Source organism: Ovis canadensis, chromosome 2 (genome assembly GCF_042477335.2).
Source record: "Ovis canadensis isolate MfBH-ARS-UI-01 breed Bighorn chromosome 2, ARS-UI_OviCan_v2, whole genome shotgun sequence".
NCBI classification, from domain to species: domain Eukaryota; kingdom Metazoa; phylum Chordata; class Mammalia; order Artiodactyla; family Bovidae; genus Ovis; species Ovis canadensis.
In genome coordinates this window covers 65,087,456-65,340,721 of record NC_091246.1, presented here as the reverse complement: position 1 = coordinate 65,340,721, position 253,266 = coordinate 65,087,456, and the positions used below count along the sequence as shown (strand labels likewise).

General features: G+C 39.5%; 2 protein-coding genes, 1 non-coding gene and 1 pseudogene across 6 annotated transcripts; 2 read left to right on the top strand and 2 right to left on the bottom strand.

The window, feature by feature from the left end:
• Positions 1 to 31,251: 31,251 nt before the first annotated feature.
• Positions 31,252 to 31,545, bottom strand: LOC138931483 (ATP synthase subunit e, mitochondrial pseudogene; annotated as a pseudogene).
• Positions 31,546 to 40,401: 8,856 nt separating this feature from the next.
• TRNAR-CCU (transfer RNA arginine (anticodon CCU)) lies at positions 40,402 to 40,474 on the top strand. Its single transcript has one exon. It is a non-coding gene; the product is annotated as a tRNA-Arg (tRNA).
• Positions 40,475 to 98,953: 58,479 nt separating this feature from the next.
• On the bottom strand, positions 98,954 to 142,988 carry ABHD17B (abhydrolase domain containing 17B, depalmitoylase). Of its 4 annotated transcripts, XM_069574092.1 has the most exons (6): positions 142,325 to 142,930; positions 141,477 to 141,589; positions 106,706 to 106,820; positions 106,151 to 106,620; positions 102,349 to 102,528; positions 98,954 to 100,471 (listed from the first exon to the last, which is right to left on the bottom strand). In XM_069574092.1, exons 4-6 carry the CDS (start codon positions 106,615 to 106,617, stop codon positions 100,252 to 100,254), a joined length of 867 nt encoding a protein of 288 aa, XP_069430193.1. In that variant the 5' UTR covers positions 106,618 to 106,620; positions 106,706 to 106,820; positions 141,477 to 141,589; positions 142,325 to 142,930; the 3' UTR covers positions 98,954 to 100,251. The 4 variants fall into 4 exon arrangements, with proteins under 4 accessions (XP_069430193.1, XP_069430189.1, XP_069430191.1 ...); XM_069574088.1 differs by lacking the exon at positions 106,706 to 106,820 and having other exon boundaries at positions 142,325 to 142,988; XM_069574090.1 differs by lacking the exon at positions 141,477 to 141,589 and having other exon boundaries at positions 142,325 to 142,988.
• Positions 142,989 to 143,160: 172 nt separating this feature from the next.
• C2H9orf85 (chromosome 2 C9orf85 homolog) lies at positions 143,161 to 207,570 on the top strand. The gene is made up of 4 exons (XM_069576362.1): positions 143,161 to 143,519; positions 175,994 to 176,100; positions 205,158 to 205,271; positions 205,763 to 207,570. The coding sequence occupies exons 1-4, from the start codon at positions 143,418 to 143,420 to the stop codon at positions 205,902 to 205,904; spliced, it is 465 nt and encodes a 154-aa protein (XP_069432463.1). The 5' UTR covers positions 143,161 to 143,417; the 3' UTR covers positions 205,905 to 207,570.
• The last annotated feature ends 45,696 nt before the right edge of the window (positions 207,571 to 253,266 follow it).

Sequence of the window (253,266 nt, the reverse complement as noted above, 5' to 3'; positions counted from 1 at the left end):
TTATGGACACCCATACCAAGGCTGGGATACCCTGAGGCCACCACAGCTGGGCTACTCGCATCAAGGAAAGTCTTGGCTCCCGCTGAGGGCGCGGCCAGCGCTTGATCAGTCAGACCCACGAGGTTCAGGACTAATGACAGCAAGAGGGCTGCCAAGTCCAGGCTGTCGTCATCCGGCACTTAATTCGGAACTGGAAGTTTTCCCTCTAGGGAACTCTTTCAGTGGATACTGTACAGATAGGGCTGTTCGGTTTTCAGGCTTGCCTTTTTTTCCTTCCGCCCTTTTAATAAAAGCTCAGTCATGTAACTATGACACATCCAGCAGGCGGGAAAGGGAATTCCCAATTTCGAGGGTTTTGGTTCAGAAATTTGTTGGAATTAATCTTTCTAAATTTTGGCTGATAAGATTCCCAAGAGGCACTGAAAATTTTGGATTCCGGGACCTAGCACCACCTACTGAGTTAGAGGTGCCGGGAATGTGCAAGTTTGAGAAAAAACGTTAGGGGGCATCCTGGAATTAAAACCTTGGAAAAATGCCTCTAAAATAGCAACACTGTCTAATGCTGAGACCTTAAAGAAACCACCCAACTTTGATGGCCACGGTCCTTTCTGTCAAAGGGTAAGTGAAAGTCGCTCAGTCAGTCGTGTCCAACTCCCTGGAGTGGGTAGCCATTTCCTTCTCCAGAGGATCTTCCCAACCCAGGAACTGAATCCAGGTCTTCCACATTGCAGGAAGATTCTTTACCAGCTGAGACACCAGGGAAACCAGAGGGAGGAAGGTTCTTAAAATAAGGCAGATGGTTTCCAAGGACAAACTGGGGGGAACAAACGACAATTTTAGTTGTCTATGGTTTTTCCAGTAGTCATGTATGGATGTGAGAATTGGACTATGAAGAAAGCTGAGAGCCAAAGAATTGGTGCTTTTGAACTGTGGTGTTAGAGAAGACTCTTGAGAGTCCCTTGGACTGCAAGGAGATCCAACCAGTCCATCCTAAAGGAAATCAGTCCTGAATATTCATTAGAAGGACTGATGTTGAAGCTGAAACTCCACTACTTTGGCCACCTGGTGTGAAGAGCTGACTCGTTTGGAAAGACCCTGATGCTGGAAAAGATTGAGGGCAGGAGGAGTGAGGGAAAACAGAGGATGAGATGGTTGGATAGCATCACCGACTCGACAGACGAGTTTGAGTAAACTCTGGGAGTTGGTGATGGACAGGGAAGCCTGGCATGCTGCAGTCCATGGGGGTTGCAAAGAGTCGGACATGACTAAGCAGCTGAACTGAACTGAAAGGTAAAATGTCCAGAACCATGCCTTGAAAAGACAGGACAGGAACTGTGTCACCCTGTGTGGTAGGCTAAAAAATGGTCCCCCAAAATATCAGATTCCTGGCAATGTCCCCTTATATAGAAACAGTTTATACACATTAAGGATCCTGAGTTTAAAAGATTATCCTGGGTTTTCAGGGTAAACCCTAGCTGCAATCACATGTATCCTTACAAAAGGAAGGCAGAGAGGAAAAGGCAATGTGACCAGGAAGGCAGGGATTGGAGTGATGCAGTCAAGGAATGCCAGCAGTAACCAGAAGCTAGAGGAGACAAGGAAGGATTCTCCCCTGGAACCTTCATAGGGATAGCAGTCCTGCTCTCACCTTGATTTCAGACTTCTGGCCTCCAGGAGCCTTAGAGAATAAACTTCTGTTGTCTTAAGCCCCCACATTTGTAGTAATGTATTATAGCAGCTACAGGGAACAAATATAACCCAGTGCCAACTTTATATTAAAATGCTCATTTTCTGAATCTTTGTTATGTGTCGAGCACTTTGTTTAAAGTTGGGACACCTCATATAATCCTCCCAATTTTAGAGATGAAGATAGTGAGACTCAAAGTTTAAGGAGCCTGCCAAGTTCACACAGCAAGAGCCTATTGGAATAAAGTCAGCCAACAGCTCAAAAATCAAAAACAGTAATTAAAAGTTTACATAAACTATTGTAATGACAGCTTTGGTTTTAAAGAGATCTTATTTCTATAACCTATATATGCATGCGCGCTCATTTGCTCAGTCGTGTCCAATTCTTTGTGGCACTATGGACCGTAGCCTACCAGCCTCCATTGTCCATGATATTCTCCACGAAAGAATACTGGAGTGGGTTACCATGCCCTCCTCCAGGGGATCTTCCAGATCCAGGGAGTGAACCTGCATCTCTTACATCTCTCCTGCAATTGCAGGCAGGTTCTTTACCACTAGTATCACCTGGGAAGCCCCTCTATAACCTATACATATTGCCAAAACCAAAGAAAATGGATCTTGACAATAAGGGTGGCTGTGCATGTGAAAGGAAGGCAAGGGATATAGGGGGACTCATGGCATTTTCTGCTTTGTGTTGTGAGCCTCAGTTCAGTTCAGTCGCTCAGTTGTGTTCGAGTCTTTGCGACCCCATGAATCGCAGCACGCCAGGCCTCCCTGTCCATCACCATCTCCCGGAGTTCACTCAGACTCACATCCATAGAATCAGTGATGCCATCCAGCCATCTCATCCTCTGTTGTCCCCTTCTCCTCCTGCCCCCAATCCCTCCCAGCATCAGAGTCTTTTCCAATGAGTCAACTCTTTGCATGAGGTGGCCAAAGTACTGGAGCTTCAGCTTTGGAATCAGTCCTTCCAAAGAAATCCCAGGGCTGATCTCCTTCAGAATGGATTGGTTGGATCTCCTTGCAGTCCAAGGGACTCTCAAGAGTCTTCTCCAACACCACAGTTCAAAAGCATCAAGTCTTCGGCACTCAGCCTTCTTCACAGTCCAACTCTCACATCCATACGTGACCACAGGAAAAACCATAGCCTTGACTAGACGGACCTTAGTCGGCAAAGTAATGTCTCTGCTTTTGAATATACTATCTAGGTTGGTCATAACTTTTCTTCCAAAGAGTAAGTGTCTTTTAATTTCATGGCTGCAATCACCATCTGCAGTGATTTTGGAGCCCAAAAAGATAAACTCTGACACTGTTTCCACTGTTTCCCCATCCATTTCCCATGAAGTGATGGGACTGGATGCCATGATCTTCGTTTTCTGAATGTTGAGCTTTAAGCCAACTTTTTCACTCTCCACATTCACTTTCATCAAGAGGCTTTTTAGTTCCTCTTCACTTTCTGCCATAAGGGTGGTGTCATCTGCATATCTGAGGTTATTGATATTTCTCCCGGCAATCTTGATTTCAGCTTGTGTTTCTTCCAATCCAGCATTTCTCATGATGTACTCTGCATAGAAGTTAAATAAGTTGTGAGCTTAATGGTGCTCTAAATAAATTCAATTAACAAAAACAAAAAAGTGGTGGTGGGGGGGGAGCAGGTTAAATCTTTGTGTAAACTACCTTTGAGAATTTTTATTAACTTTTGTTCTTGGAAATTTATCTGAAATATGAAAAATCAAAGGTCCTTAAAAAAACAAACAAACAAAAAAAGGATGGTTTTGAAACTAATGTGAAAGGACATTACAAAGGAGACAAAACAAAGTGAGGGGTCACAGAACGGAATTGATGTTGTCACCAATTGGGTCCCCAGGGAAGCCGGCTCTGAGACAGAGTGGCAGGACGGTCATTAAAGAATGCCCACGGGGTTGACATCTGTGGAGGGTGGAACAGGAAGCAGGATGGAACAGAGGGAGAAGTGGAGCGTCAACGTAAACCCAACAACAGGCTCAGCAGACCTCCCTTTGAGGCCTGCAGCTAGCCTGACTCATAGGAGGTATTGGACCTACATGTCTGGACCTTTATACAGCCTTCTGAATTAGTCATTGGATCTGGTACATCCTGGGGAGTAGCATGTCCTCGAGAAGGTGACTCAGCAGCTGAGGCAGTCCCTGAAAGGCCCAGCTGTTGACAGCACTCAGAGCTGGACAGCATGTTCTCCCTTGAAGGCAGATCCATAAACTCCATGTCACCCTCTCACACAATGGTGACACCCTCATTCTCACCATTGTGCTCTCCTTCCCATGTGAGGAGGGAAAGCCCCAGGATGAGTGGGATGATACTCATCCTATATTTTTTGATTCCTGGTGGTGGCAGTGCTCACAGTCATGAGGAAGGGTAGCACACTGGCTTAGCCTTGAGGCCCTGCAGTCAGATTGTCTGGGTTAGAAGCAGAGTGCATAGCTCAACTGAACATGATGCCTCTGTGCCTCAGTTTCTTTATTTAAAAACGGGAATAAACAGAGGATGAGATCATTGGATGGCATCACCAACTCAATGGACATGAACATAAGCAAACTCTGGGAGATAGTGAAGGACACGGAAGCCTGGCATGCTGCAGTCCACAGGGCCGAAGTGAGTGGGACACCACCTAGCAACTGAACAAACAGTACCTAGCCCATAGAATCATTATGAGAATTAAATCTGGTAATGCTCGAAAGAGTTTAGCTGCACACCTCACAAGTGTTGAGCAAATTGCTTTATGGGTGTCTTTGGTCATTTCTTCTTTAGCCTTCCATGATTTGCTAAATTGGAATCTTATATCACAACCTGCGGTTAGGAAACTGAATGCTCTTGGATCGAGGCTGGAGGTGAAGGCCATGAGATACATGCAATGAACATTACCTAAAGCAGTGGTCCCCAACCTCAGCAGCAGTCTTGGATTAGAAATAAAGCACACAATAAATGTAATGCACTTGAATCAACCCCAAAACATCCCTCCCACCCCATGGTTCCAAAAAGATTGGGACTGCTGATCTAAAGGACACTACAACCTTCTTTTAAATGATGAGAAACAGCAGTCAGACTCCAAATACGTCTTTTTCTTGCAAATCTCTCTGGCTTCCCTCTTCACATATCTCTGGAATGCCAGTTCTCCTATTCTGTATTTTGACTTCCATAGGATTTTCTAGGCATTTCTTCTCCAGGGGATCTTCCTGACCCAGGGATTGAACCCAGGTTTCTTGCAGGAGGTCTTCTGCCTTGCAGGCAGATTCTTTACCAACTGAGCCACCTGGGAAGCTAGTATCTTGACTGGCCCAACCATATACTATACTTGCCACTATCCTTTTCCCTCTCCTGAGTTGTAGCAAATGTCACCCTCTCTGAGAACATTCTAGGGTCACCAGTGAGGGCCTCCTCTCAGCTCCAATGGCTCTGCACACTCATCTGCTACAACCATTTACCACAATGCACTGTGATTATTACATAGGACTCCCTCCCAGCTATTCCCATCCCACCTATTCCCTCACAGCTGCTAAATTGGGGACCTGAAGATTCAGAGATTTGAGATTGATCTTTATTCATTTTTAAATCCTCAGGACATCAGTTGTTGAGTGACGCTGCTCACTGAGTGGATGACAAAGTTCACAGAGCCCTTCAAGAGAGGGCCGGAGAGCAGAGGACCAAATACCATGATTTGGAAACAGTCTGTACAGCTTCATGCTCAGCATTTCAGTGCCTCTTCTTGCTCTGCATTTTCCAGCTCCAAACCCTTTTAAGACAGAACCTCTCTTGACTATCACCCACTCTTTCCCTTTCTGTTTTCCCCAAGGCTATAGAAACTAATTCCTACAAACAGCCTTTCATTCTATGAGGGTCTGAACAGATCATTTTTAAACCATGTTTTTCTGTCCATACTTGTTCCCAGTTACATTTTGGTGGAAGATATGGATGGAAATGATTCTCCAGATGACTCATGCTTCACTAGGAAGGCATTGATATGCTGTTTGCCATCCTCACAGTAATTAAAAGTCTTAGAGGAACTTTCCCCCCAGTGAACCATTACAATAACATTACAGAATATTAGTGTAAACTTTCTCTGCTCTATTACAGCTGAGTGTCTACAAAACCATCTTTTCTTTCTTTATGTCATTCCATCGAGCCAACCTCATTCTCACAGTTCATCAGCTTGTTATAAGGACTATATATATATTTTCAGTTCAACTCTCTGGATACCTGCTTTATTTCTTCCTCTTTTTTTTTTTTTTTTTTTTGGCCCCACCATGCAGTATGTAGGATCTTAATTCCCCAACCAGGGATTGCATCCAAGTCCCCTGCAGAGTCCTAACCACTGGACTAGACTGCCAGGGAATTCCCCTAGGTTCTTACTTTAAAGTATCAGCATGATGTAAGCAATTCAGATGTAGCTAAAATTCTGACAGTCATATCAGAGAAAGGAAAAAAAAATATTTATTTTCTTTTAAGCCTCTAAATTCTGTTAGCTAAGTAGGAATTAATTATCTTTTCTTTTTTCTATTAAATAACATGACTTTTTACTCTGGAAAAAAATGATATCCCATCCTGATTCCTTCAGATTTTGCACAAAACCCTCTTACGTTATATGCCCTTAGTATTTTTCTATTTTAAGGCCTTTACAGGCATCTTTATATAACTGATATTGCTTTGTTGCTGGCACCCAAACCCAAGAACTAGAATGGACGTTTCCCCAGTTGTCTTATTTCACAACTAAGGACACTGCCCCTAAGAAAGGAAATGAGTAGCCTGAAGTCACTCAGCTGGAATGAAGTTGCTAAAACTGCAAGAGTTGCTACTGTTGGGACTTCCCTGGTGGTCAGGTGGCTAAGACTCCACACTCCCAATGCAGGGGACCTGGGTTTGATTCCTGGTCAGGGAACTAGAGCCCATATGCCATACTAAGATCCCAAAACTAAAGGCCACAACTAAAGATCCAGTATACCACAACAAAAATCAAAAGATCTTATGTGCCCTAACTAAGACCTGGCCCACCCAAATAAAGAAAGAAAAAAAAAATTTTTAAGGGTTGCTATTGCTGTTTTGGATTAAAATTTTCTTATATAATGTCTAAAATATATACAGTATTGCTACCACTATTTTATGTCTGCCGTATGAGGATTGTATAATGTAAGTAAACTGAAAAATGCACATGAGAAATATAACACCTTTTAATTAAGTTCATGTATAGCTGTGTGGATCACAATAAACTGTGGAAAATTCTGAAAGAGATGGGAATACCAGACCACCTGACCTGCCTCTTGAGAAACCTATATGCAGGTCAGGAAGCAACAGTTAGAACTGGACATGGAACAACAGACTAGTTCCAAATAGGAAAAGGAGAACATCAAGGCTGTATATTGTCACCCTGCTTATTTAACTTGTATGCAGAGTGAAAGTGAAAGTGAAAGTGAAGTCACTCAGTCTTGTCTGACTCTTTGCGATCCTGTAGCCTACCAGGCTCCTCTGTCCATGGGATTTTCCAGGCAATAAGACTGGAGTAGATTGCCATTTCCTTCTCCAGGGGATCTTCCCAATCCAGGGATTGAACCGGGTCTCCCGAATTATAGACAGACGCTTTACCATCTGAGCCACCAGGGAGAAATGCTGGGCTGGATGAAGCACTAGCTGGAATCAAGATTTCCGGGAGAAATAGCAATAGCCTCAGATATGAAGATGACATCACCTTTATGGCAGAAAGAAAAGAAAAACTAAAGAGCCTCTTGATGAAAGTGAAAGAGGAGAGTGAAAAAGTTGGCTTAAAGCTCAACATTCAGAAAACGAAGATCATGGCATCCGATCCCATCACTTCATGGGAAATAGATGGGGAAACAGTGTCAGACCGTATTTTAAGGGGGCTCCAAAATCACTGCAGATGGTGATTGCAGCCATGAAATTAAAGGACGCTTACTCCTTGGAAGAAAAATCATGACCAACCTAGATAGCATATTCAAAAGCAGAGACATTACTTTGCCAACAAAGATCCATCTAGTCAAGGCTATGGTTTTTCCAGTAGTCATGTATGGATGTGAGAGTTGGACTGTGAAGAAAGCTGAGTGCTGAAGAATTGATGCTTTTGAACTGTGGTGTTGGAGAAGACTCTTGAGAGTCCCTTGGACTACAAGGAGATCCAACCAGTCCATTCTGAAGGAGATCAACCCTGGGATTTCTTTGGAAGGAATGATGCTAAAGCTGAAACTCCAGTACTTTGGCCACCTCATGCAAAGAGTTGACCCATTGGAAAAGACTCTGATGCTGGGAGGGACTGGGGGCAGGAGGAGAAGGGGACAACAGAGAATGAGATGGCTGGATGGCATCACCAACTTGATGGACATGAGTCTGAATGAACTCTGGGAGATGGTAATGGACAAGGAGGCCTGGCGTGTGGCGATTCATGGGGTCGCAAAGAGTTGGACACGACTGAGCGACTAAACTGAACTGAACTGAACTGAACTGAACTGAACCATGGATTTGGGAAGATCCCCTGGAGAAGGGAAAGGCTACCCACTCCAGTCTTCTGGCCTAGAGAATTCCCTGGGTCCATGGGGTCTCAAAGAGTCGGACATGGCTGAGTGACTTTCACTTCGCTTCACTTCAACCATGGATTAGTGTCTTTTCACATATGTGAGAGCCATTTGTAGTTCCTTGTCTGTGGCTTTTATGTTCATATCCTTTGCTTATTTTTCTCTTTAGCTGTTTCTCTTATTGTCATTAATTTGTAAAAGCTCTATAAATATTAAGGAAATTATCCTTTTGTTTGCTATTTGAGTTGAAACTATGATTTCCCAGTTTAGTAGACTGATTTAGAAATGGTAAATATGGGGTGGGAGGTGGGAGGGGGATTCAGGATTGGAAGCTTGTATACACCTGTGGTGGATTCATGTCAATGTATGGCAAAACCAATACAGTATTGTAAAGTAAAATGAAGTAAAAATAAAAGAAAAGAAAAGAAATGGTAAATAGCTAAAAACCAAACAATACCAAAAAACCACACTTAAGTGAAAAAATATGTTTGTAAGCTGCAGTTTAACCAGTGTCAGAAACTAACAAATGATGTGTTGAGGAAAGAAAAGTACCATTTGCTGCCAAGAACCACACAATGGGGCACAGAAGAACCAGCACACATGAGCAGGGGGCTGAATGGACAGGGATCTGCATTCAGGGAAGGAGGGAGCCTCCTCTGAGGCTAGACTGTGAACCCAAGACTAAATTTCAAATTCTAACCAATCATTTAAAACAGTAGATGATACCACAAGCCACAGATCAGTTCAGTCTCAGCTCCACTTCACCTTCTGGACCATTTGACTCTTGTCCCTCCCCCAACCCCTCCCAGTTTAAAAATAGCTGCCAACCGAGGACCCTTAAACAAGGGTCTGGAGTCATACTGTTTCAGATCCTTAGCAATACCACTTACTAGCTGTTTGGACAAGGTATTGAAGCTCTCTGTGCCTGTTTCCTTGTCTGTAAAATGGGAACAATCACATCCACCCCACAGAGCTGTTACGATAGTAAAAGAGATAATAAATGTGAAGCATTTAGAAGAGTACCTGCATATAGGCATACAGTTAAAGTTATTTAATGCTATTAATATGTACTAATATACACACACTCTATTTCAGATAAGTAACACAATATCTCAAAATTTCAGTCACCTTTTGTGGATAATTATCTTCATTTCACAAATAAGGAAACTGAAGCTTGGACAAAGTAAATAAGACCTACTTTTCTTCATCACCTTTGGATCACCTGCCAATATTAAAGAAAGTAGTATCTTTACAAGAAAATATGGAAGAAAAAAGTCTTAGTTACACAAGCAACTGGAAAACTATCTTCAAGTATATGAAGGGTTACTGTAAGGACCAGAAATTAATGTTGTTTTGCTGCTCTAGAGGGGAAAGTGATACATCAACAGGTAGAAAGTCAAGGGATGCAGAATCTGGTCCAGTCTTATGAAGATACTGCTGTCCTGACTTTCCATTGTATCCCTAGTCCCTAGCTGGTTGGCAACAGCTCTCAATAAATATTTATGAATAAATAAATGAACAAAATAGTAAGTGTATCCAGAATGAAACAGGCTACCTCAGAAGCACTCCATTCTGGTCACATGTAAGAAGAAGCTACAGCTAAGCATCTGATGGAGAGTTAGAATAACCTATTGGTATCTAATTATCCTGGGTTTCCCTGATAGTTCAGCTGGTAAAGAATTTGCCTGCAATGCAGGAGACTCCAGTTCGATTCCTAGGTCGGGAAGTTCCCCTGGAGAAGGGATAGGCTACCCACTCCAGGATTCTTGGGCTTCTCTGGTAGGTAGCTCAGACGGTAAAGAATCTGCCTGCAATGCGGGAGACCTGGGTTTGATTCCTAGGGCTGGGAATATCCCTTGGAGGAGAGCTTGGCAAACTACTCCAGTATTCTTGCCTGGAGAATCCTCATGGACAGAAGAGCCTGGCAGGTCCCAGTCCATGGGATCGAAAAGAGTTGGACACAACTGAGCAACTAAGCATAGCACAGCACATCTAATTATTCTAGCTGAATCTTCAGGAAGAAAAATGACCCTAGTGCAAACAAAGAAAAAGAAGTTATTCTCAGAACCACTAAGGGACTGACTTTTGACTTTAAAAGTTTCTGTACAACAGAAGAAACCAACTTGAAAAGGGATTCTTGTCAAATACTTCTCTATCTGGTGAGTCATTGTCTCTGTGGACACTGGTGACCGGGGCAGGACTATGCTACTGATATTTATATTGGTAAAACTTAGTGAGGAAGGCGTGCATGCTCAGTCACTTCAGTTCAGTTCAGTTCAGTTCAGTCACTCAGTCATGTCCAACTCTTTGCAAGCCCATGAACTGCAGCACGCCAGGCCTCCCTGAGCATCACCGACTCCCAGAGTCCGCTCAAAGCCATGTCCATTGAGTCAGTGATGCCATCACTTCAGTCATGTCCAACTCTTTGCAACCCTATGGACTGTAGCTCTCCAGGCTCCTCAGTCCATGGGATTCTCCACAAGAGTACTGGAGTGGGTTGCCATTCCCTTCTCCAGGGTATCTTCCCCACCCAAAGATAGCACCCTGGGTCTCCTGCATTACAGGCAGATTCTTTACCACTGAGCCACCAGGGAAGCCCAGTAAAGAGGGCACAACATGGTAAATCAACTCTATTTCAGTTGAAACAAAAGGGGTGGCAAACAAACAGATCTAGTAAAGTAGATGTAAGCAGCCTACCTCAGCAAGAAAAAAAAAAGAGGGAAAGAATGGTTCAAACATATTAAGTATTAATGTAACTTAACAATGATAATTCCTATCGTTTGAGAACTTACTATGTGCCAACCTCTGTGAAAAACCAGAGTCTCAATGGGAAAAAGGCAGTTACCTTCCAATAATTAAAGATATTGGAGCCTCTAAGAGGCTCAAGTTCAAATTCTGACAGGATCATTGTTTGAGTAAATTTCTTAAATCCTCTGTACTTTGGTTTAGTCATATATAAAGCAGTAAAATGAGGATAAATAATTCCACAGGACCTAGTTCGTTTTGGGCACTACCTTTCTCTTCCTCCCCCCACAATATAAGTAGCTTGTACAAGATAGCTGGAATAGACCAACAATTAAATGACTTGCTTCATGAAGTAGGGAGTTCTCCATCCCTGGAGGTGTTTGTGCAGAGGCTGGACAGCTTCATATAAATTGTTAACACATATAATGCTTCCTATGAGCCAGGAACTTCTGTGTATGTTTTATAGGTATAGATAGATAGAGACAGATACATATAGATAGAGATAAATTCTGGTGATCTTCATATAAGAACCCTAGGTAAATGCTATTATTATCCACACTTTAAAGATGAAATGACTAACAGCAACTCAGTAATTTGTATGAGTATACAGCTAGTAGGTGCCAGGAGTTTGAACTCAGGAAGTCTTGCTCTTCCAACCTACGTATACACAAGCAATTGTATGATGGACCTTTGACTATTAATTGAGTGGGTGCTGGCATCAATGACCTTGACGTTCCTTCCATCACAGAGATCCCAGGAGCTCCTAATCTTAGTATGGGGTGAGCAGCTAAAGGGAGTCAACCTGGACAGACAGGAGAAAGGAGTTTAAAATGAGAAGCAGTGGATTGCCCACCCAGTGGTGGGGGCCAAAGGCAGCATACATCTTCCAAGCTTGGGAGAGCACGCCACTCACTCTGGCTCAGGCTTTAGGAGACAGGGCAGTGAACCAAGAATGTTTCCTAAAGCGAAACCCTAGGTGTTATCGTGTGACAGGGTGATCAGCCATCCTTCCACTCTTTTGCACTTTTCAGTTCACACAGGAAAATAACATTGTCAGCAGCGCTGTGGCTCCTGCTTGTGCTGCAGGGTGCTGACGCACGCAGGGCGGAAAGGGAGTAGGTGAGAGAGAGGCGGTTTGTGCCGACATGTTTCAGTTGCATCTCTCTTCCAGCCCCAGGCCTCTTCTGCCGGCTGCTCCTACAAGGCTCAGGCTGTTTGGAGGGGGAGCTGGGGTGCCCACATAACATATTTGAAACTATGGTTTGAAGAGTTATTTTCATGGATTTAGATTTGGGGTTTGGATTCTGAAGGGATAAGGAAACAGGAGATTAATTGGTCATAACAGGACTTTTCTTCTTTTGTTCTCCTCTGCCTGTGGCAGCATTTAGAATTAATGTCTCCTGCTAACTCTCAAGTTAAAAAGTCATTATGCTGGGATTTCCCTGGTGGTCCAGTGGCTAAGACTCTGAGCTCCCAGTGCAGGGGCCCGGGTTCAATTCCTGGTCAGGGAACTAGATCCCACATGCCACAGTGAAGATTGAAGATCCTGTGTGCCATAACCGAGAAGAAGCTAAATAAATAAATAAATAAATAAAAATTTTTTAAAAAGTCATTATGCTGGATAAAATAATAATAATAATAATGCTGACTTACATGCACATGCTTGTGAAAAAAATGCTTTCACAAACTCTGTCTTGTTTGATCCTCACCACACCACATAGACATGATAAGGATTATCATCCCCATTATATAGATGAGAAAAGTGAGGTTCAAATATTAGACTACTCAAATCAGTAATCAGTTTGTCTCTAAGAAACAAAAACATCACCTGTTTGTTCGCTTGTTTTTTAATTAAATACGTCTCTATGATTAGCCCATATTGTATACAAAGACAGCCTTATTAAAACTTCTTAATTAACACTCCCCCCAAGATTATCTCTGCTGGACACAAGAGGAAAAAGATTACAATGCAGAGCAAGAAAAGAAACAGTTATAGATTAAAAGAGACTTAAATAATAAGCAAGTGTAATGACTGGATTCTGATTTGAACAAATCAGTGAAAGACACATTTGGGAGTAAACGGGAAAATCCGAATATGGACTAGAGATTAGGCGGTATTTCTTGCTAACTTTGTGAGGTGTGTTAGTGGTGCTGTAGTTATAAAGAAAATTTTTCTTATTTTCAGAGTCTCTCACTGAAGATTAGACATTAAATGTTGAGACATCTCTTAAAAACTCAGCAAAAAATAATGAAGCACACATGACACTATAGTTGCAATTGTTCACTCTAGCTTATGGATTTATAGGCGTTTATTTCACTTATTCTATTTTTCTATGGACTCACATTTTCCTAGTAAAAGAAAAGCTGTTGAGAAAAGTGACACATTCTCCTTTTACATGTAAATATCTTCTTAAAGAGTTATTTCTGTGCTTTTACCTTTTCCTTGGCTCCCTTTCAGTGTATAAAAACTGTGTGACACCTGAATGGAGGAAAAAGCCTGACTTCATATTTGACTGAAATTTTACAATTATAACTGTCTTTGGACACATCCCACCCCGAAGAATTCCAGATTACAAGTGGGAGCTTAATACATGGAATGTGAAAAAGATTTTTCAGAAAAGAAAAAAAAAAGATCCTCTAAAGGGTTGTTTTTTTCTTGCTTTTCATTTTTAAGTTCAAACTTACAGGAGTTGCAAGAATGCTAGGAACCACCCCTGTGTATTCTTCATTTATGTTCTTCAATTATTAACACTTTGCCACATTTGTTCATCTCTCTGTCTACAGATTCCCTGTATTTTTTCTGAACCATTTGAAATAAATGACATGTGTCATGCCCTTTTACCCCTAACTACTTCATTGTATATCTCACGGAAACAGAGACTTTTTTTTACAGAACAACAGTGTAATGATCAAATTCAGAAATTTTGGCATCAGTTCAGTTCAGTTCAGTTGCTCAGTCGTGTCCAACTCTTTGCAACCCCATGGACTCTGGCATGCCAGGCTTCCCTGTCCATCACCAACTCCCGGAGTGTGTTCAAGCTCATGTCCATTGAGTCAGTGATGCCATCCAGCCATCTCTTCCTCTGTTGTCCCCTTCTCCTCCTTCCTTCAATATTTCCCAACATCAGGGTCTTTTCCAATGAGTCAGTTCTTTGCATCAGGTGGCCAAAGTATTAGAGTTTCAGCTTCAGCATCAGTCCTTCCAGTGAATATTCAGGACTGATTTCCTTGAGGATGGACTGGTTGGATCTTCTTGCAGTCCGAGGGACTCTCAAGAGTCTTCTCCAACACCACAGTTTGAAATTTTGTCATAGGGTCTGTATGCTAATTTCTCTAGCTAGCCAAACAATGTCATTTACAGAACTCCACCCACCACTCCCCCCAATCTGAATCCAGGATCCAGTCTAGGATCATCCATAGCCTCTGCTTGCCATTGGTTTCTTTAGTTTCTCCTACTCCGGAACAGTCCTTTAGTCTTTCATTCCTCTTTCTGGCTATGAACAATGAAGAGTACAGGCGAGTTGTTTTGTATAATCTCCCTTAATATAGGCAAAATAATAATAATAATGATAACTCTCATTGACTGTGATACCAAGTATTTTATCAATTCAATCTCTATCTTCTCCAGGAAAAGCTAGAATTACATTTATAAGAGAAGAGAAAGTTTTAACTGTTAAACCTTGGAAGTATGTATAATGAGCATTATTCTTTGACAGACGGTTCCGAAAGGCTCCACTGGTGCATAAGTTTATTAAATAGATTTGCATGGCAATAGGGGCTTGCCTGGTGGTCCAGTGGCTAAGACTCCACTCCCAATGCTCCAGTCCTGGTTTGATCCCTGATCAGGGCTTCCTTATGTGGTGCAGTGGTGAAGAATCTGTTTGCCAATGCAGGAGACCTGGGTTCAATCCCTGGCTCAAAAAGAGCCTCTGGAGGAGGAAGTGGCAACCTACTCCAGGGTGCTTGCCCGGGAAAATTGTATGGACAGAGGAGCCTGGCAGGTTACAGTCCGTGGGGTAGCAAAGAGTTCAACACAACTGAGCAGCTCAGCACAATAAAATAGCAAACGAGATGGGGAACCAGACCCCACATGCCACAGCTAAGAGTTCGCAGGCCTCATCAATTTCGAAGATCCTGCATGGCACGACTAAGGCCTGGTGCAGCCAGATAAATAATTTTTTTTTTTAATTTACATGGTAATATCAGGTTTAAACTAGGCAAAAAGATAACCAATGACTATAATAATTCAGCACTAAAACATATTACTAAGGGAATCTCTAGTGATCTCTAAATGTTGAGGTTTCTTTTAATTGAATCAATTTTAATTATCTTACTTTTAAAAATAGTGTAAATATTTCCTTACCTGATATGTGCAAGAAATGTTTATGGAAAAGCAAGAAATCACATTATAACTTAAGATATCTCTCAGAATATGGATTCTTACAAAGAACCTTAGAGATCATCCAATTCAGCTTCTTGTTTTACAGAAAAGGAGACTAAAACCCAAAACTGTATCCAACAGAAATAATCAGACAAGTGCCATGGGTGTCTTACAACGATATGCATCCAGTACTGTTTAGAATAAGGAGAATGCTGTGAAGGAAATGATCTCAATGTCTATCAATGAGGAGCTGTTTTTTAAAAATTATTTTGTCAATACATTAGATTCTTTGTAGCTATTAAACAATAAGGCAAATATATATTTAATGAAAGATGGCCATCATATACGAAATGGAAAAGCAAACTCTAAAATAGTATGTGTAGTATATTTCCATTTTTGTAAAAGTAAATGTGTATGTGTGTTTTCAACTCTCTGTCTGGAAATAAATATACCAGAATATCACTAGTGATGGCCTCTAAGGAACACTAGAATTGACTTCAACTGACTTTTTCATATTTAGTAAAGTGTGACTATTTGTAAAATAAAGTTATTTTCATTGCAGGAAGAAGAAAATATCTTTTTTCATTTTCACTTTTACTAGTGAACATTCACCACCAGCAAAAGTGTGTTGAACAATGTACAAAATTCTTACGGATTAATTCTTATGCATTATTCTTAATGTCCAAGATCAGAAAAGATAGCAGGGAAGAAAGTCATACCAACAGTGTATTTGAAAATGGAATTATGTCATTAGGGTTAGAATCTGAAGAAAAAACAGACTGTGTCTGTATCAATTGAGAAATGACACGCCATTTGGAAATTTTGGACGGATGGATGGACTTCAACATGCATAAATGTGCATGGACTATCATTCCATAAAAAACTAGAGGCTAGTGGGAGGACAGATGGACTGCTAGATTTGATCCTAGGCTTTCAGACTTTAGTATTTATAGCCAAATTTACACTCACTCACCCTGCTTATTTAACTTGTATGCAGAGTACATCAGGAGAAATGCTGGACTGGATGAAATACAAGCTGGAATCAAGATTACAGGGAGAAATGTCAATAACCTGAGATATGCAGATGACACCACCCTTATGACAGAAAGCAAAGACGAACTAAAGCGCCTCTTGATAAAAATGAAAGAGGAGAGTGAAAAAGTTGTCTTAAAACTCAACATTGAAAAAACTAATTTCATGGCATCTGGTTCCATCATTTCATGGCAAATAGATGGGGAAACAATGGAAACTGTGACAGACTTTATTTTGGGGGGCTCCAAAATCACTGCAGATCGTGACTGCAGCCATGAAATTAAAAGACACTTGCTCCTTGGAAGAAAAGTTATGACAAACCTAGACAGCATATTAAAAAGCAGAGACATTACGTTGCCAACAAAGGTCCATCTAGTCAAAGCTATGGTTTTTCCAGTAGTCATGCATGGATGTGAGAGTTGGACCATAAAGAGAGCTGAGCGCCAAAGAATTGATGCTTTTGAACTGTGGTGTTGGAGAAGACTCTTGAGAGTCCCATGGGCTGCAAGATCCAACCAGTCCATCCTCAAGGAAATCAGTCCTGAATATTCATTGGAAGGAATGATGCTGAAGCTGAAACTCCAATACTTTGGCCACCTGATATGAAGAACTGACTCATTTGAAAGATTGAAGGCAGGAGGAGAAGGGGATGACAGAGGATCAGATGGTTGGATGGCATCACTGACTCAACGGACATAAGTTTGAGTAAACTTCGGGAGTTGGTGATGGACAGGGAAGCATGGTGTGCTGCAGTCCATGGGGTCATAAAGAGTTGGACACGACTGAGCGACTGAACTGAACTGATACTCTCTTTGGGCTTCCCAGGTGGCACTAGTGGTAAAGAACCTGTCTGACGATGCAGGAGACAAAAGAAACATGAGTTTGATCCCTGGGTCAGGAAGATTCCCTGGCGAAGGAAATGGCAACCCACTCCAATATTCCTGCTTGGAAAATCCCATGGACAGAGGAACCTGGTGGACTACAGTACATGACGAGCTACATGTCCACAAAGAGTCAAACTCGACTAAAGCAACTTAGCATGCATGCACACACACTCTCTTTAGGAAGAAAAGGGAGAAATTCAGGCCTCTGCTATTCCTCAAGCCTCTGCCCAAGCAAGAGTCCTATATTGGCAACAAAGAGTGGATAAAGGCATGGTGTATGGTGATAACTGTCATGATATGAGGAGTTCTTAATCTCTGTATGAGGCATTAGACCTCTCTTAAAATCCAGAAAGATGCACACACAATTCTGACTTAACTTCAGGAGATTCTTGAGTCCCTAGAATCCCATCCATTAATTTAATCGAGGTTCAGCAACTCCATGTGAAGAGTCCCTTAATCAAGTTGTAGCTGGAGATGACCAGACCTGGTAAGAATAGGCAGAATTGACAGCAAAACTTGGGAGGTCAAGCCCTTGTTTCTGTTTGGAATAGGTTGTTTTAAATGTAGCCAGAGCAACTGGACCTTAAAATTAAAAAGGAAAAAAATGGAAGTTTATACATTTTTCTGGTTAATATTTTGAGTTAAAATGATGCCTTTCAGAATAAATAATTCACCATAGTCCCAAGTGGTGAATTAAGGACAAGAGTTCCTGATTCCTTACAAAGAAAAAGAAAGAAAACTGCAGATGCATTCATTTATTCAACAAATCTATATTGAGTTCCCACTATATGCTAGGCCTTGTTCCAAGAGCTGGAGACATAACAAAATAGAAAAAGTGTCTGCCACGTGGAACTAGCTTTCTTGTGGAGGTGGGGGAGGGAGACGATAAACATGTAAACAAACAATTCATGCTACAATGTCACACTGCGATAAGTACCAGAAAGAAAAATGCAGCAAAAGAAAGAAAGCAGTGGGGAGGTTGTTTAGCAGACGGCAGTGAGGGAAGGCTGAGAAAGAAACACTTGAACAAGTGCCAGAGTGGAGTGAAGGAGCAAGCCACACAAGCATCTGGGGAGTTTTCCAGGAAAACAGAATAGGAAATGCAAAGGCTCCGAACGGGAATGCACTCCATGTGTCTGAGAAACAGCTTGGAGGCCACTGTGAGGTGAGTAAGGGAGGGAGGGAGGTCTGGGAGGCATCCTGTAGTCAAACTTCATAAAGGCTTGGAGGCCACAGGAGGGACTTTGAGTTGTGTCCCCAAAGTTGTGGGAAGCCACCATTGAAAGGTTTTCAGGAAGGCAGTATCATGATTTGACTTAGTTTATGATGGGTCACTCCAGCTGCTATGTGGGAAAGGAAAAGTAGGAGGATGAGTGTGAAGGCAGAGAAGAGGAAAGGAAATGCTTATTTGCCAATTCCACATGGTACTCTGGGTTTTATTTTGTGCCTAGGAATAGAACATAGGTACAAAGATTATTGGGATCAAACTGTATCCTTTATGTGCTAAGTCGATTTGATTGTGCCTGACTCTTTGCAACCCTATGGACTGTAGGCTGCCAGGCTCCTCTGTCCATAGGATTCTCCAGGCAGGAATACTGGAGTGGGTTACCATGCTCTCCTCCAGAGGATCATCCTGACCCATGTCTCTTGTGTCTCTTGCATTGGCAGATGGATTTTTCACCACTAGCATCACCTGGGAAGCGCCCAGTTCATTCTACCCAGTATGTGGGTAGAATGAACATCTAGCTGGTGGGTCCTAGGAGAGAGATAGCAATCACCCACCTAACATTAGCTGTGATATTATGCTTTATAATAAAAAATAAATATTTGGTCTTTATCCTCTTGCCTGGCATAAAGTTCCAAAAACCCTTAAAAGTTCCTAAGTGATCTTTTGTTAAGTATCTTTTATGTGTTAATGAGGTGCCTTTGGGACCAAACCTAAGGAGAGCCAACCACAGGATTAGAGGGTTGGAACTTCCCTGTCTTGGGGAAGGGAAGAGGGGCTGGAGGTTGAATCATTAGTCATCAATGACTAATGCTTTAATCAACCATGTCTGTGTGATGAAGCGTCCATAAAAACAGACAGGGATCAGGTTTGTGAACACATGGGGATTCAGGGAGCATGGTTAGCTCGAGGAGAGCATGGGAGTTCTGCACCCCTTCCTCACACCTTCCTTATGCATTTTTTGCATCTGGCTGTTCCTGAATAACATGCTTTTTTATAATAAGCTAGTAACCTAGTAAGTAGAATATTTTCTCTGAGTCCTGTGAACCCCTCTAACAAATTAACTCAACCTAAGGGAGTTGTTTTGGGAACCTCCCATCTATAGCTGGCCTGTCAGAAGCTCTGAAGACAAACTGGACCTGCCATTGGCATGTGAAGTGGAGGGTGTGGGGCAGTCTTTTTAATGCTTTTAAAAAGAAATATATTTTTATTTGTTTATTTGGCAGTGCCAGGTCTTAGTTGCAACATGTAGGATATTTAGTTGCAACATGTGGCATCAAGTTCCCTGACCAGGGATTAAACCTGGGCCCCCTGCTTTGGGAGTGCAGAGTCTTAACCTTAGACCACCAGGGAGGTCCCAGGGGATGGGCAGTCTTGTAGGATTGCACTTTTAACCTGTGGAATATGACATTATCTTTAGGTAGATAGTGTCAGAGTTGAGTTGACTTGCAGAACACCCACGTCAGCATGTCTGAAAAGTACTTGGTACTATGTGAGAAACCACTCCCGACATTGGTCTCCAGCATTGGTACCAGAATACTGTTAGCTCTTATCTTCTTTATGCAAATAATGCCTTGTCATTTCTTCGGTCTTCCCTTGTACAGGGCTTCCCTTGTGGCTCAGCTGGTAAAGAATCCACCCGCAATGCAGGAGACCTGGGTTCAATCCCTGAGTTGAGAAGAGTCCCTGGAGGAGAGAAAGGCTACCCACTCCAGTATTCTGGCCTGGAGAAATCCACGGATATATAGAGTCCATGGGGTCGCAAAGAGTTGGACACAACTCAGCGACTTGCACTTCCCACTGCAAGGGAGATACGGTAGCTAAGACACAGCATCCAAAGTCCTGGACTTGGGATCAGAAGACCTGGGTCCAATACTTCATAGGACCTGCATAGTTTGTAAGTCACATAATCTCTCTAGACCTCAAATTCTTCCTCTGTAAAATGAGAATAATGCTAGCTTCTTCACAGAGCAGTTATGAGAAGTAAAATTCAAAAATGTATTTGAAAGGGCTTTGTGAATCCTAAGCAAATACAAGGAATCATTTTTAAAACCTTACTCCTCTCCAATTCAGTCTTAACCCAGCTTAGATTTAGAAGCCACTAAAAGAAGGACGTGACAAAACAAAGAAATCGTTCTCCCATTATCTCCTGGATTCCACTCTTGGAGATGGAGGAGGGACTTGGGGGCATGGAGAGGAGTGTTGGAGGACAGGTTAGGATTTTACAGAGTAAGAAGGAAAGAGAAAAAGTGAATAGAAGAGAGAGAAGTTTGGGGGCAGTGCATGAAGAAAGGTGAGTCTGTGTAGTAGAGAGTCACTGCTCAGATTTTCCTTCATGTCTGGCATTCAGCAGACAGCCTCTGAATATCAGTCCCTCTGGGTCTGCCTTGGCTGCAGAGAGCCTTATCTGAGTGGCTCCTTATCTGAGGGGCAGCTTGCATCTGGTGACTGACAGACAAGTGTTACAAAGGCCTACCCATTTTTGCTCACTGATGGACAACTGTAACAGTAATTCACTCCAACATTGCCAGCTGAGTTGCTGGAAACTTTGTCAGGCTTACATCAAAGATAAATTTCTCCCTCTGCTTCCCTTTCCTTATAAAAGTGTTAACGGCAACAAATATCTTGCAAGTCAAACTGTCTCAGCATCTGCTTCCGGAGAACCTGGGCTGTACCAGGAAAGTTCTGAAAGAACAGATGATAAAATGGGATTTAGAGCCAGATCACTCACTGGCCAGCCTGGCCAGACAGGAGATAAGGACTCCATCAGGGGAGCACAGATAATCTCTGTCATAAACTTTTACTGGTAGTGAATCGAGAAAGGAACACACTAGCAGACGTGATGAACCAGGCGTATGGGACATATGGAGGAAGTAGAAGCTGTAAGGGTAGCCATATTGAAGAGCTATTGCTAAGAACTATTGTTCTATAGAAAGACAGAATAACTGAAGGTAAGAAACAAGGCACTGGAAGTCAGATGTGAAAGAAGGAGGGCCTCTTGCAGAGAAGTTCTTATCTCCTGAAGCTGGAAAGTATAGAAAGTCAGGGTCCAAGTGTGTCTTAATAGAATACTTGCACATCAGAGATGATTAAACGCCTAACCAAAGAAACTCTGTTACACTAAGGTCAGAGCTCTGTTTGGGGAACTAGGGACTCTGACACATGAGCTGGAACATCTGGGCAGACATCCCCAAAGATTTTGATTCCTTAGATTTCTTTGAACTTTCTCAGGCTGCAGATGTTGTCTATATCCTGTTATTAAGAAACAAACAATATTGCATCTTGGGCTTCCCTGGTGGCTCAGACAGTGAAGAAGCTGCCTGCAGTGCAGGAGACATGCGTTTGATCTCTGGGTCAAGAATATCCCCTGGAGAAGGGAATGACAACCCACTCCAGTATTCTTGCCTGAAGAATTCTGTGGACAGAGGAGCCTGGTGGGCTACACTCCATGGGGTCGCAAAAAGTTGGACACCACTGTGCAACTAACACACAGCTATATTGCATCTTAGGACCTACAGTATTTAAGGATTGTAATCTTTATCACATTTCGTTAATTCACTCGTCTGTCACTTGCAGAATGGATCCAATAGGATAATTGTAGAACACTAAAAACTTAACTAAGTAATAGTCTAATCACAGATGCCAGGCCAGATGTGATAGTTTTGATTGAGGAGATAATATGGACTCAGGAATATAGACTGAAGAGGACCTATCAATAGATTTTGGTAGACACTTCTGTTGGACACATGTACTCAGCAATATCAGTTGTGAGCACAGATGATGATCTAGCTTGATGCTGAGACAAGCCCTTTGAGGTCTAAACCAATAAAACCTTACTTTGGAATGATAGCTGAGTCAGCAGCTAAAGTCTTTTTTTTCCTCCAGCCTGGAAGAATATAAAAATATCTTTGTGTGGATCAAGCTTAAATGCTTGATTGTTTTTATATTACTTTCATAAATATTCCTGTCCACATTTTACTTCAGCTTTGGCTGTGGTTACCAAGTATCTGTAACCCTTGAATTTCTAGACAGTTATCATACTTTCCCAAGACAGCTATATACCCAAAAACTTGTGCTAGAATGTACACATGTTATATTGGCTATCTGCAAATATCCCAGAGAAAAACACTACTTGTGAGATTTCTCTGGTGGTTCAATGTCTAAGACTCCTTGCTCCCAATGAAAGAGGGTTGGGTTCAATCCCTAGTCAGGGAACAATATCCCACATGCCACAATTAAGAGTTTATATTCCACAAAAAATGATCAAAGATCCTGAGGGCCACAACTAACACCTGGCATAGCCAAATAAATGAACAGGGGACTTCCCTGGTGATCCAGTGGGTAAGAACATTCCTTGCAATTCAGGGGACACAGGTTCGGTCTCTGGTCAGAGAACTAAGATCCCACGTACTGCAGGGCACCTAAGCCCTTGTGCCTCAACTAAGACCCAACATAGCCAAATAAATAAGTGTTTAAACAATATTTCTATGTACATTATTGTAAGCTTCTTCAGTAGTTGGGACAATGGCAATTCAGAAATTGACTTTGACTTTGCAAATGTGTTCTTTTCTCTCAATTGGAAAAGAAGAAACAGAAAGTTTCAATTCTCATGTAACAGGCAAAAATACATTGTTTCCGTTTCTTCCTGGGGATATATTAACTCTCCTGTTACATTATAGTCCAAAGAAGTCTGGACAACCTGAGCATCTCACAGAACAACACATTGATCCATTATTACTGGTGATGATGTGTCGATTGAACTGGGTGAGCGAGAAATGGCTAGCACTTCAGAGGGCTTTGTAAGATACATGTGTTCCAGAGGGAAAAAAAAAACCCTGTGAAGATTCAGGGCTTGCCATATCTACAAAATTTCAAGGAGCCCAATTGTAAGGGATATGCCAGAATCTCCCTCCAAATTGAAAAGATTAATCATTGCATCTTATCTCCTACCACTGGCTTGTTAAGTGTCTCTTCTGTAGATTCTCTCTGGTAGATGCTAACATTTGATACACTTCATGCCCACTCCTGTGTCTATCCAAATGCCTCTACTCCAGACCTCTTTGTCTGCAAACTTCCTAACTTATTTATCATTCCATCCAGATCACTGGCCGACTGGCTACACTATTTGCCACTGCCCTTGAGTTAATATATATTCTAACCTCAGGTTATTTTTCTTTCTGTATAACATGAATGTTCAAGTGTACCACTCTGCACTCCACTTCTATTTACATTGTCTTTCAAGGCCACTTCTGAGGGAACTGTAGAGAAGCCACCCTCCATTTCCAGCTTGCATTCACATATGCAAAGCAAACCCAGACTCTTTTCTCCTCCTTCAGTTGGTCATGCGAAATCCCCCATACAGCTTTATGTGTGAGCTAGGAGGGCAGTATGGAAGCAACAGTGGGAGGTACCGTGGGGATGTTTGGGCTACTGTTCATGCAGCTTACTTGTACCCTCTGGTCTTGCTTATGCTCAATCCTGGATGTAGTGCCTTTTTTGTGAGGTATTGCTTCTCTTATGACTTGGTTGATCAGCTGCAGCGCATGATAAGACGTTTCACTACGGGCTCACTTAGTGACGACTGACACACTTTCTGTCTTTACTAGGGCCTGAAAGCATGGCAGGATATTTTTTTAAAGGCATGTGATTCTCTACTGCAAATAACATGGCCTTGCTCCCAATTCCCAAGGCTCTGAATTGTGATTCTTTGCCACAAAATCTTTTCCTGCTGCTGAAAACTCCAAAACCATGGAGACTGTAGGGTCATAGGGCCCAAGTGACAAGGCTGCTCACACCTCAACCTGGACCTGCTGCAAAGTGATTTATTGCACAAGGCCCCCAAAGCCCAACACGCACCTGGCAGTCTTTCACATCACTGAGCATATGAGCTGGAGAGATAACTAAGCATTCATCTGTTTTTGATAAACATGACAGGGAAGGTAGTTGAACACCAGGGGACCCAGCAGAACAATTTCAATTTGTATATAGGAGGCCAGCCAGAGTAAGTAAAACCTACAGAATACAACCCCAAAGTCATCTAGGACCTTTTTTTTTTTCCTTCCCAAGACATGCAAAAATCAAACTTTCTAGTTGATTAGCCAGGTGTGAAAGTTATACCTTGACAAGAAAAAAGTACATCCTGTTGTCTTCACTTTTTTTTATCGCAAATGGGGTCTTGTCAGATACTAATACATTACAATTCTTTAAACACAGGAAGTGGCAAGAACACATTTTCTCAAAGGCCCAGAATGGTGTTATTCCTCCCCTGCCCCCAACACACAAAAGATATCTGAGAATATACCTGGCTGTTATGTGTAAATTTGCATTGACTCAAGTCAGCTAGAAGGGTCTAAGCAGTATACAGCATTGTTCTATTATAAATAAAAGTTCAGGACTTATTTGCAATTATTTTAGGGGCATTCACTTTGGAAAGTATTCATAAAGTTCAAGAGTAGTTAGTGCCATTTTTCTGTTCCATGTCCTTTAAGCATAAGACTTAAATCTACCAGATTGTCACCAGATAAGTAATACTCCTAGCTATCACTTATTTGTGTTATTATTATTTATTGTCGTAATTTGTGCTGAGTGTAATTACACACAATACTTGGAAAAACTTAGTAAAGGAGGCTGTGTGAGGGGTCCACAAGGCCACTTCCAAGTACAGCGATTTGCTCAGGGGACTCACTAAACTCAGCATATGGTCATATTCACGGCTGTGATTTATCATAGTAAGTAAATATAAGGAAAAATCAGCAAAGGCAAAAGGTGCAAGGGGTGAAGTTTGGAGGAAACCACAAGAATTTTTATCAAGGCTGTTCATGTAGGCTCTCTCTGCCTAGGATGTACTAAAATTCCAGACCCTCAGAAGGAAAACAGGTATACAGTATAAACCATATTGTGTGCAGTTTAAGGAAAGTGAGCCACTCTTATAAAAGAATGGTGGAACTCCCCTCCAAATCCAATTTCCCAGGAGTCAACCATGGGCCAGCCTTGCAAGCAGGCCTTTCAAAAGATGACTATCTTGGGAGTTCTATGTCATTCTACACCAGGGGTCTCCAGCCTTTAAGACACAGACCAATGCTGTTCAGTGGCCTGTTTGTTAGGAATTGAGCCACACAGTAGGAGGTGAGGGACTGTCTTCTACAAAACCAGTCCTTGGTATCAAAAGAGTTGGAGATCACTGTTCTATACTGTATCTTTTAACTCTTCTGTATTCAGGCACTATTATCCTTTTAAAAATATATTCTGCATTTTCAAACTTTTATTTTTAAATACTATTTTACTTATATATTTAAAATATTTATATTTTATTTTTATACTTAAGCTATCAAGTTATTAAAAGTGGGGAAATCTTAAACACATGTTGTTAAGTGGAAGAAGCCAAGCTGAAAGGCTATATACTATATGACTCCAATTATGCGACTTTATATGACATTCATGGAAATAGTAAAAAAGATCAGTGGTTGCCAGAGGTTAAGGGAGATGGAGGGATGAAAGGGAAAAGCAAAGAGAATTTTTATGGCAGGAAAACTAATTTGTATGACACTACAAAGGTGAATAGGTGTCTTTATACATTTGTCCAAACTCATGGAATGTAGAGCAACAACAGCTAACACTACTGGCCTTTGAGTGATAATGATGTATCAGTGTAGGTTCATTAATTATAACAAATGTATCACTCCGGTTGGGGATGTTGATAATGTTGGAGGCTATGAACATGCAGGGACAGAGTGTATATCAGAAACCTCTGTACATGCTACTCAATTTGACTGTGAACCTAAAACTGCTCTAAAAGATCAGGTCTACTATATATACTCTAAAGAAAAATCAGTGAGTGAATGTATGCTTAATGAATGTGTTATATCAATAAACTAATTATAAATTTTTAAATGATATATGAAAGAAAAGTAAGGAAATTCAGTTATACAGTTTTGTTTGCTAGTTTCTTTGCTTCTGTGTTTTTATTTTCTTCTATGAAAACAAGTACCAAGTAGAGGCACCCAAAAGAAAGTTCCCAGATTGGGTATCTTTTACTGCTTTCCATTAAAATGCCTTTGCTACTTTTTAGTAGAGGAAAAAGAAAGAGAGGTAATGTATCTAAACCTGTGTATGAAAGGCAACTCTTTTTCAGTTTCATCACAGGATTGAAGGAGTCTCCCTCGGAGTCACAGCATACTAAGTGTTTATAGGACCAACAACTATTTTGACTTTAGTAGCTTCACATGGGAAAAATCCTTGACACGGCTCTCAGGTTGAAATGAAAGAAGAAATAACACAAAAGACACAAAAATAAGGTCACCTATAAGAACTGTTTCATGGCTATTAAAACACAAATACAAAAGGATAAACATATTTTAAAGAAAAGTTCAATCTACTCTTACTTCCTTTTAAAGTGCAAAGAAACTACTTTGTAGCATGGTCTACATAGTACATCCTGAAAGATTCTTGCATTTGATTTGCATGGCAGAAAAAGATGTTCTCATAGAGCATTATTTACACAACAGTACAACAAAATATTTGATCAATTAACCAATCCAAATAAAATTAGAGCCCATTCATGATTCATCTCAGTCTCACTTGTTTCCCATCAAATTATAGAAGCTTTGTATAAATGAAATCAAGTTTACACTTAAGGAAGGAAGTCAGTGGTTATTGCAACCACCTCTTAGCCCCTATGTCCTTCCTTTTGTCTCCCCAAACAATGCTTTTATAACCAACATCCTGCTGTAAGTCTCGCTGAAAATTTCAGCTTCTTAATTTACAAATGAAGTGAGCTTTAGCAAGTCACTTTAACTTTCTGGGACTTAGTTTCTTCATCTGTAAAATGGGGATAAGAGTAATATTTGTCTCATGACATGGCTGTAAGGATTAAATAATACAGTGCATGTTAAGCTCTCAGCATACTTCTTAGCATGTAAAAAATGCTCAGTAAGTTTTGTATTTCATTGTTGTCATAAGGGCCATTCAGTGATAGATGACAATCCTTTTTGAACTGTGTGTAATCTATTAGGACAGATTTTTTTTTTCTTTTTAACCAGAAGCATTTATGCAATGCTAGCATCATTCTTATCTATGGAGCCTGGATATTGGGAAAGTCATGGGAAAAACCATGTGACACCTTTGGTGCCAAATGTCTGGAGTATTGGGATCCACCTGGGACGTTTCCAGTGCTCATGGGTGACAGCTGAATGTCACAGGATGCCAGGAAGCGAGAGGAGACTAAACACCAGTTGAGATCTGGAAATAATTTTGGAATTAGGAATGGAGGTTCCATTTGCTGGCACTTTCTTACAAGCTTTCCTGATAAAACTTTTGTTTATTTGTCAAGTGGGTTGCTATGGTGATGGGATGCTAGGAAGGAGTTGTGCAATGGACAGTCTTAATCTATTTAAACTTTACCAACGTTTACTCCTTAGAGGTGAAACTGTGACAGCACATACCTAGCTGCCGAAATTTTGGTGAGCATCCTGAGATTACACTTGCCTCTATCTCTCCTGCCTTTCCTTGTGATCCAGGAAGGCCATGACTCAGGCCCACTAGAAGGGTTCAGTGAGGGGGTGATGGGTGTTGGCAGCAGTAAGAGTTTGCTTATGAAAGTCTCTAGCTTTTTATTGTGAGAATCATTTCACAATGTATATAAATATCAAATCATTGTGTTGTACAACTAAAACTCAGTTCAGTTCAGTTCAGTCGCTCAGTCGTGTCCGACTCTTTGCGACCCCATGAATCACAGCACTCCAGGCCTCCCTGACCATCACCATCTCCCAGAGTTCACTCAGACTCATGTCCATCGAGTCCGTGATGCCATCCAGCCATCTCATCCTCGGTCGTCCCCTTCTCCTCCTGCCCCCAATCCCTCCCAGCATCAGAGTCTTTTCCAATGAGTCAACTCTTCACATGAGATGGCCAAAGTACTGGAGCTTCAGCTTTAGCATCATTCCTTCCAAAGAAGTCCCAGGGCTGATTTCCTTCAGAATGGACTAGTTGGATCTCCTTGCAGTCCAAGGGACTCTCAAGAGTCTTCTCCAACACCACAGTTCAAAAGCATCAATTCTTTGGTACTCAGCCTTCTTCATAGTCCAACTCTCACATCCATACATGACCACAGGAAAAACCATAGCCTTGACTACATGGACCTTAGTCGGCAATGTCTCTGCTTTTGAATATACTATCTAGGTTGGTCATAACTTTTCTTCCAAGGAGTAAGTGTCTTTTAATTTCATGGCTGCAATCACCATCTGCAGTGATTTTGGAGCCCAAAAAACTAGTCTGACACTGTTTCCACTGTTTCCCCATCTATTTCCCATGGAGTGATGGGACCAGATGCCATGATCTTCGTTTTCTGAATGTTGAGCTTTAAGCCAACTTTTTCACTCTCCTCTTTCACTTTCATCAAGAGGCTTTTTAGTTCCTCTTCAACTTTCTGCCATAAGGGTGGTGTCACCTGCATATCTGAGGTTATTGATATTTCTCCCGGCAATCTTGATTCCAGCTTGTTTCTTCTAGTCCAGCGTTTCTCATGATGTACTCTGCATATAAGTTAAATAAGCAGAGTGACAATACACAGCCTTGATGTACTCCTTTTTCCTATTTGGAACCAGTCTGTTGTTCCATGCCCAGTTCTAACTGTTGCTTCCTGACCTGAATACAGATTTCTCAAGAGGCAGGTTAGGTGGTCTGGTATTCCCATCTCTTTCAGAAGTTTCCACAGTTTATTGTGATCCACACAGTCAAAGGCTTTGGCATAGTCAATAAAGCAGAAATAGATGTTTTTCTGGAACTCTCTTGCTTTTTCTATGATCCAGCGGATGTTGGCAATTTGATCTCTGGTTCCTCTGCCTTTTCTAAAACCAGCTTGAACATCTGAAAGTTCACGGTTCATGTATTGCTGAAGCCTGGCTTGGAGAATTTTGAGCATTACTTTACTACCATGTGAGATGAGTGCAATTGTGTGGGTGTTTGAGCATTCTTTTGCATTGCCTTTCTTTGGAATTGGAATGAAAACTGACCTTTTCCAGTCCTGTGGCCACTGCTGAGTTTTCTAAATTTGCTAATATATGTCAATTATATCTCAAGTTTAAAAAAGCAATCCAGGGAGATACCTGGTAGTCCAGTGGTTAGGACTCTGTGATTTTACTACCATAGCCCAATTTCAGTCCCTGGTTGGGAACTAAAATCTCTCGTGATGTGACACACACACACAAAAAGGAATGTAGAACCTTTTACTCTAAGGTTGTAGAAAGAGCTTGAGGTTTGAAGTCACAAAAATTAGGAGTTGAAAGCTTACCTCTACCTCTTAATAGCTCTGTATCCTTGCATATGTTAGCTTACCTCTGGAACCTTGTAAAACAGGTCAATAGTGTGTTTTCACTACCTTAGAGTTGTTAAGAGAATTAAATGAATCAACAAATGTGGACACATAAACTGTCACACGTTATAACAATATTACAGCACTATCTAAATGATAGCCATGGAGTGAAGTTTATTGCAGTCTTTTCAGAGAAGGGAATTTTCTGCCTCCCAGAATGAGCTGAGTGAACTGAGTTAGAAGATAACACTCCCTAAACAATCCCCCAATTTATGAGCACCCTAAATGAGAATGCTGGAAAAGTACTACATTCAATATAATTTCTTTTAAACCTGTTATTTACCTCTTGTCAAAAATCTCTCAGTAGGAAACATTACATTTGAAATTAAACTACAGAAATTAAAGTTCACCTGAGAGAATTCTCTGGAAGTCCAATGATTAAGACTCCACTGCAGGGGGACAAGGTTCATCTCTGGTTGGGGAACTACGATCCCACATGCTGCGTGGTATGGCAAAAAAAATCAAAAAAAATAATAAATAAATAAAAATTAGAAGTTCATAATGTTTAAAATTAGTCACGGTGTGGTCATTTCTTTGTTAAAAAAATAAAACAGAGATTGAAATGAATACAAGTCCCTTCATATCTTACCTCAACAGAAAGAATCAAGCTGTGAAATTGAGTGACAGTTTGAAATAGGATTTGTAGAAATAATAGTATCTGTAAGCCCTTAGACTTCCCTCTATGAAAGGGAAATATAGGTAAGGTTACTAAATATTTTTTTCAAGCTGATTTTTTTAAAGGTTTGACAGGCTATGCCTCAGTTTTTTTGCAGTACATGTTCCAAGTTGTTAACAGGCAAAGCTCAAGAATTTTGTACTTGGGCTTTCAATTTTTAATGACATTAATAATTTTTTAAATAACATTAATAATTTCTGATAACATGCCAATAGCTTTGAGATTTTTTTTTCAAATAAGGATATTAGGGGCTTCCCTAGTGGTTCAGGTGGTAAACCTGCTATGCAGGAGACCAGGTTTGATCCCTGGGTTGGGAAAATCTCCTGGAGAAGGGAATGGCAACCCACGCCAACAGTCTTGCCCAGAAAATCCCATGGCCAGAGGAACCTGGCTGGCTACGGTCCATGGGGTTACAAAGAATCAGACACGACTGAGAGACTAACACTTTGCTAGAACAGAGAGACTTATTTTTATTAATATTATTAGTGGCTTGTCTTTGAATATTTATGCAACCATGGGAGATATATAAATGTTGCGAGGGTTTAAATTTGCCCGAGCACTTTAACAAAAGTAGAGCAAGCCAAATTTCAGCATATGTGATACTTGTAGTTGCCTCAGATCGTTTTTTTAAACATACGCTTCCATTTTCTATCTGTTCTTTTTTTTTTTTTTTTCCACAGAGCACAGAAAACTATTCATCCACACTGCTCTGGAGAAGGGCAGGCTCACTTCAATATGGTATCCTCTTGGGCTTCCGCTAGCTCCCGCTCGATGCGCTTCTGCTCATCCCACTTCTTCTTCTCCTCGGCTGCAAGCCGCCTCTCTTCTGCCCGAGGTTTCAGGTAATTGCAGCGCTTGGCGCTGTAGGCCATGCCGAGGGACAGGGCGGAGTAACGGCCGAGCTTGATGAGCGGAGAGACCTGTACCGGCGGAACCATCTTGTCCGTGACCCTCGCGCCGGAAGCACAATTCGGACCGAAGACGACGCCGCAAGGCCCTGAACACCACGGAGACCTATCTGTTCTGTTTTTGAAGATACCACGTTCTTTGTACAGAGCATGAAGAAAATATAATGTGTGGCATATTTCCATCACAGTAAAATATTTTTTACTTCATTGACACCTAATATATAGACTTGTAAGATTATTAGTGACTGTATTAAGCTTTAATCTTTTTTAAAAATGTTTTTCTCATGAAAAGAAAACAGTATTTTCCATCATATGCTATATTTTACAAGGCTTGCAACATTTTGCTTATTTATTAAAAATGTTCTGGGGAAATCAAACTATTTTACTGAGGTGATTTGGGGGAGAGTTGAAGGACTTGGAGGGGAATGAGATCTGAAAGTGAGGACAATGAAATCCAGAAAAAGAAACAACAGTTTTAAAAGAATTTTCTTCTCAGAGTGAATAGCCTTTTTTTTTCTTAATTATGCAATACATAGAACTATACAAAAGAAGCCATTAGTGTAAAAATACAAGGCAATATAAAAGCCTTTTGTTTTCTCTTGCTTTAAGGAAATTCAATGTAGTGTTTCAGCAGGGTTGACAGGGGTGCCAATAGAGAGGTTGCCTTGCCCCAGTTCCAAGTGTTTGAAACTGCACTTGCTTTCTAGGCCATCTACTATTGTGGCAGGTAGGCCCTTGAATTAGAATATTTTACTAGATAAAGAGAGTCCTTTCGTATGGAAATGTTTTATGACATGTATGGGAAGTTAAAAACTGAGATGGAAGCAGTTCTTCTCACACAGTGATATCAGGCTAATTGCTGCAAATTCTTCATGTCTCAAAATGCAGTAGTCGTCAGTGGTGGGCTGTGGGATCATGGCAGCCTCTGTTGGCAATGATAGCATGAAAGGAAAATACAAAGTGGGTATGGTTATTTTGCTGCAGTCTAGTCATGAATGGCATACAGATTGCCTCTTCAAATCTGGTTCTTGGTCATATGATTTATCAACTTTGGCTATTATGCTAATACATGTCTATACCAGCACAAAAGAGCTAGGTATTCATCAAGATTAAGAACAGAATAATTTAAAAAAATAGAAAATGGCATCTATTTTTTTGTGCAGAATACAGTTTGAGTTGCATCTTAATTTGTAGCATCATTCAAGTTACTCTGTAAATAACTTCAGGTTCAGAAGCTAGCGTTGTATAGATGGTCAACTAATAACTCAGATTAAAGCAGGAGACTTTTCTCTCTGAAAGAGCTGTCTGGGGTGCCTGTTGCCCTAGCATCAAAAGAGTCTGTTGGTTCACTGGGTGTACTAATATACATCATTAATATTGTTTGGGAGGAAGAACACTTTCTTCCCTCCTTTTAGATTCTTCTAACTAGTCTAAGAATTAATTAAATTGACATGAGACAGATTAACAAAAGAAAATAAAATTTAATTTTGTACATACGGAAATCCAACATACATAAGAGAGTCAAAGATTTCCACACGTGAGAGTGTTTAGACAGAAAGGTAAAATGATGTATATTTGCCATCCTGAGCCAAGGAATGGAATAGAGGCCTGGGGCTTCCAAAGCCAGGAAGATCATTCATGGAATGATAAGACAAGATGGGAACTTCCCTGGTGGCCCAGTGGTTAAGACTCTGCCCTTCCAATGCAGGGAGGCATGGCTTTGATCCCTAATTGAGGAACTAAGATCCCACATGCCACTTGGCCAAAAAAAAGAGCATGTATTTGTTAGATGTTTAATTTGCCATATAGCTGGGGCCACTTAGATAAAATGCATTTCTGATAATAACATTTTTTTCTGGGAAAAATCCCCAGTTAAATCAAGGGCAGTAGTTTCTCTCGAGTTCACAGAGTCTTCTTTGCCTTTAGATCAAAATAATCCACATGCTAAGGTGGCACATCTTGGATAGGCCTGTTCCAAATGCCTACAATATCTTATAAAAGAACTAATAAGACACTACAAGAATAGATACCTTCCTTTTAAATATGTGAAGATATTGAACATGCATGAATATGCAAGATTTCCCAGCAATCATACTGAAAGTTATCACTTTTTTCTTTCTATCTTTCTTTCTTTCTCTTTTCTTTCTTTCTTTCTTTCTTTTTTTTTTTTTAGCTGCTTGGCTTGTGAGATCTTAGTTTTCCTGACCAGGGATAGAATCCTGGACCCCTGCAGTAGAAGCCTGAGGTCCTAACTGCTGCACCACCAGGGAAGTCCCCCCAAACTACTATTCTCCCATGTAGAATAACTTTTAAAAACACACTGACATAGATCTTAAGAATGACTCATATTTTTGGTGGGAGTGCTGAATAATTACAGTGTGATGCATTTGAAAAGAAAATATAAAGAAGCTGGAGGAATAGACCTGTATTTTGGAGGACATGACCCTCCTAACAGATACACACCAACATTTGTCCTGCACAAAGGAATAGAAGAGGACTCTAGCACATGTGGATGGTTTCACCTTTCCAGCAGCATCTCTCAACTAGTTTTGTATATGATGAAGATGCTATTTTAGAACTGAGTTAAAACTGCAAACTGCTGAAAAGTTTAATGCATGTACACAATAAACTTGTGGATCCACTATACGTATGAAAGAAAGAATTTGAAGGGGATTGGAGCAAAATTTTGCTTGAATAAGCAGAATACTTTTTATAAGAAGTAGATGAAGTTCAGAGAGGCAGTGTGATGAAACATGGGGGATTTCTAAAACTGTCATTTTAAAAAATCCAATATCCATATGTTAAACAAATGCTTATTTAGAATGTATCTATTTTACACTAGCATTTATGAGTTAGCTTTCATGACTGATCAGACATTTATTATACATTGTTGTTACTGTTGTTTAGTCACTAAGTTATGTCTGACTGTTGGTGACTCCCTGGACTGTAGCCTGTCAGGCTCTTCTGTCCATGGGATTTCCCAGGTAAGAATACTGGAGTGGGTTGCCATTTCCTTCTCTTGAGGATCTTCCTGATCCAGGGATCAAGCCTGAGTCTCCTGTGTTGGCAGGTGGATTCTTTACCATTGAGACACCAGGGAAGCTCTTATTATAAATAAATATCTTAATTACAAATAAATGCTATTACACATAGTCAGAGACTATGAAAAAGCACAGAAGTGAAATTTCTGAAGTATAATAAATTTTAAAAGTCACTTTAAAGGTACAGCAAGCCACGGTAGTGTAGCAGTTCAGCAGGCAGGGAGGCAGGCTAGGGTCCATGGGTCAGGAGTTCGAATCCCAGGCCAGGCAGGCAGGCTAGGTAGGCGGGTTAGGCAGGCAGGCAGGCTAGGATCTTAGGGTTAGGGCGTTTGCTGACTAAGGTCTGTCTAGTCAAGGCTATGGTTTTTCCTGTGGTCATGTATGGGTGTGAGAGTTGGACTGTGAAGAAGGCTGAGCGCCGAAGAATTTATGCGTTTGAACTGTGGCGTTGGAGAAGACTCTTGAGAGTCCCTTGGACTGCAAGGAGATCCAACCAGTCCATTCTGAAGGAGATCAGCCCTGGGATTTCTTTGGAAGGAATGATGCTAAAGCTGAAACTCCAGTAATTTGGCCACCTCATGTGTAGAGTTGACTCATTGGAAAAGACTCTGATGCTGGGAGGGATTGGGGGCAGGAGGAGAAGGGGAAGACCGAGGATGAGATGGCTGGATGGCATCACTGACTCGATGGATATGAGTCTGAGTGAACTCTGGGAGTTGGTAATGGACAGGGAGGCCTGGCGTGCTGCGATTCATGGGGTCACAAAGAGTCGGACACGACTGAGCGACTGAACTGAACTGAACTTAAAGGTACAAATTCTGTACATCAAATACTATTTAAGATATAACTCCAGTGACATAATATAATAGGTGTATAATTTTAAATTATATGTAGACACTCCAAGCCTTTCAGGTATTAACTATCACTGCAGACTTTTGGAATGAATCTTCACATTTTCTCTACATTATACACAAACCTTTTCTACACAGTTGCTTTAGTCATTTTTCTACAATGGCATTTGGACATTGAATATATTGTTGGTAAGGGAAATCTGAAGATAATACTTAAAAGTATAGTTTATGTCCTTTTGAAAAGTATAGTGCATATGTGGCTTCATCTTCTTATTTAGCTTTTTTTTTTTTTTTTTTTTTAGTTCTACCAGTTTATTGCCACCAACCCATCCCCTTCCACCCTCATGCACGCAAGCTCAGTCATGTACTGGACTGCAGCCCACAGGCTCCTCTGTTCATGGACTTTTCCAGGCAAGAATTACTAGAGTGACTTGCTATTTCCTTCTCCAATACCATTTTTAAAAGAAATGTGTCCTTAATATAAATAGCTTGGTTTTTATGAGCTTTATATTAACATCACACTAAGCAAATTCTGAAGAAATTTATGATTATTGTTAAACTTCATAATGATTAACTTTATTCCTTTTTTATGTTGAAAAATGTCTAAAAGGATAATATGATGAAGTATACATAAAAGGAATATTGTAAACTATTTTAGACTGCCATAGAAATTTGCATTTTAAATTACAAATATAAGTATATTGCTTTCTACCTAACTCAAATAAAGTTCATAATAAATACAGAGGTAGGTGGAAGATCTTAGGTGCTATAGAATGATTTCTTTGAGTACCCAAAGCCATCAGCAGTCAGATTCTCTGTCCCCTTTCTGGAAATGCTCTGCTCTCCAGGAGAGGGCACCATTGCCTATCAGGCAAAGAGAGCCAAAGGCTTATTATTAAGTACTTCTGCTTCTAGCTCTTGGTTTCTTTCTCTGAAGTAATAACCCAGCCAGTGTGGGTATGATTGAGGGTAGGTTGCCACAGCACCTGTGTGGAACTTCAAGCTCTTCTAAAAATGCCCCTGATCTTTTCAACACCTAGAAGATCCTGAGTTCAGCCTTATCCCTGATGAGAAAACAGAATATAATTATAATTGAATGACTGTTTTTACGGGCGGTGACAAAATGGATAAACAGTGAGAGTTGAGGACATATCTTTGAAGTAGGTCACGCAACAGAAGTCGGACAAGGCCTGGGGGTCAAGAGACCGGGTTCTCTTTTCAAGCTAGACCAGTTCCTGAATAACTTTGTACAAATGAAGGAACCAAGTTCTATATACTAGAAGTTTTGCCTTGGCTTTTAATATTCATGCTCAATGTGAGGACTCATATTTTTTTTTACTTTGCTGTTATAATTATGAAAATTTGTATTTCTATCATTTAAATATTCATTAAATATTTGATATGGAAGAATGCATTCATACTTTTTATATTCATTTTATTCATAGATTTAACTACAGCTACCATTCACAATGTAATATTAATATAATTCAGAATTACCTAACTGATTTTTAATCTGGCAGAAGACAGACAACAATGGCTGAATATTGCAGAAATTTGCAAACTTGTGCATATTCAATTCAATATTTCTTTGAGACTCTCCTAAAAATAGGCATGCAATGCTTCAAGATAAAAATGCTCATATTTCCAGAGGCAGAATTTTATATGAAGGGGAAAAAACCCACATTGTTGAAGTGTTCAAAATATTAGACAAAATGTAAGGGCTGGTACATAATAATAATAATATTTTCTTCCTATTTATTCATAACATTATTTTATGAGTGATGGCTGCAATTGAAGTAACTCTCTCTAGCGCATAAGTCTAACCTGAAAACAATAGGACCATCTCATGTCCTTGTTCATTACACTGTCATGTCTAAAAGAAAGACCAATCTTGCTCCAGCGAGCAACCAAGAGTTATATAGATCTTAACTCTGGGTCTCATTGCACAACACAGAGCAAACCTTTACAAACATTTTCCTTAGTAAACACCCACCTATTCTTTCCTTTTCCCCAGTGTCAGTTGCTTAAACTTCTTGAATCATTCTCCTTAAAACACTCACCATTCCAGCCTTCCTTCTCAATTCTCCTCTTCCCTATTTTTTCTTTCTTTGAGTAGTTCCCTGTGCTTGCTTCTATAGCAATAATTCAGTTTTTTCTCCAGCATTGCATCTTTTCCATTCCCTCTCTCAGCAAAAGACGTCCCTTGGGAAGCGAAGAAAAGGGGAATAGTGTATTTCTATCTATACCACCTAAGAAGTGATGGGGGGAATTCCTTGGTAGTCCAGTGGTTGGGACTCTGTGCTTCCACTACAGGGAATATGAAGACTCATATTTCTTTTACTTTGCTGTTATAATTAGGGGGCATGGGTTCGATCCATGGTTGGGGACCTAAGATCCAACAAGCTGCTTGGTGCAGCAAAAAAAAAAAAAAAAAAGATGGAAATATCATACTGCCAAAAAGAGAAGGGAAAAAACAGAAGAAAAAGAAACTACTTCTATAAAGAGATACTTTGCAAAATGATGTTTGCTTTAGTTAGATTTGACATCAGCTAAATTTGATACCACCTGGCTAAACTGCTTTATCAAATCACAAATAGAGTCAGGAACTCCTTGACCTGAAGAGATCAATAATTCCAAATCCACCATTTTACAGATCAGAAACTGAGACTCAGAATTGGGTTGTCCAAAATTCCCTCACTGGTCATAAAGGTGGGATCAGAATTCAGATCCATTGATCCCTCCCTCTTTTGTCCATTTCAACATATTTTCTTCAGCTAAGGGTTTAGGTGAAGAATTGCCAACATTCGCTGGATTATAGAGAAGACAAAGGAATTTCAGGAAAACATCTATCTACATTCCATCAACTATGCTAAAGCCTTTGGCTGTGTGGATCATGACAAACTGTGGAAAGCTCTTAGAGAGATGGGAATACCAGACCATCTTACCTGTCTCCTGAGAAATCTGTATGCGTGTCAAGAAGCAACAGTTAGAACCCTATATGGAACAACTGACTGGTTTAAGAGAAAGGAGTACAACAGGGCTGTTTGCTGTCACTCTGTTTGTTTAACCTACATGCTGAGCACATCATGGGAAATGCTGGGCTGGATGAGTTACAAGCTGGAATCAATATAGGCAGGAGAAACATCAACAACCTCAGATAAGTGAACAAATGAATGATACTACTCTAATGGCAGAAGGCGAAGAGGAACTAAAGAGCCTCTTGATAAGGGTGAAGGAGGAGAGCGAAAGAGCCAGATTAAGACTAAATATTAAAAAATCTAAGATCACGGCATCCAACCTCATTACTGCATGACAAATAGAAGGGGGAAAGGTGGAAGTAGTGACAGATTTCCTCTTCTTGGACTCCAAGATCACTGTGGACAGTGACTGCAGCCATGAAATCAGAAGACGATTGGAAAGTGACTACAAACCTAGACAGTATGTTGAAAAGAAGAGACATCACTTTGTCGACAAAGGTCTGTATAGTCAAGACGATGGTCTTCCCACTGGTCACATATGGTTGTGAGAGCTGGACTGTAAAAAAGGCAGAATGCCAAAATATTGATGCCTTTGAACTGTGGTGCTGGAGAAGGCTCCTGAAAGTCCCTTGGACAGCAAGGAGATCAAACCAGTCAATCTTAAGGGAAATCAACCTTGAATATTCCCTGGACTGACTGATGCTGAAGCTGAAGCTCCAGTATTTTGGGTATCTGATGTGAACAGATGACTAACTGGAAAAGTCCCTGATGCTGGGAAAGATTGAGGGCAGAAGGAGAAGAGGGCATCAGAGGATGAAGTGGCCAGATGGCATCACTGATGCAATGAATATGAACTTGGGCAAACTCTGGGAGGTGGTGAGGGACAGGGAGGCCTGGTGAGCTATAGTCCATGGGGTCGCGAAGAGTCGGGCACGACTGAGTGACTGAAGAACAACAACAAAGTGTTTAGCTCCAGCATTTGTATTATAGTGAGATCTTCCATAATGCAAGAAAAGCCAAAATCTTAAAACAAACGAAATCATCTTTCTTAGCATTTTCTCCCCTTGTTGCAATTATGGAAAAACCTTTCTATCTATACAGAGAGTAAACATTCAATATTAAATAAAGTATTTATTAATTGCAAACATTTTTCATCCAAGTGAAAAACTATAAATGCTTTGGAAATATAGTGCATATATTTTTATAAAAGATGATTTTGCAAATATTGGGGAAACCAAAGGTAGATAACATTACACGTGTTTACTTAAAATAAAACTTTAATTTAATCATCTCCTTTTCTTTGATATACAATAAACTTTTTTTCTCCTTTACCATTGATGGTTTTGTTTTCAGATCAAGTACCAGCTTTCATGAGAAGTAGTGAATTCTGAGAACATGTTTTCCAGCACAGCCATAGGCACTAGGAATATGAAGATGAGTATGTCATTCTCATGAGTACAACAACCTAGCCATACTTACTCCTGACTATTGAAACCGTCCAACCAACCAGAATGACTTGTTCCTCTCTAACAACTTATAAATAATTCCACAAAAATGTTTCAAGTTTTTCTTCCCAGAAAGTGAAAAAAAGTCTGCTCCAACAATACCTCTACTGTATGAAACATTTCATTCTTATCAAAATATTGCTACACAGAAGACTTTACCCTGACTTTACTGGCAGCCTACTTTTCATACTCATGAAATAAATATTTGTTGGAATATCCTTATCATAACTGCAAAAGGCAGAATAACCACTTTTCTTCTCTGGAAAAAAAAAAAAAGATAATAGAACTTTACATGCTCCAAGATGAGTACTATTAGCTGCAAGCTGAAAATCTGTGTCTGGGATGGCATCATGGCTTTTGTACAAGAAACAAGAGAAAAAATTATGTATACAGAAGTGGCTCAGCTATGATTGTCTTTGGGAACAAACCTGACTGTGTATGAGTCTTTGTAACTTTTGTTGTTGTTTAGTGATTGAATTGTGTCTGACTCTTTTGAGACACCATAGACTGTAGCGCCTAAACTCCTCTGTCCATGGGATTTCCCAGGTGAGAATACTGGAGTGGGGGACTTCCCTGGTGGTCCAGTGGCTAAGACTCTGTACTCCTAATGCAGGGGGTCTGGGTTCGATTCCTGGTCGGGGAACTAGATCTCACATGGCACAACTAAAGACTCCACATGCTGCATCAAAGATTGAAGCTCATGTTTGTAACAACTAATGCCTGGCACAGCCAAAAAAAAAAAAAAATACTGGAGTGGGTTGCCATTTCCTTCTTCAAGGGATCTTCCCAACCCAGGGATCAAATTTACGTCTCCTTCACCGCAGATTCTTTACCGCTGAGCCCCCAGGGAAGCCCTCTTTGTAACTTTAGCTTGGTTTAAATTAAGGAACTGTATTGTGGTCAACCACCTATATTTAAGTGTAAAGGTGAAAGGCTAACATTTTGCACTTATCCTATCGGCAAAGATTGTACAAGCTAACTCCCTGTGTTAGTTGCGACACTGAAAAACTGGCTCTCTAATACACCATTGGTGGGAATGTAAATTGGCATAACCTTGCTGGAAGGCTATTCAGCAGTAGATGCCAAAGCTTTAAAACTAGAAACTAGTCATGCTATGATTCAACAATTGTTGAATTAAAGACTCTGCGTTTGAATACAATCACAGTTAAGGTTTATCACCACATTACATTTAAAAAAAAAGCTAAAGAGCACTTAAATACCCAGCAATAGGGTTATCAGCATAAAATGACTATGCAAAACTGCTGAAAATAGTGTTAAATAAGACTTAATGCTATACAAAAATGTTTATGATGTATTTTAAGAAAAAAGAACATAATATTACATGTAGAATCCATATATATATGTTTTAAAATCTGTAAAGAATATATATAATATGGAATTCCCTGGCAATCCAGTAGTTAGGGCCCTGTACTCTCACTGCCAAGGGCCTGGGTTCAATCCTGATTGAGGAACTAAGATCTCACAAACTGTGGTGTGACCAAAAATAAATATATAAATTACATTTTAAAAAAGCACTTCCTGATTATTCCCCTGGAATAATAATCTAATAGTTGGCATTTATTTTATTCTTTGTATTTGTCTACACTTTCTAAATTTTCTATAATAAAGATATAGTACTTTTGTAATTAAGAAAAAAATTGTCTCTTTTCTTTAAAGTCTGGTGTTTCTCAGTTGATTGCCCCAATGTGGTGACATGTATTTAGGAGAAAGTTTGCAACAGTGTGCAATTTTGTTCAGATCGTACTTCCTGTTGCACATGCATGCGAGCCATTTGTCACCCCTGGCTCTGGAGCTCAACACAGAATTTCCTTTCCTTTAGCAACATGTGATCAATCCAAGGAGGAGCAGGAATGCCTCTAAGGACTGGCCCTGAGCCACCTAGCCTTCTGAAACCCTGTTGGAGGAGCAGAAAGGGCAATTCCACCACTAACAGGCAGAGGGTGAAACATCCTCTTGGCTCTTGTAAATCCAGCCATCTTGGTTCAGACACAGCTGGAAAAAAGGCAAGCAAATTCTCCAAGGCCAGGCAAAATTAGTTCTCTCTCAAGAGTTTTGTTTCATGCCAGCTGGCATTTCCTGCTATGCCCTCAGCTTTTTTTCAAGGATGAACAATGGGCAAAAAAGTAGAGGCCATAAACTTGAGACCTGAGCATCTCAGCTGCTGAGGAGATAGGCACTGAATACACTGTCAGGAAGCAAATGATTCATATTGCAACAAAGCAGAAAGAGCTCTGGATTGTCTAGGAGCCCTGGGTGCTAGTCACTGCTTCCTTATTCCACTCTTCAAATTTCAGTTCCTTTTATAAAGTAGCAGGGTGGGAGGTAGGTAGATTAAATGAGCTAGAAAGTTGCTACTAACCTAAAAACCTTTATAATGATTTATAATGTGGTTATACTATATATTTCATTCAGTAAAAATTTACTCAATGCCTATTATACCAGGCAAGCAGGAGCAAAAGTTAAAAAAAAAAAAAAAGACAAATTGCCTACCCTTGGGGTTCACAGTCCAGAGCGCTGAAAAGTTTCCCGGTTCTGATATGTACAGTTATTCACTAAACCATTTATTTTACAGAATATTTTTCAGAAAGATGGAATTTTCTCTGTTGCTAATATAGTTCCAACCTGTCAATCCTAAGGGAAATCAGTCCTGAATATTCACTGGAAGGACTGATGCTGAAGCTGAAACTCCAATATTTTGGCCACCTGATGCAGAGAGCTGACTCATTTGAAAAGACCCTGATGCTGGGAAAGATTGAGAGCAGGAGGAGAAGGGGATGACAGAGAATGAGATGGTTGGATGGCATCACTAACTCAATGAGTCGGACACGAGTTTGAGTAGGCTCCGGTAGTTGGTAATGGACAGGAAAACCTGGCGTGCTGCAGTCCATGGGGTCGCAAAGAGTGGGACATGACTGAGCGACTGAACTATATCGAATATAGTTTCATTGTCGGTAAGCAATGTGTTTACTATATACTAGCAGTCAATATAGATGTGGGTTAAAAGCATGAGCTAGAATCAGAATTCCAGTTAAATCTAAGCTTTACCTTTTGCTAACTGGATGACCTTGGAAAAATAAATACTCTCTTCAGCTTCCTCAAGAAGGAAACTACTACTTTCCTCAAATTTTTAGAATTTCAGATTAAAGGCGACCTTAGAAGTAATCAACTTCATTTCAATTCTCTCATTTTACAGTAACTCAAAGAAGTTGAGTAGGGCTCTCGGACCTGTTACTCTCTTTATTCATCTCACAAATTATTCAGGAAACATAAGTGTTAGGTAGGTAGAATAGGGAAAAGGAGTCCAAAATGGTGGTGGCTAAAAGACAAGGAAGGGAAAAGGCCGCGAAAATAGAACAAAAGAAGGTCCGAGGACCGGGGAGTGAGGACCTCAGGTAAAACAAACAACACTCCTGGCTGGCCCAATTTACATAGGACAGGCCCAGGGAGAGATAAACGTAAACCGAGGAGCCAAAGCTAGCTCTCTCTCTCTCTCTCCCCCGCGCTGGGGCGCTCTTCTCCTCGTGTCTTTGGATCGACGTGCCCTCACGCCTCGAAGATGGATTTTCCTGCTATCTTCTAAATAAAATAGAGCTGTAACACTGAGCTGTAACACTGATTTGTCTAAGAGCTATAACATGGTCCATTCAAGACCTGAGAGCTATAACACGGTCTATCCGAGACCTGAGAGCTGTGACATGCCGAGGGGCTGTAATGTCCGTCACTGCAAATCTTTGTTGTGACGAGACTAAGAACCGAGGAACATACACCTGTGTGACAGTAAGTTTCCTAAATTATGCAGAAATTATTTCTATAATTTCTATTATTTTGAATCTTCCATTTGCCGCTTATTGAAATTCAACTGCTGTTTCAGAAAGTCTTTCCAAAAAGACTTTGGCATTTTGGCTAAATAGAGCACTTGATCCTTGCCCCAGCTTCTCCAGGTAAACTTAGAATCTCCCTCTGTATGTGTTTTGATGCAGCCTGTTTTCTCTCTTGGTTTTTCTAGCCACTCTTTACTAGTTAGAGAAAAACATTTTCAGGTTTAGATAAGCCGTGTTTGTTTAATTGACTCCAATCAGACAAAAAGACCTTCTCTGGAAACCAGGTCTCAGGATATTCAACAGTGTCTGCAGGACAATAAGATAAAAGAAAAGGGAGCTGACAGAAAATAGAGAAAACAAGCTAACACTTATCCCATGCTTTCCATGCACCCAGGGATTCACTTAATCCTCACAACAACCTTATGAATTACTATCCCCACTGCAGGTGAAAAAGCTGAAGGCGAAAAAGCTGAAGGCCAGAAAGCAACTTGCATGAAGTCACTCAGACAGGAAATGATGGAGTCTAAATCTGAACCGAGGCCAGTCTGTTTCCAAACCCTTTCCAGGAAATCAGCCACATTCTCTTCTATCCCTGATCTTTATGACATACAATTGATAGAATATTTCTTAATGCAAACAATAAAAATAGATAAATAAATAAAGGATCTCTGCAAGATGGTATAGTCACATATTTGGAAGAAAGAGATCCACTAAAAGTATGTTTAAGGTCTAGAAGTTGTTACTATAATACATTGTACTTCAATCTCTAAGACTTATCCGAAGTCTGAATGACCGTTTGGTCCTTCCTAATAAGATGTACTATTATGATTCTAATAGTAAAAGAAGAGACTTAATGGGTAAAGACATAGAATTGTATCTATTTTATTTCTATAAAGTTTTTTCTCTAAATTCAATCTCCAATTGATTGAATCATTTTCCATGGCCTTTTGAAGGCAAAGGTTTTGTGTTTTCCTTCACCTCCCTCTCTGGCTTTTTTTCAAAGCGTTTTCCCAGTCCACTTACAGTTCAGAACAGATGTAGATGCTGGCCTGCTCCCAGAACCTTGCTGCTGTATCATGACTCCACCATTCCCCGTGGACATAGTCGTGCCAAATTAGAAGATGACTTCAACCCACAGCAGTATCTGTGTTGCAGTCAATCCAGTGTAAGCCCAAAGGAATTGATTCTGTTTGCAATTTTTTTATTTTTCATTTCAGCTTATGCTAAGAATATGTAGTACATTGCATTTTGATGATTTATAGAGTACTTTTCCTGTCCCCCATTGTCATTTGTCAATTCTTCAGACTGAAGAGAAGCAAAAAGACAAAAAAGTGTTCAAAAAATCTGAGACAAGCAGATAAACAGGAACTTGACAAGAAAATAAGAAAATAACTGCGAATTATTTAAAATGTGAATAGAGTATATGCATCAGAAGACTAATACGACATAACTTTGAGTTACTCAATGTATACTAATGTTAACAGTATCATTTTCCCAACACTGACAAGTACAGGGAACTGTATAATATTGACAAAGACAAGATGACTGTCAGTAATTCAGCCTTTTATTACAGCAAAACTACTCTAGAAAACCCTGACTCAAAAATTATAGTGTGCAACAAACAGCAGGAACACAAAGGGACCAAAAAATATTGTTACCACCTTCAATTCCAGAAACATTTGGAGAATATCCAAATGAAAAGCCCTGTGCTAGTTACAGCTGATCATCTTTATTATAGATCAAGCAGAATCATCAAGTGGTTTCCAAATGGGAACATTTTGAACTTCAAATAACCTGTCTCTTCAGAGGTGCCTTCATTTGCTTTAATACATTTAGGTTCTTTAAATTCTGACATTTCCGCAAATGAGCTTATTCACCTCATTTACTTATCCATTCACCAAATATTTATTGAGCTCCTACTAGGTTTGTTAAAACAGGCGGGTAGATAGGTATGAGCAGAGAAAGGGGGGCAGGGGCCAGGTGGCAGGAAATTATACATCTTGTGGACAGCAGGGGTCCCTGGACAGAAAGAGGAAAGCAGGAACCAAGCGGCAGACAGAGAAAGGTGGGAAAGGTGGGAATATCCTGTGTCCAAATGTAACCCATTGTTCATTATGCTCTCATTGCAATAAAATTAGCCTTACAGATAACAAGTACCCATCAGGCACCAATGCCATGAGACTTCTGATCTAAGCTGAATAAGGACAAGGATCCCTCTTCTCCTCAAGAAATGGGAGCTGAGATGAAAAATCAGAGAATATGATCCCCAAAGTCCTCCTTCCCCAGTAATTATTCCACCCCTTCCTTCATCTCTATGTTCCTTATAGCCAGCTTGTCAAGGAGGCCTGGGGCTGCAGCTCTGCACCTGCTGGCCCACTCTTCCCCTGAAATATATCCTTATTAAATAAACCTTCACTTTACTTTCTTAATCTCCCTGCTTCATCTCCAGTTTCTTTCCTGACAAAGAAAGAATGTTAAATTCATGGACAGCACAGTCAGGCACTGTCTGAGGCACCAGAATCAAGCGTTGAATAAGAAAGACATGGTATTCATTCCAGAATCATACCTCTTACGTTTCCAACAGACACAGTTTAAGCATGTGATCTATTTTGTCAATGTAGAAACTACTCAATCTTCACAAGGATATTTCAAAACGAATGTGTTTTTACTGCCAGTGTCCATGTTTTTCTTCTTCAAGGGATCCCTGCATTTTTTTAGCCACAAAACATATTGTCTTAAACGGTCGTAAAAACAAGCAATGAAAATATGGAACTTTTAGAATAAGAGTCATTTATCACTGTAAACTGTGCTAAGCTTACCCTACTCTAAAATCTTCATAGAACGAAAACACAAAGAATCCAAAGGAGCACACTGGTCTTTGACTCATATAATGCTCAAAAATTAACTTAGTTTTCTACTGATAACTGATGAACTTTGACAAATCAGCATAAAGGACTAAATGAAATGACCTCTTTTAATAGGAAGCCTAAGCAAAGGGAGTAGAAAATAACATATAACTGAAAGGGAATAGAATTTGCCCCATCAAAATATACCTCTTTGGCATAAAGATTATCTTATCTTGAGAAGCTGTACACAGCGGAGCATCTCTGAAAGCAGAGCAAAGTTGCCCTTTTGTGAAGGATATTTACATGTACAGTGAAATCTCCATTTGTAAGGATTTTTCCCTTTATTACTGGGAAGAGAAGGATAAGACTTCTAATCTCTAGAAACTCTTTACCAATAGACAGGACTCCATTTAAATCTGCATAACAACCTTATTCTTGTTTACAGTGTTTTTCTTTTGTTCTTGCTCAGGCACTAAGCAAGAACTATGTCCAACTTTTTGCAACCCCATGGGCTGCAGCACTCCAGGCTTCCCTGTCCTTCACTATCTCACAGTTTGCTCAAACTCATGTCCATTGAGTGAGTGATGCTATCAATGTATCTCATCTTCAGTTGCCCCCTTCTCCTTTTGCCTTCAATCTTTCCCAGCATCAGGGCCTTTTCCAATGAATCAGTATTAGAGCTTCAGCTTCAGCATCAGTCCTTTCAAAGAATATTCAGGGTTGACTTCTTTTAGGACTGACTGGTTTGATCTCTTTGCATTCCAAAGCACTCTCAAGGGTCTTCTCCAGCAAAGCATCAATTCTTCGGCACTTAGTGGTCTTTATTTACCTCCAGTATTCTTGCCTGGAAAACCCCACAGACAGAGGAGCCTGCTGGGCTACAATCAATGGGGTCACAGAGAGTTGGACATGACTGAGAACTCATGCTTTATGCTATTTTTCACATCCGTAGATGACTACTAGAAAAACCATCGCTCTGACTGTATGGACCTTTGTTGGCAAAGTGATCTCTCTGTTTTTCAATATACTGTCTAGAGTTGTCATGGCTTTCCTTCCAAGGAGCAAGCATCTTTTAATTTCAACTTTTTGAAAGATGTTGAAAGATGGCTGCAGTTACCATCTACAGTGATTTTGGAGCCCAAGAAAATAAAATCTCCCACTGTTTCCATTTTTCCCCTTCTATTTGCCATGAAGTGACGGGACCAGATGCCATGATCTTAGTTTTTAAATGTTGAGTTTTAAGCCAACTTTTCCACTCTCCTCTTTCTCCTTCTTTGTGAGATAACATGGGGTTCCCTGATGGCTCAGAATGGTAAAGCGTCTTCCCACAATGCAGGAAACCCGGGTTCGATCCTTGAGTTGGTAAGATCCCCTGGAGAAGGAAATGGCAACCCACTCCAGTACTCTTGCCTAGAAAATTCCATGGATGGAGGAGCCTAGTGGGCTACAGACCATGGGGTCGCAAAGAGTCAGACACAACTGAGTGACTTCACCTTCACCTTCTTTCTCTTTCATCAAGAGGCTCGTTAGTTCCTCTTTGCTTTCTGCCATAAGGGTGATGTCATCTGCGTATGTGAGGTTCTTGCTATTTCTCCCTGCAATCTTGATTCCAGCCTGTGCTTCATCCAGCCTGACATTTCATATGATGTACTCTGCGTATAAGTTAAACAAGCAGGGTGACAATAACAGCCTTGACGTACCCCTTTCCCAATTTTTAACCAGTCCATTGTGCCATATCCAGTTCTAACTATTGTTTCTTGACCTGTATGCAGGTTTCTCAGGAGACAGGTAAGGTAATCTGCTCTTCCAATTTCCTTAAGAATTGTCCACAGTTTGCTGTGGTCCACACAGTTGAAGGCTTTTGCATAGTCAATGAAGCAGAAGTAGATATTTTTCTGAAATTCCCTCGCTTTTTCTATGATCCAACAAACGTTGACAATTTGATCTCTGGTTCTTCTGACTTTTCTAAACCCAGCTTGTACATGTAGAAGTTCTCAGTTCATGTACTGCTGAAGCCTAGCTTGAAGGATTCTGAGCATAACCTTACCAGTACGTGAAATGAGAGCATTTGTAGGATAGTTTGACCATCCTTTGACATTGGAATGAAAACTGACCTTTTCCAGTCTTGTGGCCACTTCTGAGCTTTCCAAATTTGTTGACATATTGAGTGCAGCACGTTAACAGCATCATCTTTTACTATTTTATCAAAAGAATTCTTCAGGCAAGACTACTGAAGTGGGTAGCCATTCCCTTCTCCAGGAGATCTTCCCCACCCAGGGATAGAACATGGATCTCTTGCATTGTAGCAGATTCTTTATCATCTGAACCACCAGGGAAGCCCAGAAGGTCTTGCAGAGCTTCATAGAACCAGACAACTTTAGCTTCTTTGCCCTTAGTGGTTGGGGTATAGACTTGGATTACTGTGTTGTTGAATGGTTTGCCTTGAAGATGAACAGAGATCATTCTGTCATTTTTGAGACTGCACCCAAGTACTGCATTTCAGACTCTTTTGTTGACTATGAGGGCTATTCCATTCCTTCTAAGAGACTCTTGCCGACAGTAGTAGATATAATGGTTATCTGAATTAAATTCACCCATTCCCATCCAATTTAGTTCACTGATTCCTAAGATGTTGATGTTTACTCTTGCCATCTCCTGTTTGACCATGTCCAGTTTACCTTGATCATGGATCTAACATTCCAGCTTCTGATGTAATAATGTTCTTTAAAGCATTAGACTTTACTTTCACCACCAGACACAACCACAAGTGAGCATCTTTCCACTTCTGCCAGCCTCTTCATTCTTTCCCAAATGAATAATGGAATTCTTTCCTTTTTTCACTCTTACTCTTGTTTACAGTGGTTTTCCTGGTAACCTTTCATTTCAGGCTCCCCCAGGGCTTCCCAGGTGGTTCAGCAGTAAAAGAATCGCCCTACAAAGCAGGAGATGCATGTTTGATCCTTCCATTGGGAAGATCCCCTGAAGAAGGAAATGGCAACCTACTTCAGTATTTTTGCCTGGGAAATCCCATGGACAGAGGAGCCTGGTGGGCTACAGTCCATAGGGTTGCAAAAGTGTCTGACATGACTTAGCAACTAAACAACAAAAACAATACTCAGCCCCAAATGTCTTTCTTATGTCGCTAGCTGAAGATGGCATTTAAGATGGGCTTCCCTGATAGCTCAGCAGGTAAAGAATCCACCTGCAATACAGCAGACACTGAAGACGCCAGCTTGATCCCTGGGTCAGGAAGATCCCCTGGGGAAGGAAATGGCAACCCACTCCAGTATTCTTGCCTGGGAAATCTCATGGACAGAGGAACCTCAAGGGCTACAGTCCATGGGGTCACGAAGAGTTGGACATGACTGAGTGACTTAGCACTGGGCCATTTTGAAGAGTTAATCAGATTTCCTGGGTTTCTCCTATGTATACAGGAGGTATACATGTTACTCATGTTCTTTGTTTTTGTCTTTGTAATCTTTTATTACAGAAAGCTATAGGGAAGAAAAAATAATTTTCCTTCTACCTTTCTAGATTCTTGGCCAAGAGCCCCCATTAAAAAACCATCTTCCGCTAAAGACAAAACAAAGATGTTAGGAGCTGGAGGAGGCTGATTATGGGAGTTTACCAAGAAAACCATGGTAAACAAGGGTATGCTTATTGTGTAGATTTAAGCAGAAACTTCTGCATTCATAGTTTCTGGAGATTAGAATCTCATCTTTCTCTTCCTGAGAGGGAGACATTTTCACAAATGAATATTTCCCTTATAAACGTAATTGTGTCTTACAAAAATGTAACTTCTAATACTTAGTTTTCTGAGTTTATCCTATGTCTGCTCTTTCTTAGAAATCACCTACTCAAGATAACCCTTATGCCAAAGAGGCATATTTTGGGGTAGCATAGTCTACTCCCCTTCAGGAATCTCAGCCAAGAACGCAGAAGGGTAGAGGAAAAGTTATTTTTCTCCCTTATTTAATTCTTTTATAAGAGATGTTAGACTAAAGTGTACCCTTTTTATAGATGGGGAAATTGAGACTTCCAAGAGATAAAGTTTCTGTCTCCTAGTAAAGGATAGTCGTCACTAGGGTGGGGAGATCTTTACAGTAAAATGATGACCACTGGCTTTCAGCTCCTCATCAGTAAAGCTTCACTTCCTTCTCGTGGAGGAAGAAACAAACAAAAGATGGACAGCAGCCAGGAGCCAAGTTTTAGCTAGGAACAACAGAAGCAGCAGCGCATGAAGAGTCACTGTGACTGCTTCAAAAGGCAAAAGGTGAGGAACTGGCATGGCCTAGCAACTAAATATGTGTCTCTGAGCACAGGAAGACAGAAATCAGGATTTCAGAATCTGGAGTGCAATAATGAATAAGACATGCGGGGAGTCTGTTCTCTAAGAACTCTGAGTTTAGTAGCAGAAACAGATACCCTGTGAGAAAAGGGCATGGAAACTTAAAAAAAAATTATGACCTAAAAATTGAGAGTTATTTTTATGTATGTATATAAACAGGATCTTTTAAACGTTTTTTATTTATTTTATATTGGGCTGTGCTCGGTCTTCATTGCTGTACAGGCTTTCTCTCATTGTGGCAGGCAGGGGCTACTCTCTAGTTGTGGTGTGCAGGCTTCTCATTGTAGCGGCTTCTAAAGTTGCAGAGCATGGGCTCTAGGGCACTCAGGCTTCAGTAGTTTTGGCTCCCAGGCCCTAGAGTGCTGGCTCAATAGCTGTGGCACACGGCTTTAGCTGCCCTGTGGCATGTGGGATCTTCCCAGATCAGGGATGGAACCCATGTCTCCTGCACTGGCAGGTGGATTCTTTACCACTGAGCCACCAGGGAAGCCAGACAGTTATGTTTTATTTGGTAGGAAATTTTTTTAAGACTTCAAGACCAAGAGACAGCTTCTCAAGCAACTCTGAGAGAACTGCTCCGAGGAGGCAAGGGGAGGAGCCAAGAGGAAGAGCCAGATTACATGTAGAAATTTTGCAACAAAGGGCAGGTAGTCAATGTCAAAAGATTATTGTAGATTAAAGAAAGTCAGATAACCCAAGTTAAGGAATTTAGAACTTTTCTATATATGGAAAGATGCAAGAGTCTGCACTCATTGAAGTCATTCATTTGATCTGCCTCTCAGCTATTTGGGGCCAGTTTCCTTAGGGCTCACTGTGAGAAGTGGCTGTAATCTGATATTTGCTGCTGCTGCTGCTGCTGCGTCACTTCAATCATGTCCGAATCTGTGTGACCCCACAGACGGCAGCCCACCAGGCTCCTCCATCCCTGGAATTCTCCAGGCAAAAACACTGGAGTGGGTTGCCATTTCCTTCTCCAATGCATGAAAGTGAAAAGTGAAAGTGAAGTCGCTCGGTCGTGTCCGACTCTTAGCGACCCCATGGACTGCAGCCTACCAGGCTCCTCCATCCATGGGATTTTCCAGGCAAGAGTACTGAAGTAGGGTGCCATTGTCTTCTCCATGATATTTGCTAGATGACAAGTGTTCTTTCCTTCCTGAGATCCCTCAGGGCTACCAGCTCACCATCTGTTGTGGCTGCAGTTGTCGATGACTGTGACATCTGTTGTTGACTGATATGGTGGGAAATATTCCATTTCTCAGACACAAGAGTCAAAATGAGAAACACAGTCCAGGAAAGTCAGGTAATTAAGTATGTCAAATAACATAGGCATCATTCAAGAGGGATTATATACTGGGTATGAAAGGATAAATAAGAGTTTTCTAGGTAGAAAGTAGATGAAGACCATAGCATTCTAACTTAGAGAACAGCAAGTGTAAAGATAATGAATTGAAATCATGTGTTAAGGGCTTCCCAGGTGACACAGTCGTAAATAATTCACCTGCCACTACAGGAGAGGCGAGAGATGCTGGTTCAATCCCTGGATCAGGAAGATCCCCTGGAGTAGGAAATGGCAACCCATTTCAGTATTCTTGCTTGGAAAATCCCCTGGACAGAAAAGCCTGGTGGTTTACAGTCCATAGGGTCATGAAAAGTCTGACACAACTGAGCGATTGAGTGCACACATATATTATGACTGAAGCTTAAACACCAGAGAGAAAAATAGCAGGAGGTGAGCCTGAAGACGTAGGTAAGGACTTTGGACTTCATTCTGAGGAAGCCAATGATGTTTTTGCTTTGATTGTTTAATTTCATTTTTAAAATTATTTCAAACTTATAGAAAAGTAGCAACAACAATAAGAAAACTACATAGAACATCTGCATATCATTTACTAGATTCATGCTTAACATTTTGTCCAATTTTCTATCATTCTCTCTCTCTCTCTGAAGAACAGGAAAGAATAGAATCCAGGTCTCTCTCTAAAGGACAGGGAAGAATAGAATCCAGGTAACTAAATAGTGGAGGTGCTGCCAAGACAGACAGCAATCACAGTGAAATATTACTCAGTCATAAAAAATGAAATATTCCCATTTGTAGCCATGAGGATGAACCTAGATAATATTATACTAAGTGAAGTAAGTCAGACAAAGACAAATATATGATACCACTTATATGTGGAGTCTAAATCATAATACAAATGAATCTACATTCAAAACAGAAACAGACTCACAGACATGTGAAACCAACTTATGGTTTCCAAAGGGGAAAAGGAGGGGAGAAGGGATAATATTCTAATTTATAGGATTAATTGATACAAACTACTATGTATAAAATAGATAATAGGACTTACTGTATAACGCAGGGAACAGTATTCAATATCTTATAGTAATCTTATTGTATTTATATTCAGTATCTTTGTTATAATGGAAAAATAATCTATCTATCTATATATATGTAAAACTGAATCACTCTACTGTACATCAGAAACTAACACAATATTGTAAATCAATTATACTGCAATTAAAAAAAGAACAGAACAAGAAAAATGTGGAGGCCATGGGTCAAGAGACTATCTTAGAAAATTGGAATATTCGTCCTTTAATAATATCAGGAGATAGCTTGTCATTCTCTAAACCTCCAACCTTAGCTTGAATGCTAACGTGAAAAGTGAAAGTGAAAGTGAGAGTCGCTCAGTCATGTCCAGCTCCTCTTTGGGACCCCCATGGACTATACAGTCCATGGAATTCTCCAGGCCAGAATACTAGAGTGGGTAGCCTTTCCCTTCTACAGGGTATCTTTCCAACCCAGGGATTGAACCCAGGTCTCCTGCATTGTGGGCAGATTCTTTACCAGCTGAGCCACAAGGGAAGCCCAAGAATAGTGGAGTGGGTAGCCTATCCCTTCTCCAGCGGATTTTCCAGACCAAGGAATCGAACCAGGGTCTCCTGCATTGCAGGCAGATTCTTTACTAACTGAGCTATCAGGGGAGCCCTTGAATGCTAAAGATTACATTAATTCTATATGTTTGTAATACTTGAAATTATGTATATATATATATACATATATGGGTAATAGAGTTTCAGCTCACATAGAAGAAAATTAAACCCAAAATACCAAAAAGTAAGAAATGCTTTCGACCACAAATTTATTTCAAATTATGAAATAAAATTAGATATGGAAATGGAAAATCAGTTTTATTTGTATTTTAATATTCAGAGTGGTTTAAAATCATTGAGATGTAAATCATCATCTCCCAGGCACCGCTTTTTAGTTTTGGTTTAGTCATTTCTTCTTTTTTTTTTTTTTGGTTTAGTCATTTCTAAATTGACCCTGATGGACAGACTTTACCAGGAGAACTTTATGAAATAGTTTCCAAGGTTGCATCTATGATCAGAACAGGGTAGGAGAAGACCCATATTTTTATAAAGCTCTCCAAAGTGATTTTGATGACCAGCCAGTGTAAAAACCGACAGCTTAAAAATTATCTTTTTTGTTGCTGTTGTTTACCTGAAACAATTTCAGATACAGTTTTTAGAACAAGAAGGAAACTTAGAAATCATTCTGTCCTGTTGCTTCATTTCACTTGTGAAGAGACTGAAACCAAAGCTGTAAAATGCCTTATCTAAGGTCACAGAGAAAGTAAATGGCCAAACCCAGAGCAGAACCTAACATTTCCTGGCTCTAAACTCAGCATGACTACTCAGAACAATTCAGTCTAATTCAATCCATCTCCACTTGTTTACCCCTTAACTGCCTGAGAGTTCAGTAGTGTCATTACCCTCCATAGCACTTCTGATGAAGGAGAGCATGGAGAAAGTTGTTAACAGATATTCTTTGAGAGAAATTCTTTCCTTTTTAATATTTGGCATATTTTAAGGATTGATTTCTAGGAGGCAGGGGAAATTAAGCAGGATAAAATATTCCCTATAAGACAAGCCACTTCTCCAGGATTTATGTCAGCTTTGAAAGATTGAACAGGAACCCCTTTCCCCAAATATCTAAGTATTGCCTCTTATTCCAGGTTAAAGTTAATTGTGCCTTGGGTCTTGAAATTTGAAACAGCAGTTGAAAACACAACTTATAGGGAAAGTGAAGTCGTTCAGTTGTGTCTGACTCTTTGTGATCCCATGGACTGTAGCCCACCAGGCTTCTCCATCCATGGAATTTTCCAGGCATGAGTACTGGAGTGGGTTGCCATTTCCTTCTCCAGAGGATCTTCCTGACCCAGAGACTGAATCCGGGTCTCCGGCATTGCAGGCAGACGCTTTACCATCTGAGCTTACAGGGAAGGGTAACAGGAAAAACCACCTTCTAGTCTGCCCCTAGGCAAGGATTAGTGAGTTAAACTGAAGAAAGATGGACTGAGGCATGGGCAGGTGCTGAATGAGAAAAGGACTTTGGAAAGTAGGGAAATAGACCTGGCAAAGTTTGTCTACTTCATCATTTCCCAAGGGTTAGATCTGTCTATTCCCAACATAATTACATTTCTGGGATTCCTTTTGGTCCTTTCCTTCTGGTCTCTTTCAGAATCCACATCAACTTTGAGAAGTTCTGGGCTCATCTAAAACCTTGCCTTTTCAAAATTCAGACGAGCAGCCTGGGTATTTCCTAGGAGCTTGCTGAAAATGCAGAATCTTGAGCCCCACCCAAAACCTACTGAAGCAGAATTGGCGTTTTAACAAGATCCCCAAGTGATTCACACGCATATTAAGGTTTAAGAAATACTACTCTAAAAGATAAATTGCCGAATACGAATACTATGTCTGGAAGAGAAACAAAAGGTTTCCTAGGCCAGTTCAGCGTTTTCTCAACTGTATTAAAATCTAGGGTTTCATGAAATGTTTCCGTGTTCCAAGAAGCATAATATGTTTTGCTGAAATTGTTGAATGTATAAATATTTTAAGCTTCAGGACTGTATCAGAATCCAGTTTCTCTCTTCCTTTAAATTATACTCAGCTTCACTTGCAGTGGGGAATTTGATGCTAAATGCAATCAAAAAGGACTATTTCAAGCATTGTCATTCGAAGTAGAAACTTCAAGAAGGTGACAACGGCTCTCAGCATGTAATGAGTTATGTGGACTTCAGCAAATTACATGGTTTTCTTGAATATTAGTCACCATATCAGTAAGATTGAGACACTATTGTTTACCCTGTATACCTCCCAAAGGAGTAAAAGATCAAAAGAATTCCTAGTTTCTGGAAATAGTGCTGCTGATTACTTAGTGGTTCAAATCAGAAATGTGGAAGCCATTTTTTACTTTGAGATCCATCATTAGTTGTTCTCAAACTTATGACTCCCCCCACAACCTTCCATTTCCTTATTCTTACTGCAACTAATCAAGACTAAGCCATCACCTATTTTTTCCTAAATCATGGCATCCTCTGTGTGACCCCTGACCCTACTGCACTTCACATTATCATTTACTCTGAGACTGGAAGCATTTTTCAAGAAGTACAATTTTGATTACAAATTTTCCCTACCTAGAACGCTTTACCAGGTTTCTAGGGCCTAGAAAGGCCTTTCCTTTATGGGAAAGTCCCAAATCCTCGTATGACTCATTCTGCCTTCAGATATGGCCTTTGCCACCTTCTTTACAACCTCTTCTCTTGCTGCTCTCTAGTTCTATCATTTTTGAAAATCAGAACATCATCTGGAAACAGTATCTGTCTCCCACTGTCCCTTTAACCTGTTTCTTCTCTCATGCTTGGATGAAAATGCCTGCAGTATCCATAACTTTTCAGTTCCCTATTGGATAATAGAAAATCTTATGGTCACTTCCAGTGTCAACACATTTTCAGTTCAATATTTCAAAACATCCAGTTGCATATGACACTGAAAACACTCAACTTGATTTAATATTGAATTGTGCCCCTCCCTCTTGCTGGCGTCCAGTGTGGGCTGGCTCCTAATGAAGGAAGCAGGTGGGTCATAGTTGCTTCTTTTTTTCTCCCACATGTTGCTCCCAACTCTCACACCCCGCTGCTAAGTTTGGTTTGACGCAGGGAAGAGAGGAGAGGTAAGAAGAGGATTAACCTTCTTTCCCAGCTCATATTGTCTAAAGAAGCCATACCAAATGTAGACTTCAAGCTGATGCCTGTTGACCTCTTTCCTGTCTCCGTAACTGCATTTGACTCATTTTTAAAGCATGAGTTGATGCCAGTTCACCATCTCTCCTAAACTCCTCAGTGCACATATTAATTCTACTTGTCCCACTGAAGTCCTCCTCTCTAATCATGCAGTGAAAGGAAGCATCCCATCTGCCTCTCCCTGGAAGGGAGTGGTGGAAATAACTCTCTACCCAGTCATCTCCACAAGTCATTTTCTCACTTGGAATTCAAGAGTTAAATCACTAGTTTCTGGATATATACTTTGAAATTACTATAGCCTAATCTGTTTAGAACTTGCTTCAAATTAAGATCTCTCTTACCTTAAAGTCAAAGCTTCCATTTTAGCATCATATAACATGGACGTTCTATTGTCTTCTCAAACACACCACATTTTCAGTGATTTCTGGCCTTTCAGTCACAATGTCTTCTCTTCTTGGAACGTTCATCATGCCCATTCCTTTTCATTTGCCTCAGCACTACTCATATATCTCCAACTCGTCACCTACATGTGGATATAAAAGGGTTGAGAAAGTAAAGAGAGATATGAACTGTATTTACTTCATAGATAAGGAAATTAGAAAAACCAATAAACACATGAAAGGATGCTCAACCATATTAATTATGTAGGAACTACAAATTAAAATGAATAGTTAGCACTTTCCACCCAGCAGACTGGCATACATAAGAAAGGACGACAACATCAAATGTTGGGAGGATATGTAAATACTTAGCTCTTGCTGATACCAGTGTAAACTGGTCCAAACTCTAGAAAAGAATTTGTCATTGCCATATCAAGATGGACATGTACATACTCTGTGACTCAGAAATTCATATACTTCTAGGCAGGAACTAAAAAGCCTCTTGATGAAAGTGAAAGTGGAGAGTGAAAAAGTTGGCTTAAAGCTCAACATTCAGAAAATGAACATCTGGTCCTATCACTTCATGGGAAATAGATGGGGAAATAGTGTCAGACTTTATTTTGGGGGGCTCCAAAATCACTGCAGATGGTGATTGCAGCCATGAAATTAAAAGATGCTTAACTCCTTGGAAGGAAAGTTATGACCATTCTAGACAGCATATTCAAAAGCAGAGACATTACTTTGCCAACAAAGGTCCGTCTAGTCAAGGCTATGGTTTTTCCAGTGGTCATGTATGGATGCGAAAGTTGGACTGTGAAGAAAGCTGAGCACCAAAGAATTGATGTTTTTAAACTGTGGTGTTGGAGAAGCCTCTTGAAAGTCCCTTGGACTGCAAGGAGATCCAACCAGTCCATTCTAAAGGAGACCAGTCCTGGGTGTTCTTTGGAAGGAATTATGCTAAAGCTGAAAGTCCAATATTTTGGCCACCTCATGCAAAGAGTTGACTCATTGGAAAAGACTCAGATGTTGGGAGGGATTGGGGTCAGGAGCAGAAGGGGACGACAGAGGATGAGATGGCTGGATGGCATCACCTACTCAATGGACATGAGTTGGGTGAACTCCAGGAGTTGGTGGTGGACAGGGAGGCCTGGCGTGCTGCAATTCATGGGGTCGCAGAGAGTCGGACACGACTGATCGACAGAATTGAACTGAGGCAGTTAGAGAGTGATCAAGAGATATGTATAAGGATGTTCACGATAGCAATATTTATAATGGTTGAAAATGGGGAACAATCCAAATGATCACTGACTCAAAGAATAGATTAAGGTATGTTCATATAATAGAATACTATGCAGCAGTAAAAATAAATGAACCACAGCTGTATATGACAAAATGGATTTGTTCTCAGGAACATAATATTAAATTGCAAAAAAAAAAGCAAGTTGCAGAAGAATACTAGAAGTATATATAATACCTTACATATAAAGTTTAAAAACAAAGTTAATAATGTATTTTGTGCATGCATATATTTATAGACTTGTAATAAAGTCATAAAGAAAAGCAAGAGGAAAATAAAAATTAAGATAGTAGCAATTTCTGGATAAAGAGATACTTTACATATAGTATATACATATATGCTGCTGCTACTGCTGCTGGTGCTAAGTCGCTACAGTCATGTCCGATTCTTTGCAACCCCATGAATCGCAGCACGCCAGGCCTCCCTGTCTATCACCCACTCCCGGAGTTTACCCAAACTCATGTCCATTGAGTCGGTGATGCCATCCAGCCATCTCATCCTCTGTCGTCCCCTTCTGCTCCTGCCCTCAATCCCTCCCAGCATCAGAGTCTTTTCCAATGAGTCAATTCTTCACATGAAGTGGCCAAAGTATTGGAGTTTCAGCTTTTATATGAGTAGTGGGCACATAAGGTTTATTTTATTATATTCTTTATAAATTGTTTATATTTTATTAATATTTTATATGTAAATGACACCCATAAAATATTTTTTATCTATAGAATATTTGATTTTAAAAGTATGGTTTTACTTATTTCTCCACTTATCTGACATAATCAGTTGTCCCTGTCTGTTATTTCAAGGTAGGACAGATGATTCTTGAACATCAACCTATTTCAGGGCTAAAGTCTGAGCCCCAGTTCTGAGGAGACATTTTGCTTCATACTAAGAACCTGTCATTCTTCATCATGAAAGCAATAGGTAAGAGTCTGTGTTCAAAATGGTGAGCAACCATCACTGTTATTTACAAGCTAAAGTGAAGTCTGGGCACTGCTTTAGTTAACTCACTATTTCATTTGACAACATTCATTGAATGATTACCTGCACCAGATATTTTAATGATGGTTGGTAGCTTCAATCTCACAAGTGAAAAATAGCATTTGTTCTAACCTTAGGGCTAGGCCTAATGAGGAGTTTTCTGACCCAAGTCATGTACAACACAAGAATGGAGTTATAGGGACTTAGGCTGTGAGCAAGTGAAATGTTAAAATAAATATGAAAATACAACCTTTGGTGCCAGCATGGTACTCAAGGCCATTCATACTCAACTGCCATCTGCTGAGTCATTGCTAAGCTGGGGAAACATGAGTTTCTGGAGCTACCTGGAAGGCTGGCTATGTCATCTCTTGTTGAAATGAATCCCAAAATACATGTTACCTCCTCAGGTGGTGAGGGTAGGAGGAGAGGTTTTAACTCCTGGGAAGTGAGATATTACTTTGTTCCAGTTTGCAAAAATGACCTATTAGACTCCATTCCCAGAAACTGTCTCCTGAATGACTTAAAGCAAGACTGAAGAAACAGAATGCATATTTTTAATTGATTCTTTCTTTGAGCTGAACTCCAAGTTGCCTAATAAATATTTTAATTCCCAAAGAGCTAGATGCATTCAGAATGACTCCAAAAAAGATGTCCTATTTTGGAATGTCACAGGCATTACTTCCTTAAATCATCACAAATAAAACTACTGCTTTGACTAATTGGGGGCTATATGAAGAGGGCTGACTTCTTTGTCCTCATCTGCCTTCTCCTTCCCTTTATTGGATATCAGTTCTTAGAATTAGGGATATGAATCTGATTTATCCCCCTATTAATAATTCAGGTGTGTCAGGTCATAGAAGGACCATAGACTTCCAGAGTTGGCAACTGGAGCTCAGAGTTCTTACTTCCCGAGGTTACACATCTTAATGCAGTGGTTCTCAAGCTGTAGTGTATAATAGAATCACCTAGAGGGCTTGTTAAAAACACAGATTGCTGGGTCCCATTCACAGTGTTTCTGATTCCATATGCATGGGGTGGCACCTGAGAATCTGCATTTCTGACAACTTTGAAGATGTTATTATTGATCTTTCTGGTCCAGGTCAGAGTTTGTGAACTACTGTCAGCTAACTGAAGGACAAGGTATAGGGGCCAGCCCTCAAGCAGCCAGTACTTTCTCCCAAGTGACTTTCCTGTGTGTGTGCGTATGTATATACTGTCTTTTATAAAGTTACAGAATTTATAAAGTTATGGAAACCAGAGTTTCTTCTTCTGAAAGGGGAGAATTGCACTAGAAGGAGAGCTAAAAGCATGAACTTTGGAACCAGACAGGCCTGGGTAAGAGAGCAGCTATTCCACAGTTTAGTTTTGTGATTTGGGGCAAGTTGCTTAGCTTATTTGAGTTCCAGTTTTTTCATCTGCATATTAAACATTATTAGTTCTACTAATGATTTGAGACTTCTGACTGAACAGTTGAAAGACTATTTGACATAGAGTTATAGGATTAAAAATCATTAAGAAAGCATCTAATTTAGCTTGTTCACTTTCTAGACATGGAAGCAAAGATCCAGGGAAAATAAGTGTCTTAACTAAGATCTCATAGCATATGGCAAAGGAGGACTATGCATCTTGGCCTTTTAATGAGTTTTGTTTTTCTTTAATCCATTACAGGATTAAATATGTCTCCAGAGTATGGGCTTCCCGGGTTGCTCAGTGGTCCAGAATCCACCTGCAAATGCAGGGGACATGGGTTCAATCCCTGGTCTAGGAATATTCCACATGCCCTGGAGCAACTCAGTCTGTGCGCCACAACTATCTAGCCTGTGCTCTAGACACCGAGAGTTGCAATTACTGAGCCCAAGGGCCGAAGGTACTAAAGCCCCCTTGCCCTAGAGCCTGTATTCTGCAATAAGAGAAGCCGCTGCAATGAGAAGCCTGCCTATCACAGCTAGAGAGGAGCCCCTGCTTGCTGCAATTAGAGAAAATCCCACGCAGCAACAAAAACTCAGCACAGCAAAAAATAAAAATAAATAAATAAAATTACAAAAAATAAGTCTCCAGATTTTATTTCATTTTCACTTAACAGTGGAATTTCAGTAAAGAGCCTTCTTGTGACATGATGGTGTTTTGCAAAAGGGGTGTGGCTGTTCATAGAATTCTTGTCTTTTGTTAAAATTGAGTACAGTTGAAAAAGGAGAATTAGCAGTTGGGAAATCAATTTCCACATCAAGGAGAAAGAAAGTTTTAAATGTATTAGGAAAATTATAGTAAATGTTTAAAAAGGGAAAAAAAAGCAATTCAAGAACATCACACGCTCATGCTATACTTGTTGTATAAAAATTCGAGTGAGGGCTAGCTTAGACTCTTCACCTAGTGGACATGAACCCTGGGTTGCAGTAGTGCTGGGAGACTTGCTAAACTGAACAAACAGTTCAGTTTGGCAAAGAGGAGGATGGAGCCCAGTTCAGTGCTTCCGGCACAGTGACCAGTTCATCATCACCTTCATTTTTAAAAATAGTAATATTTTCTAAAATATTAATATTTTGGTGAAGCCAGAAATAAAGGGTCAATGTTGTGGATTAAGAAACCAGGGTGTGCTTTGGTGCTCTTGTTATTTGTCTTGATGTGAGCCAACTGTTTACATTTAAATCAGACTTGGCTTATAGTAAGACTAAGACCAACATATTTTATAAAGCTTATTTGACCCAAGGACTTTAAAGCTATTATTCTAAGAAGAGATTCATCCACTTAGTGGCCACTAACTGGTTAAGTAGGCAAATGCTGGGCCTCTTCTCGCAACTCTTTAGTTTCCTATTTCAACCTTCAGTATCCAGATTTAATCAGTGCTGCAGCCACTCAAGATGGCATAGATATCCAATTACCCTGGAAGTATGTACTAATGTGTCCCACGACCAGAGCAGGTAAGGCAGAGGCTTTGCTCACAGCTAAAGGATGGGGGATTGTGTCCATCAGAAAGTCTAGCTTATCTGCCCAGCACCTGATAATGAACAGTCCTCACTAGCAGGAAGGTGCAATCCCAGGAAGATAATGGAAATCCGTTTAAAGAGCCAGTTTGACTCTTACCAAAATTTGCAATGCACCCTACCTCAGATGATTTAGAGCTCATTTTAAAAGGCCTGAAAATCTGAAAACAAATTATTTTGAAGTGATGAGATAAATTATGTATGAGCATCAATTGAATATTCAAGTATAATGAGTTTATGGAATACAAGAGAGCGTTTCTTTTGAGATGCTGCAATACTGCTATTGTTAGGTTCAGAACACAGCTGATTGCTTATAGGGAGCCTTTGTGCAAGTTTGATAAAGGCACCCCCTCTGAATGATGCAGCCCTGTGGGTACATGATTTGGCAAGAGGAGCCTAGGCTGGATCCTAGCTCCCTTTTGTCCCATTGGCTGGGTGCCTTTGTGCAATGTACAAACTGCAGTTCCTTAAGTGGCAATCCCAACTGCTATTTGAAATATGTGCCAGCAGCAAGGATTTCAAGGCTTGAAGTGCTTGCATTGGTTGTTAGAGAGTACATGTGAAATTTTAAAAAGTGATGGTTCCCTCTCTTGTCCCAGTGCAGAATTTATTGCAGAGATGAAATGTTAGTTAAGTTCTAAAATGCCATGAAAGCAGGTAAAGTTTTCCTGATAGAGAATAGAGATCTTGTCTTGGCAGCTATGTTCCCTGAAGAAGCATAGCTAGTGAGCCACACTTTCCAAGCCAGAGGCAAAAAACAGCACCTGGGAAATTTAGGTTTCTGGCACCAGAATTGTCTCATTCCCCACCTGCTGCAATAACACTGGAAGCAGAAAGCTGTTGTGTTGGGTGCAGAGGTAAAACCTTTTGCATCCACCCAGATGTACTGGGACTTAGGGGCTGTGAGCATTAGCAATAAAAGTATATAGGCTCAAATGTTCATTTTCCTTCTTGGAAAAGCTGCCTTACAATGCCATGGCAATGAGAGTAGAACTGTAGGGATTTGATATTGAGTTTCCAATTCCAGAGCAAAAGAGTAAACATACATCTCTTTGCTCCTCTGAGCTGGCTAAGGACAGCTAAAGGCCCTGGACATTGTACATAAAATGAATACAGCCCAGACTGGATTCTGGAGAAGCAGGCAGCCTGGAAACAGGTATAGGCAAAAAAAAAAAATCTCCAAGAAAAAAATCATTTATCTGTAGCTGTTGGAAAAGGCTGTATATTGTAACCCTGTTTATTTAATTTATATGCAGAGTACAATGGCACTCCACTTCAGTACTCTTGCCTGGAAAATCCCATGGACAGAGGAGGCTGGTGGGCTGCAGTCCATGGGGTCACTGAGAGTCACACACGACTGAGCGACTTCACTTTCACTTTCATGCATTGGAGAGGGCAATGGCAACCCATCCCAGTGTTCTTGCCTGGAGAATCCCAGGGACGGGGGAGCCTGGTGGGCTGCTATCTTTGGGGTCGCACAGAGTCAGACATGACTGAAGTGACTTAGCAGCAGCAGCAGAGTACATCATGAGAACTGCTGGGCTGGAAGAAGCACAAGCTGGAATCAAGATTGCTGGGAGAAATATCAGTAACCTCAGACATGCAGATGACACCACCCTTATGGCAGAAAGTGAAGAGGAACTAAAAAGCCTCTTGATGAAAGTGAAAGAGGAGAGTGAAAAAGTTGGCTTAAAACTCAACATTCAGAAAACGAAGATCATGGCATCTGGTCCCATCACTTCATAGGAAATAGGTGGGGAAACAGAGGAAACAGTGTCAGACTTTATTTTGGGGGGGCTCCAAAATCACTGCAGATGGTGATTGCAGCCATGAAATTAAAAGACACTTACTCCTTGGAAGAAAAGTTATGACCAACCTAGACAGCATATTCAAAAGCAGAGACATTACTTTGCCAACAAAGGTCCGTCTAGTCAAGGCTATGGTTTTTCCAGTGGTCATGTATGGATGGGAGGGTTGGACTATAAAGAAAGCTGAGTACCAAAGAACTGATGCTTTTGAACAGTGGTGTTGGAGAGGACTCTTGAGAGTCCCTTGGACAGCAAGGAGATCCAACCAGTCCATGCTAAAGGAGATCAGTCCTGGATGTTCATTGGAAGGAATGATGCTGAAGCTGAAACTCCAGTACTTTGGTCACCTCATGCGAAGAGTTGACTCATTGGAAAAGACACTGATGCTGGGAGGGATTGGGGGCAAGAGAAGAAGGGGATCACAGAGAATGAGATGGCTGGATGGCATCACTGACTTGATGGACATGAGTTTGAGTGAACTCCGGGAGTTGGTGATGGATAGGGGGCCTGGCGTGCTGCGATTCATGGGGTCGCAAAGAGTCAAACATGACTGAGTGACTGAACTGAACTGAACTGACTGGAAAAGGAAAGGGGCAGCCTAGCAAAATAAAACTTTTAGACAATAATTGCTCTTCTTCAGCCAAACTCGGCAGAAAATTATGAGTGGAAAGCCTAGACATATGTCCTTGCCCAGCTATATCAAGGCACTTCTCTTCCCTTCCAGTAGGGAGTTGAGACTTTTATCACTACCATATGGGAATGAGACTACCCCCAGCCTCTGCCCCAGGTTGTCAGTAAAGACCAGCTTGGGAGCCAGGACTTGCCACTCCCAGCCAGAGGACTGGGTGGAAGCTGGGCCTTTTACCACATGCCAGCCATAAGCAGGCTTCCCAGTCCCCCGTAATGTCAGCATAGGCCTAGTGGAGAGTGAACTCCCACTGCTGCTGCTGCTGCTGCTAAGTCGCTTCAGTCGTGTCTGACTCTCTGCAACTCCCGCTACTATCCAGCAATAATGAGATGCCCCGCTGCTTTCCAGGATTCAGTACAGGCCAAGAAGGGACTATAAGCATCCATGTGACCTGATAGAGATACAGTAAGACATCACCATCCTTCTTAGTGCTGTGCTTAGTCACTCAGTCATGTCCAACTCTTTACAACCATACAGACTGTAGCCCACCAGGCTCCTCTGTCCATGGGGATTCTCCAGAATACTGGAGTGGGTTGCCATGCCCTTCTCCAGGGGATCTTCCCAATGCAGGGATAGAACCCAGGTCTCCTGTATTGTAGGCAGATTTTTTATCATCTGAATTACCAGGGAAGCTTCATCCTCCCTAGAAGAACTGCTAAAATGGAAGATATATGATCTAGAATCTCACAATATAGTAGCAAAAATGTCCAAGATACAATTGAAACTCACTCATAAGGAACCAGGAAAATCTCAAATGAGAAGAGATAATCAACAGATATCAGTTCCAAGATTATGTTTATGCTGGAATTACCTGACAAGGATTTTAAAGTAGCCATCATAAAAAGTGCTTCAACAAGCAATTACAAACATACTTAAAACCAATTAAAGAAATTAAAAACCTTGGATAAAGAGACAGAAGATATAAAGAAGAACCAAATGGAAACTTCACAACAGAACAAATGCAAGGATCAAAACCCTCATCAGTGGGTTCAACAGTAGAATACAGAGACCAGAGGGAAGGATCAGTGAGCTTGAAGAGAGAATAACAGAAATTACCCAATATGATCAACCCTAAAGAAAACAGACAGAAAGAAAAATGAACAGAACCTTAGGAACCTGTAGGACTATGGCAAAGGATACCATCTTCATGTCATCAGAATCCCAGATGGAGAGGAGAAAAAGGGCAGGGCTGAAAAAAAATACCCAAGGAAATAACTGCAAAAATTTCCCAAGTTTGGCAAAAGATGTAAACTTACAGATTTAAGAAACCTAGTGCAACACAAAGAGGAGAATCTTGTACTAAGTTTTGTCATTAGGAAAAGCTCTAAAAGAGAAATCAATTACACAGTCAGGTGAGTCACATTAAAAAAAAAAGTTTAAGACCATTGTTTTTATAGCATCCCTGTCATAGCGTTAGGTTTAGTAGATGTTAAAATATTTGAGGATTAACAGTTTAGTTTCAGAGAAGTTTACATCTGCTAAGCAAATAGACAGTAATGTAACTCATTCAATCAGCAAGACACTAAAGTGGTTTCAGGGGATGACTTTTGAGGGGAGACTGTTTCGCAAGCCACCAGTATGACTCGTTTTTCACAACTATCACAACGAAAAACATTTTCCAGTCTCTAAATAGGTTGAGAGCAAGCAGTATGTGAGCATTTAAAACTAAATTGTTGCTATTTATTTAATGTACTATTTTAGTACAGGCATATCTTGCTTTATTGTGCTTCATAGATACTGCGTTTTACACAAACTGAAGGTTTGTGGCAACCCTCAGGGTACATGCAAAAGATTTTCAGCAAGGGTTCAGTTGGTTTCTCATCTTGTTCACAAGAAGCTAATCTAGGAGATTTTAGTCCCTTCCAAGACAGTGTGACCTGAATCTGCTAAGGGTTGTGGCAGACAGTTTGATTTGAATTTGATTTTAGTTTTTCATATCTTCTTCAGAATCTTTTCATTCTCTAAAGTTGTTTTGTTTTTTTTTTCAAAAATGCTAAAGCATTGACATGACTAATTGTGTTTGAATCAAAAACATGTTGTAACCCCATGTCATATTGGACGTGATAGTGACAGGGAATGTCCTGTCATGCCCTCTTACTTTATTCACCAATCAAGCTGAAAGCATGACAGTAGGAGAAAACGTATTCTCTCTGTACTGTTTCTACCACATGCTTCTTAGAACATGCTTTTTGAGGGGTACAAATTCTAATCAGCTAATTTAAACAAACAAAGCTGGCCAGCCCTGTCCCACCAACACAGCTGTGTTAGAACAGGTTGGACTCTGTTTAACCTCACAACGAATAAACAAATCAATCAGTCATTTCCTGATACAAGAGATTTCACTTTTTGCCACGAGATGATAAACACGGATTATTTGGTGGTTACTGTTTATTTTTATTTTCCAAGTAGGAATGATACAACAACTTGGTAAAATGCTCTATTGTTAACTTAGGAGAGATGATTTTAAGTGGGATCAAATGAAAGAGGAAAGTGAAGGAAGAAAGGCGAGACAAGTGATAAAATTAAAAATAAAACACACGTCTTTTTGTGTTTCAGGGGGAATGTGGAAAGAAAACAGCTATAGAGAATAATATAAAAATTAAGTCAAAGGTTCTTTGATATAAATTTAGTGCCTTTAGCAGCAAAAATGTGTTTCTTTTTTATTCTGATTAAAAAGCATCAATGAGGGAACTCCCTGGTGGTCCAGGGGTTAGGAATCTGCCTGCCAATGCAGGGGACACAGGTTCAATCACTGTTATGGGAAAAGCCCACGTGCTGCAGGGCAACAAACCTATATCCCACAACTACTGAAGCCTGTGTGCCTAGAGCCCACGCTCAGCAACAAGCGAAGCCACTGCAATGAGAAGCCCATGCATCGCAACTAGAGAGTAGCCCCTGCTTGCTGCAACTAGAGAAAGCCCACACGCAACAATGAAGACCCAGGACAGTCAAAAATAAATAATCTTAAAAAATGCCTCTAGGTAGTGTTGCTGGATTTAGCAAATCCAATCCAATATTCAGTTCAGTTCAGTCGCTCAGTTGTGTCGACTCAGTAACCCCATGAATCGCAGCACGCCAGGCCTCCCTGTCCATCACCAACTCCCAGAGTTTACCCAACTCATGTCCATCGAGTTGGTGATGCCATCCAGCCATCTCATCCTCTGTCGTCCCCTTCTCCTCCTGCCCCCAATCCCTCCCAGCATCAGAGTCTTTTCCAATGAATCAACATTTCACATGAGGTGGCCAAAGTACTGGAGTTTCAGCTTTAGCATCATTCCCTCCAAAGAAATCCCAGGGCTGATCTCCTTCAGAATGGACTGGTTGGATCTCCTTGCAGTCCAAGGGACTCTCAAGAGTCTTCTCCATCACCACAGTTCAAAAGCATCAATTCTTCGGCGCTCAGCTTTCTTCACAGTCCAACTCTCACATCCATACATGACCACTAGATGTTTATATATATATTTATACTAAGAAATGATTCACTATGTGTATGAAATTCAAATTTAACTAGGTATTCCATATTTTATCTGGCAACCTTACTTCCAAGCAGAAAACTAAGGACTCACTTCAATTTTTTCTCTTCTCCTGGAACCACAGTCTTGACTACACTGTGATCCCAGTGTCTGAAAACAGTCGTTTCATATGTGTTGTCCAGTTTTCTAGCTGTGTACTGTGGCAGGGCAACTCTGTACCAGTTACTCCTTGTTGGATAGAAATGGCTGTGTATGGTCCACCTTTAAAGAAAGCAGGCAAGCAAACAAATAAGACAGCTGCCCTAACGGGAACTGTTCAATGGAATCATTAAGAAACAGTTAAGCAAATGTGTCACTTCTACCCACCCTGGAGTATGTTACAATCAAGTTGTATGTGTGAGAAAGAACTCAGTTGTAATTCAGAGTATCTGCCTTTTGTCCAAGGATCTTATCTGAAATCCCCATTTCTTTTCTGCTTTATGGGTTGTGGCAGGCTTTAAATTTACCTCAGTCTTAGCTGCTGCAGACCACGTCAATGCATCTCTTTGGGATGTCACAAAGGTCCCGTAAGCTGAATTCTGGGGACTTCACACATCCTAAAATACCCTCTAAAGTAGTGAGATGCTATGCAGCCATCTTCACATGAGAGAGTTCATTTTATTTACATCGATTACAACAATGACTTATCCTTTCTTGGGAAGTTCAAAGAGATAGTGTTCATTAAACAACAGTTACACAGATAGTAGAAAGAACCTGTGCCTTGTGAGGATGAGAGGGCAACTAAAACTTATTGAGTATCTATTATATGCCAAGTGTTTCATATTCAGTGGTGTGCTGGAGCCAGCCTGTGCCAGCTCATATGGGCTTGTGAGAGGCAATTGTTAAATATTCAGGAATCTTGCCAGCCATTTTTTAAACTGTTGAAATCTTGAAACTGACACCAGGAGGAATATTTATACCATGGAAATCATCAGATGGTACAAATTCTAGCTCCTTCATCAACTCCAAGAGATAATTGTTATGCACTTACCAGCACATTACTGTAATTCCATTTTTCATTTTATCTTATCCTCTGAACAACTCTGTAAGATATTTATTAGAATGCGAAGTTTAAAGATGGAAAGAAGACACAGGTTCAGTTCAGTCACTCAGTCGTATCTGATTCTTTGCGACCCCATGGACGGCAGCACACCAGGCTTCCCTGTCCATCACCAACTTCCAGAGCTTGCTCAAACTCATGTCCACTGAGTCGGTGATGTATCACTCTGTCATCCCCTTCTCCTCCTGCCTTCAATCTTTCCTAGCATTGGGGTCTTTTCCAAGGAGTCAGTTCTTCACATCAGGGGGACAAAGTATTGGAGCTTCAGCTTCAGCATCAGTCCTTCCAATGAATATTCAGGACTGATTTCCTTTAGGATTGACAGGTTTGATCTCCTTGCAGTCCAAGGCTACTTAAGTAATATGCCCCAATTTTTCCAGAAAACACGTACAAAGTCAATTCTGTGTAACTTTATGTTCTTTCTGCTTTCAGCTCCACACCTTTGAGCCAGGAGACTTAGACAGAGTTGTTGCCTTAACACTAATTGACTTTATGAGGGCAGGACTAGTACCTGCCCTCTCTGGATTATCATCTGTGAATTTGGGAGTAATGACCTAATTAATACCCATGGTCTCTTTTGGAAGTAATTGTGTTTGTTGTCTGCTAATTCTACCCCTGCCCAATAGTGGCAGAAACACTAAGAACAAGCTCCTACCAACTGGCTGCTAGAAAAAACAGTTTTTAGCAATAGGGGCATCCTGAGACTTAAAGCTATGATACTACTAGATTTTCTTTGTACAAATGTCTACCATTAAGGAGATGTAATAGAAGCTTTGGGAGGTTTGAGTAAGAATGATTGACTCTGATCTTTCAGTACATTCTGATGCTATAGACCCACAGCAGCTTTGGGCCAAATTCAAAGCAATTCTGTCCAGCAACCAGAAGATCCTGTGTAGTATGCACACACAGCATAGCCCCCAGAGTAATCTGTACTACACTCCCTTGAAGGAATCATACTGTGGCATTTTGGAGGATGGCAGGCTGAAATTCATGCCTATCTACCCACTGCCTCTGACTGGCCTTCTTGCAGTACTGGGTACCCAAGGATGGTGGAGAATTGTGGAGAAGGAAGAGGCAGTGTTGTCCTCTCGACCCCTGTACAAGCAGTAGCAGCTGCACCAGGGCTTTCTGCCTTCTCCCCAACCTCCAGGGGTCAAAAGTAGCATTCTCCATAGTTATTTTCAGTTTGGTAAAGGAAAGTAGCCAGCCCTTGGGCCAAGAGGCAACTCTAGGAAAAGCCCCTGGTAATAAGGACCTCCCTAACAAAACGGAATGGGGACATTTGGCCCAAGTCCAGGAAAAGGCACTGGGGAAACCCAAGTGCGAAAGGATTCCAAGGTAGATACGCACTTGGTGACTTGACCTCTTCCAGTGAGTGCTAGTTTCTCTGAAGTGGGCTGGGGAGCCAAGTGAGCCACTCATAAGACTAGGAACCCCCTTAGCAGGAAGACCTGTGAGCTGCTGGCAAGAACAGGGAACATACTCTGCCTGATCTTCTCTCCTTTCTCTGCTTGTGAGGCGAAGCTTGGGTGATTCTTCATCGACTGAGCTCCCATGGGCTCTCCCTAGCAAACTGGAAAGCATCCCATGGGAATCCCTCATGCTCTTAGCTCTCACCCAGCAGGAAGTCCAAAGGCCCATCCTTTTTGGAGGAAAGGAGGAAAGAGAAGATTCCCACCTTACATAGCTGTGGCACTCCCTAATGGACAAGTTGGCCAGGAACTAAAGTGACTAAGTTGCTCTGGCCTGGAGGCAGCCCTGTCTAACCTCCTGTGGGAAGTTCTGACTGAGGCGGGACTAACTATCTCAAGCACAGGCCACTGCAAATTCAAGGGGGACCCTTGGTTATATCAGAGTCCATTCCATTTGGATATTTCCTATTTTGGTCTTCTGAGGAATCCATTAACAGTTTAGTGGTGGTTCCAAACTTCCTAAATGGGAAATCTTATTTGGGTCAAACCTTGTGGCATTTGTGTGCCAACAAATCAATCACCAACAAATCCAATCACCCCCTCAGTAGTTTGAACAAATCCAAAACAGAACATCTAAGGTTCACCATACCAAAGGAGCCCGTTAGGCTGCGTTATGCAGACCTGGTAGTTTTTTCCATAGGTATCACCCCCTACCCATGCTAACTGCTAACAGAAACTCTTCGGTGAGTGAAGAGGCAAAACATTTAATCTTCCTATGTAATACAGTCTAGCCTCGGTGCCATTTGGGAGACTGGGAAAATCAGCCAGTCAATGGAAACCCATACATCTCTAAATTAAAATATCATTTTACAATTGCACCTGCTATGCCAGAGACAAAAGAAATGGGATGAAATTCCCTGTGTCCAGTTTTTTATGGCCTTATTTCAGAACATGATCTTCAAAACAGATGTGGTCATCCAACAGCCCTCCAGGAAAAGTATTCCCTTTAAGGCAGATCCTTGATGGAGAAGGAGGACTCATCTAGGTTCGCACGTCTCATTTGCACTTCTTCTCCCACCACCCCCTACTCCGCCCCATTCCACCCCCACTGACTAGGGATTGAACCTGTGCCCCCTGCAGTGGGAACTTGGAGTCTTGACCACTGGACTGCCAGAGAAGTCCCCCATTTTCACTTCTGATCTATATAACTGGAAAAATCATAAGAGGTAGAAGGAAGATCCAGAGGGGTTCCTGAATAAGGGTAATCTATCAGACCCATGACCCAACCTGGGCTGACATCCAGAGCCTTCTCAATGTACTCTTAATGGGGGAAGAAAAGTTAAAAGCCTGAGAGAAAGCAGACAAAGAGAACAGAAACACTGCAGGTCATGCTATTTTCAGAACAAAGAACCAAGTGGTCCCAGATTACAAACCCACTTGGGATCACTAGGACCATGGGGAAGGGGTTGGAAGACAGAGGCTGACTCATTATAAAAATATCATCCTAAAGAGAATAAACTCAGAAACTGGAACTAGACCCAGATACCTATCTCCTGCCTGGTTAAGGGTGCCTACCAGTGTTTAATAACCAACATATAGAGGAGGAAAAATCAGAATAAAAGGCCCAATGGCCAACCTATCTACTAGCTGTTGCCCTCCAATGTCAACCAGTTGGCAAGGGAATCTGTACGAACTGCCCACAGAGACTCATGGGTGAGTGATTCCTGGCATCCACCGTGGGATAGCAAACCAAGATACTAGGACCCAATCATTGCACCATATGTAAGCAAGAAGGACACCGGAAGAGAGGATACCCTCACTGCCCCGAAGGGGGATGGAAATAGCAGATCCCAGCTACCACCCTTGAAGACAGGTGATCCAAATAGATGAATAACAGGGCCAGAAGGTTCCTAAAATGTCACTCCAATTGATCCCCAAGGAGCCCTGACTGATAATGGACATAAGGGAAAGCCTGTCAAATTCTTAGTTGACACTAGAGTTGCTACTTACCCAATTCTGAACACTAAATGAGGCAAACGTGGTAACAAGAATTATAAACTCATGGGTGTGTCAGGGAAGGCAGGAAAGTGACTTTCATAGAGACATTACAATGCAAATTGAATGGACACACTGTCAACCATTCCTTCCTGAATGTGACCAAATGCCCTACACCCAGGGTAGGATGACATATCCTACATAGATGAGGGGTACTATCCACCTAATGGGAAATAAATCAGAGATCAGTGTCCCCTTAGACAAAGGGCACAAGATGATCATGTTAATGGGTGAGGACAAACCTCCTTGGACAGAGTACGTTGATCTCTGCAAAATAAATCCCAATATCTGGGCCAAGGGACAGGTGGGACAAGCTGTAAGAGCCATCTAAAATCTGGACACAGGCTTCCCTGTTGGCTCAGTGGTAAAGAATACGCCTGCCAATGCAGGAAGCATGGGTTTGACCCCTGATCTGGAAAGATCCCACTTGCTGTGGAGCAACTAAAGCCACGTGCCACAACTATTGAGCCTGTGCTCTAGAGCCTGGGAGCTGCAACTACTGAGCCCGTGTGCCCTAACTACTGAAGCCCAAACACCCTAAAGCCCATGCTCCACACAACCAAACCCACCGCAATGAGAAGCCCTCCCACCGTAACTAGAGAGTAGCCCCTGCTCACTGCAACTAGAGAAAAGTCTGTACAGCAACAAAGACCCAGCATAGTCATAGTGAGAGTGAAAGTGAAGTCGCTCAGTTGTGTCTGACTCTTTGTGACCCCATGGACTGTAGCCTACCATGCTCCTCTGTCCATGGGATTTTTCAGGGAAGAGTACTGGAATGGATTGCCATTTCCTTCTCCAGAGGATCTTCCCGACCCAGGGATTGAATCTGGGTCTCTTCGTTGTAGGAGCCACCAGGGAAATAAATAAAATAAAAAGTGAAACCTGGACACACATGGCTTAGTAGGAAACAGTACCCTTTCTGTCAGGAGATCTTGTTGAGCACTGCCCCTGTTAAACAGGGCCTGATTGACCAGGGCCTTACTAGACCATGCCACTCAGTCTTTAATACCCCCATTCTCCCTGTGAGGAAATCCAATGGGGATACCAGATGGTATAGGACCTCAGGGCAGTCAAAGAAGTCCCGAGGATATGAAGCTAGGAGTCCCTAACTTCTAAACTCCGCTGACCACTCTATTGTCCACCAGAACCTAGCATTCTGTATTAGATTTAAAAGATGTCACTTTCTTCTGCATTCTATTAGCTCCAGAGTCACAAGAAATTGTTGCTTTTGTGTGGCAGGACCCAAACTCACAATAAAAACAATACTGCTAGACAGTTCTACCCCAACAGTTCAAAAATTCCCCTGCCATTTTGGGGGAATTTAGTTAATGATCTAGAAAATCTACATTTGGAAGAGAGACTCCTTTTCCAGTTGTAGATGACATTGTGATCACCAGTCCTACTAAGGAGGCCTCTAGCAAAAATATAGTCACTACACTGAAATACCTAGCTGATAAACAATATAAAATGTCCACAGAAAGGCCCAGATATCTCATACTAGGGTGACCAACCTAGGCTTCACTCTCACAGAAGGTTGAGAGGGAAGAAGCCATTTGCAGCCTCACTTCTCCTAAGATGGGAAGATAGCTTAGGGGTTTCCTGGGGATGACCAGGCATCTGAATCCCTAAATACATATGGCCTAGTAGCTAGGCCTCTATGGGAAAAGTTGAAAGGAAAGGATGATGATCCTTTTGAATGGAAATCAGAATGGAATGAGGCCTTTCAAGAACTGAAAAAGCAATTACTTTAGACCCCTGCCCTGACCTTTCCAGAGCTAGCTAAACACTTTGATCTTTACATTCAGGAAGGAAAGGAAGGAAAGAGCCTCTTACATTCAGAAGAGAAGGGTTATCACCCCTGGGGTATTAGTTCAAAAACTGAGATCCCTTACCTGGGATGGTTGCCTATTTCTCTAAATAATTAGCTTAGACTGCTAAGGGCTTCCCTGATGGCTCACGTAGGAATGGCAACCCACTTCAGTATTCCTGCATAGAGAGTTCCATGGACAAAGGATCCTGACAGGCTACAGTTCATGGAATCTGAAAAAGTCTGACACAATTGAGTAGCTAACATAATACTAAGGGGTTGGCTTCTTGACTATGGGCAGTAGCAGCTATTGCAGCCCTGCTAAAAAAGGCTGAACAGTCAACATTTGGTCAGCCAATCACTATATTGACACCACACCAGACTTTAATAAGTTCTAATAGCTATCAGAATAGCTGTCCCCTGGACAGTTGACTCACATTCAGGCTATGCTTTGCGAGAACCCAATGTCTACCATAAAAACCTACCATGTACTGAATTCTACCACCCTGCTACCTACTGAAATGGGACCCCTGGAGTATGATTGTATAGAAACCATAGACATGGTCTATTGCAGTCACCTTGGGGAAGGCTCAAACGAAACCTTGTATGGACCATGACCCAGGAGAAAGGAGCAGTGACCCTACAAGAGATTGACCCAGACTTGCCCGTGACTGTCCAGGAGTATCCGGGGGAGGCATGGGTCAGTGGTGGGCTGCTGCAGGGCTGGGGGCACTGAGTGTAGCAGTGCCTGCATGGGAACTTTTGAAGAAGGTCGCCATTATCTTCATTACCTCCATCATAGTTTGGCCTCAGGTCAAATAACAGGGAGGGAAAACAGCCCCTCCCTTCAACAGAAATTTGGATTAAAGATTTACTGAGCATGTCCAAAATCACTGCAGATGGTGATTGCAGCCATGAAATTAAAAGAGGCTTACTCCTTGGAAGGAAAGTTATGACCAATCTAGATAGCATATTAAAAAGCAGAGATGTTATTTGCCAAAAAAGGTCTGTCTAGTCAAGGCTATGGTTTTTCCAGTGGTCATGTATGGATGTGAGAGTTGGACTGTGAAGAAAGATGAGTGCTGAAGAATTGATGCTTTTGAACTGTGGTGTTGGAGAAGACTCTTGAGAGTCCCTTGGACTGCAAGGAGATCCAACCAGTTCATTCTGAAGGAGATCAGCCCTGGGATTTCTTTGCAAGGAATGATGTTAAAGCTGAAACTCCAGTACTTTGGTCACCTCATGCGAAGAGCTGATTCATTGGAAAAGACTCTGATGCTGGGAGGGATTGAGGGCAGGAGGAGAAGGGGACGACAGAGGATGAGATGGCTGGATGGCATCACTGACTTGATGGACGTGAGTCTGAGTGAACTCCAGGAGTTGGTGATGGATAGGGAGGCCTGGCGTGCTGTGATTCATGGGGTTGCAAAGAGTTGGGCACGACTGAGGGACTGAACTGAACTGAACTGAATACGAGTCACTGCCACATTTTTTGGAAGCTGTACTGCTAAGAGCTACAGTATGTTTTGTTTTGGTAGTCTTATTTTTGTTTGTATTTTATTTGGCTGTGGTGGGTCTTAGTTTCAGCATGTGGGATCTTTAATTGTGGCATGCAGGATTTTTTTAGCTACAGCATGTGAACTCTTAGTTGCAGTATGTGAACTCAGTTGCAGCATGTTCAGGATCTTCTTCCCTGACCAGAGATCTAACCTGGGCCCCCTGCATTGGGAGCATGGAGTCTCAGCCACTGGATCACAGGGAAGTTCCCTAAGAGCTTCAAAATGTTCAAGCCATGTTTCACCTGTTTATTGTTCACAGTCAACATACCTCTTCCCTCCCAAGTAGACCTGTGTATGTGTAGGATGGCATATACATACCAGGAATCTGTGCAAACATTTAAGATTTTCCCTGACCTCCAAGATTTAATTGAGGGTATCAGTTTCATCTTTTGGGAAGAAGTCCCCGAGGGTAGATTTCTTGCTTCAGAGACTTGAGTCTGAGTCACTATGTGTCCCACTAGGCTTTCCCCTCTCCCATCTGTGAATCATTTCTCTTCAGTGTTTGCGAGAGGCTCACTTCCTAGGTGAGTTCAGTTCAGTTCAGTCGCTCAGTTGTGTCTATTTGCAACCCCATGGACTGCAGCACGCCGGCCTCCAGGTCTATCACCAAATCAAAGAGTTTACTCAAACTCATGTCCATTGAGTCGGTGATGCCATCCAACCATAACCATATCATCCTCTGTCGTCCCTTTCTCCTCCCACCTTCAATCTTTCCCGGCATCAAGGTCTTTTCAAACGAGTCAGTTCTTCGCATCAGGTGGCCAAAGTATTGGAGTTTCAGCTTCAGCATCAGTCCTTTCAACGAATATTCAGGACTGATCTACTTTAGGATGGACTGGTTGGATCTCCTTGCAGCCCAAGGGACTCTCAAGAGTATTCTCCAACACCATAGTTGAAAACCATCAATTCTTTGGCTCTCAGCTTTCTTTATAGTCCAACTCTCACATTCAGACATGACTACTGGAAAAACCATAGCTTTAACTAGATAGACCTTTGTTGGCAAAGTAATGTCTCCACTTTTTAATATGCTCTCTAGGTTGGTCATAAATTTTCCTCCAAGGAGCAAGCACCTTTTAAATTCATGGCTGCAGTCACCATCTGCACAGTTTGTTGTGGTCCACACAGTCAAAGGCTTTGGCATAGTCAATGAAGCAGAAGTAGATGTTTTTCTGGAACTCTCTTGCTCTTTTGATGATCCAACGGATGTTGGCAATTTGATCTCTGGTTCCTCTGCCTTTTCTAAATCCAGCTTGAGCATCTGGAAGTTCATGGTTCACATACTGTTGAAGCCTGGCTTGGAGAATTTTGAGCTTTACTTTACTAGCGTGTAAGATGAGGGCAATTATATAGTAGTCTGAGCATTCTTTGGCATTGCTTTCTTTGGGATTGGAACGAAAACTGACCTTTCCAGTGCTGGGGCCACTGCTGAGTTTTCCAAATTTGCTGGCATACTGAGTGCAGCACTTTCACAGCATCATCTTTTAGGATTTGAAATAGGTCAACTGGAATTCCATCACCTCCACCAGCTTTGTTTATAGTGATGCTTCCTAAGGCCCACTTGACTTCGCATTCCAGGATGTCTGGCTCTAGATAATCATCATGATTATCTGGGTCGTGAAGATCTTTTTTGTATAGTTCTTCTGTGTATTCTTGCCATCTCTTCTTAATATCTTCTGCTTTTTCTGTCCTTTATTGTGCCCATCTTTTCATGAAATGTTCCCTTGGTATCTCTAATTTTCTTGAAGAGATCTGTAGTCTTTCTCATTCTCCTGTTTTCCTCTATTTCTTTGCATTGATCACTGAGGAAAGCTTTCTTATCTCTCCTTGCTATTTTTTGGAATTCTGCATTCAAATGGGTATATCTTTCCTTTTCTCCTTTGCCTTTCGCTTCTCTTCTTTTCTCAGCTATTTGTAAGGCCTCCTCAGACAACCATTGTGCCTTTTAAAATTTCTTTTTCTTGGAGATGGTCCCTGCCTCCTGTACAGTGTAATGAACCTCCGTCCATAGTTCTTCAGGCACTCTGTCTATCAGATCTAATCCCTTGAATCTATTTGTCACTTCTACTGTATAATTGTAAGGGATTTGATTTAGGTCATACCTGAATGGTCTAGTGGTTTTCCCTATTTTCTTCATTTCAAGTCTGAATTCAGCAATAAGGAGCTCATGATCTGAGCCAGTCAGCTCCTGGTCTTGTTTTGGCTAACTGTATAGAACTTCAACTTTGATTGCAAAGAATATAATTAGTCTGATTTTGGTATTGACCATCTGGTGATGTCCATGTGTAGAGTCTTCTCTTGTGTTGTTGGAAGAGGGTGTTTGCTATGACCAGTGCGTTCTCTTGGCAAAACTCTAGTAACCTTTGCCCTGCTTCATTCTGTACTTGAAGGCCAAATTTGCCTGTTACTCTAGGTAGTTCTTGATAAATATTTCTTGAGGAGATAAGCCCTATATAACTGATTAGCTGATGCTATGATAACTCCTGAGATGAAAAGTATCATCAGTAGGATAGTTGAGACATGCCCCATTTGCACAATGAACACCAGACCTCTCAAAGGCCCAAGAAGGCCCATTCAGACCAGGGGAACATATCCTGGGAAACACTAGTAGATTGACTTTATTGTCCTGCTGAGAGAACTAGGCAATTTTGGGTGGTGCTAGCAGTCATATTTTCTGGGTGGGTAGAAGCCTTCCCTGCTAAAACTGAAATAGCAGCTGAAGTGGCTAAGGCTAAAAGAAATAATTCCCAGGTTTGAACTCCTAGGATCCTGACAAAGTGATGAGGGGATAACAAGTACCCTGGGCATAAAATGGACCTTGCTCTCAGCCTGGAAACCCCAATCATCCACTGGGGAAATTGGAGAGATCCAATCTGATTTTGAAATGGGCCTTAGCCAAGCTATATCAGAAAACTCAAGAAAATTGGATTACATTGCTTTTGATTGTCCTTTTCTGCATGGGGTTAGCCACAAAGGATAAGTTAAAGTTAAATGCATTTGAACTGATATATGGTAGACCCATTCCATAAGCCCAACAAAAGGAATATGTTAACCTCCTTGGGCCATAAAGAAAGCTGAGCACCGAAGAATTGATGGTTTTGAACTGTCGTGTTGGAGAAGACTCTTGAGAGTCCCTTAGACTGCAAGGAGATCCAACCAGTCCATCCTAAAGGGGGTCAGCCCCTAATACTCATTGGAAGGACTGATGCTAAAAGCTGAAGCTCCTCCAATACTTTGGCCACCTGATGCAAAGAACTGACTCATTAGAAAAGACCCTGATGCTGGGAAAGATTGAAGAAGGCAGGAGGAGATGGGGACGACAGAGGATGAGATGGTTGGATGGTATCACTGACTGATTGGACACGAGTTTGAAAAAAGCTCTGGGAGTTGGTGATGGACAGGGAAACCTGGTGTGCTGCAGTCCATGGGGTCTCAAAGAGTTGGACATGACTGAGTGACTGAACTGAACTGAACTAAACCCCCTTGAAATGAAACAATTCAAGTATGCCCTCCAGGTAGAAGAAACCATGAAAGCCCTCACTGAATAAGGCGACCAGCTGTTGTACCTGGTGCTGTACCCATGACCTGGGCCTCCACTCCTTTCATTCAGGAGACTGAGTGAACCTAAAACCTTGGAAAACTATCAGCTTGAAAAGCCAGCTCACCCCTAAGTGGGAATAGACCCTTGGCGATCCTTAGCAGCCTTTCTACCCTGAAGTTGCAGGGATCACTCCTTGGGTACATCACACACGAGTGAAGAGGGTCTCCAAGCCCCAACCTCCAGAGAGACAACCTGGGGAAATGGACTTGCTTGACCACTCATGTGAATCTTCCTTTAACCTGAAGTTTCTCTTCTGAAAAACAACAAAAGTGTGACAAGAGAGATTCAGTCCTGGCAGTAAGCCTCAACATCAGGGCACACTTGCCTTTAGGAAAAAGACATAGAGACTTCTATTTTAGGAAATATTTGATGTGTGAGCATTATTGTGAAGAAGGCTGAGCACCGAAGAATTGATGCTTTTGAACTGTGGTGTTGGAGAAGACTCTTGAGAGTCCTTTGGACTGCAAGGAGATCCAACTAATCCGTTCTGAAAGAGATCAGCCCTGGGATTTCTTTGGAAGGAATGACGCTAACGCTGAAACTCCAGTACTTTGGCCACCTCACGCAAAGAGTTGACTCATTGGAAAAGACTCTGATGCTGGGAGGGATTGAGGGCAGGAGAAGAAGGGGACGACAGAGGATGAGATGGCTGGATGACATCACTGACTTGATGGACGTGAGTCTGAGTGAACTCCAGGAGTTGGTGATGGGCAGGGAGGCCTGGCGTGCTGCGATTCATGGGGTCGCAAAGAGTGGGGCACGACTGAGCGACTGAACTAAACTGAATATTCAGGCCATGTCTCTTAAATTGTCCCTTGTCTCCGAAAGGTTAAACAAATGGTGGTCACTCAGGGATACAAACAGCTAGGGCTGAAGCCTGGGGACAATCAAACAGGTCTAAAGGCAGCTGGGGGAGAAGCTCTGCCCTTCTGCCTGGGGTTACTAACAACATCTACTCAGGCAGAAGTATTACTAGTAACAGAAGCCAGACCTGAGCCCCTCAGTGCTCTTCAAGAATGAGGGGTAACACAGAGGGGGGATTTGTCTCCAACAAAGCCCATTAACAATTCCCAGGGAATAAAAATAGAATCTGGGTAACAAAATCTAATCTGTTTTTTTTCTTTCATCCTTTGTCTAGTTTCGTTTGCTCATAGGGTGCTGCGTGCAGAAGTCTCACCAGTACTTAGAATTTGAATTTACTTGAATTCTCAGCCGAGCATTTCAAATACAAAATGGCTACAGCCAGCACCTCAGCTTGGCAGATGGTGTGCAAAAGCAGAGCTGCGCATGGTCCTGTAATTCAAGATGGACACCACTGGCCAGGTGAGGAGACACTTTGATCTGGTGTTGGAACAGCACAGCTGTGCCTGTGCTGTGAGAACTCAGCCCCCACCCGTTTTTCCTCCCCATGGTCGAGATGCAATAAGGCAGCTATGCCCACAGCTTATGGGGAGAGCCTGTGCTCCAGAGAGAGAATTCCCACCTCTCCACTCTTTGATCAGAGAATAATGCTTTTCCTTTGCTTCTGATATGAGCTTAGTCTCAAGCAATACTGGGCAGGAGGACCCTTGTTGGGGACTGACTCAGGAGGGTCAGTAGTACCAGGATCCTCTGGTCCCAGCTGGAAAACCAAGCCTTTGTATCATTGATGGGTTTAATCCTTGAGGAAAACTACATGGATCTTTGTTTTTAAAGGTTGAAGACTTCCCTGGTGGCTCAGATGGTAAAGAATCCAGAATCCACCTGCAATGCAGGAGACCTGGGTTTGATCCCTGGGTTGGGAAGATCCCTTGGAGAAGGAAACAGCCGCTCACTCCAGTACTGTGGCCTGGAGAATTTCATGGGCAGAAGAGCCTGGCAGGCTACTGTCCATGGGGTCACAAAGAGTCAGACATGACTGAGCAACTCTCACTTAAGGAGATTGAAAATGGAAGAAAATGAAGGATGAATACTTCCTTCAAAGGTAGAAGAGGAAAATATTTTTTTAGAAGATGGATATATTCCTAAAAACTGGGAGAAGAATTGAAGGTTTGTAAGGTTCAGAAGACTAAATTTATGGGTTGTTTATGGGAAGGACTTCTGGTTTGTCCACATGGAGTAGGCATTGAGAGTCTTGGCCTAAGGATTCTAGCAAAGTTTTAATAGCAGGGCACCAACAGAGTAGAGCCTCTAGAAGCACTGAGAAATGACTTCTGAAGTGAGCATAGACAGAGCTGCTAATTTGGCTTCCGAGAGAGGAGAAAGCTCTGAAGATGGGCTGTTACTCGCCTTTAGTGTTTGGACCTTAGAACAGGTTTAATCTGGGTGTCATGGACAAATGAAATTTGTTATGTACAAACATATATACCATAATAGCCAAATATCACCAGCTGTTGGAGGAGGTTATCGAGATGTGACTGCCAGTTTGACCTGGCTGGCGGACTTGGACGATTAGATGTTCCTTACCCACTTCCCTGTCCTTGGATTATGTGTTCTGATTGCCTTCCCTATCCTAGCAGCTGCCCAAGGACACAGCCTTGCAAAATGTTGTGGTGTTGAGATAGTCAGGTCTGTGTACATGACTGAACTAGTTAACATGACTATAGATAATTTTAAGATTTGGAGGGTGGGTGCAGAGATCTGCTCATCTCTCAGTGACTCAAGATAGGACTGGTAAATAAGTTCCCTTGCTTATTGGGGGTTTCCTCAGGTGGCACTAGTAGTAGAGAATCTGCTTGCCAATGCGAGAGACGTAGGTGATGCGGGTTTGATCCCTGGGTCAGGAATATCCCCTGGAGAAGGCAATGGCAACCCACTCCAGTATTCTTGCCTGGAAAATCCCATGGACAGAGGTGCCTAGCAGGCTACAGTTCTCCACCTACCAATCAAGAGTGGTCTACCTTCTTCTTCAATCTCTCCCTGCCCTCAGCACATGGCAGGTAGTTTCAGATTTCACCCAGGAAATTCTGGAAGGGGTTCATGAGCCAACATCAGCGAAGAGATTCTAGGGTTATACCTAGAAACTAGGTATAGCAGAATGAAGAAAAATGTTCTTAAATGTTGGTATCATGATTCTTAATTCTTTCTAGATAGTATCTTAGTTCACATTCCAAGAAGCAGATAAAATTATATATGTAATAGATTTACTGGGAAGAAGGATGTGAAGGATAAGGGGGAGAGGGGCAAAGTAGCCAAGGAGAGCCTTCAGATAGTGATGATGATACAAAATCTGTGAGAGCACACGAGAAGAGACAATTTGTAGCATAAGCCTTCAACTGCAGCACAGTTATGAAAAGTCTTGACCGGGTCAGCAGGGGAATCCTTGGGCAAAGTGCCATGGGGCTCTGTGGAGAGGTCCTGTGTCAAGCAAGAATGCCTCACTCTAATAGTCTCACTGTGCACTCACTGGCTGGAGATATCTTAGGGGAGCATAACCTCAGTGTGTGTAGGTACGTGTAGGTATGTGTGTAAATCAAGGAAAAAAATCTAAGCTCCATCTCTAGATCAACAAGATACAAAACAAGGGTATTATGCATGGAAAAGAAAGACAATTTATAACTGAGTCAATTCTATAGAAAGAGGAGTTTAGAGCCAGGTTGGTCATTAGAGAGCATAATCTCCCAGAATTCCCAGAAAGCTTGGGGAGAGCATTGGAAATCCTACAGATTGTGCAGTGAGATCTTTGGATGAATCATATCTATTTCTGCCACGGTCCGGGAAGATTGACTGCAAGGGTAAGGTCCTCATGCTTAGAAACTACCAGGAGATGTATGAGATGTGAAAGAGTGGTAAGATTAAAGAAGAGAAGCCAGGAAATTATGCTGCTCTGCAGGGATCCCTTGCCTCTCTGCTCCCTGTCTTCTAGGCAATTTCTAGTGTAATCTTGCTAATATCGCTCTTCTCCTTCTGTGTACCTCTTCTCAAGCATAGAATGACATCCATGATCTATCACATAGAATCCTACTCTTCAGACTGGGCAGGGAAGAAATTGCACAGTCTGTAAGGTACTATACATTATTTTTCTGATTCTGCAAGCAAATTCTTTGTTTTAATTCTAGCTGGTCTAATTAGCACTATCCCATAACCAGTTGCCTGCTACAGACCTGAATTGCCTTCTTTCTCACTTATTCCAATTTCAACTGGTGTTTTGAATTAATTCCCGAATTAATTACAATAATAATAATAATCTTTGTATGAATATCTATCTTTTTATGTGTATGATCTGATTAGATCTTTGAGAAGACCCAGTAAAGAAAGCTGGACAAATGTTATGTTGCAACCGCTCGCTGATGAGGATATTGGGGTTTAGAGAGGACTGCATGAAGTTGCAGAGCTACTAAAATCATTTTAATTTGGACATTTCTTGCTCCAAACTCCTGCTTTCCATTGTACACTTTTCGAAGTTTCCTTCTATGTAGGTGATTTCCATGATTCCATGGAGGTACAAATATATTTTAAGCAATGACAATATCTTTTTAGGAATATCCCAGACGTAGACTCTGAGACAAAAAGTTGAGTGCAAGTCGTTTATTTTGGGAGATGAAGGAGAACCACAAGAGGAATGGGGAAGTGAGGTGGAGGGCGGGGAGGAATATGTAGCCAATAAAGTCTCTGAAATCAAGTCAGCTAGGACTGTGGTGACTGGAATTTAATCCCTTAACCTCTCAATAGAAGCATCAATGGAGTGTTTCATATACAGTCATCATACTCAATATTATAATCATCATTCCAATTTCTCTAACTGATATAATCTCTAATCAATATTATAATCATCATCAGAATGCAAAATAGCACAACAAATTTAAAAGCCTTTTCACATATTCTAAAATACTTCTTTGATGAAAGCAACATCGTGCAGATGAAAAATCTAGGTAGGAAAAGTAACTTTGGCAATTGTATTGAACACCTTAGGATGATTCCATTTTATCTCCTTCATGAGTATTTCTCACGAATTTAAACATGCTTTTCTTATACCTAGTTGATTATTCCAAGTTTCAGTTTTCCCTATTTGGTGAATTTGCAAACTTTTTTTTGATGGGGCAGCATGGAAGTAGGGAAATTGAGGAAGTATGGGGAATGAAGAACATTCTTGGACCCCCAATCTAAAATTCTCTTCTCAGAACTAGATAACTTAGAACAGTATATTAGAACCTCATTTAAAAAAGAAAGAAAAAGAAAAATAGGTATCCATTGTAATTGGAGAAGACAAGCCATGTGCAGATAAAATTTACATCAAATACAATTTGTTCATTTATGTTATATCACATGTAGTAGAAGAAATACTCACTTCATCAAATAGTTTAAATCAGAGTGTTCCTCCTTCCTCCTCCTCTGAGTTCTGGGGAGATGAGCTTATTTAAATAAAGTCACCACCGAGAAGTATTGGGAGAACTCTAGGACAGCTGAAAGGAGAAGACTTCTTATTGATTAGTATTTCAGGGTAGTTAAGTGAACAGTAACTTTGCCTGGACAACTCTTTTAATGGGATTGTCCCTTCTGGGTAGAACTGCTGTTTCAAAAAATGCTGTCATTCAGATCTGTTGGTTCCCAGATAATGCAGAGGAGTGACCCTGCTGCCAACGCATTATAAGGAGAAAACAAAGGACACAGATTAGGAAAGGAACTTGCAAAGTTTCTTGTAGGTCATACTTTTGTTTCCTTATAAAGGGAAATATAATATTATTTTTAGAAATTAAAGGTTTATATCTCAATCATCCATAAAAGAGATGAAATCTTATTATCAACATGCTAGCAACTTACTAAATCTTTAAACATCAAATCACTAACAAATTAAATTTGAATACTTAATTTTTATATCAGTTGAGAATCACTAGGATTTAAAAGATGTATTCAAGATTTTTTTTTTTTAAAGTGAGCGCTAAGAATTTACCATTAGGGAGTAAATCTTTTTCCAAAACCATGAGATTTTTATTTCAGCTGACCCAGTGTTATTTGTCTTGCTTCCAGCCTTTCTAGTTTAACACTCAAAACTAAGAACACAAAGGCAGCATGTTTGGGGACAATAGGACACTTTGGAGCCAAAGTGTCACAAGTGCATGGAAGGATTGGACAGGACAAAAGGTGCATTTGCTCCCATTTCTATGGTTCATCCAGCTGTTGCTGCCTTGCTGGCAGGATCATCATTTTAAAGCACAACAGACAGTAACTTTTGGTTGCCTTAGATTCTTTCAGTCATGTAAATACGATCGAATAAGAAATAAGCTAGCTTTTGTCACATTGCTGCATGGACTCGGAGTGTTTTCTGCAAATTCATTAGGAAACTGGCATATTATCAAGAATAAAAACTCCTAAAAATTATCTATAAGTTGTTCATGGCCTGACCTTCTTCATCGCTAGACAGAGATCCACAGTTAGAACATAACCCCTTATATTTTTATATTTCTGTAGAGCACTAAATATATTCCCACTTAGGATTATTATTTAACCTTCATAGTAAACCTCCAAGGACAAGAGAGTGAATATTATTAACATCCCCTTTGACCAATGATGAAACTGGGGCTCCAGGAGATTCATTAGTAGGTCTGAGTTTTCCAAATCGACCTACACTCTCTTCTCCCCTTGTACTGTTAATTTGGCTACTTTCTTCCCTAATATAATAAAGACAAAAGGAAAATATGAAGTCACAGCTCTGAATTATGAGGCTATTCTATAAAACTTTCAAATGAGGAAAAGGAAAAGTTTTACTCTTCAGAACCTTTCCTTCCCTCATATTAATTTAGATGTCAGGAAGCTTTTAGTGACCAAGGAAAACGTAAAGATACATATACAGGGAAAGACGCAGTGTCAGCCCTTCAGAGACTTTCAGTCCAACAGATAAGAAGGTAGAAGATAGCTTCTTTTAAGGCAGATCAGTGTCTCTGGGAAGCTTCTTCTTTTTTTTTTTTTTGGCAATCCTCTGCATAACACTCTGTTTAGAGAACTACCTAGAACTGTTAGGAATAAAAGGGACTCTGTTCAATATGTATTCTATCTCACTTCAAGTGTTCTTAGGAACTTGGGTGACTTCTGAAACACACTGGAAAGGATGTGAAACAAGGGTGCAGCCACAACAGCTATTGTTATGCCTTCCTTACAAGCCCTTTTACAATTTTTAAATCATTATTTTTACTTATTTCTCTTAGGTTCTGAAACACAAAAATACAGAGACAAAATGTGACCAAAATAAGGGCTTAATGAACACTAAAGAGGCAATGTGTTATGCTGTGCTAAGTCACTGCAGCCTGCCAGGTTCCTCTGTCCATGGAATTCTCCAGGCAAGAGTACTGGAGTGGGTTGCCTTGCCTGCCTCCAGGGGATCATCCTGACCCAAGGGCTGAACCTTTCACTAGCCCCACCTGGGAAGCCCTCTACACTATTCAGTTCAGTTCAGTTCAGTCACTCAGTCGTGTCCAACTCTTTGCAACCCCATGAATCACAGCACACCAGGCCTCCCTGTCCATCACCAACTCCCAGAATTCACTCAGACTCACGTCCATCAAGTCAGTGATGTCATCCAGCCATCTCATACTCGGTCGTCCCCTGCTACTCCTGCCCCCAATCCCTCCCAGCATCAGAGTCTTTTCCAATGAGTCAACTCTTCGCATGAGGTGGCCAAAGTACTGGAGTTTCAGCTTTAGCATCATTCCTTCCAAAGAAATCCCAGGGTTGATCTCCTTCAGAATGGACTGGTTGGATCTCCTTGCTGTCCAAGGGACTCTCAAGAGTCTTCTCCAACACCACAGTTCAAAAGCATCAATTCTGCGGCGCTTAGCCTTCTTCACAGTCCAACTCTCACATCCATACGTGACCACTGGAAAAACCATAGCCTTGACTAGATGGACCTTAGTTGGCAAAGTAATGTCTATTACTCATATTCAAACTATTAACTCAATCCTTTTCTTTTTGTCAACTACAAATTGGTGCTCGCCAAGGGCATTTGCCATCCGTGGAGGTAGAATTCCACGTGGAGATGGAATCCTGTGCTGCTGCTGCTGCTAAGTCACTTCAGTCGTGTCTGACTTTGTGCGACTCCATAGACGGCAGCCCACCAAGCTCTTCTGTTCCTGGGATTCTCCAGGCAAGAACACTGGAGTGGGGTGCCATTTCCTTCTCCAATGCATGAAAGTGAAAAGTGAAAGTGAAGTTGCTCAGTCGTGTCTGACTCTAGTGACCCCATGGACAGCAGCCCACCAGGCTCCTCCATCCATGGGATTTTCCAGGCAAGAGTACTGGAGTGAGGTGACATTGCCTTCTCTGGCTGTTGACCTTAGACATGCCCTACAGGGCTTCCCTGGTGGCTCAGAGGGTAAAGCATCTGCCTGCAATGCAGGAAACCAGGGTTTGATCCCTGGGTCATGAAGAGCCCCTGGAGAAGGAAATGGCAACCTACTCCAATACTCTTGCCTTTAAAATCCCATGGACAGAGAAACCTGGTAGGCTTCATGGGATCACAAAGAGTCGGACACGACTGAGCAACTTCACAAAGGGAGTTTAGGGTAGAGAATGAGACATTCTGTGCTCCAGGAAAATTTGTGTAACAGGTCTTTGGATATTTAGATGTTTTCAGGAACTGATTTCATGATTCTAATCCTTGCATCTCCTCATATCTAGAAAAGCACTAAATCCTTTCATGGTGACATCAGCTCCTTGTGACTAGCAGAAAATCTTTTGTAAGGTAAGCACTTGATTGCGTGAACTCCCACTTCACCAAAATCATACACATTGATCTTTCCTGCTACCTCTAACTTTGGAGTAGTTTTTCAGAGCTATCTTAAGTGCTGTCTCCTGGGCTGCAATCCTCATTTTGCCCCAAATAAAGCTCAACTTGCAACTCTCATGTTGTGCATCTTTTTGTAGTTGACCTTTTTTTTCAGTGTTGTTCTTCAGCTATCTCATGAATTGCAAAATATTTACTTATTGGGCTTTCTCTGGTTGTGGCAAGCGGGCTTCTCATTACACCAGCTTCTCTTGTTGCAGAGCACAAGTTCTAGGGCACACAGGTTCAGTAGTGATGCTCTGCTCCACGACATGTTGAATCTTCCCAGACCAGAGATCGAACCTGTGTTCTCTGAATTGGTAGGCAGATTCTTTAACCACTGAACCACCAGGGAAGTCCATAAAATATTTCTTAATTGACAGGATGTTTGGACTCTACTTATACTTACCCTGCCTTGCTCCTGATTATGTAGCTTTGCATGGAAGGAAAGTTCTATTCCATATTCCCTGATGTTTGCCATAGCTTAACTTTTTGTCTTCATGATTCTAAAGAGAATACTTTCAAATCCATCATCCTAGTCAGTGATGGCTATTAAAAAGTGCTAAGCTCAAGGCTGGCTGATGCACGCTACTGCTTCTTATGGTCTCTTCAGATTCTCAGATGGGTAATAAGTTAATTTGAAACTACTGTTTCAACATTGGAAATATTGGAAGTGGTATTGCTGCAAGAAGGGGGACCCCTTCCAGGGCCCGAAACTGGGCTCTTATCTAACTAGGAAATGAATTGTCTGAGGACACGTGCTGACAAAGCAAGAGATTTTATTGGGAAAGGGCACCTGGGTGGAGAGCAGTAGGGTAAGGGAACCCGGGAGGACAGCTCTGCCACGTGGCTTGCAGTCTCGGGTTTTATGGTGATGGGATTAGTTTTCGGGTTGTCTTTAGCCAATCATTCTGATTCAGAGTCCTTCCTGGTGGTGCACGCCTTGTTCAGCCAAGATGGATGCCAGAGAGAAGGATTCTGGGAGGTGGTCAGAGATGTAGTGTCTCCTTTTGACCTTTCCCGAACTCTTCCGGCTGGTGGTGGCTTATTAGTTCTGTGTTCCTTACCAGGACCTCCTGTCATAAAACAACTCATGCAAATGGTTAGTATGGTGCCTGGCCAGGGTGGGCGGTTTCAGTCAGTGTGCTTCCCTTAACGGTATGTCGCTCTGTTTCTTGAAAATTCATGACTGAGAAATATAGAAGACAACAGCAGTAACATTCACCAGAGAGCAAGTTTCACCATAAGGCCCAGAAATCTAGATCTTTTGGGCAGAACCCTATCCCCAAGGCAGCCAACACCTAATTCTTACCTCAGAGTGGGGAAAGACTCAGTCTGGACTGTCTGGCTGTAGCTCATAGCAGTCTTTCAGGGTCTTAAGCAGAGCCATGTTGCTCTTAATTTTGACATAATTTAATAAGTTCAGTTATCTGTTTTTCTAGATCATCTGAATAGAAACACCAGAAAGAGCAAGTTAGAGAAGAAAAAACAAACTCACAGTAGCATGCAGTGACAGTTAAGAATGTGAAAGGACAACAGAGGAAATTGGAAAGCAAACACAGAATCTAAAAAGGTAAAGCAGCCTGGGGCACATTAACGTAAGGGCAGATGACTAATTCTGTAATCTCTGCAGCCCTTGAATTGAGAGTACCAAGAGAAGGGAGAAGGAAAAAAACAGCTCGAAAAATGGCAAAAATTTCCCACGTTTATTGAAAACCATAATCTCCACATCCAGGAAATTCAACTAGCTCCAAGTATAAATGCAAAGAGATCACAAACAGACATATCATAGTACAAAACTCTGAAAGGCAAAGACAAGGAGAAAATCTTGAAGAAACCTAGAGGAAAGCAGTGTATCACTTACAACAAGAGAGTTTACTTCTGGATTATTAAGAAAATCATAAGAGAAAATACATTTACAGTACTTTTTATTGACCCCATAAATTTGTACTGTCAGATTACAAGATGATCATCTTTCTGATAATACCTACACCAGTATTGTCTTACATGATATAAAACATGGTAGATGGTATATGTACTACTAACACTAGGTATCAAAAATGAAAAGATAATGTGAAAAAGAAATTCTTATTTCCAGGTATAATGATTCGTACACTGATAACAAAGAAACAGCAATGTGATTGCTTTATAGTGGTGTAGTGTAATCGGTACAATTGCTTCAAGGTAGACCAACCTATCAAAAATCACTGCAGATGGTGATTGTAGCAATGAAATTAAGACGCTTACTCCTTGCAAGGAAAGTTATGACCAACCTAGACAGCATATTAAAAAGCAGAGGCATTACTTTGCCAACAAAGGTCTGTCTAGTCAAGGCTATGGTTTTTCCAGTGGTCATGTATGGATGTGAGTTGGACTATGAAGAAAGCTGAGCACCAAAGAATTGATGCTTTTGAACTGTGGTTTTGGAGAAGACTCTTGAGTCTCTTGGACTGCAAGGAGATCCAACCAGTCCATCCTAAAGGAGATCAGTCCTGGGTGTTCATTGGAAGGACTCATGTTGAAGCTGAAACTCCAGTACTTTGGCCACCTGATGCGAAGAGCTGACTCATTGGAAAAGACCCTGATGCTGGGAAAGATTGAGGGCAGGAGGAGAAAGGGACGACAGAGGATGAGATGGTTGGATGGCATCATTGACTCGATGGATATGGGTTTGGGTGGACTCCAGAAGTTGGTGATGGACAGGGAGGCCTGGCGTGCTGCGGTTCATGGGGTCGCAGAGCCAGACACAACTGAGCGACGGAACTGAACTGAACTGAGACCAACCTATAGACTAATGAATAAACATTATACAATTTTTATGGCATATAGTATTATAGTCATATCCATAATACAGTATTAGAAAGTTACTTAAAAAAAAAACTCCCAAAAAAAAACAAAAAAAACAAAAAAAACTCCACTTACCTGTGATAAGCTGATATGCAGTTTCTCCAATTATGAGAGAAGTACAAGAACACTACTGTACTGCAGCATAATTCTTTGAAAGCAAAGTCATAAAACAGTAAGAAAACTACTGTTAATAATTTTATATTAAATGTCACTCACCTTATGCCTATGTAAGGATAAGCTACCCATTCACTTCAGTACAAATCTTGCAGTGTTCTACATGATGGATACTTAGGCAACGAAAATGACACAAAAATATCTCACACAGTTCTTATCCTACAGTTACTAGACTTTCACATGAAGACACTCATATGCATGCATAAGTTTATTAACTGTATGACATGGTTATTTACTATTCTTTAAGAGGAAGTGAATCATCATAAAGGTCTTCATCCTCATTGTCTTTATTTCCGGTGGGCTGAGGAGGAGGAAGAGAAGTTGGTGTTGTTTTCTCTAGGGTGGCAGAGGCAGAAGAGGTGGAGGAGGTGGAAGGGGAGGAAGGAAAGGGAGGCGCATTTGGTGTAACTTCATGAAAATACATTGTAATTTCTGATTTTTGCCTTTTCGTTTCTTTATAAATGTTTGTATGTGGCAGCAGTCCCCAATATTTTTGGCACCAGTACTGGTTTCGTGAAAGACAATTTTTCCACGGACTGGTTAAAGGGGGAATGATTTGGAGATGGTAGCTCAGCTGGTAAAGAATCTGCCTGCAATGCAGGAGACCTGGTCCAATTTCTGGGTTAGGAAGATCCACTGGAGAAGGGATAGGCTACCCACTCCAGCGTTCTTGGGCTTCCCTGGTGGCTGTGTTGGTAAAGATCCCCTGGAGAAGGGAAAGGCTACCCACTTAAGCATTGTGGCCTGGAGAATTTCATGGACTGTATAGTCCACGGGGTGGCAAAGAGTCCGACGCGACTGAGCTACTTTCACTTCACGTGCATTAGTTTCTTATGCACTTTATTTCAATCATCAGGAGTTAGATCCTGAAGTTTGGGGATCCCTGCTATATGGTACCAATCCTTCCACCATTTGCTTTTCAGTGCCCATATCATAGAAGGTCCATGTCATAAAAGAAGTCAAAACCGTCATGAATAATCAGAACTCTTCTGACCATGTTTTCTGGCACTGCTTCTTCTACTTCTTTCTCGTCTGGCACTGATTCAGAAGCGCTCAGCCCCATCAAAGTGTCTTCTGTTAATTCCCTAGGTGTGGTGTCCATTGGCTTTTGAATTTCCCCAAGATTCATATCTTAAGAATCTTCACCCCCACTTTTTTGGAATGGTCACAGTCTCTTTCATGATTTCCTTGACTGGTTCTGTCATAAATTCTGTGACATCATGCACAACATCTGAACAGTTTTCTCCAGCAGGACTGTTTTGGGCTTGATGACTCTCATGGCTTTTTCTGTAATGATGGCATCTTTATGGTATAATCTTTCCAGACTTCCATGCTGCTCTCTTGGACTTCTTGTCCATAGTGTTGACAATCCTTTCCATAGAGTACTATATGTAATGAGCATTAAAAGTCCTTATAACCCTCTGATCTAGAGGCTGTATTAGAGATGTTGTGTTTGGGGACAAGTAAACCACTTTGATGCCTTGAAGTATTGAATTTATTGGGTTCTGGATGGCCAGGGGCATTGTCCAATATAAAGGAACTTCAAAAGGCAGCTCCTTACTGGAGAGGTACTTCCTGACTTCAGGGACAAAGCATCAATATAACTAATCCTGAAAAAGGGTTCTCATTGTTCAGGGTTTCTTATAGTACAATCAAAAGACTGGCAGATGGTATTTATCTCTTCCCTTCAAGGTTGGGGGTTCAGCTTTGAGATAAGGGCATCTTGGAACATAAACCGGACTGCATTTTCACAAAACAGTAATATATCCCTTCTTGTCTTAAATCCTGGTCATCATTTTTCTTATTTACTAATAAATGTCCTCTGTGGCACATTTTTTTCTTCCTCCATAATGCGGTACTTTGGTTTACATGAAAGACCTATTCAGGCAGATATTCTTTCTCCTCACTGATATTCTTAATGGCATTTGGGAACTTGTGTGCTGCCTCTTGGCTGGCAGGAGCTGCTTCTGTTATCTTGACACTTTTAAAGCCAAACCACATCCTTTGCTGACATTAAATTCTCCAGCTTTAGATTCTTCAACTTCTTTTTGCTTTGTCATATATTAACTTTGCTTTTTCCTCAAATCACATTGGAATCTCTAGGTATGCCTTTCTTATAATAATCCTTCATGCACATAAAAGCTGTATTTTTCAACATGAGATAAAAAGGTATTTTGCACAAAGTGGAGGATGTTCACGCCTGTTGGTGTAGCCACAGCGTGTTTTGTGAATTTCCTTTTCTGCTTTTATGATGGTTCTTATGCTGAAACAGCTGCAGACCTCAACCTATAGCTAATGGTACATAGCAAGCAACTCAATTTTTTCTTGTAATGTCATGACATTTTTCTGCTTTTTGGGTGCATTTCATATATGGCCCAGAGTGTTAGTCAAGGTTTACAGCATTGTACCAAATAAGAAAAATATGTGAGAATGACAAGAGATTAATTTTTACTGCTCTATGCAATTTACTGGAGAGATGAACTGCTGACATAGCAACTTAAGCAGATGCTCACTTTAGCTCACAGTATCAACAGGAGGTGGCTACGAAATTAACACAGTAATAGTGCGTGCACTGGAGAAGGAAATGGCAGCCCACTCCGGCGTTCTTGCCTGGAGAATCCCAGGGACAGAGGAGCCTGGTGGGCTGCTGTCTATGGGGTTGCAGAGTCGGACACGACTGAAGTGACTTAGCAGCAGCAGTGTGTGTATTGTAAGTTTACTACATTTTATATTTACATTTCTCTCAATGAGAATGGCACCATACATGGTCTAAGTTTTGATAAATTTTGTTTTTATAATAGATTTATATTTTATGATAGTAAAAGATAAAAGACTAGTATTTGCATATTTATATGCTTTTATGACATACCATGGACGGGCGAGTCTGGTAGGCTGCAGTCCATGGGGTCACGAACTGTCGGACACGACTGAGCGACTTCACTTTCACTTTTCACTTTCATGCATTGGAGAAGGAAATGGCAATACACTCCAGTGTTCTTGCCTGGAGAATCCCCGGGATAGGGGAGCCTGGTGGGCTGCCGTCTATGGGGTCACAGAGTCGGACACGACTGAAGTGACTTAGCAGCAGCAGCATGACATACCTCTTTCTTTTTTTTCATTATTTCTAAGTTATGTGGTTTGTGTTTTCAAGTTGTCCCAAAGCTCCAAAAATTTTTCAACATATTTGTTGAAAAAATCTGCATATTAAGCGGAGCTGTGCAATTCAAACCCATGTTAGTTCAAGGGTCAACTGTGTAACAATGCATTGTTGGGTTTGCTTTATAAATATATAACTAAAATACTTCATAGACTTGGTAGAAAGTTTCGGATATTATGCAATTTGTTACACTCCCTGACTTCACCCCACCCCCACAAAACCAAACCGAACCGTCAACATCAGGCATTACCCAAACATGAGGAATATATTTGCCTTTCTGAGAGCCAGGCTAAAAACATTTGAGAGTTACTCTCATTGTTCTATACTGGGATCCTAAGATTTCTTAAAAAGAATCAGTTTTTCCTAGTGAAAATAAAAACCATTAAAAAAAATCATAAAAGATAGCATACCAACATAAAAGATAACTTCCTAAGAAAAGGAAAATACTCACCCATAATCCTATTGCCACAACATAATAACTTTTCATTTTATTTATTCCCTTCTGATTTATTTCATAGGCATTAAATTTTATTGAGTATAACTATTTATATTTTTTACAGTTGATATTACAGTAGCTACTACAGCAAGTATAAACATCATTTTTGATAGCACTGCATGTATTCAGGGATATATATATATTTTATTTTCTCATGTCTCTCTCCCACTTGCCCATTCTATCTTCTATCAGTGAACTTAGAAAAACTGGAACACAAGATTTTCAGACTCAAATCAGCTAGGAAAAAAATATCAAAATCTCAAACTTTAGAAGTTAAAAGTTTTGATTGATAGTTTCAAATCCATGATACTTTGTAGGTAACCTGGAAAAGAGCAGTATATTTAAAATTTTTGACTCAGATGCCCTTATGCACATAAACCTATTTGCTACCTTTACTACTTCAATTAATATACTGTGTTAAGCTGTAACTTGCGGGAAAAAAGTTTAACTATTAAAATTTCTGTCTAGAAGCTAGACATTGTATTGCATTATAATTGTATTATGCAAGTTCAGTACATGGTGGCCTACAAGAGGAAATAAAAAGAGAAAAATAATTTCAGGACCATCTGGCTTCTAATGTAAGAACCAGTTTAACAGACTTTAGCTTACTCTTGTTATTTCCTGCTCCTCCCTTTCTGTCCCCACATCAACTAATGTCAAGTGGGTCACTTCCAGGATAGAGGTATTTGCTTCCTTCCCTTGCATTACTCATTCATTTAATTCAGTCAGTGGCATGACCATTTATAGATGTAGCAGAGATCTCTCTATTCTGCAAATTATAACTCAATTTCAGCTGTCATATGCATAGTTCCTTTTTTGATTACTGAACACTTGGGATATACATTGGTAAAATGTGATATGCTATCATGGTATTGAACATATTGCCTGTTTTAAACTGAAGCAACAAATTTAAAGCCTGTTCCGTCACCAATCAGCAGTAACTGCTTTGATGCTTTTTTTTCCCCAACATTAACTGCCTATTCTTGGCATGCTATATAATTTGTAGTAAATGTGCCGCTGAAGGAAGTATTTGTTCATGTGACCACAGTTAAATTGTTAAATCTTCACCAGGTTTTAACACAACCAAATAGCTGTATTGAGCCTTGTAAAATGAATTAGTATTACTTACTTTAAAGACAGAAATCATTAGAGGAATGTTTAAGGTATAACCTACCAATTTACTATTCAATGAATTAACTAGCTGAAAGAGAAATGTAGGAGCCTCTTTAAAAATGCTTATGATTAATGCTAGAGAACAAATAAGTTTATATCATATTACAGTTCAAGAGGACCATTGGCATAGTAGTACAGATAAACTGGGTGAAGAGAAGATAATGATAGTACAACTCCTGACAATTATATTGTAGACCTTGCAAAGTAACTTCTCATGTTTGGGCTTTCTCACCTGTAAAATGAAGGGATTAGGCTTTATGATGCTTAAAAGTTTTCAAGATTTAAGAGCTTATCTGGCTTCCCGTAATACCTATTCTTGAAGTTTTTGCCATGTCTACTTGCACCTAAGAACATCCTATTTACATGACAAATGTTGTCAGTTTACAGCTTAAAAATTTTTTTTATTTATCAAGTTTCCCTAAAGCGAGCAACACCTATGTATTTATAGAAATCACCAAGAAAAAAACTACTGTGGAATATATTCTTAGGTGGAATGTAGGACTGGTGAGAAGTGTGAAGATGATACACCAATTTAACTTCTGCTTCTTTTCTGTACTTGTAAGATACTGTAGGAGTTATGTATACTGCTGACCAATTTCCCAGAACCCAAGACTACTATTCAAACTGTACAACGTAGATATGCACAGAAGCCACATATCAAAATATGTTATTTGGTGCTCCTGTTGTCAAGGAAGGTTAAAAATTGATGAGTCATTACACATGAGTGGGGCTAAGAGGTTTTCACATTTCATTAGGAATGTAAGGGATCAATCTGTGCCACTTTTTCATTTCTAGTAGTAAGCTATGGTCCAGTGACTTTCCAAGGTCACGGATCTATTAATGTCATTTGAGAAGAGCACACAGATGTGACTGCCAATTCTACATCATACTGTCCTTCTAGATGTCAGAGCAGGAGATGCTCTGATTAGGCAGAACTCTAAATGAAATATAATATCTTAAAGACACTTTACAGATGGGCCATCTAGCTCAATTTCTCATTTAAATCTGAAATTTCTTCTGTAGCCTTGTGTCAGATGTCATTCAGCTTCTGTGCCAAAGGTTAAGATGCTCACTTATCCTTCAGAGGTGTTCCCTTTCCTTAATGAACAAAGAACCATAAATTCTTTCTTACACTGAGCTCTTATCTGCTGTTTCACAACTTTCACCTAGTTTTACGGAGTCAAAAAGGATAAACTGTACAAATATTTGAAGTTAGCTGTCATTCCTTAGTCATGTAATTCTTTAATTATTCTTTGGGTTTTGATTTATGAGACCCTTCCCAACTTGTTAAAACACCCCAGGATTTGCTCTAATTTGTGAATATCCTTTCACTGCATCCTGAAATTAGTATTGCATATGTGGTTTAACAAGCATTTTGTACATGAGATTATTTCTCCACGATCAATTTTTCATTACCATGAGCTTACTTAAGGTTGTAATCAACTGGCTCACATGTTATTTCCTGCGAGCTACAAACTCCAGGTATTTTTCCTCCATAAGCTCTTGACAAGTAGAGTTTCATATTTCTATCAGTGGCTTTCTGTTTCCAGAATAATCATACCATGTGGAATTGTGCCCCTAACTAGCCTGCCAGCCTCATCCTTGTGACATCCTTTCCCCTTGACCTCTGACCAGTCTTCTTAATTTCAAACACACCATATCCTTGTCTAGGCTTCCGCATACTGTTCCCCTCAGCCAGGAATGTTTCTCTAGGCCATCCAGGTCTAGTCTTTTCTTAAGTTATCCTTCAAAGCTCAGTTCAGATACCACTTGTTTGTGGGATTCCTCAACTTCTCCCTCCCCATGTTCCCTCTCAAGAATGCCTTTTGCCTATTTTAATACCCTATAAATCTTCTTCAGTCTTACACAAACAGTAATAATACTCATGCAATAAAGTATCTGTCTCCTCAGTTATACTGTGAAGTCTCTGAGGACAAGGTTGATGTCTATCTTTATTTGGCATAGGGTTTTGAATGATTTAAATATTCAGTAAGTACCTGGTGAATGAATGAGTAAATATTGAAGTAGTATGATCAATATTTTGATTTTCCCAGGTGATAATATATATAAAAACCCACTTAGCCAAACTCTGGGGTATGCTGTACAAATAAGGAACTATATAGGCTTCAAGACAATTATGAGAAGGAAAAAGTCTCTTTAAAAGAAAGAAATAATAATAAAATTTAAAAACTATAGATCTATATACTACAAAGATGAATGGCATTTTTTTCCAGTCCTTATTTTAAGTAGGAAGTGAGGAGCATGGAAGAAGGAAAACAGGCACAGCTGAGTGGCATATTTTTGTTTTACTATTAATTCGACACATCTGAACCAAAGCATTCACAATACTTGATATACTTTGAAGAGAATCATATACTATAGTCTTAGACATAACCACAGAACAAGCAGAACAATTAAAACTACATAAGGCCTTAAAATATATCCACAGTGTGTATATTCATTCATTTACAAATTAGACTACATACCATTAATTTTAATTTTTCTTTCATTGTTTTATTCAAGCAGGATTCATTCAAGGAAAGGCAACTTAGTTTTTGTGTGTGAGCTTTATTTTTTTATGACATTGGTTAATATAAAAGTTATGAATTAAATGTTTTATCTCCTGTATCCAGGAGTAAATCCATGAAATTCTCAGAAAGTAATCCAAAACAAGTCTTATTCTTAAAAATAGTCAGAGTGAAAAGAGATTGAATAGCCAGTCTGTGTGTGGTCTTAAGGAACATCTAATGGACTTTCAGATTTTCTATTAATGATAGTACTGCATTTCTACGGGATTAGTCAAAATTTAAAACATTGTGTACAAAATCATTCTTGAAGCTCTAAATGCCTTTTAAATTACTAAGCTGAAAATTTTAAGTAGTTGCCTCACAGTACCAAACTTAAAAATCAAAACTAGTTCAAATTCAGTTCTATCATGACTTCTCATTTAAAGGTAACTAGTTGGTAAATTAACAGATGGCATAAAAATTAAGACTTACATCTTTTTTTTTTAGGAGAAAATGTATGATAACCAGGGAATACAGAAAATTCAATGTATTTTACAATAAAATAACCTTTTAAATCTCTTTCCCTGTACAACAGGGTTTAGGTCACCTTTAGTGAACTTGCATGTTTTCATATAGTTTATTATGAGTACTTGAACTGTTTTAGATATACAGCTTTTTATTCAAAGAATATTACATTTGTATACCAGGATAAGATTTAGTACATTGAGATGTTTTAAAAATATTTATAAATTTGTTTCTGATATGCAAAAGCATTTGGCAATACTTTTATAGCATTTGATTTTATAGAATTAAAATTTCATACAGTACTCATCTTGATGTTAAAAAAAAAATTCACAGAAAAAATATAAATTACACAGCCTGACTGCATGATACTGTTATTTCCAGTTTCTAGCTTGGTAGTTAAAACCTTCATTAAGTCTGTTAACAAATCATTACCTGTACATTTATGAAGGCAACTGACATGATTTGCAAACAAAACCTTCAGGTTTTATGTTATTTACCAAAGAGTGCAGTTCAGCAAGAAAAGAAAACCCAATATGCAAATTTACAGAATATTTTACAAATTTACCAGTTCCTGTGACACAAACTGTTTCAATCTTTCAAGGTATTGTCCATAAAGTTCCACATCATTGTGACCTGCCCCTTCAACCCACAAAGGCTCCACAGGTCTTTGGCATCGCTCAAACAATGCAAGACCATGTGAAAAGTCTATGACTTCATCTTCAGTCCCATGAATTATTAATACTGGAGAGGTTATCTTAGAGATTTTGTCAATGCTGTAGGAAAAGAGAAGGGGGAAGAAGTCAACAAATTAAGTATGAAAAGGAACCATAAAACAGACTTTCTTGTGTTATATTAGATAATTCAAACATCAGAACCACCTGTGAATCAATTCAGAAGGGATAGATACCTTTTAGATTACAAATAAGATTCAAAAGTCATCTTTACATTACTCCCTTCTTTAAGATTATCTGAAGATATTAATTTCATGCACTTCTGTCTGAGAGAATCACTCAATTATTACAGCCACCTTAGTTTACTTTTCTACAGATATTTCTTCTTTTTGGCTGTCCCATGGCATGTGGGATCTTAATCCCCAATTAATCGGCTTGACCAGATCACTGGATAGTGAAACTCAGTCAACAAGTCTTAATCACCCACTTCAGGTCAGCTCTTTAATTCCTTACTTTTCCATATGAGCACACAACCAAGAATTATCAGACATCAGAGGAGAATACTTTAAATGTAATACAAGGATCAAAATAAACAATAAAAAAGGGCAACTTGGAATAGACAAACAATACAAAGAAACCTTACAATAACAATTCTTTAAAAATTTCCTGAGAGACAGAGAGAGGCATTAAGGCATTTAGGTATTATAAGCATAAAATGAGGATAGAGTCTTGAAGAAAATCATCAATGAAATAATTCAAGGCAGCATTTGGTAAGGAAAAAATTCTTGGGTATATTATTTGCTGCCAACTATTCCATAATAGAGGAATTAAACAAAAAAGGAAATAAATGTATGATGTTTTTCAAACAGTTTACTGTTAGTGCTTCTGTGGTGTAGCTAAAATGAAAGAGGGTGTCAGACAGACATATAACTTGGCAGCAGTTTACCCCAAATGTCTCCCTATCATTCCAACCATTCAGCGACACAGTATAACACACATACCCTCCAATCTACTGTTTTCTAAAATCAAAACAAATCCCTGAAAATTTAAAAACCAAAAAACCCCATAGCTTGCTCTGGTGATAGGATCATATGCTCCCATAAGCTTCCCTACCAAAGTAACCCCCCCTTAGGCTAATGAAGAAAAAATGGTTTTGAAATGACCCTTACTGTTCTTATAAAGAACTGAGTGATGTTTTGGCCTTTGCCCGAAATATCATTCACAAAAAACCTTGGTATTGCTGCCCATTTGAGAAAGAAAGTAAGACTGAAATTGCCAGGCTCTCACTTCTTGCCTTTTCCCTTTACTGGGAAAAAGAGGCCATCAGTCTTTTTGTAAAGATGAAGAGGAGCTAGCAGGAACTATCACTCTATGTTGACAGACATGAAGAAATGTAGTCCTCCTTTTAAATCTAACACTTATGTTTGCAGACTTATGGGGCAATAATTATTCTGGTTCATTTAAGACAGCATTTTTACAATTCATTTCTTTCGTAAAACATGTCACTCATCAGACATCAGTCACTTATTTTTATGCACACGGATCTCCTTTTCCCTCTACTTGCTCCTCTCCTCCAGTGTTACGCTCCTCACTGGACGGCACTATCATCCATCAGCAACTCAACTCAGAAATCTGGGAATTATAGTCAAATTCTTTTGTTTATATACAGTCTAACATTTATTCCATCAATTTCCCTTCTCAAATTCATTCTCTTGTCTCCAATGCTAGTGCCACTGTCTGGGGAATAAGGCTCACAGCACTTTTCATCTAGGTTACTACTGCGCAAACATTTCAGCCTGCTGACTGGTGTCCTGCCACCACCCTCTTCACAGATTAATTATTTCACAATTTCTGTAATATATGTAAAATATTAATAGGACTTCAAGGCTGAGAGAACTGTATCATGAACACCTTGAATGATGGAAAAGAATTCCTTCTAACGTTTCTTTGAATTAAACTACTGGAATATTAATACTTACTTTGGGAATGCATCAAAACAGTAGGTCTTCTTGGTATCAGGAAAAGCAACTCGCATTCCTGAGGTCAAAGGAGAATGAAGAATAACAGCAGCACTCTCATACCGAGCAGCAAGATCCACAGATGGTACTGTCCCTATACTTTGGCCATATATAATCACATTTTCAGGGCGAATGCCATATCTACATAGTACAGAAGTTTGAAAAAAAAAAAAAAGAGTTGTAGAGTCAGACTGGTATGAAATGTTCAGTCACTAGTAAGTACTTAATCTTATAAAAGAATGACTTAAAATGAGACAATGTCAACAAATTTATATTTAAAATGTAAGTTTCTTAGTCACCACTACCATATCTAATGCAATAATAAAATCTATATTCATTTATTTCATCGGTTTCCATTCCATCTTTTGAAAAAATAGTAGCTGAGGTCTCTTAGAATGTTAATCTTAAAGAATGAATTTATTAAATCATTTATGCAATTCAGTGTAGCTTATTATTAAATATATTTGGAACATACTATGTCACTAATATTTTAATGGAGATTCAGTTTTTATATTCCGTTTAATGTAACAGAGGTTCTTCATTTTTCTAGGTATTAAAAGTGGCTCTTTTTATTTTCTGAAGTTGGTCATAGTGATGAAAACGCAATGCAACAGTAGGGAATGAATAAAATATATGTATTATAGCCTAGCGCAAACTACTTATTTTCTCGAGATTTGCATTTATTCACCCATAGAAATGGACTAATGTGGAAAAGATTAAGAGATGAATGAGAATTTCAAATGCCACATGGTTTGGTGATTTATGAATAGACTTCATGACAAAATCTCAAGACTACTACCTTAATTCCTTTAAAAATGCTTCAGTAATACTGGGTATACAGCATGTTTCTACGATATAATTGTCCTAACTATAAACTACCGGCAGTGTAAGTGAGGTACTATGGGAGCTTATGAATGTGCGATTAAGGGCTAGAGTCAGTCACATCAAACACGCTGCCTTTCTACTTTAATGGTCTGACAACAGTCATTTCTGGGTGCTGACAGTTATTTGCACAACAGTTTTTAGTGTTGTCAAAAGGTAACAGAATCTGAATATTTCCTGGGAAAAAGTAAGATAAACCCTTGTGCTTCCTATAGTTCTTGCTGGGGGCACAAGACTCTTCGAACTATCTAGGTGGTGACGTACCTCCTCCCAGGTTCTTCAAATCAGTTCTACACAAGAACTTGGACCCTGGCCCAGAGACTGGGTTCGAGTTACTCCAGATTGACTCTAAATGTAACAAAACTAAGAAAAGGTTTTTCTGTTTGTTTGCAACAGACTTAGCTTCATAGGAATGAAGGAATTAGGAAAATGAACATTTGGTGGCAATGACGGGTTTTAGGCTAAAGCTAGCAATGGCAAGGCTCCAAAGTAGCAGAAGCAGCTGCCAATTTAGCATCAGAGGACTTGAGGCAGAAACAGAATTTCAGAATAGTACATGTTTGAAAGGACTTTAGAGACCATCTAATCTAGGTCAGCTGCTTACTGAGCAGATGTTCAAAGTCAGAGTAAGTTAATGACAGACCTATAATTAGGCTCAGGTATACTGACTCCAGGTCCAGTGCTTTTTCGATTATAGCACACAGATAAGGAGCTCAGAGACTGTGGGGGAAAGGCCACAGAGTGAGTATTAGTCCCTATTTTCTGTTGATCCATCAGAAGTTCAGTAACGTGGGTTATAAATATTCAATTACTCTTAAAAGGAAGTTACTCGGATAATAATTAAGTTCATTAATTATTTTTTCCTTTCCTGTTACTTAAACCCTAACTTTTTACTTTAATCCAGTAAAGGAAATGAAAGGCATGCATTCTAATTACACATATTTTATTAGATGATAGAATTCAGGAACTGGAAAGGATCTTGGAGATGATTTAACTCAACCTCTTCATTAAGCAAAGAAACAGAAAAGTTAAAGTTTTCAAGACTTCCTATACTTACTAAGTCTTCTAACCATATTTAGGGTTCAACGTAAGAAAAATTACAAGTCTGAAATTCTATGGTAAATGAGTATGTGAGATAATTTATCTATTCTGCTCCTGCTCTTCAATCATAATGGTCAAGTGTATAAAAGATTAACCAAGACAAGAAATCATTTTAGAACATTTCTTTTAAATTGATATCAGAGAAAACTTAAAAAAGAAAAATAATAAAGCTGACCACTTACAAGAGGGGATTCTTTTACATAAACATAGAAAGAACACCTAACCGGATACTAATGTTTTACTTCAATAAATGTATACTTTTGTCTTACTTGGCACTAGTAAGGAAGGCTTTCTGCTTTTAGCACCTTAAAACACTATACTAATTCACTGAAGTTGATTATAGCATGTGAATTATATTGCAATAAATCTGTTACTTAAAAAAATTAACTTTTCCTGACAGGTATTATACTATATTCAACTGGCTGACTCTTATAGGAGGCACTCATTTTTGTTTGTATACCTGAGGAGATTGATATCAGTGTAACTGAAGCATATTTTGCAGTCATTTACGGTAGTTCTGAAGTTTATAAATATTTACCCTTCTATGCCTGCCTCCCTCCCACCCTGAAGCTACTTAATTACTACTTACTATCTCTTTTTTTCTTACTTGTTAGAAATATGTTCTCATATCATTTCAATTGACTTAATCTCATTTATACAGAACTCTGCTATGAGACCATAATTCTATTATACATCTTGGGGGAGGGGGATAAATGTTTCTAAAGACATTTTCTAAAAAGATTATACCTACTAATAAAATTGAGGAAGTTCTTCCCAGCCAACTGAAACCATTAATATTAATATTTAAAGATTAAATTAGGAATGGGAAGTTTTCTCTATGTACTCTAAAATACTCTGGAATTCAGGCAGCTTATTAATGTATAATGAGGAATAATTTGTACTAAAGCATTATTTCTGTTTAGCATACATTAACTGTCTGATGATAAAATACATGTAAGTATACAAAACTGCAATATTTTTCAAGAAAAAATTGTAAGTATCTTGGTGACTAGAAGATGATTAATGTAATTTCTGCTGCTGCTGCTGCTGCTAAGTCACTTCAGTCGTGTCTGATGTGTGACCCCACAGATGGCAGCCCACCAGGCTCCCCCGTCCCTGGGATTCTCCAGGCAAGAACACTGGAGTGGGTTGCCATTTCCTTCTCCAATGCATGAAAGTGAAGAGTGAAAGGGAAGTCGCTCAGTCATGTCTGACCCTCAGCGACCCCATGGACTGCAGCCTATCAGGCTCCTCCATCCATGGAATTTGCCAGGCAAGAGTACTGGAGTGGGGTGCCACTGCCTTCTCCAATGTAATTTCTATTTATTTTTAATTATATAAAATAATGCAAATCCTGCTTAGGATCTGAACAAAAGCAATCTAGCCTCTTATTCTGTTAATGACAGATCAAGTGAATGATTATTTAAATCACTGTTTTTTCTCTCTTGAAATTCTGCAGCTTTGAATAAACATTTTAATACCACTATCCAGTAAGTTTTTTTTTTTCTCTAATAAGTTTCTAAAGCCAAACATTTTTCACTGGCTTAAATAAATTTTTAAGAATCTCTGTCTCACACACACACATACACACATAATTTGTCAAACTCTTTTATGCTATTATACAAAATTTAAAATTATAATCTGAAACTGTAACTATTTATAGATTTATACTGGTAAATATAATCTCTACTTAGTACTTCAAGGTGTATTACAAAAACATGTTATTCTTACACAAGACAATTTCAACGTGTGGAAAACAATTTCCAGTCACTAAATTTACCTTGTCCTAAGAGCAAGCCAAGCAGCTTCTATGTCTGCATAGAGGTTCTTCTCTGTTGGTTTCCCAGAACTTGCACCATATCCAGAATAATCATATGAGAATATATTACAATTAATCCGTGATCCCAGTCCTATGTAAAAGCTGCTCATCTGACCAAGATCAACAGCATTTCCATGTGAAAAGAGTAAAGTATATTTGGCATTGGGTGAGCAACGCACAAACATGCAGGCAATTCTGTTGCCTTTACTGGTTCTAGTCATGAAACACTCAATGGCATCTTTTTCTCTAGAAGAATATTGCCAGTCTGCTCGTTCTGATAGGTGTAAAGTCCAACGGCTTCCACTTTCATCACACATCAGCGTATAAGTTGGATCGGGTGGCAAAAACGCTAACTTTGAAGCAATTTTCCCCGGACAAGGTGGACAGCAGAAGAGGCAACATAGCTCACTAAACGAAAGATTATTCATCTTCTGAAAAAGAAAACAGTCAATGTTTTAATCACTGAATGTGCATTCTGCATTTACATATAATAAAAGTTAAAACAAAGATACCAACCAATAAATTCTACTAGCGGTCAGTGTCTACTACTATTATATGAAGTATCCTTGCCCCAATAGATTTTTGGCATCTTTGTAGAAACACATTAAATCCTGAGGTGAGGCAAATATTCCTGAGTAGAGAACAGATTCAAATACTATATGACACATTTCAAACAGTAGTGGTATCTTGTAATACTTAATCAAAATATGAAAAATGATACTTTTACCAGAGAATAGAGGTATAAATTTGCTATTTCTCCACAAAAAACAACAAAGGAGGTATGAAATATCTTTAGTTTGTAATTTCAGTGAAAATTCTCAGAATCTCAAGAGAAGTTAGGGGTTTAACATAATAAATATATAATAATAGCACTGATGAAGCACTCACTGTCCATCAGGCACTGTGCTAAGTGTACTATGCCTTTTAGCATGTTTAATCCTCTAAGCAACCCTCTTTGGTAGTCTGAGAAAGAAATCTGCACAAGGTGAATCAGCTGCAGAGCCAAGATTTTACATCAGGCTCAGGCATCATCCTACATCACTAGGTTATACTGCCTCAAAGGCTCTGAACACTACTTGACTCAGAAGCCTATTATTTTAGCCATAGTGCCAGTGGCCTAAATAACCTATAAGACATTAAAATCAATATATGTTATGTATGTAATTATTGCCCAAATCAAGAAGGCATTATTATGGAAAAAAAGGTAAAATCTGCTCAAGGAAAACTTCCAAATGGTTAGCCAGAAATAAGTGGAACCTCTGAAGTCAGAGTTGGGGGTAGCACTTATTAACCATTTAACCATTTACCTTTTTGACCCTTATTGTCTTCGTTAAGTAAATGCCTACAATGAACAGACTGGTTGTGAAGAACAAATACAATGATATTGTTAAAGCATTTAACATGGTAATAATGGCTATAGTCAAGACTCAGAAATGGTCCACTTTCTCCTGTGACTTTTTCATCAATATTTAAAAAGTATCCACAGTTCATATGAACTCAGGAACATAAATAAAGTACTACTTGTTTGCCCTACCAGCATTTCCTTCTAATTATCCTTTCTTAAATTCTTATCTCTTTTTAGTGGCAGACCATTACTTAGTTCCAGGAAGAAGGCATTCAAAACAAACACCTTCCAGAGTAACCAGAGGTCTCTCTGGTCTGGTCTAATGTCATCTAATTTTCTCTAAAAAAATCTAAATAAAGGATAGGAAAAAAAGTACTTCATTATACCAAATAAATAAATAAATGAATCAATAAATCACTCAGAAGAGTGACTAAAGAAAGGAATGCCTGTTTCATTAATTACTGATTCAAAATCTCATTTATATTGCTTAATACAAATGTGTTAATTCCCATGTATAAATTAATTAGAAAGAAGCAGCAGAAATAGCAGAGAAAGAAACAAGCAAGGGTAGGAGTGATATGAAATCCTTTAAAAGATGAGTAAAGGAAAGGCAAAAAGGGAAGCATTTTACTTGCATATCTATCTTTATTCCCTTTCAGCCTTCAAAATGAATACAACCTGAGTAAGTTAATGTCTAACTGTGGTTGGAAAAAGAGTCAGATAGAACAGAAATGACAACTAGTTGTCATCCATGATGATAATTCTAATTGGTTCCATGAAGGGTTGTACTGAGAAGGATTCTGAGGGGATACCCAGGGTTTGCCAGACAAAGAATGTGCGATAAATTAGTGATGTTTACTGCAGAATTTCAGAGAGGGCAATGGCACCCCATTCCAGTACTCTTGCCTGGAAAATCCCATGGACGGAGGAGCCTGGTGGGCTGCTGTCTATGGGGTCACACAGAGTCGGACATGACTGAGCGACTTCACTTTCACTTTTTACTTTCATGCATTGGAGAAGGAAATGGCAACCCACTCCAATGTTCTTGCCTGGAGAATCCCAGGGATGGGAGAGCCTGGTGGGCTACCGTCTATGGGGTCGCACAGAGTCGGACATGACTGAAGCGACTTAGAAGCAGCAGCAGCAGCAGCAACACTGCAGAATTTGGTTACAAATCTATTATCCTGGCCAGGTGAATAAAAGATCTGGCAGGGATGGTAGAGAAAGAAGTTCAAAGGGTCAGTGACAAAGAAGATGATCTGGAAAAAGATGAGGTAGAAGGTACAATATATCAGTGCCATCTGTTTAATACTCTGCCTATGGTTATTCCTCACTTCCAATTACCTTACATGCCACCAACTGCTCACTTTGAACAGCCTATTAAAAGCTTATTGATTATACTATGGTCCTGTAATTTACTTCTTGAACATGAAGACTTTTATATACTATAGTAATTTTGAAGTAAATCTGGCTGAGTGAACATACACAATGCTGCAGAGATGCTTCTGAAGATAAACACCAAAGAAAAGATGAAAACGAGAAAAATCTGCTGTGACACGGTCAAGTCTAATGAAAGAACCTAATTTTCTTAATGGTGGCAGAAGAAATTAATCCCACCTCCACTGCCTTGAATCCACATAACTAGTATCCACTTAATAACAAAACCTTGGAAATTATTGCTTTCCTAATAACAGCTCTGATAAGGGCAGTAAGCTGAGCAAACTACTGAGGGAGAATATCTTATTCTTGATAAGTCACTGAAATATCTATCTTGTTAAATTTAGATAATTTAAACCCAATTTTTTTATATAACTCACCTGAATACAAACAGGTCATTTACCAGTTATTTCCTGGCAACAAAATAATCACAGGTGGAAAACAACAGTTATGATCAAACAAAATAATAAACTTATTTACACAGAGAGAGAGAGAAGAGAAAACTTAAAGATGAAGCATAAAAAAATGCCAGAAAGAAAAATCCAACTGGAATCTCTGCAATAGAAAAATCATAGCAGTACCTGAGCACTTCCTAATCCTAAAGTGTCAGGCACTGTACTAATCCTTTTCACATATTAATTCACTTAATTCTTTCAATAATCCTCTTACATAAAGACTACCCTTATACCTGTTTTCCAATTGAGGAAAGAGAGGCACAGGGTAGTTATAAACCTGCCAGGGGTGACTCAGCTAGTAAATGGTAGAACTAATAAGTGGCAGAATGACTCTGGAACCTGAATTCATAACCATAATTTTATGGAAAGAATATTCAGACAAGACTTATCAAGAGAAAAAGATGAGCAAAATCTAAAATGCTAAATGAAAAAGAAGACAGACTTATAGACAAGCTTTAAAAGTTAAAAATATCGTGAATAAGTTAAATAACTGGTGAAATTTATGAATTTCTTGAGTAACAGAATAGCAACAACAAAAATACCCAATAAAAAATGAACAAGATCTGAAAAGACATTTTCCCAAAGACAATATCCAAATGGTGAATAAACACATCTAAGGATGCTCAACATCAATACTCATTAGTGAAATGCAGTTCAAAGCCACAACTTACCAGTTCAATCCCACTAGGATGGCAATTAAAAAAAAAAGGTTGACAACAATATTGAAAAACTGGACCCTTCATAACACTGTTGATGACTAAGCAATTCTAATCCTAGGTATACACCCAAGAGACATGAAAACATACGTCTACACAAAAACTTGTAAATGAACGCTCACAGTGGCATAATTCATAATAGCTAAAGAGGCAGAAACCATCCAAATGGTCATCGTCGCAATAAACAAAATGTGGGATATCCACATGATAAAATACTGAATAAAAACAGGAGCCAAGTATTGATGCATTCTACAAAGGGGATGGATCTTGAAAGAAATCAGTCACAAAAGGTCATTTTATGATTCTATGAAACAGCTAGAACAGGCAAATCTATAGAAATAGAAAGAGATTATTAGTTTTCAAGCACTGTGGAGCATGGAAAGTTGGGGAACAATGGCTATAGAGTATATATGGGGTTTCTTTTTAATGAAAATACTATATTTGACTTGGGTGGCGGTTGCACAGCTTCAATAATAGTAACCTTTAAAAAATGTATTAAAAAACCCCAAAAAACTAGTTGTATCCTTACCTCTCAGTATGTAGAACACAAACTCCAGATGGATTATAAACCTAAAAGTCAAAACTAATACAACTCAGAAAAAAAAAAAATCCATAAAAGAGAAAACACTAGCAAATTTAGCTTCAACCAAATAAAGAATTTCTATTCAGTAAAAAAATGCTTTGGGAAATATGATTTCTTCATCTAAAACCATCCAGTCAGAGGGTTAATATCTAAAATAAGACTTCTACATAAACAAGAAAATAACAAAAAACTCAAAAGAGGAAATGGACAAAACATATGAATAGGCAGAAAGATACACAGGTTAACAAATATATGAAGAAAGGTCATTCTGTACCTCTAGTGCCATGCAAAGTATCTGACACGTAATGAAGTCTCTAACATAATTTTTTAGATGAATGAGTTAATAAATTATTAGTAAAGTGAAGTGAAAGTTGCTCAGTCCTGTCTGAATCTTTGTGACCCCATGGACTATACAGTCCATGGAATTCTCCAGGCCAGAATACTGGAGTGGGTAGCCTTTCCCTTCCTCAGGGGATCTTCCCAATCCAGGGATCAAACCCAGGTCTCCAGCATTGCAGGCGGATTCTTTGCCAGCTGAGCCACAAGGGAAGCCCAAGAATACTGCAGTGGGTAGCGTATCCCTTCTCCAGTGGGTCTTCCTGACCCAGGAATCAAACCAGGGGTCTCCTGGATTGCAGGTGGATTCTTTACCAACTGAGCTATCAGGGAAGCAATAAGTTTATTAAGATTAACTCAATTCTCCTTACCACAGAAGTTCCCACAAAAGGAAAAAAGTTTACAAATCAGCATGTTAAGAAAGAAAGCCACCATATTTTGTGACAATTACTTAGGTGTTCTGTATGGTGGCAGCCTAGAAGCAACCAAATAAAAATGTATGAATCTGAATGAGGCAGGAAAGGTATTGCTAGTTACTAAAATCGTTCAGTGCATTATAAAGCACAGAATATAACAGTCTCCCAGGGAGAAGGAAATCTTGCCCCTCTGGCAATCAATTCACAAAATGAAAGGTCAGCTCAATGTTAAACAGATGGCCCATTGTGAAGATTAAGGTTTTCGTTTTGGCGGGGGACTCAGTTACTTTACTCTTATAGCAGAAGGAAGTTCCTAAAATTGAATGAAATAATAGTTTAAGAACCTGCTTCTCCTGGTAACTTTTTCCTGCTCAATGACAATGGAAAAAAGATGAACACCTGAGTCCTTTCTCAGCAAAACAGGAAGACTAGTGTTAAAGATCGTCCTTAAATAAAATGACACACTATAATCTCCTTCCTTTCTTCTGACACAAGAAATAACTGAAATGACTTGAGGCAATTCCTGATGTAATAACATGTACTGAAAAAAAAAAATCTTTGATCTCTTTTGTAATAGTTTCTTGGTAATGCAGATTGTCTCATATCACTACCATGTACAAAGGATAATTGATTCTTTTAGGATTCAAGAGTTTGTTGTAATGAACCGAACTAGAAATTAAAGACTTATGTTTTTTCAAACTGCCAGAAGAAACCCAAAAAAGTAAAAATTAAGTTGGAATTATAGCAGAGCCTACCTAACACCAGAGATGTATAAACAAGGTAGATGTTTGAATATTAAGAGCAAGAGGTGGCAAAGATCAGAACGAAGTCAGAAGTGATGGCACAGAATATACTCAACTATGAAAAAGAAAGGAAAAAAAATTTAAGGTTAGTTCTGTGCAAGGTCATGATCCCAGCACACCCCAACTGACTAATGCAAAGGAAATTACCATTAATACTACTATACAGAGGGGGTTAATCACATTCAGCTCAGTAGCCTAGGGGTGTGTCAAAGCCAGGGAAATTAAGCACACAGGGCTTCCCTGGTGGCTCAGAGGTTAAAGCATCTGCCTGCAATGCGGGAGACCTGGGTTCAATCCATGGGTCGGGAAGATCCCCTGGAGAAGGAAATGGCAACCCACTCCAGTATTCTTGCCCGGAGAATCCCATGGACTGAGGAGCCTGTTGGGCTATAGTCCACATGGTCGCAAAGAGTCGGACACGACTGAGCGACTTCACTTTCACTTTTCTTGGAGGGCACCAAGTGACTGAGGTACTGCCGCCCTAACATCCAGCATGTTATCTGTAGTAACATTTACCAAAGTACAGCAACAAGGAAAATACGTGTGTTATGGTTTCTTAGGGAGCCAAACCTGAGTCTGAGTGAACTCTGGGAGTTGGTGATGAACAGGGAGGCCTGGCGTGCTGCGATTCATGGGGTCACAAAGAGTCGGACACGACTGAGCAACTGAACTGAACTGAACTGATACATTACTTTGCCAAAAAAGGTCTGTTTAGTCAAGGCTATGGTTTTTCCAGTGGTCATGTATGGATACGAGAGTTGGACTGTGAAGAAAGCTGAGTGCTGAAGAACTGATGCTTTTGAACTGTGGTATTGGAGGAGACTCTTGAGAGTCCCTTGGGCTGCAAGGAGATCCAACCAGTCCATTCTAAAGGAGATCAGTCCTGGGTGTTCTTTGGAAAGACTGATGCTAAAGCTGAAACTCCAGTACTTTGACCACCTCATGCGAAGAGTCGACTAATTGGAAAAGACTCTGATGCTGGGAGGGATTGGGGGCAGGAGCAGAAGGGGAAGACAGAGGATGAGATGGCTGGATGGCATCACCGACTTGATGGACATGATGGACAGGGAGGCCTGGCGTGCTGCAATTCATGGGGTCGCAAAGAATCGGACACGACTGAGCAATTGAACTGAACTGAACTGATATATTACAGAGTTCAACGCATACAGAGAACTGGAATATTCATCGTTAAGGAAATCTGGCAACATACTTATTTTCCAGTAAAGACAGAGCACCCAGAACTTCCCTAGTAGTCCAGTGGGTAGGAATCCGCCTATCAATGCAGAAGACATGGGTTCAATCCCTGGTCTGGGAAGATTCCACATGCTGAGAGGCCACTAAGCAAACTACTGACCCCATGTGCTCCAACTACTGAAGCCCATGCCCTGAGAACCTGTGCATTGAGAGTTCATGGTCTGCAACAAGAGAAGCCACCACAATGAGAAGCTTGTGCAGAGTAGCCCCCGCTCGCAGCTACGAGAAAAGCCCTTGTGCAGCAATGAAGATCCTGCACTCCCCCACCCCCAAAAGAGCATCCAAAATACTTAGAATGATCAAAATTCCTGCTGTTACTTAGAAACTAGGTGTTTACTATACGTTGTTTATTTTTTAATTGGAGTATAATTGCTTTACAAGTTGTGTTGGTTTTGGCTGTACAACAATGTGAATCAGCTATATGTACAAATATATCCCCTCTCTCTTGTGTATGTGGTTTTAACACATTTTCTTATTTGTAATATCGTATGTAGAAATACAGCTTGTGTGTGTGCTTAGTTGCTCTGTCATGTCTGACTCTTTGGGACCCCATGGACTGTATAGCCCACCAGACTCCTCTGTCCATGGAGATTCTCCAGGCAAGAATACTGAAGTGGGTTGCCGTGTCCTCCAGGGGATCTTCCCAACCCAGGGATGGAACCTAGGTCTCCCGTATTGCAAGCGGACTCTTCACCATCTGAGCTACCAGGGAAGCCTGAAATACAGCTTATGCAACTCTTATCTCTTTGAGGTAGGTGATGTTTATTTCTTCTTTTTCATCATTATAAGAATCAACAGGGCTTCCCTGGTGGCTCAGAGGTAAAGAATCTGTCTGCCAGTGTAGGAGATACAGGTTCGATTCCTGATCTGGTAAGATCCTACCTGCCATGAGGCAGCTAAGCCTGTGGGCCACAACTACTGACTCCTCAACAAGAGAAGCCATCACAATGAGAAGCTCATGCACTGCAGCTAGAAAGTAGCCGCCACTGGCAGCAATGACCCAGCACGGCCAAAAAAAAAAAATCAATAGCAGAAGTACTCCACTGTATGTGAGATCAAAAGACTTGATTGAGTGACTTTACTGGGAAAAAAAGACTTAGGAAAGGAATTTTTCAAAGCACTGTATTTTTTTAATATTTCAAATTGAAAGGAAAAATTTCACAAAACTATTCACTGAATCATGTCAGTTACTTTTTAAGACAGAGTTATAACTTTTAAATATGAATAAGATTCTAGAGAAACTTAGTAACTGGACCAATGTATCACTTGAGAACACCTATGAAACGTGGTTTTTGTTGGTACGTTGAACAGACGCCCTAATAATTGTATGTTTTAAAAAATTTAGGAGTTTCTCAAAAAGGCAATGGAGAAGGTAATGGCAACTCGCTCCGGTACTCTTGCCTGGAAAATCCCATGGACGGAGGAGCCTGGTAGGCTGTATTCCATGGGGTCATGAAGAGTTGGACATAACTGAGCGACTTCACTTTCACTTTTCACTTTCATGCACTGGAGAAGGAAATGGCAGCCCACTCCAGTGTTCTTGCCTGGAGAATCCCAGGGATGGGGGAGCCTGGTGGGCTGCCGTCTATGGGGTCGCACAAGGTCGGACACGACTGAAGCGACTTAGCAGCAGCACAGCAGCAGCAGCAGCAGCAAATAGGCAAAACGTACTGGGCAATGTCAAAGTTAAGTTTCCTTTCCTGTTGGTGAGAAAGGTCGGGTTAGACACATAAAAACGTTGAGGTCTACCAGAGATACCAAAATAATCTCACTCCTAATGTTAGTATATTTCTTTTAGTAAAAGAAAGTTAAACTGTTAGAATCGGAAGTCAGGAAACTGGATCTATGACATGATTATAGATAATGGAAATTAAGGCTAGGAGCCTATAAAAGCTACACCAAGCAAACTGATTTGCCTCAGCAGTCCTACATACAGGTCAATGCAGCCATTTCTGTACTTCTTATGTTTTCCTTTAGCTGTAAAATTCTTGCTGCACTACTACAGGAGCCACTACCTATCTATGGCTACTTAAAGTAATTAAAAGTAAACACCCAGTTCCTCAGCCACACTAGCCACATGTGCTTGCTGCTGTTGTTCAGTCACCCAGCCATGTCTGACTATTTGCAACCCCATGGAATGCAGCGTGCCAGGCCTCCCTGTCCCTCACCATCTCCTGGAGTTCGCCCAAGTTCATGTTCATTCCACACTGCACAGTGCAGAATGAGGATTTCCATCACTGGAGAAAGTCCTAGCAGGTAGTGTTGAACTAAAAGAATTCCAACCCAGGCAATGCAGAACCACAGTTTCCATGCTTAATATCCACACTAACTTTAAATGCTGGTGCTCCTTCCTCACCAATCTTCCCATCAAAGTACATATAAGCTATTTTTATAGATCCTGTTGAACAAGTAACCACTTAGAACTAAATGAGACTACCTACACAATAATAATAGAAGATTATCATCTTAACAAAAATATTATGTCTAATCCAATCTTAACTTAGAAGCCATTTTATTTAACAATGTTATTAAAAGGTTCCTTGTATGTTGGAGTTGCAAGTAAACCGTGAGAAACTATTGAGAATGTTTGTGACTACTGGCTAACTGATTTATCTGAACACAGTCCATACAATATTCTAAACACTTAAAAATCCTGATGATACACTCAACCAAGGCCTGAACAACTGAATCAAGTCTTCCTGTTTAAGCAGAAGGACAGTTTGATGACTTGAATATGCTATTATCACAGACTCTCTAAAACTCTTGGTGACTGTAAAGTGCAATTTCAAAGTCATACCTCTACATGTTGCTGAGCATATGCTAAAATATGGACACACATTTTCCTACCCATAATCATGGCATTTTTGGCACTTCTAATGAAACACTTTCTAAAACATGCCTATCTTCAAAGTTCACAATGTACACTGGTGAAGATATTCCACAAATAAACATTATTTTCTCTGTATTTATAAGAAGTAACATCTGTTTCTGGGACATTTTCCAGGTGAACACTTAAACACACTACATACCTTAAAATACCCATCCACAGCACAGTATAATCAAAGCAGTTAATGAGGTTCAGAAAATTTGAAACGTACATGGTGCTAACACTACAGGCTGCATAATTGAGATTACTATGATATTAAAAAGTAACACTGCAATTACAAAAGTACTGTTTAAAACATGGTTTAAAAAAAGTCAAACAACAAAGCTTAAAAATAAAAAGTAAGTCTCTTTCCAGGCTAAAAAAGTAAGTACTGGTTGAAAGTCAATTTAAGAATTCAGTTCCCTAGATATTCTTCCCAATTCAGAAGACCAGTGGTTTACATTGGCAGAACCTTCTGAGGAAGCAGAATAATCTGAAAGATACAATGATACTTATACGGGAAGGTTACATGGGGAAGTTGTGGGAAGTAGAATGTAACAGTTTGGGGCCTTTTGTAAGTGGGATGTCAACATATAAGAAGTAGCAATATAATATTGTTATTTATGAGGTAAGTACCAAAGTGACAGAGCAGGGATCCAGTTTGCTAATTTTTACAACAAATTTTGTAGAATCATTTGGCTCTTTAACCATACGCTTGTATGAATTTGATAAAAATAAAGATTTAAAACAAAAGTCTCTTCCCTAATCCCACCAGAAACTCAAACCCAAACCAAGCTCCATCCCAGAAATTATGTTGTTGGGTCATTTGCTTTTAGATCTGATGTTCAGTACCACACCCATATGTTTATTCTCCACTGTCATAATGTTTCATTATTATGAAAAATTCAGAGAATTTACCCTTTCTCCGCTCTGTGCTCATTTTGATGCTAATTTTAAGTTTTTATAGGTTATTTTTTTATAACTTTCAACATTATACTTGAATCTTCACTTCTTGTTCCTCCAACTTTAGGAAGTTTCTACTGGCTTCCCATGTAATCAAATACCATTATAACTGGCTATAAAATTACATTCATATTAAATTTTATATCATTTGCAGCTTGTTTTTTATAATTATTAAATTTTTGTTTTATAAGATGACTTTTTTTTTAAAATAGGTAACAATAAAAATTATCTGCAATGTTATCCACTGCCATTCAGGTAGTGTGATGTTTTAGGTCACTAAATTCCAAGTGTTAAGGGGCTTTTATAACTCTGATAACTGCTTAAAAATAAGGCACATTTCACTTTGTTTCATATTTGGACTTTCAGAAGAACCTAATTCTCTCAGACCTGTGCCTTTTTTTAGTCTTTACAAAATTCAGAAGCTTTCATAACATTTAATATATTCCATTATCTTATTCTGAGAATTTGCGCAACAGAATCTCCGTTGTTTCTGAAGATGTTCTTAGATCCCAGTGAGTTTTGTTTTCATTTGAAACAATTATGTTCTGGGACATTTCCCAGTCCAGCTGTGTGTCTATCCAGGATTTCATCTTCCTTCTGTTGTTTCATAACATGTTTTAATCCTTTTGTGGGATTATTTTTTGCTAGAATACACCTCCAAGCATTTGCCCTCCCTCCTTCACAAGGGCCGGAGGAAAACAAGGCATATTTTAGTGAATACTTTCAAGTTCTTATTTAGATTTCACACCTATGGCAAATTAGGCATGCTTTAGAATTACAAATTGAAAAAAAAATTTCCACCCCAATTTAGATTATTAGCCCGCATGATGATGCAGGTTAGCATTCAATATTGATTGCTAATACCAATCTGATTTTTTGTTCCTTAAAACAAACAAACAAAAAACTCTTTCTTCAAAAAAACAAAAAATCAATTTTCCTCTATCCTTAGCTTTGAAATTCTACGAGACTATGTATGTCTAAAGTCTGTTGTTTTTCATTCATGCTGTTGTGTATTTAACAAGCCATTTTGATCTAAAGCCCCAAGACTTAAAGAATTTTTCTTCTACTGTTTTTTAATTCCCTTCCCATCTCCTTTCCTTTCTACTAGGAATTCCTATATAGGAATCCCAGGACTATTATAAACTTTTTCTTTTTCTCCTCTTTCAGCTCTATTTCCTAGGGAATTTCTTCTTGTTCAATTCAGATTGCTACTTTGGTACTCTATAGAGTATAAAAACAACTTTTATTTAAAAATCTTTTGGTTTAGGGGTGCAATACCCTCTCAAATTTCTTAGAATACTGAGCCAAATTTTTATTGTTTTGTCCAACTGTGTTTTTCAGATGATGTTTGTTCCCTCTGTTCATCTTTTATTTTCAGGCTGTTAGACTGTTTCTTCACTTACAATTCATATTTACGAACAAAGAATTAAAAAGAGTATCCTTTATATTTGTGTAAGCATGCTGACCCAGGAGTCACACAGAAGTCACTCAAAAGCCAATGACAGCTGAGCTAAAGTTTGTAAAACAAAACAAATCAAACAGTACTATCACTGTTGATGTTCAGTGATATAAATATGCAGGTATGGTATTTTGCTAGGTTATGAAAGCCAAACTAGTGTTTATTTATCAAAATACTTATATAGCTAGATCTTGTAAAAAGAAAAAAGAAACTTCATAAATAATCCTCATAACAACCCTATGAAAGAGATGCCCTTATCCTCCCCACCAGCCCAATTTACAGATGAGAAAACTGAGAAGTTGGATTTCCCCAAGATAACTATAGTGAAGCCAGGATTCCTACTTAATAGTTTGACCCAGAGTCCATGTTTCTAATCACAGAGTTAAGATCAGTCTTAGGAAAGAAATGTTTTGCTATGTATGGTGTGGACATGTAAAGAGTATAATGAATCTAGTGGACAAAGAGAAGCAATGAGGAAGAGACCTTCCCATTTCATACACAAAACCCAAAATCAAACCACACAAAATTTAAAAATTTAAGACTATATGAAAAAGTTTTTTGGGGGGGTTCAGAAGGTAAGAATATGTACCTGGGGCAAGTAGGAAGTAGTTTTGGCCACTAGACGGCAAAAAAGTATATTGGCATTTATAAATTGACAGCTTTGATGTTCTTTTCTAAAGATTATGAGTCACTGTTTAAAACAGGAAAATTTTACTTGTTACATGAAAGAAAGTGATATATTTTAGTTCAGTTCAGTTCAGTGGCTCAGTCTTGCCTGATACTTTACACCCCATGGACTGCAGCAAACTAGCCTTCCCCGTCCATCACCAACTCCTGGAGCTTACTCAAACTTAGGTCCATCGAGTTGGTGATGCCATCCAACCATCTCCTCCTCTTTCATCCTCTTCTCCTCCTGCCTTCAATCTTTCCCAGCATCAGGGTTTTTTCAAATGAGGCAGTTTTTCGCAACAGGTGGCCAAAGTACTGGGGTTTCAGCTTCAGCATCAGTCCTTTCAATGAACATTCAGGACTGATTTCCTTTAGGATGTACTAGTTGGATCTCCTTGCAGTCCAAGGGACTCTCAAGAGTCGTCTTCTCCAACAGCACAAGTCAAAAGCATCAATTCTTTGGCACCCGGCTTTCTTTATAGTCCAACTCTCACATCCATACATGACAACTGGAAAAATCATAGCTTTGACTAGATGGACCTTTGTTGGCAAAGTAATGCCTCTGCTTTTTAATATGCTGTCTGCGTTGGTTATAACTTTTCTTCCAAGGAGCAAGTGCCTTTTAACTTCATGGCTGCAGTCACCATCTGCAGCGATTTTGGAGCCCAAGAAAATAAAGTCTGTCACTGATTCCATTGTTTCCCCATCTGTTTGCCATGAAGTGATGGGACTAGATGCCATAATCTTAATTTTTGAATGCTGAGTTTTAAGCCAACTTTTTCACTCTCCTCTTTCACTTTTATCAAGAGGCTCTTTAGTTCTTCGCTTTCTGCCATAAGGGTGGTATCATCTGCATATCTGAGGTTACTGATATTTCTCCTGGCAATCTTGATTCCAGCTTGTGCTTCATCCAGCCCAGCATTTCACATGATGTACTCTGCATATAAGTTAAATAAGCAGGGTGATAATATACAGCCTTGAAGTACTCCTTTCCCTATTTGGAACCAGTCTGTTTCATGTCCAGTTCTAACTGTTGTTTCCTGACCTGCATACAGATTTCTCAGGAGGCAGGTCAGGTAGTCTGGTATTCCCATCTCTTTCAGAATTTTTCAGTTTGTTGTGATCCACAAGTCAAAGGCTTTGGCATAGTCAATAAAGCAGAAGTGGATATTTTTCTGGAACTCTTTTGCTTTCTTGATGATCCAATGATGCTGGCAATTTGATCTCTGGTTCCTCTGCCTTTTCTAAATCCAACTTGAACATCTGGGAGTTCATGGTTCATGTACTGTTGAAGCCTGGCTTGGAGAATTTTGAGCATTACTTTGCTAGCATATGAGTGAGTGCAATTGTGTGGTAGTTTGATCATTCTTTGGCATTGGAATGAAAACAGACCTTTTCCAGTCCTGGGGCCACTGCTAAGTATTCCAAATTTGCTGGCATATTGAGTGCAGCACTTTCATACCATCATCTTTTAGGATTTGAAACAGCTCAACTGGAATTCCATCACTTTCACTAGCTTTGTTGGTAGTGATACATCCTAAGGCCCACTTGACTAAGGCCCACTTGCATTCCAGGATGTCTGGCTCTAGGTGAGTGATCACACCATCGTGGTTATCTTTTTCGTATAGTTCTTCTGTGTATTCTTGCCATCTCTTCTTAATATCTTCTGCTTTTTCTGTCCTTTACTGTGCCCATCTTTTCATGAAATGTTCCCTTGGTATCTCTAATTTTCTTGAAGAGATCTGTAGTCTTTCTCATTCTCCTGTTTTCCTCTATTTCTTTGCATTGATCACTGAGGAAGGCTTTCTTACCTCTCCTTGCTATTCTTTGGAAGTCTGCATTCAAATGGGTATATCTTTCCTTTTCTTCTTTCCGTCTTTTCTTTTCTCAGCTATATTTCAGTGGCCTTCAAATGTGTAAGGACTCTAGGAAGTCTTTGGATACATTCTGCAATATTGTCAAATTTCTTTCTTAAAATGTACCCAAAATGGACTGCCAAACTGCTTTCAATGGTGGCATTAGTTTGCAGGAACATCTCTACAATCACCAATGGAGACCTGTCATTTTGATTAACTTTGATACTTAATATTCTGTTGAGATGTTTTTGAGTGGCAATGAATCTAGAAATCAATTTGGGAAGAACTGAAATCTCTGAGTGTTTGTATTTCTGTATTCTACATTTATTTAATCTTTTAAAAAAATACCATATTCTAATTCTTTGCTAATATATAGAAATGCAAAATATTTTTCTGTACTGAATTAGTATGAACAACAAGCTAGCAATAGTCCTTCATGCTCAGGTTGAAGGCATATCCCTAGGTCAGGAATAAATCGCTACCAGAATTATAATCTGGATTGTGTGCATTGCTAAAATGGAAAAAAGAAATTAAAGTCAGTAGTATAAAGTAGAAATTTCCATCTAAAGCTGAAAATATTAATTATATAAAAGTGAAATTTGGGATAGAATGAGCATTTATAGAACCAAGGGGTATAGGTAGGTTATAAGACTTGAAAACCAGATTTTTGAGAAGAGAGATTTCAGGTCATACTGTAATTAAATGTTTTGGATCCCCTTTTCTAAAAATTTTACATACAGATTCAGGGTTTACAGAACCACACATAGTTTAATAGTGCTGTTAGTATCCAAGGTAATTTTCAGGTTTGATCCCAAGTTGATAGCACATTAACTGCTTTTGCATGAGACTGATTAAATAATACCCAGCTCAGAACCATCCTGATAAGGGTTTGTCCAATATCAATTCTTAACTTTGTGTGTTTGTGGCTGCACTGTGAGGCATGCTATGGAGCTTCCCTGACCATGCATCAACCCTGCACCCTCTGCCATGGAAGCTCGGAGTCTTAACCACTGCGCCGCCAGAGAGGTCCCTGTCCCATGTCAATTCTTAGGAGAAATACATTATTCCATGATCCAGATACACTGCCATTTGGGGGTAAAAGATGTTAACAAGAAACAGTTCTACCTTAGAACACTGAAAGGTGGTATGACAGATGCTGAGAGCTTGGCACATTCTTCAAATTGAAAACGGAAGCAGTCCAAACTTGCATATATGTATTAAATATCAATTCCCAAAATAATAGGCTATTCCGCTAGATCAGCTCTAGATTTAGCGTCCTAAAAATGTTAATTTGGTGAAGGAGTGAAATTTAGGTTATTTAAATTAAGTTGGTTTTATCCTACTTATTTAATAAAGCAGTACAGAGAAGTAAAACAGATATAAATCTGTTTAAGCATGCAAGGAAAAAACAGAAAACTACATGGTCTCAGGGTGGATCAGAGTACAATTTTAAGTGTTCCTACAGACACTATTTTGAAAGAGGTGTTTTTGTCAAGCATTGGGACAACCTGTGGGTTTCCCTGGTGGCTGAGCGGTAAAGAATCCATCTGCAATGCAGGAGATGTGGTCTCAATCCCTGGGTCAAGATCTGCTGGAGAAGGAAATGGCAACCGACTCTAGTATTCTTACCTGGAGAATCCCATGGACAGAAGAGCCTGGGGCTACAGAGCCATGGGGTCACAGAAGAGTCAGACATGACATAGGGAATAAACAACAGCACTGGGACAACAGAACCACAGAACTGCATGAACATACAAGTTTATTCCTTGTATCAATCCCTGATGGCCGGGAGAAATATCAATAACCTCAGATATGCAGATGACACCACCCTTATGGCAGAAAGCGAAGAACTAAAGAGTCTTGAAGAAAGTGAGAGAGAAGAGTGAAAAAGCTGGCTTAAAACTCAACATTCAGAAAACTAAGATTATGGCATCTGGTCCCATCACTTCATGGCAAACAGATGAGGAAACAGTGGAAACAGTGTCAGACTTTATTTTTGGGGGCTCCAAAGCCGCTGCAGATGGTGACTGCAATAATGAAATTAAAAGATACTTGCTCCTTGGAAGAAAAGTTATGACCAACCTAGATAGCATATTCAAATGCAGAGACATTACTTTGCCAACTAAGGTCCATCTAGTCAAGGCTATGGTTTTTTCAGTAGTCGTGTATGGATGTGAGAGTTGGACTGTGAAGAAAGCTGAGCACCGAAGAATTGATGCTTTTGAACTGTGGTGTTGGAGAAGACTCTTGAGAGTCCCTTGGACTGCAAGGAGATCCAACCTGTCCATCCTAAAGGAGATCAGTCCTGAATGTTCATTGGAAGGACTGATACTAAAGCTGAAGCTCCAATACTTTGGCCACCTGATGCAAAGAACTGACTCATCTGAAAAGACCCTGATGCTGGGAAAGATTGAAGGCGGGAGGAGAAGGGGATGAAACAGGATAATATGGCTGGATGCCATCATTGGCTCAACGGACATGAGTCTGAGTAAATTCTGGGAGTTGGTGATGGACAGGGAGACCTGGTGTGCAGCAGTCCATGGGGTTGCAAAGAGTCGGACACAACTGAGTGAGTGAACTGAACTGATGTGGGGAATTCTGACATTTATGCAGCCTCAGTGCGAGTACAATATTTCTTAACAAATATCAGTACCTCTCTTTACACAGATTGGGTAACAAGCCAGTCAATCGTTACTCGTATGGCCTTCAATCTGCCTATCAATATAAACTGCCACTTTCACCACTTCCTTTTATAGTGGTTGCCAGCTGCTTTTCTTTAGCTATACTCATCCACAAGTAAAGGCTTGAAGAAATACTACCACTCCTAGAAAACGTGTAATCAACACTCAGTCACTATAATTTGTCAAAGTCAAAATAATTTGTGCTTAATATCTTTCTGGCCTCAACAAACAACATTTTGCCATTGTTTCTTCAAAGATGGAAATTTTGTGCAACTGGAATAACTATGTCAAAGAAGAAATGCTTATATGTCTAATTAAGGAAAATAAGAGCAACACATTCAATAGGCTAAGAGTCAGTTTTAACTCTTTAAGACCTTGGACATACCATTTAACTGCTTTGTTTCTTCATTTGAGACATACATGGTAATAGGCCTAATGTTCATTCAAGTCTGTTAATTCTTAAACTCATGTGCTCTTTTGTAAATTGGTCATCTGAATTTTAATTGTATTATAATGAATGATACATACATTCATTATTAATAAACTGATGTTCTACATTGTTAAAAAAGATTCTGATGCTGGGAAAGATGGAAGGCAAAAGAAGGGGGTGGCAGAGGATGAGATGGTTAGATATCATCACTGAATCAATGGATATGAATTTGAGAAAACTCCGGGGGATAATGAAGGACAGGGAAGCGTGGTATGCTTCAATCCATGGGGTCCCAGAGTTGGACAGGACTTAGTAACTGAACAACAAAATGTTCTTTCTACAGGGTCTTTTCATCTTATAAAAATGTTAAGTGCTATGTAATATGGGGTAGACTTTAAACTTCAGGAATCAGACAAAAGTAGATAATACTTAGGAAAGACTTTACGAAGAAGTTATAATGTGATAGCCAGTAGATATGATTTCCAAAAGGAGAGGGAAAACTCTCCAGGCTAGGAGAGCACTACACATTAAAGTATCACAGTTAAGACACAACTAAGGCAAAGGGTACCTGGTGGAAACGAAGAAAGACATCAGAGGAGGGGGAGGATCAGACAAATGAGAAATTTAAAAAGTAAATCTCCGTTTAACAATGTGTAGGAAACCGTTGTAGTTCTTTACACATAGAATAGAGAGTGATGCAGTCATTTAGGCAACTGCATATAGACCGACACTGACTTGGATTTACATTACAATTTGACAGTACTGGTGACTCTGGAGCACGGTATCTTGTGTACTATATAAATCTTAAGCTTTCAAAAACAAACATCAAACAGGCATACCCTTCAAACTGCTACATGGAGGCATGTCAAACACATTATTTAGAAAGTAGAAAATTAATAAACAAATGGCTATATAGTGCAAAATGTATAAACCACAATCATTTAATTAAATATCAATATGTGACTACTTTAAAAGTAATTGTTTATAACTTTCTACCACACAAAATAAACTAAAACTAACCTTGATTTACTGGATATTTTAGTTAATATAAATTTTGTCTTGGACTTCCCTGGTGGTCCACTGGTTAGGAATCCATCTGCCAATGCAGGGCACATGGGTTCCATCTCTGGTCTAGCAAGATTCCACAACCCACAGAGCAACCAAGCCTGCACGCCACAACTACTGAGCCCGTGCTCCAGAGCTTGCATGGTGCATCCAAGAGTAGACCCCGCTCGCCACAACAATGAGAAAGCCCGAGAAAGCAACGAAGATCCAGAGCCTCCAAAAATAAATAAGTATTCTGAATAATTTGTCTTTAATTCTCCTTTTAATGAGGCAAGCAGCAAGTAAATATTGTAGACCTTTTTGTTGTTGTTGCGTTTTTAGAGATAATTTCTAGAATAGGTCTGAAAAGTATTTTAGTCAAAACTGATAGAGAACAAAGATGTTTCTGATATTGTATGCCAGAGAAAAGTAGGACAGAGGGAAGAACAGAAGCTTGCAAAAACCAGTTGAGGCACATCCTTGACATCTGATTTGAGAAGAATCTGATTGCTAGTTTCAGATACATGTCTAGTGTACCTCCGGTGTAAATACTTTTGTGGGAGAAGAAAGCAAGCATGAAAGATGGGTAATCCACTCACCCTTTCAAATGTCATCAATTGGGTTATTAAATACCACCTTACGCATGAAATAGTAAACTCATCTAATAATTTTTGGCATTTCATACAATTTTTACCTTTTGAAGAAGTCTTATTTCACATTATATGTACCTCATTTTTATAAACTAAACGAATGGTAGAAACAACACCAACTCAGGAAATTAGGAAACTGTTTCCAGTTATAACTCAAGTGATCTCTTATGCTCCCAACTATCTCAGTTTTAATGTGAGAAGATTAAACTAAAAGATCTGGAGCTTTTCCAGCAAGAATATTTTATTATGCTAAATCCTCCTTCTCCTCTGTAACCTGCCTGGATTTTGGGGCCATCATACCCCATGTTCACACTGTTGCTCTTTATGCAACTGGATATGATGCCTTTCCTCTCCTTGACCACACAGAAGGAAAAAATCTGATTGTATATTCTACTAAAAAATAACAAAAATGTAAAAATAGTCTTTAAAATATAACACTTCTAAAGAGAACACAAAATGTGAAACCTGCGGGAACATTACTAAAATTAAAACAGTATCAAACAGCAGGTAGTTTTCAATGAACTTGATCTCAATTATCATAAAATCTTTATAGTAAATAGAGAGTTCAATTGGGAAAAACAATCATTTTTTTGTCACCCTTAATTGTAGAACACATGTAATTCTTTTGATTTACTGAGGTTACCTTTCCGACTTTTTTGCAGTAATTCCTAGCTTTTACAAATGAGAGGACATACCAGAGTTACCCAGACAACAGAAGGAACAACTCAGAATGTGTGCGTAAACAAATAGAAAATACTTGAGAGTAAATGTGAATTTCATTCATATATTCTCCTAACCTACAATTTCTTTTCTACATGACCAGATTACCTTGGTGAAGAACTCCTTGACTTGTAATAAAATCTATTTTATTACACTGTACTTGTAGTAAAATCTATTTTCTCCATAAGTCCTTAAAGGCCTTGTGTGATCTGGCCTTTCCCTACTTGTCCAAACTTATCTTGATACCTTCATCTCTATGATTGCAGTCTTCCACACCCTCTTTCAATTTCCTGAAAGCTGTATCCAACTGTCCTTGCACACAGGCATCGTTTGCTTCCTCTGACCTCTAGCATTCTGGTTTCAAATGCCACTTTTTCCAGAAATCTTGTACACCTCAAATCTTAATCATGTCATTCTTTTTCTTAGCATGCAGTTCTTTTCCTTTATAGGTGAATACTGCGCTTAATTGATTAATGCCTACTGTCTTTACTATGAGGTCAGTGACCATGTATTTTCTTCAGTAGTATACAGGCAGTACCTGATCAACAACAATATACTAATGCAATGAAAAAGATATAAGATTAAAGAAAATAAGACCTTGCAGCTATATCTAAAGACCTGACAGAATGTAAACTGAGATAATGCTAAATATAATTAAAATATGTTTTGTTATTTTGAACCATGATTCACAACACCAGTGTATGTAATTTATGGCTTGAATCTTTCTGGAAACCATAATAATTGACAAATTATGTTTCTATTTACATTGTACTCTATGCATTAAAAAAAACACCTTCTGATATATTTAAAATCCCTGTGAGAGGCAGTTAAATAAACAGACCAGTAAGTTAAGGATAATAACTACATGTACAGTTTACTAATGTGCTAATGTTCTAACTGGCTAGTAATCATTATCTGGAAATTAGCAAATCCATTTCCTGATTATAAAGCTGCAACACTATATTTTTACATATTAAGCTATTATCACCAGTGTCCTTGGACAAGGTTAGAAAATCCTTTTTAAAAGACTTATTTGAATGGTGGCAAAAAAAAAAAAAAAAAAAGAAAAGAAAGTTGAAATGCCTCCCAGTTGATTAATTAGGGAAACATGGAGCCTAGTATTCATGAATTACTCTGAAGAGTTAATTTAAATTTTGTTTTGGCAAAAACTGAACATTCTCTTCTATTGACTGTGAGTTTCTTTTAAAATGAAATGTGTGCTACTAGGAAGGATTTATACTGTTAAAGCATTCACTTTTAAATGACTTGGGTACTTACAAGAGTGATTTGTTCTTGCAGCCCCCAGATAAAACATACTGTCCCTAAGTGATAAGATATCAGTTAGTGTCCCACTGTAAGCCCCTGAACACTAACTGTCCCCCTCTTATACATACTCTTCCGGCTTTCCAGCGCAATCACGGGCAGCAGAACTTCAAACTTAAAGAGAAGAACATGGAACTTAGCTCAGTTCACTTTGGTAGAAACTCTAAGACTAACATTAAGTTACACATGTTGATTAAAGATGTACCATTTTAAGTTAGGCAATATTCTCCCTTCTACAAGCAAATGAGTATATGCATATAGGATAATATTCCCAAAGTAGGACAAGGTAGGTAAGCAATGGTACAAGATCTGTTAGAGCAATTTGATTTTCTGTTTCTTAAAGTATTTAGACTTACAGTGGCTTTTAGCACTTCAAAAAATAACCTTATAAACAAATCCTAAAAATATCTAACAAATTTACAAAACAGTTTGTCAATTAATGCTTTGAATTTCTTGGAGTTGCTTTTGTTTATCAGTGATTTTATTAACTTCTTAAAAGTTTGGAAGTGAAAACCCATAGAGATCAATTTGCAGCAAACCAAAATATGAAGTTTCTAATATGGAAGAAATACAATATTTAGTTCTTTTCAACACAAAACATTCAGCTATAATAACTGAAGCTTGTTATAAAATGGTAACACTGTACTTTACTTTTATATATCAAGTTTCATTTCATGAATCTTTGTTGGCATGGGTAGTGTAAGGACTGGTACTCCCCTGTGATGGGCTTCCCAGGTGGCTAAGCAGTCAAGAATCTGCCTGCAATGCAGGTAACGTGGGTCAGGGAGATCCCCCGGAGGAGGGTACGGCAACTCATTCCAGTATTCCTTGCCTGTAGAATCCCTGGCATGCTTACGGTCCATGGGGTTGCAGAACTGGACATGACTGAAGCAACTGAGCACGCATGCACTAGCCTACACAAGTTTTTACCATTCTTCAGCAAAATGAGAAGAGTTAAGGACAAAAGTAGTGAGTTAATAAATTAAGAGGGTTGCCATCTATTTAGAGATTAAATCCTTTTGACAATTTTCTAACAACAAACATCTTTTTTCTGAAAAATGAAACTTGTAAAAAACCAAAAGTATGGTAATAGGTACTAAGTTTTTATTTTTAAAGTGACTGTACTGGGTGAAACTTACATTGGAAGCCTCTTCCCTCTTTTTGGAAATTTGGTTTGTTCCCTCAAAAATAAAAAATTTTAGAACTACTGGGCTTTAAAACTAGGTACAAATGCAATCAAATCCCAGCTCAGTTACCTTCTAAGTTGTGCAGCTTTAGATAAATTACAGTACTTCTCTGTGCCTCAATCTTATTAATATTTGTAAACTGTGCAGAGTCGCTGGGAACAATAAATGAGACATCTGAATTCCTGCTATGCTAGATGCAGAAACAGATGTTCTTCACTACTTGGAGAATGCAGGCATGTATCTGATCTCTTTCTGGACCCTAGAAATCAATCAAATCCTGACTTCCTTCTCACTGCTAAGTGTTCTTTCTTCATGACCAACTTCTCCACACATATCCTGGAAGGTTCAATGTGTCTGTTCAGAGACCCTGCTTTATCCTTGCTGATGTTTCCTTTATCTTCAGCTTCTCCTGCTCTTCTATTCATTTCTACTATCTATAAACATATTCAAGAGTCTCCTCTTTAAAAAAAAAAGTATGTATCTATATCTAGATTCTACTACTTCTCTGACTATCTTTCAGAATCAAACTTCTCTACTCCTATTTTCCACTATTTCCCATGAGGCCCAAAATGAATTGTGACCTAACATCTATCATAAAGTTGTTGATTGTTCAGGATTACTGGTAACTTCATAATTTCAAGTGCATTGGTTATTTCTTAGTCTTCCATTTACACAATCATTTGTGGAATTAAACACCATTGTGCTCTCCTCTCCTTGAAATTAGGTTTTTCTGGTGATCTTTCAAAGGTTGTACCATTATTATTAATAGGCCTTCTAGGTAGTGCAGTGGTAAAGAATCTGCCTGTCAATGCAGGAGACTTAAGAAATGCAGGTTCAATTCCCTGGAGTAGGGAATGGCAACCTACTCCAGTATTCTTGCCTGGAAAATTCTATGGACAGAAGAGCCTGGCGGATTACAGTCCATGGAGTCACAAAGAGTAGGACATGACTGAGCACACACTATTATTATTATTACTATTATTTACAGATTGGCTTCTTTTATCTTCCGCTTATCTTTTGTTTAACTCACCCAAATCCAGGCTTCATCTACCACTTTGGTCTTCCTTTGTCTTCCTGTCTCTTGTTCTCAGCCATATCCCTAGCTTCAACGATCACTTATACACCAATGGTGTCTAAACCTAAGTCTTTAGCACACACCTCTCTCTTAAGCTAGAGACCCTGAATATCTAAATCCAGACTTCCTTCCCTCCTCCTCCCTCTCCCTTTTATTCTTCTAATTCAATCAAGGCCCAACTCCTACGTATCTCTCCATCACCTAAGTCACATCTTAGCTCAACTACTTTTCAATTTAATGTCATATAGTCACTCAGAAATATCTTATCTTACACTCCTCTAATGCACATGCTACACTGCTGTCAAGCGATTTCACATTTTTATTTAAAATTCTTCAGTGGGTCTTATATTGCTCTTGAAGTGAAGTTGCTCAGTTGTGTCCGACTCTCTGCGACCCCATGGACTGTAACCTACCAAGCTCCCCTGTCCATGGGATTTTCCAGGCAACAGTACTGGAGTGGATTGCCATTTCCTTCTCCAGGGGATCTTCCCGACCCAGGGATTGAACCCGGGTCTCCGGCATTGTAGACAAACGCTTTACCATCTGAGCCACCAGTGAAGCTCTTGGATAACCCTAAATTCTTTACCATGTCATACATGATTGATTCACCCTCTTCCCTTCCTTTTTTTAACTCAGCAGGGGCCACAGGATTGAAAAAGGTCAGTTTTCATTCCAATCCCAAAGAAAGGCAACTGCCAAAGAATGCTTAAACTCTCGCACAATTGAACTCATCTCCAACGCTAGCAAAGTAATGCTTAAAACTCCCCAAGCGAGGTTTCAACAGTACATGCACTGGGAACTTCCGGATGTTCAAGCTGGATTTAGAAAAGGCAGAGGAACCAGAGATCAAATTGCCAACATCTGTCTGATCATAGAAAAAGCAAGAGTTCCAGGAAAACATCTACTTCTGCTTTATCATCCATGCCAAACCCTTTGATTGTATGGGTCACAACAAAACTGTGGGAAATTCTGAAAGAGATGGGAATACCAGACCACCTAACCTGCCTCCCGAGAAATCTGTATGCAGGTTAAGAAGCAACAGTTAGAACTGGACATGGAACAACAGACTGGTTCCAAATAGGGAAAGCAGTACGTCAAGGCTGTGTATTGTCACCCTGCTTATTTAATTTATATGCAGAGTACATCATGCAAAATGCAAGGCTGGATGAAGCACAAGCTGGAATCAAGATTGTCAAAAGAAATATCAATAACCTCAGATATGCAGATGATACCACCCTTATGGCAGAAAACAAAGAGGAATTGAAGAACCTCTTGATCAAAGTGCAGGAGGACAGTGAAAAAGCTGACTTAAAACTCAACGTTCAAAAAATAAAGATCATGGCATCTGATCCCATCACTTCCTGGCAAATAGATGGGGAAACAAGGGAAAGTGCGACAGACTTTATTTTCTTGGGCTTCAAAATCACTGCAGATGGTGACTACAGCCATGAAATTAAGAAGTTTGCTCCTTGGAGGAAAACCTATGACCAACCTAGACAGCATATAAAAAGCAGAGACATTACTTTGCCAACAAAGATCCATCTAGTCAAAGCTATGGTTTTTCCAGTAGTCATTTTATGAATGTGAGAGTTACACCATCAAGAAAGCTGAGCGCCAACGAACTGATGCTTTTGAACTGTGGTGTTGGAGAAGACTCTTGAGAGTCCCTTGGACTGCAAGGAGATCCAACCAGTCCATCCGAAAGGAAATCAGTCCTGAATATTCATTGGAAGGACTGATGCTGAACCTCCAATACTTTGGCCACCTGACGCAAATAACTGACTCACCGGAGAAGACCCTGATGCTGGGAAAGATCGAAGGTGGGAGAAGAAAGGGACTATGGAGGGTAAGATGGTTGGATGGCACCACCAACTCGATAGACATGAGTTTGAGCAAACTCCGGGAGTTGGTGATGGAGTGGAAAGCTGTGCTGTAGTCCACTGGATCGCAAAGAGTTGGACATGACTGAGTGACTGAACTGATATTTCCCTTCCTAACATCTATCCTTATTTCTGAGCAATTTCCTTTTTATTCATTCTACTAAACATTTAGATAATCTCTTAGGGGCAACTTTTGTGTGAGTGCATAAGCATGTATTAGGTCATAAAAGCAAAACTTCTCATGGATTTTAACAAATAAAAAATTGAAAGCCATTACCCTAGGGAATTCTATCAGAATGTATATTTAAAGGTCCTCCTCACTCACATTGACTTCACCGCCCCAAATCTTCATTAATAAAAGTGACATTGAGGTCTGTTAAAAAGCTGTGAATGAAATGTAACTTGTAGTGTTTCAGATTTATAAGCTTGCCAAACCAAGTTACTGAATGGCATTATCTTCTTCTTGATAGCTGATGTGTGGAAATTAATTTTTTACTTTAAGTGAAGATGGCAAAGCTAAAGAGTGAAAAATTATCAGTACACCAAGCAGGATACTAATCAGAAACAAAAAATCTAGGTCAGTCTGCTAATGGCATTTTGGGGGAAATATTATTACAGGAATTATTTCAATTGATTTTAATTTTCAAAGCACATTTAAGAATAATCTAAAATCAGAAGTCAAACAAATTTGTTGCAATTGGTAAACTGATAATGTCTTGTATTTTTGTTCCTGGAGGCATTTGCTTTTATTTCAGATTTGTTAGCATTGGAATGGAGACCTGCCTAAACCAAGTTAATGACATTTTTTTTCAACCCCCATTCTTCTTCATCCTGACCTATGTCAAGCATATACTTATGCTCTTAATCCTATTCTTTTACTGTGGCTACCTTCTAAAAATAAATCTTAGTTATGCCAAGACAGACATAATGAAAATGATTTCTTTGCAATATGTATTTTAAGGGTAAAACCCCCTAACTCTATTGCCAATTCTAGTACCACCTCCTTACACACTGTAAGAAGCTTTACAGGGAAAACTGAAAATAAAGTCATAACTAAAATAGCATTTGCATCTAATGATTTTCTAAAGGCCACTAATTTAACAATATAACAAACTACATATTTTTGCTTTTTTGCTTTAGAGAGAGTCAACTTAGCAATACTGCAGAAAGGAAAAAAGAACATAGAGAAAACATAACCATAATCAGATTTGGCCCAGATTCTCCTTGACTTTTTGTGTAACTTTATGCCATTTAGCAGTTTCAGTTCCTTCAAGTGCAAGATGATACATTTCTACCACCTCTATCACAAAAATGATGTGTGGTGATTAATGAGCTAATGCCTATAATACAATTTGAAGCTCTAGCATAAAGACACTATAAATAAAAACACTTTACAACAAATCTGCATGAAATAATTTTCAAATAAAAAAAAAGTTTAAAGAAAGGCTACAAATGACTATATATTAATGATATATATTATTGGGTTGGCCAAAAAGGTTGTTCGGGATTTTCCATAAGACAGTACGGAAAACCTGAATGAACGTTTTGGCCAACCCAATACTACAATGACTGGCTCTTCTCATTATTTCACAAGAGGTGAGATAAAATTTATCAACTGACACGGGTTATTATATATACTATGACAAATGCTATGAAATAAAGTAGAGTGGTACATGAAATCTACATGGTGAGAGATGAAGGAAGGAGGTAGGTGTTTTCACTTGTGATCTCCTTTTATCTTTTTCAGAATTTTCAGTTGAGTTCAGTCACTCAGTTGTATCTGACTCTTTGTGACTCCATGGACTGCAGCGCACCAGGCCTCCCTGTCCATCACCAAGTCACGGAATTTACTCAAACTCAAGTCCATTGAGTTGGTGATGCCATCCAACCATCTCATCCTCTGTCGTCCCCTTCTCCTCCCACCTTCAATCTTTCCCAGTGTCAGAGTCTTTTCAAATGAGTCAGCTCTTCGCATCAGGTGGCCAAAGTACTGGCGTTTCAGCTTCAACATCAGTCCTTCCAATGAACATTCAGGACTAATTTCCTTTAGAATGGACTGGCTGGATCTCCTTGCAGTCCAAGGGGCTCTCAATGAGAGTCTTCTCCAATACCACAGTTCAAAAGCATCAATTCTTCAGTGCTCAGCTTTCTTTATAGTCTAACTCTCATATCCATACATGACTACTGGAAAAACCATAGCCCTGACTAGATGGATCTTTGTTGGCAAAGTAATGTCTCTACTTTTTAACATGCTGTTTTAAATTTTATATTTATTTATTTATTTGTCTGCACTGGGTCTTAGCTGAGGCATGTGGGATCTAGTTCTCTGACCAGGAATCAAACCCAATTCCCCTGCATTGGGAATGGTTTGGCTCAGTCACTGGACCACCAGGGAAGTCCCTCCCTTAATCTTAACAATACTTTTCTTAGAATATCATCTTTCTATATATGAAGAAATCAAGGCTTCAGGTTGTTATGTCAATCAACTTGTCCAAGTCCATCCTCTTATTAAATGGGAGAGCCAGGAACACAGCTTTAACTTAACACTAGATTCTGTCCACTCTTCCAAGATTATGTGCATGGTCAAGGCCCTCACTGCATCTCTCACATTTCCGCTTATTCTCCCCTTCTGAAAGGTCAAAACTGCCTCATTTGATTCCCCCTTCCCACTCTCTACTTTTTCTTTAAAAGTATTTATCGCTTTCTAACATATTAGATATTTATTATGCATATTGTGTATAATCCTCTGCTAGGTGGTAAATTCTAGGAAGTTAGGGAATCTTTGCTTGTTTTGTTTGCAGATGCACCTCCTCAAACCTAGAACAGTGATTGATACTCAGTAGACACTGGCCCATTCTTCCTTTCCCTTTTCTCATCTTTAACTGTATGAGGATGTGTTTAACCATTTTCACCTTTAATTCTTGGGAAAACAAATGAGGATCATAAGTATTATTTAAAATATTCTAGTCAGAATAAAAAGAGATGACAAGACACGTTAAACTGTAAAATGTAGAGATGCAGATGATGAAAGATTAGTACCTAAGAGTACCTGATCATTTTCAGTGATGTTTTAGATGATGAATGTGAGGCAAACATGAATAAAAAGGATCAGAGTACTCTAAAAGCAGTAGTTCTCAAATCTTTTATTAAAATCCAGTCAAATTTTTTTAAAGTTGGAATGACAAGAGTTATCAAATTTTAATTTTCCCACAAAATGATGTTACAAACTAAATATAATCCACTATCACTATAATTTCATAAGAGCACATTAACATAAAAATAATTTCAGTATAAAGGGTAGTCATTTTTATTAAGTAAATTTAGATTCACAAATATCTCATTATATAAAAACAGCTCTACATGTACTTAACATCTAAATGTGAGAAAGTAAAACTTTTACAACAAACTGTAACAATCTTTACATCTCAAGATACTTCCTTTACAGAGAAAAAGTACCATCATGAGAATAAATTTGCCATTAAAATTAAGAATGTCATCATCAAAAGATACCATATTTAACATAAAAAGGCACTGTAAAGACTAGAAAATATTTCTAAAGCCTACTAAGTACTATTACCCTAAATACATAAAAAGTACTTACAAATCAATAAAATAATCTCAAAGAAAAACAGAATAGGCAATTTATAGAAAAGGAATATGAATCGCTGAAAACCAAGTTAAAGTGTTCTAAACTACACAACTAACTGGGGAAGATACATGAAAATTACAATGAGCTAACATTTCATATTCCATACAATGTCAAAATTTAAGAAGTCTTAAGTATTTGGAATACTAAATTTAACTCAGATGACCATTATATCTACTACTATGGGCAGGAATTCCTTAGAAGAAATGGAGTAGCCATCATACTCAACAAAAGAGTCTGAAATGCAGTAGCTGAATGCAATCTCAAAAATGACAGAATGATCTCTGTTCGTTTCCAAGGCAAACTATTCAATATCACGGTAATCCAAGTCTATGCCCCAACCCGTAATGCTGAAGAAGCTGAAGCTGAACGGTTCTATGAAGACCTACAAGACCTTCTAGAACTAACATCTCCAAAAGATGTCCTTTTCATTACAGGGACTGGAATGCAAAAGTAGGAAGTCAAGAAATACCTGGAGTAACAGGCAAATTTGGCCTTGGAGTACAAGATGAGGCAGGGCAAAGGCTAATAGAGATTTGCCAATAGAATGCACTGGTCATAGCAAACACCCTCTTCCAACTACACAAGAGAAGACTTTACACATGGACAGCACCAGATGGTCAACACCGAAATCGTATTGATTATATTCTTTGCAGCCAAAATGGAGAAGCTCTATACAGTTAGCAAAAACAAGACCGGGAGCTGACTGTGGCTCATTCATGAACACCTTATTGCCAAATTCAGACTTAAATTGAAGAAAGTGGGGAAAACCACTAGACCATTCATGTATGACCTAAATCAAATCCCTTATGATTATACGGTGGAAGCGAGAAATAGATTTAAGGACCAGATCTGATAGACAGAGTGCCTGATGAACTATGGACGGAGGTTTGTGACATTGTACAGGAGACAGGAATCAAGACCATCCCCAAGAAAAAGAAATGCAAAAAAGCAAAACGGCTATCCTTACAAATAGCTGTGAAAAGAAGAGAAGTGAGAAGCAAAGGAGAAAAGGAAAGATATACCTATTTGAATGCAGAGTTCCAAAGAATAGCAAGGAGAGATAAGAAAGCCTTCCTCAGTGATCAATGCAAAGAAATAGAGGAAAGCAATAGATTAGGAAAGACTAGAGATCTCTTCAAGAAAAATCAGAGATACCAAGGGAACATTTTATGCAAAGACGGGCTCAATGAAGGACAGAAATGGTATGGACCTAAAAGAAGCAGAAGATATTAAGAAGAGATGGCAAGAATACATAGAAGAACTATACAAAAAAGATCTTCATGACCCAGATAATTGCGATGGTGTGATCACTCACCTAGAACCAGACATCCTGGAATGTGAAGTCAAGGGGGGCCTTAGGAAGCATCACTAGGAACAAAGCTAGTGGAGGTGATGGAATTCCAGTTGAGCTATTTCAAATCCCAAAAGATGATGCTGTGAAAGTGCTGCACTGAACATGTCAGCAAATTTGGAAAACTCAGCAGTGGCCACAGGATTGGAAAAGGTCAGTTTTCATTCCAATCCCAAAGAAAGGCAATGTCAAAGAATGCTCAAACTACCACACAGTTGCACTTATCTCACACGCTAGTAAAGTAATGCTCAAAATTCTCCAAGCCAGGCTTCAGCAATACGTGAACCGTGAACTTCCAGATGTTCAAGCTGGTTTTAGAAAAGGCAGAGGAACCAGAGATCAAATTGGGAACATCCACTGGGTCAGAGAAAGCAAGAGAGTTCCAGGAAAACATGTATTGCTGCTTTATTGACTATGCCAATGCCTTTGACTATGTGGATCACAACAAACTGGAAACTTCTGAAAGAGATGGGAATACCAGACCACCTAACCCGCCTCTTAAGAAATCTGTATTCAGGTCAGGAAGCAACAGTTAGAACTAGACATGGAACAGACTGGTTCCAAATAGGAAAAGGAGTACATCAAGGCTGTATATTGTCACCCTGCTTATTTAACTTATATGCAGAGTACATCATGAGAAACGCTGGACTGGAAGAAACACAAGCTGGAATCAAGATTGCCGGGAGAAATATCAATAACCTCAGATATGCGGATGACACCACCCTTATGGCAGGAAAGTGAAGAGGAACTCAAAAGCCTCTTGATGAAAAAAAAATTGGAGAGTGAAAAAGTTGGGTTAAAGCCCAACATTCAGAAAACCAAGAATATGGCATCTGGTCCCATCATTTCATGGCAAACAGATGGGGAAACAGTGGAAACCCTGAGAGACTCTTTTTTTTTTTGGGCTCCAAAATCACTGCAGATGGTGACTGCATGTATGAAATTAAAAGATGTTTACTCCTTGGGAGGAAAGTTATGACCAACCTAGACAGCATATTAAAAAGCAGAGATATTACTTTGCCAACAAAGGCCCATCTAGTCAAGGCTATGGTTTTTCTAGTATTCATGTATGGATGTGAGAGTTGGAGTATAAAGAAAGCTGAGTGCTGAAAAATTGATGCTTTTGAAGTGTGGTGTTGGAGAAGACTCTTGAGAGTCTTGGACTGCAAGGAGATCCAACCAGTCCATCCTAAAGGAAATCAGTCCTGGTTGTTCATTGGAAGGACTGATGCTGAAGCTGAAACTCCAATACTTTGGCCACCTGATGCGAAGAGCAGACTCATTTGCAAAGACCCTGATCCTCGGAAAGACTGAAGGCAGGAGGAGAAGGGGATATCGGAGGATGAGGTGGTTGGATGGCATCACCGACTCAATACACATGAGTTTGGGTAAACTCCGCGAGTTGGTGATGGACAGGGAGGCCTGGCGTGCTGCGGTTCATGGGGTTGCAATGAGTTGGACACAACTGAGTGAATGAACTGAAGTATTTGGAAGGTGGAGAAACAGATCCTTTCATTCATTACTGATATACTCTGGAGAGAAAACTGATTGTATCTAATGAAGGCGAAGAAGCAGCTCCTATCCTGTGTTCCAGCAGTCTAATACTATTGATAGATTTATATCCCCGGGCAATCTTTTTCAATAATGGCTTTGTAGTTGTAACAAATGGGGGGCACTACTGAATAGATGCCAGGGACACGACGCACTCATGGTATGTAAAGATAATGCTGCCCCATGTCCAGTGACTTCTGAACATTCTGCTGGACACTCATTTAAGCGACCAGAAAGAAAAACTATGGTTAGATATTAATAAATAGGACTTAACACAAAGTATAGTTGCATTGTTTTAACAAAAATTAAGATGTAAAAGAATGCAACCCCTGTTTAAAGAGAGAAGACTACATTTTTATTTTTGTTGAAACTTTACTGAAATTATAGTTATTTCAGAAACTTATCAAATCAAATCCCTCTATCGGTATTCCAGTGGCCAATTCAACACATCTGTTTAATCTGCTTTAGCAGCTGTCCTAGTCAAGGTGATCCCATCTGTTCAAAGTATCTGACTACTACTATTTCTTCTAGCAGTGCTTCTTAGACGTCTAGGTACACTCAGTTTACCTGGGAATCCTGTTAATATTCAGTATCTTAGTTATTAGGGTAGGACCTGAGGTCCTGATTTCTAACCGACCCCCAGAATTCTGATGTTTTTGGTCTATTATCACACGTGGTAGCAAGATTACAATGTAGTTGAACCTGAGCATTTCACAGTGCAATACATTACTTTGTTATAAATTCTTTCTTTATTTTAGTAAGCATATTACTTTATTTAAAATACCAACTGAAGTTTATTATTATGAATTTCATTTAGGACAGTATTGGGGAGGTTGTAAAATATTTCTATAAAAATGAGATATAGGTTCAAGAGTCACTCTGGAGGAGGTCTTCTACTTTACCTAAATAAATATAGACAAGAATATTCCCTACACCGTGTTTAATAAGAAAACAATTGAAAACCACTAAAATCACTAACAGAAACTTGATATAGTCACACAATAAAACACAAACAAATGACAATAATAATTAACTAGAGCTACCTGAATCAGCACAGATAAATCTCGGCTTGTTCAGTGAAGAAAGCAAGCTACAGATAGAAAAACATACTTAAACAGTCTTAAAGCAATAAAAGAAAAACCATATAATGTTCATGGATATAAAGGAATGTAGTAATGTATAAACACATGGATAGGAAGGATGCATGTCAATTTGGGGTTTGTGGTTGGGAGTGTGGAAATAGGATTTAAGAGGGGTACCAAGTATAGGGGAAGCTTTGTTTTGTAGTTATAACTTTACCTTGGATATAGTAGAAATAAAATCTATCAGTAAATAAAGCAACCAACTCAATCTATCACTCAACTTGCTTGTCATCACTGATTCTAAAGATATGACACCAAATTATATTAGAGTTTATCATTCCTAAGTGATAGCATATGGACAGAGTTTCCCTATTATAACTACGCTTATCCTAATTCTTCACCAAGGAAGTGAAATTCATAATACGAAAACAAACTTAGAGAATTGCATTAAAAAGCACTGTTATTCACTAAAACAACCAATGTCACATAACCAGAAGAACTGTTGGTTTTCACTGCCCTTTCTACACAGTGAGCAGTTCTACACAGTGAGCAGTTCTACACAGTGAGCAGGTGGCATATTTTATTAGCCCTATATCACAGATGGAGAAACTGACTCAGATGTGAGATAGCATGCCTGGAGTTGTAGACCAATTCAGTGACAAAACTTGGAACAGACACAGCCTATTTCTTCTGTGTTCATTAAATTGTCCAAAACATTACATTGCCATGATGCTTTATGGTAATTCTCCTTGTCACAGGAAATAGAATATTCTCTGTCAGAGGTCATACACATTTTAAAGCAGGCAAAGATACTCAAGGAGCAAGCCACTGATCAACTACAGTACTGCACAGCAACAGACAAAATTAAAACTGCCTAGCCTGCTAAAAATCTAATCCTATCCTTGCCAATTAACCTTATTAATACTAGAGTAGGAGAAAAGAGAGGTCAAAATATGGGTGAGGGTGCTATTTATTTCCTCCTGGATCTCAAGTAATATAGTAATTATTGCCCAACAGGGACCTTATTTCTTTTTTAAGTTGAAGCATGGCTATCTCCACTGCTCTTCTCTAAGTTAGCCTCCACTCCTTTCAACAAGCAAAGAACTGGGTACCCAATTAGAACACTGTCAATTATGATAATTACCAAAATATTGGGTATGATTAGATATTAGATAAATCATCCAAATGAGTTTATGCTATAAACATATGAGACAAACTCTCTACCAAAAAAAGCTCATCATATTATGTCTTCTTGTTAATGTAAGCTTGACGAATGCTATTACAACATGTACCTGGCTTTTTACTCAGATTCATTAGGTAGTTTTAAACGCTGACACAAGAACTCCAAAATTCTTTTTACTTAATGGAGCCTTAAAAAAAAAAATCAATGAATTATCTTGCGGATCAAGGAACTGTATATTGCAAAAAAACTATTAAACATGAATACCTTTTCAAAAGCTACGAGCAAAAAATTAAAGGTCACCCTCCCTGCATTCCGTTACTCACTCTTCTGCTTAACAAATACAGTTCACACCGACTTTGATAAATCAACGTGTCGTTTTTGAAAGTTGTGTCCTGGTATTGGCAGAAATCACCATGGATCAAAGCTCTGAACATTTCTTTAAAAAAAAAAAAAAGCCAGGGTTAAACTCTCTTCTTTAAAACACCTCTTCACAACAGTACAACCTAACTTGACATAACTTTTCGTTTCAGGGTTCAAAAATATTCCAACAAAACACTAATTTTTCAATTCAAAAACAATTCCTGATGAGCTTATCCTCGAGTTCGAGTGAAGCTCGATCATCGAGAGAAAAAGACCCTAGAACAGCCGGACTAGAACACACAAATCACCAAGGACCCGGCATGATTCGATCTAAAAATGAAGGCTGGCACATTCGAGGACATTCAGGAGACAGTTTTCAGGAGACGCGAATTTCACAATGAGCGAGGGTGTGAATGTGAACCTGACCCCATCTTTCTGTCCACAGGGCGAAGAGCAAAAGATGAAATGAGACTTCTCTGCAAGGAGGACCCAAAACCTTCCCCAATCGATCTGTCCGTCCGTCTCCCGCCCTCCGACTCCCGCAGCCTTATCGACCGCAGACTTTGCTACCTCTCCCCTTCACCGAACCAACAATCTTCTCAAAATCCCAGACCCGATCGGGAGTGGCTTCTCTGCCTTTCCCAGCGCCTAGAGGGAATCCCAGTCGCCAACAACAAAGACGCCTCCCGTTCCCCTCCCCCCGCCCGGCCCCGGCTCGTCACTCCCGCGCTGCGTCTCCCGGCCCAGCGCCCCCTCCTCCAGGCCGGCCGCAGCGCCCGGGCCCCCACCTCCCCGCCGCGGCCCCACGCACCTGCACCTGAGGGCCGCAGCCGAGGCGTCAGGCTGAAAGGGCCGGGAGAGAACCTCTGCCGCCGCGCTGTCCTCTACGAGGCGCGATCCACGCTGCCGCCGCTTCCGCTGCCGGACTCTGCCCGCCTGCGGGCGGGCCCGGCCGAGAAGCCAGGAACGAGGGCTGCAGCCCCCGGCGCCGGGACGTGGAAGGACGGCGGCGCCCGAGGGGGCCGGCTTAAGCTCCTCAGTCTCGCCTCGCGCCGACCCTGTTCCTCCACACGGGCTCGTGTTCTGCTGACTAACGGCCCCGGCGCGAGGCGCTGGAACGGCCGCCTCCGCCGCCGCGGTCGGCTGCTCTTGGGCCTCACGTCCCGCGCGGCCGTGGTCGCAGCTGCCGCAGCCGCCGCCACCTCCCTTTCTGGCACTGCAGACACCACCCAGACCCAGCCAGATCTTTCTCTAATTCTCTTTTCTTCGCTCCCCTACAGCCTGATGGCCGCGGGACTCGCTCTCGTGGCGGGAGACTGGAAGGGAAAACCTGGGGTTTGCGAGAGCTCACGAAGCTAGGAGTTGGTCACTGACTGTAGGAAGATGCCAAAGCTGACCCCGGCTCCAGCCTGCGAGCGGGCCGGGGGTGGGACGGAGTCTACTTTAGCCCGACTTCCACCAATCACAAGCAGCCCGGAGGTGTAGGGCTCAGGAGAGGCTGAGCAGAGTCGGCAGGAGGCGGGGATTGCGGAAAAGGAGAGCCAATAGAAGCAAGGCCTCCCCGCCCCTCGACTTTGATGGACTGCCACATTCGGACCAATGGGGGAATTCTCGCTTCGAAGAAAGCGGGATTTTTAGGCCGGGTTTGAGAGAGAGAGGCTGCGGGAAGGGGGAAGGATCGAGACTGGGAGGTTTTAAAAGGGCCTTGCGGGCGCTGAGAGGCCTGGGGGTGTCCTTTGACCTCCGCCAGGAGTCACGTGGGTATGCCGGGGGCGGGGACAGAAAGGCTGATTAAGTTCCTTCCGGGTCAGTGGTAGAAGCGTGAGCTCCGTGGGATAGTTCCTCGCAACTTACTCTTCCCTGCATCTTCCTTGTCCCAGAGCGAGACGATTGTCGTTTCGGCGATGAGCTCACAGAAAGGGAACGTGACTCGTTCCAGGCCTCAGAGGCACCAGAATACTTTTAGCTTCAAAAATGACAAGTTTGATAAGAGTGTTCAGACCAAGGTAGGAACCTGCCTGTTGCACTAAATCTGACTCCAGGGAGGAATGGTTCAGTGGAGGGGAGAGAAGGAGGAGTTGGCGAAGGCAAATGTGGACCGCAGCCCAGAGTTTTGGCTGCACTGCAGCCCTTTCTAAAATGATATTCCCACGTCCTTTCTTTGACCTGCATGTGTTGTCTCCTCGTAAATATTTATATTTGGCATTCAACATTTAACTAATAGTATAGAGTGAACGGGACCCTCATCAAGTCTAAAATGCAATGGGAAAATCGCCGTTGAACGTTCCCATCTGGATTACATATTTGCAGTAGGAAAACGAGGTTTATGGCGCGAGTGTCTTTTTCAAAGGTTGCACTAAGTCTATGCAGTCACTATTTCTTTTTGGAAAACCCCAGGCCCATAGGTTTGTAGGGAGAGTGTCAAAGTTCTTAAGCGTTCTTGGCCCCAGTATCTGCACCCACATAATGGGAATTTCTCTCTCATTTGTAAGATTGTTTTGAGAATCAAATTATTTGATCGATGTAAAAATGCTTATTTTGCTGTTTATATTTCTTTAGAAGATTTCTTTAAGCTGGAAGCAGATTCAGACTGAATACATAGCCAGAAGTCTTGGGTTATATGCACCTACTGATTTGCTGTTAAGTATTTCCTCTTCCTCCCTTAGCTGTAAGGAGTGGAGATAATCAAGACAAGAGCAGCTTGGGGGCAGCCTCCAGTATATCAAGTTAACTTGATATTAACATAAAACTGGAGCCCAGATTTGCTGGATGTATGGCTTAAGCAAGTTATGTAATACTTAGTGTCTTTTAGTCTTACTTTGATCACAAATGAGAAACCTGCCAGTATTATTGTGAAGTTAAAGTAAATCATGTATATGAATAATCTGGATCATAATTAGTGTCCGACAGGTGATTAATTTCTCAACATTAGCTGCTGCTGCTGCTAAGTTGCTTCAGTCGTGTCCAACCTTGTGCGACCCCATAGACGGCAGCCCACCAGGGTCCCCCTTCCCTGGGATTCTCCAGGCAAGAACACTGGAATGGGTTGCCATTTCCTTCTCCAAGGCATGAAAGTGAAAAGTGAAAGTGAAGTTGCTCAGTCCTGTCGGACTCTTAGCGACCCCATGGACTGCAGCGTACCAGGCTCCTCTGTCCATGGGATTTTCCAGGCAAGAGTACTGGAGTGGGCTGCCATTGCCTTCTCCCATTAGCTACAAAAGCAAAATGACTATTTAGGGTACCCAGTGACTTCCTTTTCCTTTCCTCTTTCTATTTTCACTATACAGATATTTAAGGAGCATCTTTCATGTCCAAGGACCTATTACATGTGTATACAGTGTTCAAAAGAGTTGACTCTGCCTTCAAGGAACTTATGGTTTTCTGGGTCATGGGACAATAAGCACAGAGATGTATAACTATAAATTCTGATGAAGGGAAGCACAGTTGAGTGAAGAGTAGGGGGTATTATTTTTGAGTGGATGTTCAGAGGCCCTCTCCTTCCTCTTAATTGGTTCAGATTCAGAAGGAAAACCTGGAGCAACATTTGGGAAGACTTTACCAAGTTTGTGCCTGTCATCAATAGGTAAAACAAAGTAAAAAGCTGTGCTATTCCAAATAGATGTCTGTCTTGTCCTGTGTTCTTACTCTAAGTTTTTGCACAATCATTTACTTCTGTTGTTTTTCATCAGGTGATAAAAAGCTGTTTGTTTAATAAGTGAAAGTGTTAGTGGCTCAGTCCTGTCTGCCTCTTTGCGACCCCCATTAGCCTGCCAGTCTATGGGATTCTCCAGGCAAGAAAACTGCAGTGCGTTGCCATTACCTTCTCCAGGGGATCGTCCTCATCCAGGGATTGAACCCAGGTCTTTTGCATTGCAGGCTGCTTCTTTACAATCTGAGCCACCAGGGAAGCCCTGTTTAATAAGCAGTGGCAATGTAGCTCTCTGTGTTTCTTGTCCTTATAAGTACTTGTCCTAGTACTTCTTCCTAGACTTCCTGTACTTTTCATTGTGTTTTCTAGTATTATCTAACAACCTTGTCATTATGGTCTCGTATCTTTTCATGCATCTCAAGTTCAGTAGCTAAGTTTCATTCTGTTGATTACTTTTGTCGTTCATTGCTTTGTCTCTATTAAATTGTGAGGAAGTCTCATTTGTACATTGGTGGAACCACCAGGTGCTTTGTTATTGAAGGTGCCAACAAAAACAGCAAGAAATATTTTACTGAGAAAGGATCATTAGGTTGATTGTTCCTGTGTCTTACAGAAGTATAATAAGGAATGCCACTGCATTCATGGCAAATTCTTGAACCAGCGATGTTCAGCTGTCGAAAGCCAGGATTTTGTCGTAAGCCTCTGATGGTGTCTTCATTCCTGTGCTTTAGACCAGAAAGGTGTTTGACTCAGTGACATCTAACAAAGGAGTGCTAAGATGTGCATGGTTCTCTATGACTCTCCATGAAGGATTGTAGTAACAACCTGACTACTTTGTACCTCATTATTTTGTAGGAGTCTTCCAGGATAGTTCCCCTTCTCCTCTGCCAAGTAGTTTATGAGGACTGAAATTAAAAGTGGGATAATGAGATGTTTTATTGAAAAACAGCTTATAAATTTCAGACAGTATCCCAAAAAGATACAGATGGTAGCTGTCTTAAATATATTCTCAAAGAGGAGAGAAGCTTGGCATTGCAAATGCCAAACTTGAATCAATGAGTCAAAGTAAAAGAGATAGGTTTCAGCTCAACATAAGGGAATTGTCTAATAGTGATTAGTATGCACTAGAATTTTATAACCTCCCTTTCTCTGGGGTTGTTAAAAGAAGCCTCTATGGCCATTGGCCTGCAGTACCCTCTTGTGACTTGCAAAGGTGGGGTGGAAATGGGAGTAGTTTTGTTATCTCTTCTAGTCACTTGGCACTAAAACATTGATTGTATCAAGACAGGCTTGTGTCCCTTACTGGAAAGGCACTGATGTGTAGTGGAAGGAATCTTGGACCAAGAAAACAGATCCACATTGTAGCTTCTGTTCTGTTTATTTTGCTTTGTGATTTAGACTGTTTATATACAGGTCTTAACCTATGCTACAGGGGCTGATATTATCTTTTGGGTTACCTTCCTGTCACAGTTTCTATGGAGATAATTACAAAAAATATTTTTAAGAAATAGTGATACAAGTATACACTAAACATTAGTGTATGATAATTTATATGGACTTGCAGTTGCTCAAAGCATAAAAAGTTGATTAGAAATGTTTGTTGAAAAATATTGAAACAGAAATGTGTAAAGTAAGTGAAAGTACCTTTTTTCAGGCCTATTCGTCTTCAGATGTAGTCATTGTTAACAGTTTGATGTGTATGTTTTTAGACATCTAAGCACAATATAGTACATATGAAATAAAATACATTTCTCCTTTTTCATTTAGAAGATTGGGTATATCAGAACATAGAGATTAAGCTCTTTCTTTTTTAATGGTTGTGTACTATTCTGTCATACATATGTAGAAGCTTAATTACTTTCCTATTAATAAACTTTTGAGTTGTTCTCAAATTTTCACTTTGACAAATGAAGCTGCAATGAAATTCTTGAATTCACGTTATTTGTTCCACATCATTTATATGGTACCAAACATTGTGGTAGATACTAGGGGTATAAGGTTGAGTGTAATATACAGCCAGGCCTTTAATTGAAGCATATATTTTGGTGGGTAAGGTGACAGGCATTAAGTAATCTTTTGAGTATGTTAATACGAATGGAAGTAAGAGCTGTGAAGGAAAAGTCCAAGGGAACCTTGAGAGTGTCTAGCCGGAAGTCTTGATTAAGTTAGGAGGGTTTAAGAAAGCTTCCCTGAGATCTGAAGGATGGATAGCATTTAACTGAGTGAAATGGGAAGAGCATGTATCATCTTCTTAAGGATGCTATTTGTTTCATACGTGTAGCCAACATTGTTTTTATTAGCATGTTCGAAAGCCTTAGAACCCCAGGATCACATGATCTTATTGATGGGGCAGGAGTCAATTCTGTGGTCAGTACTAGATCTCACTTTTAGAGGGTAATAGTGCCTGCAACGCAGGAGACCTGGGTTCGATGCCTGGGTCAGGAAGATCCCCTGGAGAAGGAAATGGCAACCCTCTCCAGTGTTCTTGCCTGCAGAATCCCATGGACAGTGGAGTCTAGCAGGCTACAGTCCATGGGGTCGCAAGAATCGGATATGACTTAGTGACTTAAACCACCAGTGTACATTACTTAGGCGTTTTGCAGTTTTAAAAAAGTGATTTAGCCAAAACTTGCTTGGCTGTGCACTTTGGTTTACATAACACCAGTTGCACTTGAATTAATTTGGGGGGAACACATAACATGAAGTAATTTGGGACAGGGGAACACATCCCTTTCAGGAAACTCTTGTTATTACCTTGAAAAGGAAAAGGAAAATCTGAGACTATATTCTGTAATGAGTTTTGGAAATGAAGTTTTGTTAATAATAGCTAGTGCTTTGTACTTAAGTGTGTTAGCAATTGTGAATACTTGATCTAGATTATCTAATTGGATCTTCAAAATAACCCTAAGACAGATGGTACAATTTTCCCATTTTTGCCTATTGGGAAATGAGTGCCCAAAGTTGTGTTACTAGTACGTGGCTATCCATTTATTAGGTAAGGTCTGTGCTGGGAGACCTCAAAGAACAGGTAAATCAAAAGCCCCTTTGTGTGTATGTGTGTTGGCTGTTGTTTTTTAAGACTGTGTTTTTGTCTTTAATAGAGGCATTGTAACATTAGATTAGGGTTGGAACAAAGATGAGCTTTAGTGTCACTGACCCTAAACCCTGCCTGTTTGAAATGTTCCAGGGAATGCGTCTCTCCTCGCAAAGTGTTGCTCCAGGAGTGTCACACAACACAGGTACAGGCTGGTTGGATTGGAGTGGGTCGCATGTAGTCAGCCGGGGCTGTAGGGCAGGGGTAGGGCTCTTCTCACTCATTTTGTGTGAAAACAGAGGCTAGTTCTGTCAGGTCCCCTCAGCTTCTGGTTGAGACAGAAGTTTAAAGGTGATATGATTACATTTATACAGCAGAACAGGATTCTATGTTTACAAGCACCTTTATTCACAATAGCCCAACAAATTAAAAAATACAAATGTCCTTCAATAAGAGAATAGATAAACAGATTGTGTCAATCTTATAATGAAATACTACTCTGCTGTTTTTTTTTTTTTTTACAGCTACTGATACATGGCAGACATGTAGATAAGTCTCAGAAACGTTGTGTGAAGGGAAAGAAGTTGGGTATTTCTCACATCTATAGAAATCTGAACAGTAGTTTGTCTTGGGTGGTGGGGGAATTGAGTGGAAGGGGCTCAAGACAACTTTCTGGAGTGGTGGAAACATGAAGATCACAAAGCACTTATTGAAGCGCATTGAATTGAGCCTTTAAGGTCTGTGCATGATACATAAATTTTATATCAATTAAAAATAGATATTATAGTAAAATGACTGATTAACCACTCAAATATTGTAAAGTTCTGTTTTTGTTGTTTGCTTTTGTGTTTGGGCATATTGTAGAAACACTGCCTATTGTCAGTATTTTTAAAAAGAAAACTACTTTATTAACTTCTCTAGAAAGAAAACAAATGACAGGTTGACATTCTAACATACTGAATACCTTCAGTTCAGTTCAGTTCAGTCACTCAGTCGTGTCCAACTCTTTGCAACCCCATGAATCGCAGCATGCCAGGCCTTCCTCTCCATCACCAGCTCCCAGAGTTCACTCAGATTCACATCCATCAAGTCAGTGATGCCATCCAGCCATCTCATCCTCTGTCATCCCCTTTTCCTCCTGCCCCCAATCCCTCCCAGCATCAGAGTCTTTTCCTGTGAGTCAACTCTTCGCATGAGGTGGCCAAAGTACTGGAGTTTAAGCTTCAGCATCATTCCTTCCAAAGAAATCCCAGGGCTGATCTCCTTCAGAATGGACTGGTTGGATCTCCTTGCAGTCCAAGGGACTCTCAAGAGTCTTCTCCAACACCACAGTTCAAAAGCATCAATTCTTTGGCACTCAGCTTTCTTCACAGTCCAACTCTCACATCCATACATGACCATAGGAAAACCCATAGCCTTGACTAGACGAACCTTAGTCGGCAAAGTAATGTCTTTGCTTTTGAAAATGCTATCTAGGTTGGTCATAACTTTTCTTCCAAGGAGTAAGCGTCTTTTAATTTCATGGCTGAATATCTTAGTTAACCACAAGTCAAAATAATTCTAGTAGTTGTCTTCTAATATTTTCCCATCTTGTAAGCTTTTATTTACCAACTCCAGTCATGACACTTAGGTATTGTCTCTCTGTAAGAGGAATTCAGATGATCATTACAAAGTGGATCTTGGGAATTCCCTGGTGGTCTAGTGGTTAGGACTCTGTGCTTGTAGTGCCGAGGGCCTGGATTTGATCTCTGGTTCAGGAACTAAGATCCCAAAAGCCATGTGGCATGGGCAAAAATAAAAAACAAAAAACCAAACCAAAATTGATCTTGTTCATAAGATTACTGAATCTGGATCTTATTTAACAGAGTAGAGTCATAGTAATTTAGTTGGCCATGATGCCTGCTCTGTAAAATGAGTGAATGAAACCTAAAGGGTACTAGTGGTAAGGCTCGTTTCGTTCGGGGTAGCTTGGACTCAAGTGATATGGGATCTTTGTCTTATCTCCTCTAGCCCAAATATGCTGTGCTTTAGGAAATGGTCTCATATTGGTTTAGGTAATCTCTGGTGTGAGTAATTTTGATATGAGAGATAAAGTGCCAGTATGAGAGTAAATGTTATTTCCTAATCAAGGGGTTTCAGCAATTAAAGTTTAAAGAAGTGGATAGCCATTAAATAAATCTTTAGCTTGGCAATGGTTTCCATTATAGTTTTAAGGTAACCATCTTTGGCATTCTGGAGATTACCTGGGACTCCTTTTGATCTTTATTCCAAATTGGGAAATGTTCTTGGTATATTCACTAATGCTGTCTATTACATGTTGTTTAGTTGCTAAGATGTTTCTGACTCTTTGTGACCCCATGAACTGCAATGTGCCAGGCTTTCCTGTCCATTCACTTTCTCCCAGAGTTTGCTCAGACTCATGTCCATTGAGTCAATGATGCCATCCAACCGTCTCATCCTCTGTCACCCCCTTCTCCTCTTGCCCTCAGTCTTTCCCAGCATCAAGATCTTTTCCAAAGAGTTGGCTCTTTGCATCAGGTGGCCAAAGTATTGGAGCTTCAGCTTCAGCATCAGTCCTTCCAATGAACATTCAGAACATTCAGGACTGATCTCCTTTAGGATGGACTGGTTGAATCTCCTTGCAGTCCAAGGGACTCTCAAGAATCCTCCAATACCACAGTTGAAAAGCATCAATTCTTCGGCATTCAGCTTTCTTCACAGTCCAGCTCTCACATCCATACATGACCCCTTGACTAGACAGACCTTTGTTGGCAAAGTGATGTCTCTGCGTAGATAGCATATTCAAAAGCAGAGACATTACTTTGCCGTCAAAGGTCCGTCTAGTCAAGGCTATGGTTTTTCCAGTGGTCATGTGTGGATGTGAGAGTTGGACTGTGAAGAAAACTGAGTGCCGAAGAATTGATGCTTTTGAACTGTGGTGTTGGAGAAGACTCTTGAGAGTCCCTTGGACTGCAAGGAGATCCAACCAGTCCATTCTGAGGAGATCAGTCCTGGGTGTTCTTTGGAAGGACTGATGTTGAAGCTGAAACTCCAATACTTTGGCCACCTCATGTGAAGAGTTGACTCATTGGAAAAGACTCTGATGCTGGGAGGGATTGGGGGCAGGAGGAAAAGGGGATGACAGAGGATGAGATGGATGACTCGATGGACATGAGTTTGGGTGAACTCTGGGAGTTGGTGATGGAGAGGGAGGCCCAGTGTGCTGCAATTCATGGGGTTGCAAAGAATTGGACACGACTGAGCGACTGAACTGACCTAGGTTGGTCATAACCTTTCTTCTAAGAAGCAGACGTCTTTTAATTTCATGGCTGCGTCACCATCTACAGTGATTTTGGAGCCCAGGAAAGTAAAACGTCACTCTTTCCACTTTTCCCCATCTATTGGCCATGAAGTGATAGGACCAGATGCCATCATCTCAGTTTTTTGAATGTTGAGTTTTAAGCCAACTTTTTCACTCTCCTCTTTTACCTCATCAAGAGGCTCTTTAGTTCCTCTTTGCTTTCTGCCATTAGTGGTATCATTGGCATATCTGAGGTTGTTATTTCTCCCGCAATCTTGATTCCTTTTTGTGATTCATCCAGTCTGGCATTTCACATGTTGTACCCTGCACCAAAGTTAAATAAACAGGGTGACAATATACAGCCTTTATGTACTCCTTTCCCAGTTTTGAACCAGTCTTGCTGCATGTCCAGTTCTAACTCTTGCTTCTTGACTCACATATAGGTTTCTCAGGAGGCAGTAAGGTGGTCTGGTATTCCCATCTTTTTAAGAATTTTCTACAGTTTGTTGTGATCCACACAGTCAAAGGCTGGAGTGTAGTCAATGAAGCAGAAGTAGATGTTTTTCTGGAATTCCTTTGCTTTCTCTATGATCCAACATGAATTTAAGTTAAAAGTATCCTTCCCCAATTGACTTCTTATTATATTCAACATACTTTTTCACTTGACAAGGTGATTTAATCTATGATGAGCATTATAATATGTAGGAATATTGTACTAATTAAAAGTCTTTAAAAATTTTTTAAAAAGTCAGTGCTAGTGAGTATTCACTATTTTGAATATTTTTAAGTACTGTGTTCTCTTTTACACAAAATAATCTCATCCATGTTTGGGGATATTTCATTTATCTACAATTCCAAGGTGCTTACACTTAGGCAGGATCAATAAATCGATCCTACAATTTGCTTAGTTTTAATGCCTGCTACAATATAATTTTTCCACATTATATGTGGAATTATATGTTTCAGACATTTCATTTTATGCATAATAAATGACAACTAAAATTAATTTATCTTGATTTGGTCTATGTGTTAAGGCATAGTACTGTACTCACTGTTGGATTATAAAATTTTATAATTACATTGTCAGCTCTTGTTTCTGCTGCTGCTGCTGCGTCGCTTCAGTTGTTCTCTACATGAAGGTAAACACTACCGTGTTAGAAATACAGTATTCTCAGAATTCTTCATCTAGGTAAATTAGTTCACCTGAGAGAGAGAGAAAGCGTCATAGTGTATATTAACTCTTCCCCAAATGGGGTCATTTTCTGTTTAGAGAAAAGCTGTGTAGTTGGAGTGTCGCCATTGGACAAAGAACCTCAGGGCTGAGAGTTACATACAGGCTGCTGCAGCATTCATTGGGCATTTGTTATTTTAAGCTGTAGGACTCTTTCCACACCTGCAGAAGTGTTGCTGTGAGGTCACAGGCAAGTTTACAGAGGACCTTGCTTATCCTCAGAACAACCCTGCTGTCAGCTCACTCCATCCTCAGTTGTTATTGGTCTTTTGCTCACCACTGACTTTTGTGAAAGGAAGAAATGAAATGAGAAGGGGATAAAGGAATAGCTAGCATGCCTAAAATTCCTTTCTGAAATTTTCCTTATCATTCCAGGGCAAATAGCACTTAAATATATTGAATGAATTAAATAAACATTCCTCTTTTCACCTTGTCTGAGTGTGCAAGGCCCTCTACATGATAGTAATTATCATTAGGATTCTTTAATTGCTAAGCAGAAAGGGAGTTTATTGAAAAGATACCGAACTGCTCTCATGAAGCTTAGAAAAGGTATTTATTAGTTTGTTTTGGTTGATTTTTTAGTGATCAAGATTCCCAGGTTGGCCATTATTGCTGGGAAATTTTATACTCATTTGACTTTGTGTGCATTCTAATTTGCAGTCTTTGAACTTTTCAATGCCCCGTTCCCTAACCATTCCAATTTGCCTTCTGGAATTGATAGTTTACTATCATCAGAGACATAGTGTTGAAAATAAACTTTCTTTCACTTTCTTGCCCTGACTATTCCTAGGAACTCTGTTTCCCTGTAGTCTTTAAGTAACAATGTTTTTTCACTCTGTATCTTCAACCCGTCATTTAGAACCCTTTTTCCCATTTACTTCTTCAGTTCAAGTTTTCCTTGCTCAAAACCCCACCTCTTCTGCAATACGTGGCATCAGACTGTTGATCTCCTCCAGATCTATCCTTACATCCTCTTTAGTATCTGGCTCTCTGCCTTTCCACATTTTCCTGCCATCATACTTAGTGATTGCTACAGTCACATGGATAATCAAACATCTTTTCTCTCAGTTTTTATATCCCCCACCTCAGAAATCTCCTCCCGTGTTCCAATATTAAACCCTCATTGCTGGTAACTGCTCCTCTTACAAACTTGAACAACAGAAACTGACCAGCATCTACTTATCTGGTTTTCTTATTCCTCAAATAATTTTTTAAAATTCCACTGGGTACTCACGTGCATTAACTTTTCCACTTTTCACCGTACCTCATCCTTGTCCTTTTTCCCCTCCTTATCCAGCATGGATACCATGTTCTATCAGTACAACTGCTCTTTTACATATACTTCAAATCCCTTATTTTTCTTCCCTTCTGTGGTACTTGCCTGACAGAATCCTAACCTTGCTTAGATCCAGCTTTCTATCCACCATTACATCTACCAAACTACCTGCATCTGTACCCATACACATTCCTTCCTGATACAGTGGATGAAATGCCTAGCCCTCCCTGAGACTAGTCCCTTTACTTGCACTCTGGAGCTCATTTATTCTTGCTTACCTTGTGATTTTAAAAGGCTTAAGACTCCTCAGTTGTCCGTGTTCTGTTGTGTCATTAGTCTTCCCATCTGTAATGGGTTATGCCTGTTTGTTTTTAAATCCTCTTTAGATAGAATCCATGTTCTTTTCTAGCTCCATCCTATTTCTTTCTTCTTCTTTATAGAAAAGTTCTTGATCTCCATTTCTTTACCTCCCTTTTTTTTCTTTTCAATCCCAATTTAAATAGTTTTTGCACACGTGCATGCTAAGTTGCTTCAGTTGTTTCCGACTCTTTGCAACCTTGTGGACCGTAGCCCTCCCGGCTCCTCTTTCCATGGGATTCTCCAGTCAAGAATACTGAAGTGGGTTGCCATGCCCTCCTCCAGGGGTCTTCCCAACCCAAGGATGGAACCTGTCTCTTATGTCTCCTGCCAATGCAGGAGCGTGCTTTACCGCTAGCACCACCTACACCATTGTGAAAACCACTCTTGTCAAGGTCACTGATCTCTGTGTTGCTAAATCCTTGTGATGCTCAGTGCTCACCTCACTCACTTGACTGGCAGCATTTGCCTCTCTAGCATTCTCCTGAGAGAGTCTTTTTAGTTCAGTCCATGACTTTAAATACCATCTTTATGCTGATGCCTTCCAGATTTGGAACTCCAGGCCAACCTCTCTCCTAAGCTGCAGAGTTGTTGTATATTTAACTACCTCAGTTCAGTTCAGTTCAGTCGCTCAAGTCATGTCCAACTCTTTACGACCCCATGAATCGCAGCATGCCAGGCCTCCCTGCCCATCACCAACTCCCAGAGTTCACTCAAACTCACGTCCATCGAGTCGATGATGCCAACCAGCCATCTCATCCTCTGTCGTCCCCTTTTCCTCCTGCCCTCAATCCCTCCCAGCATCAGAGTCTTTTCCAATGAGTCAACTCTTCACATGAGGTGGCCAAAGTACTGGAGTTTCAGCTTTAGCATCATTCTTCCCAAAGAACCCCCAGGGCTGATCTCCTTCAGAATGCACTGGTTGGATCTCCTTGCAGTCCAAGGGACTCTCAAGAGTCTTCTCCAACACCACAGTTCAAAAGCATCAATTCTTCGGTTCTCAGCCTTCTTCACAGTCCAACTCTCGCATCCATACATGACCACTGGAAAAACCATATTCTTGACTAGACGGACCTTAGTTGGCAAAGTAATGTCTCTGCTTTTGAATATGCTATCTAGGTTGGTCATAACTTTTCTTCCAAGGAGTAAGCGTCTTTTAATTTCATGGCTGCAGTCACCATCTACTTGACCTCTATTCTTTAAAATCAAAAAGCTTAACATGACAAAGAAATCTCAATTTTTTTCTTGCTCAAACCTTTTCCTCCTTCTGTATTTCCCAACTCTGTTAACAACCCCGCTATCTACTGAGTTCCTCAAACCAAAATATAACAATTGCCTTTGACTGTTGGCCTTTTTGTTCATTCTGTGTTTCAGTTTGTCAGCAAAACTGTCCACTATTTAAATTATGTTTAACTTTTATAACCTTCTCATTACTTTTAGTTAAAGAGTATAATTGACTAAGACCTTTTCACCAGAAAGGATAGTCAAATAGACTGATTTCAAGCTGTGACTTAGAATTCTAGTACTGTCGATTTAGGCCATCATTCCTATAAGTGGATGCAGTCTGTTTTGGTTTTGATCATTTTACTTTGAAGAATAAAAATATTTTGAAGTGTATAAATTGGATAGGAAAAAAAATTTGTCAGCTTACAAATATATGACTTTGGATTTTGGCTGAAGGTGCGTGCATATGTGTGTGTGCTAAGTTGATGTAGTTGTATGCCACTCTCTGCAACCCTATGGACCGCAGCCTGCCAAACTGCTCTTTTGTCCATGAGATTCTCCAGGCAGGAGTACTAGAGTAGGTTGCCGTGACCTCCTCCAGGGGATATTCCCGACCCAGGGATCAAACCTGCATGTCTTATGTCTCCTGCATTTGGCCAGAGGCCTCAATCTGTTATTCAAGATAGTGGCAGCGTGGTGTGGTAGGAAGACATTGATATTGGAGTCCAGAGAGTTAGGTCAAATTCCCTAGTATTTACTTGTTCTGTAATCTTGGACAAATTTCTTAAGTAGTCAAGATTTTAGTGGGTTAGGTTATATTGTGAAAGTTTGGTAAGGTTTATTCAGTGTTTACCTCACGTGACACCTGGCATGCAGTGTGAAGCATTCTGTAGATGCTAGTCCATTCCTTCAGCTTATATGCTGTTCATCACGCTCACAAGCTACTCCTGCTCACATGCTGCTCGCTCATTTATGCACTTCCTGGTTAATCCCACAGGAATGTCTCCCTCCTTCCCTGTGGCATACATGATGCATGTCTTAGTAGGTATTGGTACATATGTCTTGGCTTCTTTCTCTTACACATACATCACAAATGCCATCTATGTCTGTTAGGAGAGGCTCAAGTATTTTTTTAAACTACTAATGGTGTAATATGTATGTCTAGTAGCAGTTCAGTGCTGTGGGATGAAGGAATGGAAATCAAGTAGTTCTTACTGACATTTGGCAGTTAATTGTTGGTCTTTGTTAATTCATCTGTCTTTATTGACATCTGTCTTATTGTCTTATGGATCTCAGACTAGTAAGGTGAAAAAAGATAAATATGGGGCATTTTCATTTATTAAACTTTTGTTGAAGCATAACATACAATGTGTAGAAAAGTGCAAAAATCATAATAGAATTAAATGAATTTTCACAGACTGAACAGTCATGTAGTCACCACTCAGATCAAGAGAATGTAACTGGCCCCTCCTAGTCATTACAACTCTCTCCTCTAATAATGATTATTTTGATGAAGATGAAGTATTTTTGAATAACCTTAAAGTCTTGGCTTTTGAAGTCAAAGAAGAGGTTATAGGTGCCCAGATAACCAGCCTTTCTGTACAGAAAAAGTGTTAGTGGGTGTAGACAAGCATCCTGATGGATCATATTAACTGCGTAAATATACAGCAAGACTTCATATAGTCCTTCTTTGAAATGTAAAAATTGGTGTGATTTGATTTTCCGAGTGATTGATTTAGTACCTGTAGGATTCCTGACTTCTAAAACTATCGAGAGTAAATTTGAACTTTCCTTTAGCTTTGGAGCTGATTATTTCAACCTTATCCTAAATCTCTTCCACTTGATCTACTTCCTCATGAGGTTGAATTGCATTTTAAGAACTTTATGGTGGACATTTTCTTAGATATTTTATCAGGTTCATTCCTAATTGGAATAGTTGTATCTATATTCTGAAGATAATATAATTCAAATTGTCCTTATGAAACTGAGTTGTAACACGTTTTGTTTTTGTTTTGGCAGAGTTATATGTTATTAACAAAGAAATATTCTTATAGGTGATAGAACTATGTATGTAGAATAATTTTCAGTGGTGGTTCATTGGCATTAGAATTCTGTTATAACTTTATATTAATCACACCTGTTTTGAAGGCCATTTTCAACAGGGATGTGAAATACCAAGCTAAACTAGGGATTATTTTAAATGTTTGTTGTCCTATAAAGATTTATATATTATTAATGCTCCACCCTGTCTTACCAGGTGGCTGACTTATTTGTTTTGACATTACTCATGTCCCTGAAGTCATCACATTGAGTAATATATTTGACATCATGGTATATACTTGCATATGTTAATATTCTATATACCATCATTAGCCTTTATCACAAGACATTGTGGTAATATGATATCATGTTTCCTGTAAACGTGAATACTTGTAGGACATACTGGTAGAATAGTCATGTGGGATAAGTTGTCATTTATCATCCATATAAAATGATATTAGGGTTACTTTTACATATGTGATGCTTTTGCTTTAATTTAAACTCCTCATTATCGAACCATGGATGGTTCTTTGACCCTCATATGATGATTTCAAGGTCAACTGTTTCCTAGTATATTTAAATAAAAATCTCTGGTTTCTTGTGCTAGTTAATTCTAATCTTAGAGATTCTCTAGGGACACCTTTATTAATGCCTTCATTCTCTACCCAGTAAGAAAAAAATCAGTCAAATTTTACTAAGGCTTCTAATTCAAAATGACTGACTGAAAGCATGCATTTATCTTTCTGTTTTTAAAACGAAATGACAGAGGGAAAAAATAAAGTTGCAACATTAGAAAAACTGAAAAAAAACAAAAGAAATTTAAGATATAAAGTAGATGAGATTAGACTGATTCAACTAAGCATTTTTTCAATCTGTGTTATAATACAGATGGAAGTCAATGTTTTTCCAGTAAAACTCTGGAACAATGTCAGTATCAGAATTAATAAGATCTGTACCAGTTTTTTGCATCAAGTGGCTTTCTGTATCATTTACCTTCAAGATAAGGTCAGAAGAGCAACTCTAAAATGGGGACATGCCATGAAAGAGAAAATCAGAGCAATATTCTTGATCATTTCTGGTCTCAGAGCTTAACGAGGAATCCCTAGGCTTAGAGGCAACATGCTTCCTGTGCTACTAAAGCTAAAGCTATCAAGCTGTTAAGTTTTTTCCTGTCAGCTAGAGGCAGAGATTGTATAATGTTTGGATTCCAGAACTGCAGCATTTCTCAATTCTGCTCTAGTAACCCATTCTAGATCTGTTGATTATACCATAATAGTACTGTCCAGAACAGCTTTCTATGATGGTAGAAATATTTCAGATCAGTTCTACCCAGTATGGTAGCGATTAGCCACATGTACCTGTTGAGCATTTGAAATATGCCCAGTGGAACTAAGGAACTGAATTTTAATTGAAATTCCATTTTAACAGTTACATGTGGACAGTGGCTATCATACTGGGTAGTGCAGATCTAAACCCTCGGTTATAAATACGAGCAGACTCCTGAGAAGCACTAAACTTTTTAGGAAAACCAAAACTATGAGATGTAGACTGGAAACCCTACCTCCTCTGCCTGGGTAACAAAGGTAATAGAAGACACAGAGGAGAACTTTGAAAAAGTGTAATTGGTATCCATCTTTAATGACTCAGAAAGCTCTCAAAATCCATAAAAGATAGATTGCTGCTAAAGACAGCAGCAGCAGCTGCAGAAGCCTATGACATTTTGTAAAAATGACAGTTGTGATTACAGAAATGTAAACATCTTAATAAGATGGCTAAATAGCAGTATGGACAAGACTGAAGACTAAATTGGCAGTTTGAGAGATCAAGCCATTGGATCTGTCTAAAACCTAGTATGAAAGGTCAAAATGATAAAAATTCTGAAATGAAATTTCAGATAAGGAGGATCAAGTTAGGAGAGCTGCTGAGTAAAAGAAATCCAGAAGACAAGGAGGGTGAGGAAGAAATGTTAAAAAGTAATGGAAAAAAACACAAAAATTTTCCAAAGTTGATGAAAATCTTAGACCTTTAGATAGCAGAGCTCTAGACCTATCATGGTTATATTTTGGAACTCCAGTCATAGAAGTGCAAAGAAATTCCTATAGGCTTTCAAAGAGAGGGAAAAATGAGGTTACCCATAAAGCAACTGGGATCCTGTGGGCATCAGACTTCTCATCTGCTTCTTGGAGAAAAAAAGAAAGGAAAAGGTATACAAAGTGTTACAAAGAAAGTATTTTGAATTAAGAATTATTATTATTTTTAACATTTATTTATTTATTTGGCTGCACCGAATCTTAGTTGCAGTTTGTGAGGTCTAGCTCACTGACGAGGAATCAAACCTGGGCCCCCTGCCTTGGGAGCACTAAATCTTAGTCACTGGACCACCAGGGAAGTCCTGAATTAAGAGTTCTTTATAGAGCTAAGCTATGGCTTGGAAATCAAGGCAAAAGAATCATCCAGACTAAAAGTTTGTCAAAAATACCTATATAGTAAGTAATGTACTCCAGGGTATTAGGAAGATACGTGGTAGAAGAAACAGCGGTAAAAGGAGAACTCAGTAAACTAAGTTAACTTTTCAGTAAACATTCAGTAAACATAAATACTGTTATATGTAAGTCATAAAACAGAAGAGGTAAACTATTTGGAAGACAAAATCTATACTCATTTCAGCCACACTTGGGAATTAAAAGCAAGCTAAAGGTCTTGTCTTAGAGTGGTGGAAAAGCCATAGAGAAGAGAAATCAGTATCCTCATTAAAGTCTAAAATGCCTGTTATTTGTTTAGTGTCTGTGCTAAACTACTGGAGATGAAAATAAGACCTTGTTCTGGCCTTTATGGTGTTGATAGTGTAGCTGGAGAGTTAAGACACTGTACAAGAAGTAATAGCAAACTGGAAATTTTACTAGCAGTTTTTGGAAGGGCTGAAAAATATGATCTGTGTGAATATCTGTAGATAATCTCTCCTGCTTCTGCTTGCAGTTGAACCCACTTCTGGCTCTAATACTCAACTGGTAGAAGTACAAAGAAGGGATGAAAGAAGATGAGTTGCTGTTGTTTTAAATCAAGCCTTTGTGTCATGTTAGACTTTGATCTGCAACCTTTCAAGGACTTATTTTACAAGATTAACAATGGTCTTTGAAAACATAAGATGTCTTTTTTGTAACACCTTTGCAAATTTGTCATGAGTAGTAGGGATATATATCTCCCTCTCTGTCCTGTCGGGTTGGGACTGACTGAAACAATAGAGTTTTTGAATCTACAAGGCTACCAGTAAGCCTTGAATCTCTGATGACTCCCCCACCTCCCAGTCTGTGTGTGCTGTGTCCTAAGTCACTTCATTTGTGTCTGACTCTTTGCAACTCTATGGACTGTAACCTGCCAGGCTCCTCTGCCCATGGGATTCTCTAAGCAAGAATACTGGAGAGGGTTGCCATCCCCTCCTCCAGGGGATCTTCCTGATCCAGGGATTGAACCCACATCTCTTATGTCTCCTGCATCTGCAAGCAGGTTCTTTACCACTGGTGCCACCTGGGAAGCCCCATCCCTCAGTCTAAATCCTCCCAAAAGCCAGCTTTGAAGAAGCTTGCAGTTAATTTCTTAAACACCCTTTTAACTCTTAACAGTATATTGCTTCCTATTCAGATTTACGCCATGTCTCCAACTAGATTTGAAGCACTATGAGGAAAGAACTGTGTATTGGAAATCTGAATCCTTGTGTTGCCTAGCATAGTATTGAGTAGACACTAGCTCGTACTTTTTTTTGAATTGTTCCTGTAGACAGCAGAGAGATGGTCATGATACATCTTGTACTTACTTCTAAGCTGTGATACATTTTATAATTTGACTGTTTGAAAGAATCCTAAGTTTGGAGTCAGGGCAACACAGGAGTAGACACCTCGGACTCCTCCCTGTGTGGCTGTGGAGTCACTCTGTTACCATGGGTAAGTTATATCAATGCTCTGTAAATTAGAATAACAATAAATAGCAATACCACATTCTTCCTTCCACACAAGGCTGATGTGAGAATTAAATAAGAACTATAGGACAACTTTAGATTAAAAAAAAAAAACTATAGAAATAAAATGTAGTAGTGTTTTGTTGTAGGTGACTTGCATCTTCCATTTCAGAATATACTTTAATTTTAATCCCTTAGTTTATTATATTCTTGTCATAAAAAATATCTTTCTTTTTAAGAATGAGAAAATGCTCTCAACTGAAGTTCGGTAAGTCACATGTGAATAGCTGGACTAAACGAATCATGGCACAAACCTAATTTTTTCCTGATCTGACTTGACTCCTCAATCAGTCGTCATCATGTACAGATTGTTCTTAGACATTCTAAAGTGACCAGAGCAAGGCAACTGTCTTTGAAGAAGTTAACTAGCTTCAGTATGGCAGTTTCCTTTGTATCCTGTCCCCAAGTAAATGATGAACAATGCTGATTTATTTTAAAAGATAAAATCATTTGGTTTGGGGCCACTGCCAATTATTATGCTTGGAAGAGTTAAATCCATAAATTCCTAAAATATGCTATTAGAACGAAATTAATATCATTGTTCTTTTTTGTTCAATACATGTTAAACAATTGTTGGTTAGTAGTTTTGTCTCTTTTAAGATCACTAACTTGGGGCATACCATACCGGTTGGACAGGATCTCAAATTGTAACTGACTTTTAACGAGTGCTTATAAAAACACATGTGTTGGCTAATGACACTACACGATTGCTGATTGAGCAGGGCTTTTTGCATTCCAATTGGATTGTGCATAGATGGTCCATGTAGCGCACTACTTAGTTTACCTTTTATTATTTAGGGTTCAGTGTATTGAGAATCTGTGAAGAACAAGGTAGAAAAGTAAGTCCTCCTCTTTTAGAACATGGCTTAGCCAAGATAATATTTTCTTTCCTAAATGAATTTTTCTAACTTAGGAATTTTTTGTGCCTTTTAAACAAATGATATATAATACTGCAAGGTTCCTTAGGAACACGCCAGCAGGTTTGGCCCTATTTGCAAAACAATATACCAGTGTTAGAATTTGAGTCAAAACATAGGGCAAAAACGTAGACAAATTTAGCAAAATTTTGTGCTTTTCCTTTTTTTTTCTTTACTATTTAGAAAACCTTGAAAGCTATAGGGGAACACTTTCTTCTTCTACTTTTAATAGAATGCCCTGAAATAAAAGGCGTCTTTTTATGAGTTCTGCCTCTGCTGTCCTGATTAATTGTGTGACCTCGAGCAAATCTCTTAATTCTCTGAGCCTCAGGTTTCTCATCTGCAAAATGAAGATAATTATGCCTGCCCCTAGCCACAGGAATATTCTAAGAATAGCAGCAGGGAGAATTTTTGTAAAGGATTAGACGTATGGTTTATAGATTTATGATAGCAGTCCTTTATAACAAATATTTAGTTTGCTATTATTTCTATAATGAAAACCAAAAAAGACCTGTTTTATAGTAAACCACATAGATAAATAACTTTTCCTGAAGCATGCTTTTGTCTAGACATCTGACCAAAGTACAGACATATCCCATAGATATAAAATCACTCAACGACTTGCGTAAGCAAAAGAACATTGACCAGAACTGTAAACAACCAAGCAGGGGGTTAAATAAGTATAGTAGATTTCTTGAGAAGATAGAAATACACGTATTTAGCTCTGTCTCCTCTAGTTCTGATAGAGACATCCTCTGTTGGAAAAGAATGTATCAGGATCTCTTTTCCCTGTCCTTCCCCAAAATGCTCCTTACTTTCCTGTTTTAAGTTGTATTATGTTCTGTATGTGATGATGAGAGTAACATGGGGATGTGAATAGTGGCGGGAGAAACAAAAGTTGATAATCACTGATCTAGAAATTGCTCAGATTTCCCAGCATGTTCCTAATATTAGATTCCGTAGCTAATTGAGACTTAGTCTGATGTTTAAATTTTATTAATACCTAAGTCAGGTTTAGAACACAGGGAAGAGCGAAGAAGAATTTCCCAGCTTTCAGCATGTTTAGATCTGGCCTAAATTCCAGAAACAGCAATAAAGGCCAGAAACTATTTCTATAAATTCTATTTCTCCTGACCGTGAGGAAGTCAGAGTAGAAAACAGATGATTTCTATACAGTACCGTAGCAGTGTGAACCATGTCTGAATGAAGAGACTTTAAACATGCAGACTGAGAATTTAGGATAAATTATATTTGGTATGATGTCTTTTGATATTAGACTTTGGAAAAACTTCTTAAATAATAGGTCTTCTGGATTCTGGATTTGTGTCTCTAACGTAGCTGTTCCTGTCAGTTTTGAGGCTATTCTGGAGAGTCAGATATTTGGTACATTAGTATACAAATAGTCTAGTCAATATTGTATGTTTCAAAAGTTTCTTTTAAGTTACTTGGTTGGAAATCAAAGTGCATCTTCCCAGTATAGAGATGCTCTCGATGGAGAAACTAGAAATCAGACTGAGATTCTAAAAGAGAGACAGAATAGAATGATGGAGCAAAATATAGAATTTGGAGTCAGAAGGTGTGGTCTTGAGCCCTGGTTATATGATTTTGTAGGTATGTAAGTATAGACATATTGTTAAACCTGTTTGGATTTTTCTCTTCATCTGTAAAATAGAAATAAAACTATTTTTCCCCTAATGTCTTGAGGAAATGATATGATTAACTGAATATTGATTAAGATGATACTATATAAATAATATTAATGTTCTCACTTACAGTAACCAGTGGTGTTTCAACTGTAGTAATCAACTTTTTTTCTAAGGAAAAGCAAATCACCTCCTTACTAGTAGTACTCCCAGTAGCAAAAGTAAGGTTGGGAACATATTTTTCTCTCTGGAAATGTCAACTTGCTTCAGGTGCCTATGGTTCTTAACCTTTGACATGGTTAAGAATCATCTGGGGAGTTGTATAAAATACAGATTTTATCAATCAGTAGATCTTGGGGTTGAGTCTAGGAATCATCATTCTAAACAAGTAGTTTACAGGAGGGAGAAGGAAATGGCAACCCACTCCAGTGTTCTTGCCTGGAGCATCCCAGGGACAGAGGAGCCAGGTGGGCTGCCATCTATGGAGTCGCACAGAGTCGGGCACGACTGAAGCAACGCAGCAGCAGCAGCAGCTCACAGGAGATTCTAATGTATGTGGTCTTCAAACCACATGGTCTTCTGTTAATTATCTTCTCCTGTATTTGATACTCAGATTGATATGCTTGTCTGTGTGACTGGCTTTCCAGTGATCATACTTTCCTCATTTGTACATTAGGTCTATCTGAGGAAAGTGGGAGGGGCTGCCCTCACAGGAGGCTATTGTCTGAGCTCTTTTTTGCTCTAGGGCATTCCCCATCACTTTACCACAGGTTCTTGCAGTGTGGTCTATGCAACAGAAACTCCTGAGTTACAAATCACAATCTCAGGGAGTAGTGGGGCCTGGAAATCTGATTTTTAATATGCTTTCTTGTTGGGTCTTATGTACCTTAGAGTTTGAGAATGGACTTAAAAGCCATTTTTCCCTAAAGGCTTGGCTTTGCCCTAATTCTATTCTGGTCATCATTTCTCTAACTACTTACTGAACCTAGATCATTTTTTTGTCTTTATTGTCTCCCATGCCTGTACCCATCTTTCTGTCCCCACTGCTACAGCCAAATTTAGTGTTTTAGTATATTATTTTTCTACTACAGCAGCTTCCTTATAAATCCCCATATTTCCTTCTAGTCCTGTCTTTAACTGCTGCTTAGGATCTTATTCAATCAGATTTCTTTCCTGTTTAGTACTCAAAATTCTTTAGTTGGCAGACATGTTCTCTTAATAATTTGGCTCATTCCTTCCATTCTCTTCACACCCTGTTTGTTGTTTGGCTCTTCCTGACTGCTCGCAGTTTTCCCAAAGGGCCGTATACTTTCTCATACTTCATGTGTCCTTCCCTTGCAGTGGCCCTTGGCCTTTGTAGAGAACAATCCCAAAGCACCCTTTGTCTATCCCTGTTTTAATTTCCACACTGCCAAAGCCATCTCTCTTGTTTCACTGCTTACTAGCTCAAGGATAAAGACTTTACTTCTCTCTTATACCCCTATATCTAATATATGCCTTGCCATTATAGGCCTTGTGTACGTCTTTTGAATTGAATGAGATGCAAAATACTACATGGGATTTTGGAGGGTTGTTTGGAACACAAACCTGTATTTGAATGAAGAATTGAACTTCGACATACGAGTGTGGTGCACAAGGACTGGCAGAGCAAAGCCACAGGAGGAGGCAGATTGTGGTGTCTGCCAGATGTGTTTACTTGGGAGTGCCCACATACATAGGCAAGAAAGACAGGTGATAGGACCAGAAAGGAAAGTAGAGATCACATTGTGGTGAGGTCTCAATTTCAGTCTTAGGAGTGCCTTAAGGAATGTAAATTTCTGACCAGAGGAGGCATATGGACTGATGTCTGTTAGACGTAACTGTTGACAGCTTGGTCTCCATTTATCTTTTTTAGTTTCTAATCCATCTTCCATTTGGGAGGCTGCTTTAGCAGTACAGATAGAAATGAGGACCTGATATACAGAAGTAGAAGGGACATAAAGTAGAAGACAAAGTTGGGGACATTGTGGAAAGATTAGTTTTGTCAATATTGGCATTTTGGTAGGAGAGGGAGGAGGAGTCAAAGGTGACCTGAGATTTTATACCTGAGACTACAAGAAGAGTTTAAGATGATGTTGGGACAAACGAGAAACAGATTTTACTGCTAAGATAGTGACTGTGATTCAGTCCATGGATTTGAGGTGTTTCAGTGATTTCCTTGAGGAGGAAGATGGATGTCCTTCATGCAGTCTGATATATCAGGACCTCCAGAGAAGCTTTAGGATTGTGCATTGTTTTGGAAGTAACCTTCATTGATCATTACTGAAGCTATGCTTATAAGTTATGTTGACCACGAGTGAAGAATATGGAAGGGATTCCCTAGTGGCTTAGACAGTAAAGAATCTGCAGTGCAGGAGACCCAGGTTCAATCCTGGATCAGGAAGATCCCCTGGAGAAGGGAATGGCTACTCACCGTACTGTTCTTGCTTGGAGAATTCCATAGACAGAGGAGCCTGGCAGGCTACAGTCCATGAGGTCGCAAAGAGTTGGACATGACTAAGTAACACACGCGCACACACACACACACACACACTCACACAGAGTGTAGAAAGAAAGGAGCACTTCACAGACATCTAAGTTGAAGAGACAGACACAGGGAAGGCAGGTCAGTGACTGAGTTGATGACTGAATATTGAGGAATGGATCATTTTAAGGGGTAATCAGAGGAAGAAGTATTAGCAAAGGATCTTGAGAAGGAGCAAATGAAGTTTGAAGTGCAATCCTACTTTGTAAGGTGAGTCTTTTTTTCAGGAAAGACAAAAATTATTCCTGGATAAAACCATTGACATTTTGACCATTTACAGCAAAATTTTGAGAGGAAAAAACTTACCTCCCATAAAACTACTCTGACAATAAAGCTATTTCCACTTTAGAGAAGTTATTTTTGGGTTATTTATTTAATAAAGTCCTGTAGTTAATGAAGATGGCTTAAAGATAATTAAATGTACATTATCTTAAAATACTAAATTCCCAATGTTTTAATTGTTGTAGGGCAAAATTTCCCTTGTCCTCAGGAGATTATTCTATGTTCTGCTTATAATTTGTTCGTAGTGTAGCATTGTGAGTCCTTCTATAAAATTTTTTTAAACATTCATAACATATCCTCCTGAATTGTGCCTTTTAGTACAATATGGAGAGAATTAAAAATCTTTATACCAGAGTGCTCTTCTTTCCAACTGACCACACCTTTTAAAAGATGTGATTGGTTTATCAGCGCAATGATTTGGTTGTTCAAATCCTTCAGAACTATTTGCTTGTTAAAATTCACAGCACCAACTTATTTTATTTTTTACTTAAAAGTAAATGAGTCAAATATACTTTGGAAAACAGAAATGGCTTTCTTAATAGGTTTTGCTACTGCCAGAAGATACTGCAGTAGCATGTTTCTGCCTGTAGGCAGGTGTGGCTCCATTTAAGTGTCTGTTTGCAGTAAGCTTGTCAGTGAGAATCTGAGTAGTTTGCATGGCTACTGAAATAAATCAGTAGTAGTTTGTACATAGACCCTCTCTGTATAATTGCAACAGACAATAGCTCTACCCACTTTTTGAGAGAATAGTCCTCTGTTTAGGATGATCAGGGCCCATTTTATATTCAGTCTTTGGATGAAAATGCAATTGTTTGTTTTTGCAGATGTCTTTTGTTATAGGTTTCAGCAGTAAAAAAAAAAAAAAAAAGTGAGCGAGGGAATCCAATATTGTTTCCTGACTAAAAAAGCTAATATTGTAAATATGTTGAACAAGAGGAGAATTTGAGTATTTTTAGTATATATTTTCAATTCTCTGGTTGGTATTGGTGTTTTAAGGGCTTAGATGAATATAGTGTGAAGGAGACGAAGATGGACTAGACTTCAGGGGGAAAAAATAATTATTTTAGCGTATAGTAGAAATACACCTCTTTATCCCCTAGGTATCTCTTAATTGGAATTTTATATTGTGAAAAATCAAATATTGGTAACTGAAATATTTATGTATTTGATGTCCATATGTATTTATATCAAATATTTTAGAATTTTAAAGTTATAGTTAGCTTATAAATGTTGAGAGCTAATCTATTTAGTTACATTAAACCAGTATAGTTTCTTAAAAAGATGTAACCCTGTAGTAACTTTGGTTTTCTATTTTTCCTTAAATGACAAACGAATTTTATTCCTAGAACTCACTTAAAAAGTATTTCTGGTCTATTTATATGACTAGCTCATTTTGTGAAATAATAAAATACATAAAAATAATAAGACTCAGTAACTTGTCCAAATAAGGTATTTCTGAGAGTAATAAACATTCAAACTATTGCTTCTTATCACACTGAAATAGTTCGTATGTTTGAAAGTTTTAAGTGACTAGAAGTCAGTATTAATATTTTGGATCATAAAGTAGTGTTCTATCTCTGGTAATTGTGGTATTGTTGATTATAGCAGGGATTTTTTTTTTTTCTCTTTCTTGCCTGAGCTACACAGTTATGGGGTCTTAGTCCCTGACCAGGGATTGAACCCAGGCCCATGGCAGTGAAAGTGCTGAGTCCTAACCACTGATCCACCAGGGAATTCCTGACAAGAAGGGTTTTTAATTCCCTTTTTGAAAAGAAAAGTGGCAGTGTCTCCTGTTCTTTTTAAAAATTTAACTGCCAGGATAAGAAAACAAAGCAAATTTTTATTGACAGTACTAGGAAGTATTTGCTTTAATGTCCAAATAATTATGTACCGTACTTAATTTAAGAAGGGGACAGTTATTCTTTACCATGAGTTTTCACCTCTGGTAAAATTCCTGTTATTTTTACTTTTATATTGAAATGTGATCAGAAGTTGTTATGTGTAAATATAATGTGATGAGAATTTGCATGTTCATTAGAAGTTTTCTGATATTTATAATACATTGAAAACCATATGTAGTCAGTCAGAAGTTGGAAATAAGCAAACTATCAGAAAATAGGTTAAGTGAAAGTGTTACTCTGAAAGGATATAATATACAGTCAATAAAAACATGTTTTAAAAGTATATATACTAATATAAAAAAAATTGATGAGAAGTTATAAAACACCATGTACATAAAAATACAAATTTCTATAAATATATATACTTGAAATGCTGAAAATTATAGAATCTCTGAGGGATAAGATTTATCCTCTTTTTAACTTTTATAAAAATTTCTATAATTGAATATTTATATATAGATGCTCATATAGTTTTAAATCTTAAAACTGATCAGTAAAGTTATTTTTCATCCACGAAAGTAATAAATTCTTGGCATAAGATATTTATATAATAGAGTATACCATTGTTCGTACACAATGGGAAAAAAGTATTAAAGGGAAAAGAACTAGTTGCAAAACCAAGTGGTAAGGAGATGAACAAAATTTACAGACTGCTGGACAGAATACAAAACAAGAAATTTCTATGTGAAATTTGAACTTTGTCTTTTCCCTTGCCCCATTCATATTTATTGAGTGATAAATTCTATTTCCTAAAGTGTTATGTAATATATAATAAACCAAAGGCCAGGTGTAAGTATAAGTAGTTTAATTTCATCTAGTTAGGATGAAATTTTTCTCAGTTTGTGACCCAAAAAACCGCTTTTAAACATATAATTGTACTTACGATTATTTAAAAATAAGGACTTGGGCTTATTCTACAGGATTTGTTTTTTTATTTCTGGCTGCGCTGGGTCTCCGGTTCAGGGTGGGGGCTTTCTGTAGATGTGGGGAGCAGAGCCTCCTCTCTGGTTGTGGTGCGTGGGCTCATTGCAGTGGCCTCTCTTGGGGAGCGTAGGCTGTAGGGTTCTCAGGCTTTGGTGGTTGCAGCTCGTGGGCTCCGGTAGCTGTGGTGCGTGGGCTCATTGCAGTGGCCTCTCTTGGGAAGCGTAGGCTGTAGGGTTCTCAGGCTTCGGTGGTTGCAGCTCGTGGGCTCATTGCAGTGGCCTCTCTTGGGGAGCATAGGCTGTAGGGTTCTCAGGCTTCGGTGGTTGCAGCTCGTGGGCTCATTGCAGTGGCCTCTCTTGGGGAGCATAGGCTGTAGGGTTCTCAGGCTTCGGTGGTTGCAGCTCGTGGGCTCCGGTAGTTGTGGTGCACGGGCTCTGTTGCTTCTTGGCATGTGGGATCCTCCCAGACCAGGTTTTGAACCTGTGCCCCTTGTGTTCGCAAGCATATTTTTAACCACTGGACCATTAGGGAAGCCCCTACAAGATTTTGAATAGTCCAGTGTTCTTCTAACATATAGAAAATCTTTACTTACATTTTAAGGCCCTTTAACCCTTATACCTGAATCCTCTAGCAACTGAACTAAACACTGAAGCCAGACAAAGATATTATTAAAATAAACAACTGTGGGCCAGTATTCCTCATTGAACATAAACAAAAATCTTCAGGGAAAATTAGCATATTGTATTCACCAATAAATAAAAAGGATAATATACCTCAGACAAGTGAGGTTTATCCCAGGAATGCATTGTTGATGGATTGGAATATTTACTATTGTTAAGATGTCACTTCTCCCCCAAATGTATTTATAGTTTCAACATAATCCTAAGTGCAATCATCACAGGCATTTTTTGTTTTTGTTGAAATTAACAAATTGGTGTTAAAATGTATACAGTAACGCAAAGGAAGTAGAATAGCTAGATAGTTTTGAAAAAGAATAAATTTAGGGGATGCACAGCATTGATTTCAAGGCCTTAAAGGTCCAGTAATCTAGACAGGGCAGTACTGAAGAAAAACATAGATTAATATGATAGAATATTGAGCCCAAAATAGACACACATATTTAACTTTTGACAAAGATAAAAATACAATTCAGTGACGCTAGAAATTGGACACCCATGGATACTTTATAAAGAACCTCCTACCACTATTTTGTAGCATGTATAAAAATGAACTCAAAATAGATCATAGACTAAATGTAAAGCCAAAAATTACTGAAATTCCAGAAGAAAACATAGATGAAAATCATGATTCTTCAAAGACTTTTAGATTTGACATTAAAAGCATTGTCCATAAGAGAAAAAAAGAAAAAAAATTGTCCTTCATTGAAATTGAAAAGGTTTTCTCCTAGAAAAACATTGTTAAGATAATGAAAATAAAAACACATAAAGCAAGCAATGAGTTAAATGACACCAAGATAAAACAGTCTGACAAACATAGAATGTGGAGTATTCCCGAAGATAACATGCCTGGTATTCTCAAAAACATCAGTGTATAACTGATTCACTTTGCTGTAAACCTGAAGCTTACACAACATTGTAAGTCAACTATATTCCAATAAAAATTTTTAAAAAGATAATTGAAAAAAAAATCAGTGTAGAATAAAAGAGGGAGATCCCGTTAGACCAAAAGAGAAAGAACAAACCAAACTTGAGTACTGATTGGGGTGTAGGGCGGTGAGGGATCACTGAGGAAATTTCAATGTAGACTGGCTACATTCAGTGGTATTAGTGATTTTTCATTTTTCTGAGGTGTGGTTTTCTCTATTGTGGTTAAGTAGGAGAAAGTCTTATTTCTAGGATATATATGACTGAGAGGTGAAGAATCTTGATACTTGCAATCACCGACTCAATGAACATGGGTTTGGGTGGACTCCGGGAGTTGGTGATGGACAGGGAGGCCTGGCGTGCTGCGGTTCACGGGTTCGCAAAGAGTTGGACACGACTGAGCGACTGAACTGAACTGAACACATGAAAAGTGAATAGGTAAGATGGAAAGTGTTAACAGTTGTCTCTAGATAACATATGTGATTTTGCGTTAGTATTGTTTGAATTTTTTCTGCATGTTTGAATTTTTTTGTAATAGAGATGAGTGTTTTTAGAACTCGTTTGAGAGGACGTATTCTTTGAAGATGGCCTTATGATTTGCAGTTCGTTTCTATAGATCTTATGAATATCCAGATATCTGTATTTACATTGCATACCTGAAAAATACTTGTAAAGAACCCACCTGCAATGTGGGAGACCTGGGTTCAATCCCTGGGTTGGGAAGATCCCCTGGAGAAGGGAACAGCTACGCATGGCAGTATTCTGTCCTAGAGAATTCCATGGACTATATAGTCCATGGGGTCCCAAAGAGTTGGGCATGCCTGAGTGACTTCACTTTCACTTTCACCTGAAAATAACTTTTTACTAGACTGCACTATGTAACACTGTCTACTTGAGAACTAGGATAGAAAACAGCTCTGTGAAATGCTTTGTAGTGTAAGGATGTGTTTTGAGAGCATTGTTTACTATGTCGTATGGCATCGTTTCTGGGAAAATGAAACTTCAGGTTTTAATAATAAGAAAAGATGTGCTGCTTCTGATAAACTGGATTTTTGGCATGTTACAGATCTTGAGTCAGGTTGGTGAGCAGAACATTTATTTTGGCTACTAGAGAACTCACATCTCACTTGTGGCCTATACCTAGCAGGTGCACTTCCCAGCTGTACTTCTGGCTGCTCTGTGATTTTCCTTCCCAACTCTAGTTTTTCCCTTAATCTGATTCCCTCATCTATTTTTTGGTTATATTTATTTAGTAAGATACTTTATGTCCAACAATATTCTAGCCATATTAAAAGCATTTAAGAAAATACATCTAATGATTTGGAAGTCACAGCCCCAAATACTGATTTTCACACTTATTATTATTAGTCGTATAATATCTTGCTCCTAATTTCAGAGATCCTTTATCCTCTAACCAAATTTAGAATAAAAGGAGTATTACTAGAAAATTTAAAAACGTATACTTTTAAGTATAATTAAATATGGAGTAACACGGTCATAGCTATATTGGCAGAAAATACCTTATTTTGGTGTAAGGCAGGGGAGAGAACGAGGTCATTCTGTTCCATGGAAATGGAAATTCAGCTGCAGTCAGAATTGGCATTTTTCTTGAGAATTTCATTTTTTAATTTCTTTTTTTTCCAACTAATGAAGGGAAGTAAATGTGCCGTTGTTTTATCTATAGCATTTCTGAAAGGATTATGATGTGCAAAAAATCCTAATGAAAATTATATTGGTTGCTTTTGAATGATATTCGAATTCTTCCCCTTCATACACAATAGTACCTCCCTTCTATTAAATGATACTTTATATTTTATAAAATATTCTTCAGCATCAGCATATTGATACAGATGTTATGTTTACAATTTGCTCTTGCTACCTTCTTGGGAGTTGAAGTCTTCACATCACGTAGTTCTTTTTGGTGATTAATGTTTTATATTACCACTGATGCATTGTTGGACAGCAGAATGTTTAAAACAACACTATAAAATATGTTGGTTGAATTAATAAGGGCCAAGACGGTTTTTAGGACTTTATGTATATATATGACGTAGGAGTGTCCTCTGATACATAAGTTTATGATGTTTATTCTAACTTTAAAAGAAGTATTCATTGATAAAGAAGGTTTTCTCTTTTTACCTATGATTCTTAAGTCCAGTGGAATCTTCCACTGGTGATTTTTTTCTTTTAAAGATCTGAGAATAGCTTGTTAAACTAAATTATCTTGGCTTTTGTACTTAGAAAACTAAGTTTTGATTTTATATTTGAACATGCTTAAATCTTAACCTTAGTAACCTATTATTTTCTACCGTAAGGGACATGCTAAAATGAATTGCCAAAATGGGCAGGGTTAGTTGTAAACACAGTTGTGAGTAATGTAAGGTTGTCAGCAGCAGCAGCAGCAGCAGCAGCAGCAGCAGCAGCCACCCCCTTTGCTCCAGGCAGAGTGATTCCTTAAAACTAGGATTAAGCTTTCCTCACTTACGTCTCTGGAATTCACTTTTTCTAGTTTGCCAAAATACAGCAAAAACAAGGTACACAGTTTTCTTTCTGTAGCATTTTTAAATGAAAGTATTATTCATTCTCATTTATTCATTCATTTCTTTTCTCAATGATTTCTTAACACATAAAAATCAAGTTTAATTTTGTAGTAGTGCCTGCTGGTCATGTGGACGCTGTACAACATCTCCGTTTATACCGCTTCACACGTCACTCACAGGACAAGTTCCCACAAAGACCTGTTTTGTTATACTGTCGATCTGTCGATCCACCCTAAAGAAACCAGTTTCTAAACTATGCACAGCTTTGTAAATCAAGATGAACTGGGCAGAAACTGGATACGAAGCAAGCGAGAAACCAAATAATGCTCGCCAGTTAACAAGTAAAAGGTGTTATATATAATAAAATTGCAGGTAATGAAATGGTGTGCATTCTAAGAATATGCTAGCTAGAAAGTTTACATCACATTCATACTCTAATCACAGATCGTCATTAGTTCATTTTTTTATTATTGTTGGAGTTAGGAAATATAAGCAGTGCTTTTGGTAAGATATTCTAGGCAACAGAGGGCAGTGAGAGTAAAAGATGAAATGTGAACCTTAGTTCTGGGTACTTCTTAGCAAACCCTATGTGCGATAACTAGGTGCCAAGGTTGATAAGAAGAGGAATTTGGTATTAGGCAGATTTCCTTCTTTCTGGCAACAATGAGCCACAGAAAAGAGGGGATATAATGGCATGCAGGATTTATTTTCCCAGGGACTCTCCATCTAGATCAGGAAGAAAAGAAAACCCATACACAATTCATAAGTAATAGAATATGTTTTTTACCACAGAATTAAATTCAAACATAATGTATTCACAGCTCAATTTATGGTTTTTTGAAAATACCCTTGAAATATTTTCTCTTTGAATAAATGTTTTGTCATTGTTTTACCCTCTTATTTAGAGCATTAAAAAATATCAAGTGCTGTTCAGAAGTTTTTCTTTCAGATGATTTCTAAACATTGTGCTTGTAACTCAGTATTCAAATAACCTTCCAAAGAACCTGCATCTTTTGAGATGCTTTGTTTTCCTCCTTTTAAAAAATTTAAGAAAGAAAAGAAGCAAAGAGAACAAGAACTTAAACTATTCTTTATTCATTATTCCAACAGTATGTAAAGACCAGGCTTCCACAACCAAAACAAGTTAGAGAATTCTCAGAGTACTTAGTGAAAATATGTAGCCTAGGTCTTGAGTCAAGTGAACTTGTTACAAAATACAAAGCTGTTGTGAGAACACATGACACATTTAAAAGTTTTCCTTCCTTCTTATTTCCCAACACATTTTGAGAAGAATATTATAAGGAAAAATTTTTTTCCTCATAAAGCTCGTTTTCTACCAGTTATATGCACATAGTTATCTTCTGTTTTGAAGAAACCAGGTTATCAAGGTAACTTTCCTAAGACATCTTTACATGAGAATACAGAAAGATTAAATTGAATAATTAAATATCTCCTTGCTTCCAGCTGCTTCTCCCTGGCTCTCCTTTCTCAAGTTGCTTAGTTTCTGCCCTCCCCTGCAGACTACATTTCAGGATTATCTAAAATCTGTTTAATTTCTCATTTCTCAGTAGTAAGACTTGAGTTGTCAAAACAGTAGGCTTAAAATATGATTGGATTTTCTTCTACTTTTTTTGAGATGTAGCTTACATACAGTAAAGTGCATATATCTTAACTACATAGTTTGAATTGTAAAATGAATATGCATCAGAATCAGTGGGGATGATGTGCTTAAAATACTCCTGCCAGGAAATTTAAAAGTTCCCTAGATGATTCTGAGCTACATCCTGAGTTAAGAATCTTTGCCTTCATAAAGAGCCAAATTGATGTTGTACATAAAAACACATAGTACGCTGCAAAATGTTATGCAGGTTAAATTTAGGTTGCTGTTTAAAAAAAAGCTTAAATTTCTCATATGCCGTTTGAGGTTTGTAATGCTGACTCACTAGTGAAATTCTCGATTTGTTTTTCTGTTTCTTTTTAAGAAAATTAATGCAAAACTTCATGATGGAGTATGTCAGCGTTGTAAAGAAGTTCTTGAATGGCGTGTAAAATACAGCAAGTACAAACCATTATCAAAGCCCAAAAAATGGTAAGTTAAGTTCCCTAATTACCCCACCAGTAATATCAGTATCATATTACTTCATTTCCTGATTTTCAAAATTGTGTCCAGATAAATATTAGGGGGAATAGAGAAAAAATTTCCATTCTTCCATGTGAACTAGGATTTCATCTTACATGCTGCATCCTGGCTTGTGAGGCAAATAGATTGAAAAGGTAGATTCCTCATTCCTTTCCCCCTTCTTCCCTAAGTAAATAATACACCATTTTTGTAGCATCCTGTTCAAAAATGAGACTAGGGTTTTTTATTTTGCACAAAATTCTATCTCCCAATGACAAGATAATGATGTTTTATTTACTAAATTAAATAATTTTTACCACAGGGGGTCTTTAAAAGCATCTAACCTTTTAATTGGACCCATGAAGATTACTGAAACGGCTTAAATTGAGTATCATGAGTAAATCACTAGATTGATAACTTATAATTTCATTCCTTTGAAATTTTGCATCTACATGAAAAGACACTGGACTTTGTTTCTCATTTTTCTGTCCTTTACCTTCCTCTGTAATGTTGGGATTCTCTTTTATCAGCTTTATGTGTATCCTGATGCTGCCTCCCACATCCTTTGGCTCAGCTGAGTAAGGGCCATATTGGAGGGTAATTGCTGCCTGAAAGAGAATACTGATCATTTTAAATATAAGAATTAGCATCAGTATGTGTGATATTGTTTTGACAATTATAAATTTTAATTTGATAATTTATATAGGAGCTATTTGAATGCATTTGTTCATTGTTGCTTTATTTTCCTTTTAGCTATTCAGTACTGACATCTTCCTTAAATGTATTCCCTCTTCCTTTTTGTGAGGAAATGTTAATTAAATAAGTTTGGAAGGTTAGTCTAAATAAGTATGTTATAATCTTCGCTGTTCATTTATTTTGAAATTTTATGTCAACTTTTTTGTGGATTTTTAGCTCAAGCTATGGGGTAATTTGTTTATTTGAGAACAACAGCTTTGAATGTTTTAATTTGGGCAATTTAGTTTGCTCAAGATGCTTCTTTTTAATACTGAATGGTTAAAAACCTCAAGTAAGGATAGACTAACTTCAGCTTTTTAGAATTTTTATTTTTGTATTGCTCTTTCCGAGCAAATTTTTAGTATTTATTTTAGGTACAGCTGACCCCTTTTAAAATAGCTCTACGTTTTTCTCTCTCCTGTTTTCCGGCTTTTTCTTTGTACTCTCTAGCATTTCTTCCCCGAAGAAAACACATCTAAAGAAAATTTAAAATTTATGCTCATTGGCCCAAATTAGCATTAGGGAAATTTGGCAACTGTTTGTACTATTCAGTGCTAGATTTCCATGAATAAATTAACTCTGTCCCCTGCAATCGAAATTAGATGCTGATTCACAATTAACCATGTAGTTTTAGTTAATAGACCTAACACGAAATTTGCAGTTTTTTGAATATTTTCAACAGGTCTTTAAAAAAAATTTTTTTATAACACAAAGGTATTTTGAGATTTCATCACCAGTCTCCTTTTTTTCTCTTGTAGTACTATTTCCTAAAAGAATTTGAAATATAGGTAATAAGTATTTATATAGCCATAGAGTTGTAATAGAGTCACGTTATAACAAAGGAAATCATTGAAAAATATTTGTTCCTTATGCATTATCTGTATTTTAATCTCTTTAATTTGTGCTGCGTCCTTTATGTTTATCTTCATTGAATGTGCCAACATGTGAAAGGTCATATCAATTATACATTTTCCAGATGGTATAACTTGCTGTAGAATTTCTGAACTGAGTGATACATAGCTCTTGAATTTTCACTCTTTTTGTGTATTGCTTATGGTCTTAATATTTTTATGGCTCCAGAAGAATTTGCATACTATAAATCCTAGAAAAACAAATATTTTACTCAAATATAAAGACTCAGTAAAAAATAAAAGTAAAAGGAAACAGTATTAGTAGCAAGTTTATGTTTAATTCTGGAGAACTTACAGCAACCTAAGAATGATTGAATGTAGACACATGGACCCAAAGGTCAGCAGCTCCGTCCTGTCTTGGAGTCACTGAAGTTAGGGCAGCTCATGGTGATGCTGCTAGTACTGGTACTATGTAACTCAGAGGCCTTCGAGATGAGAGCTAGAGAGGAGCTGCTGTTCTGTATCACCGTGAAGCAGATGAAGTCAGCCATAGAGTAGCTAACAGTGAGTGCAGAATAAAGGAGATACAATGCTGTACAAATACCAAAGTACAGGTAATAAGACTTTAAGCTGGAAGGAAGACCTCTAGGAATAAAGAAGCCCAAACTAATTCGAAACAGTGATAGAGCTCCTGAGAGACTAAGAAACTGCTAGTTAAGACAAGGTCTGAACATGTTATCTAGGAAGTCCACTTGCCTGGCCTAGAGTATCATGAAATTCATATGACATTAGAATTCTAGATTACATTAGGCATTTTAGAAAGCCTAGCTTTCAAACTCCAAACCCAGATTGAGAGTGTTCTGAAGAGTATAAATCACCTATTAAAGTAGCATAATTTATTTGAAATTTTAAATGTTTTATTCAATCTAATCACTTATAAATTAAATTTGGCCTTTGTTAAGATTTGTGTAGGAAGTTTACTTTGACACTAGATGTGTCTTTGTGTAAAGATTCCTTTTCCAGCACCCTGAATATTACATTCAGTTAAAATGTTGAGCATTGTTTCGCTTGTCTGTCTCGTACCACAGATTATGTAACCCAATGAGGTACATGAAGAAACGTTCAGCAGAACATAAAATGTAGGAGGAGAAAGTGCTGTTTATAAGTAACAATTCTTTTAGAATGAAGTAATATTCTGAATATTGGGAAAATTAAAGCATTTTCTCCCATTTGTTTGGCATGTGAATCATCAAAAACTCTGCACCTCTAGCAAATATCCATTGTCTACGAGATCTGATATCAAACGTTAGATTCAAGAAAAAAACAGAGTTTGCTATCTAAACTCCTCAAGCTTCTTTGTTTCATTCATGGGAAGCAAAAGTTGTGTGGCGTTTGTAAGTGGCAGGAAATATTTTCCTGTTTCTCTTTCACCTTCAGTAAGGTGATGGGCTGCAGGATTTGTATAAGCATTTTCTTTATGACGGTTTCTCCCAGTTACTGGGAACAACCCTGGACCATCTGAATAGATGTCTGAACTTGAGTTAAAAGAGGAAAGAGTTGAAAACTGTGTATTTGCTAGAGAGATGGGAGGATGGCTGTGAGGGGAAGGGGATAAAATGCCTGTCCCCTATTAGTAATGTGTGAACAATGGGATACTGATACAATACTACCCTTTGATAGGATAATTTTAAATGTCATTGAGTATACAAAGCTTTAGGTCTTTCTAGAAATAAAGTGAAAGGCTTATAAAGATAATGTTTAGTTTTTATAGCTTCTTATCTCTGTAAAAGCAATAAGATGAATTGCCATCCTTGTTTTACACTCTGCCCCTTAATCAGAAGTCAGCGTAGTTGTACCAAGATTTCCCTATCATTTTGGCTCATATCTTTGGATTTTAAAGCAAGAAATTGCTACTCCCTGGTGGAGGGCTGTTGTGGTGCTGCGACAGACTTCTCCCTTGACACCTGAATAGTATAATCATTAAGATTACTATTAGATGTAAGAATTGTGGTTCAGAACAGGACTAAATCTTTTTTGTATAAAACCTCATTTTTCAAGAGGAATTCCCTGGTGGTCCATTGGTTAGAATTGTGCACTTTCACTGCCCAGGGCATGGATTCAATCCCTGGTTAAGGAATTAAGATCTTGTGAGCTGCAAGGCAAGGCCAGGAAAAAACAAACAAAAAAACCCCCTCATTTTTCAAGTGCCCCGTTTTTAACTTTTGGAAAATAAAAACCCAAAGATAAATTAAAACCATTTGTTACCATTCCTGGTCAGTCCCAAGCCATTCATGAACACTGTAAATAATTTTAGATGTAGAGCTAAAAGTTACTGGAAAAGCAAGAAATCTTAAAAATGTAAAGTGATTTGTAGAGTCTTGATATTCTTCACTTAAAACTCATTTATAGACATTTATATTATTTTCCAGGTACTAGAAATACAGATGATTAAAAACTGCCTTTTCTCAAGCAATGTAAGGAAATGAACTCTTATATATACTCCTTTCTTTTTTTTATTCTGGGCTCAGAGGGATTAAATGTCTACCCAAGATAAGAAAGTAAAGCAGATGGAGTTAAGATTCAGATGCAAATTGTCCTATTTCAAAGCCCCATGTTTTTACTCTCTCATAGTGAATTCTCAGTATTTTATTGTTCACTTAAAAAGTCCTTTTTCCCTCTTCACCAGAGCTTAATATTAAATTTAATAGAAGTCATCTGTGTTGTTTATGGAAATTTCCAACTTCTGAGTCCAACATATATAGCCCTGCTTTTTTTTTGAAATAACATGTATCCATAGACAATAGATTTTACTTTGAGGTCCTGAAATGCCTATGCTGTTACCTAGAAACTTCTTATGCCTTGTGTTTCAGGTAACCAAGCAACATTTTTCTCCTGTTAATTTCAAAATGTGGCACGCTAATACCCACATTTGTGTTAAAATCTCTAGCCTGCTTTCTTTTCTCTTTTTGCCCTTTAAAAAACAAATCGCCAGTTTGTGTAGTATTGGCTCATGTTTAACATTGTCCTGGTGTCAGAAGAGAAAGGAGAAGCCAGTATAAAGTAGCAGCAGGCCACAAGCAGACTAGAGTCTGGGAGGGGCGGGTTTTGCCTCCCAGGGAACTTTAGGTGAGGTCTGGAGATACTTTTGGTTGTCATGCCCAGACCATCTGTGAGGGATGCTACTGGTATGTAATAGGTAGAGGCCAGGTATAGGCTTAGCATCCTCCAGTGTACGGGACAGCCCCATAACAAAGATACATCCAGCCTGACATGTCAATAGTGTCTTGGTTGTTGTATACAAAATAGATGGATACTCACAGGGTTGAGCCACTGAAACCTCATGTGTATTTTAGTTCAGTGATTTTCAAACTTTTCAGCTGTAGAATTTTTGAATAAAACAAAAACTTACCCCAGAGTCTATAGAATATGATAGGCCAAAGTGGAACTGTCCTGAATGAAGAGAGGGGAGTCAAGACCTTATAGGCCATAAGAAGAGTGTTGATTGAAAGTAGATTTCATCCTAAAAATATTTCAAGTAAAGAGGAGAACTGGTATAACATATCTTAGAACCACATTGCTGTGGGGATGTCTGGACAAGTAGTTTCAGGACTTATGAGTACTTTATGCCTAAAAACACTGCTACAGAGTCGCTCTTCCTGGTCCTCACTTTCAGCAATTGTACTCCTTACATGATAATTTTGAAGTGTATTGCCTCTTAATTTTTATCTCCACAGACTGCCCTGGTACAGCCCTTATTTCCTCATACTTCATTGCATTAAATAAATGCATTGTCCTCTGTCTCACCTCTATTATTCCCTTGCTCCAGATGAATAAAATAGTGTTTTCAAAAGGTTTGCTTCACATAAATATTTCAAGGCCCTTGTGGGGGAAGAGTTGGGTCTCCAGTAGCAGGGACCTAAGGTTTATATGTTTACTGTTTGATGTTATATTGGAGCATGGCCAGTTAACAGTGTTGTAATAGTTTCAGGTGGACAGTAAAAGGACTCAGCCATACATATAAATGCATCTGTTCAAATTCCTGTCTGTTCCAGGCTGCCGCTTAACACTAAGTAGAGTTCCCTGTGCTATACAGTATTAACTTCTTTATTTTCAAAGGAAAGAAGTATTGTACTCTTAAAGAGTACCACTGCCCTCATTTTCCAAAGAAAGCAAATTAATGCAAAAAGAAAGCACCAAGTATATCCACTAGCTAATGGTTAAATCATGACAGTACCTAGCACTCATTCTTTGGTGCTGAATTATTATATTTGTCCATCAGCTGGCATTTATTACTTGCATTTTTTCATTGAGCAAATGCCATAACATGAATCTCCTTTAACCAGTTATAAGCATATTTTAGATAGATAGATTCCATTTGTAAGTATCCCAAGTTGTACTTGCTTTCAGTGCTTAGGAACTGAGCATATTATTTAGTTCACCATAAGGTACCTGAAAAATAATGTTTGCAGTATGCAGTGGTCAGTCCAAATTGAGCCTTTATTCCTCCATATAATCTGAATTTATAGTATCTGAGTGAAGATCCATTATTTAGGTGGCTGATTCTACAATCCACAAGTTTTAAAACATTTTGCCTTGCCTCTCTTCATGTATTGTAAAACTGAGCACATTTATCAGTTCTTTCTATTCCAGAAGCATAGCTTCTGTTATTAAAATAAACCTTTGACAAGTCTCTGAGCCATCATTGGCATAAAGGTATAATGCATGCAAGGAAGAAATAGATTCAGGGGCTTCCTTGGTGGCTCAGCGGTAAAGAATCCACCTGCCAATGCAGGAGACACAGGTTCGATCCCTGGTTGGGGAGGATCCCCACAGCTACTGAGCCTGTGCTTTAAATCCTGGGAACTGCAGCTGCCGAGTCCAGGTGCCTCAACAACTGAAGCCCAAGTGCTCTAGAGCCCAGGAGCCACGATCTGATTGTATAATCAGATTTTCCTTATTTAACCTCCAAAAGCCAATAAACTTGCCATGGATTTGAAAGATAATTTAGTAAAATTTGTATGTTACTTTGGGGCTTCCCCGGTGGCTCAGTGGTAAAGAATCCACCTGCCCATGCAGGAGACACAGGAGATGTGGGTTTGATCCCTTTGTTTGGAAAATCCCCTGGAGAAGGAAATGACAAGACCCACTCCAGGATTCTTGCCTGGGAAATCCCATGGACAGAGGAGTCTGGCAGTCTGTGAGGTTGCAAAGAGTTGGATACGGTTGAACAACTGAGCACACACACACATTTGTGTGTGTTAGAAACAAAATTCTCTTGAGGAAGAGTCCATGGTAATGATGAAGGATATTACTGCAAGCATAGTTCTTTTCTGACAAAGAAGTGGGATTGCTAGGGTAACAGACAGGAAATTTGGTTCAGTTTGCAGTTATTTTGAATAGCAACTTCACTGTATAAGACACTGTGTTATGTATTATAGAAAATACCAAAATGGCTCTCTGATACTAAGAAATTCCCAACCTGTTAGGGGAAATGGGCCCACAGATAACTCATCGAAAGATTGCAGGTGTAGGGTGTAAGTAAAAGACAGAGACCCAAAGGATGCAAGTTAAGACTGCTGAGGAGTAATAAAATGAAAACAGGAGAGAGAAATCTGGAAAAGGTAGTGGGTGCTGTGAACAGCGGAGAAGAAAATGGCACCCCACTCCAGTACTCTTGCCTGGAAAATCCCATGGACGGAGGAGCCTGGTAGGCTGCAGTTCATGGGGTCGCGAAGAGTCTGACAGGACTGAGCGACTTCACCTTCACTTTTCACTTTCATGCATTGGAGAAGGAAATGGCAACCCACTCCAGTGTTCTTGCCTGGAGAATCCCAGGGACGGAGGAGGCTTGTGGACTGCCATCTGCGGGGTCGCACAGAGTCGGACACGACTGAAGTGACGCAGCAGCAGCAGCTGTAAACAGTGTTTACTGGAAACACTATGAGGAAGGCACCAGGGAATGGAGGGAAAATGGACAGGAACCCCCTGTTCTCTTTGATGGACATGCAGATACTTATGAACTGTCTATATGTCCTGTTTTAGAGTCTACATAAGTGGCCATTTGTTCATTCATTTGCTCTATTTTGCCTGTCAAAAGAAGATCTGCTTTGCATATACATTTAATGAAGAGAAGATAGGATTTTGGTTTAGTTGTTGGATTTCTAGCCTTAAAAAGTGTGTTGATTAGTATTTCTTTGATTTTTTTAATAAAAATAAACATTGTTATATGCTACGAGATGATCCTCTACTTCTGCTTCATTGACTACACCAAAGCCTCTGACTGCAGATCACAGCAAACTGTGGAAAATTCGTAAAGAGATAAGAATATCAGACCACCTAACCTGCCTCCTGAGAAACCTATATGCAGATTAAGAAGTAACAGAACCAGATATGGAACAACAGACTGGTTCAAAATTGGGAAAGTATTATATCAAGTCTGTATATTGTCAGCCTGCTTATTTAACTTATATGCAGAGTACATCATGTGAAATGCTGGGCTGGATGAAAATAACAAGCAAGAATCAAGATTGCTGGGAGAAATATCAACAACTTGAGATATGCAGATGGTATCACTCTAATGGCAGACAGTGAAGAGGATCTAAAGAGCCTCTTGATGAGGGTAAAAGAGGAGAGTGAAAAAGCTGGCTTAAAACTCAACATTCAGAAAGCTAAGATCATGGCATCTGGTCCCATCACTTCATGGCAAATAGAAGGGGAAAAAATGGAAACAGTGGGAGATTTTATTTTCTTGGGCTTCAAAATCACTGCAGATGTTGACTGCAGCCATGAAATTAAAAGGTGCATGCTCCTTGGAAGAAAAGCTGTGACAAACCTAGACAGCTTATTGAAAAGCAGAGACATCACTTTGCCAACAAAGGTCTCTGTAGTCAAAGCTATGGTTTTTCCAGTAGTCATGTATGTATGTGACAGTTAGACTGTAAAGAAGGCTGAATGCCGAAGAATTGATGCTTTCGAATTATGGTGCTGGAGAAGACTCTTGAGAGTCCCTTGGACAGCAAGGAGATCAAACCAGTCAATCCTAAAGGAAATCAACCCTCAGTATTCATTGGAAGGAATGATGCTGAAACTGAAACTCCAGTATTTGGCTACCTGGTGCGAAGAACCGACTCATTGGAAAAAACCTTGATACTGAGAAAGACTGAAGGCAGGAGAAGGGGGCAACAGAGTGTGAGATGATTGAATAGCATCACCGACTCAATGGACATGAGTTTGAGCAAACTCCGGAAGATGGTGACAGGAAAGTCTGGTGTGCTGCAGTTCGTGGGGTTGCAAAGAGTCAGACACAACTTATTGAGTGAACAAGATGATCAATCCCTCCATATATACCAGTGTATGACAAGGAATTATATACATATGTGTATATGTGTGTGTGTGTTTATATATATATATATATATACAGACATATATGTAGTATTTATGTATGTACACACACATACAGAGTGTGAGTTTAACCTCTTTGTTTTAGCTCGTCAGCTCCAGCATTGCTTATAATAGTTTGAGGCTCTTATAATAGTTTGGTTAATCAGTAATTTGAGAGTTGTGTCACCACATTCCAAGAGTATTAAAATGTCCTAGAGTGGAATTTTAGTCACAGGCCATTCTACGTCATATCATAGTACAGTGACTGTAAACCCTGGCTTTATTACTGCCCAGGTCTTAGGTCCATTAGACTAAAGCCATTAAGTTTTAGTCCTTCTTATTAAGGAGAGCTTTTAGTACTGTCATCACTCGTGCACCTGTGCAAAAAGCCTACTTTTTGACATTAATATTGATTGATACAGCAAGCTTTGATTTTAAATTGCCTGCTACAAGTAATAGTTTTGAGAAGTAATTTCCATTTTCTCTTTTTTCTAAACTACTGTTGGCCGGAGGTGAAGATTTTGTACTCTTTTAAGAATTAGTCTAAGTCAAATCCACTGCAACAGGAAGTAATAAAATATCTCCACTTATTTCAAATACATTAACTGTGAAGAGAATTAAACTTCTTCTATTCCAAGTTCTTGAAATCTGTAGACATTGTTTCCTTAAAAACATTTCTTAAGTAGCACATGATGTAATTCCTTAATATGGTTTCAGGTTCTTTTTATGTTAGCACAGATTACTTAGAGCCACTATAGGAACTTTCACTTTATAGATCTCTGTCAGGGTTCGGTTCAGTTCAGATGCTCAGTCGGGTCCGACTCCTTGTGACCCCATGGACTGCAGCATGCCGGGCTTCCCTGTCCATTACCAACTCCTGGAGCCTACTCAAACTCAGGTCCATTGTGTTGGTGATGCCATCCAAGCATGTCATCCTCTGTCATCCCCTTCTCCTCCTGCTTTTAATCTTTCCCAGCATCAGAGTCTTTTCCAATGAGTCAGTTCTTCGCATCAGGAAGCCAAAGTATTGGAGTTTTAGCTTCAGCATTAGTTCTTCCAATGAATAAGCAGGACTGATTTCCTTTAGTATGGACAGGTTAGATCTTCTTGCAGTCCAAGGGATTCTCAAGTCTTCTCCAACAGCACAGTTCAAAAGCATCAATTCTTTGGTGTTCAGCTTTCTTCATAGTCCAATTCTTACATCTGTACGTGACTACTGGAAAAACAATAGCTTTGAAGACGGACTTTTGTTGGCAAAGTAATGTCTCTGCTTTTTAATATGCTGTCTAGGTTGGTCATAGATTTTCTTCCAAAGAGCAAGCGTCTTTTAATTTCATGGCTGCAATCACCATCTGCAGTGATTTTGAATCCCTAAAAAAATAAAGTCTCTCACTGTTTCCATTGTCTGCCCATCTATTTGCCATGAAGTGATGGGACCGGATGACATGATCTTTGTTTTCTGAATATTGAGTTTTAAGCCAGCTTTTTCACTCGCCTTTTGCACTTTCATCAAGAGGCTCTTTAGTTCTTCTTTGCTTTCTGCCATAAGGATGGTGTCATCAGCATATCTGAGATTCTTGATCTTTCTCCTGGTAATCTTGATTCCAGCATGTGCTTCATCCAGCCGGCCATTTCTCATGATGTACTCTGCATATAAGTTAAATAGGCAGGGTGACAGTATACAGCCTTGATGTACTCCCTTTCCTATTTGGAACCAGTCTGTTGTTCCATATCCAGTTCTAACTGTTGCTTCCTGACCTGCATACATATTTCTCAGGAGGCAGATCAGGTGGCCTGGTATTCCTATCTCTTGAAGAATTTTCCAGTTTGTTGTGATCCACACAGTCAAAGGCTTTGGCATAATCAATAAAGCAGAAGTAGATATTTTTCTGAAACTCTCTTGCTTTCTCGATGACCCCTGGATGTTCCCAATTTGATGTCTGGTTCCCCTGCCTTTTCTAAAACCAGCTTGAACATCTGAAAGTTCACGGTTCATGTACTGTTGAAGTCTGGCTTGGAGAATTTTGAGCATTACTTTACTAGTGTGTGAGGTGAGTGCGATTGGGTGGTAGTTTGAGCATTCTTTGGCATTGCCTTTCTTTAGGATTGGAATGAAAACTGACCCTTTCCAGTCCTGTGGCCACTGCAGAGTTTTCCAAATTTGTTGACATATTGAGTGTAGCACTTTCACAGCATCATCTTTTAGGATTTGAAATAGCTCAACGGAATCCCATCACCTCCAACAGCTCTGTTCGTAGTGGTGCTTCCTAAGGCCCACTTGACCACACATTCCAGGATGTCTGGCTCTAGGTGAGTGATCACGCCATTGTGGTTATCTGGGTCATGAAGATCTTTTTTGTATAGTTCTTCTGTGTATTCTTGCCATCTCTTCTTAATATCTTCTGCTTCTGTTAGGTCCATACCATTTCTGTCCTTTATCCAGCCCATCTTTGCATGAAATCTTCCCTTGGTATCTCTAATTTTCTTGAAGAGATCTCTAGTCTTTCCCATTCTGTTGTTTTTCTCTATTTGCATGGATCACTGAGGAAGGCATTCTTATCTCTCCTTGCGATTCTTTGGAACTCTGCATTCAAATGGGTATATCTTTCCTTTTCTTTTTTGCCTTTAGCTTCTCTTTTCTCTGTTATTTGTGAGGCCTCCTTAGGCAACCATTTTGCCTTTTTGCATTTTTTTTTCTTGGGGATAGTCTTGATCGTCATTGTGAGTTTCTATTGTTTGTCCACGAAGGGTGGAGTAGCACAGCTCACTGTTTACGAAGGTACCTAGTCATCTCATGTGAGAGTATTGTAAGTGGAGCTGAATTATCATAAAGGTTAAAGTGTAATGATAAGACCAGGAAATGAAGGCAATACCAGAAAAGTTGTGGCAGAAAGTTTATTCCAGAAATACTAAAAATATCAGATCAGTTCTTTTCCAATTGATGTTTATTGTCTAGATCAGTGGTTCTCAAAGCTTTTGTTCTCAGGACCTCTTTCTTTATATTGTTAAAAATTACTGAGGACCCAGATAGCTTGATTTATGTCAGCTTTTATGCATTATATCTAATGGTATTTATTAGATATAATGATATTTATTGTTTTAGATATGAAAACTGAGACTTGAAAATAATTATTTTATAAAGAATGTGAATATAAGCAACCATTAAAGGTTAATGTCATGTTCCTAGTGCAGGTTGGAAAAGAATTTCCAGACATGAGACAGAATGAGAGGGAAATAAAGTTCATTAGAATGGGAGACACTGTTAGAACAGCAGGCCAGCTCAAGGGAGAATGGTGAACAGTGGTCCTTAGTCCACTTTTATACCCATGGTTCAGGGAGTGGGCTAGGGGTCTTGCGGGTTATTTGCTGATTGGATGAGGCATATATACTGGGTGCGGGAAGAAGGGGAAGCCTCTGTGGGTTAGGAGGGGAGACAGGTTATACTGCTCAGAAGGACCTGAAATCTCTTAATAATTACAACATGGGGGAGGGAAGGATGAAAAGGGTCTGGTTTTTCTGTTCCTGCATTCCAAGACCCTTCTTGGTTTTATCTGCTATTTTGTCCATGGGTCACCACATTTAATACTAATAATTTTTTATGAAAAATAACTTTTGAAACAAAAATATTAGTGAGACAAGTGGCATTGTTTTATATATTTATGAATTTCATTAGTGTCTGACTAGTAGAAGGAAAATGAAGCAGTACATTTTTAAAATAGTGTAAGTAAATATCAATGAAAGTAAAAGAGGAGAATGAAAAAGTTGGCTTAAAGCTCAACATTCAGAAAACTAAGCTCATGGTATCTGGTCCCATCACTTCATGGCAAATAGATGGGGAAACAGTGTCAGACTTAATTTTTTTGGTCTCCAAAATCAGTGCAGATGGTGATTGCAGCCATGAAATTAAAAGATGCTTACTCCTTGGAAGGAAAGTTATGACCAACCTAGATAGCATATTAAAAAGCAGAGATATTACTTTGCCACCAAAGGTCTGTCTAGTCGAGGCTGTGGTTTTTCCACTGGTCATGTACAGATGTGAGAGATGGATTGTGAAGAAAGCTGAGCGCCGAAGAATTGATGCTTTTGAAGTGTGGTGTTGGGAGAAGACTCTTGAGAGTCCCTTGGACTGCAAGGAGATCCAACCAGTCCATCCTAAAGGAGACCAGTCTTGGGTGTTCATTGGAAGGATTGATGCTGAGGCTGAAACTCCAATACTTTGGCCACCTCATGCAAAGAGTCGATTCGTTGGAAAAGACCCTGATGCTGGGAGGGATGGGGGCAGGAGGAGAAGGGGACGACAAAGGATGAGATGGCTGGATGGCATCACCAACTCGATGCATATGAGTTTGGGTAAATCCAGGAGTTGGTGATGGACAGGGAGGCCTGGCATGCTGCGATTCACGCGGTCAGAAAGAGTCGGACACGACTGAGTGACTGAACTGAACTGAATGGAAGTAAATATTAATAACCCTTTCCAGATGATTATAGGAATTCATCTTTGGTACAGTGTAGAATCTGAAACCATATCAGTAAACACTTCTTATACTAAAATCCACTGGTGTGTCTTGCAGTTGATCTTTCACCCATGCATGGTTTTGTAACATCATGCATTTTGCTAGTTTGGAAAATACTAATTCATTTAATTATACAGATCTTCCAAATGTGGCTGTGGTGTATTATGCAGTTTAAAATGTTGTGTTGATACTGGAAGGATGTCATTTAAAAGTGTGGGTTTTTCATTTTTGTTAGTTGTGGGTTTGTGGAGGTGACAAATATAGTAATTACTAATACAGTTTGGTGCTGCTATCTTTGTTCTTGCCAAGTTTCAGCACTTTTAGTAACTATTATTAAAAATGAGACTCAAAGAAGTTAAAGTGACTTTCAGTGATTATATGGCAAGGGTATGTCAAAGCTAGACTAGATCTAGTTCTCTTGCTTCCCAAATCAAAATACATAATAATTTCTAGTATTTACAGTGATCTTGAAAATAAAATTTTATCTCTTAAATTTTACCCTTAAATGGATAGTAAACATTTTTTCGCTTTTATTTTCTTTTATCTTCTTTCTAAGGGCCCGGGTGACTGGCCCTTAAGGAGAACCATTGTCCTTCCTTTCTTATGGGGTCCTTCTTATACCCCACCAATGAAAAATTCTCTGAAGGGATGGTTAATTTTTAGCTTGTAGTTGAGTCCTATAGCCGGAGGTCTGGAATCTGGTGGTCTCACAGCTTTGAGAAGATAGGCGCGCCAGTGGGAAAACAGAATGTCATTTGAGCAATTTGGTCAAACTCAAGGATCACTGTGATTTTATTCTTAGTTTGCAAGGTCAACATAATGAGACATCTTATCAGTGAGACCCCACGTGGGCCCTATCAGTTAGTGGTTCATAGGAGTGGTTCATAGGAGTAACCTGTGGTTTTATTTGACCGGGTTCCACTAAAATGGTTAGTTGTGGTGTATGCATGGACAAGATTTATTGTTTCTGGGAATTTTAGTCCATGAAAATATGAAAAGAAGACCAAGCCACCATTATTTTAACATCTCTGCAGTTCTCTTAGTAATGAACTCATAAAATATTCAAAATATAGCTATTTTCAGGGGAAATTAGGTAAAATTTATATTTAGGTCAATTTCAAGTTTTTCCTTACTACTCGTTTTGTAGGAAAAAATAGGAGTGATTATCTAAATTACAGGTGTTTTTAAAGATGTTTCAAGATACTGCACAAGTTCTATGACAACTTGGAATGTATATCTTTTATCATTAAGATAATTTTTAAACCATCTTGTGCTTAAGATCAAGATTCTTAGGCTGGACAAATGTGACGTAGAAGAAGAAAAACCTGAAACTCTAATTACTTTCACATCTTCTCTCTACTCCCCATGAAGACATAAAGCCTAGGTTAAGAGGTTTGAAAGCAAAGGGGCACAAAGATCTCGTCTCTGATTGAGAAACTTGAAGGTTGTAAACATATAAAAAATGTATATAATTTACCTTTACACAAACATTTCACATTTATGAAAAGGAAACATTTAAAAAGTGTGTCTATGTGTGTATTTCCGTATAAGATAGGTAGATTTATATTCACTAGCCTAACAACCTATTTTTCCGAGTGGATTTATATTTAAAAGAGCGTAATTGCTTACAGCAACAAAATTCCTTGTCTTTTCAACCAGCTTTGGGGATATTGGAAAATTCCCCTGTCTAGGCAGTAGTACTTTGATGTGGTTCAAGAGTTCTCAAGTGCTTAGGTGCATAAGAATTTCTTGAGGAGTTTGTTAACGGACAGATTCTTGGGACCCATCCCCAAGATTCTGATTATGTAAATAATGGGTGTAGCAGAAGGATCTGCATTTTAATAAGCTATGCCAGTGTTTGAGCCAGTGCCAAAAGTCACTGTCTTGAGGATTAGATGGGCCAGAGAGTGTAGAGTCTGCTCTCTTTTGACTCTGGATTCCAAAACAGGATATCCCATTTTTGAGCCTATTTTACATGTAAATTTTAACATTAACAGTTCTATAAATACAGTTTTATCCTTGAATTAGCAATTTGAATACTTAAGGATTAGTTTACCCCAGGAGTCCCTGTTATAAAACAGCATATTCATAGAAATGAATTTCTTTGAAGCCTCAGAAGAACCTAACCAAAACAGTTTCTTTAAAATTATTTTAAAAACTTTAAAAAATTGAAGCCAAAAAATACTGAGATTTTTTTTCTAGTCCATTTGTGTTGGTAGGACTTTGTATGTATTGTAATAGCATGAAATTTTAATCTAACTTTTATTTCAAAGTAATTAAGTAAAGCTGTTTGGAAAGTCAAAACACAAGCATATCAAATAATTTAGCAAACAATTTTCAAAACTATTTTCACTTTGATTGTGAAGACTTTTTAATTCTAATTTATATTCCCCAGAGCTCTAACATGCAGTAAAATATACATGTTATAATAAACAGTGTTAAAAAACAAAATTCAACTGAGTGACTTTTAAAGATTTGATTGACTTTGTCTCACTTAGAAGATGGAAAGGATCTGTGAGGAACTGTAGAAAATGAAAGACTTTTGTAGGTAGAAAGGAATGGTAACAAGAAAGTCACACTAGACAGAAAAGCAGGTTGGTTATTGCAGAGTCACTTTTCTTTAGGGAATAACAGGGGTCTTATCAGGCTGAGTACCTAGCTTGTGCTGATCAGACAATTTATGATTGATTTAAGGGGCTTCCCCAGGTGGCTGCAGTGGCAGAGAATTTTCCTACCAGTGCAGCCTACTCAGGGGACATGCGTTGGATCCCTGCATAGGAAAGATCCCTTGGAAGAGGAGATGGCAGTACACTCAAGTGTTCTTACCTGGACAATGCCGTGTACAGAGGAGCCTGGTGATCCATGGGTTCACAGAGTCAGATATGACTGAGCATGTATTCAGGATTGGTTTAAAATTACATTTCTGGGAGAGCCAAAACTGAAATTAAGTCTCAGTTTGATGATTTGGGGGGCTTCCCTGGTGGCTCAAATGGTTAAGAATCTGCCTGCAGTATAGGAGACCAGGTTTGATCCCTGGGTCAGGAAGATCCCTTGGAGAAGGAAATGGCAACTCACACCATCATTCTTGCCTAGAGAATTCCATGGACAGAGGAGCCTGGTGGGCCCCAGTCATGGGGTTGCAAATAGTCGGACACGACTGAGTGACTAACACTTCGACTTTTGATGATTTGGGGCTTAGCCTAACTAAGTCTATATGGGGGCCAGTTGTTTTGTTTTAACAACAGTTTTGTAAGTTTTGACAAATGAATACATTTGTGAGACTGACATCACAGTTAAGATACAAGACAGTTCTGTCACCCCCAAGCATTCCTTTATGCCACTTGGTATCCTGCTACCTCACTCCCAGGTCCTGGCAAACACTGATCTGTTTTCTCTCCCCATGCTTTTGCCTTCTTGCAGAATGTCATATATAGGAATCACATAGTATATGGTCTTTGATGCTGACTTCTTTAACTTAACATAGTGGATTTGAGATTCATCCACATTGCTGTGTAAATCAGTGGTTGGGTCTTTTTATTGCTAAGTAGTATTCCTTCAGGATGTATCAGAGTTGTTCGTCTGTCCCCTGGCTCATGGTCATTTAGGTTTTGCTAGTTTTTGGTGATTGTGAACTATCCTGCCATAAACATTCATATGCAGGGTTTTGTGTGAATGCATGGTCTCATTTCTCTTGAGTAAATATCTGGTAGTAAGCTCACTGGGTTTATGTTAAGGATATGTTTAGAATAAATTGTCTAACTGTTTTCCATAGTGGCTGTATCATTTGCATTCTCAATAGCAGTGTGTGAGAGCTCCAGATGTTTCCCCCGTGAAGTCTTGTTTTGTTCTTTTTGAACCATAAGTGTGAATAGCACTATCTCATTTTGATTTTAATTTGCATTTTTTGATCACCAGTGATGCTAATCATCTATTCCTGTGCTCATTTTGCATCCTTATCTTTTTTTCTATACATATATTTAGCTCATGTTTTGATTAAGTTGTTTTGTTTCACTTATTACTGAATTTTGAGAATTCTTATATATTGTAGGTACAAATCATTTATCAGATATGGGTTTTACAAATATTTTCTGCCAAATTCTAACTTATGTTTTATCCACTTAAGAGTATCTTAAAGTGGAGAAATGTTTTATTTTGGTGAAGATCTGTTCCATTTATCAGGATTTATTAATTATTATTTTCTTGTAGGTAAAAAATCTTTGGTTAGGGTCACAATACTTTTTTTTACTGTGTTTTCTTCTAGAAATTATGTAATTCTTGGTTTTATATTATGTTTATGGCCCATTTTCTGTTAATTTTATATATATTCAACTGCTCTGTGGTCATTTGTTTAAAAGTCTCTCCTATCTCCATTGAATTCCCTTTGTACTATGTTGAAAATCAATTGATTATATATGTTAGAATCTGTTCTGTCCCACTAATAACCTGTGTGTCTATTTTTCATCAGTACCACACTACCTTGATTACTACAGCTATAAGTTAAATCTTGAAATCCAGTCTTGAGTGTTCCCACCTTCTTTTTCTTTTTTCAAAATTGTTTCTGCTAATATTTTTCCTTTGTTTTTTCTTGTAACTTTAGAATCAGATTGTCAATTTTATTTCTAATACTTTTTTGGTATATTCTGTGAGATTTTCCTACATAGACAGTGATTTTTTTAAAAAAAAATGAAGACATGAAAATTCCCTGGTGGTCTGGTGGTCTGGACTTGGCACTTTCACTGACATGGCCTGGGTTCAATCCCTGGTCAAGGAGCTAAGATCCTACAAGCTGCATGGCATGGCCAAAAAATAAATAAATACATTTTTTTAAGTGATAAAAAATGAGGACAGTTTTATTTCTTGCTTTCCAATCTCCTCCTGCCTTCAGTCTTTCCCAGCAACAGGGTCTTTTCCAATGAGTTGACTCTTCTCATCAGAAGGCCAAATTATTGGAGCTTCAGCTTCAGCATCAGTCCTTCCAATGAATATTCAGGGTTGATTTCCTTTAGGATTGATTGGTTTGATCTCCTTGCTGTCCAATGGACTCTATAGAGTCTTTTCCAGCACCACAGTTTGAAAGCTTCAATTAAGTTTTGTCAGATACTTTTTCTGCATCCGTTTAGATAGTCATGTGGGTTTTCTTTCAGAACATTGATTTGATGAGGTAACATTTATTGATTTTAATATAAAATCAACCTTTATGCACTTGGATAAACCCCACTTGATCATGACTGTATCCTTTTTACATATTGCTAGATTTGATTTGCTAACTCAGTTTCAGACCCATTTTTATTACCAATAGTCTGAAATTTTTTCGTTATCTTGATGTTAGGGTCTCATCAAGTGAGTTGCAGATTGCTTCTATTTTGTTTTCTGGAAGCAGTTGTATACAGTTAGTACTATCTTTTAAATGTTAGTAGTTCAGTTCAGTCACTCAGTCGTGTCTGACTCCTAGCAACCCCATGAACCACAGCATGCCAGGCCTCCCTGGCATCACCAACTCCCGGAGTCCACCCAAACCCGTGTCCATTGAGTTGGTGATGCCATCCAGCCGTCTCATCCTCTCTTGTCCCCTTCTCCTGCTGCCCTCAATCTTTCCCAACATCAGGGTCTTTTCAAATGAGTCAGCTCTCCACATCAGGTGGCCAAAGTAATGGAGTTTCAGCTTCAACATCTGTCCCTCCAATGAACACCCAGGACTGATCTCCTTTAGGATGGACTGGTTAGATCTCCTTGCAGTCCAAGGGACTCTCAAGAGTCTTCTCCAACACCACAGATCAAAAGCATCAATTCTTAGGTGCTCAGCTGTTTTTATATTCCAACTCTCACATCCATACATGACTACTGGAAAAACCGTAGCCTTGACAAGACGGACTTTTGTTGACAAAGTAATGTCTCTGCTTTTTAATATGCTATCTAGTTTGGTCATAACTTTCCTTCCAAGGAGTAAGCATCTTTTAATTTCATGGCTGTAATCACCATCCGCAGTGATTTTGGAGCACAGAAAAATAAAGTCAGCCACTGTTTCCCCATCTGTTTGCCATGAAGTGATAGGACCGGATGCCATGATCTTAGTTTTCTGAATGTTGAGCTTTAAGCCAACTTTTTCACTCTCCTCTTTCACTTCCATCAAGAGGCTCTTTAGTTTTTCTTCACTTTCTGTCGTAAGGGTGTTGTCATCAGCATATCTGAGGTTATTAATATTTCTCCTGGCAATCGTAATTCCAGCTTGTGCTTCCTCCAGCCCAGCATTTCTCATGATATACTCTGCATATAAGTTAAATAAGCAGGGTGACAATATACAGCCTTGACGTACTCCTTTTCCTATTTGGAACCAGTCTGTTCCATGTCCAGTTCTAACTGTTGCTTCCTGACCTGTATACACATTTCTCAACAGGTGTTCTGGTATTCCCATCTCTTTCAGAAGTCTTCACAGTTTATTGTGATCTACACAGTCAAAGGCTTTCGCATAGTCAATAAAGCAGAAGTAGGTGTTTTTCTGGAATTCTCTTGCTTTTTTGATGCAAAAAACAATTTGATCTCTGGTTCCTCTGCCTTTTCTAAAACTAGCTTGAACCCTTACAAATAGCTGTGAAAAGAAGAGAGGTGAAAGGCAAAGGAGAAAAGGAAAGATATACGCATTTGAATGCAGAGTTCCAAGGAAAAGCAAGGAGAGATACTAGAAAGCCTTCCTCAGCAATCAATGCAAAGAAATAGAGGAAAACAATAGAATGGGAAAGACTAGAGATCTCTTCAAGAAAATTAGAGATACCAAGGGAACATTTCATGCAAAGATGGGCTCAATAAAGTCAGAAATAGTATGGATCTAACAGAATCAGAAGATATTAAGAAGAGGGCAAGAATACACAGAAGAACTGTACAAAAAAAATCTTCACGACCCAGATCATCATGAAGGTGTGATCAGTCACACTCAGCTAAAGCCGGGCAACCTGGAATGTGAAGTCAGGTGGGCCTTAGGAAGCATCACTACGAACAAAGCTAGTGGAGGTGATGGAATTCCAGTTGAGCTATTTCAAATCCTAAAACATGATGCTGTGAAAGTGCTGCACTCAATATGTCAACAAATTTGGAAAACTCTGCAGTGGCCACAGGATGGGGAAAGGTCAGTTTTCGTTCCAATCCCAAGGAAAGAAATGCCAAATGAATGCTCAAACTACCACACAATTGCCCTCATCTCACACGCTAGGAAAGTAATGCTCAAAATTTTCCAAGCCAGGCTTCAGCAATATGTGAACCGTGAACTTCCAGATATTTAGTAGAATTTACCAGTAAAGCCATTTGTGCCTAGAGTTGTCTTTGTTGGAGAGTTTTTAACGATTATAAAGTTTTTCTTGAATGGCTAGAGGAGTTTTTAGTTTATCTGTTTCATCTTAAGCAGGTTTTTATACTGTCTTTCCAGAAATTTGTCCATTTCAATAAAATGGTTGGATTTATAGCATAGAGTTGTTAGTAAATTTTTCTTATTCTTTTAATATCTGTTGTGTTGTTCCCTTGTTATTTCCTGAAATTAGTTTATTGAATTTGCTCCTTTTTTATCTTGGTCTGTCTGGTTATATGTTTATGAATTACATTAATCTTTTCAAATAGCCTGCTTGGAGTTTTATTGGTTTTCTTTTTTTTCTGTTTTTCAGTTTCATTGATTTCTGTTCACATCGATATTGCTTTGAGTTAATTTACTGTTCTTTTTGGTTTTCTTAAGGTGGAAGTTTGGATAGTTCTTTTTCTTAATATAAACATTTAATTATGTAAATTTCCCCAGAATGTCTTTTTAGCTCTATTCCACAAATTTTGATGCTATATTTCATTATTATTGAATCAAAACATTTTCTAATTGCTCTTGAGATTTCCTCTTTAACCTATAGGTTATTTAGAAGTGTTTTAATTTCTGTATATTTGGATATTTTCCGGATGTTTTACTTATGTCTAGTTAATTTCATTGTGGCAAAAGAGTACACCTTATATAAACTTTGGGTTTTGTTTCTAATTCATTGATGTTGGTGTTATAATTCAGAGTAGAGTCAATTTTAGATTCTGTTCCATGTGTGCTTGAAGAGACTGTATTGCTCTTGTTAGGTGGAGTGTTCTCTAAATGTCAGTTTGATTGATAGACTCTGTCAACCAGGTGTTGTATAGTTTTACTGCTTTTTGTCTACTTGCTGCTTCACTTATAAAGAGAGAAGCATTGAAGTCCACGGTTTTAATTGTGGATTTGTCTGTTTCTCTTTTTGGTTCAGTGGTTTTGCATCAGTTATCTCAAACCCTGTTTTTAGGTACATGAATAAATTATTTAAGATGTTTCATGCTTTGGGCAAATTGATTCCTTTATTGTTATGTAATAGTCTTTCTTAAACTTAACAATTTTTTTTTCTTTGCTTTGAAGTCTATTTCAGTAATAATGTAGTTACTCTAGCTTTCTTCTGATTAGTGTTTGCATGTTTTGTTTCATTTTTTTTTCCTTTCCTTCTGCTTTTAACTGTATACAGGCATATCTCAGAGATATTGGGGGTTTGATTCTGTGCCACCTCAGTAAAGGAAATACTGCAATAAACTGAGTCACATGAATGTTTTGGTTTCCCAGTGCATATAAAACTTAATTTATATTAAGTATGCAGTAGCATTTCATCTAGAAAAATCAGTGAGCACTTTATTTCAAAAATACTTTATTGCTAGAAAATGCTAACCATCATCTGAGCCTTCAATGAGTCATAGTCTTTTTGCAGTAGTAACATAAAGATTACTCATCTTAGATCACTATAACAAATATAATAATAATAATTTAAAAGTTGAAATATTGCAAGAGTAACCAAAACGTGACACAGAGGCACAAAGTGAGCAAATATTGGAAAAAATGATGTCAGTAGACTTGCTCAACAGAAGGCTGCCACAAACCTTCAATTTGTATAAATAAATAAATGCAGTAGCTGAAAAGTAAAATGAGATGTACCTTTTTACGTTTAAAGTAGATTTCTTGTATCTTGTATCTTTCACTCCATTTTTTTTTTATTTCTAATATTTCCATTTGACTTTTTAAAAACAGATTTATTAAGGTTTAATTCACATACTGTATAGTTCATCCATCTAAAGTACATAGTTTAGCAACTTTCAGTATGTCATAGAGTTGTATAACTCAATTTTTTTATAGCACATTAGTTTTTTAACATCTTCTCATCTCAGAAAGAAACATACCTGTTAGGATTCAGTCTCCATTCCCTCTCCCCAACACCAACATTCTCCCCTCTCTTTTTTTCTGTCCCTGTAGATTTACTTATTTTGGACATTTCATGTATATAATCATATAAGATCTAGACTTCTTTGACTGGTTTCTTTCACTTAGGTTTTTTTTTTTAAGCATGTTGTAACATTTGTTGGTGCTTAATTTTTATTAATAAATAATGTTCCATTGTAAAGATATATATTCTTATTTATCCATTAATCAGTTGATGGACATTTGGATTATTCCCACTTTTTTTGACTGTTACGATTAATGCTGCTATGAACATTGATGTACAAGTTTTTGTGTGTGTATGTTTTTTCAGTTCTCCTGAGTATGTATTTACAAGTAGACTTTCTGGGTTATGTGATACTTTTATATTTATAACTTTTAGAGGAACTGCCAAATTGTTTTCAAAAGTGACCATACCTTATTATTTCCTACCAGCAATGCAAGAAACCCAATTTCTTCGCATCCTGACCAATGCTTTTTTTGCTCTTTTTTTAAAAATAATAGTCATTTTGATCAGTGTATCATGGTTCCTCCTTGTGGTTTTGATTTACATTTCCCTGATAAGTAAAGATGTTGAGAATATTTTCATATGCTTTTTGGCTATTTATGTAAAACTTTTGAGGAAAATATATTTTCAGATTCATTGCTTATTTTTAATTGAGTTATCTTTTTGTTATTGAGCTTTAGGAGTTTTTAGTATATTTGAGATGGCCACTTCCTTATCAGATACGATTGCCAAGTATTTTCTCTCATTCAGTAGGTTTTCTTCTCGCTTTCTTGATTGTATCCTTTGATGCAGAAAAGTTTTTAATTTTTTAAAAATCGAAGTATAATTGATATATAACATTGTATTAGTCTCAGGTATACAACATATTTTTATACCTTACAAAATGATCACCACAAGAAGTTGAGTTAATATCCGTCATCATACATACTCACAAACATTTTTTTCTTATGAGAATTTTTTATGACTTACTTTCTTAGCAGCTTTCAAATATGCAATATAAGATTATTAACTATAAGGACTTCCCTGGCAGACCAGTGGTTAAGACTCCATGCTTCAATGCAGGGAGCCTGAGTTCAATCCCTGGTTGATGAACTAAGATCCCCCACACACGCCACAGCCAAAATAAATAAATAAAATTTTAAAATAATATTAACGACAGTACCATGCTGTACATTACATCCAATGACTTATTTATTTTACAACTCAAAGTTTGTGTTATATTTTGTACCTAGCTTTGTACCTCAAAGCTAGGTATTATATTTATTTATTCATTCATTTATTCATTAAAGATTTTACATACAAGTGAAATCGTATGGCTTTTGCCTCTGTCTGACTTATTTCCCTTAGCTTAATTTCCTTAGGGTCTGTTCATGTTGTTACAAATGACAAGATTTGCTTCTTTTTTTAAGGCTGAATAGTACTCCATTGTATGCACGTGTGACAGTACATTCATGTGTGTGTGTGAGGGTATGCGTATATATTACGTTTTTTAAATTCATTCATCCATCAGAAGGGTATGTGTATATATTACATTTTTAAAAATCATCCATCAGTGGGCACTTGGGTTATTTCCATTTCTTGGCTATTGCAAATAGTGCTGCAGTGAACCTCAGTTCAGTTCAGTCACTCAGTTGTGTCCGACTCTTTGCGACCCCATGAATTGCAGCATGCCAGGCCTCCCTGTCCATCACCAACTCCCGGCGTTCACTCAGACTCACATCCATTGAGTGAGTGATGCTATCCAGCCATCTCATCCTCTGTTGTCCCCTTCTCCTCCTGCCTCCAATCCCTCCCAGCATCAGAGTCTTTTCCAATGAGTCAACTCTTCGCATAAGGTGGCCGAAGTACTGGAGTTTCAGCTTTAGCATCATTCCCTCCAAAGAAATCCCAGGGCTGATCTCCTTCACAATGGACTGGTTGGATCTCCTTGCAGTCCAAGGGACTCTCAAGAGTCTTCTCCAACACCACAGTTCAAAAGCATCAATTCTTAGGCGCTCAGCCTTCTTCACAGTCCAACTCTCACATCCATACATGACCATAGGAAAAAGCATAGCCTTGACTAGATGGACCTTAGTCGGCAAAGTAATGTCTCTGCTTTTGAATATGCTATCTAGGTTGGTCATAACTTTTCTTCCAAGGAGTAAGCATCTTTTAATTTCATGGCTGCAGTCACCATCTGCAGTGATTTTGGAGCCCCCAAAATAAAGTCTGACACTGTTTCCCCATCTATTTGTCATGAAGTGATGGCACCAGATGCCATGATCTTTGTTTTCTGAATGTTGAGCTTTCAGCCAACTTTTTCGCTCTCCTCTTTCACTTTCATCAAGAAGCTATTTAGTTCCTCTTCACTTTCTCCCATAAGGGTGGTGTCATCTGCATATCTGAGTTTATTGATATTTTTCCTGGCAGTCTTGATTCCAGCTTGTGTTTCTTCCAGTCCAGCGTTTCTCATGATGTACTCTGCATATAAGTTAAATAAGCAGTGAACTTGGAGGTGCATATATCTTTTCACATTAGTGTTTTTGTTTTAATACCCAGAAGTCGAATTGCTGGATCATATTGTAGTTCTGTTAATTTCTTGATTAACCTCTATAATGTTTGCTATAGTGGCTGCATTAATTTATAATCCCACCAATAGTGTATAAAGGTTTCCTTTTTTCCCACATTCTCACCAACATTTGTTATTTCTTGTCTTTTTGATTATAGCAATTCTAACAGGTGTGAAGTAATATCTCATTGTGGTTTAGATTTTCATTCCCTTGATGATTAGTGTTATTGAGCATCTTTTTGTGTACCTGTTGGCCATCTGTATGTCTTTGGAAAAATGTTTATTCAGATCCTTTGCCCATTTTTTCATCCTTTTTTTTTTTTTTGCCTTTTGACAGTATGAGTTCTTTGTATATTTCTGTTAGTAACTCCTTAATAAATACATGACTTGCAAATATTTTTCCCATTCTGTAGGTTGCCTTTTTATTTTGTGTGATGTTTTCCTTTGCTGTGAAGAAGCTTTTTAGTATGATACAGTCCTTGTTTATATTTTATTTTTTTGACTTTATTTCTAAATATGATTTCAAAAAAAATTCTAAAATTGATGTCAAGAACTTTCTGCTAGTTTTCTTCTAGGAGTTTTAAGATTTTAGGTCTCACATTCAAGTCTTTAACCCATTTTGAGTTACTTTTTTGTGTATGGTGTGAGATAGTGAGATAATGGTCTGCTACTGCTAAGTTGCTTCAGTCGTGTCTGACTCTGTGCGACCCCACAGACGGCAGCCCACCAGGCTCCCCCATCCCTGGGGTCCTCCAGGCAAGAACACTGGAGTGGGTTGCTATTTCCTTCTCCAGTGCATGAAAGTGAAAAGTGAAAGTGAAGTCGCTTAGTAATGTCTGACTCTTAGCGACCCCATGGACTGTAGCCCACCAGGCTCCTCCGTCCATGGGATTCTCCAGGCAAGAGTACTGGAGTGGGGTGCCACGTGTATGGTGTGAGATAGTGGTCTAGTTTTATTCAGTTGCATGTGGCATTCTTTTCCATGTCCAGTTTCCAGTACTGTTTATTGAAGACACTGTTCTTTCCTTACTTATATTTTTGGCTCCTTTTTGTAAATCGCTGCTGTTCTGTGCTAAGTCACTTCAGTCGTGTCTGACTCTTTGCAACCCCATGGACCATAGCCTGCCAGGCTCCTCTGTCCAGGGAATTCTCCAGGCAAGAATACTGGAGTGGGTTGCCATTTCCTACTCGAGAGGACCTTTCTGACCAGGGATTGAACCTGAGTCTCTTGCGTCTCCTGCACTGGCAGGTGGATTCTTTACCACTAGCGCCACCAGGGAAGGCCACATATGAGTGGGTTTATTTCTGGGCTCTCTATTCCATTAATTTATGTGTCTGATTTTTATGACAGTGCCATACTGTTTTGAAACTGTAATATAGTTTGAAGTCAGGAAGTGTGACACCTGCAGCTATGTTCTTCTTTCTCAAGATTGCTTTGTCTATTTTGGGCCTTTTGTCATTCCATCCAAATTTAGGATTTTTTATTTCTGTGAAAAATATCATTGAAATTTTGATGTATGGCCTTTTAAGCAATTTACATGCATATACACAAAACATCCCAACCAAAAGCAACAAAATACTCTTCTCAAGTATCCATGGAATATTCTCCACAGAATATTGTTTGTTAGTTCACAAAACAGGTCTTAAAATTTTAAGATTGAAATCATATATATTTAACCACAATAGTATGAAACTAGAAGTTAATTGTAAGAAGAAATCTGGAAAATTCACTGATTTGTGGAGAATAAACAGTATGCTACTAAAAGAACCAGTGAGTCAAAGAAGAAACCAAAAAGAAATATAAAAAAAACCTTGAGAGAGATGAAAAGGCAACATACCAAAATTTATGGGGTACCACAAAAAATAATTCTGAAAGGGAAGTTGCCAGCAATAAATGCTTACGTCAAGAAACAAGAAAAATCTTAAACAAGTTAACTTTAACTTCTAAAGAAACTAGAAACAAAGAAGAGATGATGTCTAAAATTAGTAGAAGGGAGGAAATAACAAAGATCAGATTTGAAATAATTATAATTGGAAATGAACAACAGGCAAGATCAGTGAATCTCAGAACTGGTCATTTGTAAAGATAAACAGGCAGACCTTTAGCTAGAATCATCAAGAAAAGAAAAGAGAACTCAATCAGAAGTGAAAGAGGAAACACTGCAGCAGATACCACAGAAATACAAAGGATTGTAAGAGACTATGGGGTACCCTGGCTGAGATGGTTAAGAATTTGCCTGTAATGCAGGAGACCTGGGTTCGATCCTTGGGTGGGGAAGATCCCGTGGAGAAGGAAATGACAACCCACTCCCAGTATTCTTGTGTGGAGAATTCCATGGACAGAGGAGCCTGGTGGGCTACAGTCCATGGGGTTGCAAATAGTCAGACACAATTAAGCAACTAACAGTTTGACTTTCATGGCAAATTGTTTGCCCACAATATGATGACCTATAAGAAGTGAATAAATCCCTAGAAGCACACAACCTGCCAAGACTGAATCATGAAGTAAAAATCTGAAAGTTCAGTTACTAGTAAGGAGATTGAATTTAAATAAAAAACCTCCTAACAAACGAAAGTCCAGAACCAGATTTCTTCACTGGTAAATTCTACCAAACATTCAAAGATAAAATGATCCAGTCCTTCTCAAAGTCTTCCAAAAAATAGAAGAGGAGGAAATTCTTCCAAGTTCATTTTATGAGGCCAGCATTACTCTGATACCAAACCAGACAATGATGCCACAAGAAATGAAAATTATAGGCCATTATTGCTGATGAACAGAGATGCAGAAATCCTCAATAAAATATTAGCAGAAATCCTCAACAAAATATTAGTTAACTAAATTTACCAATACATTAAAAAAGTCATTCACCATGATCAAGTGTGGAGTGTATTCCAGGGATGCAAAGATGGTTCAGATTCCTCAACTCAATCAATATGATATGCCACATTAATAAAATGGAGGGCGAAAATCATATGCCACACTAATAAAATGGAGGGCGAATATCATATGCCGCACTAATAAAATGGAGGGCGAAAATCATATGCCACACTAATAAAATAGAGGGCGAAAATCATATGCCACACTAATAAAATGGAAGGTGAAAATCATATGCCACATTAATAAAATGGAGGGTAAAAATCATATGCCACACTAATAAAATGGAGGGTGAAAATCATATGCCACATTAATAAAATGGAGGGTGAAAATCATATGACCCTCTCAGTAGATCCAGAAAAAGCATTTTATACAATGATATGATAAAAAAAAACTCACAATGGAGTGGATATATAGGGAAAGTTTCTCAACATAATAAACACCATATATGACAAGTCAACAGCTAATATACTCAGTGGTGAAAACTGAAAGCTTTTTTTTTAAGATCAAGAACAAGACAAGGATGTCCCCTCTCACCACTTTTATTCAAAATAGTGTTGGAAGTACTAGCCATGGAGGTCAGAGAACAAAAAGAAATAAAAGGAATCCAAATTGCAAAGGAAGCAAGACTGTTAATATTTGCAGGTGACATTCTTTACAAGCTTTAAGAAAGTAGATAAATGTTACGTACTGTTATTTTGAGTTGTCAACCATTGTCTAGAAATGCTATATAATTAAACTCAAGTGACATATGAGAGAAATATCTTAAGAGTTGGAGGCTTCTCAGCTATACACTTAGCCACACCCCCTTATTTCACTAAATAAATCTTAGACAATTAGTAAAAATTAAGATTTGATTTTCTTTTCCATTTTTAGTGTTAAATGTTTACAAAAGACAGTGAAGGATTCTTATCATATAATGTGTAGACCATGTGCCTGTGAACTTGAAGTCTGTGCCAAGTGTGGAAAGAGAGAAGACATTGTTATTCCGTGAGTATTTATTTTTATGTTTGCGGTTTATTCTTTTAGTAAATGGTGTGTGAATTTTCTTTTAAAGAAACATTGAGTAGCTCTGAGAATCTTAAGATACAGTATATCGCAGTAATGTAGACTTTTTCTACCCAATAGGAAAAAAAAAATCTTAATTATTCAGTGTTTCTATCATTATAATAAAAGCAAAACATCATTTTTAGGAAATTAAAATATTTATCTGTGAGAGCCACATTTATTATATATTACAAAAGAATTATTCATTGTATAACGTCTTTTCTTTAATGGACAGCATGAATTAATTTGTTTAATCATGCTTTATTGACAGCAGTATTATAATTGGTTGGCTCTTCAATTAAGTTAATCTTCAAGGATCTTTTCCTCTTTATTCATTAAGCTCTTATTAATCAAGAAGTGTAGTGTAAAAGTCTTTTCAGTCTACCCAAACAATGCAATCTTGAGAAATAAGAGTTTTTTTCTTCCATCTCTAGGTTTAATAAAGAACCAGAGAAGACAGAAAATGTTGAAAATAATTTATGTTCCAGCCATAGAAGCTGCAGAAGGAATGAAGAAAATGATGATGATTTAGATTTTGATATTGATTTAGAGGACGCAGAAGAAGAAGACAAATAATATAACTATAGTAAAAGTCAGTTTTAAGACATGAAATTCTGACCATCCTTTAAAAATTTTGTTTTCCCTCTTCATTTTCAGCTGTGCTGGGTCTTTGCTGTTGCTCGGACTTTTCCCTGGTTGTGACGAGTGGGGTCTTTTCCCTAGTGGCCGTGCTCAGGCTTCTCACTGCAGTAGCTTCTCTCGTGGAGCATGAGCTTCAGTAGTTGACGCATGTGGGCCCTAGAGCACAGGCTCAGTAGTTGTGGCTCATGGACTTAGTTGCTCCCCAGCATGTGGGATCTTCCCAGACCAGGGATCACACTCTTGTCTCCTTCACTGGAAAACAGATTCTTCACCACTGAGCCACTAGGGAAGCCCTCGGAACATCTTTGAGAGACATGGTAGTGCTTAGTCACTCAGTCACGTCCAGCTCTTCGCGACCCCAAAGGCCTGTAGCCCGCCAGGCTCCTCTGTCCTTCGATTCTCCAGGCGAGAATACTGGAGTGGATTGCCATTTCCTCCTCCACGGGAATCTTCCTGACCCAGGGAACAAAAATTGGTCTCCTGTATTGCAGGCATATTCTTTACTGTCTGAGACTTTGAGGGTTTAAAAAAATGTGGAATCCTAGTAAGAATATTGGAAAAACCTATAGAAAATACATGGACAGTATGAATTGTGTATGATATTTGAATAATGATAAAACTTTTATCCAGAGGTTTCTTGTAATATATTTTAAAGTAGCATATGCTAGTGTATCTGCCAAAATGAGTATTGGAGTATCATATTGCAGTTTATGAAAATTATTGAGAAGAATACACTATCCAGTATCTAACTAAACAAGATTCAGAATTGATGGTTGTATAAGAACTCATGGAAGAATAAAATGACATTCTTATGTTGCTAGCCTCAAAAACTGGTCTTAAGGAGGTATCTTTTGATAGACTGATCTCAGGTAAATATCCCAAATTTTAAAAAGCCCTCTTGCTTATGCTTGGTTATTACAAAGCAAAAAGTTTATTATTTTTAATAGTAATATTTAACAAATCAATTCAGTCACTCAGTCATGTCCGACTCTTTGCAGCAAACTCTTTGCAGTCTTGTCCGACCCATGGACTGCAGCAAACCAGGCTTCCCTGTCCATCACCAACTGCCAGAGCTTGCTCAAACTCAGATCCATTGAGTCATTGATGCCATCCAACCATCTCATCTTCAGTTGTCTCCTTCTCCTCCTGCCCTCAATCTTTCCCAGTATCAGGGTCTTTTCCAATAAGTCCATTTTTTGCATCAGGTGGCCAGAGTATTGGAGCTTCAACTTCAGCATCAGTCCTTCCAATAAACATTCAGGACTGATTTCCTTCAAGATGGACTGGTTTGATCTTGCAGTCCAAGGGACTCCCAAGACTTCTCCAATACCACAGTTCAAAAGCATCAGTTCTTTGGCACTCAGCTTTCTTTATAGTTCAGCTCTCACATCCATACATGACTACTGGAAAAACCATAGCTTTGACTTGATGGACCTTTGTCAGCAAAGTAATGTCTCTGCTTTTTAATATACTGTCTAGGTTGGTCATAGCTTTTCTTCCAAGTAGCAAGCGTATTTTACTTTCATGGCTGCACTCACCATCTGCAGTGATTTTGGAGCCCAAGAAAATAAAGTCTGTCACTGTTTAACAAAGACAGCAATTTTTCTTTGAAAGTGTTTTTATGTATTTTATTACATTATTTTTACATTTTTTCTCATGAAATTTATATACAGAAAAAATGTATAAAATATATACTTTAATAATTATAAAGAAAAATCATCCTTCTATTTTGAAGATGCACAAACCTAAAGGGTAGCAATGTAGTACAATGAACCTTTATATACTCTTCACTTAGATTCACAGTTAACATTTTGCCACACTTTCTTTATATTTGTATAGATATATGTGGATATATTTTTTATTTGCTGACACAGTTGAAAATAAGCGTCAGGCACTGGTTTTGAAGTTTATGTGAACAGACTTATACTATGCCTGTTAGTTTATATCTATCTGTTATTATTATTATTATGTAGTTTGTGAGACTGATACATGTTGTTGCAAGAGCTCTAATTTGTTAGTTTTACATTAGTGTTTTTTCTATTGTATTTACATACCACAATTTATCCCCTCTAATAATGAGGGACATTTGAGTTATTTAAAAATTTTCCTATTAAAAACAATACTGAGTGTTTCGTGGTATAAATGTCTTACTTCTTGGTACATTTTTTAAGTATGTAGTTGAAGATTGAAATGTTTCTTGGTGTACTTGTTTCTCACTACCGTCAACTCAAAAAGTATAGTCACAACCTGAAAGTACAGTTATTTTATTTGGTGATAATGTTTAGGACTCTAAGCCTGGACAACAGCATCTCAGTAGCTCTGAGAAAACTGGTCCAAGGAGGCAGGAGGGAAGTCAGGCTATATACAAGTTTGCAACAAGGAGAGCAGGTAGTCTTGAACATCAAAGATCAGGTATCACTAAGGAATTTAGCATTCTCTGGAAAGGTGCAAGCCTTGGGGCTCACTGAATTCATCCTTTCATATGCACCTCAGATACCTGGGCCTGTCCTGTCCCCATCCTGTCCCCTAGTTCATCTTGCTTCTTGCATTTCCCCAGCTCCTCAGCAGTCACCCTGGAGGTGGCATCATCCTCTGATCACAGCTTGGAGTGTTCGCATTCTCTTTTGGAGGCCCGAAACCACTGACGGCTGTGGCATTTCTTACTGATTAATATGACAGGAAATATTTTCATTTCACACTACATTTTCTGTTAGGTATATCTAGCAGTGGTAGAGGACATCCGGTATATGCATCTTCACTATTACGTGTGCTATGTAATGCTATCTCTCCAGAAGGATTATTACCTCCCTTCCGTCTAGCAGTGTATTAGAGTTCTGTGCGACCTTTCCAGCACTTGGTATCATACTGTTAACATTTCTGTCAGTTTAATGTGTGTGTGCAACATATGCCTTCGTCGTCTTAATTTGTATGTCTCTAATTACTAATAAGCTTGAGCCCCCTTCAATGTTTATTGACTATTGACTTTTGGATAATAGATGATATTAAGGAATTGTTTAATTAATGGTAAAGCATGATAATTTATTTGAGAAATACATATTGAAATATTAAAGGGTAATGGTCAATTTACTTTAAAATATTTTAGGATAAAAAAGTACAGATACAGAGAACATTTCAGTGGTATCAAAACTATGTTACTTAGGAATAAATTTTAAAAACATTCAAGAACTCTGTTGACAAAAATCAAAATCTTATCAAGACATTAAAATTAAATGGAGACATAAATGGAAAAAGATAAAAATAAATGAAGGGAGATCTCATGTTTGTGATATAGAAGCCTTTAAGTTTATAGTCTACAGAAATTTTTTCTACCATAAATTTGTGTGGCTTACCTTTTGTTTTGTAAATTTGTTTTCTGAACTGTGTAACTTTTGTGGTTAAAGAGCCAACTTAATTATTATTAGACCTAGCATAAATTCTTTCTCATCTGAATAAGTTATTATTCCTCAGATTACCTTCTGAGAGAGAAGTTTAACAAAGAGCATCACCTAGTGACATATACTAATATCTGCATTTCATTCTTTAATGCTAGGAAAAGTTTTATTTTTTTCAACAGACAGAAATTTGTTACATTTAGGTCATTTACATATCTAGGTATTATCCTTTCTAATCTAAAAATTATTTTTATTGGATCTGAATCCTGGCTCTGCCACTTACTCTAGCTGTATGACTTGATACCAATTAATCTTTCTGTGCCAACTAGGAGAGCACTAAACAACTGATATTATTATTGCTACTGTGATTTTTGTGTATATGTATTAGTAATGAATTAGTAATTATTAATTGAAATGAAATAATTAGTAAATAGTAATGAAGATGTCAATTTGGTGGTTTGCTTACATTCTTCAAAAGACATATATGTATTCCATATATACGTATATAAATATCAAATGCAGAATGTTAGAAGGTAAAAAGTTCTATGGAAGAAAGGCATGGTAGGGTGATTGGAAGTCTAAGGGCACAGATGGGGTGGGAGTGAGGGTGCACAAGTGGATTGAAGTGTTGATTTTTAAATAAGGTGCCTAGAAAACCATGTTGGGGAAGAATGTTCCGGCAGAAGAAACAGCCACTGCAGAGCCTCTAAAGCAAGGCTGTGCCAGGAGTGTTTAAGGAACAGCAAGGAAGGAGCTATTAAGTTGGAGAGTTGAAAGAGAGACGATCAGGAAGGAAATGGGAGGCCATATTATGTGCAACCTGCTTTTCTTTGTTTTTCAGCTGTTTGATTTCTCAGGTATGGAATTTTTTTAGTTTTATTGAAGTATAGATAATTTACACTGTTGTGTTAATTTCTACTGTCCAGTAAAGTGACTGTTGTATTCTTTTTCATATTCTTTTCCAGTACAGTTTATTATAGGATATTGAATATAGTTTCCTGTGAAAAGGATGTGTTGCTAGTATGCCTTTATTTGTTTACTTATTTGGCCATGAGACTTGCAGGGTCCTGTGCCTCCTGCAGTGGAAGTGTGGAGTCCCAACCACTGGACCACCAGGAATTTCTTCTAGTATACTTTTAAATCCACCTCAGTTCAGTTCAGCCGCTCAGTCATGTCTGAGTCTTTGTTATCCCATGGACTGCAGCATGCCAAGCTTCCCTGTCCCTCACCAACTCCCAGAGCTTGCCCAAACTCACATCCGTCAAGTTGGTGATGCCATCAGCCATCTCATCCTCTGTCAGCCTCTCCTGCCTTCAGTCTTTCCCAGCATCGGGGTCTTTTCCAATGAGTCAGTTCTTGTGTCAGGTCAGATACCGAATTTTGCAGTTCCAAATGTTCATTTCATTCTCTTTCTAAATGTTTAAAAACTGAAATGTTCTGTACTACCTCTCTTCTACATATTTTTCTCTATTTTTTTAATGATTTAATCACAGTTACTTTGAAGTCCTTATTTTTTCTTGCTTTTATTGATTATTTTATCTCTTGGTTATTGGTCATTCTTCCCAGCTTTGAACATCTAGTAATTTTTATTGTATGCTAGCAATTGTAGATGGCACATTATAGACTTCTTCTGAAAAGTAAATTACTGCCGATCACCTGCTGCTGCTGCTGCTGCTGCTGCTGCTAATTCGCTTCAGTCGTGTCTGACTCTGCGACCCCATAGACTGCAGCCCACCAGGCTCCTCCATCCCTGGGATTTTCCAAGCAAGAACACTGGAGTGGGTTGCCATTTCCTTCTCCAAGCCAATCACCTGGATCCCTTCAAAACTTGGGTTTAAGCTTTATTAGGGGTAGTCTGTTTCAGTTTGACGCTTATTCCTGTCTCTTTCCCCTCAAGTTTTGTCTTTATTCCTAGGCATATATTTTCTGAGGTCTTAATGCCATTGGTGTTCACCAAAGGATCTTCCCCTGGGTAAGCCCATACGGCAACACTGGGTGACCTCTGAAGTATCTGCCTTGCAGCTGTTCTATGCTAGGATTCTGGAGGTTTGTCCTGCATGTGTATAGCTTAGGGGACTAAGGAGTGACTAGAGGAGAACCACGGAGAAGGCACTGGCACTCCACTCCAGTACTCTGGCCTGGAGAATCCCAGGGACGGCAGAGCCTGGTGGGCTGCAGTCCATGGGGTCGAGAAGAGTCAGACACGATTGAGCGACTTCACTTTCACTTTTCACTTTCATGCACTGGAGAAGGCACTGGCACCCCACTCCAGTACTCTGGCCTGGAGAATCCCAGGGACAGTGGAGCCTGGTAGGCTGCAGTCCATGGGGTCGCTAAGAGTCAGACACAACTGAGCGACTTCACGTTCACTTTTCACTTTCATGGAGAAGGCAATGGCACCCCACTCCAGTACTCTGGCCTGGAGAATCCCAGGGCCGGCGGAGCCTGGTGGGCTGCCGTCTATGGGGTCACACAGAGTTGGACACGACTGAAGTGACTTAGCAGCAGCAGCTGACAGTCTTTCCCACTACCATACTTTCATATTCTATTATTTGAGAAAATTTAGAGCTTTTCTCGCTTTTTTTTCTGAAGAACTTTCAGGTCCCAGATATCACTGCTGAGAGTGCTTACGTTTTAGGCCACTGCAGCAAAGAGTCGGACACAACTGAGCGACTGAACTGAACTGAGTTGTGGTGGTTTAGTTGCTAAGTTGTATCCAACTCTTTGCGACCCCATGGTAGATAGCCCACCAGGCTGCTCTGTGCATGGGATTTTCCAGGCAAGAATACTGGGGAAGGTTGCCATTTCCTTCTCCAGGGGATTTTTCCCCACCCAGGGATTGAACTGCCTGAATTCAAATCACTTTTTTGTACTTTCTTCCGATTGTTGATTTCCATATGTGAATAATGGGGCTTCCCAAGTGGCTTTAGTGGTGATACTTGTAATCTTTCTAATTAGTGATGTCACTTTATAGTTAGACCTACTTGAACAATGGAAGGGATATAGGTATTTACAAGCAATTCTGGATATACGTAATAGCTGTATTGGGAAAGTAAGTTGTGATTATCTCCTAATGTGGTAATAATTATTGGAAGAAAAAGTTGTTATATGTACTTGATGCACGTATTTTTTATATTGTAAAAGATAAACAGTATTGTTCTTAGTAGGTTTCTGTGTTTTTTAGATGACTTAACTAAGGCTAAGGTTAAGTAACTTGCAAAGTCAAAAAGATAATAAGTAATAAGCCTAAGGTTCATACCAAGTCTATGTGACTCCAAAGCCTACATTATTTCAACCACATTTACGCAAAATTACAAATATTCCATGTTCTTAAATGCTTTTCAAGCTACATTTAAAAAAAACAATTATAGATATCCGCCATATAACTTGTGGCACAGAATTTTTGTCACTCATTATGTTCAAATATGTCAGTAATATTGAATGTTGCAAGACTGTATTCCACAGTTTTTACTGCCAACCCTATGGAGTCAGAGATGTGTGTTTGGATTATCTATGCTAAGGAGCTCCACAATTTCATCAATTAGGGAAAAATATGCGCTTCCGAATCTCATGAGACAATTTTTAAGTAATTAAAGCACCAGGCTTTCAAAAGATATCACTACATAAAACTACACATGAGGTTATTGGAAATTCTTGGATGGGGGAGAAAGAAAGAAATCTTGATACTAAGTTCCTATACACTGAAAGTAAGAGACAAATCCTTCTAAGGAAAGTGTTTGTAATAAGACGTCATGCTTGCAATTGGCTAATTTTAGTATTTGTGAAGGATAGGCCATTGAATAACAACATCTGCCAATTTGAGAATACAATAGCAAGCTTTAGAAAAAATATTTCTGGCAGTAGCAACTGTATGAACTGCCCTTCATTTCTTTGTTAAAACTAAGTAATAACATATTGCCAACTGTAATTAATATCACAGAAAAACTGAGAATCTTTAGTAAATCAAAGGATCAAAAATTTATGTTTTTAAGATTAGCTAGTAAATTAAAAATATAAATTAGAAAAGCATATTACATGACACTGAACTTTATAAATGTTTTTGTGCAGTTGAGCATGACCTTATCCTACTTTTTATTTTCACTTATTTAGTCACAAATTTATTTGCAGAGTCATTTTCTTTAATCTGTAAAACAGTTGTTTTTTTTCTTTTAGTATTATGAAGAAGAATCACAATAACATGGAGAACAATGACCTAAATGACTGATAGAGGAAATGAATTGGCTCTGGGGAAATGGCCAGGACCAGCTGAGATTAGGAAAGATGGTCTCCTACAGGACAGAACTGACATCCCATAGCAGAGGATATGACAGCATGTCCACGAAGTCCGGAAACATAAACTGGCTTTTAAACAATGTTATTTACACTTTCATATAGTATACTCAGTGTGTTTTCTGGTGAAATACTCTAAATTTAAAGCAATAGGTCCAATAGTTATTCTAGAAAAATAGAACTGATACTCTATACAGTGTCCATAGCATCTAGAAAACAGGGAGAAAGATGTATTTAATATACTTCATCCCAAAGTATATTGAACATACTATTTGGAAGTACAACTGAATAGTTAGACACTGTTTAAAAATAAATTTTTTACGTTTCCCGCCTTTGCAACACTTGTGGCTGCCAGCTGAACAAGGCAGGTGCAGCAAGAGTGGCTGCCAGTGTACAGTGATGAAAACAAGACTTACTGAAACAAACAAGTGTTTCTTATAAATAATTTGGAAACAATTTTGGAATCCATTTCTTGGCAATGGAAATGGTACATTTCAGATCCCATTAAGAGATTGATTTATATGTGGGAAATCCTCAACTGGTACTTCTGGAAATACTTAGTGACGTTATGCCACTGTCCATAAAGTTGAAAGGATATCCTACAGAAAATGAAAATCCCAGAGGAAGACAGACGTGTTGGAGCATGCCGTCTCTGCATGGTCACAATTACCTAATAACAAGGTTTGTACTGGAGCACTGTAGTGACACAACCAGTTACAACTGAAATGGGCCCTGGAGACAGATTTGAGACAAAACAGGAATCCACAGAACAGTTTCGTTATATGTTTGAACAAGCATCCAACCAGGCAACCTTTCTCTATTTTTCCAGTCATAGGACTTCCTCTTTTTCTGTGATCCACCTAAGTACATTTGTCCATGTGTTGGACATACCTATCCTATAGTCCAAAAGTCAAGCATGTTCTTCCCAGCTGTAAACTGATGACAAAGATAATTAAAATACCATAGAATTGAACTTAAAGTAGTAAATTTGTTTTGGGTATTTTTTTACTTCAAAAAGAGCCTGCATGATGAAGATTTTGAAGGAGTTTCAACTTGGCTGCTGAGCCACCAGTGTTCAAGAAGCTATGAATCCACATGTGCAACTCTGCATTGATAGTAGACTGAATAAATTATATGCCTTACATGTGTATCTACTGTTCTTTTGTGTAGATGTGATTAGTTAAATGCATAAAGTTATTAATGAATTTATAGTATTCTTAAAATTATATTTCCTCAATTTATGCCACAATTTGAATCATTTATATAAATATACAGGGCTGTTACTGTCTTGGAACAGTGATTCTAGTCTTGGAAATGGTTGAGAATCATTGCTAAAAGTATCAACCTTCACTGTGCTATAAATTCTGTAAAATTCTATAAAAGCTTTTCCCACAACAGTGATAATTCCATCTCTATACTTTGTAAATGCTTTATTGAGGTATAATTTATATGTTAATAAAATTTACTTAAGTGTATAATTTTATGATTTGGTAAATCTACAGTGTTGTACAATTATCATCACAATCTAGTTTTGGTCAGTTTGCATCACTTCAAAAGGATCCATCATGCTCAGTTTTACTTGCTCCCCATTCTTATTCCCAGCCCCAGGCGGCTAATCTTTGTATCTATAAAATTGCCTTTTATGAACCTTTCAGATAGATGAAATTATAAAATATGTAGTCATTAAGTCTGGGTATTTTCATCTAACAACATTTTTGAGATAGATCATGTTGTAACATGTGTCAGTGCTTCTTCATTCTTTTTTGCTGGATAATATCCCGTCGTATGGGCATACTGATTTTGTTTACCCATTCCAATTTTTACTGTTTCCACTTGATGGCTATTATGAGTAATGCTATTGTGAACATTTGCCTTGTGTTTATGTGGACATTCTTGAGTGTTCTCACCTAGGAGTGAGATTGACAGATCCTATGGTAAATTTACATTTAATTTTTAAGGAGCTACCAAACTGTTTTGCAGTGTGGCTTCACCATTTTAAATCCTGCCGTCAGGGTCGAGGGGTCCATATATTCCACATGTAGGAGTTCCATCTCCTCACCAACACTGTTGATCCATGTTGATTTGTCTCTGTTCTAATGGGTGTGAAGTTTATTGTGGTTTTAATTTGCATATTCCTAATGACTAATGTGATCCACACAGTCAAAGGCTTTGGCATAGTCAATAAAGCAGAAATAGATGTTTTTCTGGAACTCTCTTGCTTTTTCCATGATCCAGCAGATGTTGGCAATTTGATCTCTGGTTCCTCTGCCTTTTCTAAAACCAGCTTGAACATCAGGGAGTTCACAGTTCACGTATTGCTGAAGCCTGGCTTGGAGAATTTTGAGCATTACTTTACTAGCATGTAAGATGAGTGCAATTGTGCAGTAGTTTGAGCATTCTTTGGCATTGCCTTTCTTTGGGATTGGAATGAAAACTGACCTTTTCCAGTCCCGTGGCCACTGCTGAGTTTTCCAAATATGCTGGCATATTGAGTGCAGCACTTTCACAGCATCATCTTTCAGGATTTGAAACAGCTCCACTGGAATTCCATCACCTCCACTAGCTTTGTTCGTAGTGATGCTTTCTAAGGCCCACCTGACTTCACATTCCAGGATATCTGGCTCTAGATGAGTGATCACACCATCATGATTATCTGGGTCATGAAGATCTTTTTTGTACATTTCTTCTGTGTATTTTTGCCACCTCTTCTTAATATCTTCTGCTTCTGTTAGGTTCAGACCATTTCTGTCCTTTATCGAGCCCATCTTTGCATGAAATGTTCCCTTGAGAAATCTGTATGCAGGTCAGGAAGCAATAGTTAGAACTGGACATGGAGCAACAGACTGGTTCCAAATAGGAAAAGGAGTATGACAAGGCTGTATATTGTCACCCTGCTTATTTAACTTATATGCAGAGTACATCATGAGAAACGCTGGACTGGAAGAAACACAAGCTGGAATTGCCGGGAGAAATATCAATAACCTCAGATATGCAGATGACACCACCCTTATGGCAGAAAGTGAAGAGGAACTAAAAAGCCTCTTGATGAAAGTGAAAGTAGAGAATGAAAAAGTTGGCTTAAAGCTCAACATTCAGAAAATGAAGATCATGGCATCCGGTCCCATCACTTCATGGGAAATAGATGGGGAAACAGTGGAAACAGTGTCAGACTTTATTTTTGGCGGCTCCAAAATCACTGCAGGTGGTGATTGCAGCCATGAAATTAAAAGACACTTACTCCTTGGAAGAAAAGTTATGACCAACCTAGATAGCATGTTGAAAAGCAGAGACATTACTTTGCCGACTAAGGTCTGTCTAGTCAAGGCTATGGTTTTTCCTGTGGTCATGTATGGATGTGAGAGTTGGACTGTGAAGAAGGCTGAGCGCCAAAGAATTGATGCTTTTGAACTGTGGTGTTGGAGCAGACTCTTGGGAGTCCCTTGGACTGCAAGGAGATCCAACCAGTCCATTCTGAAGGAGATCAGCCCTGGGATTTCTTTGGAAGGAATGATGCTAAAGCTGAAACTCCAGTACTTTGGCCACCTCATGCGAAGAGTTGTCTCATTGGAAAAGACTCTGATGCTGGGAGGGATTGGAGGCAGGAGGAGAAGGGGATGACAGAGGATGAGATGGCTGGATGGCATCACTGACTCGATGGACATGAGCCTGAGTGAACTCCAGGAGTTGGTGATGGACAGGGAGGCCTGGCATGCTGCGGTTCATGGGGTCACAAAGAGTCGGACACGACTGAGCAACTGAACCGAATGACTGATGTCGACTCTGCATCTTTTCATATGCTTATCAGCCAGTGGTATATCTTCTTTGCCTATTTCAAAAATTAGGTTGTTTTATTACTATTGTAAGATTTCTTTATATGTAGTCTATATACAAATCCTTTATCAGATATAATGTAGAAATACTTTTCTACTAGTCTGTGGCAGATATATAAATATAATTCAGTTTAAAAATATGATTAGTCACATTAAGGAATTGTCAATGTAGAGACATAATAATCCCTCTGATTGCTATGGAAGCTTGCAATTCTGAAGCCTGACAAACTGTCCACTGCTCCTCCCAGCTACAGGCTACATCATTTATGAAAACTTTAGAACAACCTTCGTGCATGCAATTTTGTTTGGGTAGATTTTTAGAACTGGAAGACCAACAGAGAGCATGTATTAGTTTAGCACATTGCCACAGGAGGTAAGTTAGTATGAAATTTCATGTTAGGAGTTTTTGTGGTGATTATACTGTGGGCATGTCCAGTATGACTGGGGAAAGGAGGGGAGTGGCATCTGTTGAGAATGTGAAGAAATGGCTTTCACTATCTTTAAGTCAAAGTGGGATTTCACTATTTGGTTGTGTGTATAAATGTGTGTGTCTGTAAATAAATAAACATGTTTGGAGGAGGTGGTTCAACCAGGTGCTTCATGAAGGGTACAAAAGAATAACTGGATCTACCTTCAATAATGAAAACTGTGTATATAGCAAATCATAAAAGCCAAATGTAGATTCTCATATCAGCCTCTGGTTCTTCCCAAGAAAATGGTGTATAACCGTTGTAGTAGCTGGAATCATTTTGGTCCATCTTGAGACTTTTTTATTTGGTGGTTTTATTTTCAAGATGACTCTTGTCTACCACTGGATTGGATGGCTGCTTTTTGCCATGCTTCAGAGAACTGTTAAGTTTTTGTGTATGTTCTTATTCTAAATGAGTCTGCATCAGTTGTTTTCTATAGAAAACATTAAACAAATATCATATATAAAAATGCCCTACACCTGCAGTCTCTGCCTGATGAAGTTTTTTTTTCTCTTCTCTTTTAGAACGAATTTGTTCCTATTTGAATCCTGAGCTGAAAATATTTTCTCCACTGCTCAATCACTGTATTGCCAGTAACCATACCCTCCATCAAAAAAAAACATAGCAATTGAGGTATGGTATTGGGTAGTGGTCCCCAGACCTGGGTGTATATTAGAATCACCTGTGATGTGTATTAAAGTGCTGATTCTCCAGTCCATTAGGCAAAGTTCTACAGACTTGATACCAGCTAATTCGGGGAGCCAGTAGGGAAGGCAGAAATGGCTCTGCAGGCTAGGGTCCATTTAAGCTCTCAGGTGTCATTACAGTATGATTAGCAGAGCTAGGAGGATGGACTCGCCCTGCTGGACAGCCTGGTACTACCAGAAACCCTCAGGCACAGAGCTGTTTAAACCTCAGATGTGGGGACAAGCTGGCCATATTTGAAAAAATTCTATTGTAAGGGGCAAATGTGGGTGACATTTAGGATCCATGGGGAAATATCAGGACAGAGTAAATCTTGTGCTATGTGAAAGATGTGGGAGAAACAAACTATTGGCAGGAGTCCCTGACTCCCAGGATGGCTTGTGGCCACGTAGCCCATTTGGGTAGCAGCAGCTCAGCCTTTGGGACATAGCTGAAGGAGGGAAGAAGTGGGAGGGGTACTGAAAGGCAAATGCAGCCTTTCCTGGGCAGGGGTCAGTGTTCACGCTGCTAAAGGCAACCCCATAATCTCCGTTCCCCCTCTTCTACCCTCCTCAAGTCCTGGGTCTAGACTATATGATCTACTCACTTGCTCAGCATTCTTAGGTCTTGCAAATGGGCTTGTGAAAAAAGGTTACCTTCACCCACCCCTTAAACGTCTCCTTATTTTGTTTTTTGGTGGGTGGAAGTCTCTCTTTTCATGTAGCTTCAGATGACATAGCATTCTGAGATATCCAATTTTGGTTCTATCAGATGAAAGGAAAAGTGATTGTGAGGCTCCATTCTAATTATAACTTTGTCGCTAACTGGCTCCATGACTGCAGTAAATTACTTCAACTGCCTGGCCTGTAATTTCTCCTTACGTAAAATAACAGAGTTGATCTAGATCAGTAGTACTCATCATGTAGGCCCAGGACAAGCAGCATCAGCATCACCTGGGAACTTGTTAGAAGTGCAAATTCTTGGGCATCACCTCAGACACATCGAAATACACTTGGGATGGGGTCCAGCAATCTGTGTTTTAGCAAGCCCTCCAGGGGATTCTGATGTTCGGCAAAACTTTGAGAACCAGTGATCTAGATCAGTAGTTCTCAGTCATGGCTGTGCATTAAAATCACCTAGGCAGCTTTTATAACCTACCAGTCCCGAACTTTACCCACCAAGGAATCTGATTTAAATGATTTCTGGTGGGACCCAGTCATTGTGATGTGCGTCTAATGGATATCTAGGTGCTGTCTATTACCACTGAAAGTTACTATTTCCAAATGTAAATGTGGGCATCCAGACCCACAGCCTTCTTAGGCCACTAGGTGTTGCTATAATAGAAAGGCATTTTCAAAACTCTGCTGCTGGATAGGCACAGAGGAGGAAAATCTATTTCTTAACTTCTGGTAACAGGTGATTCTGTGATGTAGTGGTAAAGAGTCTGCCTGCCAGTGCAGGAGACGCAGGAGTTTGATCCTGAGGTCAGGAAGATACCCTGGTGTAGGAAATGGCAATCCACTCCTGTAGTCTTCCCTGGAAAATCCCATGGGCAGAGGACGCTGGCAGGCTGCACTCTATGGGGCTGCAAAGAGTCAGGCGCTACTGAGCACGCACACACACACTTTATTAAATATTCATCTGCAATCTGTTCAATTTTATTCAAAGGAAAGCCCACCAATGATAGAATGAATTGTAGTATATGCTTATGATAGAATAGTCCTCAGCAATAAAAATGAATAAACTACTAATATACACAAACATAGTGCTGAATCTCACAATTTGATGATGAGAAAAAAAAAAGTCCCCTCTCTCTCCCCAACCTGGACACAAAATAGAAACACTCTATGGTGCCATTTAAATAAAAATCAAAAACAGGCAAAATTAATCTATATTGGTAGAGGTCAGAATAGTGGTTACCGTTAGGGATAGGGTGGTAAATAACTAAAAGTAAGCACAATGGAAACTTCTAGAGTGCTGGAAGTACTCTACTTGATCTGATGATAGTTATATACATATTATACATACATGTATTGAACTGTACTCTTTAATTTGTGCATTTTACTGTATGTTTTTCCTCAATAATAAAGACTTAAAAGTTGAAATGTGATCCTCAAGAGGAGTAACTGGTACACCAACCCATGATCACTCAATAAATTATTTTATTTGTGCCGTCTGTGTTCGCCAGACATGAACACAGCACTTTGATTTCATGTTGATATTAAGCTTCAGAGTACAGTATATTAATCTCTGTGACTCCAAGTTAAGAAGGTCATGGCATGATCTCTGTATATCTAAAGCCCTTGTTTATTTTGAGTATTTGTATGTGACCAGGGTGCACATTCTGCGCCAATACACTTGGGTAATTGATTCTCTTAGGGAGGACAACCCTCTGCTATCTCTTCCTTATTCTTCAAATCTTGTAATGAATCTAAGAAATGAAACTGCCTGTTCTTTATTATCTGCATGAAGAGGCCTCAACACCTTTCCTGTGAGTGTGAGGAGGTCAAATGCATTCTAACAAATCGAGGTGAGATAAGAAGAATCAATCTGTAGCAGAGACAAACAAATCTTTGCAAATTGTACTAAGCCATTCAGTGTCAAAATAAGGCATATTAGAAGGGCATTTAAGGGAAGAAAAATGTGTTGGGGAAATGAAAACCAGAGTCACTTAGCAGAATGCACAAAAACCCATTGGAAAGGGAGCCTTATCATAATAGATGGGAAATTACCATCCATTACTCAGCTCTCACTTTAAAGCCACACGCTGAGTGATCTGATTTCATCTTAAGCCCTGCTAATCAAAAGCAGAGGCTGGACTGGCTGACGCCTACCTATGAAATCACTCAAGGAGAGCTGAATTCTTTGTTCATCTGGGACTACATGAAATACTGTCAGAGTTTTCCCTGATTCAGTCATTTTGAAATGCTGTGCTCTATTTCATTATGCTCCAATCACTTTGATGAATTGGGTGGGATGAATTGGGCAGAATACATAGGGCAGATTTTTTCTTCAGATACCTTGTTTTTATCATGCTTTATAACTGGGTCTGTGGACATGTTATGGCACAGCTCTGAACACTGAAGTACTGTCATTCATTCAGTCATGCTAAACTGTCCCAGGTGCTATGGGAGAATCCATGCCGGGTAAGACAGTTTCTGCCCCAGGTAGTTCAGCATATTAAAAAGCAGAGACATTACTTTGTCAACAAAGGTCTGTCTAGTCAAAGCTATGGTTTTTCCTGTGGTCATGTATGGATGTGAGAGTTGGACTGTAAAGAAAGCTGAGCACCAAAGAATTGATGCTTTTGAACTGTGTTGGAGAAGACTCTTGAGAGTCCCTTGGACTGCAAGGAGATCCAACCAGTCCATCCCAAAGGAGATCAGTCCTGGGTGTTCATTGGAAGGAATGATGTTGAAGCTGAAACTCCAATACTTTGGCCACCTGATGCGAAGAGCTGACTCATTTGAAAAGACTCTGATGCTGGGAGAGATTAGGGCAGGAGGAGAAGGGGACGACAGAAGATGAGACGGCTGGATGGCATCACCGACTCAATGGACGTGGGTTTGGGTGGACTCCGGGAGCTGGTGATGGACAGGGAGGCCTGGCGTGCTGTGGTTCATGGGGTCGCAAACAGTCAGACATGACTCAGTGACTGAACTGAACTGAACATAAAAACACAGAAGTTAAGTTTTAAAAACCACGAGATATCTTCCCTTTGTTCCCCTAGGTTACTGTATTCTGCTGCCTCTGCACTGTGACCTGGGAGCCTGACCTTTATGGATGCCCTTACCCTTGGCCTTCCAATTAGATTCCTTCCATGTGTATCCCTGAAAGAAGAGTTCAGATTATTCCCCTGATTCCCTCCCTTTGGGGTCTCCATGGGCAGGCTGAGAAAAAGCAGAGAGAGGATCTGAGTTTTCTCTGTGTGTAGACTTCTCTGCCTTCCAGTTCTGGAAAGACATTCTCATATCTCCTTCAGGTCCAGGGTGGTAATGATGCCATGCTGTTCCTAGCCTCAGGGTACAATCTGTGCTCTGTGGGTTCCCTATACTCAGCTCATATCCTTATAAATAGTCTCTTAAAAACTCTCTTTAAATTATCCAATTTTAGTGAGTCATCTGTTTTTTTCTGGAATCTTGACTGACATAAAAATTGCTTTCATAAGTAGACCTAGTGTCTAGGAAATAAACACTCATAATGGATTCTGGGTCTGGGTTACACATCTATTTGAAGAAATAGAGATACTGTATTTGCCAATGGCAAATGGGGATATAATCCCATATTAAGGCAGCATCAAGATTATTCAGATTATCACTGTGTGGACATGAGATGAAGAACAGGAAGAGAACAAGGCATTGGGAGATCAAGTAGCTGTTGCATTCAGTCACTACAGCGATCATTTCAGCTCAGTTGCTCAGTCGTGTCCAACTCTTTGCGACCCCATGGACTGCAGCATGTCAGGCTTCCTGTCCATTACCAACTCCCAGAGCTTGCTCAAATTCATGTCCATCAAGACGGTGATGCTATCCAATCACCTCATCCTCTGTCAGCTCTTTCTCCTTCTGCCTTCAATCTTTCCCAAGATCAGGGTCTTTTCTGATGAGTCCATTCTTCGCATCAGAAGGCCAAAGTATTGGAGCTTCAGATTCAGCCTCCGTCTTTCCAATGAATATTCAGGACTGGATGAAGCACAGCTGGAATCAAGATTGCCAGGAGAAATATCAATAACCTGAGATACACATTTCTTTCCAAGGCCCCTAGGCCTTTTATTGTGGCCCACCCATGCTGACCCTCATCTGATACTGTTCCTCTCTTTTCTCATGGTATTTCAATCAAACCAGCTGTTGCTATCTCCCAACCACGCTAAATGCATTCCTTCTTTAGGATCTTTGTATCAACTGCTCCTGTGTTTCCCCAGCTTTTGTCTACCCGGACCCCTCTAACTCAAATCAGATATCCCTTCTTCAGAGAGGTCTTCCCTGACCTCCTTATCTGAAGTATTCTTCCCCAGAAACTATATTTCCTCATCCTGGTTTTTTCTTTTTCTAGTATTTTTCAAAATCTGTGATTTTCTCAGTTACTGAAATTCTCGTTGACTGTTGCCTCCCTAGGCTCCATGAGGGCAGGCAGACAGTTTGGTTCCCCAATGTACCCCAAGCCCCTCGCATAGGGTCTGCATATGGTGGGCCCTCCATAAATATGAAATGAAAAGAATGGATGAACTCAAAGACATGCCATTATCCTTTTGCAAATTAAATGGCAAGAATTATGAGGAAGATACAGCATACAATGCATGTTTTAACATAAAACATCTTTAAAGAGATTACTATGATGGGACTTCCCTGCTGGTCCAGTGGTTAGGTCTCTGCGATTCCACTGCAGAACACAGATTTGACCCCTGATTGGGGAACTAAGATCTCACAAGCCACATGACATGCCACCACCACCACCACCCACCCCCCCCCCCCCCAAAAAAAAAGAGAGAGAGAGATTACAGTGGTAATCCCAGGGTCTATGGCAGGAAATAGTTTCCCTTAGGCCACTAGAGGAAATGGATACTTGAGCCACTGAGTCTCATTAGATTATGGACAACAGTAATTCATCCTGAATGTTCACCTTTGACTGTCTTGATCTACCAGGACTCTGTTTTATATGTGCTACTGTTGCTTTACTTTTCATTACCATGAAATAGATTTAAGTAAATTGTTAATAATTTCCTGCCTTGAAAAGTAAAACAGACAGAATCCATTTTATTCATTTATTTGTGATTAGAAGTAGAAGGTTCTGGAGTTTGTAGGCAGAGGCACAAGAATCTTAAAGAGTTTTTGAAAAAACTCTAAAAATATTTTTTAAACTTGGTAAAGAGTTTTTTAACTGGGTGCATTTTTAGAGGTCACCTGGTTTAACCTAGTTTCCTGGAAGACTTAACAGCAATGTGGAAAGACATTGGTTTATAGACTGATACTTAAGAGCCTGTGTGACCTTCAACTGACTATTTAATCTCATGGAGCCCATTTGCCTCAACTGTAGAGAAGAATCAAATTTAGATACTGTTAGTGGTTAAATCGGAGAAGGCAACGGCACCCCACTCCAGCACTCTTGCCTGGAAAATCCCATGGATGGAGGAGCCTGGTGGGCTGCAGTCCATGGGGTCGCTAAGAGTCGGGCACGACTGAGCGACTTCACTTTCACTTTTCCCTTTCATGCATTGGAGAAGGAAATGGCAACCCACTCCAGTGTTCTTGCCTGGAGAATCCCCGGGACGGGGGAGCCTGGTGGGCTGCCGTCTATGGGGTCACACAGAGTCGGACACGACTGAAGCAACAGCAGTAGCAGCAGCAGCAGCAGCAGTGGTGAAATGAGACAAGTTAGAAAGTGCCTAGCACATCGAAGGGCCCTAATAAGTGGTAACTATCAGCAGTATTTACAGATGAGAAAACTAAGAAATGAAAACAGTGAACTAAAATATAACTGTTATATTAATATCAAACCTGGTATTATAGAAGAGTGTTCCCCAGCTGGTTTTTCTCAAACATGCTCTCCATAGAGTCACCTGGGAAGATTCAGAAAATCCTGATGTTGAGGCTCCACCCTAGATCAGTGAGGTCAGAATCTCTGGAATTGGAACCCCAGGGTCAGTATCTTTTTCTTTTTTTAAAAAGCTCCACAAATCATTCCAACATGTGGCCATGTTTGCTGCATTTATTAAAAGCACAAATTTCTGGACTTGATACCAAGTATGCTATATTAATTTGTAAGAGCTGCCATGACAAAGTTCCACAGGTGGGCGACTTAAGCAAGAGAAATTTCTCACAGTTCTGGAGCTGGAAGTCCCAAATCAAAGTGTGGGGTCAGCTGGGTTGCTTTCTTCTGAGGCTCTGAGGGAAGAACCTATTCCAAGCCTCTCTCCTTGGCTTTTTTTTTTTTTTTTAAAGTTTATTTATTTGTTTGCAGCAAGTGGGATCTAGTTCCTTGACCAGGGATAGAACCCAGGTCCCCTACATTGAGAGTGAAGAGTCTTAGCCACTGGACTGCCAGGGAAGTCCCCTCCTTGGCTTGTTGATGGCTACTGTCTCTCTGTCTTTGCATCATCTTCCCTCCATGTGAGTCTCTGTGTCCTAATTGTCCCTTTTTACAAGGACACCAGTCATATTGGATTAGGGCTCACCTTAGCGACCTTATTTTAACTTGATTACCTTTGTAAAAACTCTATCTCCAAATAAAGTCACCTTCTGAGGGACTTAGGGATTAGAATGTCAACATATGAATTTTAGGGGCACAATTCAATCCATAACATTCCCTAAATCAGAATCTCCAGAGAAAAGGCCTGAAAAACCTAACATTTAGCAAGCACAGCAGAAAGGTCTGGGAACATGATCTAGGGTAGAAGAAAAAGTGAAAATAACAGCAAGGGCCAGACAGGCCAAGGACTGGTGGAAACTTCAGCTCCTGAAGAGCAGAAAACTGAGATTCTGTAGTGTTGTCATTCAGCAATGAGGGGCCCAAGGTGCTTGTCCTTACTGTGTTTTTTTTCCAAGATGTTGAAAATTTGGATTTTTAAGTTTTCAGTAAATGTTCTGCAGATCAAACAAAATATATCTGTAAGCCTGATTCAGCTGATATTTTACATAGCTTTGGGTTAGGAAAACATTGAGTTTTTAACACTGGGCTCAAAAACCATTGCTGGCTACTGCTCAGTGGCTGGAAAAGGAGGGGAGAGGAGGACAGGCATCATGGGGGGAGGGGGAGAAAGAGAAGACTTAGTTGGGCCCAGGTAGTCCACCATGACTGCTGCAGGTGAATCCCTTAATTAATTCAGCTGTTCAGTTGCTTTTGGAGAGTTTTCAGGGTATTAGCAACCAAGCTGTGCTTTAAGTCACGACTGTGAGCTTCAAGTCTCTCCTGGAGGGCTGCTCTTTTCTTTGGCCTGCTATGGGTTTCTCTACTTTTATTACTGTAAGAACTCGCACTGTTTTAGTCTGATGGCTTGTGTCCCCTTTTTGCTATTGCTTCTGGAGCTATTAGGAATTCATTCTTTTAAAAATATTTTTTTTTCCTGCCATTACAATGGGATTTAAACCAACGGTGAGTGAGTACATGTTCTCATTCCATCATCTTTGAAAAAAAATATGAAATACAAAGCCTAGTGTAATAAATCCCAGAGCCATTTAATACATAAAATGTTTCCAGGCCACACCCATGTTTCCCTTCCCTGAGAAGGATCCACTATTCTGAATTCATGTTCTGTCATTCCCATGTACTTCTTTATGATTTTCCCATATGTCTATGTATTCCTAAACTATACACAGGTGCACACATGTGTTTGCACACTTTATATACATATACATGTATGTGCATATATTTTTTGCCTGGTTTTATACTTTATAGAAATCGTATAATATTGCACACTTTTTTTTTTTTTGGCTGTGCCAGGTAGCTTGTGTGATCTTATTTCCCTGATCAAGGATTGAACCCAGGCCCTCGGCAGTGGAAGCACAGAGTCCTAACCACTGGACTGCTGGGCAATTCCCACATCTTTTTATAATCTATTGTTTTTACTCTGGTTTGTTCCTTTTCATTGCTCTTAAGAGTATTTCATTTTATAAGATTTCCACAGTATAGTACTTGAAAACTTTTCAACCGGGGGATCTTCTTCAACCTGGTATTTTTTGCCTTGAATTCTATTTTGCATTACTATAGCTACAAAAGCTTTTATTTTGGTTAGTGCCATATATTTCAATTCTTCTACTACCAGTTTTTCCAGTTTGACAATCTCAGTCTTTTAACTGGTAAATTGAGTTAATTTTTTGTGTGTGACTTCTGATGTACCTAGATTTATTTCTGAGTTATCTTTTGCTGTCTCATCCTGCTGTTTCCTATATTCCCTCGTTTTTTCTACTACTGCTTTTCTTGCTGACCCTTTAGAGCTGGAACCCAACAAGGGTCTTCCTGCCCAGTGTGGTTGGAGGCAGTAGAATGAGACCAAGTTTGGTTCAGAAGCAAGGGAAAGTTTTATTCCTCTGTTAAAGAATGGACACACATTAGAGTCCTTGCTCTCCTGAATAGCTGTGGGTGGGGCTACTTTATAGGGTTCTTGTCAGTGGGGAGGGGAGAGGAGCGGGTGGAATTCTTGCAGATTGGGTGCAGCTGTGCTGCTCAGGCTCCAGCTCCAGGCCCAGCGTCTCTGCACACGGCCCGTTGCTGCCATCTTGGATTGAGGCCTCCTGCTCCTCTACGAGCAAGCATAGGCCCAGCCATTTCTCACTGGGAGTGTTGGTTGCAGGGCTTCTGGACGCGGCATCCTACAAGCAAGTGAATGCTAAGCACAAAGGAAAAGGAAAAGGGAAAAAAAAAAGGTTAGACTTGACTTTATTATCAGAATGGGCTTTGCTAATGATACTTTCTTCAGAATTTATTTTCGCTTTGACTTTGTTTCTTCTGTTTTGAATTTTAAGCACTCATTTCTTTTTCTTTAGTGAATAACTTTACTTATTTTGTCAAACAGTCAGAAATGCATAAAAAATGCTGTAATATTTTGCTGCAGAAAGTGTGGTCTGTGAAGAAATAGCTTTGGCATAACTTGAGCGCCTGGCCCAGAACTGCTGAGTCAGAATCTGCATGTGAACAAGGCCCCAGTTGATTCATGAGCATGTTAAAGCGTGAGAAGCACTAGTTTAATGAGAAAGCATCTTTTATGTTTAACAAATACTAACCTTTTGCCATAATTGCTTCATATATTTATTTTTTCTTTACTTATTTAAAAGTAAATTGCAGAAAGGAAAAGACTTGCTTTTTAAATAGTTTATTGGGGGTCTCTTAAAAATAAGAGACATTTGTACATGTTTGCAATGTTGTCATCAAAACTTAATGATATTAACTATAATTCTCGAATATGACTTAGTACTAAATTTGTATTCAGATTTCTCCAGCTATTTCCAAAAGAGCTTTTTGCAGTTGCTTAGTGTGTATACTAGGATCAAATCTTGGTCTCTCTGTAGCTTTTGGTCATTATGTTTTATGTCTCTTAAGTGTGTCTGAATCTAGACTACTTCTCTCCTCCCTCCCACACTCACCTTTTCTTTTTATGACATCATCTAGTTAAAGACAGGTCAGTTGTCTTGTAGAATGTCCTCAGTTCTGGGTTTGACTGCTTCCTTGTAGTCATGTTTAACTCGTTCTTCTAGTCCCTGTATTTCTTGTAAATTACAAGTAAGAGCCAAAGGCTTGATTAGACTCAGGTTAAGCATTTTTGGCAAGACTATACATCACAGACAGTAAATACTGTTTCCTTCCCGTTGCATCATGTCAAGTTGCACATAATGTCTCATCCCATTAAAATAGTGATGAGAATGTTTATCATTCGGTTCAGATGGGGTAAGCCTAATGCCTTCAACATAGTGTTTGGTTTTTCCTCTTGTGACTCATAAGTGACCCATGAAATATTTACTTTGCAACTATTTCATTCTCTATCAATTTTTTAATGTTGTTTCACTGTTAATTGTTAATCTTTGCTAGATCCTTTTTTTTTTTTTAAGTTAGGGGCTGCAAAATGATCACTTTCTAATTTTTTATTTCTTTTATATTTACTAGCTAAAATTCTTTGAAAAGGAAGAGGTTTCTTTTTAGCTAGGGCTATTGGGTTACTCTTAAGTGCAGTTCTTTTTTTTTTTTAATTTTAATTGGAGGCTAATTACTTTACAATATTGTGGTGGTTTTTGCTGTACATTCACATGAATCAGCCATGGGTGTACATGTATTTCCCACCCTGAACCCCCCTCCCACCTCTCCCCATCCCATCCTTCAGAGTCATCCCAGTGCACCAGCCCTGAGCACCCTGTCTCATGCATTGAACCTAGACTGGCGATCTATTTCACATATGATAATATACACGTTTCAATGCTATTCTCTCAAATCATCCCACCCTCACTTTCTCCCACAGAGTCTAAAAGTCTGTTCTATACATCTGTGTCTCTTTTGCTGTCTCACATACAGGGTCATTGTTACTATCTTTCTAAACTCCATATATATGCATTAATATACTGTATTGGTGTTTTCCTTTCTGACTTACTTCACTGTGTATAATAGGCTCCAGTTTCACCCACCTCATTAGAATTGGTTTGAATGCATTCTGTTTAATAGCTGAGTAATATTCCATTGTGTATATGTACCACAGCTTTCTATCCATTCATCTACTGATGGACATCTAGGTTGCTTCCATGTCCTGGCTATTGTAAACAGTGCTACGAAGAATTAAGTGCAGTTCTTACTTGAAAGATGGTATAAAGTTTTAATTATTAACTGTTAACCCTTATAAAAAGGTTCTTGATGAAAGTGAAAGAAGAGAGTGGAAAAAGTTGGCTTAAAGCTCAACATTCAGAAAACGAAGATCGTGGCATCTGGTCCCATCACTTCATGCGAAATAGATGGGGAAACAGTGGAAACAGTGTCAGACTTTATTTTTTTGTGCTCCAAAATCACTGCAGATGGTGACTGCACACATGAAATTAAAAGACACTTACTCCTTGGAAGGAAAATTATGACCAACTTAGATAGCATATTAAAACGCAGAGACATTACTTTGCCAACAAAGATCCATCTAGTCAAGGCTATGGTTTTTCCAGTGGTCATGTATGGATGTGAGAGTTGGACTGTGAAGAAAGCTGAGCGCTGAAGAATTGATGCTTTTGAACTGTGGTGTTGGAGAACTCTTGAGAGTTCCATGGACTGCAAGGAGATCCAACCAGTCCATTCTAAAGGAGATCAGCCCTGGGTGTTCTTTGGAAGGAATGATGCTAAAGCTGAAACTCCAGTACCTTGGCCACCTCATGTGCAGAGTTGACTCATTGGAAAAGACTGATGCTGGGAGGGATTGGGGACAGGAGGAGAAGGGGATGACAGAGGATGAGATGGCTGGATGGCATCACTGACTCAATGGATGTGATTTTGAGTGAACTCCAGGAGTTGGTGATGGACAGGGAGGCCTGGCGTGCTGCAATTCATGGGGTCGCAAAGAGTCGGACACGGCTGAGCAACTGAACTGAACTCTTATAATCTTAATATGCATACTTAACAAAATCTAAGTTAATCCATGTCCCCCTCCAATTTAAGGACCTTGGCATTTGTCTTACACATTATTTTTGTCAGGGTTTTAATTGTATCTTCTTTTGTTTCCACCCTCCCTCCCCCATATTAGACTTTATTATTACTGACTTTAATATAGTCAATCTCTATGTGTTTGTATTTACTAGGATCCTAGCCTGTTTATTTTTTTTAAATTTTAATGGTTTTTAATTTAAGGACAATTGCTTTACAGTATTGCATTGGTTTCTAGCAAACATCAACATGAATCAGCCATAGGCTTACCCATGTCCCCTCCCACTTGTACATCCCTCCCCTTAGCCTGTTTATCCTCTCCTTTGTATCTTCAGGAATGTCTTAATGTTTCTCTAGTCTATTGGTGGTAAGCAATCCAAATCTTTTCTAAAAAGGAAAAGAGATTTACTGAATACGTGGTTACTGAATAGACTAAGGACTATTGCTGTCCTTAGTCCCCTTGGTCCATTCTGAATTGCTGGTCACCACTCTGCCTCTCAGTTCTGTGACTTCTTTTGGTGGGGTCCCTGTTTTTTGTATTCCATGCTGCCTTCCTTTGTTGTTATAACTCCTTTACTGAAACACATACTATAGTAGCTTCTTAAGAAAGGACACTTGAGCTAAGTTTTTGGTGCCCTTGCTTGTATGAAAGTGTCTTTATCTTCACACTTGGCTTCCACGGTAGCTCAGTTGGAAAAGAATCTGCCTGCAGTGCAGGAGACCCGTGTTTGACCCCTGGGTCAGGAAGATCCCCTGGAGAAGGAAATGGCAATCCAGTCCAGTATTCTTGCCTGGAAAACCCCATGGACAGAGGAGCCTGGCTGGCTACAGTCCATTGGATCCCAAGAGTTGGACACGACTTAACGACAAAATCATGAGCATCACCACCACAAAATTTGGCTAGCATTGTTTGTTAAATATTTGAAAGTAATTGTCCTAATACTTTTGGTGTTGCCTTTCAGAATCAAATATTGTTTTGATTCCCCATCCTTTGTTTGCGACTTGTTTTTTCCTGTTCTGCTTCCTGTATTATGCCTGTTTCCTCTGAGCTCCCATTTCTATGTTTGATTTAGGCCTCTATTTTTCCTTTTCCAGTCCTGTGGCCACTGCTGAGTTTTCCAAATTTGCTGGCATATTGAGTGTAGCACTTTCACTACCCTTATGGCAGAAAGTACATCATCTTTTAGGATTTGAAAAACAGCTTTTAGGATTTGAACTAGCTGAAAAAGGTCAGTTTTCATTCCAGTCTCAAAGAAGGGCAGTGCCAAAGAATGCTCAAACTACTGCACAACTGCACTCATCTCACATGCTAGTAAAGTAATGCTCAAAATTCTCTAAGCCAGGCTTCAATGGTACCTGAACCGTGAACTTCCAGATGTTCAAGCTGGATTTAGAAAAGGCAGAGGAACCAGAAATCAAATTGCCAACATCTGCTGGATCATCAAAAAAGCAAGGCAGTTCCAGAAAAACATCTACTTTTGCTTTATTGACTATGCGAAAGCCTTTGACTGTGTGGACCACAGCAAACTCTGGAAAATTCTACAAGAGATGGGAATACCAGACCACCTGACCTGCCTCTTGAGGAATCAGTATGCAGGTCAGGAAACAACAGTTAGAACTGGACATGGAACAACAGACTGGTTCCAAATAGGGAAAAAAGTACATCAAGGCTATATATTGTCAGCCTGCTTATTTAACTTATATGCAGAGTACATCATGAGAAACGCTGGGCTGGATGAAGTACAAGCTGGAATCAAGATCACCAGGAGAAATATCAATAACCTCAGATATGCAGATGACACTACCCTTATGGCAGAAAGCAAAGAAGAACTAAAGAGCCTCTTGATGAAAGTGAGAGAAGAGTGAAAAATCTGGCTTGAGGCTCAACATTCAGAAAACTAAGATCATGTCATCCGGTCCCATCACTCCATGGGAAATAGGTGGGGAGACAGTGGAAACAGTGACAGATTTTATTTTGGGGGGCTCCAAAATCACTGCAGATGGTGACTGCAGCCATGAAATTAAAAGACGCTTACTCATTGGAAGAAAAGTTATAACCAACCTAGACAGCACATTAAAAAGCAGAGACATTACTTTGCCAACGAATGTCTGTCTAGTCAAAGCTATGTTTTTTCCAGTAGTCATGTATGGATGTGAGAGTTGGACTATAAAATAAAGCTGAATGCCAAAGAATTGATGCTTTTGGTCTATGGTATTGGAGAAGACTCTTGAGAGTTCCTTGGACTGCAAGGAGATCCAATCAGTCCATCCTAAAGGAAATCAATCCTGAATATTCCTTGGAAGGACTGATGCTGAAGCTGAAACTCCAATACTTTGGCCACCTGATGCGAAGAACTGATTCATTCGAAAAGACCCTGATGCTGGGAAATATTGAAGGTGGGAGGAGAAGTGGACAACAGAGGATGAGATGGTTGGATGGCATCACCAACTCAATGGACATGAGTTTGAGTAAACTCCGGGAGTTGGCTATGGACAGGGAAGCCTGGTGTGCTGCAGGCCATTGAGTCTCAGAATCAGAAACGACTGAACGACTGAACTGTTTATTTTTTATTTATTTAGTTCTAGATGCACTGGGTCTTCATTGCTGCTCATGGGCTTTCTCTAATTGTGGTGAGTGGGGACTTCTCTTTGTTGTGGAGCACAGGCTCTAGGGGTGTGAGTTTCAGTAGTTGTGACTCACAGGCTTACTTGCTCTGAGGCATGTGAAATCTTCCCATACCAGGGATCAGTCCTTCTCCCCTGCATTGGCAGGTGGATTCTTTATCTACTGTGCCTCCGGGGAAGTCCTCTAATTCTTGATTATTGTCTTTTAACTTGGGAGGAGAAAAGTCCAAGCAATCTTGATTTTTTAATAAGGTGACTATGCTTTCTGTGGGCGAGTGTGAATTTAAGCATATTTTTGTGGGAAACTTTTGATAGTATTGATTGTAAGGAGACATATTTCTTTGTCATAAGTCTTGGAGGAGCCAACATTTTGCCCATACATACTTTCAGGCAAGCACTAGAGAATGAATTAGGAGGCCTGAGTTATAATTTTTGGTTCTTGCTGGGTGATCATTAAGGCATCACTTACCTCCTCTGAACTTCAGTTTGCTTATGTATAAAAATTATGTTCATTTTTCTTACTGGGCCATTATGGAGATCAAATGTGATATACCAATTGTCTTCACTCATAAATCATTAGTCAAAAATTTCTTACATTCCACAAAGATCTGCAAGCATAATACTTGCTCCTCAAGATTACTTGTGGCTGAGGGTTGGCAAACAGCTGCTGCATTTTAATATCTTGTGATTTCTTTATGTTTCTATGACCTGGTCTAGGAATGAAGGAATTGTTTCAGTTTTTTGAATCTGGATGAGAATCCTGAAGCTATAATCTATTTTATTAAGGCTTTGCACTTTTTTTTTTTAAACCTGGCTTCATGAAGTTGATGTCACAAACTTGACATCAGAAATGTGACGTTAGTCTATTAATCACCTTGGGTGGACGAGACAGGCGGCCACTGCAAGTGTAAAGGAAATACTAATCTAAGAGTGACTAAGGCTAAAGTAATCCCCTTCAGAACTAGGTTACCCAGTTTTATTTAGGGCTTAGGTAGTGAATCAGCCTGCGGAAGCTTGGACTTCCAGGGTGAGGGACTTGCAAAGTGTTTTGGAGACGTGTGTATGTGTAGCTTGGTTGGAAGAGTGATTCATCTTTTTAAAAGACTCTCTGCATCTCTCTCACTTGTGCTGTGTCCTCTTCTTATTTTCTGTTGCTCTCACACTCTCTAAGACTCTCTTTTGCTCTTTACCTTAGACCTGCTTGGACTCCAGTTTCTTCCTGGCATGTCCTTTAAAGATCTAGAGCAAGGGTTTTGCCTGAGACTTGACGGGTCTGGGGAAGGAAGAGGACTGGTACACCCAGGACCACCACCAGGAGAGCTGGGTCTGCATCCCTTCTAGCACTCTTCTATCCATTACTTTGAAAGTGAAAGTCGCTCAGTCATGTCTCACTGTTTGTGACTCCATGGACTGCATAGTCCATGGAATTCTCCAGGCCAGAATACTGGAGTGGGTAGCCATTCCCTTCTCCAGGGGATCTTCCCAACCCAGGGATCGAACCCAGGTCTCCTGCACTGCAGGTGTTTTCTTTACCAGCTGACCCACCCAGGGAAGCCCATCTATTACTGTATCTTGTTCTTTATTTGGAACTCAGTGATAGCCACAGAGAAACGTGACTGTGTCTCTAGATGCTGCGGTCATCTCTTGTCATTCCTCAATTCCTCCTACTCCTGCTTTAGTCTGCATTTTGAAGCCTACTAGTCTTTCAGCAATATTTGCATACAAGAAAACAGGTAGTTTTACTGGTCCTCTATCTGTAAGGGGCACGCAACCACACACACATACAAATGGATAAGATGGGAAATAAAAGTGGTGAAGTTTAATTTTGTTCTCAAGAAGATCATAGATGGCATTAAAGGGTAAATAGTCATTGATGAGCTTCAAGGAAGAAATTTTTATGCATATTTTTCTTCAAAAACAACCCACAGTCGTGACAAGCCATGACAACTGAAATATTACTATTAATTAAGCACAGGTTTCCAAGATAATGATCCAGAAAGAGTACAGAGAGATGGGAGAATAAATCCTGACATTTATTATGTGCATACCAGGACAGAGCTCAGCTCTAGAAACTGGAGGGAACTACAAAATAAATGACACTGTTAAGGAAAAAAATAAAAATAAATGGACAGGGATGCCTGGCCTGCTGCAGCCCATGGGGTAGCAGAGTCGGACTCAACTGAGTGAACTGAAGGGAATAAAGACTTCCTGCTGTTTTATATGTATCACATTTGCTCAGATTAGGGAATTCTTATTTTATATTACGTTATTTTCTCACTGGGTTTGTTCCTGGTAAGGCTGTGGGGTGAAACAGCTTACTGTGTCTACATGGCATGTGCCTCTGCCCTGAGAAAAGGGGCTGGAGGGATGCCAGATCTGTTGGAAAGCTGGAACTCTGAAGGCGCGCAGAACTCAAAGCCACAAAATATAAGCCACGTTGTCTGGTTGGGTTTAGTTCTGGGTTTTTAGTTTGGTGTTTATTTTCCTCCTGGGCTTTTAGTATGGTCTCTTTTCAAAGGTCTGTCCTTGTTTCACCTGTGCTTCTGAAAACACAGAAAAGGGTCTTTGATCCTTGTGAGCAGTCGTGGAAAGCACACTTTCCAAAGTGTGGTCTCTGGACCAGCGGCATCAGCATCTACCTGGGAACTCATTAGTAATGCACATTCAGCAGCATCAGCATCTACCTGGGAACTCATTAGTAATGCACATTCGGAGGTGCCATCCAGACCTATTGGATCAGGAACTCTGGGGGTTCCTGATGGGCTGTGATATGTATCTTAAGCCTTCCAGTGGATTCTGAGGCTGGATCCCTGAGAACTGAAGGAGAACAGCGCCCTCTGGAGGTCATATGTTAGAGCAACTATGTGTGTGCTGTGCTGGGCTTAGGCAGGCAGTAGTGTCTGACTGCGACCCGATGAACTGTAACCGGCCAGACTCCTCTCTCCATAGGGATTCTCCAGGCAAGAATACTGGAGTGGGTTTCCATTTCCTCCTCCAGGGGATCTTTCCAACCCAGGGATCGAACCCAGGTCTCCCGCATTGCAGGTGATTTCTTTACTATCTAGACCACCTGGGAAGCAAGTATGGAAAAACTAAATCCAGGGGAAAGTGTGGGGAAAGTTCAAGTTCCCAAGTCCAGCTGTCCCTCCCCACACAAAGAGATTTCTACCACAGTCAGCTTTCGAGGCTCTGAAAGAAAGTGAAAGTGAAGTCACTCAGTCGTGTCCGACTCTTTGCGACCCCATGGATTGCAGCCTAAGAGGCTCCTCTGTCCATGGGATTTTCAAGGCAAGGGTACTGGAGTGGGGTGCCATTGGAGGCTCTGGGATGATATAATTGATGAGTATTGCTGTTCTCTTTTACAATAGTCCAGACTCTGAAGATGGGTGAATACTAAAATGAGTATTTACTGTTCTATTTCCTTTTTCCTGTTCTGGTCTTCATTTCACTCCTCTGTTCGAAAACCTTCAGTGCTTCTCCGCTAAACACTGCCCTCCGCCAGGTCTTCGGTGTCTCTGCAGCCGGGTCTTGTTTCCTCCCTCACGTCTTTCCTACCTGAAAAAGTTTTCTTTCCTGTCTTCTGTGCTGTGTGGTTCTGGCAATGTCAGCACAGTTTGTAACTGTCCCCGCTACAGGCTGAGCTTCTTGAGGCCAAGGACCACATTCAATTCCTGTTTATCCCCAGCATTTTGCCCAGTGCCTGGTTCACAACAGGTGATTGGAAAATGGTTTCAAAATGAATAAATGGAGTAATGTAACTGAAGGTCTAGTTATTTAGGTTGCTGTCCCTGAAGCTTCCTGTCTTCTTCCTGCAGTCCCTTTCGATGTGAAATCCCTCCCAGCTGCATCTCTAGCTTCGCAAAATTCCACCCATCCTTTAAGATTCACTCATAGTGACTGCTCAGGGAATATGAGGGAGTGAACTGTGGACCTTGGAATGTTCACTTGATCAGGCAGGGTCATCAGCTGGCAAGTTTACTAAGTCACTCTTAAGTCACTAAGGTCCCAAGGCAAGTGCATCCACAATAAAAATAGCACAAATTATAACGATAACATTAATCTATAACATTCTTGGGTTATATTAATTGAGTTCTTCATGTGCCAAAACTTGCAGGAAGCCTTCTATATATGTTATTAAATTTTCAAGTTAGCCTATGAAGAAAGTAGTATTATCTGTAAAACAATAAATGAGGAAAAAGAGGCCCAAAGACTAAATAATTTGCCCAAAGTCATATAGCTAGAAATGTCAAAGCCAACATTAAGATCCGAGTCTGGTCAACCCCAAAGTCATCAGTCTTCATCTGGAGCTAAATAGATCATTACAAAGTATATGGATGTTAGAGATGTTGGTGATATGGAATCATGAATACAAAAAGACCATTAAAAACCTGAACTCACGAACCAGTCACTGAATAAATTGATATTTATTGAGCACCAACTGTGGGATGGGCCTTGTTCTAGGAGCAAGACGATACAGAGGGTGAATAAGTCAGCCAAGATCCCTGCTCTCAGGGAATTTACTTTCCAGTGGGAAGCCCTCTTGGAAGAGATGACATTCAGTCAACCTCTGGATGAGTAGGAGTAGCTTATCTGGGAAGACTGCTCCAGCCAAAAAGAAGGAAATGCAAAACCCCCAAGATTAAGGAAACTGGTGGAAGAACCAGCAACCACAAACAGCTGAGGGGAACTGATTGAACTTTCTGGGCACACGTACTGTAAGGGTAGGAACCAGACCCAGGTTGTGAGTAGCCCAGAATGCGAAGTTAGTAAGCACAGAGAGCCAGTTACCCTACCTGGGAAGGAAGACTGAAGAGGTCCTTTTGTAGCTCTGAATCTTTTCCGTCTTTCCATCTGTGCCACTCACACTATTCACAGTACCTGAAAATGAATCAAATTATATGTGACTTTGAGGCAAAGGCAAGCATCATCATTAAATCAACACTAATTTTAAAAAGCCCAATGAAGTACATGACATATTCTAGGAAGAATTTTCTTTTCAGAGGCATCATACTGACTGGGTTCTACACATTAGACATCTCCCTACTTTATTGTCATTTAAGAAGAACTGAGCTGCATTTTCACTGATGTTCCAATGGCAGGATCTGGTTCCCAAGGTTTGTAGGGATATATTCAGAATCAGGAGTGAGGCCCAAATGACAGAAAATCTTTTGATAAGGACACACAATTTACAAGCAATAATAAAACAGACTAAAATTCCATCTGCTTTTTATTATCACTATGCCTTGACAGTTACATACAAGGTCGGTGATGAAGGAGATCTTTTAGGGATGAACAGTTCCCCCCTCCCCTCCACCACCTGTTTCAATTCCAAATCCACTTTATGGTCCATTTTTACTCCTTCTTTGGCCCCGCACTTGATGACTTTCTTGTCCCCTGTCTCTTGTTACAGGTGCTGTGAGGAGCTTCCTTTCTTTTTAGGTGGGCTCACAGCACTTCTTTCCTCAGAAGGACTTCCCCACATTTTGCTGTTTATCTGCTTTCGTCTAAAGTGACCCTCTAGCTAGTCTTTTTTTTTTCATGTTTTCTCAATGACAGTCTGACCCATTCAATACTTATTGTCTTTCATATCTCTCAAGAGGCAGGCATATAGTAACTTTGTTTTTTGGCCAAGAGAATTACATAGTTGTGTAGGTATATAAATTCTTCAGCTCTTACTTCTCTGAATATTTTTGCATATTCCTCATTAGTCTTAAATTTGTTTCTTACGATTGTTCTTTAGCTGTCAAGTCTTAACAAATATATTATTAAATGAAAGTGTATATGTATATGTTTGATGTTGAAGGGACTATTTATAATGACTATTGTATGCCTATGTTTGATTTTTACCATATCATTTAATAACCATGAAATTTGTACAGAAACATCTATTAAGTCTACAGTTTAGTGCCAAGATAATTAACATTTTAGACAATAAGTTTAAGATATAATAGACCTACTGAAATCTTAGTTAAATTGGTATCTGTATTTAATCTTGCTAAAAACTCACTGAAAATTTCTATTGCCTTTTATTTTAGGGCTTTCTAGTCTTATGAAAAGAACTGATATAGAGCTTTAAAATGGTCTATTTTGCTGAATCTGTGCAGTCAACAGGTAGTATTAACATGAGTTCAGTTCAGTTCAGTTGCTCAGTCATGTCCGACTCTGTGACCCCATGAACCGCAGCATGCCAGGCCTCCCTGTCCATCACCATTAACATGAGTAAATTGTATGAAAACCCCAAAATTTTATGAATATTTTCTGTTAGCTTATGATTATGAGGGTCTTTTGGGGTAAAGAAAGAATTTATGTCTACAAGACTCAGAATTCATGAGGTTATACTTTTCTGTAGATTATTAATTTAGTTAATACTGAGAGGTAAACCACCCCTCACCCAAGTCCAGCCTGGAAGTGAGGAGAGTTAATGGCCCCAGGATCAGTCCTCAGCTGATGGGGGATGGGAACCAGTGAATAAATGGTACAGCCTTCCACCCTTCAGGTGGAAAGTTCTACCTTTTAGGAGGCACCCAAAGAATCAAGATAGGACCATCCTTGACAGTGAACACTTATGTTGGCTTTTCTTTCTGTCTTGATTTATTATTAATGCGTTCCCCTCTCCTCTCCTCCTGGTTTTTAGGCTCATTTCACAAATAAACGACCTGCAGTCAAGTCCTAGTCTCAAGTTGTTCTTTAGGGAGAATCTGAACTAAGATATTTGTACCGGAAAATAGCCCTAGAAAACAGACCCTGGAAATGTCTTCCTGGTGGTTGGCTAGTGGTAAGTGGGTGGTGTTATCCTTTGCATGTGGTAGCATCACAGTTGCTAAGGCTCTCAGCGTGGTGGTTGGGTAAGGTATAAGTGAATGGGGCATCACTGAGTAGTTCAGAAGCTCAGCACCTGAGTGGTATGGGCAGTAGCTATTATAAAGATGATGGAGTTGGCTGGATGTCTGCCTCAGAATCTTTGAAGGGAAACAACAAATCCAGGTCAGCCAACTGTCAAGGGAAGCTGAAAGAGCCAGAAGTCTTGCTTGGCAGCATATAAAAAGAGTCTTGTCTCTTGCAGCTGTAGGGCAGCCTGCACTAAAAGTCAGGCCCAAGATTTAAATAAGGTGGCAGGACTGCAAAGAATACTTGTGCACAGCCTCCACCACTCTCGTGTGCTAAAGTCTGAGCTCCAGGATGAAGAAATCTGCAAGAATATGTCTAAGAACCTTAAACCCCTCTCTATCTTCCTCTGAACCCACTGGGCTGGCAGAAGCAACTGTCTTCTCTTGCCTGGAGACCATGCAGAGACTTCCTCTGAAGTCGGTGTGTTGCAGGATGGTATTTGTTCTCAAGCTCTGACACTCACATCCCCATTCAGGCCAATAATTAGGGTTAGGTTTCAGCAGAACCCCAAGAGAGAAGGCTTAAAACTTATTGTGGTAGAAATAGGTATTCACCCAAATAATTGTGGAGAGTGTCTAGTATGTACTGCTTAGAACCAGAGGAGCAGGTGTAGGAATGGATTTTAACAGTATCAGGATGGGTGACGTGGTGGAGAAACAGAACATAAAGCTAGATGGGGGAGAATGAAATGACTCTGGAGCACTCTCCATAACTTGGGATTAAATATCCTGGCAAAGAAATGTGCAACTGGTCCCAAAATGCTACTGGGATGGGAAGACTGAACATGACAATGACCTTCAGCAAATAAGGGGGAGATGCTAGAACTGATGTGGGGAAATATGGAAGAAGGAATTGGGTCAGAGAGATGGGCTTGCAGGATGGACTTATTACATAAGACCAGAGAAGCCACCTGCTGATTAGATCCTCAAAGAGGGCCCAGAAAGTACTGCTTTTATAAAAGTGATAAAGAATGTATTAGTAAGGGGCCGGATGAAGCACAAGGCTGGAATTCCACAATCTGGAGTCAAGATTGCCAGGAGAAATATCAGTAACCTCAGATACACAGATGACACGACCCTTATGGCAGAAAATGAAGAGGAGCTAAAAGAGCCTCTTGATGAAAGTGAAAAAGGAGAGTGAAAAAGCTGGCTTAAGACTCAACATTCAGAAAACTAAGATCATGGCATCTGGTCCCATCACTTCATGGCAAATAGATGGGGAAACAATGGAAACAGTGACAGACTTTATTTTCTTGGGCTCCAAAATCACTGCAGATGGTGATTGCAGCCATGAAATTAAAAGACACTTGCTCATTGGAAGAAAAGCTATGACCAACCTAGACAGCATCTTAAAAAGCAGAGACATTACTTTACCAACAAACGTTTGTCTAGTCAAAGCTCTGGTTTTTCCAGTAGTCATGTTTGGATGTGAGAGTTGGACTATAAAGCTGAACGCCAAAGAATTGATGCTTTTGATCTGTGGTGTTGGAGAAGATTCTTGAGAGTCCCTTGGAGATCCAACCAGTCCATCCTAAAGGAGATCAGTCCTGAATATTCATTGGAAGGGCTGATGCTGAAGCTCCAATACTTTGGCCACCTGATGCAAAGAACTGACTCATTGGAAAAGACTCTGATGCTGGGAAAGATTGAAGGCAGGAGGAGAAGGGGACAAAAGAGGATGAGATGGTTGAATGACATCACCGACTCGATGGACATGAATTTGAGCAAGCTCCGGGAGTTGGTGATGGACAGGGAAGCCTGGAGTGCTGCAGTCCGTGGGGTTGCAAAGAGTCAGACATGACTGAGCGATTGAACTGACTAAGGCGCACCAAAATCACTGGAAGCTCAGAGGTGACATCCTGGTAGGCAGGGATTAACAATCGTATGTGCTTTTCCAAAATTAATCTACCTAGAGTCAGTCAATGGGAACAGTAAAATTTCAGGGTAACAGAGGCCAGTGGCAGCACGTTAGCATCAGATGCAAAGTATATATAATTATCAGAATTAACAGCAAGGGTGGGTATCAGGGAGAGCACCCTGACCTGCAGGGATCTGTGGTGATGGTTGTTATACTGTGCTGTTTTTAGGGCAGAGGCAGTGGGTTGCCAACCGGGCAGATGCTTGACTTGTATAACTAGAAAAAGATTAAGAATTGGTGAGCAAAAGACTGATGTCACTTCTTCACTATAAATAATCTCTCTCCCAGTTTTTGTATTTGAATGGTTCCCAGACCCAAAGCCCATTACTTCAGGGGGAGGGGAGTGGTACCTGGAGGCAGCTCTCCAGCAAGTATATACAATACACATTCCTTCAGTTCTTTCTCAAATATAAGTATATACTGAGAGAATTTGTATATGAGTCCTGTCCATGTAGATACAGGGACTGAGCTCAGAATTATAAAGGCTCCCGAATATATTCCTATTCAACTCAACTGCAGACCCCTGCAAAAACCAAATGGATTGTTGTGATAAATATGGACTATATAGACTTAAACAAAGGTCCCTCCAATTATAGCTGCTGTACTGTGTATGGCATCTTTATTACAGATCTGCCACTCGGGTTATGGCTATTGGTCTGAGGAATGTGTTTTCTTTCAATTCTTTCAATCACCTTCCACGTTTTCCACATTTTCACAATGTGGAAAAAGCAGTGATACACATTCATTGACTTAGACCAAAGATATGTTAACTCTCCTGATCTGTGACACAAAATAATCTTCATAAACCTTAGTCATCTTGATATTTTTAGCATAATGCACTGGTCCATTATATCATTAATATAATGTTAATTGGAGATGGTGAACAGCAAATAGCAAATATTATGGATGCTTTAGACATATGTGGTCCAAAGGATGAAAGATAAATTGAAAATGATTTGGGGGCCTGCTGTATTGGTGAAGTTATTAAGGGTGCAGTTGTCTGGGGATATGTTGGGATACCCCTTTAAGGAGAAAACCAAATTATAGCACATTATGCCCTCAATCACTAAGAAAGAGGCTCAGTGCTTGTGGGGCCTCTTTATATTTTGAACTTAGCCAGTTTTGAGTGGAGACCATAGCAAGAAAGGACTTTATCACAGGTTAGGGGTGCATTGCAGTTGTGCTAAATGACCCAGAAGACCAATGGTGTTAGATGTACCCATGGATACTATACAGGATACTGTTTAGTCTCTGACAAGCTCTGATAGGAGAACCACAGGACAGACCTATAGGTTCTGGACATCATTATGCCTTCTGTGGCAGAGCACCACTCACCATAGTAAAACAAGCTCCATGAGGGCTACTGTGATATTGGAGAGATGTGACCGTAGGATGCCAAGTGACTATAAGAATGAATTTGCTCACCACGGGCTGGGTGACATCATTACCAATGAGTCATAAGGCGCTATCACAATCCACTGCATGATGAGAAATTGTTCATGAGGATCAGGCCCAAGCAGGTCTCGAGGGTGTGTCACCTTGGTGGCACAGAATCTCTTCTTCAGTTTATGCATATGGTGTCACGGCAGCTTCCAGATGATCCAGTGGTGGAAGAGGGCATTTCTCAGGTCTGGTTCATACGTGGGTTGAATCATTATATTGGGAGAAGAAGGAAGTGAACAGTTGTCACATTAGAGTCATTCAATATTGATCTTCAAGGACAGAGTGAGGGGAATCCTCCTAGTGGTTAGGATACTTGATTGATTTGCGTGGGAAGAGAAATGGCCAGAGTTATGGATATATATCTGCCTGCAATGCAGGAGACCCTGGTTCAATTCGTGGGTAGGGAAGTTTCCCTGGAGAAGGGATAAGCCACCCATTGCTGGATTCTTGGGCTTCTGTGGTGGCTCAGATGGTAAAGAATCCTCCTGCAATGCGGGAGAGCAGGGTTCGATCCCTGGGTTGGGAACATCCCCTGGAGGAGGGCATGGCAACCCACTCCAGTATTGTGGCCTGGAGAATCCCCATGGACAGAGGAGCCTGGCAGGCTACTGCCCATGGGGTGTCAAAGAGTCAGACATGACTGAATGACTAAGCACAGCACATCATGGATATATATAGGCTCCTAGGTAGGGAGCAAATAATTTGGTTAGTTGGTCATGGGCATGAAACTAGCAAGACTGAAAGATTGGAGATATGTAGGTGAATCTATAAGAGTGGACACAAGGGAATCTGTTCCAGGGGAGATTCTCAGTAACCAGGTGGACAGGATAACTTACTCAGTGAATATCAGCCCATCTCCCTGGCCACCTAATGCTTGAGCAGTAGTCCATATATGGAGTGGCTGTACTAATATAAATGGAACCTCTGTATTTTTCCAACAGAATGAACTGCCTCCCACTAAGACTGACCTACTAGTTACTGACCCACTGCCAATGCTGAATTACTTGTGTGTTAATACTAAGGAATGACATTGAACCCTCAGAGGGGTATGATACCTGAAGGATATCAACCAGCTTCTCAGAGGCAGGTTGATGACACCAGAGTTCTTCCACCTTGGAGGTGGCAACTCAGACCATATTATTTCAGTCCCTACCTGGGACTTCATTCTGCCTAAGGAGAGATGCAATTGTTTTATTAAAAGCATAAAGAGAATCCATAAATATCTTTGAGGTATTTCTGGTTTAAGCATAATTACTGACAAACCATTGGCCTAATTTTCTTGGATTTCCCCTTTAGTGGACATGAGGTGGGACAGTGAGTGAGCTGTTACCATTCTCCAGGGGAAAGCCTTTAAAAAAAGATTTCGAATGGCTTCTTCATAAATAAAAATCCCAATCCCAACTTCTCCCTTAAGTTCTCCTGCATGTCTAAACTTCCTCTAAATTTCTAGCACTCATTACATGGGTATAAGAGGAGTTTGTCTAGTTTTAAGAAAGGATTCTAGCATTAATTAAAGCAACCAATGACTGGGCACTTCCTGCCTGCTAGCCACTAGACTGGGTGTTTTGCATGAAGTATTTTACTGTCTTTCAGAACAATTGTACAGGGCAGATATTATAATCATGACATTGTTTATGAGGGCACCATGGATTAGAGAGGTCAAATCACTTGCCTATAGCTATGCAAGTTGGTCAGTTGTGAAGCTAGGATAGAACTTGGTTGTGGTCCTCAACGATACATATAGGATTCTCACTTGAGTTTTGAACTTCAGAGTTATATAATCCAGTGGGTCAGTTGAATTCACCTCCTCCTAAGAATTACTCTCCCTCTTTTTTTTCTCTCTATGTTTTATACCCTTTCCCCTTCTGTCGGGTTTCAAACCTCCTCCACAGGCACAGTTACAGATTGTGGTTAGTTAATTTGCCATAAACACCAGTTGGCATACATTTTGATAACTCAGTGATTTTGCCTTGCATCACTTGGTGCAGGATACTGGGACCCGAAAAGATAATAAATAGAGCAACCTGGCTTAATGGATACAGGAAAAGACACTTCAGTTAGTCCACGAGTGACTTCAGAGTGCAGTTACCACTATTAGCCACCAGATGGCAGAGATACTCAGGGAAGCGAGGCATGGAGGCTACAGGTGAGCTGGCGGCCTGGCTGACTTGGGGCTTCCCACAGGCTTGAGAGTTGAAAGCGAAGGGGTTTGTTAACACCGTTCTAAGCAGAGAGGGCCAGTTGTTTAGGCAAATATAATTAAGGAAGATTTAAAAATAGAATTCGCTGGTGAGTTTCAAAGAGGCTCACTTTGGTTCTGATGGAAAATTAATGCCAGAAAAATGAAATCTAGACGAGTATGTGTGTGCGCGTGGGTGTGAGTATGTGTGTGTATGTGTGATTTGGAGGTGTGGCTCACTGGAAAGCATATTTTCAAAGAAACAGCATCAAAACACAAGATCAACAGTTGAAATAGAGAACAGGCTGAATACAATTATCAGGCAGGATTCAGTCAAAATGATTAGTATTTTAGTGAAAGTGAAAGTGAAGTCGCTCAGTCGTGTCCGACTTTTGAATTATGTAATGTGGATTCTGCTGCAATGAGGTTCTAGAAGGGGGTTCTTAATTTTTTTTTAATGCGATGGGCCTCTTTGACAATCTGGTGAAATGTATAAATCCTGTGGTAGATAATATTTAGCAAAAAAGGCCTCAACCATATTTCAGATCTCTTTTTCCAGAAGCTTAGTTCTTCCCCATCAGGAGGCAGAGCCTGTGTGCTTCTCCCATAAACCTGGGTGGATCTTCATGACTGCCTCAAGTAATAGAGGACAGTAGAAGTGACTCTTGTGACTTTTGAAGTTAAGTGATAAAAGGTGTTACAACTTCCTGCTGGCTACCTCTGTCTTGGGTTTCCAAGCTGCTGTGTGAGGAGTCAGGCTACCTTGAAGCTGCCATATTAAGAGAGACCATGTGGAAAGACACATTGTTTTGTCTTGGGAATGGTAGATTATGCTATGAGACTGATATTCTCTTTGTCAGTAGTTTATTTAACACAGGTTTGTTGTAGGAATTTCATAAGCCGCTAGCATATAGGGTAATGTCTCTTGAGCCCATAAAGAAATAACATACTCCAAGCCAATGACAGATTAATCACACTGTTGTTCTGGACAAGGGGAGAAGGTACACGTAAAGTCCAAATTAAGTTGAGATGTACCTTCATTCAAATTTGGTTTCTTGGGAAAGACAGCTTAACCAGTGGGAGCTGACTTTCAGATTCGAGACAGGCTAGGCTGCTCCCAGGGTAATCCATCCAGGCACCATTGCCTGCCTTGCGCTTCTGTGAACAAGTGCTCAAGATGGGAAAAGATGTCCCTTCTTTCCCTAAGGCTGCTGTACGGTTTAACAGCACTGGTGACCCAGAACACCCTGGCCCTGGCAGGAGCAAGGAGCTCGGTCATCATCTAAAAGTTTGTAGCTTTTTGCCAGATTGAAACTCTAGGATATTCCTCACAAACTCTCGGTGTTCACAGTCTAAATGCTTCCTTGCCATAATCCCCCTGCTTCTCCGTATGCTCTGATTGATAACCCCCCAGCAGGACCCATTAGCAGCTGTGCTTATCAAAGACAACTGATGTGATGGCGACATCCTGACACAACTTCTAAAAACAACTCTTTTTGGTCTTTGTCATAAACAAGTGGATTTGAAATCGTATCTTACCAATACACAGCACTGGTAGAGACAGAGATGCTGAGTGAGCCCACCTGTTCTTGGCCCTGGTGGTTCAGGTCTTCCCAGACTGGGAGCTAGACTTGTAAACAGATGGTTCCAGCCCTAGCCTCTTTGTTGTTTTTCAGGCACCAAGTTGTGCCCACCTCTTTGTGACTCCGTGAACTGCAGCGCGCCAGGCCTCTCTGTTCTTCACTATCTCCTGGAGTTTCCAGACTGTAGTTCTATGAGAACCCCTAAGGGAGACTGGCCTAGTGGAGGCCAGTCAACCCCAGAACCATAAGAGATAACAGTAAAATGATTGTTGTTTTAAGCCACAGTATGGTGGTGATTTGTTCGACAGCAATAGGTAATACAAACAGACCCCATTTCAGAATAATTTTTCCAAAGGCTAAAATATTGGGTTGGCTAAAAAGTTCATTTGTATTTTTTCTGGAAAAAATACAAATGGAAAAACCAGAACAAACTTTTTGGCCAACCCAGTAGCATATATAAGATCACAGAGGCATATTGAAAGATTAAAAACTCAATATATGATAATATATGTGCTTTTTATCAATGTATTAAATGAGATTTATGTTGCATATAATGACTGCTAAAATTTCAATGTGTTGATAAATGTCTGGACTTGTCCACCCAGTGAAAATTTTCTGTGATCTAAATGATATAAAGATATTGGCTACTTTTTTGATAAAGTCACAGGTACTTCTAATACTGTTGCCACATGCAGCTTTTATTTATTATGGAAGGAAAAGCTAAATTTCAGTTACAGATGAGTGAAAAGAAAGGAGTGAAGGTTTTTATTTATTTCCCATCCAAGTAATTTATTCCTCTTTCTCCCCCACAACCAACTGAGAACCATAGGAAGCTGATGCTTGTGAGAATCTCAGGAATTATAAACCAATCCCGCCTTTTCCCTATATTGGAAGTGAGGGGTATGACATTAAGTCTGATGACAAATTGAGATTATAATGGAGTCATCATAACTCAGGCATATAAAAATGGAGTGGGGTGATTATTTAGAATCTGCTCTCAGACATTCCCAAGTTCACCCCTGAGAACTTGAGCTTGCTGTAAACTATACCTATGCCAAGGACACCAGCCATTTTAAAAACATCTGCTAATTGCAACCTTGAGTTTCAAGGTTTCTCCCCTTATAATTAATTATGCAACCATTTCAGACCCCAACCAATCCTTACTTAATAAGCACCCTTGCTTCTTGCCAGTTCCAGTTATGATTCTTAATAAACCACTTTTCTAACTGTAACCTTGCAGTTTTTGCCTTTATAAATCTGCATTTTGTGGTTTGGTGGAACATGATTCAAGCCTTAAATCTGTGTCTCCTGGGCTACAGTCCTATCAAACCCCAAATAAGCATCTTTAATTTCAGTCATGTTTCCATTTCTCAAATTTTGGCTGACAAGTCTTTGCTCAGTATGAGTGGTTCTTTGGGAGTGCTGTATTTCCCCAAGCCACTCCTCTGTTCCCCTTCTCTAGATTGTCTTCTCTACTCCCTTTCATAGATCTGTCTGCAACTCTTTTTCCATGGCTTTTTCTTCTTCTATGGCCCTTACTAGTCTTGAAATTAAATGAAGAGCTTTAAAATTAAAGCTGTGTGTATACTCACTTCTTGATCTTGCCCACAATTCCAGAATTCATTTCTCAGTTTTCCCCTTTACATGCTATGATTTGTCATGTGACCCCTCTACTTAAACAGATTGTGAATCCATCCAACCTACCCCTAGAATGCTCTGTACATAAATCCTCCTCCATTTATCCAAATTAGTGTCTCCTCAGTATCAGTCTGAGCACTGCTTGTAGAAGAATCATGTGGCCCCACTTCTAACCTAAAGACTACCTGGGGACAGGTCTTAAGAACTTGCTTTATGACAAGCTGCTCTGGGTGATCTGATGGCCCTGATGGGTTGAGAGCCCCAGATCTGAGCCCCGTTCTTGTTGAAGAAGGTCCATACAGGTTGCACTTTTCCACCGTAGCCTCTTCTACTTACTGTAGCCTCTTCTACTTACCATAGCCTCACCTGCCTCTACCATTCCCATTTTCAGAATTGTTATTTATCTCACCATGCCCTGCCTTCTTGATGGAAACTTTAGAGCAGGGAGGAAGAAGCGAATCAGGTGGTGAGCACTTATCATGTGGCAGATACTCTGTGAGATCCAGTGAAGTAGATGTTATTGACCTTGTTTTACAGATAAGAATATTAAAGTTCAGAAAGTTGAGCAACTGGTTCAGGTCCCACAGTTACCAAACATGGAAATAAAGTTCCAGCCTTGATCATTTTTTTTAAGCCCCAAGGCCTCTTTTCTTCCCCTGACACAGATCCTATTCAACTGAATGTCAGGGTTAGCACTTTTCACATGCTAAGTCCCAATGTATGTGCCTTTTCCCTGATAACCTGAACTTTCCCTAAAGCCTTTACAGATGTTTCCTCATTTTATGCTTCCCTCCCCGCCCAGTTAATGTATGTCTTTCTGAAAGTTCTGCATTGGTTTCACCTCTTTTCTCACTCTTCCTACTGACCTAATTTTTGTGACCTGTATGCTAGATGCTCATATCCGTCTCCAGCTCAGATTTCTTTCTTGAGCATCAAGCCCATAAGCCCAGATGGTTAATGCCATAGGTACGAAAATTCAATAAGCTGGACTCTACTCCTTGATCCTACTCCTGTCTACAAACCATCTCAGTCACTGTGGCAGATTCTGAGAAAGGGCTCATGTAACATCTCTTTCGGCCTCTGTCTATTGATCTCTCTAATGCAGAAACCAGAATATTCCTTCTCTTTAACTCTACCTCTAAACTCTTCAGAGCCCAGGGTTCAGTTCTGCACTTCTGCCTTAGGTATTCTTTCAGTTCAAAGGCATTCGGTAGCATATATCTGCTGACAAGTCCAGAATCTATCTATTAGACCTCTCCGCTGAGGTGCAGATGTTTGTATATTGAATCTCATACCAGCAGTCTCTATGTGGGCATCCACACAGCATCTCAAACTTAATGTATCCAGCAGAGAACACTGAGATCTCTGCTGCGTGCAGTGTCCACCTTCCACACTGTAGATGACTTACTGCTCCATCTGCTTCAGATCTCTGCTTATCTTTCTCCACCCATCCTATCTAAAATAGAGCCTGCATCATCACTTTGGGCTTCCCTGGTGGCTCAGATAGTAAAGAGTCTGCTTGCAATGTGGGAGACCCGGGTTCAATCCCTGGATTGGGAAGACCGCTTTGAGAAGGGAATGGCTACCCACTCCAGTATACTTGCCTGAAGAATTCCATGGATAGAAGGGCCTGGCAGGGTACAGTCCATAGGGATGCAAAAACTCAGACACTTGTTCCCTGCTGTATCTATGGTACCTAAAAGGGTTCCTGCATATAGAAGGGCAGGAAAAATTTCTCATTTTTAGATGCCCACTGCCTCTTTCACAACATAGGCCACCAATACCTCTCACCTGGCTTTCTGCAAAAGCCTAAATGTTCTGCTTGTCTCCAGTTCCAATTATTTTTCAAACAGAAGCTGCTATGCCCTTCCTAAAATGTAAAGTTGTTCATCTGCTGTTTTCTTACACTTTTTGGGAGAATCTGTGTTCATCTGGACCCTTTATCTCAAGTGTCAGATCCTCAGCTTGCTCAGTAAAAGAGAAATCCTAGGGCATAAGGACCTAAGAAACTGTTGTCACTAAAGTGTGGGATGAGCTGGGATGCAGCTGGACTTCAAGAACAGAGGGGATGGGGGAATTCAAATACTCTCTCCTCCCCATCTCACAGTGATATTTCTGTTATCAACTTCATTCTCTCTCCTTGCACGCTGGTGTCTTTCACAAACAGGAAACACCTCTGCTAACAAGCTACATGTTTTCCATCCCATTGTACAAACAGTGACGCTCCCTTTCATTTAGTTTAAAAATTTCAAGCCAGAACTCCCATTGGCCTGTTTGGGTCCTATACCTAATCCAGAAACAGTAACAGTGTTCAGAGGGTAGAGTAAAACACAGGTATTTTCTGTGGAAGCACTTTGGTTGCAGTGTGGGGCTGAGGCCCAGTTCCCAAAAAAGGGTGAAGAAGTGCTAGCCAGATAACACCCAGTAGGCTGACACAGTCCCTTGTTATTAGAGGAGAGGCAAACTCCTGGCGTGCTCCAAGACCCTGCCATGGCTGGCCTTGCTGCTTTTTCAGTTCAGCATGGGTCTTCCCCCTCCACCCTAGCTTTATTGAGATACTGTTGACTTACAACATCTGTGAGCTGAAGGTAGACAGTGTGCTGATTAGATACATGTTTATAGTGTCAGACTTAATTTTTTTAGGCTCCCAAATCACTGCAGGTGGTGACTGCAGCCATGAAATTAAAAGACGCTTACTCCTTGGAAGGAAAGTTATGACCAACCTAGACAGCATATTCAAAAGCAGAGACATTACTTTGCCAACAAAGGTCCATCTAGTCAAGGCTATGGTTTTTCCAGTAGTCATATATGGATGTGAGAGTTGGACTATGAAGAAAGCTGAGTGCCGAAAAATTGATGCTTTTGAACTATGGTGTTGGAGAAGACTCTTGAGAGTCCCTTGGACTGCAAAGAGATCCAACCAGTCCATCCTAAAGGAGATCAGTCCTGGGTGTTCTTTGGAAGGACTGATGCTAAAGCTGAAACTCCAATACTTTGGCCACATCATGCGAAGAGTTGACTCATTGAAAAGACTCTGATGCTGGGAGGGATTGGGGCAGGAGGAGAAGGGGATGACAGAGGATGAGATGGCTGGACGGCATCACCGACTCAATGGACATGAGTTTGGGTGAACTCTGGGAGTTGGTGATGGACAGGGAGGCCTGGCGTGCTGTAGTTCATGGGGTCACAAAGAGTCAGACACAACTGAGCTACTGAACTGAACTAAACTGATATAAGGCAAATGATCACCATAATAAGGTTTGTTAACATCTTCTTCCTTTCACATAGTTACATTTTTTTTTTTCACGTAGGTGGTGATAACATTTAAGATCTACTCCCTTAAAAACATTCAGGTATATAATACAGTATTAATAATTATATAATAGCATGCTGTGCATTTGATCCCCTATCTTATTTATCTCGTAGCTGGGAAGCAGCATGAATCTTGATCTCTCAATCTGGCACCAGGCCTCCTGAGCTCTGCTTATGCCTCAAAGATCCTGGTGCATGTTAATCCCTGTATTTGAAATCTGTATCAATTAGCTCTCTAGGGAAAGAGAACCAATATGATGTATATGGAGAGAGATTTATTTTGAAGGGGTTGACTCATGCAGTTATGGGGACAGGCAAGTCCAAAATCTGGCAGGTTGGAAACCCAGGGGACAGTTACAATTCGAATTGGAGGCCACCTTCTGGCAGAATTTCTCCTTGGGGGAAGTCCATCTTTTTATAATAAGGCCTTCAACTATTTAGACGAGACCCTCCTGCATTATGCAGGTTAATCTGTTTTATGCAAAGTCTACTGATTTAAATATTAGTTCCACCTAAAAAAATACCTTCACAGAAACACCTAGCATCGTAATTGACCAGATCTGGATACTGTGGCCTAGACAAGTTGACACATAAAATTAACCTTCAGAGAATGTTTTCCCTCCAACCTCCCAGCTCTTCTGACTGATTCCGATCTTTCAGATTTTAGCTTAGTCATACCTCCTTTGAGAGTCTTTTGTGATCAACATTGGAGTAGGTACCTTTCTTTGGAACTCTACATATCAGCCTGTATTTATTAATATGACAGACTTACTATATTACAAATGCCAATTTTTGTGGTCTCTTCACTTGCACGAGGAGTAACTGCATGAACATCAAAATTATTTTCTCTTGGGTCTTTATGACTTGCATTGTTGTACCTGACATGTTAGGAATTGCTTAGTAAATATTTATCAGATTAAGGAATTCTGTGTGCTTCAAAAGCTTCAAA

Excerpts from the sequence above, each read along its gene's own strand:
- ABHD17B (XM_069574088.1), bottom strand. The coding sequence starts at position 141,587 with ATGTTCAGAGCTTTGATCCATGGTGATTTCTGCCAATACCAGGACACA. Across the intron at positions 102,529-106,150 it reads TGGCTTGCTCTTAGGACAAG|ATATGGCATTCGCCCTGAAA; the intron begins GTAAATTTAGTG and ends TGTACTATGTAG. Across the intron at positions 100,472-102,348 it reads TGTTTTGATGCATTCCCAAA|CATTGACAAAATCTCTAAGA; the intron begins GTAAGTATTAAT and ends CTTTTCCTACAG.
- C2H9orf85 (XM_069576362.1), top strand. The coding sequence starts at position 143,418 with ATGAGCTCACAGAAAGGGAACGTGACTCGTTCCAGGCCTCAGAGGCAC. Across the intron at positions 143,520-175,993 it reads ATAAGAGTGTTCAGACCAAG|AAAATTAATGCAAAACTTCA; the intron begins GTAGGAACCTGC and ends TTTCTTTTTAAG. Across the intron at positions 205,272-205,762 it reads AGAGAAGACATTGTTATTCC|GTTTAATAAAGAACCAGAGA; the intron begins GTGAGTATTTAT and ends TTCCATCTCTAG.